General features: G+C 36.7%; 1 protein-coding gene and 2 pseudogenes across 4 annotated transcripts; all 3 read left to right on the top strand.

Annotated features, from left to right (window-relative positions):
• The first annotated feature begins 41,648 nt into the window (after positions 1 to 41,648).
• Positions 41,649 to 42,120, top strand: LOC112833075 (small ribosomal subunit protein eS21-like; annotated as a pseudogene).
• Positions 42,121 to 119,496: 77,376 nt separating this feature from the next.
• RFX7 (regulatory factor X7) lies at positions 119,497 to 256,810 on the top strand. 4 transcript variants are annotated; one of them, XM_073877052.1, is made up of 10 exons: positions 119,497 to 119,899; positions 120,051 to 120,213; positions 176,751 to 176,784; positions 201,390 to 201,472; positions 202,897 to 203,019; positions 243,318 to 243,438; positions 244,720 to 244,800; positions 245,530 to 245,737; positions 248,727 to 249,022; positions 250,662 to 256,810. In XM_073877052.1, the coding sequence occupies exons 2-10, from the start codon at positions 120,053 to 120,055 to the stop codon at positions 253,935 to 253,937; spliced, it is 4,383 nt and encodes a 1,460-aa protein (XP_073733153.1). In that variant the 5' UTR covers positions 119,497 to 119,899; positions 120,051 to 120,052; the 3' UTR covers positions 253,938 to 256,810. The 4 variants fall into 4 exon arrangements, with proteins under 4 accessions (XP_073733153.1, XP_073733154.1, XP_073733152.1 ...); XM_073877053.1 differs by having other exon boundaries at positions 120,048 to 120,213; XM_073877051.1 differs by having other exon boundaries at positions 119,497 to 120,213.
• LOC112832860 (spliceosome-associated protein CWC15 homolog pseudogene) lies at positions 128,638 to 165,308 on the top strand (annotated as a pseudogene).
• Positions 256,811 to 271,791: the final 14,981 nt, after the last annotated feature.

The following is a 271,791-nucleotide window of genomic DNA, read 5'->3' as shown; positions in this document are numbered from 1 at the left end:
AAGAAAGAAAGAAAGAAAGAAAGAAAGAAAGAAAGAAAGAAAGAAAGAAAGAAAGGAAAGAAAAAGAAAAAGAATGATGAAAGCTTATAGGAATTATGAGGCACAATGAAAAGAAACAGTATTCACATTATGGGAATTCCAGAAAGGGAAGAGAAAGAGAAAGGGACAGAAGGTATATTTACAGCAATAATGGCTGAGAACTTATCAAATCTAGGGAAAGAGACATCCAGATCCATGAAGCCCAAAAAAATCCCAAATAGGTTGAACCCCAGTAGGACTACACCAAGACACTTTAAAATTAAAATATAAAAAGTAAAAGACAAAGAAAAAAAATTTAAGAGCAGGGAGAGAAGAAAGAGAAGTCACATTCAAGGGAACCCCCATAAGATTATTGGCACATTTCTCAATAGAAATTTTTCAGACCAGAAGAGAATCAGATGACATATTCAAAATATTGAAAGAAAATAACTGTTGGGACACCTGGGTGGCTCAGATGGCTAAGCGTCTGCCTTTGGCTCAAGTCATGATCTCAGTGTCCTGGGATTGAGTCCCACATTGGACTCCCTGCTCAGTGGGGAGCCTGCTTCTCCCTCTCCCTCTGCCTGCTTCCCCCCCTGCTTGTGCTCTCTCTCTCTCTCCCTATCTCTCTGACAAATAAATCAAATCTTAAAAAAAAAAAGAAAGAAAACAACTGTCAACCAAGAATTCTACATCCAGAGAAACTTTCCCTCAGAAACAAAGGAGGGATTAGACTTTCCCAAATAAACAAAAGCTGATGATGTACATTACCACCAAACCTGCCATATAAGAAATACTAAAGGGAGTTCTTTGAGTAAGTAAAATAATGCTAATTAACATTATAAAAACACAAAAAGGTAGCAAAATTCTCACTGGTAATGATAAATATATAGTCATAATTAGATTTTGCAATATGGTAAGAGTGGTGCATAATTTATTTACAACTCTAGTTTAAAATTTTTCTAAGTTAATGTAGTAAAAACACCCACAATAAATAAATAATCTGTTATTTACACAATATAAAAAATGTAAATTTTGGGACACCTGGAGGGCTCAGTTGGTTAAGTATCCAACTCTTGGTTTTGGCTCAGGTCATGATCTCATGGGTTGCGGGATCAAACCCCACATCAGGCTCCATGCTCAGTGGGGAGTCTGCTTGAAGATTCTCTCCCTCTGCCCCTCCCCCCACTCGCATACTCTCTCTCTCAAATAAATAAGTAAATCTTTTAAAAAATATGTAAATTGTAACAACAATAACCTAAAATGAGAGGGGTAGAAGTAAAAGTGTACAGTTTACAAATAATATTGAAGTTAAATTTGTATTAGTTGAAAATAGGGTGTTAAAAGTTTAAGATATTTTATGGAAGCCTCACAGTAACCACAATGAAAATCATAGTAATTATATAAAAGAACATGAAAAAGAAGTCAAAGCATACCCATACTGAATGACATCAAAACACATGAAAAGACAGCAGGATAAGAAAAAAGAACAATGAATCTATAAAATAACCAGAAAACAATTAACAAAATGCCATTAGAAATCAACAGTTATTTTAAACATAAACAGATTGAATTATCCAACTGAAAGACACAGAACAGTTGAATGGATTAAAAAAAAATATCCAAAATATGCAGCCTGTAAGAGGCTCATTGTAGCCTTAGAAACACACATAGACTAAGAGTGAAGGGATGGAAAAAGACAATAAATGGTAGCCAAAAAAAAGAAGAAGGAGAAGGAGAAGGAAAGAGGGAGGAAGAGAGGGAGGAGGAGGAAGAGGAGCGGAAGGAGAACGGGGTGGGGGGGCAGGAAGGAAGAGGAAGAGAAGAGGAAGAAGAGAAGAAACAAAAAATGGCAGAGGTAGCTATACTTATATCAGACAAAATAGACTTTAAACTAAAATGGTAAAGATACAAAGAAGGTCATTATATAATGATTAAAGGGTCAATACATCAAGAAGGCATAACAATTGTAAATATGTATGTGCCCAACATTTGAATATCTAAGTATATAAAGCAAAAACTAACAGAACAAAAAGAGAAATAAACAGTAATACAATAATAGTTGGGGTCTTCAAAGAACAAATAGTCCAATCAAGAAATGGGTAGAAGACATGAACAGACATTTCTGCAAAGAAGACATGGAAATAGCCAACAGACACATGAAAAAGTGCTCAACATCACTTGGCATCAGGGAAGTACAAATCAAAACCTCAATGAGATACCACCTCACACTAGTCAGAATGGCTAAAATTAACAAGTCAGGAAACGACAGATGTTGGTGAGGATGTGGAGAAAGGGAAACCCTCCTACACTGTTGGTGGGTATGCAAGCTGGTGTAGCTACTCTGGAAAACAGTATGGAGGTTCCTCAAAAAGTTGAAAATAGAGCTACCCTACAACCCAGCAATTGCACTACTGGGTATTTACCCCAAAGATACAAATGTAGTGATCCAAAGGGGCACATGCACCCCAATGTTTATAGCAACAATGTCCACAATAGCCAAACTATGGAAAAAGCCTAGATGTCCATCAACAGATAAATGAATAAAGAAGATGTGGTATATGTATATATACAATGGAATATTATGCAGCCATCAAAAAAATGAAATCTTCCATCTGCAACGATGTGGATGGAACTAGAGGGTATTAGGCTAAGCGAAATAAGTCAATCAGAGAAAGACAAGTATCATATGATTTCACTGATATGAAGAATTTGAGAAGCAACAGAGGATCATAGGGGAAAGGAGGGAAAAATGAAATAAGACAAAACCAGAGAGGGAGACAAACCATAAAAGACTCTTTATCTCAGGAAACAAACTGAGGGTTGCTGGAGTGGAGGGGCATAGGAGGGTGGCTGGGTGATAGACACTGGGGAGAGTGTGTACTATGGTGAGTGCTGTGAATTGTGTAAGACTGATGAATCACAGACCAGAGCCCTGAAACAGATAATACATGATATGTTAACAAAAAAAAAAATAGTTGGGGTCTTAAACACCCCACTCTCAACAGCAGATAGATCATCCAGACACAGAAACAATAAGAAAATACTATAGACCAAATTGACCTAAGAGACATACAGTTTGTACAGCACAATACACATTCATCTCAGGCACGGATGGAATGTTTCCTAGGATAGACCATCTGTTAGGTCACATAACAAGCTTTAGCAAATTGAAGATGATTGAAACCATCCAAGTATCTTCTCTGACAACAGTGGCATAAAACTAGAAATCAGTAATGAGGAAAACTAGAAAATTCACAAAAACATGGAAATTAAAAAACTCTCTTTTAAAAAAAAGATTTTATTTATTTATTTGAAACATAGAGAGAGAGCACAAGTGCAGGGGGTGGGGAGTGGTGGGCAGAGGGAGAAGCAGACTCCCTGCTGAATAGGGAACCTGACATGGGGCTCAATCCCAGGACACTTGGATCATGACCTGAGCCAAAGGCAGATGTTTAACTGACTGAGCCACCCAGCTGCGTCTTAACACTCTCTTGAACAACCAATAGATGAAAGAAGAAATCAAGGGCAAAATAAATTTTCTTGAGACAAAGGACAATTGAAACACAACAAACCAGAACTTGTGGGATACAGCAAAAGCAGTTCCATGAGGGAATTTTATAGCAATAAACATCTACATTAAGAAGGAAAGAAAATACCAAACAACCTAATTCTATGCCTTAAGGAACTAGAAAAAGAAGAACAAACTGAGCCCAAAGTTAGTAGAGGAAATAATATAATAAAGAATAAACCAAAAATAAATGAAGTAGAGAACAGAAAAACAACAGGAAACATTAAACCAAACTAGGAATTGGTTCTTTAAAAAGATAAATAAAATTGACCAACCCTTATATAAACTAACCAAGGAAAAAAGGGAACCAAATTAGTAAAATTGTAAATGAAAAAGGAGACTTTACAACTGATACCACAGTAATACAAAGGATCATAAGAGGTTACTATAAAGAACTACATACCAACAAACCAGATAACCTAGAAAAAAATGGAAAGATTATTTGAAACATACAACTTACCAAGATTGAACCAGGAAGAAATTTTAAAAAATGAAAAGACCAATTAATAGTAAAAATATTAAATCAGTAATCAAAATATCAGAACAAAGAAAAGCTGAGGACCAGATGGCTTCACTGGTGAATTTACCAAACACTTAAAAAAGAACTAACACCAATCCTTCTCAAACTCTTTGAAAAAATCAAAAAGAACACTTCCAAACTCATTTTAGGAGGCCAGCATTGGCTTGATACCAAAACCAGAAAAGGACACTACTAGAAAAGAAAACTACAAGCCAATATACCTCATGAATATAGATGTAAAACTTCTCAATAAAATACTAGCAAACTGAATTCAGCAGCACATGATCAAGAGAAATTTATCCCTGGGATATAAGGATGGTTCGGCATATGCAAATCAATCAATGTGATACATCACATAAAGAAAACAAAAGAATCACATGACCACCTTGATAGACGCAGAAAAAGCATTTGACAAAATTCAACATCTGTTCATGTATAAAAACTCAACAAATCAGGCACAGAGGAACATATCTCAACATAATGAAGGCCATCTATGACCCCTTGGCCCACAGCTAACATCATACTCACTGGTGAGAGGATGAAAGCTTTTACTCTACAAACAGGAACCCACTCTCACCACTCCTATTCAACACAGTGATATAAATCCTAGCCAGAGCAATAAGGCAAGAAAATAAATAAAAGGCATCAGAATTGGAAAGGTAAAATTATCTCTATTTGCACATATGATTTTATATTTAGAAAATCCTAGACTCCACCAAAAACCTGTTAGATCTAATCAATGAGTTAAGTAAAGTGAATTCAGTAGGATACAAGATTAACATTCAAAAATCATTAATGATTCTATACATTAACAGTTTTTGGAAAAAGAAATAATCAATTCCATTTACTATGATATCATCAAAAACAATAAAATACTCAGGAATAAATTGAATTGAGAAGATTAAAGATCTCTACTCAGGAAACTATAAGGCATGGATGAAAGAAATCAAAGAAGACACAAATAAATGAAAAAAATATTGTGTGTTCAAGTATTAGAAGTAATATTGTTAAAATGTAAATACTACCAAAATCTATCTACAAATCGAATTCAATCCCTATCAAGATTCTAATGGCATTTTTTACAGACATGGGAAAAACACTTCTAAAATTTGTATGAAACCACAAAAAGACCCTGAATAACCCAATAAATCTTGAGAAAGAAGAGCAAAGTAGGAGGCATCACATTTCCTGATTTCAAATTTGATAGCTATAGTATAAAACTATGGTTATTGAAACAGTATGATACAAGTATAAAAACAGACATATAGACAAATGGAACAGAATCAAGAGACCAGTGATAAATCCAAGCATATACAGTCAACTAATAGTTGACAAGGGAGCCAAGAATACTCGATGTAGAAAAGACAGTTTTTTCAATAAATGGTGCTAGAGTAATTAGATATTCATATATAAAAGAAAGAAACTGGACCCATATCTTAAACCACTCACAAAAATTAACTCAAAGTGGATTAAAGACTTAAAACTCGAAATCATGAAACTCCTAGAAGAAAACATAAGAATAAAGCTCTTTGACATAGGTCTTAGTAATGATTATTTTGACATGACACCTAAAGCATGAGCAACAAAATCTCTTGAAAAGAGCTGGAGAGGAGCTAGATGGGAGATGGGCTAAATGGGTGATAGACATTAAGGAGGGCACTTGTTGGAATGAGCACTGGGGGTTATATGTAAGTGATGAATCACTAAATTCTACTCCTGAAACCAATACTACACTATATATCAACTAACTTGAATTTAAGTTTTAAAAAAAAAACTCTCTAGTTCCATCCATGTCATTGCCAATGGCAGGATTTCATTCTTTTGTATAGCTGAGTAATATTGTGTGTATATATATATATGTATATATATATATTATTATTATTATTATTACCAGGAGACATATTTAGAAAGATGTTGCTATGGCCAATGTCAGAGAAATTATTGCCTGTGCTCTCTTCTAGGATTTCCATGGTTTCATTTAGGTCCTTAATCCACTCTGAGTTTATTTTTGTGTATGGTGTGAGAAAGTGGTCCAGTTTCATTTTGCATTTACCTGTCCAGTTTTTCCAGCACCATTTGTTGAAGGCACTGTCATATATATATATATATATATATATATACACACACCATATCTTCTTTATCCATTCATCGGTCGATGGACACTTGGGTTGTTTCCATAATTTGGCTAATGTAGATATTGTACATAAACCTGCTGTAGACATCAGGGTGGTTGTATCCCTTTGAATTAGCACTTTTGTATTCTTTGGGTAAATACCTAGTAATGCAATTGCTGGATTACAGGATAGTTCTATTTTTATCCTTTGGAGGAAACTCCATAGTGTTTTTCAGAGTGCCTGTACTTGTTTGCATTCCCACCAACACTGCAAGAGGGTTCCCCTTTTTCCACATCCTCTCCAACACCTGTTGTTTACTATGTTGTCAATTTTAGCCATTCTGACAGGTGTGAGGTGGTATCTCACTGTAGTTTTGATTTGCATTTCCCTGATGATGAGTGATGTTGAACATCTTTTCATGTGTCTGTTGGCCATCTGTATGTCTTCTTTGGAGAAATATCTGCACATGTCTTCTGCCCATTTATAGATTGTTTTTTTGTGTGTTGAGTTTTATAAGTTCTTTATATATTTTGGACACTAGCCCTTTATCCAATATGTCATTTGCAAATGTGTCCTCCCATTCCATAGGCTGCCTTTTAGTTTTGTTGATTGTTCCCCTCACTGTGCAGAAGCTTTTTATTTTGATGAAGTCCCAATAGTTTATTTTTGTTATTGTTTCCCTTACCTCAGGAGACATATTTAGAAAGATGTTGCTATGGCCAATGTCAGAGAAATTATTGCCTGTGCTCTCTTCTAGGATTTCCATGGTTTCAGGTCTCACATTTAGGTCCTTAATCCACTCTGAGTTTATTTTTGTGTATGGTGTGAGAAAGTGGTCCAGTTTCATTTTGCATTTAGCTGTCCAGTTTTTCCAGCACCATTTGTTGAAGACACTGTCTTTTTCCCATTGTATATTCTTTCCTCCTTTGTTGAAGATTAAATGACCATATAATTGAGGGTTTATTTCTGGGCTCTCTATTCTGTTGTTCCATTGATTTGTATGTCTATGTTTGTGCCAGTACCATACTGTTTTGATTTACTACAGCTTGTTAGAATATGTTGAAATCTGGGGTTGTGATACCTCCAGTTCTGTTCTTTTTCAAGATTGCTTTGGCTATTCATGGTCTTTTGTGATTCCATACAAATTTTAGGATTATATGTTCTAATTCTGTGAAAAATGCTGTTGCTATATTGATGTAAATTACATTAAATCTGTTGATTGCTTTGGGTACTATGGACATTTTAGCAATATTTATCCTTCCAACCCATGAGCATGGAATATTTTTCCATTTGTTTGTGTCATCTTTTCTTTCATCAATATTTTATAGTTTTCAGAGTACAGTGCTTTCACCTCTTTGGTTAAGTTTATTCCTGGGTACCTTATTGTTTTTGGCACAATTGTAAATGGGACTGTCTTCTTAATTTCTGTTTCTGCTACTTCATTATTAGTGTATAGAAATGCAACAGATGTCTGTATATTCATTTTGTATACTGCCACATTACTGAATTCATTTATCAGTTCCAGTAGTGTTTTGGTGGAGTTTTTAGGGTTTTCTACATATAGTATCTTGTCATCTGCAAATACTGCAAGTTTTACTTCTTCCTTACCAGTTTGGATGCCTTTTCTTTTTCTTGTGTGATTGCTGTGGCTAGAATTTCCAGTACAATGTTAAATAAAAGTGATAAGAGTGGACATCCTTGTCTTGTTCCTGACCTTAGGGGAAAAGCTCTCGGTTTTTTACCACCAAGCATGATGTTTGCCGTGTGTTTTTCATATAAGGCCTTTATTATATTGAGGCATGTTTCCTCTAAACCTACTTTGTTGAGGGTTTTTATCATGAATGGATGTTGTGCTTTGTCAAATGCTTTTTATGCATCTATTGAAAGGATTTTGTGGTTTTTATTCTTTCTCTTATTGATGTGATGTATCACGTTGATTGAGTTGCAAATATTGAACCACTCTTGTACTCCCAGAATAAATCTCATTTGATTATGGTGAATGATTTTTTAAATGTATTGTTGTATTCAGTTTGCTAGTATTTTGGTGAGGATTTTTCTATGTATGTTCATCAGTGATATTGGTATATAATTCTCTTTTTTGTAATGTCTTTATCTGGATTTGGTATCAGAGTAATGCTGGCCTCATAGAATGGAATTGGAAGCTTGCCTTACTCTTTCCTTATTTTTCAGAATAGTTTGGGAAGAACAGATATTAACTCTTCTTTAAATGTTTGGTAGAATTCACCTGTGAAGACCTCTGGTCCTGGACGTCTGTTTGTTGGGAGTTGTTATTGTTGTTGTTTTTTCCTGATTAAATTTCATTGCTGGAAATCGGTTTGCTCAAATTTTCTATTTCTTCCTGATTCCATTTTGGGAGGTTAAATGGTTTTAGAAATTTATCCATTTCTTCAGGTTGTCCAGCTTGTTGGCATATAATTTTTCATAATGATCTTTTATAATCCTTTGTATTTTGGTTGTTTCAGTTGTTATTTCAGCTCTTTCTTTTCTGATTTTATTTGAGTCCTCTTTCCCCTTTTTTGGATGAGTCTGACTACAGGCTTATGGATTTTGTTGATCTTTTCAAAAAACCATCTCCTAGTTTTACTGAACTGAGCCATTGGTTTTTTATTTTCTATTTTGTTATTTCTGCTCTAATTTTTATTATTTTCTTCCTTCTGTTGATTTTTGATTTTGTTTGTTTTCTAGCTCTTTTAAGTGTAAGATTAGCTTATATATTTGAGATTTTTCTTGCTTCCTGAGGTATTCTGTATTGCTATAAACTTCCCTCTTAGAACCACTTTTGCTGCATCCCAAAGATTTTGGATCATTGTGTTTTCACTTTCATTTGTCTCTGTGTATTTTTTTTATTTCCTCTTTGATTTCTTGTTTGACCCATTTCTTGTTTGATCCATTCTTAATAGCATGTTGTTTAACCTCCATGTGTTTGTGCTCTTTTCAGATTTTTTTCTTGTAGTTGATTTCTAGTTCATAGCACTGTGGTTGGAAAAGATGCATGCATGACTTCACTCTTTGTGAATTTGTTGAGATTTGTTTTGTAGCCTAATATGTAATCTATTCTGGAGAATGTTCCATGTGCCCTTGAAAAGAATGTGTATTCTGGTGACTTAGGATGGAATGTTCTGAATATACCTGTTAGATCCATCTGGTCCAATGTGTCATTCAAAGCCACTATTTCCTTCTTGATTTTCAGTTTGGATGATCTATCCATTGATGTAAGTGGGGTGTTAAAGTCCTCTACTATTACTGTATTACTATCAATTACTTCTCTGTGCTTGTTAAAAACTGCTTTATGTATAAAGGTGCACCCCTGTTTGATGCATAAGTATTTACAATTGCTATATCTTCTTGTTGGGTTATCCCCTTTATGATTATATAGTACCTTTCTTTGTCTCCTGTTACAGTCTTTGTTTTAAAGTCTATTTTATTGGTTATAAATATTGCTACCCTGGCTTTCTTTTCACTTCCATTTGCATGATAAATGCTTTTCCATCCCTTCACTTTCAATATGCAGGTGTCTTTAGTTCCAAAATGAGTCTCTAGGCAGCATATAGATGGAATTTGCTTTCTTATCTATTCTGTCACCCTATGTCTTTGGATTGGAGCATTTAGTCCATTTACAATCAAAGTAATTATTTATTGGTATGTACTTATTGCCTTTTTGTTTCTTGTTTTGTCGTGGTCTTCATAGTTACTCCCTATTCCTTTCTTCTCTTGCTCTTTTCTCTCATGGTTTGCTGGCTTTCTTTAATGATATACCTGCATTCCTTTCTCTTTATTTTTGGGAAATATATCACCAGTTTTTGATTTGTGGTTACCATTAGGTTTGTATATAATATTTTCTGCATACAGCAGTCTATAGTTGGTGATTGTTTAAATTTGAACTCATTCTTCACTCCTCTCCCTTCCATGTTTTAGGTATATGGTGTCATACTTTACATCCTTTTATTTTGTGAATCCCTTGATTGACTTGTATAAATAGTTACTTTTTCTGCTTTTGTGCTTCCTACCTTTCTTACTCCTACTTATGATCTTATCTTGCAGTTCGGAATCCCCTTTAACATTTCTTGTAGGCTTGGTTTAGTGGTCATGAATTCCTTTAACTTTGTTTGTCGGGGAAACTCTATTTCTCCTTCTATTCTGAATGATAGCCTTGCTGGATAGAGTGTTGGTTGCAGATTTTTTCCTTTCACCACTTTGAATATATCATGCCACTGTCTTCTGGCCTGCAAAGATTCTGCTGAAAAATCCGCTGATTGCCTTATGGGGTTTCCCTTGTATCTGTTTTCTCCTCTCTTGCTGTTCTTCAAATTCTCTCTTTGTTACTGCTTTTTGCCATTTTATTTTATTTTTATTATTTATTTATTTTTGTTTTGTTTTGTTTTGGTGTAGAATTCCTGGGTTGATTTTTTGGGGGGAGCTCTCTGGGCCTCCTTAATCTGGGTTTCTGTTTCCTTCTCCAGATTTGGGAAGTTTTCAGCTATTATTTCTTCAAATACATTTTCTGCCCCCCTTTCTCTCTCCTCTCCTTCTTGGATCCCTATAATATAGATGTTATTGTACCTACTAGTATAGCTAAATTCACTAAGTCTATTTCCATTTTTTACTATTTTTCTTCTCTCTCCTTCTCAGCTTGATTGTTTTCCATTACTCTGTCCTTTAGGTCACTGATCCATTCTTCTGTTTCCTCTAATCTACTATTTATTCCCTCTAGTGTATTTTTAATTTCAATTATTGAGTTTTTCATCTCATTGCTTCTTTTTTATGTTTTCTATCTTTTTGTTAGGAGTCTCACAGAGGCCCTCCACTTTTCTCAAGTCCAGTGAGTATCTTTATGACCATTACTTTAAATTCTTTTTCAGGTATATTATTTATCTCTCTTTCATTTAGCTCTTGCTGTGATTTTTGTCCTGTTCTTTCATTTGGGACATATTCCTCTGTCTTTCGTTTTGCCTCTCTGTGTCTGTTTCTATGTGTTAGGAAAGTCAGCTATGTATGTCTCTTGCTCTTGACAGTAGTGGTATGTAGTAGTTTGAGGTAGTAGTAGTATGAAGAAGAGGTCCTGAAGAGCGTGCCATGCAAGGTCCACTGTTTACCAGAACCTGGCACTTCAGGTGTGTCTCCTATGCATGTTATGTGCACCCTTCTGTTGTTGTTGAGCTGCTTCTGCCTTCAGTCCAGTCATCTGCAATGACTCTCTTTGTCTATTGTGGGCAGGGTTTGGTCCCTGTGTTGTTACTGGGCCAGTCCTGGGCTGCCTTGGGCTTGAGGTGAGTCATACCAGGCATTTACCTGAAATGCAGTAGCCCCAAATGGCAGGACTCTTTCCCTTTGTTTTCCCCTGGGAAGTTTTGTTGGTGGGCAGGGCCTGGAGTCAGACCAGATATCTGCCCCCAGCTTGCTGCTGGTGCTACAGACTGGTGTATGTGGTTATCTTCTCCTGTCTCCAAGGCAGGAGTGATTTTTGAGTGTTGCTGTCTCCTGCTGGGGCTGCTTGCACACTGCCAGACTTCTGGCTCCTCTTTCAATGGGCTCCGACCAAGGGCTTATTGGACAAGGCAGGTCTGCAGGAGAATGTGGGAGTGGGGCATTCGGTGTTAGCAATGTTTTTGCAGGTTGGTTGTGGGAGGGGACCTGGACCTGCTTTAGAAAATTTGCCACAGGCCTGGTGAGGGTGTGTCCACAGGAGGACATGCAGGTGGGGCATTGGGTGCCAGCAAGGCCCATGTAGGTCCACTTCAGGAGGGGAATGGCAGTGGCCCAAAATTCCTGCCCAAGTGGTCTGGATTGGAAGAAGCAGATCCACAGTGGCATGCAGGGGTGGGGCACACGATTAGCAAGTTACTTGGAGAATGCTGTGCTGCACTGGTTCCCATCGGTGTCCATGTATCTAGGCTGAGGGTAGGGGAAGGAAATGATGTGCACTAACCCTCTTGCTCTTGGAGAAGTTTCCCAGGGATCCCTGTTCCTTCAGCATATGCTCTAAGATTAGTAAACAAATCTCTCTCCTGTATACCCCTGGAATTTTTCAAACTGTAGCTTCTATGCTCTATCTCCCTGGCATGTTTGTTGTGCTGTCTCTTTAAGGGCAAGGACTCCCTTGTCTTCCAGTCTCTCCTAGAGCAGAGTCTGCTGATTTTTAAAGTTCTAGGTGTTAAGCCTCACTGATAAGAACTCATGAAATTATGCCCCTCTGGTTTTCATGGGGGTTCCTCACACCTGAGGTACTTTGCATCAGGGTCTGGTCTGGTCATCTGCATCTACTGCATCCCTCTCTCCCATGGATAGTCCCATGGGTCCGTTTAGCTCCCCATCACATCTCTGTCTTCCCTACTCAAAATGGCCTCTTCTCTACAGTCAGCTGTGGAGAGCCTGTTCCGCCGGTCTTCTATTCATTTTCTGAGTTATTTACACTGGTGTGGGTGTCATCTAGTTGTATCCATGGGATGAGGTGAGCGGAGGATCTTCCTATTCCACCATCTTCCCTGAAAGTCCCTGGAACAACAACTTTAAAGTGCTGAAAGGAAAAACCATTAGCTCAGAAACCTTTATCCAGCAATGTCAATAATGAAGTGAAATAAAGACATTTTCAAATAAAAGAAAACCATGCAAAGTTGTCAACAGGAGACCTGTGCAATTTTATCCTCAGGAGGCCTGAACTACAAAAAATACTATAGTTCTTCAGACGAAGTGAAATGACACCAGATGGATCTTCAAGAAGGAATAAAGAGAATCAGAAGTGGTAAATATGGAGTAAATAATAATAAACTATTATTTTTCTCTCTCTAACAGCTTTTTATAAAAGAAGGTAAGGTGCATTGCAGGCAAAGGAAACAACATAAATAAAGGCATGAAAATGGGAAGCAACATGGTGTTGTAATTAAGGAATCACAAGCAACTTATTACTTGTAATGTTAAGTGTGATGGGAAGACTGGAGGTCATGCCTGTCATGCGAAGGATCCTGTTCTTAATTGTTATGGGAAAGTTTTCAAACCAGAAAATGACATAGTAGGATCTGTATTTTAGGTAGATCACTCAGGCTACAGGGGAAAGAACAAATTTGAAGGGACAAAACTGGAGACAGAAAACTCAAGCCATTTCTGTGACCCAAGAGAGCTACTGAAGAAAGAGCATTTAAGAGAACCTGATCTAGAGAAGTAAGTACAGAGGTTTGAGGAACATAGTTGAAAATATTTTGGAAGTAAAATCTTCTATGAATTGGAGATTGTGAATAAAGTAGAAAAATATCACTTGTAGCATTAAAAAAGATTGAGGGAGTTCTCCCTCAATATAGAAAAATTTACTACCTAATTTTCTGGTAACATTGTATTGGGCACTAATCCATGTTTCCTGTCTCATTCATAGCACTTAAGGCTCAAACCTCTTATTCATTATCTTTATTTTTTTATTTTAATTCCAGCATAGTTAACATACAGTGCTATATTAATTTCAGGTGTACAATATAGTGTGTCAACAATTCCATATATTACTCAGTGCTCATCAAGATAAGTGTACTCTTAATCCCCTTCACCTATTTTACCCATCCCACCACCCACTTTCACTCTGGTAATGCAAATCAAAACCACGATGAGATATCAAACCTCCTATTTAATACTAGGTGAATAATATCCCTCATCCTCTTGGCAACAGCTATTTTGATGAGGCTACCCAGTAGAAAGAGGGACTGAACAGTCAATGCATAAACCTAACAAAGTCGGATAATATAGGCAGCACCAAAGGATGAAGTGAGTCAGTAAGATTTTCTCTCTCAGAGAGAGAGTACAAAGAAATCCCAAAGACTAGGTCATTTAACAGTGGAAGCCAAGGCTGAAACTTCATGTCAAAGAGAGAAAGACAAGTCCAAGAACTGAAAAAGAAATATGGAAAGAAGCAGACAGAAACACACACACCCCATGAGAAAGTGACATTAGTTCCAGAAAGAAACAAAAAGAATATGCTGATATGCCAGAGATACCTTGGTTTCCTTGTCTGGTATATAATAGGGATTTAAAAAACATTTCTGTTGTTGTTGTTGGCTGGAAGAATAAATAAATTGAACAAGCAAATTAACAAATGAATGTGGCTGATTTTCCAGTGCCATTTTCTGTAAAGAATTTCTTGCATCCTTATTTTCTAGGTCCTCAGAAATCTCTATCCCCATCCTCCCCATTGTCCCATTTCTATTCCTTTATTATATTCATCTCCATTGCGTCACATTTCACAAAGTCCTTTGATCATCTGTATTCTTTTCAGATTAAAAAGTTGAACAGAAATGACTACCAATTTTGTTGCAATTTTTTTTTCCACATCTCTAGTCTCTAGTCAGAAATTCTCAGTATGTACCCTTACCAGTGACAGGTACATTTTTGGACAATAGAAATCAAACAGCCTCTATACATACTAACATCATCAGACCTTAAGGATTTATACAGGTTTGATTACTCAAATTCTGTATGCTACACATTTCTGGAATCACTCTTTTCCTGCTGAAAAACATTTGTGTTCTCTGTAGATACCAAGCCTTTGAAGTCTTCTTTGGTTGGCTCCCTGGGCTGCTTCATACCTTTCCTAGACCAGGTGTTCTGTTTTGATCACAGCCCAGGTGGAGTGAGGAATGACGACAGTAGCTGATCATCATTGAAAGTATTCCTGAACTCCAGATCTGAAATTTTGCCACACTCATTTCAGAATAACACAGCAAAGGGACTGAGCCTGTAGTAGAGACCTCTAGCACAGAGACCACAAACTACAATAGAAAAGTATTCCCCTTTTGCACTCTTTTTTTTTTAAAGATTTTATTTATTTATTTGAGAGAGAGAATGAGAGATAGAGAGCACGAGAGGGAAGAGGGTCAGAGGGAGAAGCAGACTCCCTGATGAGCAGGGAGCCCAATGCGGGACTCGATCCCGGGACTCCAGGATCATGACCTGAGCCAAAGGCAGTCGCTTAACCAATTGAGCCACCCAGGCACCCTCCCCTTTTGCACTCTTAAGGTTGAATGGAGGAATAAAAAAAAAAAGTTTTCTTTAAAAAAATTTTTAAAAAACAAGGGAGATGTTTTCTCATTTCTCCTGCTTAGAATTGCATAATGCTACACATTCTACATGGAGGAGGAAATTAGATAAATGAAGAAAGGAACAGAGGTGATTAGCTCCTCACTGGAAACAAATATTAAAGGATGGAAGAACATAGAACAAATTTGTCAGTTCCTTAAATAACTAATGAAATAATTATAGCTAATTGTGTCTGAATTATCTAGCTAAGACATAAGGTCAAATCCTTTATTTCTAAAATTTTCTTCCTTCTTTTCAATTTTATCTAAGGTGTAGCATCTGAATTCATATCCCTCTTTAACAAGTATGATCTCCCCCACCACACATCTAGCAATGTTGAACATACCCTAAACAAATTACATAATTAGCATTTGCTTAAGAGCATGAGAATGGAAGTAAATATAGCCACAGACTAAACACTCATCTGAAGAAATTCTACTACATTCTAGGTTTTCTAATTTGTTAACATGGCATTTTTCATAGTATCAACTTATAATTCTTTGTGTTTCCTTGGTGTCAGTTGTTACTTCTCTTTTGTTTTTTATTTTATTTGAGTACTTTCCTTTCTGGATGAGTCTGGCTAAGAGTTTATCAATTTTGTTTATCTTTTCAAAGAACCAGATTTTGGTTTAGTTGATATTTTCTATTTTTTAAAATTCTTTATGTCATATATTTCTGCTCTGATCTTTATTATTTCCTTTCTCCTACTCACACTGGATTTTGTTAGTTCTTTTTCTAGTTTCTTTAGGCGTAAGGTTAGATTGCATATTAGAGCTTTTTCTTATTTCTTGAGGTAGGTCTATATCACTATATATTTCCTCTTAGAACTGCTTTCACTGTGTCCCAAAGATTTTCTACCATTGTGTTTTCATTTTCATTTGTCTTCGTGTATTTTTAAATTTCTTCTTTGATTTCTTCATTGACCCATTGATTGTTTAGTAGCATGTTCAACATAGCCTCCAGTACTATGTTGAACAACAGTGGTGAGAGTGGACATCCTGTTGTGTTCTTGACCTTAGGGGAAAAGCTTTCAGTTATTCCCTGTTAAGGCTGATATTTGCTGTGGGTCTTTTGTATATGGCTTTTACGATATTGAGTTATGTTTCCTCTCTCCCTACACTGCAGAGTTTTTACCAAGAAAAGATGCTGTATTTTCTCAAAATTTTTTTCTGCATCTATTGAGAGATCATATGGTTCTTGTCCTTCTTTTTATTAATGTGGTGTGTCACATTGATTGATTTGCAGATGCTGAACCACCCTGCAGCCCAGGAATAAATCCCACTTGGTAATGGTGAATAATCCTTTTAATGTACTGTTGGATCCTATTAGCTAGTATCTTGTTGAGAATTTTCACATCCATGTTCATCAGGGATATTGCTCTGTAATTCTCTTTTTTAGTGGGGTCTTTGTCTGGTTTGGGGGTCAAGGTAATGCTGTCCTCACAAAATGCGTTTGGAAGTTTTCCTTCCATCTCTATTTTGTGGAACAGTTTCAGAAGAATAGGTATTAATTCTTCTTTAAATGTTTGGTAGAATTCCCCTGGGAAGCTACCTGACCTGGAGTCTTGGTTGTTGGGAGATTTTTGATTACTGATTCAATTTTTTTGCTTGTTATGGGTTCAAGTTTTCTATTTCTTCCTGTTTCAGTTTTGGTAGTTTATATGTTTCTAGGAATTTATCCATTTCTTCCAAATTTATAAGGAACTTATCAAAAACTGAACACCCAAAAAACCAGAAACTCCAGCCAAGAAATAGGCAGAAGACATGAATAGACAATTTTCCAAAGAAGACATACAAATGGCTAACAGACACATGAAAAAATGCTCAACATCACTCCACATCAGGGAATTACAAATCAAAGCCACAATAAGATACCACCTCACACCAGTCATAATGACTAAAATTAACAACTCAGGAAACAAGAGATGATGGCAAGGATGTGGAGAAAGGGGAATCCTTTTACACTGTTGGTGGGCGTGCAAACTGGTGCAGCCACTCGGGAAAAGAGTATTCTCAAAGAAAACAGGTTTCTCAAAAAGCTAAAAATACAACTACCTTATGACTGAGCAATTGCACTACTAGGTATTTATCCAAAAGATACAAACATAGTGGTTTAAAGCAGTACATTCACCCCAAAGTTTATAGCAGCAATGTCCATAATAGCCAAACTATGGAAAGAGCCCAGATGTCCACTGACAGATGAATGGATAAAGAAGATGTGGTATATATATATATATGTATATATATATATATACATATATATATATATACAGTATTACTCAGCCATTAAAAAGAATGAAATTTTGCCATTTGCAGCAATGTGGGTGGAACTAGAGGGTATAATGCTAAGTACCATATAATTTCATTCATATATGGAATTTATGAAACAAAACAGATGAACATAGGGGAACGGAAGGAAAAATAAAATAAGATAAAAACAAAGAGGGAAGCAAACTGTAAAAAACAAACTGAGGGTTGCTGGAGGGGAGGTGGGTGGGGAGATAGGTAATTGGGTGATGGGTATTAAGGAGGGCACTTGATGTAATGAGCACTGGGTCTTATATGCAACTGATGAATCACTAAATTCTACCCCTGAAACTAATAATACAGTATATGATAACTACATTGAATTTAAATTAAAAATTTTTAGAAAGAGAAATTTTAAAAATACCATTTATAATTATACCAAAAAAAACCCAACAAAAAAACCTAGCAATAAACTTAACCAAGGAAATGAAAGACCTGTACTCTGAAAACTATGAAACACTGATGAAAGAAATTGAAGACAACACAAACAAGTGGAAAGATATTGTGTGCTCATGGTTTGGAAGAATCAATATTGTTAAGTATCCATACTGCCCAAAATAATCTACAGATTCAATGAAATCTCTATCAAAATACCAACAGTGTTTTTCATAGAATAGAACAAATAATCCTAAATTTTTTACAGAAACATAAAAGACCCCAAAGAGCCAAAGCAATCTTGAGAAAGAAAAACAAAGCTGTAATAATCAAAACAGTGTGGTACGGGCACAAATATAGACACATAAGTTGATGGAAAAGAATGGACAGCCCAGAACTAAACCCATGATTATATGGTCAATTAATCTATGACAAAGGAAGCAAGAATATACAATGGGGGAAAGACAGTCTCTTCAATAAATGGTGATGGGAAAACTGGACAGTTCCACGAGAAAGAATGAAACTGGAGCACTTTCTCACACAATACCCAAAAATAAACTCAAGATGGATTAAAGGCCTAAATGTAAGATCTGAAACTATAAAAATCCTAGAAGAGAACATAGGCAGTAATTTCTTTGACATCAACACTTGCAACATTTTTCTAGATATATCCCCTAAGGCAAGGGGGGAAAAAGCAAGAATAAACTATTGGGATTACCCCAAAGTAAAAAGAGTAGGTGTCCAGCTCTTGATTTAGGCTTAGGTCATGATCTCAGTGTTGTGGGATCAAGCCCCATGTAGGGCTCTGAGCTGGGCATGGAACCTGCTTGAGATCCTCTCTCTCTCTCTTTCTCTCTCTCTCTCTCCCCCTGCCCCTCCCCCTTCCTCCTACAATAAAAAAAAAAAAAAAAAGAAAAGAAAAGAAAAGAAAAGAAAAGAAAAGAAAAGAAAAAACAACCCTCAATGGTAATAAAATAAACTGTTTTTCTCCCTAAGTCCCTAACTGGAATCTCATTTCCCCTAGTTCCTAATGCCCAGTAATTTTTGTCCCTAACAGACCATTTGCAAGAGTGGGAGTACCTCACAAACTCTCCATGACACAACAGGTGCCAGCCCAAACTATCTTAATCCCTCCATCATTTTTAAAATTAAATTCTTTTATTTTAAGACAATTAGATCATATGCAGTTGTAAGAAATCATACAGAGTGTACAGTTTACCCAATTTCCCAATGGCAGTATCTTGCAAAACTATAATACAAAATCACAACCAGGATATTGACAATCATACAGTCAAGATAGAGAATATTTTCATCACCACAAGGATCCTTCATGTTAACCTTTTACAGACACACCCACTTTCCTAGCACCCCCAGTCCCTCCTAAACCCCTGGCAACAACTAATCTCTTCTTTATTTCTATGATTTTGTCATTCTAAGAATGTTATATAAATGGAATAATAGGATATGTAAACTTTGGAGATTGGCACTTTTTTTCATTCATAATTCTCAGGAGATTCAACCAGGTTGTTGTATGTATCAACAGTTTGTTTCTATTTATACTGAGTAGTATTCCTGGTATGGATGTATCACCATTTCTTTAACCAATTCACTGATAGAACGATATCAAGGTTGTTTTCAGCTGGGGACTATTACCAGAAAAAGCTGCCATAAACATTCATATTAGGTTTTTATGTGAACATAAACTTCATTCCTCTGGGATAAATGTTGTGTTGAGTGACAGTTACATGTTTGGTTATTAAGAAAGTGTCAGACTGTTTTTCATTGACTGTATTACTTACATTGCCACCAGCAATGTATGACTGATCCAGATTCTCCAACATTGTCATCAACATTTGATGTTGTCACTAGTTTAATTTTAGCCATTCTAATAGCTTCATAGTGATATCTCATTATGGTATTAATTTACATTTCCCTAATGGCTAATGATGTTGAACATCTTTTCATGTGTTTATTTGCCATCTGTATATGATCTTTGGTGAAATGTCTCTTCAAGTCTTGCCTATTTTATAATTGGCTGTTTGATTTTTTTTTCTATTGAGGTTTAGGAATTCATTACATAGTCCAGACACTAGATATATCAAATATGTGGTTTGCAAATATTTTCTACCTCTCTGTAGCTTGTAACAGGGCCTTTCCAGGAGCAAAAGTTTTTAATTTTGATGAAGTCCAGTTAATTTTTCCTTTTAGATCATGTTTCTGCTGTCAAATCTAAAAGTCCTAGATCCTGAAGACTTTTCTATGTTTTCTTCTAAAAGTTTTATACTTTTACATTTAAATTCATGATCCATTTTGTAAAAAATTTTATTCATTTATTTTAGAGAGAGAGAGAAAGTATGAGTGGGAGGGAAAGGGGCTGAGCAGGAGCTTGACATGGGGCTCCATCCCAGGACCCTGAGATCATGACCTGAGCCAAAGTCAGACACTTAACTGACTGGGCCACCAGGTGCCCCAAAGTTCATGATCCATTTTAAATTAATTTTTGTATATGATGTGAAGCTTAGGTCAAGGTTCATTTTTTTAAACCTATGGATGTCCAGTTGCTCCAACACCATTTGTTAAAAAAGATATCTTCCCCCATTAAATTGCTTTTACACTTTTGTAAAAAATCAGTTGGACATAGTTTTGTGTTTTTTTTTCTGGGTCCTCTGTTGTGCTTCAGTGATTTATATGTCTATCCCACTAGACCACACAGTTGGATTGTAATAGCTATATAATGTCTTGAAACCAAGCAGAATGATTCCTGCCATTCTGTTCTTCTAAAAATTGTTTTAGCTATTTAGTTCTTTTGCTTTTCCATGAAAATTTTTAGAATAATATAACCTATATCTACAAAAACTATTGCTGGGATTGTGATAGGAATTGTGTTTAACCTGTATGCAAGTTGGGAAAAATTGATTATTTTTACTATATTGACTCTCCCAAACCATAAATAAATTATGTCTTTATACTTATTTAGATCTTCTTTGATGTCTTTCCTCAGTTTTGTGTAGTTGCAGCATACAAATTCTATACAATATGGTTAAATTTATAACTAAGTATATTTTTATAGATTGTAAATGATATTGTATTTTTATTTTGGAGCTCACCTGTACATTGCTAGTATACAGAGATACAATTTCCTTTGTCTTTTTATCTTATATTGTAAGATCTTGATAATCTCACTTACCAGTTCTAGATTTTTTTTGTGTGTGGAATCCTTAGGACTTTCTATATAGGCAAATATCTTATCTGCATATTGGGACAGTTTTATTTCTTCTTTTAAGGTTTCCATGCTTTGTATTTCCTTTTCTTACCTTATTGAACTGTCTAGAACTTCTATTACTATGCTGAATAAGATCCTTGAGAGTGGACATTCTCAACTTGTTCCTGATCTCAGGGGTGAAACATTCAATCTTCTACCATTAAGCCATAGAGTATTTGTAATACTATTAATCAAGTTGAGAAAGTTCTACTCTTCTTATTTTTCTGAGAGCTTCATCATGAATGTGTGTTAAATTCTGTCAAATGTTTTTCCTGTATCAGTGTTATTATGATCATGTGTTTTTTTTTTCTTCTTTAGCCTGTTAATATGGTAGATTACATTGACTGATTTTCAAATCTCGAACTAGTTTCGCATCTCTGGAATAATTCCACTTGTTCACATTGTATCATTCCTTTAGTATATTGCCGAATTCTATTTGCTAATATTTTAAGATTTTGCATCTATATTCATGAGGGACTTTGGTCTGTAATTTTCTTTTTTTGTACTGTCTTTGTCTGCTTTTGGTGTCAGGGTAATACTGGCTTCAAAAAATGAACTGGAAAGCATTGCCTCCTCTTCTATTTTCGGAAAGACATCCAGTAGAATTGGTATTAATTCTTCTTTAAACATTTGTTAGATTTCTCTAATAAAACCATCTTGTCCTGGGAAACTTCTTTGGAGGTTTTAAAATTATAAATTCATTTTCTTTAATAGTTATAGGAGTATTCAAAACATTAATTTAGTTTGGTTTTGGGGGGGAAGAAGTCCATTTCACCAAAGTGGTCAAATTTTCCTGTATAGAGTTGTTCATATTGTTCCCTTATTATCTTGATATCTGCAGGATCTGTAGTGATCTCCCCTCTTTCATTTCTGATAATGGTAATTTGTCTCTTTTCCTCCTTTTTTCTTTTCAGTCTTCCTTGAGGTTTCTCAATTTTATTGATATTTTTCAAAGAATTAGCTTTTATTTTATTGATTTTTTTCTATTGTTTTTCTGTGTTCAATTTCATTGATTTATGCTCTTATCTTTATTATTTCCTCCCTCTGCTTGCTTTGGTTTTAATTTGCTCTTCCTTTTCTAGGTTCTTGAGGTAGGAGATTAGATAACTATTTGAGAATTCTCCTCTCTTTATAATATATGCATTCAGTTGCTATAAAGTTCCCTCTCAGCCCTGCTTTATTTGCATCCTATATACTTCGACAAGTTATATATTCATTTTTTAAGATTTTAATTATTATTTGACAGACAGAAAGACAGAAAGAGTACAAGCAGAGGGAGTCGCATGTAGAGGGAGAGGGAGAAGCAGGCTTCCCGCTGAGCAGGGAACCCAACGCAGGGCTGGATCCCAGGACCCTAAGATCATGACCTGAGCCAAAGAAGGATGCTTAACCAACTGAACCACCCAGGCGCCCCTATATGTTCATTTTTATTCAGTTTAGTGCATTTTTCCCCCTCTTTTACCCATGTATTGGTTTAATTTCCAAGTGTACGGGTATTTTCCTGTAATCTTTTTCTGTTATTGATTTCTGTTTGATTTCACTGTGGTGAAACACTCTGTATGATTTCATTTTTTTGAGTTTCATTTTGTGGTTCAAGTTATGATCAATCTTGGTGAATAATCCATGCACACTTGAAAACAATGTGTATTCCATTGTTGGATGGAGTGTTCTAAACATGTCTGTTAGATGCTATTTGTTGATAGTATTTTTGAGTTCTTCCATATCTTTGCTGATTTTCTGTCATTTTATCAATTGTTGATAAAGGGGTGCTTATTATTTAATAAATCCAACTATAATTGTAGATTTGTCTATTTCTCCTTTCTATCAGTTTTTGTTTCACATGTTTTGTAGCTCTGTTGCTTTGTGCATACACATTTGGGATTGGTATATCTTCCTGGTAGATTGACCCTTTTGCCAACATGCCTATATCATTATATTTAAAGTGAGTTTCTTGTAAACATCTTTTTAATGCAGTCTACTAATATCTGTTATTTTCTTATTTTTTTAAATTTAATTTTATCATGTTATGTTAGTCACCATACAATACATCATTAGTTTTTGATGTAGTGATCCACGATTCATTGTTTTCGTATAACACCCGGTGCTCCATGCCCTCCTTAATACCCATCACGGGGTTAGCCCATCCCCCATCCCCCTCCCCTCTAAAACCCTCAATTTGTTTCTTGGAGTCCGTAGTCTCTCATGGTTCGTCTCTCCCTCCGATCCCTCCCCCTTCATTGTTCCCTTCCTTCTCCTAATGTCCTCCATGCTATTCCTTATGTTCTACAAATAAGTGAAACCATATGATAATTGACTTTCTCTGCTTGACTTATTTCACTTAGCATCATCTCCTCCAGTTCCATCCATGTTGATGCAGAGTTGGGTATTCATCCTTTCTGATGGCTGAGTAATATTCCATTGTATATATGGACCACATCTTCTTTATCTGTTCATCTATTGAAGGGCATCTTGGCTCTTTCCACAGTTTGACTATTGTGGACATTGCTGCTATGAACATTGGGGTGCACATGGCCCTTCTTTTCCTTACATCTGTGTCTTTGGGGTAAATACCCAGTAGTGCAACTGCTGGATCATAGGGTAGCTCTGTTTTTAATTTTCTGAGGCATCTCCACACTGTTTTCCAAAGTGGCTGTATCAACTTGCATTCCCACCAACAGTGTAAGAGGGTTCCCCTTTCTCCACAACCTCTCCAACATTTGTTGTTTCTTTCCCTGTCAATTTTTGCCATTCTAACTGGTGTAAGGTGGTATCTCAATGCGGTTTTGATTTGAAAGATCTGTCTTTTAACTGACATATTTATATTATTTTCATTTACTCTCATAAAAAATGTATTGTTAGTTGGAATTCCATTTTGATGATTCTATAGTGATTTTGAGTATATCCCCTTAGCACTTTTTTAGTGGTTGCTCTAGGTATTACATTAAATATACATAATCACACTTTAGTGGTATCATCATTTACCAGTTTAAGTAAAGTACAGAAACTTGGCTATCTTTACATCCCTCTCCACTCTCCTGTTTAGAATATAATTGTCTTTTTTAAAGATTTATTTATTTATTTGAGAGAGAGGGAGAGCAGGGGGAGCGATAGAGGGAGAGGGAGAAGGAGAGAGAATCTCAAGATACTCCCTGCTGAGCATGGAGCCCAACCAGGGCTCCATCTCATGACCCTGAGATCATGACCTGAGCTGAAATCAAGAGCCGGATGCTTAACCATCTGAGCCACCCAGGCACCCCTAAAATCTCCTTTCAAAGTCAACATTTTTGTTCTTAGGATTACCTTTTTATATACTTTATGATTGTTTTCCTCCTTTGCATATTCTTATCCACTCATGACCTTTCACAGACACCTTTTTCTTCAATTCTTAAAAAAATAATGATTATTAATATTGTTATTTTGCCGCTCGTATTATCAGACTGTGGCCAGTGGGAATATTTAAGAGACTCCAGATTTTTGTTTTTGGCACATAAAATTAATCAGGAAATCTTGGAGGAAAGGAAACATCAGAAAGAGTCTGAACCCACTTATTAAAAAGAAAGTTTTCCAGGTGGCTAGTCATTGCTTAAAATAAGAAAAAGATGTTCCAGGTTTGTGTGGGAGTGGTGGGGGTGCTAATAAATGACTGATACAGGAGTCTAAAGGTCTGGCCCCCTGGCCTCAAATTGAGAAAACTCTCAGTATAATTTGTACCCCAGAAGGCTCACTTTAGTTCAGGCAAAAGTCAGATTTAACCTGAGATCACGTCACTGCACAGTCTTTCCCCTTCCCTATCCTGCTTCCTTCCATCTCTTTTAGGTTTTTCCTGAAGAGCACTCCTTCATTAATCACCTGCACCTGAATTTCTGTCTCAGATTCTGCTTCTAAAAAACACCACCCATGACACATTGGTATTAGAAATGGGCTAGGAAGCAGTCTATAAGGATGGTATTCAGTATTTGGGCCACCTGCTGCCAGTGAGGACCTCACTGCTGCTGGCAAGCGGAGTGTGGATAGCTCTTATTATGCTGAAGCAGTAAAATCATCACGGCTTTTCAATTGTGGCTAACTGGGATGGGATCTGAAAGGGGATTCATTGACTTGTACAGTTTCTGGCATTTGAGAAGTATGGGGGAAGTAGTAATTAAAAAGATTGTGGAAATGCATAGCTGTTGCTGAACAACATCAGAACTTTAAAGTGAAAAAAAATGATAGGCTAAAGATGATCACTCATCAATTTAAAGCAAAGTGTGAATACTAAAGACCATACTAGGCATTTAAAGAAGTCCTCATTAGCTTAGGACCTAATCTTAAGAGTAGCAGAATTTTTAAAAATATTGCATTTTCAATCCTAGAAAATTTCCTGTGCCAAAGTCAGGGCCCTGAGATGGAAGGAATGAGACCCTGAGACCTAGGTTAAGGATTCTGGGTGGATCCAGATCAGAACTTTGAACCCCTGGTATGTCTAAACTCTTTGAGCCTGCAGAAATGTCCCACTCACTCTTGTCAGAAGATGAGTGCTGCTTTGCTTGAATAATATGCAGATGTTTCAAACATGCAGGTGGCTTACAAGACAATGCTTGCCCTTCTCAGGATCTGCCCACCTGGCAACCAAACCAATAACTAAAGTCAAATCTCAGCATAACTGGGGATTGTCAGGTCTGCCAAGGCAACAGAGAGGTGAGCTACAATGAGCACCTTAATAACATGCAGCAGCAAGAATCAGGATTGTTTGCAAGGAAGTTGGTCCTAAAGATGCTGAATCAAGGGGAGCAAAATATAAAGCAGAATAAGGCAAAGTTTGTTGATATAGAAACACTCTTCCATGACATTTGGTTTAACACTCTGGCAAAGATCTTGACATCCAGTTCTTATAAGTTGCTGGCATGGCTCTTAGAAGCTTGGAAAAAGCAGTGGCCTGTGTTAAATGAAGTGGAAAAAATTCAACAGCTAATTATGTTCCTTTATGGCCCTGAGGACATTCCATTTACCAAGATAATAAGAAATGCATTGGTGAGGGTGGCCAGCGGCAGTAAGGAGAAGCCCTATTAGAAGGGGCTGACAGTAAAAGAATCTGTAACAGAATAGGCTCTTTAATAGCAATGATATGATCTTGGAATAGTAGAGGCCAGGTAGAAGTACCTAACTGTCAGAAGCAAGGTAGGCGTAATTCTCTTGGGCAGTGAGGATAGAAAGGCAGCCAGAAGAGTCTGACCCATGGTGATCTATGGAGATGATTAACAGAACATGTGTCCAGGAGTAAGACAGATAGGGATTCAACAAGGGTGTTGCTTAATATATACAACAATCAATGATATATATCACTGGATGAGCAAAAGATTGAGGTCACCTGCCCCAGTGGGACGATATAATCCTTTGTCTAATTTCCAGACCTGAGGCAATTGTCAGACTTAGAACACATCATTTAAAAGAGAGGCCAGGTCCCTTGAGGAAGAAGACCGTAATATGATAGCAAATGTATGCAATAGTGATTTCCCCAGTCTTTCCCCAAAAAGACTTTCCTTGGGTAATTATAAACTGAGGAAAAGGACAGGATAGGAGTTTTTGAGGGATGTTGGATGCAAGGTCTGAATGAACACAGGGTTGAATACGCAATGACCCAAAGTGTTATCATGACACTTCTGTTAAAATAAGGAAGGAGATTAGGTAATAAGTGGAGTCTTGACCCAATTCCATCTCACAGTGAGTCTATTAGTTCCAAAATTAAAAGTAAGTATAGAATGACCTAATGGTCATTTCTCTGGTATCTAAACACATAATTGGAATGGATATACTCAGCAATTGGCTCTGCCAATTGAGAGTTCTACTCTCACATTGGTTTCCTGACCCATGAAAAAAGACCCATTATAATAGAAAAGGCCAAATGGAAACCTTGGGAACTGCCTTTCCTAGCCTTGAAAGATTGTAAAATCAAAAACAACACTGCTTCAAGGGGGAATGGCAGCAATTATTAACATCTTCAAAGACGAATTATACAAACTTGGCGGTATCCATCACAACCCTATGTAATTGTCCAGTCTGGCCTCTAAACCACAAAGTGGATAATATCTCAAACTTAACTAGTAGTAACCCTCCATTGTAGCTACTGTGATGGATGTGATATCTTTGTTAGCAGATTAACACAGCCCCTGATAAGAAGTATGAAGCTATTAATGTGGCAAATGTTGTTTTCAATATCTAACAGGCAGGAAGAGCATAAGCAGTTTGCCTTCACACTGGAAAGACAACAGTACATTAATAGTCTTGCCCCAGAGCTAAGTTAACTCTCCTACACTCTGTTATTACATAGTGGAAGATACCTGGACTATCTGGACATCCCACAGATTATACTGTTCTATGACATTAGCAATATCAAGTTAGCGAGACTTAATGACTAAGAAATGGGCAAGTACTACAAACACCTTGATAAGACACATGCACATCCAACTACAGGAGACAAATCCTATGAAAATTCAAGCCTATCCATGCCAGTAAAGTTTTTAGGGATCCAGTGGTCTGGGGTTTGCTGAGACATGCCATCCAAATTAAATATTGATGTCTATCTCAGGTATGGGTTTAATTTCTCTGCCCAAAGTGCCTCGGCCACTACCATTATATAAGAGTTCACTTTCTCAGACCAAGTGAGCTATTTTACAAATGAGATGTGGTGGCAGACCCATGACCATAGGATTCCCTGTTGTTGCTTTTTTTAATCACATGCTGTGCCACCCAAACCCTGCAGGCCTGATGGGTGGAACAGACTTTTGAAAGCACAGCATCATGTGAGGATAGGGGATTATCCTTCAGGATGAGCTTGACACCTTGAATCAATGACCATTTTATGGTGATATTTTTCAAACAGGAGAATCCAAGGTTATGGAAGTAGGAGTAGCTTTTCTCAGTAGCACTCCAAGTGCTTCCTGTCACTGCAACTACATGCTCTGCAGGCCTAGAGTTTCCAGTGTGCATAAAGGATATGCTTCCAGAAAGGGACAGAGTAATAAGAATTCATTAAACTTTAAGATACCACCTGGTCATTTCAGATTCCTTTTGCCAAGAGGCTAGCAGACAAGAAAAAGACTCCCCATATTAGCTGGGTAATTGGCTTGGATGAGGTAGAACTAACTGTTATACAATGCAGGAAAGGAAGACTATTTAGCTGATCCACTGGAATGTCTCTTGATAACTTGCCTAACCAATTTTGAGGGCAAAAGGACAAATGCAACATTCATAGCCTAAAACAGACATGGCAGCCAGAGGCTCAGATCCCTCAAGGATGAGAGTCTGGATAGCCCCACCACACAAGCCACCACACCCAACAGAAGGGCTAGCTGAACGTCAAGGGGATACAGAATGTGTGCAAGAGGAGCTAGATGATGAAAGTCAGGTTGAAATGTAATGTCAGGATTTGGAATTTTTCCCACTAACCTTCTTATAAATTTCTCCAGGAAAAAAAGAGTAAACAGAATCCAGATGAGGTGAGGTTATGTTTCTTAGAGTGTTTCTGAGACTACTCCCTATTAAACCTCCTGCATACAAATCTTTATCTCTGTATGTTTCCCAGGAATCTTCACCTAAGAAAATATCACACCCACTGAACAAGTTGAGATCATGGGGGTATGATGCGTAATTTGGTACTGCTGTAAACCAACAAGTAACAAGTACTCTAAGGAAAAAAGAAAGTGCTTCAACTATATAACTGCATCTGGGAAGCCATGATGGCTCTGGGCTGGAAGTACTCAGCTAAAATCCAAATCAATATTCATAAATATAACACAATGGGTCCTAAGTTGTGACAGTGGTGTTAAATGACATACATAAAACTGAATCTCTGTAACCTGTGTGGATGTATCTTGTGATATAATCAGATATCTTGCGTATAATAAGATACATTACAGTATTTTGAATTCAAACTGACCTGTATTAAGTAATATTTCTGAACTGCAAAGCAAGCATGAATCATTGGCACTTGAATACACAACACTTTTTCCCACACTGTTTATATCTCGTAAGCATTATCATAATAAACATATAGTCAAGCGGCAACTGGACCAAAAATAAATTCATTGTTCAATGAAACTGAAATAAAGCATTTCCCTTAAGAGTGGCAAAAACCTGGAACCAATCTAAATGTCCAACCAGGGAATTAATTAAATAAATTATGGTATAGTATATCATCATTAGTGATGACATGAGTAGATTTATACTTATTGACATAGAGAGATGTAATATATGGTATTACTAAGTGTCAAAGCAGTCTGCAAATTAATATCACAGAGTGACATTTTTATGATTATTTATATTCAGGTAAATATACATACAGGAAAAATTCCAAATGGAAGTACATCAAAATGTTAATCATTAATAATTATAATTATCATTATTTTGTTTATTATCCCAGATGCTGTCGGTGTCTCATGCAGTACTCCAGCCAATTTCTAATGGCTTCCTCTGTGCCTGAAAGCTTTTTATTCCAGACCCGCAGAAAACAGTTTGCTTGTAAGCAGGCTAAAAATGCTGAGGTAGTACCTCATCCCTGAGGTAGCATAATTTTGAGGCATTTATTTTGCAGTGTTTTCCGGGGGTTCTCCATGAAATTTCTCTCTAGTTTCCTACTGTGATAGCTGGCTTAAAACACACCCTTCCTTGGCCAGATTCTCTTCCTTGTATTACTTCCCCGTTACCCTAAGATAGTCTGCATTTCCCAAATAATCTGCTTGCATTCAAATCCTTTTCTGTTTCTGGGCACACTCAAACTATGATATTTGTAATTTTCAAATAGTTCTATTTAAAACTGATTACTTATGTAATAAGTTAATAAAAGCTTAAAAAACATTTAACATCAGATTTTTTTTGTTTTTTTGTTTTGTTTTTTTAAATACTGTATTTATTTATTTTAGAGAGAGAAACCGAGTGGGGAGAGTGGCAGAGTTGGGGGCGGGGAGGGATAGGGAGAGAACCCTAAACAGACTCCATGCTGAATGTGGAGCCAACCCAGGGCTTGGGGCTCCATCTCACAACCCTGAGATCATGATCTTAAGGATAGGACGCTTAACCGACTGAGCCACCCAGGTGCCCCAAAATCAGATGTTTTATAAATCAGATGTCTAATAACATAATCAGAAGAAAAGATAAGAGTTCATTCTGTGTTCTTCAATAAAGATATTTGTCTTTAAGTTTTTGTTTTAATGCTGTGATTGGGGAGCACGGAAACTACTTTGAAATATCAAAAGGGCTAATAAGTAAAAGAAAAAATTCATGTATTCATCACAACACCAAAGAAGCCATAGAAAAAGAGGCTAGTGGGTGGAAGTCACAAGGAGAAGGATTTCTTTCAAAAAGAACTTTCTAGGGGCGCCTGGGTGGCTCAGTTGTTAAGTGTCTGCCTTCAGCTCAGGTCATGATCCCGGAGTCCTGGGATTGAGTCCCACGTCGGGCTCCCGGCTCGCCAGGAAGCCTGCTTCTCCCTCTCCCACACCCCCTGCTTGTGTTCTCTCTCTCGCTGTGTCTCTCTCTGTCAAATAAATAAAATCTTAAAAAAAAAAAAAAAGAACTTTCTAGCAGTTCAAGTTACCCAAAATTGGAATAAATGTTCTCTGGGAAAAGAACATTTTATCAGTGACAAGTGACATTGCATAAGCAAAGGCTGGATGACCCCTTGGCTTCAAGGATTTTTTTTTAATATTTTATTTATTTATTTGACACAGAGAGAGAAAGCACAAGCAGGGGAAGTGGCAGACAGAGGGAGAAGCAGGCTTCCCGCTGAGCGGGGAGCCCGATGCGGGGCTCGATCCCAGGACCCTGGGATCATGACCTGAGCTGAAGGCAGCTGCTTAACTGACTGAGCCACCCAGGGGCCCCTGGCTTCAAGGATTTTTAACACCCCTTTTAATTTGGAGAGTCTCTATTTTTTAAATCTAATTCATTAAATTATGTGGCTATCAGGGAACCATTTATAGTTTCTCAGTAATGATACCTGGTGTGTTGGATTATTTGGGACTCTATGTTCATTCCTAGACCTTCAGATATGAGTGAAGGGATCATGGTGGCACCTCGTACCAATGGGCAGTGCACATTCACAAAACACAGAGGTGGAGAAAGTTTAGGGTTCTAGATAAATCACTAAATTTGGGTCCAAAAAATGTTGATTTAAAAACTGCCATTATTCACTGGGGAGGGTATGTGCTATGGTGAGCACTGTGAATTGTGTAAGACTGTTGAATCACAGACCTGTACCTCTGAAACAAATAATACATTATATGTTAAAAGAAAAAAAGAAGAAGAAGAAGATAGCAGGAAGGGAAAAATGAAGGGGGGAAATCGGAGGGGGAGACGAACCATGAGAGACTGTGGACTCTGAGAAACAAACTGAGGGTTCTAGAGGGGAGGGGGTGGAGGGATGGGTTAGCCTGATGATGGGTATTGAAGAGGGCATGTACTGCATGGAGCACTGGGTGTTATACGCAAACAATGAATCATGGAACACTACATCAAAAACTAATGATGTAATGTATGGTGATTAACATAACATAATAAAAAAACAAAAGCTGCCATTATTAACACTGGCTGTAGTCAGACCATGAAATGGTCTTGTTTTATATATTTTTCCAACATTTGAAATATCTTACATGTAAGCCAGAGATATCAATAGTGGTCAGTTTGGTGAAATAGGAAAATACATAATGCATCCTTAAAACAAAAGGAAATACAGTTCTTCCGTGACCTATATTTTGAGAGAGTGCTGGCATGGGAAGAAAGCCAATGTGTAATACTGTTGGATCCCCCAATTTTGCTAGTGAGCAACTTCCTAGTATGGTTAAGGGAGATTAGAAAATACAGAATCAGGGGCGCCTGGGTGGCTCAGGTCATGATTCCAGGGTCCTGGGATCGAGCCCCGCATCGGGCTCCCTGCTCGGCGGGAAGCCTGCTTCTCCCTCCTCCACTCCCCCTGCGTGTGTTCCCTCTCTCGCTGTCTGTCAAATAAATAAATAAAATCTTAAAAAAAAAAAGAAAATACAGAATCACAGAAGTGGGAAAATCCATAAGAAGAGAGAGGTAGGATAGCTAAAAGCAATGCGGGTGTTTCGCTAAAAACTTTGGAATCCTGTCTTCTGTCCCATCATCCCCATAAGTCATGTCAAACCTTTTAGATCACATACCTCATGTGTTTTGGTTTGGAATTTACTCTACTAATGTGGCAATGAGACTTCTGGGTCATAAGACCCAAAACAGTTCTGTCTTCACCACCAACGAGCTTTGAGCATTAACCGTGAGAATGTACAATCTTTCTGAGTCTTAATTTCTCCATGTGTAACATGAAGAAGCAGACTACAGGATTTTAAGTTTCCTTTCAGGATTAGCATTTTGTTAGAAGGAGAGATCACATACTCTTCTACCAAAGAACCAAAGATCTTATAAAATAAACTGTTTTACCTAGTGTATTTCCAAAATGACTTAAGCCAGTATGATTATTCCTGATTTTAGGCTCTACTGCAACCTTCTGATGGTTAGAGGTTGGTGGGGGTTATCAGTCTCTTCCTCTACAATTTATCATGTGGTTTTAATATTGCAATTAAGTTCTAGGTCAAATTCTGCCACACTTACACGTTTTTATTAGCAAGCAGGAGTAAAAATACTCACACAACCTGCGTTGTAAGCTTTCTAAAGCCCCAGCTTTCTGTCCTTTTAAGCACTTGAGCAAGTAACTTGCATGAAAGATTTGCTCAAGGCAAATGCAACATGACTGAGCTAATCTAGTCAAAGCCAAGCCACAAAATCCTTAAGTGGCTTGTATACAGAACGAATTGGAATTCTAAGCCTAGAGTACCATTCCAAGAGGTGGAGACTAATGGGTTCACCAGGTTTTTATATCCTGTCCCTGTAACTGCGGAAGGGCTAGTACGGTATTCCTAGCCAATCCATATGTCTTGAATTCTACTTATTTTACCAATGAAAAATCATCTCTAACATGCCTATGCTAACAAACCCTCTGCGCTGATTAAAGATATTAGGAATGCCGCCTGTGAAATGAGTTTGCTTTGTTTGTTTGGTATTTGTTTTTTGTGTACACTATTGATGTGCATCTACCCAACTCAATGTTAATTAGCTTGCCTGGGGTGTAAATTAAAATTAAAAATCATACTGTCCATAATGAACTATTCTAAGGTAAATTATAGATGTGTAACACTATAATGTGAGGACTACTGGGAAGGACTACTCTCCTAAAACCCCTGAAGCTGCACCATTCATTATTTTTGTTAGATAGTACTCTGACATTCTTCATGTGCTCCTTCTCTCCACCCTCTCTTTATCATCCCTCATCCCATTTTTCTTTACCATTCTTATTTACTGTCCTCTTATCTTCTTCACATCCTCCTCTCTTTATCATGTGGTATTCTTTTGTGATAGGATTATGTACTGGACTAAGATATTAATAGTTTAGTGTAAATTATGGTAATATTATTTTGGCCCCTTTGTTTATGTCTTACACATATCTGGCAAAACCTTGACTCTTGATTAATTAAATCATCTCCCTTCTTCATTCATACACCTGAGCTTCTGAACCTTGCTAGAGAAAATCATAGAATTATGTGCTTTGAAGTCACAAAAAATGCTTACGGTCCAACTCCAGCTAGGTTTCAAGTTGTCTAGAAGCATTTCTGTATGTACTACAATGTCTATTTAAGGCCCAGGAGAATAAGGAATCCTAAGATAATATCAAGTGTATCATTGCAATGATGAACCAGAGATGGAGTTCTGGCCAGGCAAAAGGGCAAAGCTTTCCCTCTCATCTACTCCTTCCATACTAAAGCATTCCTAAGCTTTATCTATGCAGTTGCAATGGCTTTTTTGCTTCCATACTTACCCCCAAATGTCTATTCTCCGTATAGTAACCACAGTCATCTTTTAACAATACACATCAGACCCGATGATTCCCCTACTTAGGCTCAATGGCTTCTAGCCATACTTAAACTAAAACCACTTCGTATTAACGCCTATCAGACTCCACACGATCTGGATGTTCCCCACTCCTCTCTGTCCACACTGGTGTTCCTGCCAATTTTCAAACCTAAAGCAAGTGCCCACTGCTTTTGCACCTGCTGCACCCTTCCTTAGAGTTTGACATGGTTCACTTCCACACATCTTTCAGCACTTTGTTCATACGTCACTTTCCTTACTTCCATACCTGTCCTCCTATGCCATTAGTGCAAACATCGAGAAATATCAGTACTAGGAGGCTCTGGAAGGGAATTTTTGATGCTTCAAGTTACATGTTCCATCTAACTATTCCATGTTCTGTTCCTACTGTGTCATTTGGGCCTACAAACATGTCAGTGTATGGAAAGACAAATATATCTTTGTATCCATCAGAAAGATAGAAACTTGTTAAAGCAACAATTTAGGGTGGCAAGGAGGGAACTGGAGGGGAGGCTGTTTATCTGGTTTTACCTACAAAGTCCTGGATTCCTTTATTTTTAAATCTCTTATATATTTTAAAATCTACATACAGTATAATTCATTCTTTGTGATGTACTCTTCTATGAATTTTGCTATGCTTAGAGTTACATATCCACCTGCTATGCCTAGAGTTCATATCCACCCCAACAATCAAGATATAAAGCAGTTCTATCACTCCCCAAATTATGCATGACTGCTTAGTAGTCAACCTCTTCTCCCACCCTCCCCCAGCCCCTGCAATCACTTAGCTGTTTTCTATCCCTATAGTTTTTAGGCTCTGAGAATTCTGAGTTTAACCATTATTCAAAGTCCAGCTAGTCCTGATGATCTGCAGGCAGTATTCAAATCCGTACTTGCTATCAAAATTATTGGTTGAGCATGACTGAAACAGTGTTAACTATGGATATACTTAATAAATTATATACAAGCTTTTGTGGAAATGTGATATAGATTCTCAGGGCAATACCTTAGCTGGGGTGGTTAGAGGAATCATTTCTGTCCTCATCTGGCTTAGCCCAGATTCCTCCTCTCCTATTTTGTCAGGATTCTGCCATTCCCTTCATCATATCTGGTTTTGTCCCTCATACAGTTACTTCTTCATGTAATGTTCTTAATACCGGTTACAGTATTTTTCTCCTTGAATTTACAAATGCCCAAACTTTCTTTTAAGCAGAGAATCATTGTCACTGAATTGCTGAAGGTGACTCTCTGATGATGTCTACCAACATTTTCTTCAGTTCCCTGCCTCTCTCTCTGTTTTTAAAGATTTTATTTATTTATTTGACAGAGAGAGAGAGAGAGAGAAAGCACAAGCAGGGGGAGTGGCAGGCAGAAGCAGAGGGAGATGCAGACTCCCTGCAGAGCAGGGGGAGCCTGATGTGGGACTCAATCCCAGGACACCGGGATTATGACCTGAGCCGAAGGCAGTCACTTAACCAATTGAGCCACCCAGGTGCCCCAGCTCCAACTCTCTTTCCATCTGAGTCCTGCACTGAGTCTATGCTCCCTGGCTCAAGCAGTAGTTGCTTCTTGAGTGCTCTGTGCTGTGCTGTCAGCTCTCTGGTTTGCCCTATGTTTGTTTTGGATAGTTTAAGTGCTAATGTCCAATGTAGAGCCTAGTTACTGCAGCCCTGGTGTATTCTTGTTTGACCATTTCATACCCACTAATCATTCACATCCATTGAGATCTCTGGCCCATGAATTACATAGTAGAACCGAATTTCCCAGGAATAGGAAATAAGAAATAGGAACAACAACAAAAATTCACAGGTTAGTTCCTGTGCCTGCTGCACCTGTAGCATCAACACCAGGGGTTAACATATCAGGCAGGCTAATGGCAAAGTAGCTTCAATAACCACTGATGAGTCACAAAGTCACAAATCTTTGTCCTGCGTATATTAGAAGGACTACACTGGGTTCTAGCTCTATGGAGCCTATATTCACCTTGGAGCCTTCTTTACTTTCTAGTTCCAGCCATTCCTCGCAAGATCCTTGAAGGAGATATATGCCCCATCAAGAGCAGTGGAAAACCAAGCAGCACTTCAGTTTCAGACTAGTGGCGCCAGATGGCCTGGTTTGCCAGGACAGTTCTGGGAGTCCAGGAGGTTACTGATAGCACTTTTTTTCCTCTCAAAGTATACCAATTTTGATTATAAATTACATGAGCACCTTAATTATATACAGCATACATGCACAACATATAACTCCCCTCTTCCCCATCAGGAGGGAATATGGAGCCATTAAAAATTAGACAGACAAAGAGAAGAGAACAGGGTCAAAGAAAGAACCAAAATCATTCTTAGTATTGACAAGTAAAATTGGCGGACAGAATTTTGTAATACTTCTCAGAGCGGAAGCAACACACCCATAATGGTAGTTCTTAAGAGGAAGTTTGAGTTTTTACAAATATAGAGAGTAATGAGAAATATGAAGGCCCCTGGAACTAGAGAGTGACATCACAAAAAAAGAATGTGGTCATGCAGGAAGGAGATGCAAGAAGCTCTGCAGACTGGACCTTAACCAACATGGCTGAAGGAGGCCCTGAAAGATTATATCAGAAGTAATTATATGGCATGGTCCTTATCTTGGGTTCATTGATAGACTTTGGGGTCTATGTTACTTCTGTGAACTATAACTAAAATTTCTTGTATATATAACATTTTCTGGAAGGCCTGCCAATAATGTTCATCAGGTTCTCAAAAAGGTCCAAAAAGTTAACCATTGCTTTATGGTGTTTTCAGTTCTGCTATGTATTTTAAAATATATTAAAAGGAAGCTGGTTCTCATTCCAGTGTTATAGTAGTAGTCATTTTCAACACATTTCCCACAGTTTCATAAAATCCTGAGTTAACTAGCCTTCACTGGGCTAGGTGGGCCCGACCTGGGTTTTATAATAATGATTCCAATATCCAGATTGGAAGAAAGAAACAGATAAACAGCATTGTTAACAAAATCCTCTCTTAAAATAGCTTCTTTCTTTCTTTCTTTTTCTTTTTTTTAAGGGGGCAGGGCAGAGGGAGAGAGAGAATCCCAAGCAGGCTCCACACCCAGCATAGAGCTCGACATGGGGCTTGACCCCACAACCCTGAGATAATTAGCTGAGCTGAAATCAAGAGTCAGATACTTAACCGACTGAGCCACCCAGGCACCCCTAGCTTACTTCTGTCTAGGCATGCTGCACATTACAGAAGCCCTTGGGAATTTTACCCTTCTTAGGATAACATAGAGACAGTTTTGCAAGTTAAATACCAATTCAGATAAAGATGAGAGAGCTATGTCATGAAAATAGACTGGTTCTGCAATGCCATTTGAGGACACTCGTTCCTTTTGACTTTTAGTTTAGTTTATTCCTTCTTGGTATTGTATTTATGAGCCAGCTGAGTTAGGGTGTGAGTGGTTTATACAGTTCTTACTTGTAATAAAATACTGAATGGTAGGCAGCTCTACTTCTGCTACAGTAAACCGTACCCTTGTTCCTACCATTAAGTATCTGGATGCCCTTGTGGAAATAATGTAACTTCTCTGGGCCTGAGGCTCCTTATCTCCAGACCTGATGAGACCATTGGTTTTCATTAGAAGCTATCAGAGGTTTCTTCCAGCTGTGTGATTGTATGGCTTTGTATTTCTAGGAAGGCATCTATGTTTACCATTCCCAAGTTTATACAACAAAGTCCTGGGGAGGAGAGGCACTTTATGTTCATTCAAGACAATATCTAAGGCAAAAAGTGTATAAAAGATAAAACATTGATTGAGCAGCTGGGGAGAAGGCCTCTCAGGAAAGCCATGCTTCACTAGTTTCCCTATGCCATGAAAAGACTGATTGGCCAAATTCTAGGAGTCTTTTAGGACCACCTGCCATAGTGCTCATCATATGATGATATGATGCAGTAAGGTCACACACACACACACACACACACACACACACACACGTGTGCGCAGCATGAATTCTCTCTTTTTATACTTACAAGGCTTGTCTTAGTTGGCTCTTCTGTATCATCCTTCCCCCCATGCAGAAACAAATGAAAAACTAAGCCAGTTTCCATTTCTCAGTGGCAGGAATCCTGGCTTTCCTGCCCTCTCCCCTCTCCTTGGCACAGAAGTTCTTCTTGCAGAATTCCTGTCCTTCTGGCCTGCTTTCTGAAGCATGAGAAGGTTCTGGTGTTCAGAAGTGGGTCCCATCACCTACTGAGAGTACCAGAACATGGTATGTGGCAGGAAGAGGAGCATGTGAGGTTGGAGGGTTATAGTATTATATCAGGCAACCCTACCCTGGTTATACACAACATGTTATAGACGACATTCCCCTGGATCAAAAGTATCACTTCCTGGTTACAGTCAGAATTGAAAATGGGTCCCCCGGGGAACCTGGGTGGCTCAGTTGGTTAAGCAACAGCCTTCAGCTCAGGTCATGATCCTGGAGTCCTAGGATCGAGTCCCGCATCGGGCTCCTTGCTCAGTGGGGAGTCTGCTTCTCCCTCTGACCCTCCCCCCTCTCATGCTCTCTCACTGTCTCTCTCTTAATAAATAAAATCTTAAAAAAAGAAAAATAAAAAGAAAATGAGTTCCCCAACCAGACAAAATTATGAGGCTTTCATATCATCCTCAATCTTAGCCAAGCACTGACCACTTGTAAGCATTATTATTTAATCATATGCAAGTTGTTTACATTCTGACAGTTGTGATGGATCTGAAGAATATTACCCCCTTTACTCATACCTCTAATATCATCTTAGACAATGTTTCTGGAGGTTCAAAATCCAGTATATTTCACTCTAGAAATAAATCTCAGGTATTTCACTCCAGAAAAGCAATTTTTGGTATGTGCCATGCCATACAACATCCAGATCCAAATTAAACCACTGTTCCTCCTTCACATCTATAACCTTTGTCTTCATGAGTTAGTATAGAATTCTTCTTTCTACTGACTTTGGCTGGACTGTAGCAGTTTTCTGTTCTTACACAAACTAGTGATTATTTAAATACTTGGATATGTTGCTTGCAATCTGAATTCTTATTGCTAAGAACCAAGAGCTTTGTATCTGCCCTTATCTTTCTTCTATAACACACACACACACACACACACACACACACACACACACACACACTGATGTTAACTATAAGGGAAAAAAAAGAGAGTGCACATTCTTCTGAAGTGCACAGGAAACATTCTCAAGGAAAGATTGTATGTTAGGCCATAAAACAAACCTTAAATTTAAAAGGATTGGAATCATACAGAGTGTGTTCTCCAACAACAATGGAATAAAATTAGAAATCAGTAGCAGAAGGAAATTTGGAAAATATAAAACTTGTATATTTGTACACAATCTTGTACATAGAAAATGCTAAGGAATTCACACAATGTGCTATTAGAACTAAGAAAAGAATTCAGCAAATTTGCAGACCACAAGATCAACATAGAAAAATCAATTATATTTCTATATACTAGCAATGAACAATCTGAAATGGAAATTAAGAAAATAATTCCATTTACAATAGCATTAAAAGGGATTTAATACTTAGGAATAAATTTAACAAAAGAGCAAGACTTGTACAATGGAAATTATAAAGCATTATTGAAAGAAATTAAATAAAATCTAAATAAATGGAGAGACATCTCACATTAATGAATTGGAAGACTTAACATTATCAAAATGGCAATACTCTTCCCCAGAGTGATCTACAGATTTAACACAGTAACTATCAAAATCCCAGCTAGTTTTTTTTAAAGATTTTATTTATTTATTCGAGAGAGAGAGAATGAAAGACAGAGAGCATGAGAGGGAGGAGGGTCAGAGGGAAAAGCAGACTCCCTGCTGAGCAGGGAGCCCGATGTAGGACTCGATCCCGGGACTCCAGGATCATGACCCGAGCCGAAGGCAGTCACTCAACCAAATGAGCCACCCAGGCGCCCCAGCTAGTTTTTTTTTACAGAAATTGACAAGCTGAGCTTAAAATTCATATGGAAATACAAGGAATCCCGAGTAGCCAAAATAATCTTGAAAAAAAGCACAAAGTTGAAGGATTCACACTTTCCATTTTCAGAACTTATTACACAGCTACACAAGTGAAGACAATGTATTTGTGGTATAAAGACAGGCACACAGATCAATGATATAGAATTAAGGTCCTGAAAAAAAACCACACATCTATTTATGGTCAATTGATTTTCAACAAGGGTCCAAATAATTCAATGGGAAAGGATCATCATTTTAAGAAATGATGCTGGGACGAATGGATATCCATGTTCAACAGAATAAAGTTAGACCCCTCCCTCACAAATATATAAAAATTAATTCAAAATGGATCATAGACCTAAACGTAAGAACTAAAACTATAAAACTATTAGGAAAAAAGCATAGAAGTAAATCTTCATGACCTTGGATTAGGCAATGGTTTCTCAGATATGATACCAAAAGCACAAGCAAGAAAAGAACAAATAGAGAAACCAGACATCAAAATGAAAAACTTTTGTGCTTCAAATAACACCATCAAGAAAGTGGGAAGACAACCTAAAGAATGGGAGAAAGTATTTACAAATATGTGACTTACAAATCACATATCTGATAAAGGCCTAGGATCCAAAAATATATAAAGAACATTTACAACTCAACAACAAAAAGACAAATAACACAATTAAGGAATTGGCAAAGGACTTGAATGGAAATTTCTCCGAAAAAGACAAATAAATGGTCAACAAGCACATGTTGATGTTTAACATCATTCGTCATCAGCAGAGGCAAATCAAGACCACAAGATACCATTTCACACTCACTAGGAAGGCTATAATAAAAAAGATGGACAATAACAACTATTGGCAAGGATATGAGGAAATTGGAAGGTTCATACCATGCTGGTAAAATACAAAATGGTGTAGCCACTTTAGAAAGCAGTTTGGCAATTCCTCAAAAGTTAAATATAGTTACTATACCAATCAGTATTTTCATTCCTAGATATACACTGAAGAGAAGTGAAAACTTATGTCCACAGAAAAATCTGTACACAAATGTTCAGTGTAGCAGTAATCATAATAGCTAAAAAGTGGAAGCAACCCAATTGTCCATTAACTAATGAATCCATATACAAATGTGATATATCCACACAATGGAATATTACTATGCTATAAAAAGAAATGAATTACTGATACACACAACACAGATGAACATTAGAAATATCAGGCTAAGTTAAATAAGCCAGACACAAAAGGCTATATATTACTCCATTTACATGAAATGTCCAGAATAGGCAAATTCATATAAACAGAAAATGGAGGAGTGGTTTCCAGGGAAGGGAGAATGGTAAGTGTATGCTAATGAGTATGAGGTTTCTTTTTGGGGTGATGAAATATGCTAAAATTAGATCATGGTGATGATCGTACAACTCTAGGAATATACTAAACCCTACCAAATTGTACACTTTAGAAGGGTAAATTTGCGGTGGCAGCTGGCGCGCTCTCCACATGCAAAGCAATGTTGGCGAGTTTGTGGACCTATACCTGCAGCAGAAATGCTCGGCCAGCTACTGCAACATTGGTGCCAGGGACCACGTGTCCATTCAGATGAAGGTGGCGTGGTTGACAAGGTGACAGACAGGTTCAACAGCCAGTTTAAAACCTAAGCTATCGGGCGCCTGGGTGGCTCAGTTGGTTAAGTGACTGCCTTCGGCTCAGGTCATGATCCCGGAGTCCCGGGATCGAGTCCCACATCGGGCTCCCTGCTCAATAAGGGAGACTGCTTCTCCCTCTGACCCTCCCCCCTCTCATGTACTCTCTCTCTCTCTCATTCTCTCTCTCTCAAATAAATAAATAAATCTTTAAAAAAAAAAACAAAAAAACCTAAGCTATCTGTGGGGCCATTACCAGGATGGGTGAATCAGTCAACTCCATCCTCCTACTAGCCAAGGCCAATAACATCATTTCAAAGAACTTCTGACTGGAGAGGATCACGGATGTGGAATATTTGTCATAAATAAATAGCAAAAACCCAAATAAATAAAATGAAATGAAAATTGTGAATTTTATGGCATGTGACATATCTCAATAAAGCTGTTATTTTTCAAATGTCTGGCACAAAGTAGGCATTTAATAAATATTGGTTGGTTTCATTCCCATAAGCCTAAATTCAGATAACAGAGCTGAGGCTATTTCCTGCCCAGGGTTTAACAAGTTTTACCTCCTCTTGCAGCATCAGGTAGGAGTGCCCAAGGGCTGCCAGTGCAGGAAATTGGAAACAGTGATCCAGGTTGTTGGGTTGGGGGGAAGAGCTGGTAAAGAATGGGGCATTCAAAATTAGGGAATAGATGCAGATTCTCTCACCAGAGGCCATTCCAGGCAATTAACTTGGGGGAAGGATAAAGAATAAAAACTGAGACAAGAGACCAGTGGCTTGTGATCTGGAGACAACTTAATTCAATGAACAGTTTCTTATATTCCCCTCTCTAAGTTTCATTTGGCTGCTAGCTTGATTTCTCATAGAGCAAGGACAGGGATCCCACTGCTTATTCCCAAGCTGATCTAGTCATTTTCCTGCCAGGAAACTATATCTTTTCCAGCTTCATTGAGGTGTAATTGACATATAACTATTCCTTTTAGGTGTACAACATAAAAATTTGATATATGTATATATTGTGAAATGATCACCACAGTTAAATTTAGTTAACATGTATCAACTCACATAGTTACAACCTTTTTTCTTGTGATGAGAAATTTTAAGATCTGCTCTCTTGGAAACTTTTAAAGTACAATATCATATTGTTAGATAGTCACCAAGATGTACATTACATCCCCAGAACTTATTTATCTTATATTTTAGATAAATAATTATATTACTAAGCATAGCAATGAACAACAACAAAGGAGAGTTGAATTTCTAAAATATTTGGTTCCCTACCCTGGGTATGAGTGAAAAAGACTTTGGTAATTCATTGTGTTGTATTAGCAGTAGGTAAACCAGATGCAACTGGACTGCTTAAGTTTTCATTCAATGCAATCTTTTATGCAGATAAAGAATACTATGTATTTATTAATTTAATCAGTACCATTGAACAAATCCTTGTGGGAATAGAACTAAAATGCATTCAGAACTGATTGTTTACTAAGCACTGTCACAAATGTGATCCATAAAGATAAAACCTAAGAAAGAGCCTTTGAGTCTTAAGACTGGACAACAGTGGCCTTTGAAGAGCAGTTTCATTAGAGAGGTGAACTAGAATTGGAAGGATTACAGTGAGTGGGCAGTGAAAAAGTGAAAGTAATGGGTGTGGGCTCCTTTTCCAAGTCTAGCAGCAAAAGAAAGAATAGATGACATAGCTTGAGGAAGAGGCAGGGTAAAAAAATTATAGTACCTTATTTTTCTGATGATTTAATATGGGCCCCATGTAGATAGCTTGGAAGAACAGAGAAGCACAACAAAAAAAATAAAATGGTTTATGATCTTTAAATAAAAATAAACTACAAATCTACACTTTCTGCCTAAATTCATATAATAGAAAACAGCATACTAAATTATTTAAAAGCTAGTATACAATTTAGATTTCTAACTTAACAAAGTACATTTCTATTAAGGAAAGAAGGAAAGGACAAAAAGTGACTTTTCTTTTATGGCAGATGTTGAGTTTGAAGGAAAAATAGGGAAATGACGGAAGCCACTTGGTACTGCTTAGAGATTATTTTCCTTGTTGAGAGCAATAAACTTTTGTTGACAGAAGTAGATCTCACCACAAGAAAAAAAGTTTGTAACTATGGTGGTGATGGATGTTAACTAGACTTACTGCGGTGATCATTTTGCAATGTATACATATATTGAATCATTATGTTGTATACTGGAAACTAGCACAATGTTACGTCAATTATGTCCCAATTTAAAAAATAAATTAAAAAAATGTATGGGAGCAGACCAAAAAAAAAAAATTCCATTTCCATGTAATAATCAAAATTATGGACTTCAAGGGTGCCTGGGTGGTGCGGTCGGTTAAGCCACCAGCTTTTGGTTTCAGCTCAGATCGTGATCTCAGGGTCGAGAGATCCAGCCCAGGTTGGGGATGGGAATCCGTGCTCAGCTGGGAGTCTGCTTAAGACTTTCTCTCCCTCTCCCTCTGCCCCTCCCCGCCATGCTCCCTCTCTCTCTCTAAATAAATAAATAAAATATTTTTAAAAAAATTATGGACTTCATTTATATTTTAGGCTTCTCCTCCCCACATCTGGCTCAGATCTGCAGCACCCAGGGCAGCCTGCAGTCAGGGAAGGCAGAAGTCAGGGAAGAGAGTATGAATCGCTTCTCTTCCCTTCCGTTACCCTTCGGCGGCTCCTCCCACCATTTTAGAGCTCGCCAAAAGCAGAGAGGACAGCAGAGAGGAAGGAGAGGAAAGCGGGTAGAAAAATTCTTACTTAACTGATGCTGGGTGCTACGGGCTCTTTTTAGACTTGGCAGATGTGTAAACCTGGTTTTTCCTCTCCTAGAAGGTGTTGGGGTCATTTTGCAAACCCTGTCACCAGCACTACCACTACTGCTACTGGGTATCGCAAACTCTAGTCCAGCTAGTCTTTTGTGATTTCTTCCATACCCCGAGGTATCCACTTTTGGCCTTCTGCTTCTGAGGCTTCCCCTCGGACGGGAACTAAAACCCCGCCAGGATGACTTTCCCCCAACGTTATCCACCTAGATCTGGTCCTTGGGAAACATCACAGCTCTTGGCACTGTGACACACTCTAAAAGGGCAGCTACTTCCCAAACGACAACCATTGACCACTTCCTCTAAGTTCTCATCCCTTAGATTTTTCAGGGATAATTCTGACACCAGCCTTCTGGGTCCCCCAAACTGCAGGAGACACATACTACACTCTTTAAGTGGTTTCCTAACTTCCTCTCTCTTGCCTTCAGCTGAAGGGGAAGCTCCCCTACCCTCACACTCTTCCCACCACCTATGGGATCACACACCTACAAATTTATACAAAATTATATGTGCATATAGTTAAATTTTTAAATAAAAAATAAATAAGACAAAAGCAGTTAAAGAGCCAAGCATAGTGCCAGGAAGATAGTAAGCATGAATGAATGTTAGCTTTTATAGCTAAATATTAGCTTCTCTGAACGGTCATCTATATGATTGTTAAGAAATGGAAAAAAGATAGAGTCATCTTTTAAAGACCTGGCTAGCTACATGCCAGGAAACCAATTCCCTTTGTTAAAATATAGTTAGAGGCATGCCTGGGTGGCTTAGTCAGTTAAGCATTTGCCTTTGGTCATGATCTCAGGGTCCTGGGATCAAGCCCCGCATCGGGCTCCCTGCTCAGTGGGGAGCCTGCTTCTCCCTCTGCCTCTGCCCCTCCCTCTGCTTGTGCTCTCTCTCAAATAAATAAAATCTTTAAAAAATAAAATAAAATATAGTTAGAAATATTAAGGACTATGCCTTGTGACATATTTTTACAACAAAGATGGTATGACATAGTTAAGTGAGATCAATACACTTACAGAAGCAAAGAAAGTTTTACCAAAACATGACACTATGAAAGAAAAACTAGACATACATGGCACAGCACGTTGAAAATGGTTAGGATTAGGGGTGCCAGTTTAGCTCAGTCAGTTAGGCGTCCGTCTGCCTTCGGCTCAGGTCATGATCCCAGGGTCCCAGAATCGAGCCTTGGATCTGGCTCCCTGCTCGGTGGGGAGTCTGCTTCTCCCTCTGACCCTCCCCTTTGCTCATGCTCTCTCTCTCTTTCTCAAATGAATAAATAAAAAAAATCTTAAAAAAAAAAAGAAAAGAAAATGGTTAAAAAAAAAAAAAAAAAAAAAACCCGGGGTAGTACAGTGAACAGAGCAATTTTGGTGCCTTTTCTATAAACAAGGTGGAATATAAATGAAATAAATTACAATAGCTCTAATTGTGCCTTGCAGATCACACAATCAACATGGCAGAGGTAATTTGATGAGGCATTAAAATGGCCAAAGTGATAAGATTGCCATGTTCTTGTTATTTGAGGCATCCAGACCGAACTAGAGATGTTCGCACACTCTGTATTCATGCCTTCATTAAAAAAAATATGCACCTATTTCATATAAAGTATTTTCTTTACAGCCTGTGATGGATATAAACAACTATGACACAGTAATTGGCCTTGAGGCATGTACAGTCTAGTTGGAGAAGATAAACAAAGCAAGCTGTATTTCAATTTAGAAATTTTGTGGAAAACTAAGCTAGCTAAGTAAAGTGTTAGGTACTTATCATTAGAAGAAACATTTGCTGTTACTGTCAAATTCTATATATTTTCAAATTCGAAGTGTCAATTTTCAAGTTTGTGGCTGTTGGGTAGTAGATAAAAGATGCATATAGTAAAAAAAAAATTCAAATGATGTTTTTAAATATCATATTCACATGCATTTCTTACATACCACGGAACAAGAAATGTCCTCATTTCCTTCCTTCCTTCCTTCCTTCCTTCCTTCCTTTCCTTCTTTCTTTTAAAGATTTATTTATTTGAGGGGGGGGCAGAGGGAGAGGGAGAGAGAATCCCAAGCAGACTCTGCACTCAGTGCTGAGCCTGATGTAGGTCTCAATCTCACAATCCCAAGACATGACCCCTAGATCACAACCCAAGCTGAAACCAAGAGTTGGACACTTAACTGACTGCACAACCCAAGCACCCCAGAATGCCCTAATTTTCAAAAACACTAGTTTTTACTTCACTAGCCTATTATTGCATTTCCTTCGTTTTACTTCAATCCCTATGGCTTGCAATACGCAGAACTTGATAGGTATATTTCAGGCCAGCATAACACTTGGCCAGATGTCATTCTCTGTTCTCTTTATAGAATTTCTGCAGTGTTTCCTCTAAATGTTTTTTTCTATAATATAATCTATCTTCCTTTTTTTGTTTCCCCCATTTCTTTTTTTTTTAAACTCTAATCACATAACCCAATAGAGATCTAAAAGTCCTTATTTCAGCATCTTCTAATCTGCTACTGAATTCTTCCCAGACCCGTGATTTAACATCTGTGTTCAATATTCTAATCTACCAAAGAAAACTGGAGCTCAGCTTTATTTGCTTCTTTCAACCTGGGGGGAAAAAAAGGCAGAATAATTGAACTCATCAGCTTCCTGATTTGAGATCTTTATAATACAGCTTCATTATTTTGACATGAATTCCCTAGACATTGGACTCACCCATAGCCAAATTTAAGGGCAAAAGCATCCAAAAGACAAATATAAATTACTTTTGGATTACTCAACCTCTGCTTCTCCTAATACAGACAACTGAGTTGACATTATATTTTACACAGTGAAAAGGGATACCTCTGGCTAGCAATTAGCCTTTTATATGACTTCATGATATTGTATCCAAAGAGATAGAATACAGATTTGTTAATAACCCTTTTAAATGTTATATTTAAAATAACTTTAAAATTGGGTCATAATGAGTGATTCTTGAAAAATCCCCAGCTAATTTTAATGCCTTAGCTTTAAATAATGCTGAAACACAATGGCTTCATCTTGGAAAATTTGACAACCAAATTGATACTAATTAAAGCAATGTGTGCAATTTTCCTAGGGCTCTAAAACAAAATGGAATTTGAAACTCAGTAACAAACTAGAATGACTGTCAGAAAATTAGATAATTAAAAGATTTTAAAAGAAGCACACATGTAATACAGTAGAGAATAGGTAGTTCTACAAGGTATAAGATGGAATGCAATTTATGTGATTCTTTTAAAAAGATAATACCTGAATGCATTTAGCAGGGCTGACCCTTGGATAACCTTAACCCTGAGGTAGAACTGGGGCCTGAATCCAGGATGGGACAGGAGGAAAATCAGAGCCAGTCATAGAGTTGGGTCATGGGGCAGCAAGCTAGTGTTCAAATGACAAATTCACCACTGACCCAATTGGCATTGAAATTTGGTCCATTCCAGTGGGTAAGGGTATAGAAAATAGAAAAAAATGAAGTCAGGGAGGCAGTGGTTTTGGAATTTATTAGGAGCAGAAGTCTAACAAAGCCTTGGGTTTATGGAGCACAGGATTCAGCTCTCAAGAATAGGCTGTTAGGATCCCATCCACATGGATTTGGTTCAGTGTTCCTGTTTCAAAGGGGATCTTGAATTCTGAAGAGCTAACTGAGGCAGAAATCCAGTCAGATGGTCTGGAATAACACAGAGGGATGAGGAGAGGCTGTGGTTTTGGGGCATATGAGAAGCCAGGGTTCTCCCTAGGCACACAAAACCCAGGTTCAAAACAGTAAGACTAATCCCACACTCCCATGGCTCTGGTCTGAATCTGATAAAATATTGCCTCTTAGGTACTAAGATAAAAGCAATCAATGGTTGTAAGGTAGTTAGAAAGGTGGTGAGGCTATATGTCAGATTGAGAATACCAATGCCTTAAAAGAACAGGACAAGCAAAAGTAAAAACCAGTAAGAACCCAGTTCTCAAGAAATTATTTGTGATATAGAAAGAATAGAATACTCAAAAAGGAATGCTTTGTACTTAGATAGATTCAAAAGAAGGTTCTGCTTAACTGTTATATCCAGTTATGACACAAGAGTGGTTCCTGCTTCAGGGTACTTGGTAGTTAATTTTTTAAACCCAAAATGTTATGAAAGCTAATAGTAATAGATATATTTACTGAGCACCTCTGTGGGGCCAAGCATTCTATAATGCTCTCAACAACCTACAACCTACAAGGTAGTTAGACTATTATCACTATTTTACACACAGGGAAACTAAGAGTTAAAGAAGTACAGTAAATGGTCCCCAGCCACTCAGCTTATAACATGCTGAACTAGGTCTGGTTCCAGTAAAACAGTTGAAAAGAAATAGACTTATATTTTGGAATAAAATATATACTGTTTATTGACAGGTAACTTAAGCAAAAAAAAAATGGATATATAGTTAAGCTTACTTTAGTATACATGTACATATATAGCAAAATAAAAATAAAATACAAGCTTTACTACTGTGATACTCTAATGCTAACTGGTCCTTTCTCATTCAGATATTAGGGAAATGTGTATAATGTCTATTCTTCTCAATCTCTGTCTTGGTTTTCTTAGTGCCTGCCTTTTTACTCCCCCAGATACATTACCCCAGTTTCTTTGCTAATCCTAAGTGAAATGGAACTTGTGTTTAAAATCTGCTGGTATGGGGCACCTGGGTGGCTCAGTTGTTAAGCATCTGCCTTTGGCTCAGGTCATGATCCCATAGTCCTGCGATCTATCCCGCATTGGGCTCCCTGCTTGGCAGGAAGCCTGCTTCTCCCTCTCCCACTCCCCCATCTTGTGTTCCCTCTCTTGCTGTGTCTCTTTCTGTCAAATAAATAAATAAAATAAAATAAAATAAAATCTGCTGGTATTTAAATTCCAACTTACATTTCCTTCAAGACTTTGGGTGACACTAAAACATTACTATGGAGTCTCCTCCCAGCTACTCTCTATCAACTGATATCAACTAATACCTGATGACAGAAAAGCTAAGGAATAAGGTAATATTGTTAGCAAGGATAATAAAAATTTTAACAAAAATTACCGAAAACTCTAAAAATTATAAAGAAGATGCTATGGATGCCATGTTACATCTATTCACAAAGATTTGTTTCATTATAAAGGAACATTTATAATTAACATCTAGTATTGATTAGAAAATCAATTTCCAAGGATAAAAATAGTATAGTTGTAGTATGTAAATATGTGCATCACATAAAGAAGGCTGCAATACTAAGATTTCACTGATTTCCAAGCAAAATAATATCAGATGTGTCAAATAAAGGCATACACTGAGTATCTGAGGGGAGAATGAAGGTCAAGTTTAGGGATAGGAGGGGAATGTCTCCCTGATGCAGGGAGGGGAAGAAAAGAAAAACAGCAGCATTCACAATAATTGGAATGGAGAAGCAGACTTTCATCAAGGCAGGGCAGATTTGAGGTCCTAGAAAATGCTGGTGACAATTAAATATCTTCTTTTTGTCAGTCCACCCTACCAGATCCCATCTCTCACATCTCCAATCAAATGTACTAATGGAATGTGTTCGTTCCACATACATGACCTTAATGATGGCTCCAGAGGTGGAGATGAGACCCAAGCCAGATGTGAGAGTTTAGCCAACCATACAGTCAGAAGAAGCAGTGTCCACACAAGACTTCCCTCACTTACAATGTCAACTACAAATTGGGGGGGTTTCCCAAAACACCCTCAGTTTTGATACTTTGCTAGGACTCAGAATGCACTAAAACCTGCTGTATCCACAGAGTTATGGGCTATTAAAGGGGCTAAAACCAGCCAAGAGAAAAGATACATAGAGCAGAGTCCGGGAGGGGTCTGAGCTTCTTGTCCCCTCAACATGGAGTCATGGAGAGTGTTAACTTCTAGCCACAACATGTGAAGATATGTATGGCCAGCAAAGGAAGCTTGCCCCAATCTTTGGTGTTTAGAGTTTTTTTGGGACCCCATCACATACCACCTGTGTGGCTGACCTTTAGTCCCCAGCCCCACTTGGAGGTTAGGCTGATATCTTTATTCTCCAGGCCCTCTGGAGGTAAAACTGATACCAAGTGGCCCCAAACCCCCATAATAAATCACATTTTTAGACTGATACTGCATGGGTCAAAGCCCCCAGGCAAAGATACATCTACCAGCAGGACATTCCAGGGGACTAGAAATCACCTCCTGGTAGTTTGGGGGCAAAGGCAGACCTCTCTTTGGGTAAGGTTAATTCTTGACTACATATCAGGCAAATCAAAATTCTTTCCCAGGAATTTTCTTTTTGGAAATAGAAGAGAAGGAACTGTCTTAGGATCCTCAGCAGCAGAGCTTGAGACAAGATTCTTATGTAAGTGATTTGCTGAAGGACTGTTCTTAGGAGAAAACGATCAGGATGTGAGTGAAGCACAATAGTACAGGGGAAGATACTAAGCAGAAGAAATAGTTTCAGCTGAAGTCTAGTCATAGCCAACTTCCACCAGAAACTCTTGAGCGTGATTGATCGTACCTCAAAATTGACATACCTTGAGAAGGTGTTTTTGTACCCCCATATCAGTCAGCCATTGGCTGTAGGCCACCAAAGTGGTGGGGCATTATTTCACAGGCATTTCCAGATGATGCAGCAACTAGTGGCCCAAGACTGTTCTCCAAAATTGGATGCAGCTGCACTAGCACCAGCTCAAAGGTAGATGCACTGACCTGGAAAAGGGGGTAGGATGGGTGGGCCATCAGTAACATTTATTACAGTCCACACCTTCCACTGCTCAGATCAGCTTGTCTGTCACAGTGAGTTCACTACACCCAGTCACAGTTTCTCTAGGATTCTGGTTGATCACAATTTCTGGGGAAAGTTACAAAAGGAGGATCAATGGAACAGATTTCTGCCCCCAGCTGCTATATGTGATCACAAGGCCAGACACTGATGATGTCCCTCCTCTACTGCTTCATTCTTAATTATTCTCCCCATTGACAAGCATTTCCACTGGTCTAAGTTTGCATGGTAGAATAACCCAGACACCCAATGGGATTAGGCACTAGGGCCCTTCTCAAGCTGTGGTTGCTATTTTTGCCTATTTATAGTTAGAATCAGGGTGAGAATACCAAGAGATGCCACAGTGCATCACCTGAATTTCTTCCTGTTCCTTTATGTATCAACAGTTCTACCTCCTCAAATGATGAAAGTCAGTTACCCCTGCCAGTGTAGTCATTACTTTCTTTGCTTACCAGCTGCTGTAGAGGGACAAGAAGTGCAAAGTGACCAGAATGCAGCTATAGCTTTAAGTTTAGAGGTACTCTATGTTGCTTAGTGCAAAGACCCCACTACTATGGAAATTTAGACCTCTCAACCCACAGATCTCAAAGCTGCAAGGAAAAGAAGACAAATCCTCCAAGTGGGTCAGTGGGAGTGATGTTGAGTGGGGATACTACTATTTCTATACCTTAGTTTCTGAACCTATGTATTCTAACTACTGGGGACATAGCACCATATAATACTCATCACTTTAAGATGTATACACCATTCTGAATAATAATGCCCTTTTCTCACATAACAGTCATCTCTAAGCTTCCACCTCAGCAGAAGCTTTGAAAAGCCATTCCAATCGATAATGACACAAACAAATGGAAAGATATTCCATGCTCGTAGGTTGGAAGAATTAATATTATTAAAATGTCCATATTATCCAAAGTAATCTACAGATTCAATGAAATCCCTATCAAAACATCAACAGCATTCTTCACAGAACTAGGACAAATAATCCTAAAAGTTGTATAGAACCACAAAAGACAAAGAAATAGACAAATAGCCAAAGAAATCTTGAGAATGAACAACAAAGCTAGAGGTATCACAATTCCAGATTTCAAGATATGCTACAAAGCTATAGTAATCAAAACAGTATTAACACATAAACCAATGGAACAGAATAGAGAGCTCAGAAATAAACTCACAATTATATAATCAATTAATCTATGACAAAGGAGACAAGAATATACAGTAGGGAAAAGAAAGTCTCTTCAATAAATGGTGCTGGGAAAACTGAACAATTACATGCAAAAGAATGAAACTGGACCACTTCCTAACACCATACATAAAAACAAACTCAAAATGGATTAAGACCTATCTCAGTGTGAGACCTGAAACCATAAAAATCCTAGAAGAGAACACAGGTGGTAATTTCTCTGACATGGCTGTAGTAATACTTTTCTAGATATGTCCCCTAAGGCAAGGAAAACAAAGGCAAAAATAAACTATTAGAACTCCATCCAAATAAAAAGCTTTTGCACAGCAAAGAAAACCACCAATAAAACAAAAATTCAATCTGCTGAATGGAAGAAGATATTTGCAAATGAAATATCCAATAAGGGGTTAATATCCAAAATATATAAAGAACTCATACAACTCCACACCAAAAAACCCCCAAACAATCCAGTTAAAAAATAGGCAGAGGACCTGAATGGAGATTTTTCCAAAGAAGACATACAAATAGCCAAAAGACACATGAAAAAATTCTCAGCATTACTAATCATCAGGGAAATGCAATCAAAACCCCAATGAGATATCATCTTACACCTTTCAGAATAGCTAAAATCTAAAACACAAGAAATAACAAGTGTTGGTGAGGATGTGGAGAAAAAGGAACCCTCATACAATGTGGGTGGGAATGTAAATTGAAACAGCCACTGTAGAAAACAGTATGAAGGTTCCTCAAAAATTAAAAATACAAACACTATATAATCCAGTAATTCCACTGTTGGGAATCGCCAAAGAAAATGAAAACACTAATTAAAAAAGATATATGCACCCTATGTTGACTGCAGCATTATTTACAATAGCCAAGATATGGAAGCAACCTAAGTGTGTCCACTGATAGATGAATGGGTAAGGAAAATGTGAGATGTATATGTCTTACATGGAATATTATACAGCCATAAAAAGGTTGAGACAACATGGATGGACCTAGAAGGTGTTATGCTTAGTGAAATAAGTCAGACTGAGAAAGGTAAATACCATATTATTTCACTCACATGTGAAATCTAAAAAAAATTAATAAACAAAAAGCAGAGTTGGACCTATAAATACAGAGGACAAACTGACAGTTGCTAGAGGGGAGGGAGATGAGGTGATGGACAAAATGGGTGACAGGGAGTGGGAGATACAAGCTTCCAGTTATGGAATGACTAAGTCACAGGGATAAAAGGTATAAAAATATAGTTAATGGTACTGTAATAGCATTGTATGGCACCAGATGGTAGCTACACTTGTAGTGAACATAGCATAATGTATAAACTTGTCAAATCACTATGTTGTACACCTAAAACTAATGCAACATTGTGTGTTAACTATCCCCAAAAACAAACAAACAAACCCCCCAGCCATTCCACCATATTATCAGGCTGATAGCTCCTGGGTTGTGCTATATGTGGTAGAACGAGTGGATTCCATAGTCACATGCATGTTGCCTCATCTCCTTTGCCATAAGGTGGATCCTTTGTTCTAAGGAGATATTATGTGGGATCTCCCATCAGTAAATCAAATAGTCTGTGAAACCTCAAAGAGTAGAGTTAGAGCAGACCCTGTGAAGAAGAAAAACACACCCATACCCAGAAGCACCACAGTAAAAATGAATCTTTGCTCTTTCAAAGGTGGACATTATCTCATATAAGCAAGGAAACCAAAAGGTCTTCTCAATGGAGTATAAATGCTCCTCTCAACTATCCCAAGCAAAAACAAGCATTTTGGCCCTTTAGTTCCATACCGTATCCTATGGTCATGGCCAAGGTCAACAGTATCCCTCTTCTCCTGCTCAGATTACAACATCTCTGACCCAGAAGATCTTTCACATAAGTATTTAAGAAAAGTGTCCTAATCTACACCACAATCTATATAAATGAAGAATTCTAAATTTATCTAAAGCCTCTAGGTACATTAAGACCAGTTCCTCATTTATCAGAGGTTTCTATTCTCTTTCCACTTTAAAGTTAATTTTACCTCTAGATGCTATTTGCTGGATAAAATGGAAGGAAAATAGGAGTTACAATCCTGCCTTCTTTAGTAAGCACTGCTTATCTTGCCTAAAACAGCTAAAGTGTACCTTTTCAATTATTTTAATCCAATAATCTAAACATCTTAAAAGAAAGTAGAATACACCTGAAAATAATGTAACATTGTGTGTCAACTTCACTTCAATTAAAAAAAGAAGTAGAGGGGGCACTTGTCTTATTTTTTGCATTTCTTATCCATTGGAATTCCAACCTTCCAGTTTCAAAGATTCATGCCACATTGTGCTGTTTGTCTTTTAATCATGTGCCATTCCGTCTGTTTTTTAAAGATCATTTCAAAATCTGAGTTTATCACAAAGTTCCTTATATAGCTAATTTTATTTCCTTATGTGCCAGTTACCTCATTTTCCCAATGAAGTAATTAATGATTGAAGAGTGATAATTTCATATTTGTAAGAAACTCATATTTTAAACCATATTCCTCTACAGATATTCTAGCCTTAGTACCATAATTCATTTTTCTGTATTTAAAGTAAAATAAATTTCTGACTTGGACAATCCCATTTTTCAGGTCCAAAGCCAGAGGGACAGAAAGGACATAGTCTCCTCTTCAGAGATTCCAATCTCAGATTATCTTCAGCTCTTTGTTAGTAAGATTTAAATTCATAGTTATGTTTCCCATTACTGCATTATCTACCTTATCAGAGAAGAATTGTTCCTCAGGGTTGGCATGTATCTTTAGAAATCTTTCTCTTCACTAGATTCAACAAAAAAAATCCAAACTCAAGTTATTTTAACCACTATCATTAATTTGATTTTGTTGTTGTCTTTACACTTTTTACATCATTTCCCCCCCAGAAATCTTGTCCTCTTTAAAATTGCATAATATTTTCTGAAAAATAGATTCTTTGTTCCAGGAGTTTGCAACACTCTCTAATCAAAGAGACAAAATAAAATTCCAACCTGATCTACAAGCTTTGGAAGTTCAGAGGTGGGACAAACTGGAAAGAGAAATGGCTTTGTAATTAAATCATGGATAAGTTGCAACCTATCCATGAATGAGATGGAATGAGGAAATGGATTTCAAGAAAACAAGAAGAACTGGAAAAACTCAAGATGTACTCAGAGGACAAGTGAACTAGTTTATCTGGAGGGTTTGGAGAATGAGATGTGAGACTTAAATCTGGAATGTAAATGTGGAGGATTTACATGCCAAGCTAAGAATTAGTATCCTAAGAATTAAGATATTATCTTAAGCAGAAGTTCTAGATGGGGCTTAGGAAGTGAATTGATGCTACACATCAATATGTGTAATTTTGAAGTAATTCAAGCATAAAAGAATAAACCCTCATATTGATGGTAGCAAAAATGGAAATAATGGGTACATGGGAAACCCATTTCAAAACATGGGGCTTATTTAGCTGTTCCTAAAACAATTAAATAGAGAATTACCATATGACCCAGCAATTCCCCACTAGGTATATTCTTAAAAAAATTGAAAACGGGTATTCATACAAAAATTTGTACATGCATGTTCATAGTAGCATTATTCCTAATAACTGAAAATCTAATCAACTCTTCAAATAATGAAAGAATAAATAAAATGTGGTATATTCATATGATGGAATATTATTTGGCAAATAAAAGGAATGAAGAAATGATATATGCTACAACATGGATAAACCTTGTAGGCATTATAAAATAAGCCATACACAAAACTACCAATATTGTATGATTCCATTTATTTGAAATATCCAGAATAGGCAAATCCATAGAGATAAAAAGCAAATTAATGGTTGCCACGATTAGGGAAAGGAGATGATGGGGACTGACTAATGAGTACAGGGTTTCTTTTCATGATGATGGAAATGTTCTGGAGCTAGATAGTGATAATGGCTACATACCAATGTGAATGCCACTGAATTGTATATTTTAAATGGTTAAAATGGTAAATTTTATGTTACATGTATTTTACCACACACAAAACACACACAAAAAACAGAAAAAGACAAAAAACAAAAAACACAGGTCTTGCTAATTGATTGGAAATGTTAGAGAGAAGAGGTAAGCCATGATATTATCATTTAAAGTATGGTTGATTAGGATACTGATGTCACCATTAATTGAAATAAGAAAATTAATTAGGGAGCTTATTTAGGAAGAAACTATGTGGCAGTCACATCCTTTTATGGCAGGGAGGTTATGGGGTCAACATTAGGTTTTCTTCCTTTTTTTTAAAGGTATCATTGACTCAGGTGTACAACTTAGTGATTTGACAAGTTTATACATTATGCTATGTTCACCAGAAGTAGAGCTACCTCTGTCCCATTTTATTGCAATTACAATATGATTGACTATATTCCTTATGTTCTGCTTTTTATTCCTGTGACTTATTCATTCCTAACTGGAGGGCTGGATCTCCCTCTCCCCTTCACCCATTTTATCCATCCCTCACTCCCTCCCCTCCATCAACCATCAGTTAGTTCTCTGTATTTATAGTTCTGATTCCAATTTTTGTTTGTTTATTCACTTTTTAAGATTCCATTATGAGTGGAATCATATGGTATTTGTCTTTCTCCATCTAACTTATTTCCCTTAGCATAATACCCTCTAGGTCATTCATGTTGTCTCAAATGGCACCATCTCATCCTTTTTATGGCTGTGTAATATTTCATTGTGTATATACCATATTTTCCTTATCCACTTGTCTGTTGATGGACATTTAGGTTACTTCCATGTCTTAGCTGCTGTAAATAATGTTGCAATAAATACAGGGGTGCATATATCTTTTCGAATTAGTGTTTTCATTTTTTCTGGGTAAATACCCAATAGTGGAATTATTGGATCATATAGTATTTCTATTTTTAATTTTTGAGGAACAACCATACTATTTTCCACAGTGGCTATTTGAGTTTACATTCCCACCAACAGTGCATGAGGGTTCCTTTTTCTCTACATTCTCACCAACAATTGTTATTTCTAACATTAGGTTAGAGTGACTCATTAGCAGGGTGGTATAAAGTCCCTGCCATTTGGGTCCAACGCAGGGAAAACTCTGATGGGCCAAGCTTCTCCACGGGTTCCATCAAAGCTGTCATTTGGGCCTGCATCACAGCTCAACTTCTCCATCTGCCAAACCCTTGCTTCTTTCTCCTTTCTTCCACAGTATTGATCCCAACTGCATTTCCTAATAAGCATCCTGAACCCTAAACTCCAATCCACTGTACTTCCTAGAAAATCCAACCTGCAAGAATTGGTGCCAGAAGTGGTCTGAGAAAACAGGCAAGATGGGGATTTAGAGCTAGTTCATTCACTACCTGCTTGGCAAAGAGGATGCCATCACTGATGGTAAATGAAGCAACAACAGCATCTGGCTACAGGGAGCTATGCAATTGTTCAAATTTCCACTAGTAGTGAGATGGAATGGCATAGTAGTGGAAAGTTATACTCTAGCTGGTTTGATGTATCAGACATTTGAAAAATATGGATACAGTGGTAATTACAAGGACAATGGAATTCCATAGCTAATGCCAAACTGGATTGATGCTCTAGAAAAAGGTAAAAGGCTGAGAGCAATTAATAGGCAATTGAAAGTCAAGTGGAAAACCAGGGGGCCCCTTAGCAACATATAAAGTGGATATCTGTAGCAAGAAGGCAGAAAAAACTTAGGATCAGGCCCAGAACTTAATTGTCAGGATAGGTACTTTCCAAAAAAGTTCAACTTTCAAACAAGACAGCTCTGCTATAGTTAAGTTCTAGACTCTGTTTGAGAAAAAATTGGGCCTTAACTCTTGGAGTGGGGACATTTGGGTTGATATCCCTGGAAATCTTGAACTCTTAGATTTCCCTGAGTTATGAGCCTGCGTAAGTAGCCCAGACCTCCCTATTCAGAGCTACCACTTCCTCTTGCTTGAAGAAAATGCAGATTTCTACTCCCTGCAAGACAATATGCGCCCATCTCAGAATCTGTGAGGTAGGTAGTTGGGGAAAGATTTTGATGAGGGTCATAACAAAACCCAGCTCGGGACATGTTGGGACATGAAAGAGGACAGAAGGGAGATCCAGGACCCAGATGGTATGCGCTGGAAAGAGCTGGAAGTATGCCTGAGGCTGTATTCTTGAGTACTTGATCAAGGGGATTAGAACGAAAGATTGGAAAAAGTGTTTTTTATTAAGCCCTGCGATACAGGATTTAACAAGGATCCCAAGAGAGGGGATATCTGTGAACTCTCTGTGATCTCTGTGAACTCACCAACTGGGTAACACCTAACAGCATGGAAAAAATGATGGCCCACAATAAGGGAGGCCAAAATGCCAGAATTCCTGTGACAGATGGAAAAGGAAATTGAAAGGCACAAGGAAATGAACATGCTGGAGTAGATATACTGTATCACAAAAATATCTCCATAAATGATTATGTTCCAAGCAAAGACGGACGTGAAGGATACCCAATTTAGCAAGACAATCAGTAAAAAATTCAGTGTTAGTTCTCTTTTGTATGCTAGGTTTGACGACAAAAGAGATGGTTACAGTACCAGGCTCACTTAGGGTAACAGTGATGATAAGACCCCAAAAAGATAGAGACCACATGGTAGCACTTAATTAGATGCTAGGTAGATGCAATTATTGTAATGAGTGGCAAGTTCAGACTGGTAGCCAAGAGAACTGATCCACAGAGAGTTATGGAGATGGTTAGTAGAAAACTGCACACTGAGGTCTAAAACAGATGGACAAAATTAATTGTATTACTCAACTTGTACCCTTAGAAGAAATCAAGGATGGCTAAATAGGAGGCTGAGGGTAATTTTTCCAGTAAAACTTCATGATCTTCTAATCAAGTTTCAGAATTGAATACTTTATTTGGGGGGGGGGGGCGCAGTCCAGAGGATGCCAGTTTCTCAGAAGGAAGAGCTAGCTGCACAACAGCAGAACAAATCTACTGGTAAAATCATTCCCCAGTAGGACCTATGGCCATTTATGCAGATACATACATACTGGGAAAGGGGGACTGTTGGATATCGCTTTAAGATGAATACAGTATCCTGAAGAATAGTGTCTCTTTCTCACATGGGAATTATGTCCAAAAACAGCAGAGGTGCCAGCTGAGGGTGAGAGACATCTAGAGAAGCTGCAATTACAGAAGCTGTAGTTCATCTCATTAACATTCCTCTTCCAAGTTTTCCCCAGTAGGGTAGGCCAACCAGAATCCTAGAGGAACTTCTCTCTGAACATATTTTAAGAAGTAGATTTGAGCAATGCAGAGTGGAGAGTGGTGGCCATGAAACTGTGCTATCCAGAGCCTCATTCAAAGAAGGGCTTGCTAAATACAAAGCATTCTGACACTAAGTAACAATAAAGGACACTCAAACTGCTCAAATTGCTTTTCCCTAGCCTTTGGTTCCTCCCTTGATTACAAGAAGGATAGTATAGAGGTAACTGTCTCAGTTGGCTCTGCCTCAGCAGAAATATTAGTGGTACAGTTACAAATCTGCCAAATTTGAGGTGATGGCGGAATACCCAGCACAAATTTTCAGGAAGCATTTGCATGGAGCTTGAGAAAAATGTCAGAACTAGATAAAGATGAAGTAATTTGAACATCAGTCATAAGCTTGGCTAAGATAAACCAGTTATTTCTCTTTCTGCATTTCAACTTACTTTCTGATACTGACTTACCCTCTGACTCTGTTCCACTGGACTGACAGGAAAATTGTCCTCAGCCATTCTGGGGTGTGCTCTTCTCCTGGAGTTGTACTGTAATTTTAGGGTCAAATACAGTGCCAGGGCAAGGAGAACTTATATAGTTACCACTAGGAGTCCACTGTCCTATCTCCATGGTCCCTCCAATTTCAGAAGCTCTCTGCTGCTTTTGTGTCAATTTAGTGCCTGGGATCATTTTTAGACTGCCCATGTTCCATCTCCCTGGATGGTCCCAGAGCCATTTCTCTCTATCTACTTTCTTTCTCTCTACTATCCACCTGGTGGCACTACTTGAAAGCAGTACCCCTGTGTCTAAGCTCTGGACCCCATGAGTCTCCTTTTCATCTACTATCCGCAATCCAAGAGAATATCATTTTAGTCTGAGGTAGACCTTTGTTCTTTCATGTTTCTTCTTCTTTTTTTTTTAAGATTTTATTTATTTATTTGACAGAGAGAGACACAACAAGAGAGGGAACACAAGCACCGACTGAGCCACCCAGGCGCCCCTCATGTTTCTTCTGAGACATGCCATTTATGCCTGGAATTTTTATTCTCCCTTTCCTCTAACTTCCCCTTTTAGTTTTTTTAAAGTCTTACACTTCTGGAATGCAAAAGCCAAGGAGACTTGTGGGTTATTTCTGCTTTCCATTCTGCTGCATACCTCCTTGGAGGCAATAATCACAGAGTTAACATGCTTGAATGGGAGGTAAGGAGAGGAGAAATACAGAGATGAAAAACTCCATAGATTCACATCTCAAACTTGCTTCCAGCCACACAGATTTGATCATGAGCTAAGTAAAGGTGAAGCCACAAAAATTAATGAGATATTTTTTATTACATCAAAATCCATTGGTCTATCTTACGCACGCGCACGTGCACACACACACACACACACACACATATATTCTTCCCCCCTCTTAGGAATCTAATAAGTTCATTCAAGAGTGACAGATGTTTAGTGCTGGATTTTTTCGGCAGGTTACATAGAGTGGAACCAAATACTATATGAATATTCAGTTGTAATTTTTCTTTTAATTTTTGAGTAGCCAATAAAATTGCATGGTTTCTTTTTTTATTTGAATATAGTTGACACATGATGTTACATTAGTTTCAGGTATTCAACAAGTTTACATATCATGCTATGCTCACCACAAGTATAGCTACCATCTGTCACCACACAAAGCCTTTCCAATACCATTGATTATATTCTCTATGCTGTACCTTTTATTCCCTTTATTCCTTTTATTCGTTCCATAACTGGAAGCCTGTATCTCTCACTCCCCTTTACCCATTTTGTTCATTGTCCCACTTCTTTCCTCTCTGGCAACCATCAGTTTGTTCTCTGTATTTATAGGTCTGATTCTGCTTTTTATTTATTTATTCATTTGCTTTGGTTTTTAGGGAAATCATACAGTATTTGTTTTTCTCTCACTTATTTCATTTAGCATAATACCTTCTAGGTCCATCCATACTGTTGTAAATGACAAGATCTCTTCCTTTTTTAATGGCTAAGTAAATTGGTACAGCCCTTGTGGAAAACAGTATGGAGGTTCCTCAAAAAATTAAAAATGAAACACCATATGATCCAATAATTCTGCTATTGGGTATTTACCTAAAGAAAACAAAAACACTAATTCAAAAATATATATGCATCCCTATGTTGATTTCCGCATTATTTACAATAGCCAAGATATGGAAGAAACCTAAGTGTCCATCAATAGATGAATGGATAAAGAAGATGTGGTATGTACATACAATGGAATATTATCTTGCACTTTAAATCACATTTTTTTTAAAAAGATTTTATTTATTTATTTGACAGAGAGAGACACAGCGAGAGAGGGAACACAAGCAGGGGGAGTGGGAGAGGGAGAAGCAGGCTTCCCGTGGAGCAGGGAGCCCAATGCAGGGCTCGATCCCAGAACCCTGGGATCATGACCTGAGCCGAAGGCAGATGCCTAACAACAGAGCCACCCAGGGGCCCCTAAATCACACTTCTGCCATTAAACTTGTCAAACTGTTTCAGACTATGATGAATTCATTTTCGTCTGAAGTCATAGAAAATAGTTATCACTATTTTCATTTTTGGGGGATAATAATCATGACTTATCTTCCTCTTCAAATAACTTGAGGTTTCTGCCCATATCTTTTTTTAATTGCAAAACTAATATGTGTTCACTATAAAGAATTTGCTTGGGGACTTAAATTTTGTGGCATGGCAGGTAAGTATTTGAACTAATGCTCTTACTAAAAACACCAAAAATGCTGAATAAAATGCATATTTTAAAGTTAAAAGCACTGAAGAACTGACAAGATCAAAAGGAACTGCCAGGCCAAATCCAAAGGAAAGCTGAAACCCAGAAGGAGAAGTCACAACACCAAAGCCACTTTTGGCCTGAGGGTTTTTGTTACTCCTGAAAAACTTGAATTTGGTTTTGGTGAACTTGTAGCATAGTGGGGACAGATGTCAAACCCCAAGTGGGAGGCGGGGACACTCATCAGAATGGCTAAAATCAACAACACAAGAAACAACAGGTGTTGGTGAGGATGTAGAGAAAGGGGAACCCTCTTGCACTGTTGGGAATGCAAACTGGTACAGCCACTCTGGAAACAGTATGGAATTTCCTCAAAAAGTTAAAAATAGAACTATCCTACAATCCAGCAATCACATTACTAGGTATTTACCCAAAGAATACAAAAATACTAATTTGAAGGGATATATGCACCCTTATGTTTACAGTAGTATTATCTACAATAGCCAAATTACGGAAACGGCCCAAATGTCCAGCAGCTGATGAATGGATAAAGATGTGGTATATATATACAATGTAGTGTCACTCAGCCATAAAAAAAAAAAAATGAAATCTTGCTATTTGCAACAATGTGGATGGAGCTAGAGAGTATTATAGTAAGTGAAATAGTCAGAGAAAAACAAATACTATGTGAGTTCATTCATATGTGGAATTTACAAAACAAACGATCATAGGGGTAGAAAAGAGAGAGGCAAATCAGGAAACAGACTCTTAACTATAGAGAACAAACTGATGGTTACCAGAGGGGAGGTGGGTGGAGGGATGGGTGAAATAGTTGATGGGGATTAAAGAGTGCACTTGTAGTGATGAGCACTGGGTGTTGTAAGTGTTGAATTACTAAACTGTACACTTGAAACTAATATTACACTGTGTTAACTAGAATTAAATAAAAACTTAAAAAGAAAAGAAAACATAAATCTGTGCTAATTCCCACTTCCAGTGGATGACAAAGAACACTGCTTTGGTGCTGAAAAGAAAAAAAAGAAGGGATTAAACCTTCCATGAGAATTTGTGACGACCCAGTGTATCCTCCCATAGATGTATAGCCTGGATTTATATCACCTGGTGGTCCAGAAAACCTCAAGCCATGAACTTGTTTTGAGATGGTCCTGGATTAGATCCTGGCAGAAGAAACACAAATACTCCCTGAAGAAGGTACTGTGGTGGACTGAATAATGCCCCCTTCTCTCAAAACAAAAGGTGTTCATGTTCTAATCCCTAGCACCTGGGAATATGTTTACTTGGCAAAAAGGACATTGCAGATATGATTAAATTAAGAATCTTGAGGTAGATTAGCCTGGATTATCCAGGTGAGCCCAATGTAATCACAAGGATTCTTACAGAAGGAGTCAGGTGGGTCAGAGTCAGAACTAAGAGATACGATAATGGAAGCAGAGGTTGAAGTAAGGCAAAGGGCTATGAGCCAAAGAATGTAAGTAGCCTGTAGTAGCTAAAAAAGGCAAGGAAGCAGATTCTTCCCTAGAGTGTCCAGAAGGAATACAGCCCTGTTAACACCTTGATTTTAGATTTCAGAACTGTAAGAGAATGATATGTGTTGTCTTACACCATCAAGTTTGTGGTTTTTTTGTTTTTTGTTTTTTTTAGATTTTATTTTATTTATTTGACAGAGAGAGACACAGCAAGAGAGGGAACACAAGCAGGGGGAGTGGGAAAGGGAGAAGCAGGCCTCCTACGGAGCAGGGAGCCCAATGCGGGGCTCGATCCCAGAACCCTGGGATCATGACCTGAGCCAAAGGCAGACACCTAATGACTGAGCCACCCAGGCGCCCCAAGTTTGTGGTTATTTATTATAGCAGCAATAGGAAATTTATACAGGTACCTTCATTATAAGTCTTAAAGAATCCCCACCAATAATTTTCAAGAACAAAATGAGGTACACACATTCAAAATACCTAGCACAGAAAAATGCAAGATGCAACGAATAAAAACTAGCAGAAACAACAGAATAAATAGATGCACAAAGTATTCAGGTATAAGAATTATCAGACATAAATTTAAAAACCATCTCTATGTACTATGTTTGAAGACATGAAAGATAACTTGAAATTTTCTGTAAATAATAGATATAAAACAGACCAAAATGACCAATTAGAAACTTCTAGAAAGAAAAAGTAAACTACATAACAACCACAGTTAAAAATGTAATGGATGCGTTTATCAGCAGATTATAGCCAATTGAAGAAAGAATAAGTGAACCAAAAAAGAAGTTAGAAGACATACAGCATGTAACACAGAAAGACTTAAAACTATGAAAGGAACATTAAAAACATTGGGATAGAGTGACAAGGTCTAATACACATTTATCAGAATTCCAGAAGGAAAGGAAAGAGAGTATGAATGCAGGCAATTTTTAAAAGATCATGGCTAAGAACTTTCCAGAACTGATGAAAGACAATAATCACGATTCAAATACAGAAAGAGAAATAAAAAGGAATCACGATTAGGTACTTCATGGTGAAATGCAGAATACCAATGACAGTCTTTTTTTTTCTTTTTAATTTTATTATGTTATGTTAGTCACCATACAATACGTCATTAGTTTTTGATGTGGTGATCCACGATCCAATGACAGTCTTTAAGGAAGCCAGATGTAAAAGATCACCTTCAAAAGAGTAACTTTTGTATTCATGACTTATTTTTCAATAGTTCAATGAAAGCCAGAAGACAATAGAATATCTTGAACTGTTCTTAATTAAGTAATAAAGAATTGAAGAATTAATTGTCAACCTAGAATTCCATGTATTAAGAGAAGACATTTTTGAGACTGACATACTTCAGGTCATACTTCAGGCAAGAGGAAAGTAATCTCAAATGGAAGTTCTGAGACAAAGAAGGAATAAAGAACATACATGGGTAAAACTAAATGAACAAGGACTTAATAAAAGAGAGACAACATCTTGTGAGAGAAAAGAAAATTATAACATGGAATTTTAATATTCAAAGCATACAAACAGAGATGGGAAAATAAAGTTAATGTATTCCAAGAAACTGGAGGAGAGTAAAGGTATTGATTACATTTTGATGTTAGGTATGAATTTTAAAGATTCTAGTGTCACCATTAAAAGAAGAGAAGTCTAATGTGTAATTTCCATTCTAGAAAAGGCATAATATGAAAAGATTAAGCAGTTCAAAAGAAGTCAAGAAAGGAGAGAAAAAGAAACAGAAAAGGTGAGACAAGTAGAAATCACAGGATGAGATGATAGATTTAAAAGCAAATATATCAGGAATTGACATAGATTCAAGCTGGGTAAAATACACAAGATAACTATATGATGTTTACAAGAAACACATCTAAAACATTAAGATTTAAATAAAAGCGTGGGAAAAGAGATATGATTGCAAATACTAAACTCCTCTTAAAAAGCTAGCGTAGCTGTTGCCATATTAATATCAAACAAATAAACCCAAATACAGAAAGCATTACTAGATTTAAAGGTAATTTCATAATGAAAAGGTGTAGTTGGACAGGAAGATATAAGTATTTTAAATTTGTATAATCCTAATAATATAGTCTCAAAATGTTTAAATCAAATTTTTTCCAAATTCACATACTGAGACATTTCTAATGCATCTCTCAACAATTTATAAAATAAGCAGACAAAAATAAATATAAATCTATATGACTGGAATAAAATTAATAAAATTGATCTAAAGAATTACTATAAAATACACACTTTGTATGAAGCACACATGAAACATTATAAAATATTGGGCTGTAAAAAAAATTGGGCTATAGAGCAAGTCCCAATGACTCTAACGTGATTGAAATTATATAAAGTTTTTTTAGTTAATAGATTTCTTTCAGCAGTTTTAGGTTTACAGAAAACTGAGGTAGAAAGTACAGAGACTTCCCATATAATCCCTCAATCTTCTCTCTCCCCACCTGGTTTCTGTTATTATTAACATTTAAAAAAATTTTTTTAGTTAACACATCCATCACTTCACACAGTTGCCTTTCGGGGTGTGTGTGTGTGTGGTGAGAACATTTAAGATCTACCCTCTTAGCGACTTCCAAAATACAACACAGAATTTTGTGTGTGTGTGTTTGTGTGTGTGTGTATGTGTTTATAACAACACAGTATTTTGAACTGTAGTCATCATGCTGTATATTAGATCCACAAAACTTATTCATCTTATAACTTAAAGTCTGTTTTGACTAACATTTCCCCTTTCTCCCCATCTCTCAGCCCCTGGTAACCACCAATCCACTCTGTTTCTGTGAGTTCACATTTTTAGATTCCACATCTAAGTGACAACATACAGCATTTGTCATTCTCTGATTTATTTCACTTAACATAATGTCCATGTTGTTGCAAATGGCAGGATTTCCTACTTTTTTATGGCTGAATAATAATAATATATAAATATATATCCATCTATATCTGTTTGTCATTTATCATATATTCTTTATCCATTTATCCATCGATACACACTTAGGTTGTTTCCAAGTTTTGGCTATTGTGAGTAATGCTCCGCTGAACATGGGAGTGAAGATATCTGTAAGACAGTGATTTCATTTCCTTGGGATATACACCCAAAAGCTAGATTGCTAAATTTTATGGTGCTTCTATTTTTAATTTTTTGAGGAATCTCCATATTATTTTCCATAATGGCTGTACCAATTTACATTCCCACCAACAGTGCAAAAAGTTTCCCTTTCTTCCACATCTTTGCCCACACTTCTTTTTGTTTTTGGTTTTGGTTTTATTTATTTATTTTTATTTTTATTGTTATGTTAATCACCACACATTACATCATTAGTTCTTGATGTAGTGTTCCATGATTCATTGTTTGTGCATAACACCCAGTGCTCCATGCAGAATGTACCCTCTTTAATACCCATCACCAGGCTAACCCATCCCCCCACCCTCCTCCCCTCTAGAACCCTCAGTTTGTTTCTCAGAGTCCATAGTCTCTCATGGTTCATCTCCCCCTCCAACTTACTCCCCTTCATTCTTCCCCTCCTGCTATCTTCTTCTTTCTCTTTTTTCTTAACATATGTTGCATTATTTGTTTCAGAGGTACAGATCTGTGATTCAACAGTCTTGCACAATTCACAGAGCTCATCATAGCACATATCCTCCCCAATGTCTATCACCCAGCCACCCCATCCCTCCCACCCCCCACCACTCCAGCAACACTCAGTTTGTTTCCTGAGATTAAGAATTCCTCATATCAGTGAGGTCATATGACACATGTCTTTCTCTGATTGACTTATTTCACTCAGTATAACACCCTCCACTTCCATCCATGTCGTTGCAAATGGCAAGATCTCATTCCTTTTGATTTTGCCCACACTTCTTATCGCCTTTTTCATAGTAGCCATACTAAGAGGTGTGAAGGCATATCTTATTGTAGTTTTGATTTACGTTTCCCTATTGACTACTGATGTTGAGAACCTTTTAATGTACCTATTGTTCATTTGTATGTCTATTCAGGTCCTTTGGTCATTTTTAAATTTGATTAATTAGATTTTTACTATTCAGTTATATGGGTTCCTTATATATTTTGGATATATATATATATGTATATGTTTGCAAATATTTTCTCCTATTCTGTAGGTTGCCTTTCCTTTTCATTGTTTCTTTTGCTGTGCAGATGATTTTTAGTTTTATGTAATCCTACTTGTTTTTTATTTTGTTGCCTATGTTTTGGTGTCATATCCAAAAAATCATTGCCAAGATCAATGTCAAGGATTTTTTCCTCTATATTTTCTTTTTTTAATTAAAAAAAATTTTTTTAATTTCATTTAGTTTTTTCTTCCATGTTTTTATTTAAATTCCAGTCAGTTAACATACAGTGTGATATTAATTTCAGGTGTAGGATTTAGTGATTCATCACTTACAATGCCCAGTGCTCATTATAACATGTGTGCTCCTTAATACTCATTACCCATTTAACCCATCTGCCTGCCCACCTCCCCTCCAGCAACTCTCAGTGTGTTCTCTATAGTTAAGAGTCTGTTTTATGGTTTGCCTCTCTCTTTTTTTTCTCCCTATGTTCATCTGTTATGTTTCTTAAATGCCATATATGAGTGATCTCGTATGGTTTTTGTCTTTCTCTAACAGACTAATTTTGCTTAGCATAATACCCTCTACCTCCACCCATGTCTTTGCAAATGGCAAGATTTCATTCTTTTTCAATTTAAAAAAAAAACACTCAGCTTTACTGAGGTATAAGTGACATATAAAATTGTGATATTCCGTATTCATCATAGTGATTTTTTTAATTTAAATTCAATTAATTAACATAAAGTGTATTATTAGTTTCGGAGGTAGAGCTCAGTGATTCATCAGTCTTATATAATACCCGGTGTTCATTACATCATGTGCCCTCCTTAATGTCCATCACTCATTTCCCCCACCCCCATACCACCTCCCCTCCAGCAACCTACAGTTTGTTTCCTAAGATTAAGAGTCTCTTCTGGTTTGTCTCCCTCTCTGATTCCATCTTGTTTTATTTTCCCCTCCCTTCCCCTATGATTCTCTGTTTTGTTTCTTAAATTCCACATATGAGTGAGATCATACGATAATTGTCTTTCTCTGATTGATTTATTTCGCTTTGCATAATACCCTCTAGTTCCATCCATGATGCTGCAAATGGCAAGATTTCATTCTTTTGGATGGCTGAGTACTATTCCATTGTGTATATATGCTACATCTTCTTTGTCCATTCATCAATTGATGGACATTTGGGCTGTTTCCATAATTTGGCTATTGTTGATAATGCTGCTATAAATACCGGGATGCATGTATCCCTTTGAATCAGTATTTTTGTATCCTTTGGATAAACACCTAGTAGTGCAATTGCTGGATCCTAGGGTAGTTCTATTTTTAACTTTCTGAGAAACCTCCATACTGTTTTCCAGAGTGACTGCACCAGTTTGCATTCCCACCAACAGTGTAAGAAGGTTCCCCTTTCTCCATATCCTTGACAACATCTTTTGTTTCCTGTGTTGTTTATTTTAGCCATTCTGACAGGTGTGAGTTGATAAATCATGGTAGTTTTGATTTGTATTTCCCTGATGCAGAGTGATGTTCAGCATCTTTTATTGTATCTGTTGGCCATTTGGTATGTCTTCTTTGGAAAAATGTCTATTCATGTCTTTTGCCCATTTTTGAAACGAATTACTTGGTTTTTTGGGTGTTGACTTTTATAAGTTTTTTAATATATTTTAGACACTAACCCTTTATCAGATATGTCATTTGCAAATATCTTCTCCCATTCCGAAGTTTGCCTTTTAACTTAGTTGATTGTTTCCTTCCCTGTGCAGAAGATTTTTACCTTAATGAAGTCCCAATAGTTTATTTTTGCTTTTGTTTACCTTGCCTCAAGAGATGTATCTAATAAGAAGTTGCTATGGCCGATGTGAAAGAGGTTACTGCCTGTGTTCTCCTCTACGATTTTTATGATTGCCTGCCTCACATTTAGGTCTCTCATCCATTTTGAATTTATCTTTGTGTATGGTATAAGAGTGGTCCAGTTTCATTCTTTTGCATATTGCTGTCCAGTTTTCCGAACACCCTTTGTTGAAGAGACTGTCTTTTTTCCATTGGATATTCTTTCCTGCTTTGTTCAAGATTAATTGACCATATAGTTGTGGGTCCATTTCTGGGTTTTCTATTCTGTTCCATTGATCTGTGTCTCTTTTTGTGCCAGTACCGTACTGTCTTGATCACTATAGCTTTGTAACATATCTTGAGGTCTGGAATTGTGATGCCTCCAGCTTTGCTTTTCTTTTCCAAGATAGCTTGGGCTATTCAGGGACTTTTGTGGTTCCATACAAATTTTAAGATTGTTGGAGTGCCTCAGTGGCTCAGTCAGTTAAGTGTCTGCCTTCAGCTCAGGTCATGATCCCAGGGTCCTGGGATTGAGCCCCACATCGAGCCCCACATTGGGGGCTCCCTCTCCCTCTGCCCCTGCTCCTGTGCTCTCTCTCTCACCCTCACTCTCTCAAATAAATACATATTTTTTAAAAATATTAGGATTGTTTGTTCTAGCTCTGTGAAAAATGCTGGCATTATTTTTGCTAGGGATTGCATTAAATGTATAGATTGCTTTGAGTAAGTATAGACATTTTAACAATATTTGTTCTTCCAATCTAGGAGCATGGAATGCTTTTTCCATTTCCTTATGACATCTTCAATTTCTTTCATAAGGGTCCTATAGTTTTCAGCATACAGATCTTTTACCTATTTGGTTAGGTTTATTTCTAGGTATCTCATGGTTTTTTGTGTAATTGTAAATGGGATCAATTCCTTGATTTCTCTTTCCGCTGCTTCACTGTTGGTGTATAAGAATGCAACAGATTTCTGTATGCTGATTTTATATCCTGCAACTTTGCTGAATTCATGTAGTAGTTCTAGAAATTTTTTTGGTGTAGTCTTTTGAGTTTTCTACATAGAGTATCATGTTGTCTGCAAAGAGTGAAAGTTTGACTTCTTCCTTGCTGACTTGGATACCTTTTATACATTTTGTTGTCTGACTGCTGAGGCTAGGACTTCCGGTACTATGTTAAATAAGTGGTGACAGCGGACATGCCTGTCTTGTTCCTGAACATACAGGAAAAGCTCTCAGTTGTTCCCATTGGGAGTGATATCAGCTGTGGGTTTTTTGTATATGGCCTTATGATGTTGAGGTGTGCTCCCTCTATCCCTACATTGTTGAGGGTTTTTATCAAGAATGGATGCTGTACTTTGTCGCTTGCTTTTTCTGCATCCATTGAGAGAATCATATGGTTCTTATCCTTTATTTTATTAATGTGGTATATCACATTAATTGATTTGTGAATATCAAACCACCCTTGCAGCCCAGGAATAAATCCCACTTGATCGTGGTGAATGATTTTCTTTTAATATACCACTGGATTAAATTTGCTAGTATCTCATTGAGAATTTTTGCATCAATGTTCATCAGGGATATTGGATTATAGTTCTCTTTTTTAGAAAGAGAACTTTTCTGGTTTTGGAATCAAGGTAATGCTGGCCCCATAGAAAGAGTTTGGAAGTTTTCTTTCCATTTCTATTTTTTTTTTTTTTTAAAGTTTCAGAAGAACAGATAATAACTCTTCTTTAAATGTTTGGTAGAATTCCTGTATGAAGCCATCTGACCTTGGACTTTTGTTTGTTGGGAGGCTTTCTGTTTTTAAGTTTTATTTACTTGAGAGAGTGAGCGTGTGAGCAGGGGTGGGGAAGGGCAGAAGGAGAGGGGAAGCAGACTTCCTGCTGAGCATGGAGGCCGACATAGGGCTCGATCTCCTGACCAGGAGATCATGATCTGAGCTGAAACCAAAGGTCAGATGCTTAACCAACTGAACCACCCAGGTGCCCTGTTGGGAGACTTTTGATTACTGATTCAATTTCTTTGCTCTTTATCAGTCTGTTCACGTGTTCTATTTTTTCCCTGATTCAGTTTTGGTAATTTATGTTTCTAGGAATTTATCCATTTCTTCCAGATTGCCCAATTTGTTGGCATATAATTTTTCATATATTCTCTTATAATTGTTTGTATTTCTGTGGTGTTAGTTGTGATCTCTCCTCTCATTTGTGATTTATTTACTTGGGTCCTTTCTCATTTTTGAAAGGTCTGGTTATGGGTTTATCAATTTTATTAATTTTTTCAAAGAACCAGCTCCTGGTTTCACTGATCAGTTCTACTATTTTTTGTTTGCTTGTTTCTGTACCATTTATTTCTGCTCTACTCTGTATTATTTCCCTTCTGCTGGCTTTAGCTTTCATTTGTTGTTCTTTTTCTAGCTCCTTTAGGTGTAAGGTTAAGTTGTGCATTTGAGATTTTTCTTGCTTCTTGAGGTAGACCTGTATTGCTAAACATACTTCTCTCTTAGGACTGCTTTTGCTGCATCCCAGAGGTTTTCGACTGTCGTGTTTTTATTTTATTTCCATGTATTTTTTATTTATTCTTTAGTTTTCTGGTTGACCCATTCATTCTTTAGTAGGATGTTCTTTAACGTCCATGTATTTTTTATCTTTCCAAGTTTTTTCTTGTAGTTGACTTCAAGTTTCATAGCATTGTGTTTAGAAAATATGCATGGTATGATCTCAATCTTTTTGTATTTGTTGAGGCCTGATTTGTGACCCAGTATGTGATCTATTCTGGAGAATGTCCCATGTGCACTTGAAAAGAATGTGTATTCTGTTATTTTAGGATGGAGTGCTCTGAATATGTCTGTTAAGTCCATCTGGTCCAGTGTGTCATTCAAAGCCATTGTTTCCTTGTTGATTTTCTGCTTAGATGATCTGTTCATTGCTGTAAGTGGAGTGTTAATGTTCCCTAGTATTACTGTATTATTATCATGAATTCATTTATATTTGTTATTAATTGATTTATATATTTGGCTTTTCCCAAGTTGGGGTCATAAATATTTATAATTTTAGGTCTTCTTGTTGGATAGACCCCTTTATAATGATATAGTGCCCTTCTTCATCTCTTATTACAATCTTTGGTTTAAAATCTAGTTTGTCTGATGTAAGTATGGCTACTCTGGCTTTCTTTTGACTTCCATTTGCATGATAAATGTTTCTCCATCCCCTCACTTTCAATCTGTAGGCGTCTTTGGTCTAAAATGAATCTCTTGTAGGTAGCATATAGATGGGCTTTTTAAAATTATTATTACTCATTCTTACACCTATGTCTTTTGATTGAAGCATTTAGTCCATTTTCATTCAGAATAATTATTGATGGATATGAATTTAATGCCACTTTATTACCTGTTTTGTCATTGTTTCTGGAGATTTTCTCTGTTTCTAATCTTTGTCACTTTTCATCTTTCTTTCCTACTCATTGAGTCTCCTTAATATTTCTTGCAGGGCTGGTTTAATGGTCATGAACCTCTAGTTTTTGTTTGTCTGGGAAACTCCTTATCTCTCCTTTTATTCTGAGTGATAGCCTTGCTAGATAGAGTATTCCTGGCTGTGGATTTTTCCTATTCACCATGTTGAATATATCATGCTTCTTTCTTCGGGCCTGCCAAGTTTCTGTGATTTACTGCTAACCTTACTTGTTTTCCCTTGTAAGTTAGAGACTTCTTTTGTCTTGCTGCTTTTAGGATTTTTTCTTTATCTCTGTATTTTGTAAATTTAACTACAATATTTCTTGGTGTTGGCCTGCTTTTGTTGATATTGATGGGAGTTCTCTGTGCCTCCTGGATTTGGAAGTGTCTTTCCTTCTCCACATTAGGTAAGTTCTCAGCTATAATGTCCTCAAATAAACCTTCTAACCTTTGTTTTCTCTCTTCTTCTTCTGGGACTCGTATGATATGAGTGTTATTATGTTTCATGGAGTCACTGAGTTCCCTAAGTCTACTTTCATGATGCAAGATTTTTCTTTCCCTCTTTTGATCAGCTTACTTATTTTCCATAATTCTATCTTCTATATCACTTATTCATTCTTTTGCTTCTTCCATCCTTGTGGCCATTACATCCAGTCAATTTTGAATCTCAGTTATTGCATTTTTCATTTCAGCTAGACTGGTTTTAAGCTCTTATCTCTGTGGTAAGGGACTCACAGTGTCTTCTATGTTTTCCTCAAGCTGAGCTAGTATCCTTATGATTGTTGCTTTAAATTCTGGATCAGGCATACTCCTTATATCTGTTTTGATTAGATCCCTGGCCATGATCTTCTATTTTTCTTTCTTTTGGGATGAATTCCTCTGTCTTGGCATTTTGTCTAGGTCTCTGTCTTCGTCTCTGTGTTAGAAAAGCCTGTTATGTTTCCTGTTCCTGAGAGTAATGGCTCTATGAAGAGGTCATACAATATCCACAGCCTGGTGCTTCAGGAATTGTCTCCGGTGTGTGCTGCATTTATTATGGCTGCTCTGTCCCTCAGGTCGGTCCTCTGCAGTTTCTCCTTGCCTGCAGTGGGGAGTGTTTGGACCTTGGCCAGAGTGTGGTGAATTTTAACTAGGTGTTAATATGGTGCATGTAGGAGTTTGTGCTGGTCTTCTGAGGGAGGGGTCTGTTGCACTGGTTCTTAGGCACACTTGCCCAAGAAAAGCATTACCAGCAGAGCAGAGGGGTGGTGGGGGAGCGGGGCTCGGTGCAAACAATTTAGGCAGCCAGTGTTGGCACGTTGCTAGTTACTGAAGTTAGTTTATGCTGAGGAGTAGGGGAGGGAAATTGTATAAGCCAGCTCCTTTGTCAGGAGAGGGAGAGGGGAGTTCATGCTTGCTGCTGTCAGGGAACTGCTCCCATAAGAGCTAACAGATTTCCCTCATGTGTCCCAGGTGTTCCTCAGATTGCTACTTACACACTGTGTCTGGGTTGCTTGCCTCCCTGGAGAAATCAGTGCACCTTTGGCTCTCTCTCAGCCAGGTAGGCTGACTTTTAAAGCTCCAAACTTTAGGGACCTGGTGTGGTAGGGACTTGGGGGAAGGTCTTGCTGCACTGGGATTCATTCTGGTTTGACCCAGAGGGGCAGTTGCACTAGAGCTCAGGAGTGTGGAATTTGGAGCAAAGCACACTAAGCAGCAAGGATCTGCATTAGCCACCCTCAGCAGGTGTCTCTGTGCCTATGATGAGGGGTGGGGGAGAGTAATGTCACCCACAGTTTACTTTGTCCCTGGAGAGGCCATGCCACCTCTCTCAGATGTGCTCCAAGAAGGGGGGACCATCTTCCCCAGTGCATTCCAGGAGATCCTCAGATCATGCTGTTTGCCCCCCCAGGTTACCTGCCTGCCTTCTCTTCAGAAGCAATGCAGTGTCCTCATGGCTCTATACCAGCCACACAACAGACCTCTAAAACTCGTCTTTGAGCCCTGCTGATTGAAAAAACTCACGAAAATCAGCCCCTCTCATTTTCCCAGTCAGTGGCTTTGGGGAAGTGTTTTCCTTGTGCAATTCCCTGTGTGCTCCTCTGTCACCTCTCTCTGCTACCTGGGCTCTCCTCTGCAGCACCTGTGATATATTTCTCCCCCATACCACATCTCCACACCTCTGTCTGTGGTCTCTCTCCCTCTAGTTGTGTAGTTTTTCTAAGTCCTCAGATCAATTTGTTGGGTATTCAGAATGATTTAATATTTATCTAGCTGTGCTTGAGGGATGAGGCAAGCCTAGGGTTCTCCTATTACTCTCCATCTTAGCTCCTCAAGCTCCCCTATATTTTCTTCAAAGAGTTTTATGGTTTCAGGTCTTATTTAATCCATTTTGAATTAATTTTTGTGAGTGGTGTGCAATCAAGGTCCAATTTCATTCATTTGCATGTGAATTTCCAGTTTTCCAACATTATTTATTGAAAAGATTATCCATTCCCCATTGAACATTCTTGACTCTTTCATCAAATAGTTGACTATATATGCATGATTTATTTCTGAGCTCTTGATTCTGTTCCTTGGTCTATGTGTCTATTTTTATGCCAGTGCTATATTGTTTTAATTACTATAGCTTTGTAATATAGTTTGAAATCAGGAAGTTGATGCCTCCAAGTTTGTTCTTCTTTCTCAAGATTGATTTGGTTATTAGAATCTTTTGTGATTCCATATGTATTTTAGAAATTTTTTCTATTACTATGGAAAAAATGCCATTGGAATTTTGAAAGAGATTTTTGATAGGGATTGTATTGAATCTGTAGATTGCTCTGGGTAATATGCACATTTTAACATAATTTTTCTAATCCATGAACACTGAACATCTTTCCATTTATATATGTCTCCTTCAATTTTTTATCTATTTCTCATAACTTTCAGTGTACAGACTCTTGGTTAAATTTATTTAATCTTCCTTTGTTAAATGCATTACTAAGTATTTTATTGTTTTTGATGTGATTATAAGTGAGATTGTTGTCTTTATTTCTTTTTCAGTTAATTGTTAGTGTATAGTAACACAACTGATGTTTGTATGTTGATTTTGTATATGCAATTTTCCTGAATTTATTGATTAAATCTGTTTTTTGGTTGCATCTTTAGGGTTTTCTATATGTAAGATCATCTAATCTGAAAACAGAGACAATTTTACTTAATTCCTTTCTGACTTGGATGCCTTTTATTTCTTTTTCTTAATCGCTCTTGCTGGACCTTCGGTACTATGTTGAATAGGAGGGGTGATGGTATTCTTGTCTTATTCTTAATCTTAGAGGAAAAGCTTTTAAATTCTCACCACTGAGTATGATGTGGACTTGTCATAATGGCCTTTATTATGTTGAGGTGTATTCCTTCCATACATAATTTGTTATGAATTTTTATCATAAAAGGATGTTGAATTCTATCAATACTTTTTCTGCATCTATTGAGGTGATCATGATTTTTATCCTTCATTTTACTGATGTGATGTATCACATTTATTGATTTGTATATGTTGAACCATACTTGCATCCCGGGATAAATCCCACTTGATCATGGTGTATGATCTTTCCATTGTGTAGATGAGTTCATTTTGCTAGTATTTTATTGAGAATTTTTGCATCTATATTCATCAGAGATATTGGCCTATAATGTTCTTTTTTTGTAGTGACTTTACCTGGCTTTGGTGTCAGCATAATGCTGGCCTTGTAAAATGAGTGTGGGAATGTTCATTCCTCTTCAATATTTTAGAAGAGTGAGAAGGATTGGCATAAATTCTTCTTTAAGTGTTTGGTAAAACTCACCAGTGAAGCAATCTGGTCCTGGGCTTTTCTTTGTTGAGAGGCTTTTGATTATTGATTCAGTCTCCTTAGTCATTATTGATCTGTTCAGATTTTCTATTTCTTCATGATTCAGTCTTGTATGTCACTAGGAATTTATCCATTTTTTTTCTTGGTTGTCTAATTTGTTGGCTTTTCCTTGTTTGTAGTAATCTCTTATGAGCCTTTGTACAGCAGTTCCCCCCTTATCCGCAGTCTCACTTTCCCTGGTTTCAGGTTCCCCCAGTCAACTGTGGTCTGGAAGCAGATGATCCACCTCCTGACGTATCATAAGAAGATCAATAGTAGCCTACTGTTACATTACAATGCCTACATCTTTCATCTCACTTCATGTCACCATGTAGGTATTTTATCATCTCATATCGTCACAAGAAGGGTAAGTACAGTACAATAAGATATACTAAGAGAAAGAAAAGAGACTACATTCCCATAACTTTTATTACAATATATTGTTACAGTTTTTCTACTTTATTATTAGTTATTCTTAATCTCTGACTATGCCTAATTTGCACATTTAAACTTATCATAGGTTTATATGTATAGGAAAAAAACATAGCATATATAGGTTCAATTGAATGTCACTATCAATTTAAGTCTTGGTATTTTACCAAATTTATAACATTGCTATCAAATTAATTGTGATTTTCCCCCCTCCAGGTTTATGTTTGTCTTTTAATTGTAATTGTGGTTTTGCTTTGGGGAGGGATAGAAATTTTAAATATTCACATAATTAAATATTACTATTTTTTCCATTGCTTTTCAGTTGTCTCCTTCCAAAAGTTTGATAAATATTCACTGCTTTTTTTCCTGTTTTGATTTGTTTTTATATATTTAACTCAAACCGTCTGGGATTTATTTTGATGTTTGATGTGAGGCAAGAATCTACATGATTTTTTTTTCCAAACTGCTGAACTATTGCTCCAGATTGAATAACTCCTTATTTGTCCATTGATTAGTGATATATCCTTTGTATTGATTTCATATTATATTCAAATTTATTTCTGGGATATTTTTTGCCACCGACAGTGTCTTCTTTCCCTACTCTTTAGGTGTTTATAATTGTATGTTATAATATGCTTTAATACTCTATGACTTATTTACATAACATACCACAGAAAAAGTTTCCTAATGTTGAATCTGGATTGCTTTTCTGGGATAAAATCCCTTTGGTTCTGGTAGATTAAAACACATATTATTGCCTTCTCTTTCTCACACTTTTGTTTAGCTTTTTTTGTAAATAAAGTTAGTAATATCTTTTTTATGACTTTAGAAAAGTCTCTCAGAATAAAAGAACATCAACATTTAGAAAGTAGGTAGTCTCTACTTATGCCAGAAATGCTTTATATTATAAATTAACAACAACTGATATTCTGATAGATAAAAACAGCATCCTGTGAATTTGATTAGCAGGACCAATATAATCTCATTTTCCCTAGGTGAATCAAATCCCTCAACCCGTAGTTCTTCGGAGTGGATCCTGTATTGGGGCAGAAATATTAAGTAATAGCCATGAGAACTGACTGGAAGAAGTCAGCACACCAATTCTCACTACAAGTTCCTAGGTCAAAGGCCTTATTTTCAAAGTGCAAAAACATTACAAAATAGATACCAGAGATTTATTTTGCTTTTAAGTTATTTCGATTATCTGAGGGTTTGAACCTATATGTCAACCTACTAACCAAGAGCTTTTTGGGGATTTTCTTTTCATTTGCCTTAAAAGGGTTCTATTTTTCCCATTCCATTTTGTGAGACACGTGTCTTTTAAGGCATATCAAGAATTAGTAGCCCTTATATTCAGAAATAACAGCACTTCTATAATGCTGAAGGCAATATGCAGTAACTTTAATGTCATTCACTCTCTTCAATACAAGGTTTCTATCACACACAGTAACTTTCTTACCAATTATTGAAAAAAAAATCGCTACACTACTTCTGAACTCATTAAGTCCCTCTGAAGCTATAAAGGCCAACTTTGCTTTAACTTCTGGTTCACTTAATGATACCCCAATACAAATCTTAGGTTGAAATTACCTAAGCAGATCTATGCCAGGCATTAGTTATTCATCTGGCTTTATAATAACACTGTTTTTTTAGAATTGATGCTCACTTTTAGGCATAAAACCTGGGTTGAGAATTTAAATGATTCAGCCAGGGACTGCAAAATGTGGAAATCATTCCCAGCTACACTGATTCAATTATGCTCCTCTTCAGATGACCTTCTTCAGGATGTCAATTCTCTGAAATTAAAGGTATCCTAATTCAGTTATGTTATTTTGTACCTTTCTTGTGGATGTGGTTTTATTTTCTTGCCAATCTGTTTGAAAATGGCCAGAATAGGCATAACCTTGCCTTTAATGATAGCAACCACATTCATACATACATTATATAACTTGGCTCATATAATTTATTTCTTATGCAATAGAAATTACAACATAATTGCCCTTCCAAAATTTACCTTTGGGTAGGGTGTTCAGAAAATAGAAGGAGTGCTATTTCTCTGGAAAAATTATTCCTAAATAAGAATATATATTTTTTTCGGACTTTCCAAGATGGCAGAGGAGTGGGAGACCTTAGTTTTGTCTGGTCCCAGGAATTCAGCTAGATAGCTATCAAATCATTCTGAACACCTGGGTACTCAGAGATCTAAGAAAAGAATTTCTGGAATTCTACAGATAGAAGAGCGATCACTCTCTGCAAGGTAGGAGGTGCGGAGAAGTGAATCTGAGGCAATATATTGGAAGATAAACCGTGGGGGGGGTGCGGTGGAGCCTCTGTCAGCTGGCTATCAGAAAGTGATATAGCAGTGGAGGGCAAAATTTGAACTTTTAGAAGTCTGCTCTGATGAGGGATGTCCCTGCCTGAAAGGCACTCAGATGGCAGAGCCATCTGAGCCCAGGATTCCAGATGGGTGGAATCCTAGGTGGGACAGTGTGGTCTCAGGATCCCCGGGGTCACAGAAAGAACAGGGGTGCAGCATAGTTCCCAGGCATTGGAGCAGGAAAGCCAGCTGTAATCAGGGAGCCCAGGAGTGGGATCTCAGCTTGCAGTTGCTATTAACCATGAACCCTGGCACGGTCCGGTAACTGTTCTCTGAGCAGGGACCCAGCAAGTGGCAGAACCACAGCAAGAACCTCCTTCCTCCGGGAGGAGCAGAACCAGTGTGTGCAGGAATCTGCAAGGTTTGGAGACTTGAAGCTGGGTTGTGTGCCTGAGATAGAAATGCTTGGTCATAGGCTAGGTGAGCATGGAGACCAGGGAGACAGGAGTGATTGACTGCTCTTCTCTGAGAGCACACTGAGGAGTGGGGCTCTGAGCTTTTGGCTCCAGGGCTGGAGATTGGGAGGCTGGGAGGCCACCATTTTCCTTCTCATCCTCCAAAGCTGTGCAGTAAGTCTTCAAGGAATCCAAAAGCCATGTAGAGCAATCCAGAGCTCTGGATTAATTAGCCTGGCCCCCTGGCAAGGGTGGTGCAATTCCACCCAGGGCAAAGACACCTGAGAATCAGTGCAACAGGCCCCTCCCCCAGAAGATCAGCAAGAATATACAGCTAAGATCAAGTTTACCAATTATAGAGAACTGCAAAACTCCAGCACTAGGGGAAAATAGTATACAGAATTCATGGGTTGATTTTTTTCCCCCCACAACTCTTTAGTCTTTCATTTTTAATTTTTTTCCTTTCTTTTTTCAATTAATTTCTTATTTTATCAACTCTTTTTTAAAAATCTTTTTTAATTTTCATTTTTACAGTTACATTCTATACATTCATTGTATTTAATGTTACTTTTCTGTTTTTCTTTCTTTACAATTTTGGGAGGCAGTTTATTCAAAAAAACAGACGAAAATATGTCAGGATATAGTGTATTGCTCTGTTCTCTTCACCTGTCTGTTTATATTCTTTCTCTTTTTTTGTCTCATAATTTTCATTTTTACAGTTACATTCTATCCTTCCATTGTATTTAATTTTATTTCTGTACATATATAAGTTTTCCTTTCTTTACAATTTTGGGATCTAGTTTTTTCACAAACAGACCAAAATACATACAGCATGCAGTGTATTGATCTGTTCTGTTCACCTGTTTGATTATATTCTCTCGCTTTTAAAAATTTTGTTTTCCGTTTTGGGTCTTTTCTGATTTGTTTAGTGTATATTTCTCTGGGGTCATTGTTGCCACTTTAGTATTTTGTTTTCTCATTCATCTATTCTCTGGATAGAATGAGAAGATGGAAAAACTCACCTCAAAAAAAGAGAGCAAGAGGCAGTACTGACTGCCAGGGACCTAATCGGTATGTACCTAAGTAAGATGTTGGAACTAGAGTGCAGAATAACGGTTATAAGATACTAACTTGGCTTGAAAAAAAACATAGAAGACACTAGAGAATCCCTTACTGAAGAAATAAAAGAACTAAAATCTAATCAAATCGAAATAAAAAAGGCTATTAATGAGATGCAATAAAAAATAGAGGCTCTAACTGCTAGGATAAATGAGGCAGAAGAGAGAATTAACGACATAGAAGACTAAATGAAGGAGAATAAAGAAGCTGAGAAAAAGAGATAAACAACTACTGGATCACAAGGGGAGAATTCGAGAGATAAGTGATACCATAAAGTGAAACAATATTAGAATAATTGGGATCCCAGAAGGGGCGGGGGGGCAGAAGGAATATTGGAGCAAATTATAGTGAAGAACTTCCCTAGTCTGGAGAAGGAAATAGGCATCAAAATCCAGGAGGCACAGAAAACCCCTCTCAAAATCAATAAACATAGGTCAAAAACCTAGACATAAAATAGTGAAGCTTGCAAATCTCAGAGACAAAGAGAAAATCAGGAAAGCAGCGCAGGACAAGAGGTCTGTAACCTACAAGGGTAAAAACATTAGACTGGCAGCAGACCTATCCACCGATACCTAGCAGGCCAGAAAGGACAGGCATGATATATTCAGGGTACTAAATTAGAAAAATATGCAGCCAAGAATACTTTATCCAGCAAGGCTGTCATTCAAAATAAAAGGAGAGATAAAAAGCTTCCAGGACAAACAGAAACTAAAAGAATTTGTGATCACTCAATCAGCCCTGCAAGAAATATTAAAGCAGACCCTTTAAGCAAAGAGAGACCCCAAAAGTAACATAGACCAGAAAGGAACAGAGACAATATACAGAGACAGTGACTTTACTGGTAATACAGTAGCACTAAATTCATATTTCAATAGTTACTCTGAATGTAAATGGGCTAAATGCCCCAATCAAAAGACACAGGGTATCAGATTGGATAAAAAACCAAGACCCATTGATATGCTGTCTGCAAGAAACTCATTTTAGATCCAAAGACACCACCAGATTGAAAGTGGGGGGGTGGAAAACCATTTGTCATGCTAATGGACATCAAAAGAAAACTGGGGTAGCAATCCTTATATCAGACAAATTCGATTTTAAACCAAAGACTGTAATAAGAGATGAGGAAGGACACTATATCATAATTAAAGGGTCCATCCAACAAGATCTAAAAACTGGAAATACTTATGCCCGTAACATGGGAGCAGCCAATTATATAAACCAATTTATAACAAAATTAAAGAAACATGTTGATAATAATACAATAATAGTAGGGACTTTAACACCCCACTCACTGCAATGGACAGATCATCTAAGCAGAAGATCAACAAGGAAACAAGGGGGGCGCCTGGGTGGCTCAGTCATTAAGCAGCTGCCTTCGGCTCGGGTCATGATCCCAGGGTCCTGGTATCGAGCCCCACATCGGGCTCCCTGCTCCGCGGGAGGCCTGCTCTCCCTCTCCCACTCCCACTGCTTGTGTTCCTGCTCTCGCTTTGTCTCTCTCTGTCAAATAAATAAATAAAATCTTTAAAAAAAAAACAACAAGGAAACAAGGGCTTTGAATGACACAGTGGACCAGATGGACTTCACAGATACATTCAGAGCATTCCTTCTTAAGACAACAGAATACACATTCTTCTCAAGGGCACATGGAACATTCTGCAGAATAGATCACATACTGGGTCACAAATCAGGTCTCAACTGGTACCAAAGATTGGGATCATTCCCTGAATATTTTCAGACCACAATGTTTGGAAACATGAACTCAAATCACAAGAGGAAAGTTGGAAAAAATTCAAATACATAGAGGCTAAAGAGCATCCTACTAAAGAATGAATGCATCAACCAGGAAATTAGAGAAGAATTTAAAAGAATTCATGGAAACAAATGAAAATGAAAACACAACTGTTCAAAACCTTTGGGATGCAGCAAAGGCAGTCCTAAGAGGGAAGTATATAGCACTACAAGCCTTTCTCAAGAAACAAGAAAGGTCTCAAATACACAAGCTAACCTTACACCTAACCTTATACCTAAGGGAGCTGGAGAAAGAACAGCAAATAAAGCCTAAACACAGCAGGAGAATAGAATTAATATAAAAGATTAGAGCAGAAATCAATGAAATAGAAACCAAAAGAACAGTAGAACAGATCAATGAAACTAGGAGCTGGTTCTTTGAAAGAATTAATAAGATGGATAAATCCCTGGCCAGGTTTATCAAAAAGAAGAGATGAAGGACCCAAATAATAAAATTATGAATGAAAGAGGAGAGATCACAACCAACACTGCAACACTGAAGAAATACAAACAGTTATAAGAACATATTATGAGCAACTATATGCCAACAAATTGGGCAATCTGGAAAAAATGAATGTATTCCTAGAGATGTATGAACTACCAAAACTGAAAAAGGAAGAAATAGAAAACCTGAACTGACCCACAACCAGCAAGGAAAATGAAGCAGTAATAAAAAATCTCCCAACAAACAAGAGTCCAGGGCTGGATAACATCCCAGGAGAATTCTATCAAACATTTAAAGAAGAATTAATACCTATTTTTCTGAAGCTCTTTCAAAAAATAGAAATGGAAGGAAAACTTTCAAACTCTTTCTATGACGCCAGCATTACCTTGATCCCCAAACCAGACAAAGACCCCACCAAAAAGGAGAATTCCAGACCAATATCCCTGATGAACATGGATGTAAAAATTCTCACCAAGAAACTAGCCAATAAGATCTAACAATACATTAAAAGGATTATTCATCATGACCAAGTGGAATTTATTCCTGGGCTGCAAGTGTGGTTCAACATCTGCAAATCAATCAATGTGATACCCTACATTAATAAAAGGACAAGAACCTTATGATCCTCTCAATAGATGCAGAGAAAGCATTTGATGAAGTACAGCATCCTTTCTTGATTAAAACTCTTCAGAGTGTAGGGATTGAGGGAGCATAACTCAATGTTATAAAAGCCATACACAAAAAGCCCACAGAGAATATCATTCTCAATGGGAAAAAACTGAGAGCTTTTCCCCTAAGGTCAAGAACACGGCAGGGATGTCCACTCTCACCACTGTTGTTCAACATAGTACTAGAAGTCCTAGCCTCAGCAATCAGACAACAAAAAGAACGGCATCTGAGTTGGCAAATAAGAAGTCAAACTCTCACTCTTTACAGATGTCATGATACTTTATGTGGAAAACGCAAAAGATTCTACCCCAAAATTGCTAGAACACATACAGGAATTCAGCAATGTGGTGGGTTATAAAATCAATGCACAGAAATCACTTGTATTTTTATACATTAACAATGAGACCGAAGAAAGAGAAATTAAGGAGTCGATCCCATTTACAGTTGCACCCAAAACCATAAGATTCCTAGGAATAAACCTAACCAAAGAGGCAGGGGATCTGTACTCAGAAAACTATAAAACACTCATGAAAGAAATTGAGGAAGACACAAAGAAATGGAAAAATGTTCCATTCTCATGGATTGGAAGAAGAAATATTGTTAAAATGTCTATGCTACCTAGAGCAATCTATATATTCAATGCAATCCCTATCAAAATACCATCGATATTTTTCACAGAACTGGAACAAATAATCCTAAAATTTGTATGGAACCAGAAAAGACCACAAATACCCAAAGGAATGTTGAAAAAGAAAACCAAAGCTGGTGGCATTACAATTTTGGACTTCAAGTTCTATTACAAAGCTGTAATCATCAAGACAGTATAGTACGTGCACAAAAACAGAAACATAAGTCAATGGAACAGAATAGAGAATCCAGAAATGGACCCTCAACTCTATGGTCAACTAATTTTTGACAAAGCAGGAAAGAATATCCAATGAAAAAAAGACAGCCACATGTAGAAGAATGTAACTGGACCGTTTTTCTTACACCACACACAAAAATAGACTCAAAATGGATGAAAGACCTAAATGTGAGACAGGAATCCCATCAAAATCCTAGAGAGGAATGCAGGCAGTAACCTCTGTGACCTCGGCTACAGCAACTTCTTGCTAGACATGTCTCCAGAGGCAAGGGAAACAAAGGCAAAAATGAACTATTGGGACTTCATCAAGATAAAAAGCTTTTGCACAGCAAAGGAAACAGTCGACAAAACCAAAAGACAACCGACAGAATGAGAGAAGATATTTGTAAATGACATATCAGATAAAGGGGTAGTAACCAAAATCTAGAAAGAACTTAATCAAACTCAACACCCAGAGAACAAATAATCCAATCAGGAAATGGGTGGAAGACATGAACAGACATTTCTCCAAAGAAGACATACAAATGGCCAAAAGACACATGAAAAAATGTTCAACATCACTCTGCATTAGGGAAATACAAATCAAAACCACAATGAGATACCACCTCACACCAGTCAGAATGGCTAAAATTAACAAGTCATGAAATGACAGATGTTGACGGGGATGCAGAGAAAGGGGAACCCTCTTACACTCTTGGTGGGAATGCAAGCTGGTGCAGCCACTCTGGAAAACAGTATGGAGGTTCCTCAAAAAGTTGAAAATAGAGCTACCCTATGACCCACCAATTGTACTACTGGGTATTTACCCCAAAGATATAAATGCAGTGATCTGTAGGGGCACCTGCACCCCAATGTTTATAGCAGTAATGTCCACAGTAGCCAAACTATGGAAAGAACCCAGATGTCCACTGTCAGATGAATGGATAAAGAAGATGTGGTACACACACACACACACACACACACACACACACACACACACACACAATGGAATATTACTCAGCCATCAAAAAAATGAAATCTTGCCATTTGCAATGACATGGATGGAACTAGGGGGTATTATGCTAAGCAAAATAAGTCAATCAGAGAAAGACAATTATATGATTTTACTCATAAGTGGAATTTGAGAAACAAAACAGAGGATCATAAGGGAAGGGAGAGAAAAATAAAAGAAGATGAAATCAGAGAAGGAGACAAACCATAAGAGACTCTTAATCTTAGGAAACAAAGTAAGGGTTGCTGGAGGGGCGGGAGCTGGGGGGATGGGGTAACTGAGTGATGGACATTAAGGAGGGCACATGATGTAATGAACATGAGTATTATATAAGACTGATGAATCACTGAGTTCTACCTCTGAAATTAATAATATGTTAATTAATTGAATTTAAATTTAAGAAAAGGAAATAAGATAATAAAAATTTAAAAATCCAACTATCAACAATAGGAATAGGATGGAATTTCCTCCAGTAAATGGCATTTTTTTAAATAATTTTTTTAATTTTTATTTTTTATTGTTATGTTAATCACCACATATTACATCATTGAAGTTTTTGATGAAGTGTTGTAAATGGCATTTTTTAACGATTTTGTTCATTTATTTGAGAGAGCAAGAGAGAGAGCAAGAGCAGGGTAAAGGGCAAAGGGAGAAGCAGACTCCTTGCTGAGCAGGGAGCCCAATGCGGGGCTCGATCCTGGGACCCTGGGATCATGACCTGAGCCAAATGCAGACGCTTAACTGACTGAGCCACCCAGGTGCCCCCCAGTAAATGGCATCTCAAAAAATAGCTAATATCATACATTATAATGAGAGACAGTGTTTCCCTTTAAGTTCAGAGACAAGGCAAGGGTATCTTCTCTAAGCAGTTCTTTTGTTGGATTACAGATCTACATGTAAAATCTAAAGTTTTGAAACTTCCAGGAAAAAAATCATTGGAGAATATCTTCACAATAAGTAAGCTAAAATTTCATAAAGAGAAAAGTGAAAACACTAAGAATTTTAAGATAAATTATAATTTGAACTTTTGCAAAAGTAAAACATTGCTCAGGAAGACCTACTATTAAGAAAATAAACAGCGAAGCCATAGTGAAAGAAAACATTCACAAACATACATTTAAGAACGGACTTGTCTGCTCACCAATAATAAGATAAAAATGAGAAACAAATTTGAACTGACATTTCAGAAAGAAGATGTATAAATGTCCAGTAAGCATAAAATTTCATGCTCAACATCATTAGTCATCGGGGAAATGCAAAGTTTTAAAATCACATCTACCCACATAACTAAAATGAAAAATATCGGTGACACCAAATGTTGGAGATGATACAGAGCAAAAGTGGAAAAATATGACCCATGGGTTAAATCCATTTGTTGCCTCTTTTTTTTTATACTGTTCTATTAGAACACAGCCATGCCCATTTATGTATGTATTTTCTGTGCATGCTTCCACACTGCAATAGCAGAAGCGAGTAATTACAACAGAGACTGTATGGCCCACAAAGCTAGGATATTTACTTGATATCCCTTATAGAAAAACATTGCTGACCGATGACAATACTATCAGAACCCTCATAATAATCTCGTTGTTTGGCAGATAAAATGTTACAAATGATTTGGAAAACTAGTTTATAATTTCTTAAAAAGCTATCTACCCTACAACTCAGCAATGTACCACCTAGCATTTATTCAAGATGGAAACATATATCCACATCAAGCTTTGTGCAAGAATGATCGTTAAAATGTTATTTTAGCCAAAACTTACTTTTAAACTTAATTTTCGCCAAAACTATAAAAAGTCCAGGTATCCATCAATAGGAGATTGGAAAAATACTGTGGTATATTCATACAATAGAACACTTCTCAGCAATATAAAAGAACAAACTACCGAAATACATAGCCATCTCAAAAACCTAATGTGGTGTGAAAAAAGACACAAAATATAATGCATATTTATATGAATTCTAGAAAAAGCACATTCACATATGGTGATAGAATTCACTGTTTGCTTTGATATGGGGACGCATTACCTTGCAAAGGGCACAGGGTAACTCTTTGGAGTGATGGAAATACTGTGTCTTGTTAGTAGTGAAGATTACACAGGTCTAAGCATTTGTGGAAATGGTTTAAATTCCATGTTTAAAATTGAAAAAAAAGAACATATACATTTTTCAAGGCTTACATGATATGAGAGTTTAACAAAAAGTCAATAATATCTTCTATTTCTCTAATCCAAAGGCACTTCCAACAAGGCAGCTGAAGTTGTTAATAAGGATCATAGGGGAAAAAATGTCTCAAAATTATCTCTCAATCTTTATAGTCATACTACATCTGCTCTTTTGTATATAAACTTAATATTTCTGAGAAGTTTGCTTTGCATTAATAAAATTCTGTTAAGAAAGATGTTCTGATGTTTAGAAATAAGGCAAAAGCATGACTACATACCATTTTTATGTCACTTGAAAGCATTAATGGCTCTAATGATTAACTAAATGAGGGGATTTTACTTTTGTTTGAATTACTATTTACTCTTGATTAGGGACTATATTCTGTAAAATTAGGCTTTAACTTTAGATTTCTCTCTGGAATTAAGGTAACTCTGATGGTTAAGTGTCCCTTACCCCTGTAGGACATTAACTAGTTTGTATCTGTTAGCAAATTCATTTCAGCTTTCCTTTCACTGGATAACTATCTATTAGGTACTTTGAATTCTCCCATGAGCCAGCTTTACCTCTTCATGGTTCTCTCAATAATGAGTTAAGAAATCCTTGACATATGCTCACTATAATATTTGTATAAAATCAAGTCTTAATTTTTAAACAATTGTATTTTGACAATTCTCACGTTTAACACATAGTTCACTTTCAAGACCAAAGGCCCTTAGATGTTCTTCTTCCCTTAGCTCTTCTCAACAAAATAAGAAGGCAGGTGGCTTCAAATATGGTGAAACATGAGAAAACTATTAAACCCCTGAAGCATATTTCCAAATGCAAACATCAATTAAAGCATTTTTTAAAATTCCTGTCATTGGTAAGCATGTGTGCAACTTTTTTTCCCCTTAAATATATATATTTACACACACACACATACACAAACTTATGGGTAGAATTTAATAGTTTGCATCAGGCCAATGTTCCAAATGCAACAATTAGGGGAAAAAATGGATAAATGACAAGATTTTTGAAGACATGAGAGTGATATGGATGCTGAAAGGACTGGATAATATTCCAGAATTGGGAAAAATATTTGTAATAAGCTTATGCTGGCAAGCAATTTCTTCTTTGGGGGAACTGGCTAATTCTGGGTTTGGATTAAAGATTGGACTTGGTGCCAGTACAGGGACTAACATGGGTGAAAGAAAAACCAGTTGATCTTTTGGTGGTCGTGGAGGTTCGCACGACAGGTTGGAAATTCGAGGAGCCCAAACAAATACTAATCAAAAGAAATATGGATCACATGGTAATTCTATTTTTAATTTTTAAGGACTGTCCATGACTGTTTTCTACAATGGCTGCACTAGCTTGCATTGCCACCAACAGTGCACAAGGGTTCCTTTTGCTCCACATCCTCATCAACACTTGTTATTTCTTATGTTTTTAATTTTAGTCACTCTGACAGGTGTGACGTGATATCTCATCGTGGTTTTGATTTGCATTTCCCCAGTGATGAGTGATGTTGAGCATCTTTTCATGTGCCTGTTGGCCATCTGTACATCTTCTTTGGAAAAATGTCTATTCATGTCTTCCAATCACTTTTAATTAGATTTGTTTTTTTTGGTGTTGAGTTGTATAAGTTCTTTATATATTTTGGATATTAACCCCTTATTGGATATTTCATTTGCAAATACCTTCTCCCATTGTAGATTGTCTTTTTGTTTTGTTGATGGTTTCTTTTGCTGTGCTTTTTATTTTGGTGCAGCATTATTTACAATAGCCAAGATATGCAAGCAACCCAAGTGTACATCCATAGGTGAATGGATAAAGAAGATGTACACACACACACACACACACACACACACACACACACACTGGAATATAACTGAGACATAAAAAAGAAAGAAATCTTACCATTTGTAACAACATGGATGGATCTAGAGGGTATAATGCTAAGTTAAATAAGTCCATTAGAGAAGGACAAATAACATGATTTCACTCATATGTGGAATTTAAGAAACAAAACAAACAAAGAAAAAAGAGATGGACAAGAAAAACAGACTTTTCAATAGAGAGGACAAACTGGAAGTTGCTAGGGGAGAGTTTGGTGAGGGAATAGGTGAAGGAAATTAAAGAGTACACTTGTGATAAGCCCTGAGTGGCATATAGAATTGTTGAATCATTATATTGTACACCTGAAACTCATATAACACTGTATGTTAATTATATTTGAATTTTTTAAAAATAAATAACATTTCTAAAAAAGAAAGTTGGAGTGGCAATTTTAATATCAGAAAATTGGACTTCAGAACAGGAATATTTCCTGGGAAAAGGGGAAAAATTATATAGTGACAAAGGGCTCAGTTTACCAAGAATATGCAAAAATGATAAATATACATGTAAAAAAGAATCTTCAGAATACAGGAAGCAAAATCTGATAGAATTGAAAAAATACAGACATCCAAAATTGTGGTTGGCAATTTCAATATTTTCCTCTGTAATCTATAAAAACATTAGACCAAAAATCAATAAAAAGTTAGAAGACTTGAATGTCTTTGACCTAATTAATATTCATAGAACACTCCACCCACCATAGCAGATTAGTCATCCTTTTCAAGAAAATATGAAACATCTGCCCAGAGAAATGATATTCTGGGCCACAAAACAAACAAAACACACTTAAAATATTTAAAATAATACAAAATGTGTTTTCTCATCATAACAGAATAAAAGTACAAAAAAAGATTTTGGAAAACATCTTCTATTTGGAAATTGATAAAAACTCTTGTAAATAACCAATGGGTTGAGGAAGATATTGCAAGAAAATCAGAAAACATTTGCAATTGAATGAAAGTGAAAATACAGTATATCAAAACCTTTGGGATGCAGATAAAGCTGTCCTTACAGGGGAAATTTTTAACAATGCTTATATTAGAAAATAAGAAAGATCTCAAATCAACGACCTAAGCTTTTAAGAAAGTAGAAAATTTACATGGAAAGGCATAGGAGCTAGTACAACAAAAACATAATTGTAAAGAACAAAGTTGGAGGACTCTTCCTACATGGTTTCAAGATTTACTGTAAATAATCAAGTAGTCAAGATCGTATAATATTGGTGAAAGGATAAACATATAAATCAATGAAGCCAAGCAGTATAAAAATAGACCCTCACATATGTAACCAATTGATTTTCAACAAAATTGCAAAGGCAATTCAATAAAGAATCAATCATCTTTTCCACAAATAGGGTGGAAAAGTTGGATCTCCATTTGATAAACAAGACAAGACAAAACAAAACTTCAATCCATGACACAGACCATACACAAAAAACTAAGTCAAATGACTTATAGATATATGGAAAATCTAAAACTATAAAACTATTACAGTAAAATGTGGGATAAAGTCTTTCCATCCTTAGATCATGCAAATGTCTCATAGATTTCTCAGTCAATATTTCATGAACCATAAAAGAAAAAATTGATGTATTTTCCCATCAAAATTAAAAATGTCAGCTCTCCCAAAGACCATGATAATAAAATGAAAAGATAAATGACAAACTGGGAGAAAAATATTTGAAAAACACATATCAGCTAAAGGTCTCATGTCCTAAATGTATAAAGAATTCTTAAAACTCAATAAGAAGTAAACAATCAACCCAGGAAAAAAACTTAGTGAAAGATTTGAGCAGATACTTTATCAAAACAGACATGGAAAGCACATCAAAAGATATTCTACATCAGCAATCCTTAAGAAAATGTGAATTAAAACCACAATGAAATTCCATTACACATCTATTGGAATGGCAAACAAAAAACTTGACAATACCAAAGGCTAATGAAGATGTGAAATCATTCAGTAATACATTATTGGTGGTAATCAAAAAATAGGATGACTACTTTGGAAATGAGTGTTCAGTTTCTTATCACTTTAAATATATACTTATAACTTGGCACAGTAATCTGATTCCTAGGTATTTACCAAGTAAAAAGGAAAACATGTTCACACAAAAAACCTGCACATGAATGTTCATGGTAACATTATTCATAGTCACCAGAAATTGGTAACAACAAGTCAAATACATTATTCATAACAGCTTAAAAGTAGAAACAACCTGGGCACCTGGGTGGTTCACACAGTTAGGCGTCTGCCTTCGGCTCGGGTCGTGGTCCCAGGGTCCTGGGATTGAGCACCATGTCGGGCTCCCTGCTTGGCAGGGAGCCTGTTTCTTCTCCTTCTGCTCTCCTGCTCCTGCTCTCCCTCTCTATCTTAAATAGATAAATAGAATCTTAAAAAAAAAAAAGTAGAAACAACTCAAATAACTTCCACCTGGTAAATGGATAAACAAACTGGTATGTTCATGCAATGAAATACTACACTGCAATAAAAAAGAACAAATGACTTATACAACAACATAAATGAATCGGAAATGCATAATGCTAAACAACAGAAGCCAAACTCAAAATAACATATACTATATGATTCCACTTATATGACCTACTATAAAAGGCAAAACTAGAGGGATAGAAAAGAAGCCAGTGGTTGCCAGAGTGTGGGGGTAAAGGAAAGTGGTGGCTGCAAAGAAGCACAAGCAAATTTGGAGGGATGGAATTGCAATGTAATTTGATTGTGATGGTGGTTTCACAACTTGGTGCATTTGTCAAAACTCATAAGACTATATAGTAAAAATTATGAATTTTACTATATGGAAATTACTCCTCAATAAGCCTGAATTTGAGAAAAGCTGATAAAGGAATATAAAATAATGACATAATCAAAAAAAATAGAAAAGAAGGAAAAGAGAAAGGATAGGAAAAATATATAAGCAAGATGGTAAACTTAAAGTTACTTATATGAGTAATTACATGAAGTGCAAATGGACTAAACACTCCCAAATCAAAGGCAAAGATTTTCAGACTGGATTTAAAAAAACAACTCAAGTATATGTTGTTATTTTTTAAATATAAGTACACAGATTGAAAGCAAAAGAATGGAAATGATAGAGCATGCAAACAGTAACCTAAAAAAAAGTTGTGTGGTTATATTACTATCAAAGTTACCTTTAAGGCAAGAAGAGTACCACCGATAAAGGGAGGCATTTCCTAAAGATAAAAGGGGCAATTCAACAGGAAGACACAACAATCCTAAATTTTTATGTCTGTTTTAACACAGCTTCAAACAATGTATATAAACATTAATAGAAGAGTAGAGGAGAAGTAGAACCCTAATCATAGTTTAATATACCTACTTCTGGTGTATTAGACCCCATAGAATGACTAGATAACAAAAATCATAATTATATAGAAATCTGAACAAAATTATTAACAAACTTGATCTATTTTATATATATAAAAATGTATTATTAAATATACATTCAATATATATTTATATATATCACTACACCGAGCAACTGCAAAAAGCACATTCTAGTAGAGATGAAATATTTACCAAAATACACTATCTGCTATGCATAAAAGAAGTCTGAACAAACTTCAAAAGATTAAAATCATATAGAGGACTTCTTGGACCATGGTGAAATGAAGCTAGAAATCAATTAATAGATAACTAAAAAATCTGAAAATATTTGGAAATTAAGCAATGCCCTTCTAAATAACCCAGTAGTCAAGAAAGCACTATGACAATTAGATAATAAAAATTCAGCACATTAAAATTCATGGGATATGGCAAAAGCAGGTGTGCTATTTATTATTTTTTGCCTCTCAGCTCCAAATTCCACCTATCTGCCAGCTTTGTGTAAACAGGTTTGGGGCCTTTAAATATTTTTCCGTGCTGGCTGGAACTTTGTCATTAGAGGGCACTGGAAATACATTGCAGGGGGAAACCATTTTTTCTTCCTCATCCTGGTATGCTTGCTGGGCAAGCTTCTCCAGGACACATTACTTTCCCCTTCTGCAGTTCATAGTGGCCAGTAGCTTCCCTTGACCTCCCTTGGGCAGCTTTGTAGCAAAGTGCTGGCTGTGAAGTTTCCCTGGCACTTCAGAGGGTGGATTTCCAGCACACTTTACCAATATGGTACCATAAGAACTTCTCAGCCATTCTGTGAGCCACTGCAGCCTTCCACAGCAAGGTCTGGATCTGAGGCCCTGAGGGGGCCTCTCTCTTGGGTGTGCGATCTCAGCTCCAGGGGTAGTAGCTGTAGAATCTTCTTTACTTTTTGCTGACCAACCCATCATTACTCCAATCCACTGGTAGGGTTAATAATTATTTATGTTACACTTTTTCAAATTACTGTGTGTTTTCTCTCTCCTGATTGGACCTACTGATTCACAGTGCTTAACATAAAAATTACTTTAAATACATATATTAGAAAAGAAAAAGATCAATTTCTAAGTTACCATCTTAAGAAATAGAAAAAGAATAGAAAATAGAAGGAAATGAATAAAAATGAAGACAAAAATTGATAAAATAGAAAGCTGACATAAAATGGAGAAAAATCAACAAAGTGAAAAGCTTTTTCCTTTTAAGAATATCAATAAATTTGATAAATTCTTTGCAAGATCATTATGAACAGTTTTATACAAATAAATGTGACGACCTAAATAAAATGGAGGATTTCCTTTAAAGATTTATTTGTTTATTTTAAAGAGTGTGAGCAGGGGGAGGGACGGTGGGAGAGGGGGAGAATCCTCAAGCAGACTCCCCATTGAGCAGAGCCACATGCAGGGCTTGACCCCAGGATCCTGAGATCATGATCTGAGCTGAAATCAAGAGTCAGAGGCTTAACCGACTGAGCCACCCAGGCACCCAGAAATGCTTCTTTTATATTTTTATCTCATCATTGGCAATGGAGCCACTAGAACTGGAATGTTCATATATTCCAATGAGAGTATAAATTGTTACAACCACTGTGAATCACTGGGGTCTACTAAAGCCTCCCTTATCACCTGGCAGTTCCAACACTTAGTATTTAAAAGAAAATGCATGAATATGTCACACAAAAGGCATGTACAAGACTATCATAGCAGTTTTCTTCATAATTGCCCTAAACTGGAAATAACTCAAATGTCTATCAACAGTAGAATGAATAAATTGTGGTGGAATAGAATAATACAAGCCGTTAAAAAGAACTGATAACATGGATGAGTATAACAGACATGATACTAAACAAAACAAAACAAAACAAAAAATCCAGGCACAAAACTGGAACAAACTGTACAGTTCTATGTCTATGAATTTCAGACAGACAAAATAATCTATGGAGGAACACAATGGAGGAGCACAATGGGGCATTCTGGGGACCAATATTCTACATCTTGATCTAGATAGTGGTTACATGAGTAATACATATGTAAAAATCCATTGGGCTATATACTTAACAATTTGTGCACTTTAATTTCAGTGTGTGAAAACTCAAATTTTTCAAATCACAGAAATTTCATGAATATATTTTTACTGAGAGATTCAAACAACACTGAAAGACATAGAGTAAAATGTTAATCCTACCTTCATTTCTTGCTCCCCCATTCCTGCTGTCTTCCCTAAAGAAAATAATCAAGTGAGCTTACTTCCAAATCAATTTCTATGCATTTATATGCATAAATATATGCCAATGTATAGTAACATTAAAAAATACATTCATGCTTCACAATAATTCTATAATTTTATTTTTACCCTAAAAATACATCTCAAGCTCTTTCTATGTCTCATGCAGATCAGCCTTATTTTTTATTTTTATTTTTTAATTTTTTTTAAAGATTTTATTTATTTATTTGACAGAGAGAGACACAGCGAGAGAGGGAACACAAGCAGGGGGAGTGGGAAAGGGAGAAGCAGGTTTCCCGCGGAGCAGGAAGATTTTATTTATATATTTATATATTTATATATATGTGGGGCTCGATCCCAGGACCCTGGGATCAAGACCTGAGCCGAAGGCAGACGCTTAACGACTGAGCCACCCAGGCGCCCCAGCCTTATTTTTTTAAAAGGCACACAATGTTCGTAGTATCAAGGCAACATAATTAATTCTCTAATTTTCCAACTAGTGGAAATTGAGATTATTCCTATTTTTTCACTATTCAAAACCATGCTGCATCAAACATCCTTAAGTTTTCCTTGGGCACACAAACAAGTATTTTGTGGTACACTATGAACAATTAATTTATTTTGGCTAAAACTGTAGAAACAAAATTGCTGAGCAACAGTTTTGGTAAATTCTACCAAATTGCTTTCTCAGAAAGCCTTACAAATTACATTCTGACTAAGTGTACATAAAAATACCTGATTCCTCACATCTTTATAAACACTAAACATTATCAACCTTTTGTTAAGTTTTTATTTAAATTCTAGTTAGTTAACATACAGCATAGTATTAATTTCAGGTGTACATAAATATTATCAATCTTTTAAAATTCTGCCAGTTCTAAGGATAAAAGAAAAAAGGCAATTCACTGTTACTTTAAATCATATGTCTTAAGTCAGACAAAGAAAATATCAAATGATCTCACTTGCATGTCAAACCTAAGAAACAAAACAAACAAAAAGCAAAAACAGAACTATAAATACAGAGAGAATTGATGGTTGCCAGAGGGGGCGGGGGAGGGAGGATGGGCAAAATGGGTGAAGGGGACCGGGAGATACAGGTCTTCAGTTATGAAATGAATAAGGCATGGGGATGAAAGGTACAGCAACAGGGAATATAATCAATGGTATGGTAATAACATTGTATGGTAACAGGTGGTAGTTACACTTGTGGTGAGCAGAGCATAAGGTATAGAGTTGTTGAATCACTATGTTGTACACCTGAAACTAATGTAACATGTGTGTCAACTATACTTGAATTAAAAAAATTATATTTCTATTCATTATTTATATTTCTTCCTACTTTAGTGATTATTTATATCCTTCGTACATGTTTCTATTAGGTTGTTTATATTTTTATTGATTTTTTGGTATTTAGTACATATCATAAAATGTACTCAAAAACATGTTGAAAGTATTGTCTCCTGGCTTGTCACCTTCAACTGTTCTTTTTCTTATCACATAGCATTGGCGAGGACTCTCAAAATAGCATGGAAGAACTTTAGTGGGAAAATCTCTAATATTTTATGATTAGGCATGATGTTTGTATATGCAGATATCTTTCATTAAAATAGAGAAGTTTTCCTACTTCTGGTTTACTAAAGTGGTTTTCTTTTTAATAAAAAATAGATGTCAAATTGTATCAAATGCTTTTTGGCATCTCTGAAGATAATTATATCACTTTTTCTTTGAGTATAATGATTTGCATTAATATGGTCTGAATTTTGAATCAGCTTTGACTACCTTGGATAAATCCTACTTAGTTATGATTTTTCTACATTTCTACATAAATGTATTCATTTAAAAAACATATTTCTGGATTCATTTTGCTAATATTTAGGATTTTTGTATTTGTGTTCATAAATGATTATATGCTTTCTTTGTGTAGTTTTAATATGCAGGCCATGTCAGCCCCAGTGTAAATGAATTAAAAAACTTTCTATTTTTCCCAAACTTTTGGTTAATTAATACAGCATAGGGATTATTTGTTCTACACTTATAGAACTATCTGTGTTTGGTGATTTTTTATAAGAGAGTTTTTTCAATGTTTTTGCTGTTTGTTATTTGTTCTTTTAAGGTATGAATCTCCTCTTGGATCAATTTTGGTTTTATATTTTCTAGAAATTATTTTCATCTAGATTTTTCTAATTTATTATCTTTTTTTAAGGTTTTATTTGTTTGAGAGAGCGAGCATGAGAGGGGGGTGAGGGACAGTGGGAGAAGCAGACTCCCCGCTGAGCAGAGAGCACAGGGGCTTGATGCCAGGACTCCAGGATCATCATCTGAGCTGAAGGCAGCCACTTAACTGACTCAGCCACCCAGGCACCCTCTAATTTATTATCTTAAGTTCAGTATTTATCTCAGATTTTTTAGAATGTATTCCATACCCATAGTTATGCTTCTCATTTCTTTTGTTGATAATCCTCTCTTATTTACCTTGAGATATTCTAGATTTTTGACATTTTTGGTTCTTTTCAAAAAAATCATATTATTATTTATTCATATTTACTTCACTATGCATTTCATTAATTTCTGTTTTTTTCTTTAGTAATACTTTCCTTATATAGTTTAGTTTTTCTCCCACTAGCCTCTTGAGCTGTATGCAAGACTTCTATTCAATCTTTTCTTATTTTCTAATGTATGCATTCAAGGCCATATCTTTTCTCTGAATATATATAGATTTTGAATTGTATTGGTCTTATTATCCTTCTTGTGGTAGTGGTTAATATACTGGCTCCAGACCACAGTATCTAGGTTCCAATCCCAACTCTGTCATGTATGGACTCTGTGCCCTTGAGCAGGTTATTTAACAGAGCTTTGTGTTTCAGTTCCTCATCTGTGAAATGGAATCAACCTCTCAGGATTATTGTGATAATAAAATGAGACAATCCATGTAGATCATGTGACACAATGCTGGTTGTATAGATATGTTTAATAAATCTTAGGCATTGCTATTTCTAAACAATTGATAACTTCCTTTTAAATTCTTTTTTATTGAAGTTATTTAAAGTTACTTGACGGAGTGACTTTTAATTTCCAAGTTTATAAAATTGTACCTCTTTATTAATTCCAAATTTTATTGCAGTGTGATCAAAGAATGTGATCTGAATGATTTCTTATCTGGGAATTTATTAACATTGCCTTTGTATTTTATCAGCTAGTTAATGTTGCATGTGTGTTTGAAGAGACTGTGCATTCACCATTTATTGTGTACAAAGCCCTTTAAAGTTATTCAATCAAGCTTCTTTATTGTGTTATTCAAATACTTTCTATCTTTTTTCCTACTTTACCTGTCAATTTCTGAGATATGTGTGGAAGTCTTTCAAAATGGCTATGCATTTTCATTCCTACTTGTATTTCTACCAAGTTTTACTTTATAAGTTACAAGCATAACTTTTGATTTTATATTGGTAGGATCATTAAAGTTCATTATTAATAAAGCTTCTTATGGAATTGTTTCTTTCATCAATATGTATGTTCTTTATCTCGTTAAATTCTCTTTGCATTAATTTTTTTATCTAACATTGTGAACCACACTTATCTATTTTTTAATACTTGCCTGATATATCTTTGCATGTGCTTTTATTTTCAGCCTTCTTTTTAGATGTAGTTCTTCCAAATAGCTTATAGCTAGATGTGTTGTTTTACCAATTTGAGATTCTATGTCTTTATTGAAGAAATTGATTCCATTTGTCATGTAAAATGACATCCACTGTCATATGATTATTGATGGCTTGACTTTTTTCCTGCCATCTGGTTGTACCTGTGCATATATTTTTTTATCATGCTTTTAGAACTTCCCTCATATCTCTTCATCATGCCATGTCTTTATGTTGTAATCATCTAGAATAGGGTTTGGCCTGCAGGCCAAATCTGTCCTGCTGCCTGTTTTGTAAATAAAGTTTTATTGGAATACAATCATGACCATTCAATTACATATTCTCTGTGGCTGCTTTCAGTCTACTGTAGAGTTGAGTAGTTGTAACGGAGACTGAATGAACCACAAGCAGAGAATATTTACTCTCTGGTATTTTACAGAAAAAGTTTGCCAACATCTAATCTAGATTTTAACTTTATGTTACTGATTTTTAAACATATACCATATTTAGATAACAAGTTAAATAAATTCTTTTCTCTCCACTCTTTCTTGAACATATTCATCTTTCTTGGATTCCTTATTTATTTTGTTAAAGTTCATACTATAGTCATGCTTTCAAGGAGAGTCTGTGATACATAACTGCTAAGGTTTTTTATTTCAAAAATCCTGTTTTTATTTTTTTAAAGATTTTATTCATTTATTTGACAGAGAGAGACACAGCAAGAGAGGGAACACAAGCAGGGAGAGTGGAAGAGAGGGGAAGAAGCAGGCTTCCCGCCGAGCAGGAAGCCTGAAGCGGGGCTGGATCACAGGACCCTGGGACCATGACCTGAGCTGAAGGCAGAGGCTTAACGACTGAGCCATCCAGGTACCCCCTCAAAAATCCTGTTTTTAAAGTCTAAGATCACCGTTTGCTTCATTTTTATGGATGTAATAACATCCTCAATCTCTTCGAGGATAACTGTTACATTTGTAATAAATTGTAACTATACATTTTCCTTATAATTTTATTTTTCTTAAAATTCTAAGGTAACATTTATATAAGATAAATTTATATTTATCTTTTTATTTTATTTTTTAGCTCTCTTTCCTCAGGTATTATTTCAGAATTTACTATTTTGCACCTCTACAAATGCGGATTACTCTTGTACTTTGTTAATGAGAATCCCCGTTAGCAGGCTATTTCTGTGTAATGTAGATTGACTTTGGTGATTACAGGGAAAGGGAAAGACATATTGCTGGGCAGGATATTTTCAGAGTGAGGAGTCTCCCTCTCCCTCCTGGGATCCATTCTCCTATTCTGTTCTTTGGCTCCCATGACCCCACAGGCTCCCTGCTTTAATATGTGGACCAATATAAGCAGGAAAAGGGAAGGGGATCAACAGTCTAGCTGCTCCACATGCAGTGTCTCAATCCTTCTAGTCACTACCTTAGCACCCCCAATTCACTGAATCTGCTCTCTCTGAGCTTGGAGCTTCCGTGAAATTGCTTTCATCTCCTTAGCTGTCTTAACCTTAGGAGTATTTGAGGTTCAGTTGCTCTAGTATGTTCATCCAAGGTCTGACACCATCATCTCCTAAAAATTTCTGATACATTGATGACACTTTTTATCCCCCATCCTGTTACCAATTATTTCCCTCTCCCTTCCCCAACTCCCATCTCTCAATCTTTTCTGTCATTTCATAAGATTTGGTAAAGATTAAGTTTCCTTCAGTCTGACATCTTGATTTAATCTTCATATATAGGATTCTTTAATTAACTCTTTCAAAGCACCATTAAATACAATTTACTTCTGGGTAGTAACTTAAGATCTTATCATTTTTATCTCAAAACATTTTAAAAGATACTCAGAAAGAGTATCTTTGACACAGAAAGGAAACTGAAGCCCTACTTCAACAACATCTTTGAGGGTATTCATAATGATAAAATGACTTTCACCAGCTATAGTGGAAAGGGGTATTTAGTCTTACGTCACTTGTCTTTAAAAATTGGTTGGATAGTCTATTTATTTAAAAAGTGTTCTTTCATAGGGAAGGGAGATACTGGTGGCAGAAGAGCTGTAATCATTTAGCCATTTTTTCCAGCTAATAACAAATTTGACATATTAGGCAGCAGCAATCAGTGACATTTATAGTCAGAAAAATTTGGCTATCAAGCTCATCCTGTTTTGGAACTCTACCATACGCAATCCCTTGACTGCTGAGTAGCCTGTTCCGAATACCTCACAAATTAACTTTAACAGTTTTAATGCTGATTTAAGGGAACTCTTCCTAGAGTAGCTAGAAAGCATAGACTCTGACCCCCCCCCCCCCGCCACACACATTACCTGGTTTTTGAAGTCCCTGAAAATAAAAGTAGTTGGTCTCATTTGGCTTTCTTTTGGGACCTTAAAAGGGATGAATATATGTTTGAAATTCCTATGAATACTCTGAGATTTCCTAACCGATTATTAACACCCTCCTCTCTTTCTCCTTTTTCAGTCCTGGAGTTGTAATTTGCTGGAGTTTGCCATCAGACACCTCTGTACATTCCCAGAGCTTTCTGAGATAGCATTTGATGAATTTTCCAATTTTCTTTGCTTGTTGTGGGTAAAAATTTTTTCCTTGCCATGACTGGTGCCTATCTCACTATTTGCTGTGCCCTGATTTCAGCCTGGAAGGTTGTGAATGTTCTTTCATGCTCTGATCAAGTTATCTCCTGCAGCAGCTGCCTCAGGGGCAGGATGGGTTTTGGTAACCACAACCTGTACTTTCTCAGATTTTAAAGTGGTGGTACATGGTCACCAGGCTGCTGGAACTTTTGGCTTTCAGGGTTCCTATCATTGTTGGGGCCCTTGCCCTCTACCATCACTTCTTGTCTTTCCTTCTCCTTGCCAACCTCCCCAGGAAGAGGGAAATAAGGGAAATTCACACTCATTTGGCTCTTACTGTGTGCTCACTGTCTGTATTATGCTAGGTATTTTCACAAATATTTTCCATCAAACCCTCAGGTATAACTGCACAAGGGAGCTGTCCTTATCCCCACTTTTACCAATTAGGAAACTGAGGCTCAGAGAGGTAAGGAACTTGCTGATGACTACAAAAGCAGTAGGTCTGGAATGGGGATCCTAGACTCTAAGCTCCAAAGCCCAGAAGATCTCCCAAAGAAGCCTCAAGCCTGGCTCACCCAAGAGCATGTATCTGAATTCAGATGAGAAACTGGAGGCTGAAAGGAGAACACAACTCTTCTCCTTAAAAGGTCAGAGCTGGCCAAAGTACCTTTAAAACTGGAGAATTGGGGGCGTCTGGGTGGCTCAGTTGGTTAAGTATCCGATTCTTGATTTTAGCTCAGGTTATGATCTCAGGGTTGTGAGACTGAGCCCTGCGTCAGGCTCCGCACTGGGCATGGAGTCTGCTTAAGACTCTCTCTCCCTCTCTCTTTTTCCTTCCCCATCCCTCTCTGTCTCCTTTTCTAAAAAACAAAAACAAAAACAAACAAGCAAAAAAAACCTGGAGAATTGTAGGACCAGATGTCAGACTGAACAGACAAAATTGGCTGGTTTGGAAATTTTTGTAGAGTCACGGAGACATAAATTTTAAGTAAGGATTAATTAAGTTCTCAGTTCCTGCACTATTATGGATAAGCCAATCAGTTCTCTTATTGGCCCATTCTGCTTTTTTCTTCTCCTTGGCCTAAATAAAAGGAGCTCTCTCTAATTCAATAACTCAATTCAATAAACATATATTGTTTGGCTACTTTATGGTAGGGACTATGGTGAATATACAGAGAAGAATGAAAACATACTTCCTGACTTCATACAGTTCACGGTACTGAGAGCCAGGTTTGGGGAGGGCAGACAAGCAATTGACAAGTAAACCTACGATTAACATATAATGTGATCATATCTCTGACCTAAGGCTATGCTAGGTACTACATATACTCTGTATGCTACAGAGAAAAGAGCTAACTTTTGGGGTGGGCTGAGGAATGGATAAGGGAAGACTTCCAAGAGGATGCAATTCTTGACATATGATTGAGCCCTTCAGATGATCAGGACCACACTGTATGTATAAAACTGTTTTGGAGAAAGAGAGATTCACACCAAAGTAAGGGGGGACCTTTTCTTGGGGGTCTGAGAAGATAAATCAGTTGCTAGCACTATCTTGGAACCTAAAAGAACTTTTAGTTCCCTAGCTGTCTTTAAGTTTCTATGAGGTCACTTGTATGTGTGTTCCTAGGTTTCTGGGTGGTTATTCTGGATTTCCCCAAGGCTGGACAATAATCTGTTCTTCCTCATTTGTGTCTTCTTACCCTGGAGCTTGATGAGGAAATCTACTCAGTTCCTCTCAACCCCGAGGCCTATTGCTCCTACCATTACTAAGCAACTATCTTATCTTCTGGAAGACTTTTCAGCCTGTCTACTCACAATTTCGGCTTACTTACTGCCTCTGCTGGTTGCTGTGGTCTAATGGTTTTTGAGGTCTGCCTTCTCATGTGTGCCTTTTAGCTATTGTTTTTATTGCCACTGCCTAACCCTCTATCATTTTCATATTCTCCAAGAAAGGAACCAGTTTGTTAATAATTACTAACCTCTTTCTTGGGCAAAGCTCTCATATTCGGTTAACTCATAGGTCACTGTCTAGCCAGGGGATTGGTTGCCCTCCTGTTGGAGCCAAGCCCTGTTCCAACCAGGGGCCCAGGATTACAAGTGACAAAGATGGAGCCTACAACAATAGAGCCATTTATAAGGCAGCCAAGGATATGGAAGACAACCTAAAGCTAGGCTAGCTGAGGAGAATGACGCTACAGATACACTAGAGCCACTGTAAATGGAAAAGCAAAAAACATACTAACATCAACCATAATAGTCCCTTGGCTAACTTCAGGTAACAGTAAGGGAGGGGAAGGGAATAAGTATTTACAAGAAAGAACACAGAAAATAAGTACATCCAAGGAAAGGAGACAAATTGGCCTACTTGACAGGAAATGATCTTTCCTGAGGTCCTTAAGAAGAATGTCCAAAGACTTCTTTTTCTCCTCAAATACACGAGGTGGGAAGTGACATCACAAAGATGGCAAGAGAGATTGTTCCTGACTTTTGCTCCCCCTCCAGGAATAACAAGAATAGTACACCACTGAGAAAATTCCAGAACAAAGGATGAGACTGAAGCACCCTCCTGTACCTCAGAGACCAAGACAGATTGCATTAGAAGGCTAAGAGAAGTATTTTTATACTGACCACATGCCCCTCCCAGAGGCCAGTGCAGTACCATGCAGAGAGGTCTCCCCTCCGGTTCCTTTAATGAGAAAGGAGAACCCAGGGGGGACAACTACTGCCCCTAGTACTGTGGGTAACTTTTCAGGAGCCCTTACTCTGATCTCACCTCATGGGAACTGCAGAACAATCTGCAGGGAATAAACACTGGGAATCCAACTGTGATAGAGAAGGGGAAAATGTCCAGCAACAACCAGCACAGGGATCTTGGCCGACCAAATTCATACATACATTTCCAAGTAGTAATCTCAGTGAGTGACTCTGCTTATCTGCAGAACCAAGTCAGAGGCACACTCTGACCAGGGAACTCAGCAGGGTGCAGATCTGCCTGATTTGGATCCTCAAAAGAAGTTTTTTCAATGCTAAGCCCAATTTGCCCACACCCAGACAAGGTGGTGAGTCACAACTCCACCCACTGTAGAGAGTGCCTTCCAGCCCCATCTGACCAGAGGGGCTGGCAACAACTCCTGGAACTGTGTGGCCCAGCAGCACTCAAGCCAAGGGGCAGGTAAGCACAGCTGATCATCCACAGAGCAAAGCCAATACCCAGCGTGGAGAGTTCTGGTGCTGTGAAGAGATAGGGTGATCAATTCATAGCCAAGGCTGAGGGGAGCTCCCAGCCCCTCCCAAATGGAGAGACTTTGGGAAATTGAGCAGCCCCTCCCCCTCTAGCCCAGGCAAGGATCTGAATCACAGCATCACCTGCTATGATGAGTGTCTTTTGGCGTCATCTGACCAGAAGGGCTGGCAAAAACAACTGGAAGCTATGTGGCCCAATAGCACTTGTGCTGAGAGGCGGGTGAGCAGAGCTGATAGTTTACATAACAAACAGTGGCCCTGCTCAGTCAGGGAACTTGGGGTGCCGGTTGGCTTAAGGTAAGACAACAAAGAGCTTTACTGGCATTAGAGCTGCTTCTCCTGCTATGCCCAGGCAGGGAATCTAATTCATAGCGCTCATCACTGAATATAGCCTTCGGCCTGTTTGAGCAGGGAACCTAAACAGAGTACATGGAATGTTGCATAGCCCATTCAACAACCTTACACATAGTAGCACCAGAACAGAAAGCACAACCATGGCTTCCCAATATGTAGAGCAAAAGCAGTGGCCTCACCCAACCAGGGAATTCAGTGAAGACTTTGGCCTGATTTGGGTCCCCAAACAATGAGCTGTATGAACCCTGAGTTCTATCCTGCTGTCCTGACAGAGCAAGGAAGGTAATTCATAACCCTATCTATTACTGAATATAGCACCCAGTCCTGACCATTTAGTAAGCCTGACTGGAAAGTCCAGGCAAATGCAGAGCTCATCCTACAGGCTTACTTGGATAGGGAATCAAGCCAGTAGTCCTATCTAACAGTTCTCAACCAGTGATGCACCCCCTCATCCCTGTCCTCGGAGTTAGAATAGTTGCCTTGCCCCCAAATAGACCATAATAGCAGACCCCACCTGTCAAAGGATATTACCAGCAGACACACCTAGACACCCAAACTGAACTGACTGGTGAAGAACTGTCCCTGCCAAAGCAAACCTGTAAAGTCTGGAAGAGGAGTCAGATTACTCAAATGCACAGATGCCAATATAAGGAATCAAGGATTATGAAAAGTCAGGTAAATATGACACCACCAAAGCAAACTAATAAAGCTCCATAACTGACCCTAAAGAAATGGAGATCCATGCACTGTCACACAAAAAATTCAGAATAATTCTCTTAGGGAAGTTTAGTGACCTCCAAGAAAACAGAGACAGACAAATGAAATTAGGAAAACAATGTATGAACAAAATGAGAAGTTTGACAAGGAAAGAGCAACCATCATCAAAAAAATAAAGAGAAATCCTAGAGTTAAAAAATACAATAACTGAACTGAAGAATTCAATAAAGAGTTTCAAAAGTAAACTCGACCATGTAGAAGAAAGAATAAATGATTTGGAAGTAATAAAACACTGTAAATTACCCAGTTAAGGGAGGGAAAAAAAAAAAGAATGAAAGATAGTGAAGATAGCCAATGGGCATTACAGGGCACAATAAAAAGAATATTTGCATTATGGGAATTCCAGAAGGAAAAGAAAAAGAAAAAAGGGACAGAAAGCATATTTAAAGCAATGATTTAAATGATTCAAAATGATTCAAAACTTCCCCAACCTGGGGAGAGAAATGGATATCCAGATCCATTAAGCCCAAAACCCCAAATTGGTTGAACCTGAATAGGGCTACACTGAGACACATTAAAATTAAATTGTCAAAAGTCAAAGACAAAGAAAGACTTTAGGAACAGTAAAGGAAAAGAGAAGTTACATAGAAGAGGATTCCATAAGTCTTTGAGTGGATTTTTCAACAGAAACTTTTCAGGCCAGGAGAGACCAGGATGATGACATATTCAAAATAGTGAAAAGACACCCCGGTCAACCAAGATTCTATACCCAGCAAAGTGGTCTTTCAGACACGAAGGAAGGATAAAGACTTTCCCAAACAAATGAAAATTGAGGGAGTTCATTGCCACCAGACTTGTCTTATAAGAAATGCTAAATGGGAGTTCTTTGAGCGGGGGCAAAAGAACACTAACATCATACTAATACTAAAAAACATCAAAACAAACATAATAAGACAGCAGGATAAGAAACAAGGAACAACAGATCTACAAAACAACCAGAAAACAACAAAATGGCAATAGTAAGTCCTTACCTATCAACAATTACTTTAAACATAAATGAACTAAATTCTAAAATTTAAACAGAGAATGGCTGATGGATTAAAAAAAACAAGATCCAAAAATACGCTGTCTACAAGAGACTCACCAGAGCCTTACAGACACACATAGACAGAAAGAAGTGATGGAAAAAGACTGTTCAAGCAAATGGTAATTAAAAAAAAGCAGGGTAGCTATACTTATATCAGACCAAATAGAGTTTAAACTAAAACGGTAAAAAGAGACAAAGAAGGTCAATACATCAAGAATGTATAACAGTTATAAACATTTATGTGCCTAACATTGGAGGATTTAAATACATAAAGCAAAAACTAACCGAGCTAAAAAAAAAAAAGTAAAACAGTATATACATATATATACATATATATACATATATATACTGTTTTATATATATAAATATTTATAAATAATATATATAAAGATATAAATATTTAAATATAATATATATTTATATATAAATATATAAATAAATATATTTTATCTATACATATATAAAATAATTGGGGCCTTTACCGTCCCACTCTCAACAATGGTTAGATCATACAGACAGAGAATCAATAAGGAAATAGCAGATTTGAACAACACTATAGACCAAATGGACCTAACAGATATATACAGAACATTCTGTCTAACAGCAGCAGAATTTGCATGCTTCTCAAACACACAGGAACATCTTAGAATGGACCGGATGTTAGGTCACAAAACAAGTTTTAGCAAATTCAACAAGATTAAAACTACCACATATCTTCTCTGATCACGATGGCACAAAACTAGAAATCAATAACAAAAGAAAAACTGGAAAATTCACCAACATGTGGAAATTAAACACCACTCTTCTGAAGAACCAATATCAAAAAAGAAATTAAAGGGGAAATTTAAAAATTTCCATTAACCCACCTAAAAAATCAATGAGTGCAGGGCACCTGGCTGGCTCAGTAGTAGAGCATAGGATTCTTGATCTCGGGTTGTGAGTTCAAGACCCACCTTGGGTGCAGAGATTACTTAAAAATAAAATCTTAAAAAAAATAAAAATAAAAATTTTCTTGAAACAAGCAAAAATGGAAACACAACATACCAGAACCTATGGGATGCAGCAAAAGGAGTCCTACAAGAGAAGTTCATAGCAATTCATGTCTATATTAAGAAGCAAGAAAGATCCCACATAACCAACCTAACTCAATGCCTCAAGGAACTAGAAAAAGAAGAACAAACTGAGCCCAAAGTTAGTAGAAGAAAGGAACTAGTAAAGATTTGAGCAGAAATGAATACAATGGAGAAAAGAAAAACAATAGAAAAGATTAAAGCAAACTAAGACTTGGTTCTTTGAAAAGATAAACAAAACTGACAAACCCTTAAATTAACCAAGGAAAAAAGAGAAAGGACCCAAATCAACAAAATTATAAATGAAAAAGGAAACATTACAACTGACATCATAGGAATTCAAAGACTCCTAAGAGGCTATTATGAACAACTATATGCCAACAAACAAAATAACCTAGAAGATATGGAAATATTATTAACTTACCAAGACTGAATCAAGAAGAAATAGAAAATGTAAGCAGACCAAGAGTAAGGAGATTGAATCAGTAGTCAAAAACTTTTCAATGAGGAAAAGCCCAGGACTAGATGGCTTCACTGAACTTTACCAAACATTTAAAGAATTAATACCAATCCTTCTCAAATTCTTCCAAAAAGTCAAAATGGAGGGAATACTCCCAAATTCATTTTACAAGGCCAGCATTATTCTGATACTCAAACCAGAAAAGGACACTACCAGAAAAGAAAACTACAGGCTAATATCCCCCCATGAATACAGATACAAAAATTCTCAATAAAATACTAGCAAATGGAATTCAGCAACATAGCAAAAGGACCATTCACCATGATCAAAAGAGATTTATCCCTGGGAGGCAAGGATGGTTCAACATACACAAATCAACCAATGTGATACTCACATTAACAGAATGAATCATATGATCATGTCAATAGATACCAAAAAAGCATTTGACAAATTCAACATTCATTCATGATAAAAACTCAGGCACAGAAGGAACATATCTTAACATAATGAAGGATGTATATATGACAAGCCCATAGCTAACATCATACTCAGTGGAGAAATGATGAAAACTTTTCCTCTAAAATCAGGAACAATCAGGGTGCCCACTCTCAGCATCACATTCAACATAGTACTAGATGTCCTAGCTAGAGCTATGAGGCAAGAAATAGAAATAAAAGGTATCAGAATTGGAAAAGAAGTAAAATTATCTCTATTTGCAGATGACATGATTTCTTATAGATAAAATCCTAAACACGCATCCTAAAAACTGTTAGATCTAACCAATGAATTCAGTCAAGTTACAGGATATAAGTTTAACCTTCAAAAATCAGTAATGGGGCCCCTGGGTGTCTCAGTAAGTTAAGCGTCTGACTCTTGATTTTAGCTCAGGTCATGATCTCAGGTTTTGAGATGGAGCTCTGTATTGGGCTCTGTGCTCAGTGGGGAGTCTATTTGAGATTCTCTCTCTCCCTCTCCCTCTGCCCCTCTCCCCTACTCCCTTTCTCTCTCTCTCAAATAAATAAATAAATCTTTAAAAACAAAACAAAAAACAGTAACATTTCTATACACTAACAATAAATCTTCGGAAAAAGAAATAAATGATCCCATTTACAATAGCATCAAAAAAAATAATATACTTAGAAATAAATTTAAGTAAGAGGTGAAAGGTCTCTACTCAAAAACTACAAGGCATTGATGAAAGAAATCAAAGAAGACACTAAATGGAAAGGTATCCCATATTCAAAGATTGGAAAAAGTAATATTGGTAAAATGTCAAGACTAACAAAAACCATCTATAGGTTGAATGCGATCCCTATCAAAATTCCAATGGCATTTTTGGCAGAAGTGGGAAAAATACTTCTAAAATTTATATGAAACCACAAAAGACTCTGAATATCCAATAAATCCTGAGAAAGAAGAACAAAACAGGAGACATCACACTTATTTATTTATTTATTTATTTATTTATTTATTTATTTATCAGAGAGAGAGAGCACAAGCAGGAGGAGTGGCAGGCAGAAGGAGAAGCAGGCTCCCTGCTGAGCAAGGAGCCCGATGTGGGACTTGATCCCAGGACCCTGGGATCATGACCTGAGCCAAAGGCAGATGCTTAACTGACTGTGCCACCTAAGCGTCCCTGACATGACACTTCCTGATTTCAAGCTATTTTATAAAGCGATAGTCATCAAAAGAGTATGATATTGGCATGAAAACAGATTTATAGATCAATGGAACAGAATCAAGAACTCAGTAATAAACCCAACATATACAGTCAACTAGTAGTTGACAACGGAGCCAAGAATACTCAATGGGGAAAAGACAGTCTTTTCAATAAATGGTACTAGGATAACTAGATACACACATGTAAAAGAATGAAACTGAACCCATATCTTAAACCACTCACTAAAATTAACTCAAAATGGATTAAAAACTTAAGTGTAAGACCAGAAACCATGAAACTCCTGGAAGAAAACATAGGAATAAAGCTCCTTGACATGGGTCTTCATAATGATTTTTGGATATGACACCTAAAGCACAAGCAACAAAATAAAAAATAAACAAGTGATAGTACATCAAACTAAAAGGCTTCTGGACAGCAAAAAAACAAACAAAAACAAAAAAAAATCAACAAAGTGAAATGACAACCTACATAATGGGAAAAAATATTTGCTGTGTCTCTGATAAGACTTTAATATCCAAAATATAAAAAAACTCCTACAACTCAATAGCAAACAAACAAAAGCAATTAAAAATGGGTAAAGGACCTGAAGAGACATTTCTCCCAAAAGAGTTATGAAAAGATTAACAGATATATGAAAAGATGTTCAACATCAGTAACGATTAGGGAAATGTAAATTAAAACTACAATGAGGTATCACCTCACGCCTGTTAGAATGGCCATCGCCAAAAAGACAAGTGATAACAAATGCTAGCATGAATGTGGAGAAAGGGGAACTCTTAGTGCACTGTTGGTGGGATTGTGAACTGGTAGAGCCACTATTAAAAACAGTATATAGGATTCTCAAAAAATGTAACATGTAACTACCATATGATCCAAAATTCTACTTTTGGGAATGTACCCCCCAAGGGAAATAAAAACAGTAATTTGAAAGCTATCTGCATCTCCATGTTCATAGCAGCATTATTTATAATAGCCAAGGCATGGAAACACCCTAACTGTCCAATGATGGAAGAATGAATAAAGAAGTTGTGATAAATATATATGTAATGCATATATTCCACTGGAGTATATGATATTATGATCTACATGGAATATATATGCCATGAGATATAGAATATTCAACCATCAAAAAACAAGGAAATCTTACCATTTGCAACAATATGGCTGGATAACTTTGAAGACATTAACCTAATTGAAACAAGTCAGAAAAAGAAAGACAAATATTCTATTTTCTCACTTAAAGGTGGATCTAAAAAACAAAACTCATAGAAAAAGGATCAGACTTGTTACCAGAGACAGAGGGTGGGGGAGGGGAAACTGGGGGAAGGTAGTCAAAAGGCACAAACTTCCAGTTATGAGATAAGTACTAGTGTGTAATGTATAACATGATAACATGATGACTATGGCTAACACTGCTATATAAGGAAAGTTAAGAGAGCAAATGCTATGAGTTCTCATCACAAGCAGAACATTTTTTTTCCTTTTTCCTTTTCTTTTTATTGTATCTATATGAGAAAATGGATGTTAGCTGACCTATTGTGGTAATCACTTCACAATCTGTGCAAATCAAACCATGATGCTGGATACCTTAAACTGATACAGTGATATATCTCAATTTTTTCCTCAATAAAACTGGACAACAGTACAAAACATAAAGACCGTAGTGAGTATGATGGTTAGTTTTATGTTCAACTTGGCTAGGCTCATGTCAATTAATCTAGATGCTGCTGTAAAGGTATTCTGTAGATGTGGTTAACATCTACAATCAATTGATGTTAGGTCAAGAAGATTTTCATTAATAATCTGGGTGGGCTCCATCCAGCCAGGTCAAAGGCCTTATCAGCAAAACTGAGGTTGTCCTGAGGAAGAAGAAATCCCAACTGTGGACTGCAGTGTCCATTCCTGTTCAAGAGCTTCTGGCCTGCTGGCCTGCCTTACAGATTTTGCACTTAGACCCACAATTAGGTAAGCCAAGTCTTTTAAATTATATATTATAATAAAATAATTACAAAAAATGTTATGACACACAGTCATAACAGATATTACAGTAAGTTATACACACATATGTATATACATCCATCTATCTACATATAGAATATGGATATAGATATATAGATATAGACATTGATAGAAAGATAGATAGATAGATGATAGATAGATAGATGATAGATAGATAGATAGATGATAGATAGATAGATAGATGATAGATAGATAGATAATAGATCTCCTACTGATTGTAGGAGATAGAACCTGATAGAACCCTACCTTCCCAGTATGGAAGCACAGACTTGGAATTTGGTACCCCAGATAATGTTTACCATCAGCTGTTGACTCCAATTAGGCCAGTCTCCTGTCTCTGCATATCCATGTTCATTTTCCTACTTCTGTTCACAGTGGTTTTCCCTTCTGATGTGTCTCCACTCCTTCTCCCACCTGATCACCTCCATTCCTTTCCTTACAACTCCAGCTCTCTCCCAAGCCCTCCATGCAGCTGCTTATTACTTTAGCTCCTTTTGCTCTTTTCTTTCTCTACCCTGTTTTGTATTTAGGATCCACCACTAGTGGGTATAAATTTGCAAGTGTAAATCTGGGTGTGCAAGAAATACCAGGTTTCTTTATTTTACTTAAATAAAATTAAATTCACATCAGACATAAGTGACCCAGCCTCAATTCTGCTGGAGTAGAAGGAAACCTAATCTTAGTTATTACTGGACATTTCCTCCTTTCCTCCTTAGGAGTACCCTAGAGCCTGAAAGACTTATGTTGAGCCTAAAATATGGGGGGGAAAGGACTTTGTTTTTTCCTCATTGTTCAGGGATATATGGCCCCTAGAAGCCAAGTAACAGCTTGGCTAAGGAAACAAAAGCAGCAGGGGGATTCGGCCACACTAGGGTCATCGTGCATCCATCTGAGGTTTGGATATCTCTTGTGGTGCTTCTAGGAAGCAAGACTGGTATTCCCACTACTGGAGCCCTGACCTTTGACTCCTCTGGGAGTTTGGGGAAATTCTTTCTTTCTCTACAATTCCATCTATCCATAACCCCTCCTTCCTTCTTTCCTTTGCTTCCCAGATGTTCTACTCCTTTAACGCCCCTCCAGCAAAATCTCCTCAAGGAGCAAGGAACCTGGAAGGCAGATTGCTAGGCACAATTCCAGGGATAACACTGACACTTCATTCTAAGGTTTTGTGGCCCAGGAGGCTTCATTTTCAATGTGAGTGGTGCCCCCAGATGTCTAAGAGAGGGCTCCTGTCAGACAGAAACACAACACTTTCTTGAAGCCTGTTTGGAATGGAGGGAAGGGGAAAATATAAGAACATAAACCAAATTAATAACCCAATAAGTTATCCTGTTACACACCTTTATTTATTTATTTTTGTCCCGTATTTTTATTGCACTTTTAAAAATATGTGTGGGCTGATAGTTCTAGTCTTAAATTATGAACTTTTTGAAGATTCAAACAATATTTTATTTACCATGTTATTTTTAAATCTTTCTGAGGTCCCAGCATAATAATAATAAAAGTACTAAAATGTGCCTTGAAATGAATTGAGGGATGAGAGAGTTGGTGGATTACTGATTAGGCTTCACCAGTTCAGACTGCACTGGTGTTGACCTTCTCATTGTAGGGCTGGCTCTAGTGTCTTTTCATTGTCATTTTTAGGATTAGTTAAATATACTTTTTCTTTACCTGCTTCTGTTCACAGCTGCTGCTAGGCTGAATTTCCAAGATATCAAATTTCTACTTAGGACCTTTCTAGCCCTAAGCAAAAGTAAACACTTCCTTTAACATTCAGGCAGATGATATTAACTTGAAACTTTTTTTAATATAAAGAGAATTGCAGGTCATAATATAAACATGTGTATGGTAACAACAGTGGAAAGTTTCTATGTGAAATCAAAGCAGTACCTGGCATTCATTTTCATAATACCTTTCACTTGAAGAGCCAAGTACAGTTTGAGAACTTTATCCCATTAATCCTTAGAGATAACCTGAAAGAATGGCTTATATAGATAGGGTCACAGAACCAGGTAGCGACAGTGTTAACATCCTGCTACCTTGCCCAGTATTTGAATAGTTTGGCTACTTTGCCTTAACAAACCATTGTTTTAATGACATAATGGAATATTTGTGCTGTAACAGAAGAATTCCTGTTTTTGGAGGTGGAAAGCCTTCCTTTCTTATTCCCATAAATAATAACATGTGGGTGATTACATACTCTACTTTCAACTCCTAGGAGGAAAAGTTTGCAATGGAAGAGGCAGTGGCAGTAATGACCAAGGGAAGAGAGGATGAGGGAATACTTTGTTGTTTTTAAGAGAATAGGGTCGAATGTTATCTTTTCCATATTTGTAAACCACCCTAATTTGTGGAAGTGAAATGTATATGTGAGGCACTTCACCAATATTTACTATTGATGAAACCTATTTTAGGCCTCATCCTTTGTCAGAATAATCATAACTAATAACACAGACCAACATCTTGTAAAAATGGGTTTGTCTCCCTCTCCTTCCTTTCCCTCCTCTATACACTCCATTAAGGATCTGAGCACCGAGCTAACACTGGGCTATGCATTATTCACTCATCCCATGTGCTCTTTCATGTCTTTGCACCAGTGCTTACGCCAAAATCCTCCTCTCTCAGTGCTCTGCCTATTGAACTTGTATTCATCCAATGAGACCCAATTCAAATGCTAGCCAAGATGCCTTCTCTAAACGGCTGTTTTACCCTTAACAGGACCAATACCTCCCTCTACGATGTCTCCGTAACATTGGTAGACACGATTCTATTTTAGAACTCATCATCTCGTACGATTAATATATGTTAATATGTCTCTCTGCTCCAAAGAATGTGAACTATTTCAATTTGGGACCAGGTTCCTTTTTTTTTTTTTAAGATTTTATTTATTAATTTGACAGAGAGAGCAAGACAGGAAGAGAGGGAACACAAGCAGGGGGAATGGGAGGGGGAGAAGCAGGCTTCTCACCGAGCAAAGAGCCTGATGCGGGACTCGACCCTAGGACCCTGGGTTCATGACCTGAGCGAAGGCAGACACTTAACTGACTGAGACACCCAGGTGTCCCAGGACCAGGTTATTATATTGTATGTATGTATTTATATTTTTGGGGCTGATACTATTGTATATCAGGCAGGATAAATATATGATAAATGTATATGCTACAGTCTGGACAGTACAAAAAGTTTACAGTTTCATAAAAGAGACAAGGTTTACAGACATAGAAGAACATGATGGTATAATGTATTGGGCTAAGAAAATTAAGGCTAAGTACCTCCTGCAGTCAACAAATATTTACTCAATACCTAGGAGTAAAGAATTGTATCCCAGGACTACCAGGATAAATAAAACACAGTCACTACCTTTGAGGTGCTCACAATCCACCTTGTAGATTGTCTTCCTCTGCATACTGCACTTCCGTGGTTTAGATATAACTTTACATGTTGTTCCTCATAACCACCCTGTAAAGTAGGTCACTATTTTCATTTTTATAGAGATGGACACAGAGGGTTTGAATTCCCAGGTCTTTTGACTCGATGACCAGAGTCTTTCTACCCCACTACATCAATGTTTCTTGGAATTTTCCACTGGAGTACACTTTCACAGGGAGTATAGATTTAGACTCCTCAGGGTTGGGAAATATAAGCTCAAAATCTAGTGTTATCTTAAAAATTCATGCTTACTCTAATGTTTTCTATTCTCACTGAGTCAAACTGAAGGTCTAAGAAAATGAGCCACATTGATTGTGGGTGCTTCGGCGACCTTAGTATACAGGGTTGACCACAGGGGAAGACACACAATTTCAGAAGCACATGGCTACACTGTTACTTTTACTCAGGGTGCCTGGGTTTGGTGTGAGTCCCTACTCAAGATTTTGGGTAACTTTATCAGGTTTCTTTTAGGTTTCTAGTGGCATTATTTTATTTGTAGCCCTTTCTGAAGACTGCAATAAAACACACTCTACTCCCAGATTTTAAGGGAGCAGTGGGGGCTGATCCTTTCCTCCCTGCAAAGATGTCTCATTCTGGCAATTAGGTCTCTTCCGCCTGATACTATCCACCACCCCTTTCATTGCTGGTTAAACCCAAGAGGCCCAGATGTCTCCTCCAGCTGCCTGTTGGTCCCTGAAGGCCCCAAAGTCTCAACAATGCCCTCTAGACAGCACGCCCTTCCACCCCCACCGCAGGGCAGCTCAGGGCTGCAGCTCTGCTGAGCCCTCTAGTGGCAGCTAGGGTAACATGGCTCGTTCATGGAACGGATAAAAAAGCTCTCAAAAGTTGCACTCGGGAAGCCAGCCTGTGTGACACCGGGTACCGTACTTTAAAAGAAAGTCTTGTTTCTCAGCTTCCTTTCCCTAAGGCCTTTGGCAGGTCTCAGAAACATTATCTTTCTCGAATGAAATCTCCTACCCCCTAGGATCTCCCCCTGCCAGGGTGTGGCAAGGTGGAGCCATCATTCTTTCTTGACCAAGTCAAAAATTAGAATCTGGGGGACTTGGCAACTTTCCCGAATGCTTTTTTTTTTTTTTTTTACTTCCTCCATCTTCCCCATGGATATAGAGTTTACATATACATTCAAGATTTTTCAGTATTACATCATTTTCAGCATGGGTTGCAGATTGTGGAATTAAGACTTCCAGGATCAAACTCCTGGCTCCCTCACTAATTGGATAGCTTTAAGAATGTTATTTAACCTCTCTAAGCTTGTTTCATCCGTATAATAGGAGAATAATAGCACCTACAGTAGATATACAGTTTGGGAAGGAATAACTATGATATATATGGAAAGTGCTAGATCTGGCATGCTGAATGTGCTCAACAAACATCAACTATTTTTATTCTTCTTCAAAGCTTCTGTCTAGTACACACCATGTCTATCAATTAGGTACAGAAAAATACTCTTTACATAGGACACAAAGGTACATATGCAAAATGAATTCATAAACAACCTATATTTTCCTAAAGTGGTTAAGAGTGACCTTAGGTAATCTGTATTAAACAATCAGTGCAAAGGGTATCAGGATGCAAAGGGATGGAAGCGGCCTGAAATCCTCATGGAGGAGCTGTGTTTTGTACCCAGGTGTCCTTCCTCCCTCCCATTTCACCACACCCCACCATCTGCATCTGCGAGTGTTCAGGGTGAATCTGGGAGCCAGGCCTGAGTGCACAGTGGTGCAAAAAGAAGAGAGTTCCAGGGCAAGGCAGGGCAGAGAGCACTCCGAAGCCAGGAAGCCCAAGCCAATCAGATTCCCCACCCAGGACTCTAAAAGGCGGCAGAGCCTCCATGGCCCAAAGTCCAAGCACAGCAGGAAAGTGGCCAGAGAACCTGATAGGTAGAAACCTGATAGAAACTGTCAGAAAAGTTAAAGCTGAAGAGCTCACAACACCCACAGGCCCAGAGAAAGGTCAGTGTGAGTTGAGCAGCTGTTCCATCTGGTGCCAGAGGCCTTAGCTGTTGTCTTCTACAGCCAGGCCCTTCGGGCCGCCCTGATCAGCCCCACCTAGAAAAGCCAATTCTTCTGCTCTTAAAGGGGACTTGCTTGTTCCTAGCAGAGTCTTAGTCCTAGTGGCCAAAAGTGTCTCTTAAGTATGAATGGGCAGAAGGGCGCAGAGAGTGCGTCCAAGGGTTCAACTGGCTCCAAAGGAGGTGCTTATGGCTGGAGCTTGAGCCTCCATGTTGTTAGAACTGCATGTGTTTCTCTCAGAGGCAGGCAGGGACCTTGGCTGCCAGGGACCCTGACAAGCCGCGACTTGAGCTGTGCCTTAGAGCCTGGGTTGGCTTGAGAGCGGTATAGAGGAGGGAGGGAGGGCATTCCTGGAAAGGGGGTGGGGTGGGGAGGTGAGGGGAACAGCATGAGCAAAGGCACGAAGGAAGAATGAATCTGCTGCGCGTTGAGAATGGCATGGAGACTTCACTGATTGGAGCCGGGAGTTCTTGCAGGGGGATGGAGGCAGCTATGATTGGATAACTAAAGTGGGGCCAGATTTGGAGGGCTTTGAATGCCCGACTGAGAAGCACTCAACCCAGCTCCTGACTTGCGATTTCCGTTCAAGACTGAATTACCCAAAGGGTGGTTAATTCCAAAGGGTGTTCTTCTTTGGGGGCTTCTGAAAAGTCAGCTTATCCTCTTACCTGCTTCAGTTCTCTTCACTTACCCAGGGAGAAAGCAATCCTCACTTGTCGAGGGGAGGGAGGGAAATGTTGATTAATTTTACTTTTCCTGATTTGAAGATGCCAGAAAAAAAACCCCAAAATCCCATTTCCACGCCAAATATTTGGTTTCTCCTCCTCCTCCTCACGCAAGTTCTCTTTCTCTCGCCAGCACCTCCCCCACGTTTTCCTGCTCTCCTCCACCAGCTTGGCCAGTCCCCTCCTCGGCCCCGGCGGCGCGCGTTCCGGGCCGAGCTGGCCCGCGCCCGCCCTGCGCACCCGTGCGCCCCCCTCCCGGCCCCCCGCGCCCGCGCCCGTAACCCGCACACGCTGGTCCACGCCCCCCCCCTCCACGGCCGAGCGGTAGGTGTTTTGCCGTCTGCGCCGGGCCGCAGTGCGGCTGCGCGCACTAGGCTGCCTCCCGGGCTGGCAGGGCAGCGGCGGCCGCGGTGGCGGCGGGGCCGGGAGCGAGCGGCGGCGGCGGCGGCGGCGGCGGCGTGGGGAGTGGCGTGGAGCCGAGCTTGGGGCTGCAGCAGTGCGGGCCCCCGGAGTAGAAAGCCCCGGGGGGCAAGAAAGGAAGGCCAGGCCGCGGAGTCCCTGAGCAGCCGTTCTTGGATTTGGGGGAACCTTGCCCCCCCCCACCTCGTCTTCAGACGTCCCCTCCTCATCCCCCCAAGCCCCGGCCGCTGACGGGAGGAGGCGGCGGCGGCAGCGGGGGGCTGAGGGGCGCCGCCATGCCTCTCCCGCGGTGAAGCGTCCCTGCCGTGAGGAGCCGCTCGGTCTCCCCGGTGATGTCCCCCAGGCGGCAGGCGAAAGCGACTCACTCGAGCCCTGGGGTAAAGGCCTAGCTTATTCAGCTTCCTTCCTCCTCCTCCTCTTCCCTTCCCCCCTCCTCCTCCTCTCCCCCTTCGTCCTCCCCTCCCCGTCTCTTCCCTCACCCTTCCCCGCGCCCCCATCTTCCCTCCCTCCCTCCCACCCCTCCAGCAGCGATGGCAGAGGAACAACAACAGCCGCCACCACAGCAGCCTGATGCCCATCAGCAGCTTCCCTCCAGCGTCCCCAACTCGGGGGTGGCTCTGCCAGCCCTTGTGCCTGGGCTGCCAGGGACAGAGGCCAGCGCGCTGCAACACAAGATCAAGAACTCCATCTGGTAAGAGGATCCTCCATCGCTGGGGTAAAAAAGCCCAGGCACATTTCTGCTGCAAAGGGGGTGGGGGGTGGGGGGCGGCGGGCGGAGGAGGAGGCTGATGCATTCATTGAATGTGGGTATCCAGAGTCGGGTGCATATTTATAGGACCTCTGGAGGTGTGTGGACTTTGCATCAGCCTCTGGTCTCCATAGCCAAAAAATGCCTTTACCCCCTCCTCAATTGTGAGTGTAGATAAGTTATATGTGTTTTTCACTTACGTGTAAGAGGAATATGGGTCGAAATTAAGTCATATTGCATGATGGTGGCATGAATTTGGGACTGAGGAATGTGAAATGTGTTTACTCCTTTTTGCAAGCATACAGGGAGGAAGAAGTGTATTGTGAATTTTCACCAGACATTGTGCGTAAGAATATTAACATGCAGCACAAAACCTAATGTGTCTTTTCCTTTCCGTTGATTTAGCTGCTATTTCTGGGTGTTTTTGCCTTCTTTATTCTGAGATTAAATTTCCTTTCCAGGGAGTTTATTTGCATGATTTTGAAGAAAGGGCTTTTTTGGTATAAGGTATTTTAAGGTGGTGGTTTACACTGTAAAGTGATTTTTTAATTTAAAAACGTTTTAATTTAAAATGTCTTGTTATTTCGTGTCTTTTTAGAAATCATAGATGAGATACCCTTTGCTATTTCTGTACTTTCTTGTATGAGAATTTTCAGCATTAGGTTAAACTCTGAAAGACTGGTGGCAGTCTTTTAATAATTAAATACACTGGGTTAAGTCTGTCTTCTGTTAGAGCCATTGTAAATATTCTTTGAACATGAACTTGCATTATTTCTGTAGGACTTTTCATTAACTGACATTTTGTAAAATGTAGTGCTATTTTAAAAATGGAAAGCAATATTTGGAATTTGGTCTAAGAGATTGCTTTTAATAGAAGTTTTAAAATAGAATTGAATGTGGTGTAGAACAAGCTCTGATTTTACAAATGAAATCTTGCATGTCCATCATTGAATATGACTATTAAAATATCAAAACTCCTTACTTTCATTGCAATTTAAAAATAAATGCATCATAAAAACAACTGGCATTGCAGTACAGTATTTAGATTAGACATTTAAAAACAGTGACAATTTTTAAATACAAAATTAAGGTTTGTTATATAGTAATTTTTTTTATTTCTTGGCATACATCCATATTGTCATGATGCTAATATGAAGTAGGTCAGTGCAGGCTTTAATAGTTTCTTCCTACACAGTAATTGGCAGTTGAGTATCTTGCTTTCAGTTTTAATTTTAAGATGTTTAAATATTTTAAAGGAGATTTTTTTTTTGGCTTCGATAATCAATAGTCATGTTTTGGCAACTTGAATAGGTCAGATAAGTAAGATTGTCTTCTATGTGTGTGTATGAAACAGAGAAAGAGAGAAGCCTTTATTCTTTGATGGATATCCTCACCCCCTTTTAAAAGCTGTTATTTAAAGGGAGAGATGGTTAATCTTCTGCTTACCATCAAGGTTTCCAGAAATCAGTGGGGTTCCCCCTCCTCCATTAACTTGATGTAACTTAGTGTCTCTGAACCCATCATTGAATTGCATTAAACCCCTTGGTTTTTACATTTAAGGTAAGGGACACCCAAATTAAAGGACTAAGTCGTTTAAGAAAGGCACATTTTTAAAAGTTGAATTAGTAATGTATATTTTAATTTATTATGAGAACAATAGGGGAAAGGAAACTCCACTTTATATTTTTAATACAGGAGTAAGTTTTATAGCCAACTGAACGATAATGATAGTGTAGTGCTCTTTTTGGTAAATCATGTGATTTAATTAATTCTTTCATTGATAATTTATATTTACACATTCATTACAGCTTAACTGCACTGACTCTAATGTGAGGAAGAACTTACCCTGAAGAAGAGTGCACTTTATTTTTTGCTACTTGCTCAGAAAAAATAACAGCAACAAACACCTTACTCCCCAAATATATAATTTTATATCTTTATTTTAAAATTGTAATGGCACACTTACTAGCATTTAATTTTCAAGTGTAGAAATCCTATTTGCAAAAATGATTTCTTCATATTGTGTTTAGAACTTTGGAATAAACGACATTAGTGGATAATAAACAACATTAATGGGTATAATTAATATATAGTCTCATATCCCCTGCTCTACAAGACTGGATTTATATTATTCATCAAGTGACTATATAAAATAATCACACTAAAAAATGAAAGCTCCTTCACCACCTCCTTTGAACTAGTGTGTATATGCTAAATTAAAATCATTTTTAATAGATAAGATTACAGTTTTTTAGGTATCTCATTTCACATTTTGTGAGGGAACAGTATCTTCTTATCATTTATTTTATAACTTGATGCTCTGAGAGATCAATTTTGTACTCCTTTCTGCATCAACCTTTGGTATCATTACTAATGAGGATTTAAAATTATGTTAATCCAAAATGTGGCATTTAAAAATTATCAAAAGGGTTTTGCATTTAGGTTGATCATAGTTTCTAAATTATTAAACTTGCAGATTACAAACAAGTCTGTACTTGTCTTCCTATTCAACAAATATAGCATGTGAGGCAGGTCTTTAGCTGGACAATGAGATATTTATTATTTCAGTTGATAATTAATTTATTCTGTTTATTAAACTAAAATGCTGTTTGATAAAAGTATGTCCATTGTAATTTCAAGCATTAAATGAGACTTTGGAAAAAAAAGATGAAGTGTTCAAAGTTGAAATCATTGGTATCTAAATGAGACCAGAAACTATATTTCATAAGAATTGGAAATATAATTTATAATTTTTAAGGTAGTTCTAGAAAATAAAGATACTGCCAACTTGATAGTGTTGTAATATTTGTGTAATATATTTATGAATATCATCAACCTAAATCCAAGTTAACAAGCCTGCACTATTCTTGACCTTCCTCACTCCCATTCCAGAGACAAGGTCCAAATCACTTAGTACTTTGAAAGGAGATTTATTTGCAGAGTTGTATTTTAATACTGAATATGCTGTGAAAATGTTGTCTATCTTTTCTAAACAGTAGAATTTTAATACAAACTTTTCATTAAAAAAAGAAAGCTAGCAACCTAAAACAGCCAAAACTAACCTCACTGCAAACTTCTTGAACTTACATTGCACCCCTGTTTGGTTACTTAAAAAAAGAATGCCAAAGCAAGTTTTTCTTTCCTCTTATCTCCCGCAGTGTCTTCATTGTTTAAAAGAGAAAAAAGAAAATTTGTATTTAGTTTACATATATGTATGTATATACTAAGTGTTTTCTTTTCCATTTTAAAGCAGTTTTACTTGAAACCCTGATAGGATAAAATTGCTATGGAAAAAAATAGGATAGAAAAAATTACATTTGATATCTCTTCCGTATGTTGGTGATTAGTTATAAGAATAATCATGCTTTCATGGGTGGGAGTGATTAACATATTTGCCATTAGGCTGTAACATAAACAACAAACCTTTACCTAGAAATTGAAAGAAATCTTGATGTTTTATTGTAGAAAATGTTCTAATACTGTATTTACTCAACAAATGAATTCAGGGATTCTTAAAAGATTTAGTTATCAATTGTTATTTATATAAGCTTTTATTTGTAAGTAAGACTGTATAAGCCATTTCTTAAATAGTCCTGTAAGATGTGTCACTGTTCTACCCACTTTTTGGAAACAGATAAATTAAATGACAGGAAAACTAGGATTCCTCTCATTCATTATCAGACCCTGGAAGCTGTGCATGCCGTGGCCAGAGTTCCTTGTCTTTATTCAGTCCTGTAAGTCATACAGACTTCTGAGTCTCATACATTTTAGGCTTAAAATTATAAATAAACTGGAATTATGTATGTGGACCATTTGGATGTTTTCTAAATTCTAATTTAAACCCAATTTTACTTTCTTATGTATTAGTTACAGTGAGCAAAGTATGATGATCCAAAAGGTTTACATGGTGTTACCATATTAGACCTAATTCTGTCCCATATACTAGAACTCAGCAGTTCCATTTTGTCCTTGGTTCTGGGTCAGGGCATTTATTAGCTCTGTCTGAGAAATAGTTGTTGTTCCTTCTCCTGCAGTGGGAAACATTTACTGTAAAGCTTATAACTTCAGAGTTTACTTTAACCATAAGTCCCGGATCTGCATTTTGCTTTAAAATGAGAAACTGACTAGTACATTAGCTGGCTTTCATTATTTTTGATTAGTTGGTTGAACATGCTGCTTACCCTGAGTTTAGCCTGTCTTCCATACCAAGCACACCAAGGGTGCTTTTGTTTGTCTATATTGAGGCCAGCTGTGATGGTTGCATCCCAACACCGAGTGTTTGTGATTACAGAAAGAAGGCAGTTCCTTGCTTTCCTCTATGATTTGAAACTAATTGTCTTCCCTCTTGACCAGGAAGGCAAGTTAAGCAATTTGAAGCCCCTGGATTTTCTGGCCTATTGTTTAGCTCTTAGGTAATGGATGTGTGTGTGTATAAATAATTTACCAATTTGCTCTCCCCACTGGGAGGTGTCTTGACTGTTATGTGCAAAACTGATTTGGTTTCTATCTCACTATTAGTTTTTGGTATTATTGGGGGAAATGAGCTTCACAGTGGTGGAAAAGACAGAAGTGTTTTATCTGTTACAAAAGAACGCTTTGAGTAAAAACTTGTGTCACATCACTTTTTATATTAGAAAAACAATGTTGCACACTAAAATTGTACAAATGAAAATAATTAAAATGAACATTGCCATTTACTCAAATTTGAACACTAAGCAAGAACAGTGTGTAAGTACTTAACCTGAGTACCTGCTATATACAAAGTACTATGCTAGAGACTGGCATTTGAGGAATGCCCATTCATTCACTTGTAATGTTAACCTTGTAATATTAACCCAAGCAAAAAAGTGCAATAAAACTCTTTTATTCAGTTAGGGAACCAGGGAAAGCAGTGACAAGTGCCAAAGTGTTAATTGTGAGAAAAGTAGACCCTCGTTTCCTTGTCTGTAAAATGAAAAGTTTATACTAGATGACCTTGCAAGTTCCTTTAGCTTTACTTTCTGTGACTCTGTTACTAAATTAATATTGACAGCAATAATAAAACATACCATAAGCACAGTGAAAGACTAACAGAATTAACTAATCACAGGCAATCAACATTTTCAATGGACGAATTGTTAGGATTTGTCAGTGTTTCCTTGGGTGTTAGCCCAGGAGGACTCTCTGAAGGTGTTATTCACTTCTTGTTACCTTGTGCAAGAGTTCTGTTATGTGAGATTCAGTCTGCAAATATTTATTGAGCATGTATTACATTTAAAGTGTTCTAAAAGCCGTTGTTGATTATGCAAAAATATGTAAGTCTATGCAGCAATCCTTGTTGGGGAGCTTACCAGTTGAGAGATTGCACTAGGGGGACTATTGTGTGCTTTTTTTGTTTTGTTTTGCTTCTAAAAAGGTTCTCCGTACTTATAAGCACCTCACATAGGAACTTTTTCCTATTATAATAATGTAATATTTTAAGGCAGTAGTGAATGTTATATTGTCAATTTGGTTATGTAAATAAGAAAGGTGTATTTTCTTTTCAGAATAATTTAGTGCAGGGTTGAACCTTACAACTTTTCCTCTTTATCTAGGGTATACTTTTTAATGTGTAATTGTGACAGTTCTTTATACCTGTTAAAGAACAAGACAGTAAGATGGTTATTTCATATCTCTGACCAAACTAGACCAGTCTTACCCAGTGCCTCTTTTTCTACCAGTCTCTGTGTATTTAGCTGCTTTCTCTTGTGCTTTATTGAAGGTTCTAAGAGTTCAGGTTAAGATGAGCAGCATGACCAAAAGGAGGAAGGATCTTCCTGTCCTGGGCAGGGTAATAAATAAGGAACAATAAGCTTTGAGGCCTTAATGCACTTGATTGCTGACTATGAGATTAAGATAGTTAACACTTAACCAATACGAATAGAAACTTTAAAACATGATTTAATTTTTTTTCCTTGAGACTTTTAAGTGTTTTCTGTTTATGGACTATAATATCTCCTATTTATAAGAGGAAATAGAAAACAACTAGGTTTGGTTAATTATGCATATCATTATCAGACATCTATTACAATAGCTCCTATATATATTATGAAAAGTTGTGTGGGAGGTGAGGTTTTATATTCCTTATATCTAAGAACAAACTGAAAACATAAAGATATTCCTTACTATTTGAGTCTGTTTGGTTTCTGAATTCAGAGAGTGAGAGGTCAGAATAACAGATTCCAATCTGTTATGTCTTGGAATTTTGGAAGGCAGGAGTCCATATGGTGTGAAATACCATCTCCAAATAGCCTTATCTAAAAAAAAATAAATAAAAAATAAATTTACCTGAACCCTGAGTTTAGATAGCAAGGATTCAGATAGCATACACTCATTCCAACACAGGATTAACAAATTGATGTGAATTTACATGCTAAATCTGATTGATTAGTGATACCTCCCAAGGACATGGGGATAGAAGTGAACTATTGGCATCTTGGGGGTATGAGTCCCTAGGGCTATGGTGTTGCAATTTATGAGGCCTCATTTTAAGATATGAACCAAGCATTGAGAGCACTTGGGTTTGTGTTTTTCTTTATGTACTTGTATTTTTTTTTTTATTTTTCTGTGGCTTTCCTACTTGGATCACCTTGTACTGCCAAGTAGCTACAAAATGAGAACAAGGGGATTACTGCATTAAGTGGCGACTGCAGTTTACACTAACCCATTTTCTTTGCTTTTATTACCTTGTTTCTCTGCTTATGCCTGTGCTGGTCTCTCTACCTGCTACTTTAAAAACCTTTCTTTTTTCCCTGCTGATACAAGGGTTTAACTTTAAGATTCAATTCATGTGCTACTGTTTCCATGAAATTTTTCTCAACTCTCGAAGAACAATGATCTGAGTTGTGTAAATTAACTTTTTTCAGTGATTTAGGCTGGTCTTCCTGAGATGAGCCCATTTTACTTAATTTGTACTGAATTTAAATGAAACATTCTCATTTTTTAATATGTGAAGTTCATAGGAATTCGGAGACAGAATATACCTGAAACAAAACAGTCACTGCATAATAAGTAATTTACAATATGACAGTAAAATATTTTATTTATGTGGGGTAGCCAAGTACTTGCCATTGTTTTTGCAGTAGGTATGAAATTTTAAAAATTTAATTGGATAAGAGTGTCACTTTAGTGACATCTTGCTTGAAGTAAAGTTGGTGCTTCTGAGAGCCTGGGAAAATGTATTTGAATAGATGCTTCAGTTAATTTAAGTGAATCACTTCGCTAATTTGATTGCAGTTATTAGATCTTTTAATTGTATATGTACATAAGCAATCTGCGATCTAAAATGTAACTTTCAGATTGTTACATGCATGGTCCCTTTTCCCGAAGCAGGAGATCTTAACAAGCAGTATTTGGCCAAATTCTGTACATACAAGTTTCAAAGAAGTGAGAAGATTAAGAACTAATCCTGAATTTACAGAATCAAGTGGTCAAGGAAAACTGAATTCCATATGCCTTTATTTTAATGTCTACTATATACAGGCATAGGAGATTTAAAAAGTAATAACACTACTCTGCATTTAAAACATTCACCTCTTGTGTAGTAGTTGCATGCATCATCAGTAGAATTTAACAAAAGATTTTGTTAAATGCAGTGATCGTATGGTATAATCGATGGTATTAAAAAATAGAGTTAGATGAGAGGGATTCAGTAGGATAAAACATTCTTACTGGCAAAATTCAGGACGGTGACTTTAACAAAAATCAAGGGAAGGGCTATTGATCCAAGTACACTTAATGGTATGCTTACTGGGAAATCTTTATTCCCACTAGCAGGAATTAGAGTCACAGTTGTTGATGAGAGGAAGCCTTGCCAGTAATGAGAATAATTAGGGGAAGATGGCTTAGGTCAAAATTTGCTTGATTGGGGAGTGGGGTTTCCACCAATCACAATTCTCTCATCGCAATGCAAAGGTAGAAGAAAGAATATAAAGTAATAACAGGGAAGAAGAGGTTGGGCATGTTGAGAACTGGGGCAGAGGAACAGGAACTGCTCTGTTGGTTTTAGAAGAAGGCTCTGTACCCTGAGTTGACTCTGAATAATGGCCACGTCAGGAAGAGGATTAGAATACTATGGTGTGTGGGGTTCCTCATATACCTCACTTAGCCCATATTTTGGCTCCTGTGTCTTAGCATTGATACGTGTGTGCTTTCTCATTATAGGAGGAAGTTTGTTTTCCCCTTTGGATTCATCCCTTTCCGTATAGTTAGGGAATTTGTTCTAATATATACCCTTTCTGTCAGCATCATCAAACTCTTCTTTTCCACAGGCTGCTTTTCCTGTGACTTTATACAGGCTTATGACTTCCTTAAAGCAGCAGCAAACAACCTTGGAGAAAAGTTTTTGCAGTAAAACAAAGACTTGATCTTTCAGTGACCTAAAGAGCTCATTCATAGTCTAAGAAAAAAAGTCATTAGGTAAGTGAATGAAGAATGTAAATACTCATTTTATAAGAATAATAATATAAACAGTTAACAATGCAAAAATCCTTATTCAATAATAAAAAATAAAGCAGAAAAGTACTATTTTTTTTGACCACTAAAAAGATTTAAGAAACATGGTAACCATTGCTAGCTAATCTCACTCCTGGTTTTACTATTTTGCTTACCTGTTTCCCTCCCCTCCAGTCCCTCATTTATTATCCTGTTGTGTGATATGTAAGCCCACTCATATATATGGTGGAATAAGTGAACACACATTTTAAAAGCATTAACTGGTTTTGCACTTACGTGGTGGAACAAATGTATGCTCCCCCCCTTTTTATTATATTCTCAAAATTTTCTTGAATGAGCAGGCATTATTTTGAGTTTAGAAAAATCCAGACAAGTAAAAGAATGTTTTGTCTACCCTGCTGTTCTTCCTTTTAGCTGCCATCTGTCCATCAGCTCACCACCCCCACTCTGCTAGATCTCTCTGCTCTTGTCCTTTGTGACTTTTGCAGTCTGGCTTCCTGTTCTTCTTGCCAATGCAGTGGCCTTTTTTCAGTCTTTATCTCTCGTTATGTCTTCAACTCTTCTTGTTACCATCATTCCTTTGCAGTTTGGGAATTCTCATTCATTCCTTTTTGAGAGCTGCCTTTGTCAGCTACTCTGCCAGGCATTGGGGATTCCATGGGCAAAGATGCAGGGTCCTTGTTTTCATGGATCTTATTTCTGATGAACATTTTATTTTTCCTGTAGATGTACTTTATTTTTGAATTTCCAGACACTTATTTCTCAGCCATCCTTTTTTCTTCCCTCTGTTCACTTCTTTGCCAAAGTTAGAAATAGATGGGCTGACCAGACAACTCTGATCACATCTGCTGATTCATTCGCTAGAGTACAGGTAGCTACCCCTGTCACTGTACACCTGGCATTTTCGCGGTAATCCTTCTGTGCCATAGTGCCTTGCTACCTCAGTTGGCTTTCATGTCTAGCTAATCTACTTCTTTGGGTAGTAGATAGCACCTGTTCCTTCATTCCATCAGGCTAGCAATATTGGTTTCATATTGGATTTTTCTTTTTTAATCCCTGTGCCCAATATTTTAACAGGTTGCCAAGTTTGCAGTGTCACTTACGTTTCTCCCTGTCTTCTACTCCCTATGTTTCCACTGCCAGGACCATAGTTCAGTGCTTTACCGTCTCATTCCTGGATTATTATAGTGGCACCATAGTTGCTCTCTGTCCCTGGCCTTTCCCCTTACTGAACTATGCTGTGATTGCTGCCAAAATAAGTCTTCAAAAACATCCTTTTCCATGTAGTCTCCTTCAGATAAGCTATAATAATTTCACCTCACCCACCATATCATTATCTATAGATTTCTGTTAGGTTTCAAAGGCCTGTATAATCTAACCCCATACAGTCGGTCCAACCCGATTTCTTTCTGTTCACCAGTGTTGAAGTCCCATCAGGCAAGCACTTCAGTGTCTGCCTTATATTTTGTGGTCCTCCTTTTATTCCTGCTTTATATTTTTTCTGGAATCTCTACTCGCCTGTGTGCAAATCCTACTTAATCATGTTCTAGCCATTTTTGAAGTCATAGCTCAAATCATTGTACTATAAAACATTCTTTTGCTACTCTAGTCCACATTGGCCTTTTTTTGACCTCAAACTGTATAGTGATGTCTTACAGTTAAGCACTTAATCACTTTAATTTTTGTCCTATGCCGTTCTAATAAACAGTAAGTTCTTTGAAGCTAGGGGCAACACCTTTTTCATCTTTCTGTTTCTCATCTAGCAGTAAGTACTGGTGAATACTATTTCTCCTGCATTCTTAGAGACACTTGATTTTTTCTACATATTAATGTTTCTGTATTTGACATATTTGATGTGGTAATTTTCTCCCCAAATAAGTTATTAAACTCATGCTGCATTTTACAGAATGGAGGACTTAAAGCAACTGATTTTTTTTTTTTAAATTGCATAGGTGAAACTGAAGTAATCACTTATTTAGAGTTTCAGTACTACTATTTTGCTTACCTAATTAAATGTTTTTTACTATATATGTAGAATAAAAAATAATTTATGTCCCAAGTGAGAGACACTGTGTCCCTCGTCTTAAAAATACTGAGCAAATGACTGCTACATAGTTTAGTAACCTTTTATGAATGAGTATACAGTGGTATTTAGTTAGGGTTTGTGGGCTAATCTGCATTCCAATCTAGTTCCCAAGAGATAAAGTTGGAATTTTGAAGAACCCTTTAACATTGACCTGGAGATAGCTTCTTTAAAGTTTGATTCTGGTGGAGGGTTTGACCTACTTATTTTAGGAGCCAAGACCCAAGGCTAAGGTAACTTGTTGAGTCATGGCCAAAAGCCTGAAGACGGCAAAGGAAACCTGTGAGTTAGGGTAAATAACTAACTGAGGGAGGGAGGTGGATTGATGGAGAAAGTAACAAGGGAATGAATAAAATAGGAAAACAATTCTGAAGGCCCAAAGTGTTTCAGATTCATAAAATAGGTGACAGAGTGTTGGACCTTTCTATTTATCTGACATAGAGACTTTTTGTTTGTTTGTTTGTTTTTAGTCTGATATTCTTTCAGAGAGGTACAACAACTAGTTTTTAAAAGACACTTCAGCTTTAGAATTGTATTTATATGATGCTATTTGGTTTGTTAGGGCATGGTTCTCTATATTAGCATCATATTAGTATCACCTTGGAACTTGTTAGAAATGTAAATTTTGAGGCTCCAACTCTGATTTACTGTAATAGAAACTCTGGGGCTGTATCCAGCAAGTCTTTGTTTTGCTAGCCCTTCAGGTGATTCTAACACTGAAGTTTGAGATTCCCTTGCTTAGAGAATATATCTTCTACTAAACAATAGTAAGCCGCAGTCCTCTGTGGCAAAATTTAAGTATTCTGAACCCTTGAGTACCCCAGGTAGAGTTAATAACTCCTTTATTTTAATTTTATAGTATTTGAATGTAATTGTTATAGCATAATTTACACTGTGTTGCAAAAGATTTTCACTAAACTGAATTCTTTAATCTCAGCAATTGTATATTAAATGAATTGATGGATGAATTGATAAATAAAAGTTAAAGATAATGCATAGTCATCATTGTACTCAGCCCTGGTCAACAATTAAAAGACAAACAGACAGACACACATGCACACAAAATACCAAGAGATCACATAATGCAAGAAAGTATGGGATGTATAACCCAGAACCAGAGAGCTTCTACTTTGAAGGGCCAGATGGTAAATACTTTTGGCTTTGTAGGACATAGGGTCTCTGTTGCAATTGCTTTACTCTGCCATTGTTATCAAGAAAGTAGTCACAGACTATATATATACATATACATATATATATATATACATATATGTATATGTATATATATATGTATATACACACACACACACACACACACAAATGAATGAATGGCTGGATTTGTTCCATTACTGGCAGGATTTGGCTCTTGGGCAGCAGTTTGTGGACCCCTATATCCCAAACTACTTGAAGAATACAATAATGGTTCTCAGTTCTCCCTTAGGTAACCCCAGGATTATGTGTAAAGCTTATTAGAATGCAAACAAGTAAGAGTTATATTCCAGGGATAGTCTTACCTTAGTGCCTATGATGATAATAAAGTATATTGACTTATCGTTTCTGGTGTGACACATAAAGAGCTTGGAAGTCCTCACTTCTGTCATCCCAACAAGAAAAAAAGCGAACAAACAGAATCAACAATTCTTCTTAGATGTGTCAAGAGAATTGAGGTCTCAGGGCAGACTGCTGCCTAGAAAACTGGAGATAGGCAGATACAGAGAATCAAAGCATAGGGGTGGCAGAAGTCTAGGAGTAGAAGCCCCACAGATGAAGCCGCTCTAGGTAGGAGCACTTTAAGCTTAATTAATAAGCTTGAGAGAGTTGAAAACCAAGGAGGCTGAGTCTTGGGGGTGGGGGTGTCCCCTCACTTTCTTGAGTCTTACCTCCAGAAGCCCTACCAGGTTCTCCCTGCGAGGATCAGAGAAAAATCTTTTACTGCCTGCATAGTGAGGGAGGATTTCAGGGGCTGGGGAGTTTGCAGGTAGGGCCAAGGAGGGAGGAGGAGAAAAGTAATCATTTTGAAATCTACCCAGAGCTTTCTGTTCTCTTTAATAAAGCCTGTTTCAAGGGAAAGTATTTTACTTGAGCCTAACCAACAGAGGCTCTGCCAAAGCCTACTTGACCTGGGGGAAGGGAAATACCCCATATAGGCTCACTAAAAGACCGAGACCTAATCATAGGACAATAGAATGCCTCTCTCCAACTTTACCACCGTGTCAGTAGGGCTTCTAAAACAAGTGTAAGCCTCACACCTTATTTAAAGAGTCTCTAGGAGTTCCCAAGGAGAACATGGGAGAGAAAAACAAGGACATTAGAGAAAGTTGTAGTCTTAGATACCACAGCTACAGCAAACAATAAACAGCCTAACTCCTAGTCGATAAACATAAAACTCACACTAAAGGCCTGTCCACCTCCATTCCTTTTACCCAACATTATATCTGGCTTTCAACAAAATATTACAAGGCATGCTTACAGACAAAAAAACCCACAATCTGAAGAGGTAAACGAAGCATAAGAACCAGACTCAGATGTGACATAGATTTTGGAATTATCATACTCTGGATTTAAAATTACGATTAATATGCTAAGGGCTCTAATGGAAAAAGTAGACATCATGTAAGAATGGATGGGTAATGTAAGCAGAGAGATGGAAGCTTTAAGAAATAATCCAAAGGAAGTGCTAGAAATCAAAAACACTATAACAGAAATGAAGATTGCCTTTGTTGGGTGCATTAGTAGACTGGCCATGACTGAGGAAAGAATCGGTGAGCATGAAAATAAATCAATAGTAACTTCCACAACTAAAATGCAAAGAGAAAAAAAGTGAAAAAGATGGAACAGAGTATCCAAGAACTGTGGAACAGTTAGAAAAGTTGTAACATATGCATAACTGGGATGTCAGAAGGGGAAGAGAGAAAGGAACCAGAAGTACTTGAAGTATAATAGGTGAGAATTTTCCAAAATTAAAGACCCCAAACTACAGATCCAGGAAGCTCAGAGATACCAAGAAGGATAAATAACAACAAAAAGATCTACCCCTATGTATATTATAAAATTAAAGACAAAGATAAAATCTTGAAAGAAGCCACTGGGAAATAACCACCTTACCTGTTGAGGAACAAGGATAAGAATTGTATCAGACTTCTCTTCAGAAACCAAGCAAGGGAGGAGAGAGTAACGTTATTTAGAGTTGAAAGAAGAAAACCACCAACGTAGAATTCTGTATCTAGCGAAATTATCCTTCAGAAGTGAAGGAGAAATAAAAACTTTCTCAGACAAACAAAAATTGAGGGAATTTGTAACTAGTAGACCTGCTTTGCAAGAGATGTTACAAGTTCTGGAAAAGAGAGAAAATGATGTAGGTCAGAAAGTTAAATCTACATAAAGAAAGGAGTGAAAAGGAATAAATGAAGATGAAGTCTTTTATTTTTCTTATATTTAGTTGATCTAACAGATAATAGTTTGTTCAAAATGTATTTGGTGATTATTGCTTATGGGTAAGTGAAATTAATGACAGTGAAGTTATAAGGTACAGAAGGGAGGCATTGGGAATACTCTTAAAAAGTACTTAGAGTAACTGGAGTGCTATAGTGTTGTTTTGAAAGTGGACTTGGATTAGTCATAAAAGTATATTGCAAACCAGATGGTAACCACTAAAAAGATTTTAAAAGGAAGTATAATTGTTATGCTAAAAGAGTAGAGAAAATAGAATCATATAAGATCAAATAAAACCAGAGAAGGCTGAAATAGAGAAGACAAAAAAAAAAAAAAATAGAAAACAAAGAGGGCGCCTGGGTGGCTCAGTCGTTAAATATCTGCCTTCAGCTCAGGTCACCATCCCAGGGTCCTGGAATCGAGCCCCGTGTCGGCTCCCTGCTCAATGGGAAGCCTGCTTCTCCCTCTCCCACTGCTTGTGTTCCTGCTCTCACTGTGTCTCTGTCAAATAAATAAATAAGATCTTTAAAAAAAAAAACAAAAGTAATGAATAGTAAATAGTTAAAATAGGGTACATATTAATCCAGCTATACCAATAATCACTTCAGGTGTGCATGTTCAAAATACACCAATTGAAAGAGACTGTTAAAATAGATTAGAAAACCAAAACAGCTGCCTTTCCGCTCTATCCATGGAGGGATCCAAACAGTGTTGTTCTGGGTTTCCCCTCATAACTTCAAGGGAAACTTTCAAGATGTCCAGAGGCTTTGATAACCTACAAATGAAGGAGGAAGATGTCCTCAAATTCCTTGCAGCAGGAACCCACTTAGGTGGCACCAACCTTGACGTCCAAATGGAACAGTACATCTACAAAAGGAAAAATGATGGCATCTACATTATAAATCTGAAAAGAACCTGGGAGAAGCTTCTGCAAGCTCATGCCATTGTTGCCATTGAAAACCCAGCTGATGTCCATGTCCTATCATCTGGGAATACTGGCCAGTTAGCTGTGCTGAAGTTTGCTGCTTCTGCTGGAGACACTTGTGCTGCTGTCCACTTCACTCCTGGAACCTTCACTAACCAGATCCTGGCAGCCTTCTGTGAGCTGAGACTTCTGGTGGTTACTGATCCCAGGGCTGACCACCAGCCTCTCATAGAGGTGTCTTATGTTAACCGTCCTACCATTGCTCTGTGTGGCACAGATTCTCCTCGGTGCTACATGGACATCGCCATCCCTTGCACAACAACAAGGAAGCTCACTCAGTGGGTCTGATGTGGTGGATGCTGGCCCCAGAAGTTTTGCAGATGCGTGGCACCATTTCCCATGAGCACTCATGGAAGGTTGTGCCTGATCTCTACTTCTACGGATCAGATCCTGAAGAGATTGAAGAGGAAGAGCAGGCCACTGCTGAAAAGGCTGTAACCAAGAGGAATTTCAGGGTAAATGGACTGCTCCAGGTCCTGAGTTCACTGCGACTCAACCTGAAGTCACAGACTGGTCTTAAAGGCGTGCAGGTGCCCTCTTCTGCCTCTTCAGCAGTTCCCTACCCAAAACTGGAACACTTGGCTACCACTGAAAACAGGGTGGCCACTTCTTCTCAGGCCACTGAATGTGTAGGAACAACCACTGAGTGGTCTTAAGCTGCTCTTCTACAGAGAGAAAGAAAATGGAAATAAGGTTGATGGAAAATAAACTGTTTGTAAAGGTTGGGGGGAAAAAACCAAGACAGTGTAAAGGTTGGGGGGGAAAAAACCAAGACAGCTATATGTTGTCTACAAGTATACCCTTTACACTTTGGTACTTTATTATTTAGTAACCAGTTATTTGTAACATGCTTCACCAATATGTTGTAACACTGAATTTGAGAACCTAAAAGTTGCAAGTAAATGATGAGATACTTAAATTATAAAGAGCTTGGGGAAATGGCCATGTTTTTGTGGGGTTTTTTAAGTTTTTATTTTAAATCTAGCTGGTTAACATACAGTGTAATACTAGTTTCAGGTGTAAGATACAGTGTTTGAACACTTCCATACGTCACCCAGTGCTCATCACAACAAGTGCGCTCTTTGATCTCCATCACCTGTCTCACCCTTCCCCTATCCACCTCCCCTCTGGTAACCATCAATTTGTTCTCAGTAATTAAGAGTCCTTTTCTTGGCTTGTGTCTCTTTTTTTCCCTTTGCTTCTTTGTTTTGTTTCTTAAATTCCAACTATAGGTGGAATCATATGCTATTTGTCGATTTCACTTAGCATAATACACTCTAGCTTCATCCCTGTCATTGCAAATGTCAAGATTTCATTCCTTTTTATGGCTGAATAATACTCCATTGTATATATTCCACATCTTCTTTACCTCTTCATGAATTGATGGACACTTGGGTTGCTTCCATATCTTGGCTATTGTAGATAATGCTGCTGTAAACAGGGGTACATGTGTGCCTTTGAATGACTGTTTTTGTATCCTTTGGGTAAATACCCATTAGTGCGACTACTGGATTGTAGGGTAGTTTTATTTTAACTTTTTGAGGAACCTCCACAGTGGCTGCACCAGTTTGCGTTCCACCAACAGGGCACAAGAGTTCCTTTTTCTCCACATCCTCAAAAATGGCCATGTTTTGTGTCCAGTTTTGTGTATAAACTAATTTCCTCTGTTTAGAATTATTTTTATGAGAAATTATTGAGCATTTCTTATGTACATTTTGATTTTTTAAGCAGTTTTAATGAGATAATTTACATACCATTACATTTACCTGCTTTAAGCGTACAATTCAGTGGTTTTTAATATATTTTTGAAGTTGTGCATTCATTACCATGATTTAACTTTAGAAAGTTTTGATTTTTTTTTAAAAGCAGTTGAAAAGTGAATTATATTGACTGGATTGATTAGAAGTGGAAAGGTTATTTATCCAATCATAATTCTGAAGTTTCAAAGGCAGTAGGAGCGGTTAAAGTAGTGTTTTTATTTTACATGTTACTGAGATGTAACAATAGAATATGGATTTGTAGAATTTCAAAAGATGAAGTTGTAAGTGCTCAATTCTTTTTCCTTTATCCTCTGTGGGCCAGTCTTTCATTACTTTAGATATGTTAAGCTTTCTTCTATTTAGATGTTTACTGCTAAAAAAAAAAATGAATTGTCTCAATATTGCCTTAAGCTTTACTATAACTGGTCAAATACTTGAGTCTTAGTATGGCACACATTATTTTCTGACATTTCAACTTTATGTATTTGTAGTTATAGAGCATAACTTGTCAGCTGTTACTTTTTTCTGTAACATATTTTGAACCAATGAGATACTTGTACTTTCCTAAATTAATTTTCTGTAAGATGGTTAGGAAATTTCTCTGCCAAGCATAAAACTTAGAGTAACTTTTGTTTTCAAAAAAACATATATTTAACAGTTTTAAAGTAAAAAATAATCAGAATCACAAAGAGGCAGCCCACTGTCATTAATAATGCATTCTGAAATTAGTTGCCTGGGTTTGCTACCCAGGTCACATAACTTTTAGAAGTTGTTTCCTTTATCAGTAAAATGGAAATAGTAATAGTGCTTACCTTGTAATGTTGTGGTGAAGATTAAATGAGATAACTCATATAAAATACTTAGTGTAGAATCTGGCACATGGTAAGAACTTGATAAACGTTGGCTGTTATTTTCTAACCACAATAAATTCAAAGAACTTTTTCACTTTAACACACCATCTGTTAACTATGATTACTTCTTTATTCTTATTACTGTATTACTGTACTGTGCAGAGACCATAATGATATTTGAGGCAAGAGTTATCCAGGCAGAGAGGGAACAGCAGAGGCAAAGCTGAGAAGCCTGCAGCGAAGAGGCTGCCGAGTGGCCAGAGTGCAGTCGTGAGGTCAGAAGTAAAGGAGGGGCAGATTCGTATAGGGCCTTGCAGGTCTAGTAAGCACTAAAACTTAGGTTCTTATTCTGGGTGAGGTGGGAGCCATTAGAAGGCTCTGAGCAGAGGAGTGACAGGACCTTACTGATGTTTTAAAAGGCTCACTGGGTTGCTGTGTGGTGAAGAGACTATATAGGGGCAAGGGCTGAAAACAGGGAGATTAGTCTGTGCTGGGTCGCTGACATTTTACACTGGGATGGGGTGTGTGTGTGTTTGTGTGTGCGTGCGTGTTGTCTGCGTGCGCACGCATATAAAAGATGAAGTATTTTAAATATTGGTAAGTGGTGGTCCTGGGGTGTTGCGGTTAGCTACGAGTGATTTCATTTTCTTTATACTTTTCTCTGTTTTCCAAAAGATTTTAAAGAGTACTTTTGTAATCATAAATGTAACAGTTACCATTTTAAGTAGAGCTATGATAAATAAAAAAATTATGTAACATATTAGGCTCTTTGATTAGAGGGACATACTTGTATATTAAGTACAGTATCATAGGTGCTGTTACTAAAATTTGAAAGATTTGCCATCAAAGAGATTAAATGTTCATAATATGTCTATTGGAATGTAATGAAACACCAGGAATTTGGAATAAATGACCTAAAAGTCTCCTGAATCTTTACCATAGTTAGGTAAACTTAGTCACTCTCCCCCTAGGTTCTAATTCTTGTTACTGTACATTACAATTTTAATAAAATAATTGTATAAATTTATAGTCTCCTTTGTTGGAATATCAGCACCACAAAGATAGGAATTGTGTATCTCTCACTTAGAGATATTTCCCTAGCGCAGAATGAATGTATGCATGAATGCATGAGCTAACTCAGTAACTACCAAACTTCTTTTAGATGTCAGTTGCAGGTCTGGTGCAGTTTTTCCTACTATTCTTCCTCCCATGTAACACTGTCACCTCCCTCCTGTAGTGTTTAAGTTATAAGTTACTTAGTAAGTTTTAAATAAAAATAGCAAACTTTAGTATTTTTTTAAAGATTTTTATTTATTTTTTTGACAGAGAGAGAGAACGTGTGCACAACCAGGGGGAGCAGCAGGGAGAGGGAGAAGCAGGCTCCCCGCTGCGCAAGGAGCCTGATGCAGGGCTCCATCCCAGGACTCTGGGATCATGACCTGAGCCAAAGGCAGACGCTCAACTGACTAAGCCACTCAGGCGCCCCCAAACTTTATTATAATTTTTACAAGTAAAAATCTTATCTCTATACACCATTTTCAACAGTATAAAAAGATAGCTTTATTATAAATTTTGTGTTTACAGATGACCTTTTTGAATGTGTAATTTGTTAAAGTAGACAGCATTACCAAAGAGAAATATCAGGATTTAAATTAGTATGTATAACCTCAAATTGTTGGGTTCTTTTTAGCTTGAAGTATGAAACATTTTTCTGAAAGTACCCTAAATCCTTTTCTCCCAGTGTGGTGGGTTTTACTGGTGTATGTTGTATTCTTATTTATTGAAAAGAAGTGTTCAGTGCGCTTACTAGAGATTTGTTAAAATTCTTTATAATTTTTCATTGGTGGCATAGGGGAGGAGAAAAACAGCTTTGTGGTGTCGCTGCCATACTTCTTTATTTTTAACCTCTGGAAAATATGACATACCATATTAGTATAGCCTGACTTCTTGTTGAAAATAAAGCATGGGGAAGGTCTGTAATATTGACAACCTGTGCATTTAGCTGTGATTGTTAAGGCTTAATTTTGGGTGATGTGATTTCTTTCTTGAAGGCTACTTCCAGAGAATTTTATTTTATTTATTTATTTGAGAGAGAGAGCCCAAGGAGGGGGAGCTGCAAAGGGAGAGGGAGAAGCAGGCTCCCCGCTGAGCAGGGAGCCCAATGTTGGACTCGATCCCAGGACCCTGGGATCATGACCTGAGCCGAAGGCAGACGCTTAACCAACTGAGCCACCCAGGCACCCCTAAATACTTAACGTGTTTATGTCCATCTCAGTTCTTTAGAAAATCTCTCTGAGCACTTTTGTTTTCTTGGAGAGTTCTTATTCACTAGTTCTTGCTCCTAGGGGATTTTTGAAGTTTTTAAAAAACAAAACCCAGAGAACTCCAAAAAGTTTCTCCTACATAAAAACGGATATGAAGAACCTCCAGACGGAAAGAAAGCTCCCTTGTGTTCTTTGGTTGGTGGCTTACCACTTCTACTCCCATCCCCGTGTTGGGTGCCACTTTTCTTCAGGGCCACAGTTTTGTTTTTACGCTCTTCATTTCTGGAGGGACATACAGTATATGCAAAACTATTTATGTATTTAACATTATATATATTATATATATGTTATCACAATGAGGAAAACTTTGAATACCTTGAATACTAGTGCATATATTATATCAGGGTCCTACTTTTGTTGTATTAAATGGCACATCTTAACAAAGTCTGTAAGTATTTATAGTTTTCTATTACATTCTTATTCTGTCTTTGCTTCTAGCCCATTTAAGTCCCAGTTTTCTCAGTTCCTTTCATCAACCTTTGTCTTTTTTTCTCCAGTTCTGCCTCTGAAGTAGGCATGTAGCATCAGTTTGTGATCCTAAAGCTATTCCTTGCTTTCTGTCCTTCCCTAGGTGACTTCCCTCTGGATAACTAATGCTGGATGCCTACACCTGTACTTCCTCTTAATCTTTATAGTTACTCACCACTTTCTTACCTCTTCTTCGAGTCATTACTCTAGGTAGACTGTCTGCATTAGTCTGTTACATCTACTTCTATAAACTTGTATTCAATGTGGATCATCTAGTTTAAAACAAGACATAAGTAAATTGTGAAGAGAAGTATTTCCTCACAGCGCTCAGGTTAATAGAGTACAAGGTGTTTATAGCAGATAATTCACAATCTCCTGGTTTTGTCTCCCTGAATTTTTTCTCCAACACTTTTTTTCTGTTGTTTTCTCTTGTTCTTATCCTTTCCACCTTTTACCTTCTTCTCTGTCTCCCATCTTCCCCTCCCCAATACAAAAGAAAAAAATTTACCTGTGTAATTTGTTAAAATTTTATCTCTGCTTTTCTTACATTTGAAATCTTAGAAGTTGTCAGCTCTATACTTATCAGGTTATTTGAAAGCCTAATGAGGTTGTTTAAGAAAAGATGTAATGAGCCTTTGCTATGAAAAAGATTACGTAAAAATCATTTAATAACATACTGTAGGGAAGGTGTGAGTCAGCAGTCAAGTTTAACAGAAGAAAAGGGTTGTGCTAGGCTGATTGCTTGCTTGCTTTGGTCTCCAGATATAATTCCAACCAGTTCAAGACGGAGAGGAATGAAGCTAAAAGGACACTTTGGGGTTCCTAACTCCTGAAGTGAGATGTAAAATGTAACAAATACTCTAAAGTTTCAATGTATTTGGATAGAAGTACAAACTTATATCTTGCTTTATGTAAATAATAGAATAAGTTCTCCATCGTTGTTTAAAATCATGTTTTTGTTTTTTTTAAGTAAGTTGGAATGCGTATTCCAGCATTGACAGGGCAGTATGAACAACTTAGATGTTGCTTAGAAAACTCTTCTCCTGGATGAAGACAATGAACTGTGAAGGACTATAATAAAAATTCAGCCAGACAAGTCAGTTTTATAGGAAATTGTTTTGGGATATCAGTGCTACATTGTGTTACTTGATTATATAGCTGAGATTACATGTGTTTTATCTTTGTGATGACTTAAAGAAATGAATGGGCTTTGGAGTGATTGTGGGAGATTAAAAACAAAACAAAACTTTATATTTTGGACGTGTGCATTTTGGCTGTTTTGGATTGTAGCTCATCCCTTGATTTCCAAATACAGAAGTGTGAACATTCGGTAATCTTTAATGATGAACTCTTGTTTGTTACTGTCATTCATGTTCTTTTTTTTTTTAAGATTTTATTTTATTTATTTGTCAGAGAGCGAACACGTGCATGTACAAGCAGGGGGAGCGGCAGGCAGAGGGAGAAGCAGGCTCCCGACTTGAGCAGAGAGCCTGATGTGGGGCTTGATCCCAGGACCCTGGGATCGTGACAGCAGCTGAAGGCAGTTGCATAACCGACTAAGCCCACCAGGCATCCCCATGTTCTTTTTTAAAACTTAGAATCATAATCAAGTTGTATTTTAATTTTATATGTATATTAATGTATATGTTATTGATATATAATACATTTAATATATTAATACATGTCTATTAATTTTAATTTTACAAATATATGATACAAGGGTCATCACAAACCAGCAGGGGGATTATTTAAGAAATGGTATTAGTGCAATTGCTTAGCTGTTTGGAGGACAGAAGGAATAAATTTAGAGCCTCACCTCAATAGCAGGTCATCAGAACAATTGGGATGATTTTAAAAAAGAGAACTAGAACAAACTAGAAATGAACTTATGATGGAGTGGAATATTTTTTTCTGCTAGAAGTAGTAGAAAACATCTCAAAACAAAAAGTTTTTACTACTTAAAATGAAAAACAAACACTTTAGTCCAAATTAAAAGACAAATCAGAACAGAATAAAGTTTTTATGATTATGCTGCCATTAAAAATTTTTAAAGAGTGCTTGTCATTACATGAATACTTTTGATAGAATATGAGAGAAAAAAAAATCACAGTATAGTCACACAACTCCACACAGCCAGACACATACACACATATACACAACTCTAATTATAGAAAAAGAGAATGGAATAAAAACACACCAAAATCTTGCCTTTCCATAATGTTGGGATTGGTAATATGGGTGATTTTCAAAAATTTTATGTGTTTTTCTGAAATAAGCAACTTGCTTTTAAAAATATTTCTTTTAAAATTGCTTACAGAGTAAGTCTAAACACTTCCTAATTCATTTCTAGCTGGACTTTCCAGCTTATCTTCTCTGTCCTCCTTTCTCATACACAGTTCCTCTCCCATGGACTAGCACAGTGCTGTTTATAAAATTTTACAAAAACTATGATGTGAATGCCTTCAACTTGTTCCATTTTACTACGTGGCCCACTATGTTTTATTTGTATTAGGTCCAGCTGTATCACATATTTAGGTTATTTACCCATTCATGAAGGATATCCTTGCTTTGCACCCATTGTCTGATAAGTATTTTGGAGTATTTGATATTCTCTTAAAGGTCTGCTGTATAGCCTTCCATCTCTTTTCCTTGGCTTTGGCTTTACCCTTTAGCAGAAATGCTATTTATTTATTCAGAGACAGATTTTAAGACCATAATTAGGTCACCCCAGTTTACCATGTTCTCTCCACTGTTTTTCACCCCATTTTATCTTGTACTCCCAGTATAGCATTTATCATAGTCGTATTTTCTACTGTGTGTCTCTCCCAGTAGATGTTGAGCCCCTGATGGGCAGCAGCTATGTCTTATTCATCTTTGTATCTCCCACAGTGCTATGTTAGCAAATATTTATAGTCTTATGTTGATTTTAAATAATGATTTGTCACAATTTGATTCACTAGTAGAAAGATGTTTTAGTCCATTTTTACCCATATGCATATCTTATTTGATGTATAATCTTAAATGCACCATCTTCTTAAAAGGAAGATTTATTTTTTACATCGTAAAAGACAAAGATATTCATTATAGAAAATGTAAAAAAACAAAATAACTTATTTCCACCATCTGTATGAAACATGTTTCTTTTCTTTTTTCCTGTAATTTTTTGTTTTTGCCTCACTTAAATCATAGTGTATAGTTTCATTTTCCTTAATATTCATTCATTATAATTATTCATTTATTCAACTAATATTAAGTACCTAATATTAGGCAAGTATTCTTTTAGAACTCTGGGGTTGTAGCAGTAAACAAATTAGTTAAGATCTGTTTTCATAAAGCCTGTGTATTGGAGGGAGACATAATATGCAATAAATTAAAAATGAATATACTATGTGACATAATGGTAAATTCTCAGAAGAAAAGCAAAGCAGGAAAAGAGGGAGTTAGTTGTATATCAGGAAGAGGATTACAGTTTTAAGTAGGTTGCTCAGGGAACCTTTACCAAGGTAATATTTGAATAAAGACCTGAATTATAGAGTGAGTCATGTGGATGTTTGAAGACAGAACCTTCATTTGTAATGGTGGGACCAAATTTGTTCAACAATAAGAGAATGCTTATTACTATTTTTAAATTACTATCAATATTTTATTATATAGCCATAAAAAGAGTCTGATGTCAGTTAATGTATAATGACTTGGGAAAATGCCCACCATGCAGTGTTAAATGGAAAAGGCAAAATAAAAAACTAGTTTCACCCTAATTTTAAAAAGATCTTATACACATATATATATGTACAAACATATGAATGTAAGTAGGAGAAAATACACCAGAATTTAGTAGAAGTTCTTTGTTGGATATGGTCTTGGTTTTTTTTTTTCCATTTTTATATTTCTCAAATTTTTTTGATGAGTATATGTTAAAATAATCTTAAAAAGTACTTAAAAATTAATTTTGATACATCTTAACTTCCAGGCCATGCCATAATGGAGTCATGGATATTGAACTTATCCTCTCTCCATAATCAACCATAAAACTGAATAAAACACATATAGCAATTGAGGTTTTCTGAGCATTAGATAGCAAAGCACAGGGCAGTGATCCTTGAGAGAAGGAAAACCCAAGAGATAAGCTCACGCTGGCTTTCCAAATTGCAGCTCAGGAGGAGAGCCCAGAGACCAGAGCTTTAATGCAGTGGAGAAAACAGTGATTGGAGTGCATGGCTGCCGAAGCATCTGGAATTTGTGAGGCTGGGTACTGTTAAGGAGGGAACTGTTTAGAGAAGGAGCTTCAGAAATCTCCACAGGGTCCTTGGATTCTTCAGCTGAGTACTGAACTCCACATATGCATGGCAGCTCTCTTTTCAGAGAACAACTAACTACTGGGGCCTGTAAATCCTTGAGATTCTAGAGGTCACACAATTTTGGCCAAATTGGAAGGAGCTAGTTGAGCCCCTTGGGCATCAGTTGAGACCCCAGAAAGTCTTAACACTTTAGAACTAAGGTTACTCTATCCATAGAGTAGGAGCTATTTTAGACACATTCTAACAGTCTAAAACCAACCCTCAAAAGTATCAGGTTGAGCTGTCCATAAATTAACTTCATGCCAGAACACACTTTGAAGGAACTCCAAACATTCAACATAGTATCAACAATTTCCAGGTATATAAAAAATTACTAGACATATGAAGAAGTGGGGAAATGCAACTCATCTCAAGGAAAAAAACAATAGGAACAGAGTCAAAGGACAAAGATGTGGACAGAGTTGGCCTATATTTTAAATTGTTTCTGGTAAATAGGTTTAAGTATTTAAAGGAAAAGATGGGCATGATCCATGCCCAGATAGGGAAACTAAATAGAAATGGAAATCTAGGAGAGTTTGGGTTAAGCGTCCGACTCTTGGTTTCAGTTCAGGTCTTGATCTTAGGGTTGTGGGGACAAGCCCAGGGCTCTGTGCTCAGTGGGGAGTCTGCTTGAGATTCTCTCTCTCTCTGCCCCCCCACCCCCACTCACTTTCACTCTCGTTCTCTCAAATAAATACATCTTTAAAAAAAATGGAAATAAAATAAAAATCAGGTGGAAAATCTAGAACAGAAAAATTCAATACCTGAAATGAAAAATTCACAGGATACGTTTAATGGCAAATGGAAAACTGCCGGAAGAAAACCTCAGTAAACTGAACCCAGACAGAAAAAAAAAAAGAACAAGCCTCAGAGATACCTGCCGATATTGAATGGTAGAACATATGTATAAATTGAGTCTGGGAAAGAGAAGAGGGATTGTAGCAAGAAAATATTTAAAGATATGATAGATGAAAGATTTCCAAATTTGATTAAAATTTGGGCAATAAATTTCACAGACCTGTGGAGGTCCACAAACTCCAAGCACAATAAACAAAACCATACTAACACATCAAGTCAAATTGCTGAAAACCAAACATAAAGAGAACATTTTATAAGCAGCTAGAGGGGGGAAAAAGACACATTGTATCGTGCATAAGGGAACAGTAATAGGAATGAACACTTATTTTTCATTAGAAATAATAGAGACTAGAAGACAGTGAAGTATCTTTTTTTCAATGCTGAAAGAAAAAAGCTATCAACCTGAAATTATAAATTCATCAAAAATATCTCTCAGCAATGGAGGCAAAATAAATACTTTTTTTTTTAAGATTTTATTTATTTGACAGAGAGACAGCGAGAGCAGGAACACGGGGAATGGGAGAGGGAGAAGCAGGCCTCCCGCCGAGCAGGGAACCTGATGCAGGGAGCCCAACGTGGGGCTTGACCCCAGGACCCCGGGATCATGACCCGAGCCGAAGGCAGACGCTTAATGACTGAGCCACCTAGGCACCCCAATAAATACATTTTTATTTGAGCAAAAGCTAAGGGAACCTCTCACCATCAGACTCTACTACAAATAATACTGAAGTAAGTTCCTCAGACTAAAAGAAGCAGACTAGTTGGAAACTCAGCTCTAAATAAAGGAATGAGGAGAGCCAGAATTGGTCTTCATATAGGTAAATATAAATGACATTTTTTTCTTATTTTTTATAAAAACAATGTAAAAAGTTGCCTCTGAAAAAATGTTAATGTATTGTGGGTTTATAATATGTACAAGTAAAAAATATGGCACAATAACACGGGATAGTAAGAAGGTAGATCGAATTGCATTGTTGTAAGATGAAAAGATATGATATTAACTGAAAGTAGACAGTTACAGATTAAGGATCTCTATTGCAAATCCCTAAAGCAATCACTAAACAAAATGGTATGGCTAAAAAGCCAATAGAAACAATAAAGTGGAATACTAAAAAATACCAGATGAAGCAAATCCAGCCATATTAATATTTACCTTAAATGTAAATGGACTGAACACTACAAGTTACAAATCAGAGATTTTTCAGACTGGATAAAAATGCAAGATTTTTAAGACATAGTACACAAATACTGATCATAAAAAAGCTGGAGTACTTTTAATAGTATCAGGCAAAGTAGTCTTCAAGACAAAGGGTATTGCCAGTGATAAAGGGAAACATTTCATGATAATAAAAGAACCAGTTCATCAAAAAGACAAAAAATCCCAAATATGTATTTGTACCATATATTGGAGCTTCAATATACAAGACACAAGAGCTGATTAAAGGAAGAAATAAAAGCAAATATTGTAGGCCTGCCAGTTAGTAGCTGTGGAATTACTGTATTTTAGCTTTTTATAATAAACTTCAGAAAGGGTACATTTTGCTCACTAATTTTTTTTAATCTGAACTGAATTCTTTCACTCATTTACATTTGTTTATTCACTGTTTTGATGTACATTAATTCTCTTAATTGTACAGTTCTTTCTGTTATCTGGTATTGGTAAATAGGACATAAGCTTATAGTAAAACAAATCTGTATTTAAATTTTGAGTCCTCTTCTGGATTTGTATTTCTTTGTACCTCATTTTATAAGCAGTGTATGTGAAGTATTATGTATTGGCACTCAGTACACAACAGCATTATTATCTGGAAGAGATTCAGTATTTTGTTTTAGTATTTTTTTGCTATGTTTTGGATGGAGGTGATTGGAGCCTTCTTGTTGCTCACTGCACATGCTGTTAAAGTTGGGTCTCTACTTCCTTCTCCATTAAAGAATAACTGTACTTTGTCATCCTCACCTCTAGAGGCCGAGATGCTATAGATCCATAAACCAGGCTTACTGTTTTTTTCCAGTCTCTCAGGTTATCAGCCTAGCAATGTATTGCCTCATCTCTGGCTTTCCAAATGGGCTAAGAAATGAATAATGTGGAGTAGTCAATAGTCAGTGAATCATTGAAGGATTCCTTAGGACTCCTCTCTTAAAGGAAAGATAGGATTAAGTCTCAGTCATAACTGTACAAGGGAGGAAGGCAGGAGAAACAAGGAATATTGGATCTCTTAATATGTGAATAATTGAATGTAAGGATTAAACTCTTATGCTGTTGCTTATATGTAATAAATATCTGTGCTGTCTCACTACTGGAGAAATAATAAAAATGAAAGAAAACTATGACAAGTTGGTTTGGTTGAGTAAAAGAATATTGATTACTATCCTTTACATGAGATATTTAGCATTTGTGCTTGAATACATTGCCATAAAAAACAGATTTACATATCATTAAATTTGTGTTAAAGTTATAAATCAAATCTTACATATCATGGAGTTCACTTAATGTGTAGTCAGACAACTAGTGCTCAAGTTACATGGACATTGACTTAAAATGCTTAGTGGAAAAGATAAAGCATTTGCTTTGGAATAAATAGTCCATGCATTCACTTATGACATCAAGAGGAAGCAATCACACAAATCCCAGATTACGTGAGATTCTTAAGTCAACTGTACTGGACTCCAAAAAGGGGATATCATAGGGGGAAAAAAGGTGGAAGGACTGTTCTAGACAAAAGCCACTTAGAATGCATGAGCCTGTCAGGACATCTGGGTGGCTCAGTCAGTTCAGCATCTACCTTTGGCTCAGGTCATGATCCCTGGATCCTGGGATTGAGTCCCACTTTGGGCTCTTTACTCCCTCTGTCTGCCACTCCCCCTGCTTGTGCTCTCTCTCTCTGACAAATAAATGAATAAAATCTTAAAAAAAAAAATGCACGAACTTGGAATGATCTGCTTCTGAGGTAAAAGCTGTATTAGACATTCTTGTGAAAATTAGGGAAAATGTGAATGTGGACTGTGCTATATTGTGAAATTGTTAATTTTCTTAGGTGACATAATGGAATTGTGGTTGTTTAGATTTTGCCTTTTCATGGGAAATGCATGTCTCAAACTATTTAGGGATCAAATGTCTACAACTACTTGGCACAGCAGAATACACGTCATAGTATATGCGTGTGTGTGTATACTTTATGCTATATAAAGAGAAAATAAATTGGCAAATGTTGAATCTAGGTTAAGTGTGTACAGTTCTCTTTAAATTTTCTTTGCTTTAAAAACTGTTTTAATAATAAAAAGTTGGAGAATATTTGCATGCATTTGGCAATTTTTAGAATACCTTCAGGAGCTCCTGGCAGGCTCAGTTGGTAGAGCATATGACTCATGATCTTGGGGCCGTAAGTTTGAGCCCCACTTTGGGTGTAGAGATTACTAAAAATAAAATCTTTAAAAATAAGTAAATAAATAACCTTCAAAAAAGAAATCATGATGAAAATTAGAAAATGCTGAGAAATTGGATGCTAATGAAAAGATTTACTGTCAGAATTTATAGATGCAACAAATTGGTACTTGACAGAGAAATTTGTAGATTTACTGGTTTGCACTAGGAAAAAAGAAAAATTAAAAATTAATGAGCTAATAAGCTTTCAATTTAAGATGAAAAATTAAGAGTTAACTCAAAGAAAATAGAAGGAAGTAATAAAGGAAAAGAATAGAAAACTGAGATATGATAGGATCACCAACATCTAAGTTGATTTCTTTGAAAAAACTTGTTAAATGGTCAAGACTCAGGAATGACAGATCAAGAAAAAAGTAGATGTAAATAATATTAGGAATGAAAAATGAGACATAACTGTGAAGCAGCAGAGATGAAAACAAGGGAATTTGTAAGCAACCTTGATGTCCGTAAATTATAAAAATGGAATGCAATGGATAAATGCCAAGAGAACTTTAAATTACTTCAATAATAGAAAACCTGATTGCCCTTTAAGCACTAAGGAAGTTTAATGGGTTCTTTAAAAACTACCTGCAAATAAAATACCAAGTCCCAATAATTTTATAAGTGAAATCTACCCCAATATTCAAGGAAAATCTCATACAAATTTACAAATTAGAAAAAGAGGGACTACTCCACTATCTTTATAAAATATTTTTTAGCTCTTCATACTCTTCCCTCCAAGAGGTGGAAGCCTAATTCCCTCATCTTGAGGGTGGGCTGGACCTAATGATGCAATTCTAACAGCAGTAACAAAAAAATGAAGGGTGGGACTTAAGCAAATAGTTCATAAAAGGCACTGCAGCTTCTTCCTCACTCTTTCTGTTGGTTTACTTGTTCTTGGAGAAACCAGTTACTTATCATGAGAACACTCAAGCCTATGGAGATACTTATGTGGTGAGACACTGAGGCCTCCTCCCAACAGCATGTGAGTGGGCCATCTTGGACGTGGATTCTGCAGCCCCTGCTGACATCCTGACTGAAACCTAATAAACCCTGAGAACCCACCCGGCTAAACCACTCCCAAGTTCCTGACGCACAGAAGCGTTTAGATAATAAATGTTCGTTGGTTTGAACCACTACAGTTTTGGGGCAGTTTATTATACAGCAATAACTAATATACATTCTTGCTCATTTTATGAGGCCAGTATAATCTTGGCACCTAAACAGAGAGAATATAAAAATGACCTTTAATTTTACTATCCCACTCAAGCATAGGAACAGAAAGTCCACAACAAAAATAGAAAATCGAAGCCAAAGATGTATAAAAAAGAATACATCTTAGCCAGCTTAAATGTATTAGAGTGCAAAGTTAGTCCTTTAGAAAATCTGTTCATATAATGAATCACTTTAACAGATGAAGGAAGACAAGTTATTGGATTATCTGAACTGATGTAGGAAAAGAATTTAATTTAATAATAACATTCAAGGGGCGCCTGGGTGGCTCAGTTAAGTGTCTGCCTTTGGCTTGGGTCATGATCCCAGGGTCCTGGGATCGAGCCCCATTGGGCTCCCTGCTCGGCGGGAAGCCTGCTTCTCCCTCTCCCACTCCCCCTGCTTGTGTTCCCTCTCTCACTGTGTCTCTCTCTGTCAAATAAATAAATAAAATCTTAAAAAAAAAAACATTCAATTATCTGTTTGTGACAAAACTCCTAGCAAGCTAAGAATAGAACTTCCTTAATTGATACACAGTGTCTACAGAGAAACCACAGAAAACATACTGGATCTTTAGTAAAAAAGATCTAAAACACCCCCCCTTTTTAATTTAAATTCAGTTAATTAACATATAATGTATTATTTGTTTCAGGGTACAGGTCTGTAATTCATCAGTCTTATATAATACCCAGTGCTCATTACAACACATACCCTCCCCAGTGTCCATCACCAATTATCCCATTCACCCCCCCTCCACTCTAGCAACCCTCACTTTGTTTCCTAAAATTAAGAGTCTTACATGGTTTGTCTCCCTCTCTGGGTTCATCTTGTTTCATTTTTTTCCTCTCTTCCCCTATGATCTGCTGCCTTGTTTCTTAAATTACACATATAAGTGAAATCATATGATAATTGTCTTTTTCTGATTGACCTATTTCACTTAGCATAATACCCTCTAGTTCCATCCATGTCATTGCAAATGGCAAGATTTCATTTTTCTGATGGCTGAGTAATATTCCAGTGTGTGTGTGTCACATCTTCTGTATCCATTCATCTGTCAATGGGCATCTGGGCTCTTTCTATAGTTTGGCTGTTGTGGACATTGCTGCTATAAACATTGGGGTGCAGGTGCCCCTACGGATCACTACATTTGTATCTTTGGGGTAAATACCCAGTAGTACAATTGCTGGGTCGTAGGGTAGCTCTATTTTCAACTTTTTGAGGAACCTCCATACTGTTTTCCAAAGTGGCTGCACCAGCTTGCATTCCCACCAACAGTGTAGGAGGGTTCTTTCTCTGCATCCTCGTCAACATCTGTCATTTCGTGACTTATTAATTTTAGCCATTCTGACTGATGTGAGGTGGTATCTCATTGTGGTTTTGATTTGTATTTCCCTGATGCAGAGTGATGTTGAACATTTTTTCATGTGTCTGTTGGCCATTTGTATGTCTTTGGAGAAATGTCTGTTCGTGTCTTCTGCCCATTTCTTGATTGGATTATTTGTTCTTTGGGTGTGGAGTTTGATAAGTTCTTTCTGGATTTTGGTTAGTAGCCCTTTATCTGATATGTCATTTGCAAATATCTTCTCCTGTTGTTTTTTGGTTTTGTTGACTATTTCCTTTGCTGTGCAAAAGCTTTTTATCTTGATGAAGTCCCAATGGTTCATTTTTGCCTTTGTTTCCCTTGCCTCTGGAGACATGTCTAGCAAGAAGTTGCTGCGGCTGAGGTCGAAGAGGTTGCTGCCTGTGTTCATCTCAAGGATTTTGATGGGATTCCTGTCTCACATTTAGGTCTTTCATCCATTTTGAGTCTATTTTTGTGTATGGTGTAAGAAAAATGGTCCAGTTTCATTCTTTTGCATGTGGCTGTCCAATTTTCCCAACACCATGTGTTGAAGAGACTGTCTTTTTTCTATTGGACATCTTTCCTCCTTTGTTGAACATTAGTTGACCATAGAGTTGAGGGTCCATTTCTGGGTTCTCTATCCTGTTCCCTTGATCTGTGTGTCTGTTTTTGTACCAGTACCATACTGTCTTGATGATTACAGCTTTGTAATAGAGCCTGAAGTCCAGAATTGTGATGCCACCAGCTTTCGTTTTCTTTTTCAACATTCCTTTGGGTATTTGGGGTCTTTTCTGGTTCCATACAAATTTTAGGATTATTTGTTCCATTTCTTTGAAAAAAATTGATGGTATTTGATAGGGATTGCATTGAATGTATAGGTTGCTCTAGGTAGCATAGACATTTTAACAATATTTGTTCTTCCAATCCATGAGTATGGAACATTTTTCCATTTCTTTGTGTCTTCCTCAATTTCTTTCATGAGTGTTTTATAGTTTTCTGAGTACAAATCCTTTTCCTCTTTGGTTAGGTTTATTCCTAGGTATCTTATGGTATTAGGTGCAATTAAAATAGGATCGACTCCTTAATTTTCTTCTGTCTCATTGTTGGTGTATAGAAATACAACTAATTTCTGTGCATTGATTTTATATCCTGCCACTTTCCTGAATTCCTGTATGAGTTCTAGCAATTTTGGGGTGGAGTCTTCAGGTTTTCCACATAGAATATCATGTCATCTGCAAAGAGTGAGTTTGACTTCTTTGTGGATTCGGGTGCCTTTTATTTCTTTTAATTGTCTGATTGCTGAGGCTAGGACTTCTAGTACTATATGAACAGCAGTGGTGATAGTGGACATCCCTGCCATGTTCCTGACCTTAGGGGAAAGGCTCTCAGTTTTTCCCCATTGAGAATGATATTCGCTGTGTGTTTTTCATAGATGGCTTTTATGATATGGAGGTGTGTACCCTCTATCCCTACACTGTGAAGAGTTTTTATCAAGAAAGGATACTGTACTTTCTCAAATGCTTTTTCTGCATCTCTTGAGAGGATCATATAGTTCTTGTCCTTTCTTTTATTTGTATAGTTTAGCACTCTTTTGAAAATTAGAAACAGTGTATGGGTGCTTATTATCACTCTTACCCATATTGTACAGAGTCTTAGCACATTCAGAAATAAAAGGAAGGAATAATTAGAAGAAACAAAATTATCTTAGGTTAACCTATGTGGAAGACTCAATCTACATAAAAATTGAAATTATTAATAGTCTAGCAAAAGTCATTTGCATTTGTATATACAATAAAATTTTTACATAAAAATATATAATTTAAAAACATACAGTAACAAATAAATAGGTTCTTGTAAATCTAAGTTGAAATTTTAGAAGATTATAAAACCTTATTGAAAGATTTTTAAATAATTTAGACCTAAATAAATGGAAAAATGTACTACTACCATAAAAATTTTTTCATGTCTTACCAAGGAAGTCTACAGATTCAGTGCAATTTTAACCAAAACAGTGTTTTCCATAAAACCACATAATCAGATCTTAAGCTTTTTATAGATAGAAAATGGGCTCTAATAGTCAAGATGCTCCTGAAGGACAGAGTTAAGCACTTGCAATCTCAAATGCCAAGACTAATTATGACTACAGTATTTATGGCATAGAGTTCCAATTTCTCCATATCCTTGTCAACACTTGTTACTTTGTTTTTTTAATTCATCCTGTTGGTGATGAGGTGGTATCTCATTTTTTAACCTATGAACATTCAGTTGCTCTAGCACTATTTGTTGAAAATCTGTCCTCCATTGAGTTGCTTTTGTATCTTTGTCAAAAGTCAGTTGAACATACTTGAATGTGTCTGTTTCTAGGTGCTCTGTTGTGTTCCATTGTTCCTGTGTCTGTTACTGGCAATATGATGGTAACATTAGCTTCATAGAATGAATTGGGAAGTTTTTCCTCTTCTATTTTCTGGAAAAGATTTTGTAGAATTGGTGTTCTTAAGTGTTTGGTAGAATTCTCTAGCATTTCTGAGAATTTATATTTAATTCTAAAGTTTAGTTTGTCTTGTGTCAGCATAATGAAAGTGAAAGCATAAGTCACACACTAAGAGAAGATAGTTGCGACACAGCTGAAAGATTAGTATTCGAAATATATAAAGAAGTCTTACAGATTGCAGAAAAGCAAACAGAAATTTGAGTAAAAACTATAATCAGGCATTTCGTTAAAAGGATACCTTTAAGAAAAAAACACTAAAACGTGCTCAGACTTGTTAGTTTTCAGAGAAAGGCAAATCATGACAACCATTTCATACCCACCAGACTTGGCAAAAATTAAATGTCTCCTCCTGCCTATTGGACAGATCTTTTCTATATAGGATTATAGAGTCAAAGACCACTTAAATAATAATAAAAAGTAAAGATGGGCCATATATGTTATGTTTTAAATACCTTGTAGATTTGGGGCAGAATTAATAATAAAGACTTGTAAAAAAATGAAAAACAAAAAAACTCTCTACCTTGAGTGTTCCCTTCATTTTGTGTTTTCTCTCCTTTGATCCTGCAGGGGAGCATGTAATCCAGATTAGGGATTTGGAGAAATCACAGTATTTTTTGGAGTGTGTTCTTTGTTTTGCCTGTGACACCTTCCACAAGTCATAGAGAAAATCCCCTCCTTAGGGGAAATAACTCTCTTTTTGCTTTTATTGTCTTAATTGGCACCCTTATATGTATTTTAGATCCCTTTGGTTCTAGATAATATGGTTATTTTAGATGTTTCTGTATACATTAGTTATTCTGGTTGCTTGGTTACTTCTTTAAACTTTGTGAACAGCAAATGTCTAGTTTTAACTGCAGCAGCTTTAGAATCAATTGGGTGAGTTTTTGACTCTCACTCCCATTTGATTACATAAATTTTGTTTTTTGGTCTGTAGGAAAATAAGACCAAAATGAGGTTTTTTTTTGGGGTAGGATTTTAATTAAATTATTCTTGTATTTCATGGCCAATATTACTTGAATGAAGGAATGAGGGGTGAGTATAATAGCTCTACAGATAGAATAATATAGATCATTGCCTTTTTTACTTGACCAAATAAAAAATGGTTTTCCTGATAATTTAGTCCTCAGAGCTTCCATTAGAATATTGTCAGGAACTAGACCCTCAGAGCCAGCTTAGACCTTACCAGTAGCCTGGGTACCATTGATTCTCCTCGGGCTTGTGGAAGGAGTGTTACCTGTGCTTCTAGATCATCATTTTCCCATTTGGGATACTTGTTCCTCACAATCCATGAAAATAAAGTTTCTTCACCAAATTAGTTGGGAGATGCTGTTATTCCAGCCCTCTCTTTAAACCCCTCTCAAATGGACACTACTAATTGGCATATTAAGATCCTTGAACAGTCAGGTATTATGGGGTTGGAGGAATGTAGAATATGTTTAATATTGTTTAATTCAGCAATTCCTAAGTTGACTTGCATATTGGCCACTTTTTCCACGGGGTACCTATTCATATTGGGAGGAACAGTCCTCACAAAATACAACCCTAGAATATTGGTAATATGTCACTAGCGTATAGTCACCTTGCAGTTCTCTTTTCCAGGTGGTTATAAGGCTGGCTTCTAACATTTTTGTACTCCTTTTATACTTGACACTTGGACACCTGTCTTCTGCCTGTGTTGCGTTACTGATTGTAAAATATAAATGCTTTATCATCTGTGGCTGTGATTCTTGGTTTTAAGGGCAGTTGGGTATTGAATCAATCACTTCCTTTTTTGGAGGACAGATACTGGGATACTGATTACTGCTCTAATAAAATCTAGAAAGGAATTATTCTGCATGTATCGTGATTGAAGGCAGTCTAAGAAATTTGCATTTTTATACATACTTTTTAATGAGAAAGCCCCATAATTAAAGAGTAACAACCTGTTTTGTCTCTGCATCCTCACCTCTGAAGGAGTCATCAAATTTTTCTTACATTCCTTTAAATATAGCCCATGAGATGTACTGTGCCATAGACCTACGCTGCCCAGTACGGTAGCCACTAGCTACGTGTGGCTGTTGAGCACTTGAAATGGGGCTAAATCATACTGAAATGTGTTAAGTATTAATTACATACTGGATTGCAAAGACTTAATATGAAAAAAATGATCTAAAATATTTCAGTTATTTTTATATTGATTATATATTGAAGTAGGTAATATTGTGAAGTGGTAATATTTTGATGTATTAATAAAATATTTTATTAAAATTAATTTCATCATTTTTTTTTACTACTTAATGTGACTACTAGATAATTTAAGATTACTTATGTGGCCTGTATTATATTTCTTTTGGACAGACATACTCCCCATGAGCTGACATGTGTCAGAGACTGAAACTCATTATTTAAGTTTTTATAAAGCTTTCTGGCCCAGGAAAGAATTTGTTTTTGTTTTGGAAACTTTTGGCCTAAGATCTCATGATCCTTCATTTCATAAGTCTCTTTGAAGTATCCTAAGAGATCACTACCAGACCTACTACATGGAATTGTGCTTTAGGCACATAGAGAAAGGTGAAAAATCTAAATCTTTCTAACTATATCATTAATAATTTATCTTGCCTATTTCCATTGATAACTATTCTACCTTTAAAATGTATCCATCTTGGTATCTTCCTCTCTAAACCATTGTTTGAAAATTGAGTTTTCTTTGATCTCCTTAGATAGCCTTCTGCTTTATATATTGGAGCAACATTTTTAGATCAGGCTCTCCACTTTGGGTTCTTTCAGTGCTTTTGGGGGGAGAATTTTAGTAACAACTATCAAATTAGTTTTCATGTTTTTTGCCTTTTCATGATGACAAAAGGTTCTGTGATTCTTGGGGTTAAATGGAGGACAAGGACATTGAACATGGTGGTTACATTTTTTGGAACAGATATTGGGATACTGAACCCTTTGCTACCCTAATAAAATCTGGAAAAGAGTTATAAATTGTGTCTCAAGAGTGAAGGCAGTATGTGCAAGAGTCATTTCAACTACAGTTTTAAGAAATATTCTTGTAACAGTTTATATAAGACATTAATATAATTTCTGATCTGCGTATTGAGCATCATTGCCTGAGTCTGCCATCTTAGAAGAAATCTCATTTTAACTTTGGTCTTCTACAGCCATTCCCACTTTGGTTTCCTTGTTTTAGGATCTCAGTTAAGAATCTAATAAGTATCTGATAATAATAGATTGGCTTAATGCTTTTCAGTTTAAAAAGACTTACAAGGGCACCTGGGTGACTCAGTCAGTTAAGCATCTGACTCTTGGTTTTGGCTCAGGTCGTGATCTCAGGGTCATGGGATTGAGACCCACATTGGGCTCCGCACTGGGCATGGAGCCTGCTTAAGATTCTCTGTCTCCCTCTCTCTCTGCCCCTCCCCAAACCCCCAAGCTTGCGCTCTCTCTCTAAAAAAAATAATAAAAAGACTTACACACACGTCACCTATTGGTGACATCTAAGATACATCCAAAGAAAATGAGGGCACTTAAGTTTATCCCCACGTGTTTTTCATTTTAATGATCTGCCTTGTTTCTGACCTAGCTTTCTCATAATGTAATATAAGAAGATACTAAACTGCATGGCTGTATCAGTCTTTTTGAAGCTCTGCAGTAGGGGAAGAACAGTGATTCTCACTGGTTATCCACATGATTCTGTCCTGCCTCGTGTTTTAGTTTGTTTTTTAAAGCTTTATGTGTTTATTATACAAATTCAAACAAGAACAGAAAGTGTAAAAAGCATTTTGAAACTTTGAAAAGAAAGTAAAACCTCTTCAAAATTTCCTCTTCCAAGGAAAACAGAGCCATCCTTATAGGTGGGTCTCAGTGCCTCATGTTTCATTTCATTATTTTCATGGGCATTGTTATGTGGTGTATAGACCAAGTAAATTTGCCTGTATTTGGAACCAGAGGCTGTCTCTACAGATCAGCACTAGAGGGCATTGAAGCCCAGCAAAAAGTGTATGTCTTGGGAGCTAGCCAAAAACCTTCATCCAGCTCACGTAACCGGCAATACTTCATGTTTTTTTGGAGAAGGAAGTTCCAAAATGATGAGACTGGGACACAGTTGTTATTCTTCATTAAAATCCCAGTGTAGAATAGAGGTGTGATTATCTGGTATAATAAGAGCATTTTTATTAGATAATGTGGCCAAATAAAAATCAGTGTGTAACTTTGCACAAGTCATTTAACCTTTTGATTCTCCATTTTCTTACTGTAAATGAAAAGGTTAGACTAGATTTACTTTCATTTAATACTTACTAAGAATTTGTTACCTGGGGTGCCTGGGTGGCTCAGTTGGTTAAGCGTCTGCCTTCAGCTGAGGTCATGATCCTGGAGTCCCAGGATCAAATCCACGTTGGGCTCCCTGCTCGTCGGGAAGTCTGCTTCTCTCTCTGTCCCTCATTCCCCTCTCATACTCTCTCTCAAATAAATAAATAAAATCTTAAAAAAAAAATCTGTTACCTGTGCATTACTGCAGTATGACTTTTATATAGATCATCTTGTTTAATCTTCACAAAAAACTTTAGAGGAGGTGTCCTATACTTCAAGAAAAAAAGAGTTCATCTAAGTAAAGGGCATATAGCTAGTAGTGGCAGAATTGGAATTCTTTCTTTCATAAACCATGTTTTTTTCCTGCTACATATACCGAGGTGTTTCTTACTGGATAAATTTATTTGAATGGTTTCTTTTAAAAGGTTGTATTACATGAACAAATGCTTTACTATCATTTGACTACTTTGAACTTTTATTATAAATCTGAAAATCTGTGCATTGAAAAAAAAGGGCAAGTACACAGATTGATGAGACTAAAGAAAATCATGCAATTTGTTCAGTACCCTGCCTCCCCAAAGTACAGATTTTTCAGTCCTTTTAGAGCAAATTTTAATAGTAAAATTCAGCATTTGGGATAACCAGCAATCAGTAATAAAAGATGTCTATATGTGGAGAATAGCAAAACAAGGAAAATAACTTTACTAAAATGAATCATCGTATAAACTTTCAAATACTAGTAACATACTCTGTATCACTGAATGGCTGTTTAGGAAACATTGTTTTTTTTTTTTTTTTAAGATTTTTTTTATTTATTTATTTTTTGTCAGAGAGAGAGAGAGAGCACAAGCAGGGGGAGCAGCAGGCAGAGCAGGTAGAGGGAGAAGTAGGCTCTCTGCCAAGCAAGGAGCCCGATGTGGGACTCGATCCCAGCACCCTGGGATCATGACCTGAGCCGAAGGCAGACGCTTAACTGACTGAGCCACCCAGGCGTCCCAAGGAAACATTGTAAATAACTCAATAGGCACTGGATATAGTGGATGAATCTGTGATTCTTAGTTTTCTGTGTATTTTATAGAGTATAAGTCCTGCCTAGTTTGAATCAACATCAGAAGATTTTTAGGTCTTTTTTTTTAAAGATTTTATTTATTTATCTGACAGAGAGAGAGACAGCAAGGGAGGGAATACAAGCAGGAGGAGTGGGAGAGGGAGAAGCAGGCCTCCCGCTGAACAGGGGGCCCGATGCAGGGGCTTGATCCCAGGACTCTGGGATCATGACCTGAGCCAAAGGCAGACGTTTAACCAGTGAGCCACGCACGCGCCCCAGAAGATTTTTAGGTCTTAAACTAGTCTCTGAGTTGTAGGACCTACGTGGTTGATGATGTGCTTTTCTTTTGGAAAGGAGCTGCTAAGCACTCTCCTTTTTAAAACTTTTTATTTTGAAAAATTTCAGTTGTATACAGACAGAGAAAATACAGTGAACCCTCATGTCCTTATTGTATAGCTTCAACAACTAGTCTCATAGCTAAATTGTGTGTGTGTGTGTGTGTGTGTGTGTGTGTGTGTGTGTGTGTGTAAAATCTCCATTGATTATTTTGAAGAGAATCCTGGACATCATATCATCTGCAAATAAATGCAACTGTGTGATTAAGCCACCAAGAAAAGTAATAGTAATTCCATAATATCTGCAAGCATACAGTTCCTCTCATTTTCATGTCTCATTTTTTTCCTTTGTAATTTGTTTTGATCGGTATCCTAATTTTGCTATTGGTTGTCTCTTAATCTACAGGTCTTCTTTTAAAATTTTTCTTGTAGTTTTTTTTTTTCTGTTGAAGAAACTATCATTTGTCCTCTGGAGTTTCCCATGGTCTGGGTTTTGCTGATTTCATTCTCATGCTGCTTTTTAGCATATTTCTCATCTCTACTCTCCTATGTGTTGGTAGGTAGATGTAAATATGGTTCCATAGACATGGTTTAATATTTTGGCAAGAATACTTCATAGGTGGTTTTGTGTACATTCATCAAGAGGCTAAGCCTTACCCTTTCACTCTTATGGAATGTATTTCCTCAGCTATACTGTGCTAGATATCATAGTCTTGCGCTAGGGAGCTATTTTTCTGTTGAGGGTCACCGAAGCAGAAGTCATTGTAGGTCCCATTCTTCTTTCTCCTTATTTCCATTGTGCCCTCCCTTACCCCTCCATTTGACCTTAAGGTTAGGCATTATTGGGAAGAGACTGACATATACCGGTTGTATGTTCCTGGATTATGTAGTTAAGGATACAGAAGTCAAATAACTATTCTGAGTAATAGTAAATGCAGCGTATCTTTTAAACATTTTTTTCGATCTCTCTGGGGTTTCTTGTGTGTGTACAGCTATCTGACCTTTAGGAAAAGTTTACCTAGAGTTGCTGTATCAAATGTATGGTATATCTTCGCCCTTTATACCTCGGCTTTCATTAAAATTCTACAAAGACTTAACATAATAATCAAGTGATAGTTATAAAGCATCATAGTTTTCTGGATTTTAAACGAATTCAGCACCAGCAAGGCCATATTCTTATCCTGGGAGACAGAAAGCAGAGTGGTTACTGAGTTACATGATCAATATCTTTGCCTCCAGCATTCTGGAGTTCTGGAAAGCCCATTTTCCTGCAGCCCAGCCCCTGAGTCTGTTTTTAATACCCTTTGTCTTGTATGGTTCTGATACTTAAGTTTGCACCAAGAACCATGATCTGAATACTCATTCCCACACTGCTATCCCTGCCTCGCCTTTCTTTCTCTCCCTTCTCTTCCCTCCATCCGTCATTTTATTGAGCATGCATTGCCTAATGTGTACCAGGAGAAGTGCTAGACTTAGGAAACACATAAACAAGACACCAGCCTTCTCTACAAGGGTGAACCACTGGACCTTTAGTTATCTGTATGAAAAACATGCATATATCACACACAGAATCCAAGGAAACTCAAACACCAAATGTGAGAAGCAAACATTTATGAGAAAATAAATCTCTCCCTCTTTTCTTTTTTTTAAGTAGGCTCTGCTCCGAACATGGAGCCCAACACTGGAGTTGAACTCAACGACCCTGAGATCGAGACCTGAGCTAAGAGTCAGATGCTTAACCGACTGAGCCATCCAGGCACCCTGAAAATAAATCTCTTTGTGACCTCATGATAAGGAAAATTTTTTAAAAACAAGACACCAAAAGCACTTTCATGAAGGAAAATACTAATAAATTTGAATACATTAAAATAAAAGCTTTCTGTAAACAACACCACAAAAAGAAAAACAAGTGCAGATGGGGAGAAAATATTTGTAATTCAAATAATTGGCAGAGGATTAGTATCAGAGTATAAAGAGGACTCATTATAAGAATAATAATAGTAAACAACAAAGTAAAAAAATGGGTAAAGGATATGAGTAGGCAGTACATATAAGAAGCCTTCGTTGGTTAATAAACATGGTAAGGATGTTAAACTCCGTTAATAGAGTAATGCATATTAAAACTGCAATAATTTCACACACATTACATTGGCAAAAGTCTGTCATTACCAGATTTTGGGTAGGGTAAAGAAATTATTCTCATACACAGCTGATAGAGTATACTTTGAAGGGCAATTTAGCAATAATTAGAAAGTTGAAGAGCAACATACCAGAATTCCCCTGCAAGATTTGTGTCTGTATGTTTGTGTATGTGTCTGAGAGAAAGTGTTGCAATGTGCATAGCAAGATCTGTATGCCAAATGTTTGTTGCAACATTGTGTGTTACAGTATAGAGCTAGAAACACCATAGGTGTCTTTCAGTGGAAGAATGTATAAAGAAAAAGTAGTATGTTCAGACAATGGGATACTATGTGTATTTTCTAGGGCTGCTGTAACAAACTACCACAAGAGTAGGTGACTTAAACAACAGGAATTTATTTTCTCACAGTTCTGGAGGCCAGAAGTCCCAAGATCAAGGTGTTACCAGGGTTGATTCCTTCTGAGGGGTATGAGGGAAGGATCTTCCAGGTTGCTTTCCTTGGCTTGCAGACGGCCTTCTTATGTCTCTTCACATCATCTTCTTTCCTTGTATGTCTCTGTGTCTGCATTTTCCCATTTTATTAGCACAGCTTTCGTATTGGATTAGAGCCTACCCCCATGACTGATTTTAACTTGATTGCCTCTAGAAGACCCTGTCCCCAAATAAGTTCACATTGTGAGGTACTGAGGATTGGTACATAATTCAACCCATAACACTAGTAACAGTTAAAATGGATAAACTAGAATGAATAAAAATAGACACACTAAAGCCTAGTAGGTAAAAGGGGGGAGAAAAGGTAGAATAATACATGCATCATAACTCCATGTTGATAAACAAAACTGCTTCATGTTGTTTAGTGACATACATTAGTTTCCCCCCCTCCTTATCCAACAGGGACCCGAGTGGATGCCTGAAACCATGGATAGTACCTATGTTTTTTCTTATACATACAGTCATGCATACCTGTGATAAAGTTTAACATATAAATTAGGTACAGTAAGAGATTAACAACAAACTAATAAAATAGAACAATTATAACAATATACTAAAACAGAAGTTTAGGTGAATACGCTCTCTCTAAACATCTGACTGTACTCACTCTTCTTGTGGTGATGTGAGGGTGATAAAATGCATATATGATGAGATGAAGTGCAGCGAATGATGCAGAGCTAGGCTATGGGTGATCTTCTGACTATACATTATACATCAGAAAGAAGATCACCTGCTTCTGGACCATGATTGACTTTGGGTAACTGAAACCGTGGGAAGTGAAACCACAGGTAAGGGGGAACTACTCTACTGAATATTTGTGGTAAAAATATAAGCATTCATAAGAATGGTAACCAACAAGTTCTAGATAGTGGTCACCACCAACAAAGGAATGGTGAAGTGAAATTGGAGAAGAGCCCAGAGGTGCTTCAGTTTTATCCATGAAGTTTTCTTCCTTAAGGGAAAAAAGATAGAAAAATAGTCAGATTAGTTCAAAGTCACTGGCAGGAACATGTGTGTTACAGTATTCTTTATAACTTTACTGTATACTTATAACTTGGTAATCTCAAAAAATAATAGACAAAATACTAACTCAGTCACTGCAATAATGTCACTAAGAAGTGGAAAACAATAATACCAATAATTAAATAGTAGGCAAAAGTTATCTGGTAACTCTAATTCTTCTAGTTGAAAGTAGTTTTGGGGTTCCTGGGTGGCTCAGTTGGTTAAGTATCTGACTCTTGATTTCTGCTCAGGTCATGATATCGGGGTCCTGGGATTGACACATCAGGCTCTGTGCTCAGCAGGAAGTCTGCTTCAGGATTCTCTCTCCCCCTGACTCTCCCCGACTTGCTTGTGCACGTGTGTGCACTCTCTCTCTCTAAAATAAATCTTTAAAAAAACAAATTAGTTTTAATTTTCTGAACAAGAAAATGAGTTTTTTGATAAAATTAGCAAATGCTTAAAATATTTTGTGTTTTTCAAAAAGTTCACTTTTCATACCTAACAAAGTTTGAACTTTTGAAATAACTCGTTTGTAGAGCATTGTATTGAGTATATTGGGGAACTTCTTATATGTGAGTCAGCAACTTTTTTCTCTACACTCGAGTAGTAGCTCTCAACTAGAGACATGTGATAATACGTGGAGCAGTTTTGGTTGTCAGAATGTCTACTGACATTTAGTGGGCAGCATCCAGGAATACCCTAACATTCTATAAAGCACAGGACAAACTGTACAGTAAAGAAAGATGCCTGTAAAAACCAGTGTCCCATTGAGAAGTGTTGGTCTACAAGCTAAATTACTTTTAAAGCAGATCCCCAAAGGTTCATAAGATCAGGCAAGAACTCTGAACAATGACTATTTTTAAAGCATTTTGGGGAAGAGTCATAATGGTGTCTGTATGATTTCTGAAGGCTACTGTATCAGACCTCAGCCAGAAAAGATGACAACAGCAGCTAGACCAACTTCTGAATCTGTGAGAGGTGGGAGAGGAAAAAGAGAAGGTTATTTGAGCCACCTCTTAAAGCAATATTCAAGTCGAGACCTTCTCACACAAAGATAAAATATAGATGAACTATTCAGGAGGCTGACGAAGAAGTTTGGAATCACGATTTCAGGACAGAGCTGGAAAGGAGAGAGCTACAGCAAGAGATAAAAAGAAATCACCCAACAGGAGAACATACAACATCTTCTTCAGTGTCAAAGAAGCCTTGGTTAAACCAGATTCCTCCTGCCAACCTTGATGCAGATGAGCCTCTAACAGAGGAAGAAGATGGAAAGTTTGAAGAGGAGAGTAAATGATGATACTGCAGCTCTTCTTGAGGGAACTAGAAAAACTTTAAAAATTGCTGAAGAGCAGGCCTGGAAGGAACAAGAGCAGAAAGCTGAAGAAGAAAGAATAAGTATAGAAAACGTTGAGTGGAAACCCTCTCCTTAATCTCACTGGCCCATTCCAGCCTTAGGCCACTTTCAAAGTTAAAAGATGGAACACTACATCAAAAATTAATTAATTAATTAATTAATTTAAAAAAGAAAACATGGGATAAAGGGGATGTCTGGGTGGCTCAGTTGGTTAAGCCTCCAACTCTTGGTTTCAGCTCATGTCATGATCTCAGGGATGTGAGATCGAGCTCCCTGTCGGGCTACGCGCTCAGCGTAGAATCAGCTTGACATCTCTCCTTCTCACTCTGCCCCTCCTCTTGCTCACACACACACTCTCTCTCTCAAGTAAAATCTTAAAAAAAAAGAGAGATGATTATGTTGTTTTCAAGAACTGTGCAAAAAGGTATAGATCAGAAGAAAGACAAAAGATTTGTAAATGATACACTTTGATCTGAATTTCACAAAATGTTCATTGGGCAATAAAATAGTACAGTTTTATGTGCTTAATTAAAGACTGTAAAGTGGGGGTGCCTGGGAAGCCCAGTTGGTTGGGCCTTCGACTCTTGATTTCAGCTTGGATCATGAACTCGGGGTCATAGGATTTATCCCTGTGTAGGGCTCTGAGCTCAGTGTGAAGTCTGCTGGACATTCTCTCTCTCCCTCTGCTCCTTCCGCCCACTCACGCTCTATAAATACATACCTACATACCTACATATATACGTACATAAAATCTTAAAGACTGTAAAATGTAAATGATTCAAAACAAAAGCATTTTGGTGTATAAATATAAACATAATTGGTACTTTGTTGATTAGGTATTGTAGTATCAAAATGAATTTTTCTCAGTTTTATGATCATAGGTTGTTTTTTTATTAAGGTAAAATTTACATAACAATTAACCACTTAAAGCTCACAATTGAATGACATTTAATACATTTATAATGTTGTGTAACCATCACCTCTGTCTAGTTCCAAAATATTTCATCATCCCACAGTGAAGCCCCATATGCTTTAAGCAGTCACTCCCCAATTTCCTGTCCCCTCAGCTCCTGGCAGCCACCAGTCAGCTTTCTAGTTGCATGCAGCTACTCTGGATGTTTCAGATACATGAAATTATACAATACATGACCTTTTATGTCTGCCTTCTCTAAACAGATTTTTACTGGTTTAAGTATGGATCATTTTTTTTGTGTGACTGAATGATATTCCATTATATGGATGTACCACATTTTGTTGATTCATCCATTGATGGACATTTGGGTTGTTTCCACCTTTTGATTCTTAAGGATAGTGCATCTGTGAATATTTATGTGCACATTTTTGTTTCATTTCTGTTTTCATTTCTTTGGGTATATAACTAGGAATAGAATTTCTGGGTCATGTGATAATTCTGTTTTTTGAAGAAACACCAAACTGTTTTCTGCAGCAGCGACACCATCTTACATTCTTTTTTTTGTTGTTAGTAGCAGACAGCGGTTCCAGTTTCTCCACATCCTCACCACCAGATACCAGTTATTTTTTTTTTTTTCAGATACCAGTTATTTTTAAGAAGACATAGTAAGAGGGCGCCTGGGTGGCTCAGTCCATTAAGTGTCTGCGTTTGGCTCAGGTCATGATCCCAGGGTCCTGGGATGGAGTCCCACATCAGGCTCCCTGCTCAGCAGGGAGTCTGCTTCTGCCTCTGCTGCTCCCCCCTGCTCATTCTTTCTCTCTAAAATAAATAAAATATTTTTTAAAAAAAGTCATATAAATAAATATTTCTGGGTGATGGGATTAAGGGTAGTTTGCTTTTTATATGTATATATTTTATCTTTCAACTTTTATAGAATTAGCCACTACTACTATAGTTATTTTTAGAAACGTAAAATTTTGGGGGCGCCTGGGTGGCTCAGTCAGTTAAGCGTCTGCCTTCGGCTCAGGTCATGATCCCAGGGTCCTGGGATCAAGCCCCACGTTGGGGGCGCCTGGGTGGCTCAGTCAGTTAAGCGTCTGCCTTCGGCTCAGGTCATGATCCCAGGGTCCTGGGATCAAGCACCCTGCTCAGCGGGAAGCCTGCTTCTCCCTCTCCCACTCCCCCTGCTTGTGTTCCCTCTCTCGCTGTCTCTCTCTGTCAAATAAATAAATAAAATCTTTACAAAAAAATAAAAACATAAATTTTTAAAAATTTTGTTCTCATTTGAGCAAACTACAAGTAAATGCTTCATATTCATTATAGAAAAGTATAAGGTAAAAATATCTTTTACTTTGATGGACTGTAAGCTAAGTCATAATCCACAAAAAGGATCTGAAGTCAATATACTTTTAACAGAATTAATTATTTTATAGGAAGAGGAAGCAAAGAGTTTGACTTGTCCTGGCAAGTCTAGATAGAATGTAAGAGCTTCTTACAGTTGATATATTACACTGTACCTCTCCTACTTGAGATTTTTCATGGGTGAAGTCTAATATCTGGTATTCATAGATCACAATTTCTGCAACACAGGAATTTTGAATCAAGTATATAGGAATTGTGAGTCACTCTGAATTCAGACTTGGAGACTCTAAATAAATGTAGAAATAGTATTGAACTTTTGGATGGAGGCCAAACCTGTTATTGGAGAGATGAGTGGGAGTATCTTAGAATGATATTATCAGTAATACATAGTTTATAAACAATTTGTGGAAACTGGACAAACAGAGTTTCTGAAATATTTGTAGCAAGCAGTCTCTATTCTTTGAAGTATTCTGTTACTTACAATGTATTATTTCTATGTATGTTTGGCCCATGACTACTAATTTATTTATTGTATCATATTGAACTCTGAAGAAAGGGGAATATTACATGGTTATTTTTGTGAAGTGTTTTCTTTGAGGTAAAGAGGGCTTAGACTGTTTTGTTTGTTTGTTTTTTTAATACTTCCTAAAATTACTGTCTCTTTTGTATAACCCCACTAGGTAAGAAAGTTTTCCCCAGCTTCACTGTAATTCGATTTAGGGAAAACAAAATATGCTTTCTCAAACTGTATCTCTCTTCATTAAATTAGTATAAACTCTCCTTGCTGCTGTGTTTCCCTCTTTTCCCTACTCCATAGGTCCAGGATTAAGATTTTTACTTCTTAACATTGTGTTGATCTGACTTGACATGCAAAGCCTGAACTGAAAGAAATGGAAGATGAATGATTAGCGTGTTCCATAGCCTTAGTAGTTAAAATACCACAGCAAAATTATGATACTGATATATTGTTATTTTTGTCTAATATCAAATGCCAGATTGATACTATTTAATTAAAATGTTTATAAAACAATTTTATTAAAAACCTGTGAGACCAGAAGTTCAATGGATTTGAAATATAATAAATTATCAACAATTTAGAAAATGTCAAAAAAACATGGGAAAATACTCACATTAAACATATTATTTGAACATAAGTTATTTGCAGATAAAATTAATAAAAGTTTTATTCAAAAATAAAAATGAAAAATATTTAAACAATGAAATGTTAAGTAAAATACTATCTTCTTTTAAAATGCTCAAATGTGCATCAGTGGTTCATTGTTAGAGTGGTGAATGTATTTTTTTTAAAGGCTTTATTTATTTATTTGATAGAGTGTACAAGTAGGGGGAGCAGCAGAGGGAGAGGGAGAAGCAGGGTCCCCACTGAGCAGGGAGCCCGATGCAGGCTCGATCCCAGGACCCTGGGTTCATGACCTGAGCTGAAGGCAGATGCTTAACCGACTGAGCCAGCCAGGCACCCCAGTGAAGGTATTTTTATGTATATTTTCCTGCTGCTGAAAAATTTTCTTAAACTTAAGTAGTCAGAGTAATGTTGAAAAAAGTAATTATAAGTTAATTCCAAATATATCCATAGATAATGCCATTTCTTGTTTGATTAAGTTCATGATTTATTTTAATTTAAATTTTTATATATTTAATTTTTTAATTTTTGATCAAAGTCTTAGAGGCTTATAGTTTAATGAGTTCGGAAAGGTGTTAACAGGGGCGCCTGGGTGGCTCAGTTGTTAAGTGTCTGCCTTTGGCTCAGGTCATGATCCCAGGGTCCTGGGATCAAGCCCCACATCGGGCTCTCTGCTCAGCGGGAACCCTGTTTCTCCCTCTCCCACTTCCCCTGCTTATGTTCCCTCTCTCATTGTGTCTCTCTCTGTCAAATAAATAAATAAAATCTTTAAAAAAAAATGTGTTAACAAGATTTGCTAAAAGGTTCACCAACCACTAACTCATTGCCTCAGAGAGAAAGCCAAGAGGAGTAAGTACCTCCTATCTCTTCTTTTATTCTTATCTCCTAAAGATATTGCTCTGTTATCTTATCTGAATATATTTAAGAGTGAGGCACAAAAAGCTAGGAAGCTCTTTGCAGGTGGTTGGGACTTCTGCTTTCTGATTCAGTAGGTGTGGGGTGGGGCCCACATGTCTGCATTTGTAACTGTCCCAGATGATGCCAGTCCAAGAATTCTATTTTAAGAACCATTTCACTAGGGAATGCTCTTGAGAGTCACATCTGTGGAAAGAATGTAAGAAAGCAGAGGGAAGGTTAAGGTGCAGTGCTAGAGAGTTCTGAAGTTGGAATGACCCATCAGAGTTGTCCCAAGTTGTAACAAAGAGCTGGGCCTTTATACCCTCATGTTGATCAGTCTCTGTGGCTTTTCCCTGGAAGGAGATAGGACCTTGGGAGTGAAGTTTTCTTCAGCATTGGCTATCCCCAGAGTGGGCTGACAACTGAAGTCTTCCTGCTGGAAGCACTACTAGCAGCTGAAGGACAAAGTTCTTCTTTCCTGAAAAGGGGAAATGGGGCAGTATATTAGAGTTTATACGTGCTTCTTCCAAGTCAACCCCAATCCTCATCCCAAGATGTACACTTTTTCTAATTTTTCTTTTGCCATAGATGAATTTTGTCTATGCTACAACTTCATATAAATGGAACTGTATAGAGTGAACTTTTCTGGGTGGTGTCTTTGGCTCACTATAATACCTACTAGATTCATCCATGTGTTTCTATGTATGCTAAGATTTTTTTTAATTGTTGAGTCCTGTGAATATATCCATTCTTATATTGACTTCCATTTGGATTGTTTTCAGTTTGGGGCTATTATGACTAAAGATTCTATGAACATTTTTATTCAAGCCTGTTTTTTGGATACACAGTTTCATTTCTTTTAAATAAATACCTAGGAGTAGAATTGCCGCAATAAAAGATAGCTTTATATTTAACTAAATTTTTCCGAAGTAGTTTTACCTTTCATATTTCCAACAGAAATGTATGACAGTTGCAGTTGCTCCAAACTTGGTGTATTCTGTTTTTAATTTTAGCCATCCTAGTGAGTATATAATTGTATATCATAATTTTGATTTGCATTATTTCCTTGATGATTAATGATGTTGAATATCTTTTCATTTGCTTCTTGGACATTTGTATATTCCTTTTTTTGTGTGAACTATTTCCAGTTGTTTGCTTACTTATTAATTGACTTTACTATTGACTTGTAGGAATTTATTACATATTCTGAGCCATAAGTCTTTTGTTAGGTATATGTTTTGCAAATATTGTTTTTGTTTGGTGGCTTGTTTATTTTAATTGATGTCTTTTGATGAATACAGTTGATTTTCATTTTGGTAGAATCTAATTTATTTTTTTCTTTAATGGTTATTGCATCCCAAGACATCTTTGTATATTTTCAGGTCATAATAGTCTGTGATTTTTTGTAGGCATTATAGTTTATAAATTTTTATAGTTAATTTTAAGATCCAACTCAAAATTAGCTGTAGGATGAGTTATGTTCATTTGTTTATAGATATATCCAGTTATTCCATCAGCCTTTGTCAAAAGGATTTTCTTTTATCACTTGAATTGCTTTAGTACTTCTGTGCATATAATGTTAACTTTACTCCACTTGCCCTCAAAATTTGCTTTTCATCTTTGTGTTTTCATCTCTTTGACTGTGATGTGCCCATGTGTGGTTTTCTTTGTAATAATCCTGCTTGGAATTTAATGAGCTTAGATATGTAAGTTCGTGTTTTTCACACAGTTTGGGGAAATTTTTGGTCATTTATCAGATATTTTTCTGTCTCGTCTCTCCTCTCCAACTGTACATAGTTAGACGACTTGATGTTGTACTACAGATCTCTGAAGCTCTGCTTACTATGTTCAAAATCTTTTTCTTTCTCCTTTAGATTCAATAAGATGTATTGATTTATTTTCCAGTTTAGTGACCCTTTTTCTGCTGTATCTGATCTCCTGTTAAGGTAATCCAATGAATTTTCATTTTAGACATTGTACTTTTTAGTTTTAGAATTTCCATTTGGTTCTTTTTCATAACTACCATTTCTCAGCTGAGGTTCTCCTCTGCCATGTATACATTTCTTATGACCATATTTTCCTTTAAATACTTGGACGTATTTATAATACTTAGAAATCTTTGTCTACTAATTCTGATATATGGATCATTCAGAATTTGGTTTCTGTAAGCTGCTTTTTTATCTTGACTTTTATCTTTTTCCTGTTTCTTCTTTCTGGTAAATTTTGCTTGTGTAAGGGGCATTGTGGGTGATACGTTGTTGTAGGCTTTGGATTCAGTTATTTTTCTCTGAGTGTTGTGGGGTTTTTTGTTTTTTGGGTTTTTTTTGTCCTGGTAGACTGTAACATGCCTGGATTCAAACTCCAACATTATTACTCATGTAAAAGGCAGCAGCAAGGAGACTCAACTCAGATCTTTCCACGTTTTCCAACTGTTGCTTTTTTCTGGAGGCCTTGGAGTCTTTCCCAGAGGAAGGTTATCCAAACATTTGGGCATAATTTATAAAGAAATTTTGTGGCACCTTCCTTTCTGGGATTTCATCTTTCATGTTACAGTGGCTCTGGCAATCCCAAACTTTGTCCTCTGCCTCCTCAGCTGGTAAGACAGCACATTTCTGCCTTATTCTTCAGTGATCATTGTTGCATGGGTGGATAAGTGCCCCGGGACAATAGCCTTATAACTACAAATCCTACCCAGTACAGTTCCCTTCTTTTAAGGATGCTTCCCTCTAGTTGCTGCCTGCTTTTGGTCACTCTAATTTTGATGCCTGTTTTTATATTTTATCCACAATGTGTCATTATTATATGTGGGAAGTTACTTTGTCATTATCTGAAGCAGGACATCAGGATATTGAAGCATTATTTTATTTTAATCGAGTCAATAAAAACATTGAATATTCAGGAATATTGTAGGAAATTATAAAATGCCCACTAAATGGAATATTACATCATATTAAAACTTTGAAACAAAAATTGGAAACAGAACAGGATGTCTGCTATCAATGCAATTCTTCATCCTTAGACTAGAGATTTTAGCCAAAGTAATTAGATAAGAAAGGAGGAGAAAAAGGCATAAAGACAGAAAAGGAAGAAAAATATTTTCATTAATTGTAAGTGAAATTGTTACCTACAAAAGAATCTATATACTATTAGAACTAATAAGTTCAGGAAGGTTGCTGGATATAAGGTCAACATAGAAAACTAATAGTTTTTGTGAATATCAGCATGTACATTAGCAAGAGCCGATTAGAAAACATAATTTTAAAAAGATAGAGAAAATTATAAGACATTTTTAAAGACAGACAAAAATAAATCAAATTATGAGTCAACTCCCCCACTTCAATCTATAACATCAGTACAGCTCAGTATAAATCTTAACAATAATTTTGTGAAATTGGAAAAAACCAAAAAACTCACCTAGATTATTTAAGGCCTAAGAATTATCAAGACTATTCTGAAAATGGTCAAGGAAGGTCATGTAATCAAATAACTAGACCTAATTTTTAAAGCACTGGTAAATTTAGAGTGGTGGCTCAGAGATAGACACATAGATTAATAACAAAACAAAAAAAGCCAAAAATAGAGTCAAGCATACATGAAAACTTGGCATAATAAAATAGGGAGCAGTTGGCCTACCAGAAAGAAAATATGTATCACACCATACCATACATAAGAATAAATTCTAATTCAAATAAAGATCAAACTTGAAAAAGCTAACTTGAATGAAAAATATGTCCTTAAAACTTTAGCTAGATAGGATGTCTTAAGATAAAAAACATAGATCATGAAGGAAAAAAATAAATTTGACTAAATCAAAAAGTTAAGCTTTAGTAAGATATCATTAAAATATATAATTAACAGAGTTAAGTATATGTAACAGGATTCGTGTCCATAGTGTATAAAGAACTGCTACAACTTAATAAATCATCAGCTCCACTTAAAAATGGGCAAAGAATACGAACCAGCAGTTTACAGAGGAGAAAATCCGTATGGCCAGTAAACAGGTGAAAAGTATTGTTAGCAATTGGGAAAAATAAATTTAAGAAATTTATATCCATTAAGATAGTGTTTAATATGTGTATTATATATCATGTATAAATGGCAAATATTTGTACAAAGTAATAGGAAAATAGAAGCTGTCACATAGCTGATGGAAGTGTAAATGGATATAAACTGCTTGGGAGAAGTACTTGGTAATATATTATGCAATTGAAAAGATACATCCATGAGCCCCTGAAAATTAACTTTTCAATTTATAACTGAGAGATTTTCACATGTGTACACCAGGAGACATGTACAAAGTTTATTGCAGCATTGTTTGTAAGAAAAACTGGGAAGTATAAAGTTGGCTTTTAGTAAAGAAATGGATGAATAATAAAAAAAAGAAATAGATGAATAAATTTGATATATTCACCCAATGGATCACTTTTCAGCAGTTAAAATGAACGAACCTCATCAAAGTGTAGATCTCAAAAATTATGTTGAATGAAAAAAGACAATTGCAGAATATATATAATGTACAGGCATTTATATAAACATTTAAAAGCTTCTTGGAACAGCGGTATATGTTACTTATAGACTTGTACATCTAATACAAGTATTGAAATATCAACTGGGAGGCTTACACATCAAATTAATGATAGTTATCTTTGGGAAGGTAGTGAGATATGGTATGAGACTGGACAGAAGAACGAAGGGGACTTAAACTTAATCTATATCCTTCTATTATGCCTGTGTTAAGTATGAAGTAAAAATAAAAGGCTAGATCAAGTGATTGCCAAAGTTCATATCTAGCTTAGAAGCACATTTTATTTTTTTAGTTTATTCTTTCAAAGGCTGTCTTTTACACATGCTTTTTAGATTTACCAAGTTGTTTGTGATAAGACATAGTCATCTTCAGATATTCCACAGCAAGTTTCTGATAGGAAAGGAGTATATTAGAGCTATGGTTTAAAAAATAGTGACATTTTCAATTTCATATTAGTTTCTCTAAAAACCCTTTTTTAAGTGGTCCCAGTTTTTCCAAAGAGTTTTCTTCATATGGGGGGCTGAATGTGTTTTTGTCATTTATTTGTTTAACAGATTTTATTGAACACCTAACATGTGCCAGTTGATAATAACAGCAGTGAGCAAAACAGACAGAGCCTGCTTTCATGGAGTTTAAATTCTAGTCAAGGAAGATAGCCAGTAAACAAATAAATTAATAAAAATATAAAATGGGCACCTGGGTGGCTCAGTCAGTTAAGTGTCTGCCTTTGGCTCAGGTCATGATCCCAGCGTCCTGGGATCAAGTTCCGCATTAGGCTCCCTGCTCAACAGGGAGTCTGCTTCTCCTTCTGCTCCCCCCCACCATTCTCTCTCTCACTCACTCTCCTAAATAAATAAAATCTCTAAAAAATATATAAAATGACTGATGGCAAGTGCAATAATGAAAAGCGAACCTGAGCAAGAAGGATAGAGTGATGCAGAATATTTTATATGGGAAAGTCAGGGAAGAACTATCTGTAAAAGATAACATCTAGCAAAGACATGAAGAAAATGAACAGATAAGTTATATGGGAGAAGAGTCTTAGAGGCTGACAGAAGAAGCCAGTACAAAGGCCTTGCTCCTGCCTTGAGAGCTAGCACCGAGGCTAGTGTGGCAGGAGCTGAATGAATGGGGAACAGAGAAATAATAAGAGATGAGATTGGAAAGATAGACAGCAGAAGGCTGGGTTATGCAGGGCTTTGTTGGCCATGGTCAAGACTGGAGCAAAGGACTAATGTGGTTTGGACGAAGAATCACTCTGGCCACTTTGTTGAGAATAGCCCACAGAGTTGGTTGGGGAGGAGGGGGTTCTTTTTTTTTTTTAATTTTATTTTTTTTATTTATTCATGAAAGACAGAGACAGAGAGAGAGAGAGAGAGACAGAGGGAGAAGCAGACTCCCTGCTGAGCGGGGAGCCCGATGCGGGACTCGATCCCAGGACCCTGGGATCATGACCTGAGCCGAAGGCAGACGCTCAACCATCTGAGCCACCCAGGCGCCCCGAGGAGGGGGTTCTTAAGGATAGAAATAGGGAGACCAGTTAGGTTACTGTGTAACACTTTAGACAGGAAATGGTGGGGGTTTAGAAGAAGGTGGTGAATAGTGGTTGGATTCTTGATGCATTACTTTTTAGGAGCAATTCTTTTTTTTTTTTTTAATTTTATTATGGTATGTTAGTCACCATACAATACATCATTTAGGAGCAATTCTTAATCAATACAAAACTCTCTTATCTCAGGGAAACTGTGGGAGTTATTAAGAAGAGAAAACAATAGCACACTTTAGCTGCTAATGAGTTATAAGCTATACAAACGATCCCAAAAGATTTAAAAACCTCTAAAAAGTCTTCTGTGGGATTGTGGGAAGGGGATTTCATTTCCTCTTAAGTGGAGGTATCATTTACTTTTCTTACTCTTTTTAGTCATTCTGATCTTTACAGTTGAACTTAATTCAGTTATACCTTTGTTCTTTAAAAAGTGAAATTTGAAATCTAATTACAAATGAAAAGTTTTGAGGTTATTGATTATATTAATAGTCAATACAAATGAGTTTTAAATCTTGATTTTTACTTTATAGATTAACTGTATAGGTATATACAGAGGCAAATAATCAATTTTTTTAATTTATTTGTCTCTAGAACATTTTATGAAAGATAATTGGGTTTGTAGCATCTTTTAAGATATAAACTCTTTGTGAACTTACACATGATTTCATTGCATTTATACTTTAATGTGTTATAACAAAATCCAGATGATGGTTAAATTATTTTATACTGACTTCATTTGTATTATATATCAATAGTTCACTTATTCAGTAATTCACTTATTTAGTAAATTGATATATAGTGGCTTTTTGGGGTTATTTCTAAATGTATTCTCCCCTTCCAGTATATTACCATATCAGTTAATCTTTATTATTCCTTTTATGTCTAGGGATTCCTTTCCCTAGCCTGTGTGGGTGTGTATGCACACATATACGTATGTGAGAGAGAGGGAGGGAGAAGAGAAGAGAATCTACTTTATAGCAAGTCTTTAGAACCACAGATAATATTATACCAGTATGGCTTTTAAATGCCAAACAAATCATTTTCCAGAGTGGCAGGCATACAGTAAAAATTGTAATTCATTATAAACTCTGTGTCCTATTTCTTTGTATAGTAATACATATGTGCATTTTTATGTATCTTTAAAAACTTCATTGTTTATTCAAAACATCTGTTAAAATGATACAGTGTAACAATAGGTTGACTGTAGCAGTGAACTCAGATATTCTGATCATGCTTTAGGACTAAATTTAGTACAGTGAATGGGAAATAGATGTTTGTTTTGCTTTGTGAAAAATGCAGTTTTAGGGTATGATCCTAATCTTAAAAAGGAATTTTACTATTTCAAATATTTAATAAATTTATCATATTTATTAACCTAACTTTCTTTTTCTTTTAGCAAAACTGTACAATCTAAAGTGGACTGCATTTTGGTAAGTAAAATAACTAATCTTAAAGTTCTTTTGTATAATAAGGCTTTTACCACTATATAAAATATATTATTCTTGAGTAAATATTTATTTTAAATATCTCAATTTTAGAGAATAAAATTTGATATTTGAATTACAACCCTAGGGGTGAACTAGCTATAAGCTATCTAGATACTTTCCTATATCTCATCAATAATGAAATCACAGTCTGAGGTTATTGCATGTTTTTGAAACTTACTGGCATTTTCTAAAGATCACTTATGCATTTAATAAAGTTGTTTATTTTTCTTTTCTAGTAACTCTGTAAGAATTTGTTTAAAGGAAAGATTTAAGATGTTTGATGGGTTAGTTTTGTCGATAGCATATTTTTCATATTTAGGTTGCTAGAATTTAGGAATTAAAGCCACAAAAATAGTCTAATTTATGTTGTACTTAATAGAACTCTTAAAAATGTATTTAAATGAGCTTTTTAAAATGCTTCATGGATTAGTTTTTGTTGATATATTTTTCATGTTTGGTTTGCAGGCCTTCAAGAGTTAAAACCACAATAATATTTTAAATTTAGATTTTATTTGTAGTTCCTTAGCTCTTCTCTTGAACATGTGGGGGTAGAAGCATGAGGCTACTGGGGCTACTGGAATAGTAGTGACTTCTTTCATGAGATCTCTACTAATGGAATATTCCCTAGTCTCTAGAACATTTAGTGACTGCACTGTTAGATTCCCCAAAGTGTTCTTAGAGTTAGTCCTCTCTCTAGTAGTTTGTGACATCAGAACTTTCTTATTATTCAGGTTTGGGTCTTCCTTATAGGTTAACTTTTTTGTGGGGGAGGGAAGATCTTTAGTGTCTGGTGCTGAAATAGTATGTAATATGTTATTAGCTTATGAAATTATTGCTATGTTATGATATTATTAGCTTCTAGGTATGTGAATAATTAAGAGTAGTTTATAGGAGAAGTGTTAATTGATCAGTTGTCCTGTGCTTTTCTAACCTAATAGTTCAGAATAAGGATCTTGTGGGGATGTTTTTACCTTTTTCTTTCACTTACCCTTCCTTCTTCTTCTTTTTTTTTTTTTTTTATTGATCTCACAGTCTTGTTACCTTCCTTTTACAAAGAAACATGCTGTTTCATTTACTTCAGAAAAATAATTATTGAACACCTTCTGTCTGCCAATGCTAGGTATAGGGATACAGAATAAAAAGGACATACTCTCTTGCCTTCAAGAAATTCAGTGTGTTGTTAAAATATATTCAAGAGTGCTGTTAAGACCTAGGAAGGTAGTAATTGGGGATGAAGGGGTGATTTTGACCCCAATCCCCAGATGATTTCCTAGATGTCCCAATTCTCAAGAGTTTCATTGTTTATCACTCAGTAGTTACTGCATATTGCTTTCTATTCAATACCTGACATAGTGTTGGAGGATTATTCATCTTTTGAGGCAGAAGACTAGTATAATTTTTTTAAGATAGGATATTTATTAAATATTAAATAAGAAAAAGGCTTTTAAATCTTTCAAGTTCAGAATTGCTTATATTTTAGCATAAGGTCTAAAGTTATGTATATTTGATGAATAAGATAGTAAGATTTCGGGTGCCTGGGTGGCTCAGTTGGTTAAGCGACTGCCTTCAGCTCAGGTCATGATCCTGGAGTCCCAGGATCGAGTCCTGCATCGGGCTCCCTGCTCGGCAGGGAGTCTGCTTCTCCCTCTGACCCTCCCCCCCCATGTGCTCTCTCTCTCTCTCTCATTCTCTCTCTCAAATAAAATAAATAAAATCTTTAAAAAAAAAAAGATAGTAAGATTTCTATCCTTGTGAACTTTACAATTTATTAAGTAAGGTACATATACATGAATAGTCAAATAAATGAGCATTATAACTTTAGGTAGTGATAAATGCTATTATAAAATTTTTGAAAGGTAAAGCAGACAAGTGATGGTGGGTAGGGTAGGGCAGGCAAGTGATGCTGGTGGGTAGGTTGGGTGATTAGCAAAATCCCCTTTGAGAAAGTGGCATTCGAAGGGAGACTTGAATAATAAGAACCCAGCCTTGTGTGATGATTTGCTTGTGACATGTATTGGGCAGAGGGAAGAGTAAGTACAAAGATTCAGAAACAGGAATGAGTTGGGGATATTTATAGAATACAAAGAATGCAGTGTCCTGGAACTTACAGAAGAAGGAGAGAATGATATGAGAAAAGTTCAGGTAGGGAGAAATTTTTGTAAGGTTTATTTAGCCATGGCAAATAGTATGGATTTCCTTCTAAGCGTATGGAGAGCCAATTAAAAGGTTCTAAGAATAGTATGATCCAGTTGTTTTTAAACATCCTGGTTGTTGTTGGGAAATGGGTTCGTCTCGGGGGGTGAGTGTAAGCAGGAAAACCATTTAGGGTATGCAGAAGTCCAAATGAAAATTCAAGGCTCTTGCTTACATGATGGCAGTGGAAGATGGAAAAAAGTAGATGGATTCGAGGCTTATTTTGGATATAAAGCGAATAAGCCCTGCTTGCTGATGCATTGAATATGCAGGGAGAAACAAAAAGGAATCAAAGATAATTCCTTTTTGGTCTAAAAGATTTCCTTTAGTATTTATTTCTTATGAAACAGGTTTGCTTGTAATGAATTCTCTTGGTCTTTATCTGTGAATGTCTTTATTTGCCTTCAGTTTTGAAGGGTAGTTTTGCTGGAAATAGAACTTTTGATCAAGAGATTTTTTTCTTTCATCTCTGAGTATGTCATTCTGCTGCCCTTAGCCTTCACTGTTTCTGATTTGTCACGTTTTCATGTGTATGATGAGTCGTTTTCCTCTAGTTGATATCAAGATTTGTTGAAATTCATTCACTTGCTTGTTTGCTCACCCACTTACTCTTGCTTTCCACACTTTGACTCTTACATGTGTCAGTACGGATCACTCTGTGTTTATCCTACTTGGGATTTGCTGAGCTCTCGTGTGTAGATGATTCTGATTGGGGAAGTTGTTAGCCATTATTTCTTCAAATATTTTTCTATCCCTTGGATTCCCCTCTCCTTCCAAAGCTTCCATTACATATATGTTGAAAAAGTGATTGTTGCCCCTCCAGTCTCTGAAGCTTTGTTTGTTTTTTCTCTGATCATCTTTCCCTGTGTTCTAGTTTCTTGGTCTTTATTACGATTCTCTATATTTGATTCATTGTCATCGTGTTTTCCCATGTATGTGAACACAGCAGCCTCACCCTGCCAGTACCACTGTCCACACCAGGTGGATAGGTCATAGGAGAGCCCCCGGCAAGACTGACACGGACTTTTAACAGTTAATACCTAAAGTTCAGTTTTTAATGACCAAACATTTCTTAACATGCCATTTGCCATTAGTTTCCAAAGCCCTAAAATAGTTCTTTTTGGCCATTTTATACCATTATATAGTTATTTCAATGGGAGGATTTGCTGACCTATTCATTTCAACTTTTCTGGATACCTCAACCTTCTCAAAAAGATTTTATCATATGTTTTCTTGTAAGAATTTTATGATTTTAGCTTTTTCTATTAGGTCTGTTAGCCATTTTGATTTAAATTTGTGTTTTGTCTGAGGTGAACTGCAGTGTTTCTCTTTTACCATTTGATTGGATAATCCAATTGTCCTCACCCTTTACTGAAAAGCCTACCCTTTCCCAATCGTAATGTGTGTGTCTTTTCCTGTACACTTTTTTCCCATCAATTGGTGTATCTCTCCTATGACATCACACACTGTCTTGTTTATGGTAGCTTTGTAGAAAGTCTTGATACCAGGTCATATAGTGGTTCAAATTAATTTTAGCATTTCCATACAGATTTTAGAATAAATCTGTCAATTTCTATAAAAAAAAAACACAAGTCTACTGGGATTTTTTTATTGGGATTACAGTGATTTATAGATCAATTTGGGGTTGGTTGACATCTTAATGACAGATCTTTTAATCCATGAGCATGGTATATCTCCATATGAGTTGGGTCTTTCATAATTTTTCTCAACAGTGTTTTGTAGTTTTCCGTGTATAGGTTTTATATATATATATATTTTGCTTAAATTAGTCCTAAATATTTTAACACTTTGGATGCTATCATGAATGGCATTTTAAAATATTTGTTATACAATGTTTTATTGCTAATACTTGTATTGACCTTGCAGTCTGTAAACATTAAATTTACATATTATATCTAGAAGCTTATATGTAGAGTCCTTTGGATTTTCTACCTGATACTGAATCAAAGTGTTCATAAATAAAGGAAAGTTTGATTCCATTTCATTTCAAACGTCTGTTTATTTATTTTACTCACCTTATTGCACTGCTAGGACCTCCAGGACAATGTTGAATAGAAATGGTGAGAGTGGATTCCCTTTCCTTGTTCCCAATCTTAGAGAAAAACCATTCATTCATTCACTTTATAATGTGATGTTAACATGACTTTTTTCATGGATGCTCTTTTCAAACTGAGAATGTTCCCTTCTGTTCCTATTTTCCTAAGAGGTTTTTATTAAATACATGTATTTTATCAAATGATTTTTCTGCACTCATCAAAATAGTCACATGATACTTCTTTATTCTATTAACATGATGAATTACACTGATTTTCCCAAGTGAAAACAATCCTTGCATTTCTGTGATAAATTCTACATGATGCTTTATACTCTATGTGTTGCATGATACTTTTATATATTGCTACATTGGATTTGCTATTTGTTAAAGACTGTTGTCTGTTAATTAGGGCTTTCGATGTGCCTTTTTTCTTGTAAAACCTTTTTCTGTTTTTTGGTATCTGGGTAATGTTGATTTTATATAATGAGTCTGGAAATGCTTTTCTCTTTTTTCTGAAGGAATTTATTTAAAATTAATATTATTTCTTTAAGTGTTTCATAGATTTTACAAGTAAAACTGGGAAAGGTTTTAGTTACAAACTTAGTTTCTTTCATTATTACAGGGCTATTCTGTTTCTTCTTGATACAGTTTTAGTATTTTAGTCTTTGAAGGAATTTGTTCATTTTCTACTATATTGCTGAATATAGTAGGGTTGGTGTACATTGCTCCCTTATTCTCCTTTATGGTCTCTAGAATCTGTAGCAGTTATCTCTGATTCTTGATAAGGGCCCTTTGTATCTTCTTTTTACTTGATCAGTTTAGCTAGAGATTTAGTCATTTTTTATCTTTTCATATGAATTGAGTTTTGGCTTCATTGATATTTCTCTCGTTTATCAGTTTTCCATTTTGTTTCTCTTCTAGTTAGTATTATTTCTTTCTCTCTGCTTACCTTGGTTTTAATTTATTCTTATTTTTCTAGCTCCTTAATATGGAAACTTAAACTTTTTTTCTTTCCTATGTAAACATTTTTAATGCTATAAATTGTCCTCTACACACTGGTTTAGCTGCATTCCATAAATTTTTGTGTAGTGTTTTCACTATCATTCAATTAATTTTTTTTCTATTTTCCATTCTGATTTATTCTTGTACCCATGGAACACTTAGATATATCTTGATCAATTTCCAAGTAGTTGAGTATTTATCAAAACTTGTTTATTGTGGGGGCGCCTGGTGGCTCAGTTGGTTAAGCATCTGCGTTCGGCTCAGGTCATGATCTCAGGGGATTGAGCCCCACATCAGCCTCCCTGCTCAGCGGGGAGTCTGCCTCTCTCTCTCCCACTTCCCTAATACATTCCTTTTTTTTTTTCCTTCCTTTGACTTCTTGTAAGATTATTTATTAGTGGTTTTCAGCAGTGCTGTTAAAATAGGCTTAGTATGATTTTCTTTGTTTCTGTCCTGCTTGTGGTTCATTGAGCTCCTCAAACCTGTGAGTTTATATTTTTCACCAATTTTCAAAAAAAATTCCTAGCCATTTAAATATTCTTCTTCATTGACATCCTGCGGCTCAAAGTAGGTCACTGAGGTTATGCTTAGTTATTTTTTTCTCTTTTTACCTCATTTTTGGTAGGTTATGCTTCTTTATTATCACATTTCCTAATATTTTCCATTGATTGTATCTAATCTGCTGTAAATCCCATTGAGTGAATTATCTGTTTTAGAGCCTGAATTTTTCAGGTCTAGAAATTCCACTTGGGTGTTTTGTTTTGTTTTGTTGTCCATTTCTCTGATTAAATCCTTGGGCGTATTTATAATACTTGTTTTAAAGTCTTTGTTTGCTAATTATATTATGTCTAGGTTTGTTCTGTTTACTGATTTTTTTCATTGTTGCAATTATGGGTCATGTTTTTCTGCTTCTTTGCATATCTAGTTATTTTTAATTTAGTATTTACTTATTCATTTCTTTGTTTATAGTGTCTGGATTTTGTTCTCTTCCTTTAAAGTGTATTACAACTTTTTTTGGCCAGCAGCTAAATTACTTATAAGATAGTTTGATCCTTTGTTGTGTTTAAGCTTTGCTGGGACAAGTCTAGAATGTCGTTTACTTTAGAATTTAGCTTTTATACTAAAATACGACTTCTCTAATGTCTATACTGCATTCCTTGGGTATTCACTGAGATCGCTCAATTTTGTCTGATTAGAATTTGAACATGTCACAGCCAGGTATAGTTCCTTGGTAGTTCTTTGCCCAGCCTCATGGAGTTTTTCTGTACTTATACAGTTTAATATTCCGCAGTAGATTCCAAGTCTACCTAATGATTTGTGTAGATTTTAAAGATATTTCATGTCTTCCTTTTGGTACTTTGCCTTTTCAAACACTGGTCTCTGTGGGGGGCGTCTGTTCCCTTGCCTGTACTAGCTTTTAATGGCTGTATCTTCAAAGCCAGCAATGGCTGCTCAAGTCTGTCTTCCACTGTGTTACTCTGACACATCTCTTTTTTTGTATTCAAAGCTCCCTCAGCCTGCCTCTTATCTGGACACTTGTGATTACATTGGGCCTACTGGATAATCCAGGATAATCTCTCCATCTCAAGGACCTTAATCACATCTGCAAAGTCCCTTTTGCCATGGAAGGTAGCATATTTACAGGTTCCAGGGATTAGAGGGTTAGGACTTGAACATCTTGGAGGACGATTATTCTTTCTACCATACTGTCTTAGAGGGTGTACTCACTCATCCATCTTAAAAACCTGGTAGTCATTCTTGACTTCATTCTTTTCCTCAGCTACCTCATATCTAGTCAGTCACCAAGTCCTATCAATTTTGCCCTTTTATTGCTTCATTTTTGTCCATCCCTACTGCTACTGCATTAATCCAGATCACCATACTTGTTGGAAATACTACAGCTATTCCTTCGCTTCTAGACTCTCCACTTTCATTCCATTCTCCATAGCACCATTATATAATCAGCTTCATAAAGGAGCTCCTGGGTGGCTCAGATGGTTAAGTGTCTGCCTTCAGCTCAGGTCATGATTTCTGGGTCATGGGATTGAGCCCTGCGTTGGGCTCCCTGCTCAGCCGGGAGTCTGCTTCTCCCTCTCCCTCTACCTCTCCCCACCTCTTGTGCACACTCTTGCTCTCACTCTTTCTCTCTCTTAAAAGAATAAATAAAATCTTTTTTTTAAAAAAATCAGCTTTAATAAAATGTGCATCTGTTTATTTTACACCCTTGCTTAAAACCTCTCGCTGGCTCCCCATTATTCTATCTTATGGTGTGGGAGACCTTTCATACTCAGGCCTTACTCTTGTTTAATCTTATGATTCTTCATTCCACCCACAGGCTATCATTAAGCTGTAGTGAATAGTTGTGAAATAAGAGAAGAGAATATATTCTCTCTAGCGCTGTCCATTAAAACATGGCTAGTCGAACACTTAAAATGTGGCTAATGTGACTGAGGAACTGGACCTTTATTCTATTTTAATTAGTTTCAAGTTAAATAGCCACATGTGGCCAGTGGCAACCAGTTTGCACAGTGCAGGTCTGGAGCAGTGGTTCTCAACCAGAGGCATTTCTGCCCCCTATGGGATATTTGACAATATCTGGAGACATTTTTGATTTTCACACACAGGGTGTGTGATCAGCATCAAGTAGGTAGAAGACAAGGCTGTTTAAACATACTACAAAATACAGGGCATTACCTCATAACAGTCTTACTATCCCAAAATTGTCAGTAGTGTTGAAGTTGAGAAACACTGGTCTAGCTAGATGATCTCCTCTTTTTTTGTTTTTTCTTTTTCTTTCTATTGGCTATACCTACTTATATTTTAAGATTCATCTTAGATATCACCCCCTCTGGAACGGCGTCTTTGATTTCTCAGGTCTGAGTTTGATACATCTTCTGTCCCATATTAACCTGTGCTTAATTACCTTTCTTGGTATTATGTAGTCACATCTATGATCATTATAATAAGCATTTTTTATTTGTTCTTAACCTCTTCAGTATAAGAACCTATTCATTGGAATATGATTCAAAGGTACATGAGGTTGATCAATATATATATATTTGTTAAGTGTGTGAGTATAAACTAATCAATTATTAAACATTGAGATTTAAAATATAAAGAAGTGTTGCCACCTTCCATTTAGGCCTTTTAGAGACCTTATACTTGCTTAATAATTTGAATTTATTTTTTGGAATTACTTCACAATCTGGCAGTAAGAACAGAAACTTGTTTCATTCCTTGAGAGGAAAAGAACATTTCTTTCTTTTTTTTAAATTTTTTATTTAAATTCAGTTTAGTGAACATATACTGTATTACTAGTTTCAGGGGTAGAATTTAGTTGATTCATCAGTTACATACAACACCCAGCGCTCATTACCTCAAGTGCCCTCCTTAATGCCCATCACCCAGTTACCCCATTCCCCCCACCTACCTCCCCTCCAGCAAACCCTCAGTCTGTTTCCTATTTATTTATTTATTTATTTTTATTATGTTCAGTTAGCCACTGTATAGTACATCATTAGTTTTTAATATAGTGTTGAGCTTTTTTTTTTTTTTTTCTGGCATTCTCCCCTTTTCCCTTGTTCTACTCTGCTTACGTATCCTTCTTCCTTCCATCCTCTCCTGTTATGAGATAACCAGCCTGAACCACCACCACTCTAATGCACAGAGTACAGATGGGGAACTGAAAACCTTACTGCATAGGTGCGGGAAGGTTTTAAGCAAGTAAAGTGGAACCAAGAGGCCAGAAACTAAGGAAACTGATTAGCAGTATAGCAGAATGGCTCAGAGCTGAGGCTATAGAATGAAATAGACCTGAGTTTGAATCCTTGCCCCAGGCAGTATTATCATTACTGTTTGATTTTGGACATTATTTACCTAATTCACTTCTCTAAAGAAAGACATAATAATAGTACCAACCCACTGAGTTGTTGTGAATATTAAGTGAGATAATTAATGTAAATACAGTACCTGGCACATAGGAAGCACACATGGCAGCTTTAGTTGAATATGTGTAAATTGATAACGTAGTTGTAATTGACTCAAATCACCATAAATTTGTTTCTGGAAGTCTAAATATTAGTCAAAGACACATTTTATGTTCATCATCATAGAACATACCATTTAAGAATGAATGCTCCCCATATGGGACCACTGAGAGGAGAGTATTGAATCCCTGAAATACAGTGAATGAAGAATGGAAAAGGTTGGGAATCTCGGCTAAAGCCATCCGAGAAGCCAGAAGGTGCATATTGTAGAACAGATGCCGATATCGACACTTCATGCTCCCTCCTCCCCAGGGCCTTTGTAGATGCTGTTTCCTCCACCAGCTGTGCCTTTCTCAAAATTTTTACTTGGATCACTCCTATTCCTTCTTTTGGACTCAGCTCAGAAACTTTTCAGAAAGTTTTGTTTATCTAGAGCAGTGCATTCAGATAACAGATAACAGAAGGTAACAGAAAACCGAACTATGGGTGTCTTACAGAAATAAGAGTTTGTGTTAGGTGTTCTAGAGTGGTGCAGTAACTCAACAATGCCACTGGAGTCCTGGGCTCTTTCTGTTTTGCCGTTATTGACGTTTGTCCGCTCACATCATTGATGGCTACTGCACTTACGTGCTTTTGTCCAAATGGTGAGGCAGGAAGAAGGGAGGAAGAGCAAAAGGGCTTTCTTCTGGAGAAGCTCTGTCTTTATTTTAGGATACTTGCTTCCATTCTGAAAACCCACTTCAGGACCTTCAGTCTCCAGAATGATGTCACTTGGGACTCCGAGCTGTAAGGGAAACTAGAACATGGAGGGGCTTTTTGTTTCGTATCCTCTATACCAGAGAAAGACAAAGAAGAATGTACATGCATACATACATACAAGTTCAACCAATCTGCCTTGCCTTCTCAGTTAAGGGCCCCTGCTTTCATGTACCCTGTAAAATGCTCTGTGTTCCTATTAAAGCTCTTACCACATAGTATGCTAATCACCAGATTAATTTGTTTTCTTCTCCAAAAATAAGCTTTTGGAAGTAAAGACTGTTTTTTGGTCTCTATATCCTCAGTGTGTAGCATGGTGTCTAGTATGTGGAATATACTCAGTAAACACTTGCTGAATGATTACTCACAAACAGTAATTATAAAAAAGAATGTATAATATGTATATAATATCCCCACACAGAGCGTTTCTTTGTATTTGTTGTTGTTGTTCTTAGTACTGAGTATTTATTACCATATGCCAGACAAGTGCTTTACATGTTTTATCGTTCAGCCTTCTTAATTTGCCTATGAGATTAATCTGTTTTCATCTTCATTTTCCAGAAAAAGAAACAGGCTCAGACAAGTTAAGTAATTTACCCAAGGTCATAAAACTTGATAATTGGTAGAATTAGGCTTTTAATCTAGGTAGTCTGACTCCGGAGCCCAGGCATTTAAACACTGTGGTACACTATATCATTTTTTAAAGTATATGAAATATGAGTTTATATGTGAATTTTTTGAAATTCTGTTTCTTATTATAATCAAGAAAATGTTTCTGAAAATGATTTTCCAACTTTAAAATAAATCTGAAATGAAGAAATTAAAAGCTGACTTCATTATCTTACTGAATTTTAGTAGTCAGTAATTCTAAATGCAATTTATTTTTTGCATGCAGTTTGTTTGAATGCCCTTTAAAGAACTCAAAACATGCTCACTAAAACAAAATAGCTAAAATGATTCTAATTATTTAAATCAATTACAATTGTGAAAACCGTGCCGCTATGAAATATAGAAGTGAAAAATATAAAATTGTATCTGTGCTATTTTTAAAGCCCAGCATTTTGCCTGTTTATCAGGAAAAGACAAATGAAAATATTTATAGTGGTATAATTGTGAATAAAGCTTTTTGTTAATATTTTAATGCTTTTGCAGTGAATATAGTTGATTTTTACTTTAATAATAAAATATCTTAAACTAAAATTTTCATTAGTTATAACACTTTAGATCTACAATGTCATTATACATTTGTAAAGCTGATCCAATTATATTTTTTATAACCAATTTTACAGGTGAGGCAAAATCTAACCTTGATATACCCAATACCAGAGGATTGGCTAGACCCCAGCAGAATTCGAAAGCTACTCAGTCCATATTGCTTAGTCGCCTTAAGTTAAATGGGACTACCTGACAGCTGTAGGAAATCCTAAAATGTGAGAGAAATAACCATGAGCGTTTGGTGTAGAAAAGGCCTGGTTTGGTTATCGGCTCAGGTCGTGATCTCAGGGTCCTGAGATCCACCCACATTGGACTTCATGCTCAGTGGGAGGTCTGCTTCAGGATTCTCTCTCCCCCTCTGCCCCACCTCCCCACCCCCTGCTTGCCCTTGACCTTGTAGATCAGAGGAACTACTCTAGAGACCCACAGGCTAGATCTGTTCCACAGAGGTGTTTTGTTTGGCCCACACTGACATTTTTAAAATTTCAGATTGGTTGCCATATTTTAAAATTGGGAGAGTTCACAGAAAAAAATTGTGTGTTTGGTTTCTCTTCAAAACTCAGGACCCTAAGTCCTTACTTCCACATGACAACTTCCACAGTTGGCTGGGCCTACGTAGCCCCTATCCCTTTCAAACATGACGTATGCTCTTCAATCTTCTCAAGCCCCACCAGGCTTTTAGCTCCTCAACATAGATGTTTCTTCCCTGTAGTTTACTTTAATCATTTGCATTACCTGCCTGGCATTTGGGTTTGTGACCTCTGTGTTAGATTCTTTTGGGGCAAGGTTCTTCTGAGAGTCATTCTTTACAGGGTTGAGGGAACCATAATAGTATATATGAGGACAGATAATGAGAAGACAGCCTCTCTTTACTGTCAGGTTTTGCCCTGGCTGGCCATTACAACAACTAGTCAATAGAAAAGCAAAAGTAGGGTAGAACAAAGAATTATGATAGCTCTTTTGAGAGTCTTTCCCATTGGCTGGTCATCGTGTGAAACATCTTATTTCCCAGTGAAACCTTCCCTGACCACTCTCGTTTAAATTGTATCCCCTCCCGGGTGCCTGGGTGGCTCAGTCAGTTAAGCGACTGCCTTCGGCTCAGGTCATGATCCTGGAGTCCCGGGATCGAGTCCTGCGTCGGGCTCCCCGCTCAGTGGGGAGTCTGCTTCTCCCTCTGGCCCTCTTCCCTCTCATGCTCTCTGTCTCTCATTCTCTCTCTCTCAAATAAATAAATAAAATCTTTAAAAAAAAATAAAAATAAATAAATTGTATCCCCTCCCAACACTTTTTCTTCATAGCATTTATCATAACCATATAACGTATGTTTTACTTTTAAATTTTGTTGATTGTCTCTCTCCTAGTATTAAAATTTAAGGTCATGCCTAAAGCATGGTAGACAGTGCTGGATGAAAGAATGAATGTTCTCATTTAATTTTTAAACTTTTCAAGTCTGTCCCATGGTTAATGTCTTAGCTTAGAAGCCAGTTATTTCAGTGTGCCTACAGATGCAGTGATTGGACAGGAACTAAAGGATCCGTGAAATGTTAAGAGTATGGTGTGTCTGCTTCCTGAGAACCAGACTAAATGAAGTTAGAGTGGGACTTTCTAAGATAGATGATATACTCCCAGACATAATTTTGAGTAACTCACTCAAGGAATAATTTTTAAAGAAGAGGCACTTGTCCTCTCCTGCCCTCCAGAGATACATAGTATAATATGTCATTGAGGGGGCATGTATGAAATGTATACAATTGGGAGACTTCCTCCTCTCCCTCTTTTACGGGAGAAAGCATGCTTTCTCACCTCAGATCCTTGCTGTAATGAATACTAAATGATGACCAAGGTCAATTTACTAATCCAGTCTTCATTAAAACTAAAAGTTTTGTTTGCAGTATCTAATTAAAATACATTGTAGCTTGAAAGGAGCTCATTGTTAGAATAGAAGATAGGGTTTATCTTGTGATGTGGCCCTAGGGTTACTGTTAGTAAGCAAAGACCTATTTCAAAATCTGATTTTTTCCTTTGGTCAGTTGGTGAAGAAGTGGGTAACTTTCAAAAGAAAGAGCATTTTTGTGTAGAATTTACTACAGCAGGGAGGAAGACTTGACAAAAGGGCCAGATTTAAATAGCTGGTTCTGTTTTTTCAGTATCATAAAGAAAAAATCTATGGGGCCAGGCCATTTAGAGGATATTGAACCTTTTATTCTTTTTTTTTTTTGCATTAATCTTGAGTTATTTCATACTCTCTTTGTATGGGAGGACAGTACAGTCATAATGTTTTGTTTTGTTGTTTTGTTTTTTTCCCTCCTGTTAGGGATTCAAGTGGACTAAATTGCCAGTAAGGCGCAAATTATGAGTTCTAGTAACTCTTCTCTTTTATAATTATCAAGAATGCCCTAACCATTGTCAGCTAGCTTTCAAATTCATTTTATTTTCAAAAAGAAAAATAGGAAAGAGTAATGGCAATCTCTTACTACTACCTGAAAGAAGCTCAATATTCATTAATATCTTGGTATTCATAAGAATGGCATAATACACAAAAGTGTGGTCTGGTAGAAAACAAATGAATTCTTACAGTATTATGGTTTTTCTGTCTTTTTATTTTAAGTCATGGGCAAAATGAGAGGTTACTAGGAATGGAGAAAGCAACTATAGAACTGAAGGTTCCTCTCTCTGGCCTACACCTCTACTGAGGCTGTAGCTTTGTAATCTTGAAGAATCAATTAGAAATCCATTTTTCGGGGGAATGTAATAATAGCGTCTCTCTCAGAGACCATCCTTGCTTCCTGTGCTGAAAAAAGTAAAAACACAGTGACTAGAAAGACCTAAACCTTCTCCTTGTTAGTGCTCCCACCCCATCCCCAACTACTAGTAGAATCCTAGAGTCTTTTTGTAAGGGATACAGAAATGTGGATAATAACCTTTGCCTCACCTAAGTGATCCAAAGAAGTATTACATGATCATCTAATGGTGGTCACTCTTTATAGAATTTAACTATGGGTAGTGGTGTTCTCCCTAGAGATGGCTCTCCTGAATTCTGTTTCTTCCTTTTTTTTTTTTAAGATTTTTTTTTATTTATTCATTTGTCAGAGACAGAAAGAGAGAGAGCACAAGCAGAGGGAGAAGCAGGCTCCCCACTGAGCAAGGAGCCTGATGTGGGACCTGATCCCAGGACCCCGGGATCATGACCTGAGCCTAAGGCAGACACTTAACCGACTTAGCCACCCAGGTGTCCCCTGAATTCTGTTTCAAAGTGATTCACATCTATCACCTTATGTACCCTCTGCCTATTTGAACCTTTGTACCTGCTATGTGAATATTTTAACAATATGCCCTTGTCTCAGCACTTTGTTTGGTCTTTAGTCTTCTGGGCACTTATGTAGGCATTATACTTGATACCATGTTATTCATTATTTCAGTTTCAGAGATGCGGCTTCCTTCTTTATTATTAAGTCTTTAAAAAAAAAACCAGTATATTTTAAAGCATGTTCTTTAAAATGACCACTGTTAGGTACAATTAGATGTTTAGATGTCCATGGCAATCTCTTTAGCTTTCTTCTTTCATAACTTAATCTAGTTCTAATTTTATGTGCAGAACTTTCCTAATATATGACACACACTCTACTGAGAAATACCTTACTTACCTACCCTAGAGTGTGATTTTTCCAGTGCTTACACTGCAGCCCTTCAAGGCTTCTTGATGTCAGAGGTTCTCTAGGCTTGATTGTAGTTGAGGCAAGCTGAAAGGGGTTTTGGTTTGTTACTTTGTTTTCAGATGGTCATGGATTCTTTAGATCACCCAGCAGAATTAGAAGGAAGTAAGTTTGGATTTCACTGAAGTTTGCTTGTCAGCCTTGGTTTACTTTTTTTAAAGCTGTCCCTTAGTAATTGATGTCTTTCAAATGGACTCAGATCACATTCGTAATCCAGAGCAGAATATTTTATTTATTTATTTATTTATTTATTTATTTATTTATTTATTTATTTATTTATGTTAGTCACCATACAGAACATCATTAGTTTTTGATGACTCATTTTTTTGCGTATAACACCCAGTGCTCCATGCAATATGTGCCCTCTTTATTTTTATCTATTTATTTATTCATTTATTTATTTGTTTGTTTTTTAAGATTTTATTTATTTGACTTTGACAGAGAAAGACACAGCAAGAGAGGGAACATAAGCAGGGGGAGTGGGGGAGGGAGAAGCAGGCTCTTCGCTGAGCAGGGAGCCTGATGCGGGGCTCGATCCCAGGACCCTGGGATCATGACCTGAGCTGAAAGCAGATGCTTAACGACTGAGCGACCCAGGCGCCCCCAATATGTGCCCTCTTTAAAACCCATCACCGGGCTAACCCATTCCCCATCCCCCTCCCCTCTAAGACCCTCAGTTTGTTTCCTGGAGTCCATAGTCTCTCATGGTTCGTCTCTCCCTCCAATTTCCTCCCCCTTCATTGTTCCCTTCCTTCTCCTTATGTCCTCCAGGCTCTTCCTTATGTTCCACAAATAAGTGAAACCGTATGATAATTGACTTTCTCTGCTTGACTTATTTCACTTAGCATAATCTCCTCCAGTTCTGTCCATGTTTATGCGAAGTTGGGTATTCATCCTTTCTGATGGCTGAGTAATATTCCATTGTATATATGGACCACATCTTCTTTATCCATTTGTCTGTTGAAGGGGGCATCTCGGCTCTTTCCACAGTTAGGCTACTGTGGACATTGCTCAGAGCAGAATATTTTAAACAGAATTAAACCATTTTCATTTTATATCTAATTCAGTAGGTTTACAAATAGAGTAAATTCTCACAATAACACAAATACAATAAAAATTACTCTCCCCATTTGATTTATATTTTCTAGAGAATGGAAAAACAACTTCCTCTTAACATTGTTTATAGCAGGTGGCTCAAAAGAAAATCACACCCCACCCCCACGCCCACCATAGTTCTATCATAGCAAGTTAGGCAAGTGAAAATTAAGAATTCTAAGCAACAAGCATTGAAAACTAGAGTCCTCATACCTTGACCTTTTTCTCTATCTTCCTTATTCAATCCTGTGGGAGGACAGCTTTCACAACTGCTGGGGCCTGAGAGAATATAGTATCAGGTATGTTGATTGTTTCCATAAATTAAAAAAAGGCTATAGAATAAGGTTCTACTTTCCCCCTTTTAGTCCTTCTGTCAATGATGCTGGTGAAAAAAGAGGCCTTTTAGTACTGTGCTCCTGAATCAGTGTCACCTGAGGAGAAAAAAATTAGATTTTTTTTTTATGTTTTGTTTTTTGCTTTGTTTCTGTAGTTTATAAAATCAAACGCAAATTCCAGCACGACTGTCTTCTCAGTGTATGTATTTTCCCTCTATACATGGTTAACGGAAGAAACAGTCAAACTGGAGAATGTAGGTTTCTAGATTTTAAGCTGACTGTTCTGCATACAAATTTAAGTTAAAACTTTTTATAAAAGACCCTTTTCTGATACCCCTTTGAAAAGTAAAGTTTGAAGAACTAATGATGGATGTGATAGCCTGGTTGGTCATCTTCCACCAGAACTCAGTCATTGTCAACCTAGCTAGTTCTTTGAAGGGTATTTATACATCTCAGTAGAAGAGTTTCTGCTTTTTCTGGAAATAAAAATAATGATCCTCAGATGTCAATTCACCATCATGGATTTGCATGAAAGCTTCACAGTTGAGCCTTCAATTTGTTTTGGTCTTAGTAAACATCAGCCCTTTCCCAGTTTTGTGACCTTATTTAAAAACAAAACAAACAAACAAAAAATAAAAACCTCAGTAACACCTGAGAGGGAAGTCTCATAAGAGGAAACACATCACTATAGCGAAACTGATTTCAAACAGGAGAAATTCCTTTCTATTGACATTTGAGAAATTATAGCATAAACCCGATTCAAGATGGTCCCTAAAAATAGGAGCGGATCTCTCCATTCAGGCTATCTTATAACTATATTCCATGGCAGTAAATACTGGGAATATATTTCCTCATCATCTGCTTGGAGGGCTTCAAGTCCTGGTAATCAGACATTTGAAATTCTCCCTGATCCTCAGCAATCCATCCATTTATATTGATAGTTCAGAGGCAGAAATGCTAAAAATAAAGTCAGGTTTTTTTTGTTTTTTAAAGATTTTATTTATTTGACAGAGAGAGACACAGCAAGAGAGGGAACACAAGCAGGGGGAGTGGGAGAGGGAGAAGCAGACTCCCCACTGAGCAGGGAGCCCAATGTGGGGCTGGATCCCAGGACCCCGGAATCATGACCTGAGCCAAAGGCAGACGCTTAACGACTGAGCCACCCAGGCACCCCGAAACTCAGTTTTTGAAATATAGAATATTGTTTCACGTATTTTTTATGATAGAAGACAGGTGGAAAGTTACATATTTCATTCCAAATCCAACTTAGGAAAGCTTTTGTTTCTGACCTATTCTGCTTAAATTGATTTCTTTCTCTAATAGCACAGTTGTTGTCAGAAGTAATTTCTAACTTCTATTTCATCTTGATGGCTTAGGAGGAGGATATGTATTCACCCTGTAGAAAGTCACTGTTGGTGGAACACTGTCTTCAATAACTTAGGGGCAAGTGTGATGCTCACACATGAAACCTAGGAGCCTTGTTCTTATGGTATACCTCCCAAGTTAGTGGAGGTCACAAGGCTAAAATATTTCCTACAAGACATCTTGCTTTTTCAAATAAAAGATTATGTACTTGTTAGAATTTGAACCATAAACTCTTCTACAAAAATCTTTTAAGCAATTACATTTCAGAATAATATTTATATAATAATAATATCTATCATAGATATATTTTATAAATTGCTTTTAATCCTCACAAAAATTTTATGAGCATTTTATCACTCTTTTACAGATTACTCAGCTTGAACAGCTTGCTAATATCACAAAGCTAATGAGTGCAAATCTGGAATTTGGCTCTAAGCCTTCTAATTCTATATTCTACACGTCACTACTACTATATCTTACTGCTTTAGATAGATTAGATTTGAAGGGTCAGTCTGTCAAGCACAAGTAACAGCTGTTTCATTCATTTTTAATATATAATATAGGTCATATATTCATACTAGTTATCAACAGGTATTTGCCTGTTAAACTCAGATTTATAAAAGTTCTATCAAAGCTGCTTTATTACTATGTTAATCAATTATTGGGTAATATTTTTATATGAAGAATCTCTGACACAAGTTCAAGAAGGATCAGTGAATTATACGTTTTGTTATATATTACTCTCGAGGATGAATTGTTGATTTTTTTTCTAAATTAAATTATAACTTAGAGAAAGGTGTTTTTAAATACTAAAAGTAAAAATGGCATTCTTTTTAACCTGTAAGTAAACAAGAATACCATAATAGATGTGGAATGAAAAATTAGAAGGGAACTGGTGAATTACTCAATATATTGGACAATTAGCTAACCTTGTGGGAAAATTTTAATCAGAGCCCTGCTTTATAGAAAAATTAATTCCAGGGGAATTAAACACCTAAATATGAAAAACAAAACTTTAAAAAGAAAACAGGGGGTACCTTTATGACATTGGGATAGGGAAGGATTTCAACACAAGACACAGAAAACGCAGATTAAAAATGAAAAGGTTGATATATTTGACTTCCTGGAAATTAAAAACATCTCTGCATCAAAGACTCCAAAAACAAAATGAAAAGATGAGCTACAACTAGGAGAATGTAATAGCAGCATGTATAGCCAATGGAGAATTAGTATATAGACTACATGATAAATACCCTCATTTTTAAATGTGTGGTTTCTTGAACAGTGTGGTTCTTTAGTTGAGATTCTCTGACTAGCAGTATCAGCATCGGTGGGAACGAACGTATTAGAAATCAGGATTCCCTGGCCCCCACTCAAGACCGTACTGATTCAGAAACTCTGGAGGTTGGGTTTTGCAGTCTTTAACAGACTCTCCAGGTGATTCTGATGCATGCTAAAATTTGATAGCCATTGTATTAGAGTAAACTCAAATGATAAATATTCAATCTTATCTTCAACCAGAAAACGTAAGACTGTGAAATATTTTTTCATACCCATAAGAGTAGCTAACGTTGGGCGCCTGGGTGGCTCAATTGGTTAAGCGACTGCCTTCGGCTCAGGTCATGATCCTGGAGTCCCCGGATCCAGTCCCCACATCGGTCTCCCTGCTTGGCAGGGAGTCTGCTTCTCCCTCTAACCCGCTTCCCTCTCGTGCTCTCTATCTCTCATTCTCTCTCTCTCAAATAAATAAATAAAATCTTTAAAAAAAACAAAAAAGAGTAGCTAACGTTTAAGTTTTAACGAGGGTGTAGAAAAATTGTAGCTTTGCTGTTGGAAATACAAATTAGCATAACTGTGGTTTGAGGGAGTAATTTGGAAATACCCAGTAAAGTTGAAGATGTGCATCCTTGATGACCAAGTATTTCTACTTTTAAGTATTTACCGTAAAAAAAACTCTTGCACAAAGATACAGCAGTCAAAAATAAAGGATTTTTGTTTTAGCACTATTTGAAATAATGAAACTTTATGATAAACTGTCTATCAGTAAGGAATGAATAAGCTGGTTTTAATCCATGCAGCTATTGTACAGTCTGTTTAAAGTCAGCGAATTTGCAAATACAGCTAAAAGTTAGCATCTTTTAAAAATGAATAGTGGTGCATGTGTACCTACTTCCTGTACTTTGTTTGAAATGCTTCATAATTTTAAATTTAAAAAATTAAATGGGATATTAAAAGGATCCCCACCTGGCTCTGTCTTATCTTTCAGGATTCTGTTTCAAAAGATTGAGTTTGGGGCACCGGGGTGACTCAGTGGTTGAGTGGCTGGCTCTTGATTCAGCTCAGGTCGTGATCTCAGGGTCCTGGGATCAAGCCCCACATCGGACTCCATGTGCTCAGTGGGGAGTCTGCTTGAGGAATCCCACTCTCCCTCCCTCTCCTCTTCCCCCCACTCCTGCTTGCACGCACGCTCTCTCTCTCTCAAATAAGTAAATAAATCTTAAAAAAATAAAAAGGTGATTGAATTTGGGCAAACTAGAATCTTCAATCTAGTTGAGGGGGGAAGGTATAACTAGACACTGAAAATCATTTTTTGAACACTAAATGCAAAAAACCCTCCAGGAAATGCAAGTTAATTGAGTATAAATTCTTGAGTAATTGCCGTGGCCCAAAGTAGAGGGACATATAGGCATATTATAGTATCATGTGTCCAAAATTATATTAGAGTTGAATTAGAGTAGGCTTTGGGGGGGGTTTTATTATTTGTTTTTCATTTTGTTTTGTTTTGCTTTTTAGCAGGGGGAGTGCAGAGGGAGAGAGAAAATCTTAAGCTGACTCCATGCCCAGTGCAGAGCCCTACACAGGGCTTGATCTCACAGCTCTGAGATCATGACATGAGCTGTGAAATCAAGAGTAGGATACTTATCCAACTAAGCCATCCAGGTGCCCGAAGTAGGTTTTTTTTGGTTTGTTTCATTTGTTTCTAGAAGTAAAAGTTAAGTGGAAGAGAATATGAAGGCTGTATATTCTAACCTTTTTTTTTTTTTAGCTCATATTCCATTTTGATAAATAATCCTCGTGGTTAATTTAATTTGAAATTTCACAGTAAGTTAAATACTATTCTAAAAATGATTGAATAAAAGATTTTGTGATTGCAGAGAGGAATCCTTTTCCCCTCCTCACATTTTTATCTACATATGGACAAGGGATCTTCAGTTCTCTCAGAAGTGCTAGAGGGAAAAGTCTAGCTTTCTGTATTAATCAGGATGGGCTAGACTGTGTTGCCATAACAAAGCAAGCCTGAAATACCAGTGGCATAACCACACATATTTACTTTCATTCATATTATATGTACAGCGCAGATCATTGGAGGCCCTTGCTCCACATAGTCCCTTGGGAACTCCCATTTAGACACTGGTATGTTATAGTTTCACCAGTGAAATACATAACTCCCAAGGTGCACAAAGGGAGAAAGAAAATGGAGCATTGATTCTTAATTATGTTAACTGAGAAATGAAATATATCATTTGTGCTCCATTCATGGTCCTATACTAGCTGCAAAGGAAACTGAGAAATGTAGGTGAGCAAATGGAATATTGACGAGTGCTGTCTCTGTTCTGTGTTCTCTTTACCACTTTACTTGCACCTCATAGAAGGCATTAGATAGCTCCATGCTACTAGTTCATGGTGTAAATGAATATTCTTTATCAGCCAAAACTTCAGAAGGGAAGGGGATTTTCAGTGGTAGGACTCGAATACCAGACTCTACCTTGAGCCTCCAAAAGTAACTTGATTTTGCTTATCTTACATTACACCTTTTTACCCCCCTCTGGATCACATGCTAATCAAACTGAATGCTGAATCTGATTGTTTGCTACGGACTTTTCTGTTCAGAATTTGAAAGATCAAAGCACTAACTAGATCACATGCAAAATTAAGTTAAAGTGGTTTCTTGGAAAGTTTTTTGACATCTAAATCAAACTTTAGTCTAAAGATTTCCTTTTGTGTATCTTCTTACAAAGAGCGAAATGTGTGAGAGAAAAGTCCTCATAAGTTTTCAGAAGAGATCTTTGGGCACCTCGGTGGCTCAGTCAGTTAAGCGTCCGACTCTTGATTTCTGCTCAGGTCATGATCTCAGGTTTGTGGGATCAAGCCCTATGTCGGACTCTACGCTGGGTGTGGAACCTGCTTGAGATTCTCTCCCTCCTGCCCCTTCTCTCTTCCTCTCTAAAAAAAAAAGAGAGAGCGAGATCTCAATCATAATAGTAGGAAATTATCACCTTAGTTCATTCAACTCACTAGGTAATATTTGAGGTTTCCCCTCAACTTGAAATCGGTTTCAATGCCTTTGCTTTGAGAACTTAACTTCTTATGTGGGTTTTTTTGTAACATAATCTACTTTGGATTTAATATCGTTAGGCATTGTTGAGATTAGGTAGGTCATGTTAATAATATTCAATAGAAAGTATTTTAGGAACTAAAGATACATTAAAGTGGGGAAAGGTTGGAGGTAGGGAAACCAACTAGTGTTGTACTTTTTAGTGATTACGAATCTAAGTTCCTTAAGGGCAAGGACTATTGTGTTGTTCGTTTGTGTATTTCCAGTCTTTGTAGGTTCATTGTGAGTTTGTAATTATTGCAAATCATTTGTGGCAGGAAATAAAATTAATAAATAAATAAGTGAGTAAATGAATTATCCTTTACTGTTAAAAGAAAGACAGCTAAATACCTAGACTTATATAGTGGCAAGGAAAACAAAGGGCCTGGAAGAATACGGGGGACTTAAGAGGGCTAAGTAAAGTGGAGTGTATGATGAGGAACAAAATTAAGCATATTCTAAAACTGAATACTGGGGAACTGGAGAAAAGAAGGTTTTAAGTAACAGTTGGGGAAAAAAAAATGTCTATGTGTGTTTTTTTTTTTTTCTTAGAGAGGAGAGTTATCCAAGATATTGCTGATAAATCTAATAGGTATTAGAGTGAAAACTAATTGGAAAAAGACTGCATAGACAGTGAAATGAAAAAAAGAAAGTAGATTTGGGAGTTATTTACATGTAATTGATAGATTAAATCACTTTATGGATGAATTCTAGGATTAAATTGTTTTATAGATGAATTTTGGTGAGAGTAAGAATAGGCTAAGTTATATTGTTTTAAACTTTTTAAAAAATTGGATCTGTTTAAGCTGTGTTTTATTACATAAGAATAAATTCTGCTACCAGGAATGCCAATAATTTGTCCACATTTTCAGTTGCAATGGAGTTTTGCTTGAATTAGGCTGCCAGAATTTCACTGTGATGTTTTCACTGTAACAGGGTTTGTGGCACATTTAAAGCTACTTTGTGGCAAACAGAGCTGGGAAAGAAAGCTATATACAGTCCTCTGTGTAGCAGAAATTATTTTAAAGGATAGGTTTAGAGAGAAAAGGATGTAGTTGCAGAATAGCTATAGAGAATCTGACAAGTAGGTCCTCTAAATAGCAGCCACTGCTGCAACTCTACAAATAATTACATCTGCATTGTGTGGAAAGGGTTGTTGGTAGTACTTCAATATTTTTAAACTTCAGTTCTATCTGCATGTGACAATAGCATCATCAGTCATGTGTTCTAGGTTTTTGAGAATTAGAAAAGGGTCATAGAAGTCATTGTATCCATTTTACAGTTGTAAGGAAAATTTGCCAGAGAACCAAAGCTTCATAGCCAGTTAAATTGTTAGGCTAAGACTAACTAATGAATATTCTTTTGACTTCTAGTCTAGTACTTTTCCTATAATCCTGTGCAGTCTTCCTTCTTTAAATGTGATTAAAACTGAGAAATTTTTGTCTAAGCATTGATTTTATTTATATCTAGAATATAAGAATTAAGAGGAAAGTACCATTTTTTTTCTCTTAGTAACTTCTTATGTGAAATAAATTTATCAAACAACTTAACTGTCATTTTATTGATGAGGAAAAAAGCCTAAATTTTTTCTTTGGCAGGTGATTCATTCCATCTGGTTTAAATTTGGACAGTCAATATTTTTTAACTATTATTTTTTATTGAAGCATAGTTGACACACAATGTTGCATTAGTTTCAAGTGTATAACAGTGATTCATCAAGTTTCTGTACATTATGCTGTGCTCACAAGTGTAGCTACCATTTGTCACCATACAATGGTATTATAATGCCATTGACTATATTCTCTCTTGCCCTACCTTTCATCCCTATGACTTATTCATTCCATAACTGGAAGCCTGTATCTTCCACTCCCCTTCACCCATTTTGCCCATCTCCCATCTCCTCCCTTCTAGCAGCCACCAGTTTGTTCTCTGTATTTATGGGTCTGTTTCTGCTCTTTTTGTTTGTTTCATTTTTTAGATTCCACATATGAGTGAGATCACATGGTTTTGTCTTTCTCTGACTGACTTATTTCACTTAGTTTAATACCCTCTAGGTCCATTGATGTCCTTGCAAATGGCAAGATCTCATTCTTTTTTATAGCTGAGTAATATTCCATTGTATATCTATACCACATCTTTTTTATCCATTCAGCTATCACTGGACACTTAGGTTGCTTCCATATCTTGGCTCTTATAAATAATGCTGCAATAACCATAGGGATGCATGTATCTTTTTGAATTTATGGTTTCATTTTCTTTGGGTAAATACTCAGTAGTGGAATTACTAGATCATATGGTATTTCTGTTTTTAATTTTTTGAGAAACCTCCGTAGTGTATTCCACAGGGGCTGCACCAATTTACATTCCTACCAACAGTACACAGGTGTTAGTAAATTTTTTTGAGGGATAAACAAGTGTTTTAAAAATGATGTTTTCCTTTTCATCTTTTGTAACCAGAAAGAAGTTGAGAATTTTACAGACCTAGAGAAACTCTACCTCTACCTTCAGCTGCCTTCTGGTCTCAGCAATGGAGAGAAAAGGTATATCTCTTCTTGCTTTTGCCTTAATTACAGTGTTAATAGGACATCCCTAAGGTGTGTGTGGGGTGTGTGTCATGGTTGTTATTGTTGTGTGCTATTCCTAAAATCATCAGAAAACAGAATGGCAAAACAGTAGATCTTTTAGTCTTTGATCATATTTGGTTAAGTGTTTACTTATAGTTTTTGCTGATTCATTTATGCTTCTGGGTAAATGCTATGAAATGCAATTTGGGTTATGTTTTTTAAACAGATCAGTATATTTTTGCAGTGTGAGGGATTGTGAAAATTAGACAGAAAAGCAAAAAATAGATATGTATTGTAAGCAATGAAATTACAGTTTTTTTAGTTACTGCTAGGTGAATAGATGACAATATAAAAAAGAAAAAGTTAAATTGCATATATGGAACATGAATTTATTATAAATGTAAGATACTTTAAGTGCGTTTGGGAATATTGCTGTATTTTCATTACTAAAAATATTTAATAGTTTCATGTGGAAAATAGAGAAGTTGTTAGCTCATGTATTCTATTAAAGTTTCATTATCCTTCTTAGTATTTCTCAAAGTTCATTTCATTCATGTAAGTTACACTTAAAATTCTGTTACTTTAAAATTGTGTATGAAAAGAAATAGCATGAAAATTCTGTTGCTTTTACCTCTTCTCCCTCAAACCAAATTTTATAACCGTTTTAAGCATTTATTTGTCCTAGAAACTCGCTCACTATCTTCCTTAGAATTAAAGTATTATTATAGTTAGCTGAGATGAATATCAGAATCAGTAGAGGATCTTCCCTCATGTTATCTTGGGTGTCCATTTTATGGGTTTAGTTTATAAATGATGCTGCCATATAGTAAAAACTGAGGATGTTTAGTAGAAGTGTTGGCATGGGGAGGGGAGCCAGTTACAGGAAGGACTGTAGGAGGAGATTTGTCCTCTCATGATCTCCCAGATGGGAATTGCATTCTGGAGCATGGAGTGCTTAATAAGATTTCAGGGTAGTTACCTGAAAACATGCTAAGCAAATAGAAAATATTTTTTCCACAACTTAAAAGTTTGATGATTTGGTAAGTTTAGGCAAATGAACAGGCAAGTAAGTGAACAAATATCCACTTCGAGGTCATTTTCACCAAAACAAATACCTTATGTTGTCGGTGCTCCATCACCTGTGCCACTGTAGAACCCATCGGGAGGGATGGAACAGGGCAGTAACTTCAGTCAGTCACTAGCTATAGAAAATGGCTCACAACCACAGGTGGACAATTTGCATATAGATAACTGGGCATCTATTATATGGCTTGAGTTTGATTTGGTCATTTATATTGTGTTTACATGCAGTTCTTTAATGGAACTTACAGGCCTGGCTCAAAAATTATCAATTAATTGTTGTCTGGTTCAGCTAAAACACGTTTTTGTTTTACAATTAGTGATCAGAATGCCGTGTCATCTAGTCGGGCACAGCAAATGCATGCCTTTTCCTGGATTCGAAATACCCTAGAAGAACATCCTGAGACTTCATTGCCCAAACAGGAAGTCTATGATGAGTACAAGTAAGTATCATGTGCATACATTAGGCATGCTGATGTGTTAAAGAGCTTAAGTACTATACTTGACTGTAGTGATTTGTTTTATCATTGGTGAATATCATGCTCATATATGGGATTTTGACTTAGAGATTTCTAAGGTTCTTTCCATCTCTAAGCTTCTCTGCTAGCATGTATCATAAAGGACAGAATTATTGAGTAAAAGGATTCTCTAGAGTTCTTCTGGATGATAGGAGGGATGTTTGAGGGTAGAATGATAATGGTATAGGATTGCTGAATGAAAGGGTTCCTATAGAGTTCTTAAGGATGAAAGTAAGGGTGCGTCTGGGGTTAGAAGAACAGTGGAAGGCAATAAATAAGTCAGTGTGAAAGGGAAAACTAAAACATGTTTTTTATTTAGACTTCTTAAAGGCCTTTTTCATATGTCCAAAACTTTTCTAATGCTTCTCTATACCAACCAAAAAAAAAAAAAGCTAAGTTTCTAGAGTATTGTGAATTACTTATTCATGAATGTGGGAGTTCAGTGGCTTATACATATTCAAATAATGTCATTTGTACAGATAATTTATTTAAATACAGGAAACATAAATATAGAGACTAATGGGCCTTTCTGGATAAAGAAAATTTAATAGTTGCTAAGTCTAGATTTATTTAACATTTTTATAATTGATGTGGAAGATGGAATTTATTCTGACAGAGTAAATAAAACCAAAATTTGCAGAGTATTTAAATGTCAAACCAACAAGTATTCGTGTGTTGTACTTACACAATTTGAAAGAAAAGTGTCAAATAACTGCTTTGTTAAACAGTGTAAAATGATGCAAAGGGACACTACACTTACTGCGATTTTAGTACCTAGAAAGAAAACTTCTACCTTCATTCAAAATTGTGATTCCCTCACCTTAAGGAACATAATGGAGCTGGAGAAAGTCTAGAGAAAAATGTCTGAAATGATCAAGGGAACAAAGTTAAACTGAAGAGCTTTAGATTTTTTTCTCTTTCAGAAAATTAAAGCTAAGAGTGCATGTGACCCAAGTCTATAAAGTTCATTCTCTTAATTTATAACAATCTGTTGAATGCCAGACCCTGTCTTAAGTTCTGAGGATATAATGAATAAGACACAGCCCCTCCCATTCATGAAAAATATGTATGTATTTATAGTATTAATTTTTCACTAAACTTAACTAATTAAAACAGATAACCCTATAAAACTACAAAGAAGCAAATATTAATAATTGAAAGGGTGTTAATATCAGTAAACATGTGATATGTTGAAGAAACTCTGGATTGAGTATCAACAGACTGGTTCTGTCATTAAATCTGTGACCTAGACAGGTGTTTTAACCATTCTTTTTGTTAGATGCATTATCTATAAAGTGAGGCAGTTGAAGAAGTATGAGGTTTCTTAATAGCTTTAAAATTCTAAAAGTTGTTTCAAGTAAGAAATGTTGAGGAACCAGTTATCCAGAGATGCCTTGCTAGTTTCCCAAAAGGCAAATTGGACAAAATAGTAGATGACATTTTCATAATTAATTAATAAGACTCAAGATATTCATATATTTTTTGAAATGACCTCTTTCTGCTGTAGAACCATTTCCTGTGTTGTCATTAGGGACAGCACCCTAACTTTGTGGAAGTGTCCTTATGTTCTGACCCAGGAAAGCAGTCCTTATATTCCGAAAGGTTTCCTGCCTGTGACAAAAAATTGTTATATTTTTCTATTAAATCATTTTCTGAGATTTCCATAAGCCCTCATCATTCTTCTCATTATGAAAAGTTACAGGTTTTTCCTAAACAAAAGAGAAATAAAGCACTCCATCATTTTGTGGGAGCAGTGGGAGCTTCAATTTTGAGTAATTGATTTGTAGTTGTAGTGGAGAGCAGCACAGATAAAAGGAAGGGACACTGACTACAGCTGAACGGAAGTAGTAGGTAAGGGAAATTTTGTATCATAACGTGACTAAGAAAGAAATATCCATTCTGTTCATGGAATGTGAAAGAATTGTGCTAATGATTATGCCTCTCTTTATAGTCAGTATAGTACTATACCTCAGTCTGGGTATCTTAGTTCAAAAACCGTTTCACTAAGAATATACTTGATTTTCTGTTATATTCCCTACCGGGTTTCCGCATAGTAGACACAAATTTAATAATAAGAGTGATTAGAATGGTCTCTGATCCCTGACATTGATAATAAAATTTCAGTGTTTTAAGACTTAAGTCTTTTAGTGCACTCCTGTCCCCATTATATAGATGAAAACATTGAAACCCAGGGAAGTTAGGTGACTCTCCTAGTGTCACAAAACTAGTTAGGGGCCAGTATAGGGCTAGAACTCAGATTCCATGAGTTCTTTGCCAAAGAAGGCAAATTTGTTAAATTTGAGTGATAGCATACTGCGTGGGTAGAAAAGGTTGGTCAAGTAGTTAGAAGTAAAGTTAGCTATGACTTCCACTTAGGCTGAATAAATAAGCTGCTCAAAATACGACTTAGTATACATACAATTAGTATACATGCATATAAATAATACAACTGGGATAAGAGACCCACAGTAACATGTATTAGCATGACATGGGCTAAGAAAAAAGTATGTTTGTGTGTCCACATCATCATAGCATGTGGGAGCTCCAAATTCAAATTTTTCTTTCATTTGATTATGCATTACCTAAAACCATAATTTGCCATGTGGGTTCAAATAACTTGAGAGGTGAAAAATGTAGGAGGACTATAGACAGGCAAGAAGTAGATCAAAGTATCAGGAAATAGCTAGTTAAAAGTTTTTTAATTATTTTGTGTTATCTAAAGAAAGCAAAATGTAGTATAACTACATTTTTTTTTAAGTACAAGAGTTTTAAATCACAGAAGAGACTTCAATTAGACACAAAATAACATTCTTCTCCATAAAGATTTTTAGAGAAATTTTGTTCTTTCCTAATGGCCTTTTAGACTAGTCATCTTCCTATTTGGAGTACCTTAATGAGGTTTCCTGCGTAAAAACTTAACATAGAATGACGAGTCTGAAATTGATTCTATTTTAAATACTCACTGAAAAAATGTTGTTAATATGAAATATACCTTTATTTTAAGCTATTCTATTGCATTTAGACCCTTGTATAATTTATTGCAATGATGTTCAGATGTATTTTTTGTGAAATTAATCCCTTTCACAGTCATTAAAATCAAAATCCCTTTGAGAGGAAAAAATGAAGATATAATCTAAGACACCATTGACTGACTTAACACTCTTTTCATACTAAATTAAGATACTAATAGGAACAGAAAGCTTTAAGGGGCTTTCAGCATGCAAAATGTTTAATTTACAAATGATCCTGAACTTTTTTATTTGTTGAAACTTGAATTCTGATAATCTCATGTTTATGAAAATGATCAATAACGTGTTTATATTATTTTTGGATTACAAACGTAATTTGTATTCATCATTACAGTTTTGGGAAAGAGTTATAAACATATTTAAAAAAAAAAACTAGTACCAGTAAATCTCACTACCTAAAAATAACCACTTTGGTTTATTTCTTTTTATTTTTGTCTAATGCCTTCTTTTTTTGTGTATGTTCTTGTTATTGTTTAACCAAATTTGGCCCCACTGTTTACACAATTCTTGAAGGGGGAACAGTGGCAAATAACACTGCAGCGAACATTCTTGATGATATAATTTAGTGTATATTATCAAAATTGAGATTGCGGGTTTATGGACCTTTATATATTAAGGATATTAACTATTAAAATGTAAATATTTTTTAAGATTACTGTGTATTGTTTTAATCTCTTTATAAGTAGTCTGATTTAGCCACTTTCTTTACAGCTTGTAGCACTGCTATTATGCTTAGAAATAACTTCGCCATGCCACTAGCAGCTCAATACCTGTGTATTTTTCCTAGATTTTTTTAAAGATATTTCTTATTTCACTCTTCATATATAATCCTTTAGTCTTGGTGAAAATGCCATTAGATAAGGCACTAACTTCAGTTTTTTTCTGAATATTACTAATTATCCCAGCCTCATTTATTGAATAATTTTTTTTCTCTTAACACACTAATCTGAAATATAACTTTTAACTTATTACTAAAGCCCTTTTAGACTCAGTTTTTTTCCTTGATGTTTTCTGTCCTTATTCCAGTACCATACCATTTTTAATATTTTAACTATTAACTATTTAAAAAACTGGTAGGACCAGACTCCCCTTACTATGCTATCCCTCTTTTTAAAAAATTTCCTTGGTTTTATTTTCAGACCAGTTAATGTTTTTCATTTGAAGTTTGGGATCACTTTTCTAACTTTAAAAAAGGAAACCTCAAAGGAATTTTGATTCAAAATGCATTAAATGTGAAATCTTCTATTAGAAAAATTAATTTCAGAGCTAGAAGTATGTTTCTTAATTTATGTCTTTCTGATGCCCTTCAGTGAAGTTTCAGTTTTTTCCCTTCAATTAAGTCCACTTGTTTTTCTTTTTTTCCTTGGTAATTTTTTTTTTGTTGTTATTTATGTTAAAAATATTTTTTCTATTGCTTTACTACTGATTTGTTTAGGTTTATAGGCTATCTATAGACTTCTGTTCTATTTATGTTGTATTTTATATATACTGAATTTTTCAGTTGTTACTTTTGACTCGAGTAAAATTTTTTCTATATATCTTCCTCACTCTATTTTATTACATTTAATAGATTTTCCTTCTGATTTTAAATAATAACAATGATAGGCATCATTTCCTCTTACAGTTTTTTGATGTTAAGGATGTTTCATTTATAGTTGATCAAGACCTTATTTGCTATTTTATGAGAAATGGATATTGAAATTTATCAAACGCTTTTGGGCATTTATTGAGATTATTATGAACTGCTTTTTTCTTTTACCTATTGATGTGATATATAAAGATATTACCTAACATATAAACCCTTCTTTTAGTTCTAGAATGAATGTTCTCTTCATATCAAGATGTGTAATCTTTTAGTGTACGGTTGATCTCTGTTTTCAAGTATATTATTTAGGATCTTTGCATCTATATTTATGAGTGAATATTTTGGTCTGTAATTTTCTTTTTTTGTGCTATCTTTGTCAGGTTTTGATATCAGGGTTAGGCCAGCTTCGTAAATGAATTGGAACTCTTTCCCTAAATTTCTGTGCTCTGGAACAGTTTATATAGCATGGGACTTATTTGTTGTTGAAAGTTTTAAAGAACTCAACCATAAAACCATCTAGGCCTGGAGCCTTTGTTGGAGGTAATTCTTTGACAATTTTTTGTGGTTTTTTTCTGGTTAGGTTTTTACTTCATCAAATTTAGTAATTTGTTTTTCCTTGAATTCATTCAGATTTTCAAATGTATCAGCATAGCATTACATATATTATTCTCTCCTAAATTGAGTTATCTTCTATATCTCTTATATCTATTTTCATATTTCTGGTTTTATACATTTGAATTTTCCTCTTTTTTTCAAATTATACTTAGCTGTAGTTTATTTCTATTGGTTTTCTTTTAGAAAAAAAAATGAAGCTAAGATTGATATATCAGGGTGTTTGGTTTTTGGTGGGTTTTTTTGTTTTGTTTTGTTTTGTTTTTTGTCTCTTTTCTTACTTATTAGGTGCCTTTCTTTTCCTTCTCCTGATTTTCTTGGGATTTTTTTCTTACTCTGTAAATGGAATTCTTTGTTTTCATTCTTTTCCTATTTAAGATATGAACATTTATATCTGAGTTTGTCTCTGATTATGGTTTTGGCTGTATCCCTTAGATACGGATATGATTTATTAAAATTATCCTTATGTTCTAATAGTTTGATATTATAGCTCTAATTTCTTCTTTGACCCAAAATAGAAGTTTGTTGTTTTTTTTAACTTTTCATGTGCTTGAGAGAGTTCTTTCATTTTCTTTTGTTTTGCACTTGATTAATTTGTAGTTTCATTATATTGTGATCAGAGAATGAAGCTCAACTTCTGAATTTTATAGATCTCTGGGCTGTTTGACACAAGATAAAAGGTTCATGATTTTTATCTTTGTTATAGTTTTTGCCTGTTGTCAACAAAAAAATGATCCTGTGTCATATTGAGTGTATCTTGTGTTAAATTCTCCTTTGATATGAATATTTTTGACCCATTCTGGATATCTGTCTAATACGTATATTTGCCCATCTTTTTTTTTTTTTAAACGATTTGTGTCATTTTGTGTAGGCTGTTTTACATTATGTTTCTAAAGTTGTAAATCTAAAGTTGTTCCGGGTCTTGAAATCTGACCAAAGAAGAAGCTGGTGGAATGAACCAATCTAGAAAGTCTGGTGTTGCTAGAAACACTTAGCAGCCTGAATAGTAGCAGCTGCAGCTACTGCTGTTCTTTCCTGTTGCCTGGGAAAGAAACATAGGCATTAATCTTAAATGGATTTCTTATTAAATAATATATGGCCTGTTTTAGCAGTCCTCTAGGTAGAATCACAGACTTTCGGATTTGTAAACTTCACAACTTTGGCTGCAGTGTTTTCTGGTTCACACATGTTCTCTCCAAATCCCTCTAAGAAACTCTCCTTAATATTTTAAGGAATATGATTGCATTAAATTTTTTATATAGCCATTTTGTATATAAACATTAATTTTATATGTATGATACTTTAGTGCTTACCAGCTAAGTGTGTGATTCCTGTTCTATTAACTAATGTAAGTGAAACTTTTAGGACAACCTTGAAGGCAGAAATAGATTCTAGGAACACTTGTTTTAAGAGTGTTAAGATAGGGGTACCCGGGTGGCTCAGTCAAGGTCAAGTATCTGCCTTCAGCTCAGGTCATGATCCCAGACTCCTTGCTCAGCGGGAAGCCTGCTTCTCCTTCTGCCTGTCTCTCCCTCTGCTTGTGCTCTCTCCCTCTCTCTCTGACAAATAAATAAATAAAATCTTTAAAAAAAAGTGTTAAGATAGTGAATACTTCATAAGTTAAATGGTATATAAATGTTTTACACCTGTCTAAAATCTAGGTTAAACCTAAGCATATATGCATGATTTATAAATTTATTAAGTATATATTAATGTTATAGCATCTGTATAAAATAAGTGGAAGCAAATATCATCCATCCCTCCCTTTAAGGGTGACTCAAAGAAATGAAATAACTAGGCAAATCTGAACCCAGGTTTTGTTAGTTCAAGGCTGGGCTCTTTTTGCACTAATCCGTATTACCTCTAGCAGCTTAGTTCAGATGCTCTTTTTTTTTTTTTTTATTCAATTGGAAGGTCTCATATGATATCCTTTAAATTATCTTTTTTTTAAATTTTATTATGTTATGTTCATCACCATACATTACATCATTAGTTTTTGTAGTGTTCCATGATTCATTGTTTGCGTGTAACACCCAGTGCTCCATTCAGTACGTGCCCTCTTTAATACCCATCACCAGGCTAACCCATCCTCACACCCCCCTCCCCTCTAGAACCCTCAGTTTGTTTCTCAGAGTCCATAGTCTCTCATGGTTCATCTCGTCCTCCGATTTCCCCCCTTCATTTTTCTCTTCCTACTATCTTCTTTTTTTTTTTAACATACAATGTATTATCTGTTACACAGGTACAGGTTTGTGATTCATCAGTCTTACACAATTCACAGCGCTAACCATAGCACATACCCTCCCCAATGTCTATCACCCAGCCACCCCATCCCTCCCACCCCCCACCACCCCATCAACCCTCAGTTTGTTTCCTGAGATTAAGAATTCCTCAGATGCTATTCTTTTTAAAATTAAAATTTTTGGAGTAGCATTTGCCATGCCTTAATCATATTTTAGATATTTTTAACTGATTAGAAATAAACTAAAGCATAAAAGTGATCAATTTCAACATTACTTTTTGTTTATATTTGACAGTTAAATATGGATATTAAATACCTCTTAAGATATAAATTGGTTTAAGATTTCTGCCATTGAAATTTATTCTAACAGTGTCTGAATTGTTACCCTAAATACTTTGTCTAGTGTTTAAATTATTGCTTTTCAGATAAGATTCTTTTTTTCACACTTGCTTGGTGTGGCCTAGTTCATAGAAGTTTTTATCCCAGTTTCTTTTTTCTCTGTGTTTCTGTGACTTGACTCCAAAGGAGATAATTAAATCATCTCTTTTTCCTCACATTCTCTGTTTCTGGCCAATTGTACTTTCACAGATTCCTCATTTACTGTTTTAACTTCTCAACTCTTTAGTAATAGAAAAAGCATAGATTAAATAATAGAAGAGTGGCAGAATAGAGCTACAATAGTGATATTATATCAGAAGGAACTTTTTCTCTTATATGACACAGTTGTAGAAAGGTTGACTGACTTTTTCCAAATCGCACTCACTGTACTAAATACATTGTAATTATAACTGGAAGTACAAACCAAGTCTAACCAAGTCTCCTAATTGAAAATCAGAGTCTTTTCCACTACCCCCGCCCATAAAAACTGTATGCCTATGAGCCCAGTCATTATATATTTTGAATCTTTAGTTATGTTTGTTACTACTCTTATTACCTTAACTTTTTTATCTGTCCCTAGCATGATTTGTGGCAGTTGGTAGGTATTTAGTACTTTTCTTTTAACTAAGGCAATTAAGACTTCAGCATTACTACTCACAAGGACAAAGAGATCATGGAAGAAATTAGTAGTGCTTTATTGCAATCAACAAATTAAAATAAATTATTTTAAAGTAAATTTATTTGAGTGCATTAGTTTACCAAGCATCATGATACATAGTCCGTACTCTCAAATAGGAGAAACAGATCACTAAATAAACTGGACAGAGAGTTTCCAGATCAACCTGATGTAGTGAGGGCCAGCATCACACAAGAGGTGGCATGTGTAAAATCGTAAAAACTAAGTTTACCAAGCAGACTAGGGATTCAGAAGGGCATTCTAAGTGGAAGGTGTAATACTAAATGCATGGTGGCTTATAGTCAGAGTTCAAGAGAAGATATCAGAGACCAGGCCAAGAAAATTAGACTTATTTCCATGTGTGGGTCTTGGAGAGTTATTGAAAATTTAAACAATAGAACAATATCTCAGAAAGTAACAATATCTTAGAAAGTGGTAAGGATAGGGAGAAAACTGGTATTTTGGGGTCAGGCAGAAGAACATGAGCCCTCCAAATATGGGAAAGAATTTAAAACAGAAATAAGAAAGCATGTTACAGTCTGAGAAAAGAGATTATTTTGAGGAGTTCACTCCAGTCTTCAGTGCCTCAGACAGCTCAATAAAAGGAAGACAAGAGAAAGATCCGTGTTATATGTCAGTTAATAGGCCACTGGGATCTATTGTCAGAGCAGCCTACATATTGTATTGAGGAATGAAACCTGATTGCAATGCTCTGAAAGGTAAATAGGTGTGAGTGCAGACAGGTTTTTTTAAGGGATGGAGAACAAAAAAGTAGAAGTTGAGGGGGAGGGAGTAAGAACAGATTTTTTTTTTTTTTTAGCCTTATCCGATAAGGATTAAATTCATTTGTATATAACAGAACATCCAATGAACAGTAGTTCCAACAAGAGGAAAGAATTCAGTTTTCCTTTCAGCAGCTCTGTGATATTAGCAGGGAACCCAGGCTCCTTCTGAATCCCCACACTACTACCTAGAAGCCTTAGCCTGGTTTTACTTGTTGCCATCTAAAATGAGCTACCGTGGAGGTACTAATCTAAAAAAAAAAATAAAATAAAATGAGCTACTGTTGCTGATAGGAAAAGTAAGTGACTTAAAATTCAGGTGCATTAAGGAAGAAAGGGAGAAAAAGGTTGAAAATCACTGATTTAGGATACTTATATAAAGTTAATCATCCTGTCATATTCTATTTTTCAATTTAAATTGCCATTTAAATATCATGTTTGTTTCCTCTTTCCAAATACACAAGGTCCTTTTTTTAAACCTTACATTAAGCCTTGCTTATAATAAAACCACAATATTTTGTTATTTTTTTAAATTTGTGGTAGAATACATAAAATTTGCCATCTTAACCATTTTTAAGTGTGTAGTTCAGTAGTGTTAGGTACATTCACATTGTTGTGTTAACACACCATCCCTCATCCAGAGAACTCTTTTCTTTGTGCAAAACTGAAACTCTGTACCCATTCTCATTTCCCTCTGCCCTAGGAAACCACCATGCTATCCATCTCTATCTCATGAATTTGACTACTTTAGCAACCTCATAAAAGTGGAACCATGCAGTATTTGCCCTTCTGTGACTAGCTTATCAATGTTCTCAAGGTTCATTCATTATAGCATGTGTCAGAATATTCCATTGTATGTATATGCCACATTTTGTTTATCCATTCTTCCATTCATGGATACTTAAGTTGCTTCCTTTTGGCTATTATGAACAATGCTGCTATGCACGGGGGTGTGCAAATAAATTTTCATGATATGCTTTCAGTTATTTGGGGCATATGCCCAAAAATTAAATTGATGGATCATATGGTAATTCTCTTTTTAATTTTTTGAGGAATCACCATACTGTTTTTCATAATGGCTACACCATTTTATATCTTCACCAGCAGTGCACAAGATTCTTCGCATCCTCATCAGCACTTGTTATTTTGTAGGTTTTTGATAGTGACCATTTTGATGGGTGTGAGGTAGTATCTCATTCTGGTTTGATTTGTATTTCCTGATTGGTTAGTGGTATTGAGTATGTTTTGTGCTTATTGGCCATTTGTACATATTTGGAGAAATGTATTCAAGCTTGCTGCCCATTTTTTAATTAGGTTGTTTGTTTTTAATGTCATTGAGTTGTAGGTGTTCTTTTTATGTCCTGGATATTAACACCTTATAAGATATTCAAATTAATTTGTTATTAATTCTATAATAATATACAAATTTATGCCCAGTATAACAAACTGAAACAGTCTAAAAGTATAGCATCAAATAAAAATCATTCTTTATTCTCTCCTTCATCCCACTACCGTCCTGATATTATAATATTCCCAACAGCTTTATTTTTCCATGTTTCTTTTTTTTTAAGATTTGTTTATTTACTTAGAGAGTGTACGTGCTTGTGCTTGTGAGTGGGGGGAGGAGCAGAGGGAGCAAATCCTCAAGCAAACTCCCGCCAAGCACAGAGTCCCCTGTGGGGCTTGATCCCACAACATGACCTGAGCTGAAACCAAGAGCCTGATGCGATGGAGCCATCCAGGTGCCCTTTCTATATTTCTGTGTATAGACGTTATGTTAATTATTCCTAAATTTTATTTTTTTTAATTCAAATTAAACCATACCATACATATAGGTCTGACTTTTATGACTAAGCAGTATGTCCCAGGTAGCTTTTCTTGTCCATATATAGAGAGCTATTTCACTTTTTTTTTCTTTTACTACTGCACAGTATTTCATAATATAAATGTTCTGTGGCGTGTGTGTTTTTCAAGCTCTTTATTTACAAATATTTTTCTACGATTAAAATAATACTGTACTCAAGAACCTTGAATTGTATATCTTTGTACTTTTATAAAAGTAACACTGAAGTATGGACTACTTAGAAGTGAAATTGTTGAATCAAAAGCTATAGTTTTATCAGTTTTTTTTTTGAGAGAGAGAGCATGCTTTGTGTGCACACTGCTTGGGGGAAGGGTGCAGAGGGAGAAAGAAAATCTTAAGCAGGCTCCATGTCCAGCATGGAGCCCATCTCCAGGCTCAATATGATGACCCTGAGATCATGATCTGAGCTGAAATCAAGAGTCAGATGCTCAACCGACTGAGCCACCCATGTGCCCCTATAGTTTTATCAATTTTAATTTAATTTTTGAATAATTACTATATTCATGTGATTGTAAGTCAGAAGATGTATAGGGAAGAAATTGCATCTCACCTTTGCCTTTCAGCCACCCATTTTCTTTCCCCATAGGCGACAATTCCAATTAGTTTCTTTTGTATCATTCCCAGCAATATTTTGTAATAGTATACAAGTAAGCACTATTAGATACTTTTGTTTCCCATTTTTTTACAAAAATGGTGGCATACTATCTACCTGGTTTTGTGCTTTGCGTTTGCTTAGCCAGCAACATATCCTGAGATCTTTCCATAACAGTGCATGAATTATTATGTTAATATAGAATTATACCGAAATAATTATAATTATATAGTCATAATTATTAATCATGAATGGCTGCATCTTATTCTGTCCTATGAATTATTATGCATTTAGACCACAACTGATGAACATCTAGGTTGTTTCTAGCCTTTTGGTAATACTAACAATGCTGTTATGAATAAACATGGTATATCAGTGAGATAAATTTGAATATGTGAAATTACTAAGGATTTATGCATTTTTAATTTGGATAAAAGTTACACAATGCATAGAGATGTGAAATTTTTTGTTTTTATTTATTTTTTATTTTATTTATATATTTATATATTATCCTATATTATCTCTGCTTCTTCTGAGTTTGTTTTTTTTTTTTTTGTAAGTTTGGGTTTTTTTTAAATCTTCATGTTGGAGATTTTCTTCAATGTGTCTGGTGGTCTTTTTGTTATCTGTTCGTATTTTTAAATGACAGGTTAAGTTCCATGTATAGCCAGAGCTTATCTGCTATTGGGCTTGACTTTTAGGTGAGCAAGCTTTATATTGAGAGATTTCTAGATGTCTCTGTGTTCTCCAGGAATCATTCAGTTCTTCAGAAGGATTCCTCTAAACTTCTATTTGGGGAGCACACACTGGCTGCTGGTAGCAGTTCTGGGCCCTGGACCTTAGATAGGAAAGGGGGAAATGGACTCTTCTGTTGGTAGACTTTTAATACATCTGCACACTCAGTGTATTCCCTCTTCCCCTTCCCACAACCACCCCAACTGGCTTTAGATTTCCACCTCACTTTTGCAGTCTCTGACTTCCACCCACTCCTTTAAAATTTCTCCGAAGTATTAAGTTATCTGCCTGAGGAATTGATTTCTGGCTGCAGTTTCTCTGTGCCTTGAGGAATTAGGGCGGAGGGGCTATTGTCTCCTCATATTAACTTTTCTTTCTTTCTCTTTTTTTTTTTAAGCATGTGATCTCTCCATCACATTTAGACAGAATCCTTCTTTATTTATTTTGGCATTTGGCAGTGCAACACAGCATATGATTATGTAACTATCTCAAGTTTTCTTGTCTTTCAGACTTGTCTTGCAGACTGATCTTAACTCCCCATAGTAACCTAGCACCTAGTAGACAACTTGAACAGTTTCAATGAATATCCTTACAGCCTAAGTCAGAGTAACTTTTAGATCTCTGAGGCAGTTCTGTTAACAGACATGGGCCCTACAGTAAAGTTCTCTTCCTCACCTCTTATTTGTTCTGTAGCTCACCGCATTCTGTCTTCACGAAACTTCTATAGGCAGAGATCATTAAGTTCTTTAATAATTCAAGTTAGTGAATTTGATGAGATAATATAGTAAAAGCATTTTAAATGTATGCTTAAGAATCTTAAGTTAACTTTATTAGTTGCATGTTTGTATGCATTTCTCCCACAACTCATGGAAAGAAATTATTATCGAGTGAAGAAAACAAAATCCCTGCATATCTTTGGAAACATATTCCTAATTTACTTTACCTCTGGCACCCCTCCCTCAAACACTATTGAATTTCCAAATTTTTGGTTAAAAAATAAGTTAGGATGGGTGCGCCTGAGTGGGTCAGTCATTAAGCGTCTGCCTTCAGCTCAGGTCATGATCCCAGGGTCCTGGGATCGAGCCCTACATCGGGCTCCCTGCTCCACGGGAAGCCTGCTTCTCCCTGTCTCACTCCCCCTGCTTGTATTCCCTCTCTCGCTGTCTTTCTCTCTCTCTCTCTCTTTGTCAAATAAATAAATAAATAAAAATCTTTAAAAAAAAAATGAGTTAGTATGTGGTGCCTGGGTGGCTCAGTCAGTTAAGCATCTGACTCTTGGTCTCAGCTCAAGTCATGATCTCAGAGTCATGAGATTGAGCCCCGCATGGGCTCCACATTCAGCGTGGAGTCTGCTCAAGATCCCCTCTCTCTCCTTCCTCCTTTGCCTCTCCTCCTGCTCTCTCTCTCTAAAATAAATAAAAATAAAAATTGAGTTAGGTGTATTGGTTTAAAATTTGTTGACTAAAATTAAATGAGTTTATAACAAGTTCTTAGTTCTTCCCTGAGTATACTGTTTCATCTAGTAGCCAGACTGGAGATGACCAGGGGATACCTATTAATGCACCTGTACTCTGCAGAGTTCATAGATAATCTGCAAAGGAGAGAAATTATGTAGATAAAATTGTCACTTTAATGTAGTTGATTTCAACCTTAGCTAAAAATTGGAATTACCTGGGGAGCTTTGAAAACAAGTCCGTTTCCCACCCCCTCACTCCAGATATTCTGATTTAATTTTTGTGGGATGCAGCTGGGCATTGGGAGTTTTAAAAGCTCACCAAGTGTTTTACCATGAAACCAAGGTTGACACCTGTTTCTTCAGAGCCTTGGTTCCCAGCTGAAGGTGGTTTTGCCCCCCAGGGGATATTTAGCAATGTCTGGAGACATTTTTGGTTGTCACAATTGGGGTTTATTGCATGCATCTATTACAGGGTGGAGAACAAGTGCTGCTTAACATCCCACAAAGCACGGGACAATTCCTCACAACCAAAACTATCCAGCCCCAAATGTCAGTAGTGTTGCTTTTTAGAAACCTGCTTCATACAATGCTGTAGCTAATTACCATTTTATTGGAGCTCTTACTGTATCTATGAATTTGATTGTTCAAGCCAGATATTCTGTATTCTCTAGTGACTCTAGTCTGGCCTCTTGGAGTGTGTGTGTGTGTGTGTGTGTGTAAGATATAAATATACATATTGATAATAGCAGTATCATGGATATTTTAAGTCTCTTTAAAACCTTGAATGTCCTTAGTTTTTCCTTGGTATTTATTAATTGTGTGACTGATAGACTAGCATTAAAAAAGCACTTAATGTGCTAATACATTAGATGCTCTTATAAAGCCAGTTAACTAAATTAGCCGTGTAATTGTAACATAATGGTAATAATCAAGAATCTTCATATTTATTTCATTGCATGTTACATGGCTTCTTTTTATCAAATAGCTGTTTTGATGGTTGGAAATGAACTATTTTGAAAAAATCATTATTCAAAATTTAATTAATGTATTCAATTATGTATGAATTTTTATTTATTGCTGCCTAACTTCAAAAAATTTGGTAAGAAGGGGCGTTTGGGGTGGCTCATTCAGTTAAGCTGCTGACTCTTGATTTCGGCTCAGGTCATAATCTCAGAGTCCTGGTATATGTGAGGCCTGCGCTCAGCAGGGAGTCTGCTTGAGGATTTTCTCTCTCCCTCTCACCAAAAGAAAATTTGGTGAGAAGGAATGCTAATGGTAAATTAAATTCTAACAGCTTAAGAAAAATGCCCTCTATTATTTTTGCCTGTCTAATTAAGCTCTACAATGATACGTGTGGATAAGAGGAAGAAAGACGCTGACCAAGATCAAACTCATTTAACTGGGTAGCTCTAACTTGGGCTATTCCTGACTTGGAGTTTCTCTTCCCTGCCCGCACTATTTCTACATACCTAGTAAGTTTTTGCAGTTAAGATAAAAGTAGTCTAAGAAATTACATAGGCGCTATTTCAACATTTTTATTTTACTCTTTTAGATTTGCTGTTATATTTAGGTTATATTATTATGTTTAGATTGAAGGGTAAAGGGTACTCGCAACTTTTCAAAAGTCTTTAACAAGATAGTGCGCTTGGATTTATTTTTATTTATTTATTTATTTATTCATCCATTTATTTATTTATTTATACTGGATCACTTTACTAAGTGATAGGGAAATTAAAATGAGGATAAAAAAATACATGTTTAAAGGAGAAGAGCATACAGCAAGGTAGTCCTCCATGGGCCATGGAAAAGGAGAGGCAGATTAGACTGAGCTCTATTAAGTCAAGAATGCCAACAGGGAATTAACTATAGAAACAAAAGTCTTAAGCCATTTTGGTTGGCAAAAAAAAAAAAATCACATAAGCTGTTTTAATTAGGAAAATTTACTGTGGGCAAATATGAATGTATATTTAAGAAAATAAGCTGTATTACAGGATAGAAAGTTTTCAGCTACCATTTATATTCTGGGAAGAGTAGCCCAGTGTTGTGCCATGGCAAAAAGATCTACTGTAGTGGATACAATCAGAAAAACACAAAACTAGCAAACTAACTTTTCACCATCTTATCAAACCATATTGCTGCCAGGTAACGCAGCCTGAACTTTGCCAAGTAGACTCTGCAAGACCTTAACACATTCCTAGTTTGGGGAATATCATTACTCTTTTAGATGTCTTCACTCTCTGTTCATTACTATCATCATCTATTTTGAAGAATAGCTTTGTTTTCAAGGCAGTTTCTCCAACACCCTACTATAAAAAATTTCAAACATAAGAGAGATGTTGGAAGAATAATATAAGAATATCCAGATACTCACCTAAACTTAAGCTTTTTTCCTATAACATATGAAAATAAGTTGTGGATATGATATGTCTAAGGATAAGAACAATTACTTATAACCATAATATTTTTATCATATCTAAGAAAATTAATGGTTCTACATTCCATCTATTCTCTGGTTTGGAGCTATTTTTAACATAGAAAAACATTTTTGTCATTTTTGGAGACTGCATTATGTCTTAATGATTCGAGAACAGTGAAACCTTACTGAGATGCAAATGTGATTTGCTAGCTCATATCCCAACAAATGAGTCACTTCCACTTCTATCTTAAAGCATATGATGCAGATTTATGTAGCAGCAAAAAATCTCAATTTACTGCATGTCATAGATTAAGAAAATTATTCACAGATGGATGAAATTATAAATTTTTGTTCAGCTTTTTAGATTTTATCTTTTGAGATATAAATCACATATTATAAAATACACTGTTTTAAAATTGCACAATTCAGTGGTTTTTAGTATATTTACAAAGTCGTGCATCAGTCACCAGTAATGCCAAAATATTTTCGTTACTTCCCTAAATTCCATATCCATTAGCAGTCATTCTCCATTCTTCCTTCCTCCCAGGACCTAGCAACAACTTACTACTTAATGGCTGTATGAATTTTCCTGTTCTGACATTTCGTATAAATGGGACTGTACATTATATGGCCTTTCCTATCTGGCTTCTTTCACTTAACAAAATGTTTTCACAGTTTATCTATGTTATATTATATATCAGTACTTCATGCCTTTATAGCCAGATAATATTCCATTGTGTGAATATACCACATTTTCTTTATCCATTCATCAGTTGATGAACATTTGTGTTGTTTCCACTTTTTGGTATTATAAATAATGCTGCTCTGAAGTTTTTCTGCTTCCAAAGTCTCTAGGGTTTTGTATGGGCATGTGTTTTCATTTCTCATGGGCATATGTTTAGGAGTTGAATTGCTGAATCAAATGGTAACTCTCTGTTTTAAGTTTTTGAAGAATTACCAAACTGTTTTCGAAAAATGGCAGCACCATTTTACATTCCCACCAACAACATATGAGGGTTGCATTTCTCCACATTCTTGCACACACTTGTCCATAGTGTTTTTATGATAGCCATTCTAATGCATGTGATGTAATAGCTCATGGTTTTGATTTGTATTTTCCTGGTGACTGATGATGATGAGCATCTTTTCATGTGCTTATTGGGCATTTCTGTACTTTCTGTGGGGAAAATATTCATTCTCTTTCTGTGGAGAAATAATCATTTCTCTGAGAAATACTCTTACCATTTTTAATTGTTTTTTTTATTGTTATGTTTTCTCTATATATTCTGGATACTAGATGCTTATTAGATATATTATGATTTGCAAGTATTTCTCCCATCTGTGAGTTGTCTTCATTTTTTTGATAGTATCCTCAAATGAACAAGTTTTTAATTTTTATTAAATCCAATTTATTTTTTCTTTGGTTACTTGTGCTTTTAGGTATCAAAGGTCATGCAGATGTGTACTGTTTCCTTCTAAGAGTTTTAATAGTTTTAGCTCATACTTTTGGGTCTTTGCATTTTGAGTTAATTTTTGTACACAGTGTTACATAGGTACCCAAATTCATTCTATTGCCCATGGATACCCAATTGTCCCAGCATCATTTGTCAGAAAGACTATTTCTTCCCTATTGAATGGTCTTGTCACCCTTGTGAAAAATCAGTTGACTGTAGATATAGGACTTCTAGACTCTGAATTCTGTTCCATTGTTCTATATATCTTTCTTTATGCTACTCTTACACTGTCTTAATTAATTGAACTTTGTAGTAAGTTTTGAAATTAGGAAGTGTGAATCTTCCAAATTCATTCTATTTACAGATTATTTTGACTCCTCTAGGTCCTTTGAATTTCCAAGTGAATTTTAGCATCAGCTTGTCAATGTCTCTAAGGACAGAAGTTGGAATTTTCATTAAGTTGGCATTGCAGCTGTAGATCAATTCAGAAGTATTGCCATCTTAACAGTGTTACTTTTTTAATCCTTCAACATGGGATATATATCCATTTACTTAAGTCTTTAATTTTTTTCAAGGATGTTTTATAGTTTTTATGTATACACCTTACACTTCTTTTATTAAGTTTATTCCTAAGGTGTTTTTTTTTTATGATATTGTGAATGGAGTTACTTTTTAAATTTCATTTTTGATTGTTGCTAGTGTATAGGAATAAGAGTAATTTTTATATATTGATCTAATATCCTTCAGTTTTGCTGAACTAGTTACCTCTGTGATAATTTTCTAGTACATTCCTTAGGATTTTCTGTATATAATATTGTGTCATCTGAGAATAGAGATAGCTTTACCTCATTCTTATCTGGTTTTTATTCCATTTTCTTGCCTAATTGCCCTGGCTAGAAACTCTAATACAGTGTTGAATAGAAATGGTGAGAGTAGACATCTTTCTCTTCTGCCCAGTTTGAAGAGGGAAGATTTTAGTGTTCCACCATTAAGTATGATGTTAGCAGTGGGTTTTCCAGTAGATGATCTTTATCAAGTTGAGGAACTTACATTCTGTTACCACATTGTTGGATGTTGAAGTTTGTCAGATGCTTTTTCTGCACCTGTTGAGGTGATCATATCAGATTTTTTTCCTTATGCAGTTAATACAGTATATTACATTATTGATTAATTTTTGTATGTTGACCCATCTTGTATTTCTAGGATAAATCACACTTGGTCATGGTGTATAGTCTTCTAAATATGATGATAGATTCAGTTTGCTAGTATTTTGTCAAGGATTTTTGTATCTGTATTCATAAGAGATCTAGGTCTTTATTTTTATTTCTTGTGATGTCTTTGCCTGATTTTGGAATCAGGGTAATGTTGGCCTTACAGAATGAATGACTTTGGAAATATTCCATCTTCTATTTTTATGAAAGAATTTATGAAGGATTGGTATTAATCTTTAACTGTTTGGTAGAATTCAACAGTGCGAGACCATCTAGGCCTGGGCTTTTCTTTGTGGGTACTTTTTAAATTACTAATTCAATCTCTTTTTGTAGGTCAGATTGCCTTATTTCTTTTTGAGTCCGTTTTGGTAATTTGTGTCTTTCTAGGAATTTATTTTGTGTAGGTTATCCTATCTGTTGGCATACAGTTTTTCATAGTATTCTCTTATAGTACCTTTTATTTCTATAAGTTTACCTATGAGATTAGTAGTAATATTCCTCTTTCATTCCTGATTTTAGTTATTTGAGTCTTCTTTTTTCTTACTCTTGGTCAATTTAGCTAAAGGCTTATTAATTAGATGTGTTGATCTTTTTAAAGACTCAACTTTGGGGTTTGTTAATTTTTTTTCTGTTGGTTTTCTATTCCCTATTTCATTTATTTCCACTCTAATCCTTATAATACCCTCTTTCTGCCTGCATTAGGTTTGGCTTCCTCTTTCTTTTCTAATTTCTTAACATGGAAGATTAGGTTATTCATCTGAGAACTTTTTAAAAATGTATGCATATGCAGCTATAAATTTCCCTCTAAGCACTACTTTCACTGTTCTATAAGTTTTGGTATGTTGTGCTTTCATTTCTCTTAATCTTGAAGTATTTTCTAATTTTTTTGTGATTTCTTCTTTGACCCATTTATAATTTCTACATATTTGTGAATTTCCCATTCCTTTAGTTATTGCTTTCTAATGCCATTCCATTATAGTTGGAGAAAATACATTGTATGATTTTATTCCTTTTTAACATGTTGAGACTCATCTTATAGCCTAATACTCTGTCCTGGAGAATATTTCATGTGCACTTGAGAAGAAGGTATATTTTACTATCACTGGGTGGTGGAGTGTTCCATGAGTATCTGTTAGGTCGTTGGTATATACTGTTATTTATGTCTTCTCTTTCCTTGTTTATCCTCTTCTTAGTTCTCTCCATTATTGAAAGTGGGGTACTGAAATCTATAATTATTATTGTTGAATTATCTACTTCTCCCTTCAGTTTTGACCATTTTGTTTTATGTGTTTTGGAGCTCTGTACTTAGGTGCCTAATAGGTTATGACTGTTATATCTTCTTGATAGATTGACCCTCTCATCATGAAATAATGCATTCTTTGTCTCTAGTAACAATTTTTGTTCTAAAGGCATTTTCTCAGATAATAGTATAGGCACTCTTGTTCTCCTTCAGTTACTTTTGGCATGCTGTATCTTTTTCTGTCCTTTTACTTTGACCTATTTGTTTCTTTGAATTTAAAATATATATGTAATATGTAGATGACATATAGTCTTTTATTCTAAATCCATTCTGCCTCTCCCTACTTTTAATTGAAGAGTTTAATACATTTACATTTAATGTGATTACTGATAAAATAGGATTCACATTTGCCATTTTTGCTATTTTCTATATGTTTTATGTCTATTTTTGTTCCTCAAGTCCCCCATTACTGACTGTATTAAATGGGTTTTTTATAGTGAACCATTTTAATTCCCTTGTTTCTTTTAATATATATATATAATAAATTATTTTCTTCTGTGGTTATCCTGGAGATTGCAGTTAACACCTCAATTTATAAAAAGCTAGTTTGGATTAATACCAGTTTAATTCCAAAAGTATGTAAAATCTTTTGCCTAATATATATCTGTTCTCTCCCATACCCCTATTCATCTTATGCGTTATGCACCTGTCAACACAGATTTGTATTTGGTGCTTTATGCAGTTGTCTTTTAGATCAGGAGAAAAAAGGAGTTACAAGCAAAAAATACATTTAGACTGAATTTTATATTTACTATGTAGTTACCTTTACTGGTGCTCTTTATTTCTTCATGTGAATTCAAGTTACTGTTTGGTGTCCTTTCATTTAAGCCTGAATGACTCCCTTTAGTATTTCCTGTAGAACCAATCTGCTAGTGATGAATTCTCTGATGTTTTTGGCCATTGAGGTCCCTACTCAGTTAGCTTAGTGGTCAGCTATTGATTGGACAGAGATTTCTTTAAACACCTTAAAGCAATAAATCTCCCAGTCTTTGCCAAAGGGCTCTGTGTGTGTGTGTTGGGGTACTCCATAAACAGTCATGCAATTGACAGCCCTTCTTTAGCCTCCACTTCCCGCTTTTGTGGAGCCTCAAGTTTAGCCAGAGGTGAGAGTTTAGGACCTTCTAGGATCTTGAGATGCACACAGCCCTTTGCATGTGCATTGCCTTCTAGAGTCCCAGGAATAAGACGGAGCTTTTCAGAGCTTCTGTGGAAATCTAACTTACCAGTTTTTCCTTTTAAGTTTTTTGGTTAGTCTGCCCAACTATTATCCACTATCTCAGGCAGCCACAAAGTTAAGACATTTGCCTGCAATTTTTATTTTATTTTATTTTTTTAGAGAGAGGAGAGGGGAGGGGCAGAGGGAGAGAGAGAATCTTAAGCGGGCTCTGTGCCCAGCGCAGAGCACAACTCAGGGCTCGATCTCATAACCTTGAGATTGTGACCTGAGCTGAAATCAAGAGTCAGACGCTTAAGAGACTGAACTACCCAGGCACCCCTGCCTACAGTTTGGTGTTTTTTTTTTTTTTAACAGTTTCCCCTCTGTACCCTTCCATCCACTCAGGGAGAAAGTTTTTTGCAGTAGGCAAGTTCTGAGACAGGTCAGATATAGCCAAAGATGGGGTCTTACACAGAATCTACCAGAGGAGATAAGTAATGACAGTTCTTTGGGATGTGACTTTGAAAGAGCTCCAGCTGTGTTATGTTTATTCTGACCACCAGGCTGGACTGGGGACTATTGGACTGTTACTTTTCAAGGCTACCACTAGATCATGAGGGAATCAGATTAGGGCAAGTTAAAGTGATACAAAGCTGTTCTTACTGAAAATCAGCCGGTTTTCTTGGATAAAGGCTCTCCAGTTTACTGCAAGCCTTGGGTTAATTTCCAAGGCTCTGAAAAGTTGATATTGACCAGCTTTGCCAGTTTTTCCACTGTTTTATGGAGAAGTGGATTTCAGTGGTCCTTACTGTGCAACTTTTATTGATGTCACCAAAACTATAAAGTTGAAATCCATGAATGTTAAAGGACCAGAAATGTTATGTGCAGTTCTAACCTCCACACTTCATTGAAAAGTTAACTGAAATGAACCAGCAAATGGAATAACCATTTTACCATAAGAAATAAAAACTGTTCACCTGGAAGACAAAAACCTCTATAAAGACTTTCTTAAAAGGCTATAAAAAGTGTAAACTATAAAAAGGACTTCTTCCAAATTGTATTTGATATTTCCCTTTGCTACAGAATAAAGTCCGAAGCCTTTATTTTTCAGAGGAAGGCATAATTATACAGTAGAGAAAGATTAGACTTTGAAACTAGCCACATTTGAGTCTGAGTCCTAATTTAGACATATGCTGGGGTTTGGAGTTGTAGGCAAGTCCTAAAGGTTACTTTAGTGTCAGTTTACTTCCTATCCCTCTATAAAATACCATACTATTTTTGTTAAGGTTTAAAATGATATATGCAAAATGTTTATCACAGTGCTTGGAACATAGTAAGCCCTCAGTATATGGGAGCAATTATTATCATTCCGACTCATCCACAGTCCAACATTTTGGCCTTAGCTGATATAAATCTTATTTTGTATAAACCTGACAAGAGTAACTGCTGTCCTGGCTTTATTTATTTTTCAATATTATATGAATGAAAGTATACAAGAATTTGGTATCTATGTTCTTTCTTACTCAACATGTTTTGTAAGTTTCATGCATTTTGTTTTGTGTGGGTTTGACTCATTCTGATAGCTGTTCACTCTTCCATTTATGAATATATGTTCTTTGTTCATTCTGTATTGTCTGAACATGGGGGGCTTTTTTTTTCCCAATTTGGGTTTTCATTTGCATTTCTTTGATAACTAAAGTTGAGGGCCTTTTTTATATGTGTCTTTGGCCAATTGGTTCTATGCTCTTTTTGAGAATGTATTTAAATCTTTGTCCATTTTTCTCTCCTATGTAAACATTAAAGGCAGGTTAAATATATCTCATTTTCTGCTGACATAGTTTCTAGAAGAATGCCATGCTGTACATGTTATATCTATATGTGTGTATTGATTTGAGATTTTATGCAGCAAATCTAATTGGGAACTGATGAGTATTCTTAAGAAGGAGCTTTGGAGGGGGCGCCTGGGTGGATTAGTTGGTTAAGCATATGCCTTTAGTTCAGGTCATGATCTCAGGACCCTATGATCCAGCCTCACATCGGGCTCCCTGGAGGCGGCCTGCTTCTCCCTCTGCTCATGCTTGTGCTCTCTCCCCCACCCCCAGATAAATAAATAAAATCTTTAAAAAAAAAAAGAGCCTTGGGGTACCTGGGCTATTCAGTCAGTTAAGCAGCCATCTCTTGATTTCCACTCAGGTCATGATCCCAGGGTTGTGAAATCCAGCCCTGTGTGGGGCTCCGCACTCAGGAGGGAGTCTACTTGAGATTCTTTCCCTCTGCCCTTCCCTCCACTCACATGTGAGCTCTCTCTTTCTCAAATAAATAAATCTTTAAAAAAAAGAAGGAGCGTTTTGAAGATTTTGCAGTGCCACCATTCAGTACATATTAAATACCCATTATATAAAGCTGCTTGGCTTATCAGTGGTATAAAGAACCACTCACTAATTAACTACCCTTGCAAATCATCTTTACGTCTCTGTTCATTAGTTGCCTCATCTACAAAATGGTATGATTATACAAAATGATATTGGAGCTTATTGGTTTATTTGTTTTTAAAGTAGACAACCTTGTTCCTGTCTGAATTTATCCTCTTACTAACATTTCAGAAATGTTTGAAACTATTGAAGAACTATTCGTATAGTGTAGTAAAATTGGATTTGGATGGAAATTGAGAGAAAAGAGATGGTTAATCAGGAATTCATTGAGCCAAGGCCTGGTGCTTCAATGTTTTTGTTTGTTCTTAAACTATAGGCAGTTACTATCTATATTCATAAAATCTGAACATTTTATGTTAGATTAATTTAAAATAAAGAACTGAAGCAATTCAAAAATAAAAGTAAGGGTACCAAAAAAGTTAGCATTACATAGAGTGTGATCAGTACAGTCCAAATTGACCAAAAGGATAGTTGGTTTAAATGGCTCTCACAGGCAGTAGTGAGAAATCAAGCCTTTCTTAAGAAGTAATAAAAGAAATACTAACTTTTTTAAAGATTTTATTTATTTGAGAGAGAGAGAGAAAGGATGAGCTGGGGGGCGTGGCAGAGGAAGAGGAAGAAGCCGACTTTTCACTGAGCAGGGAGACCCATGTGGGGCTTGATCCCAGGACCCTGAGATCATGACCTGAGCTGAAAGCAGATGCTTAACTGACTGAAACACCCAGGCGCCCCAGATATTAACTTTTTTATAATGATTAAATAGTTACAGACACAAATTCCTTTTTTTCTTGGGATTACTACCTAAAATCATGTGTAATAATTGGGGTGCCTGGGTTGCTCAATTGGTTGAGTGTCTGGCTCTGTTGATTTATCTCAGGTCATGATCTCTGGGTCATGAGATCAGATTGGGCTCTGAACTCAGTAGGGAGTCTGCTCAAGATTCCCTCTCCCTCTGCCCCTCCCCCTGTGCACGCACGCTCTCTTTTTCTTTAAAATAAATAAATAAATCTTAAAAAAATTAAAATCATGGCTAATAAAAAGATACAAGTGTAGTGCTCTGAAGGAGCACATGCACCCCAGTGTTTATAGCAGCAATGTCCACAATAGCCAAACTCTGGAAAGAGCCAAGATGTCCATTAACAGATGAATGGATAAAGAAGATGCGGTGTGTGTATACACACACACACACACACACACACACACACACACACAATGGAATATTATGCAGCCATCAAAAAAATGAAATCTTGCCATTTGCGATGATGTGGATGAAACTAGAGGGTATTATGCTAAGCAAAATAAGTCAATCAGAGAAAGATGTATCATATGATCTCACTGATATGAGGAATTTGAGAAACAAGACAGAGGATCATAGGGGAAGGGAGGGAAAAATGAAACAAGACGAAACCAGAGCGGGAGACAAACCATAAGAGACTCTTAATCTCAGGAAACAAACTGAGGGCTGCTGGAGTGGAGGGGGGTGGGAGGGATGGGGTGGCTGGGTGATGGACACTGGGGAGGCTTTGTGCTATGGTGAGCGCTGTGAATTGTATAAGATTGATGAATCACAGACCTGTACTCCTGAAACAAATAATACATTATGTTAATGAAAAAATTTGGTTTAAAAAAAACATGGGTAATAATTCCTTGAAAAGGGAAAGGCAAGTTGGAAGGAAACACCTGGTTAATAAGGCCATACATGATATTTACTTACATGTATATTATAATTTAACTCTTTTAAAATTAATTTTGTTGACTTCAAAGTAATCTTTCAGATATATTGTTTCTGTATTAGTTGCTTACCACAAAAATAAGATTACCTGAATTTCAAAAGTGATATTTTATCTTAGTCTAAGCTTGGCTTGATAGTATTACTAACAACTCTAAATTTCTTTCTAAGGTTTAGGCTAAAAGACACTATAACTAACCTAACAAACTTACACTGTGATTTTCCATCTATGCTGACTTCTGAGACACCAAACCATCACATACATTACGCTATGTACTTCTCAGGTGTTCTGTAAGTGTTCCCTCCAAATACCAGAGCCCGGTGGACTTTATGCATCAGACTTAGCTGTGTAATATTATTCTCCCCAGAATATGAAACAATAAGAAAAATCAAATCTGTTTATGATCAAGGTTATGAGCTTTTTTTTTTTTAAAGATTTTATTTATTTGACAGAGAGATAGCAAGAGAGGGAACACAAGCAGGGGGAGTAGGAGAGGGACAAGCAGGCTTCCCATAGAGCAGGAAGCCCGATGTGGGGCTCGATCCCAGGACCCTGAGATCATGACCTGAGCTGAAGGCAGACACTTAACGACTGGGCCACCCAGGTGCCCCACAAGGTTATGTACTTTCAAAGAGTTTTCTCTCAAGAATCTCAAGAGCTCATTGTACCTTAAAAATATTAGAGAATTTCAACAACTGTTCCACTTTTCAAAGGCTCAAGCTAATTAGATGTTTGACCATATTACTTTTACCTCATTTGTCTTCCAGATTACCTAGAAAATGTATTGTTTGATTAATACTTTTAAGGGAATATAATTCTGCCATGTCTTTGAGACCTCTCTAAATTCCCATACTATTTGCTAACATCTGTAATACATGAGTGTTAAGCCTCACCAAAATAACAGTGTGGATCTTGTGCAGAAAAAAGGCTTTTAGTAGAAAATTAATAATTTTTTCCTTTTTTAATTTAAAGATTTATTTTATTTATTTTGGAGGGGGGAGGGGCAGAGGGAGAGGGAGAAAGAACCCCAAGCAGACTCTGTGCTGATCCTACAACCCCGAGATCACAAAGCCAAAACAAAGAGGTGCTTAACTGACTATACCACTCAGGCACCCCTAAAATTAATAATTTTTATCTATTTATTTATTTATTTATTTTAGATTTTATTTATTTATTTGACAGAGAGAGCACACGTGCACAGAAGCAGGAGAAGTGGCAGGCAGAGGGAGAGGGAGAAGCAGGCTTCCCACTGAGCAGGGAGCCCAATGCGGGGCTCAATCTCAGGACCCTGGGATGACCTGAGCCAAAGGTAGACGCTTAATGATTGAGCCACCCAGGCGCCCCTAATAATTTTTAATAAATTCTTTAGGGGCATCTGGCTGGCTCAGTGGAGCATGCGACTCTTGATCTTGGGGTTGTGAGTTTGAGCCCCATGTTAGGTGTAGAGAGTACTTTAAAAAGAAGTTAAAAAAATTCTTCTCTTTGTAAATGTTGGAAAAAAATTTAATGATATAATTTTGGTTGCCTTCCAAGCATTCAGTTTGCTTATAGTCCCTAATTAGCAATAGTTTCTCATCTGTAAGATGAGTGGGTTAGGCTTGGTAACTAAATTCTTTTCAGATTCACCTCTGTGTGAAGTTCCTCATCTCTAAAATGTGTATAATAAAAATACCTGAGGAGAAGCCTTCATGATAGTGATGTAGGAAGGTCCTAAACTCACCTCCCCCCATGGACACACTTAAGTCTACAGCTACATATGGAAAATATTCTTCTTAAAAAACTAAAGATTGGCTGAGGGATGATTACACATATACATCAGGCAAGTGTGAAGAAAACCACATTGAAATGGGTAGGAGAGTCTAGGACACAGTCTGCCCATAAACCCCACTCTCAGTCTGGCAACCCATAATTAGAAGGGAATTCAAAACCCAGAGCTCCTCCATGAGGAGCAAAGGGGTTGAACCCCACATTGGGCACCCCAGCTTTTAAGACTCAAAACTTAAACCTGAGAGATAAGCTCCCAAAACATCTAAATTTGAAAACCAACGGGGCTCATGTCTCAAGATCCACAAGACTAGGAATTTGAGACAAAGCTTTTAAAGACACGTTTGGACTCACCCACACACAGCCTGGGTTCAGAGGCAGCAGACTGCTTAAAGTAAAGGAGGCTTACCTGCTTTTATTAGAGTATCAGCCTAAGGGACAGGCATCTAATTTAACATACACATCTAAGATCCTGCTGGAACAGTATATAGGGACAAAGACTAGTAGACACCATCTTTGCCACCCTCTCTTTGCTGTGCTCCAGAGCACCCGTATTTCCTAGATGGGAACTTCTTTACACATTCAATATTCTGATTTTTGTACCTGCTGTTCATGGGATACCTCTTGATCAGCTGCCTCTGGAGTCCAGGAAGCTGCATTCCTGGTCCCAGGGGACTGTAATAATCAATGTCACCCAAAAAGGAGCTTATACCCTTTTCTGGTGCCCTGACTTTTACAGCTGTTGCCAGGGAACACCTCCACATCATCTGGATCTGGTAGCCAGTGGGGTCTAACATTCATGCGTCCCAAAGGACTGTCACCAATGGAAAAAGAATTCTTAAACAACTGTTAGCCCCAGGGCATAGCAAGAGGCTAGGTTTTTCTGAGGAGATCTATTAGCTAATTATGGCTGCAGCCTATGGAGCAGGCTTCTAATTAAATATGCATCTAAGGGTTAACTGTAATCCTTTTCAGTGATCTGAGGGCAAGCACTATCTGCACTTTCCCTCTGTTGTGTTCCAGAGTACCAGTGTCTCCCAGAGGGAATTTTTACACATGTCTGACACCTTGGTTTTATGTCTGGTGCCTCAGTTTTTGGATCTGCCACCCAGGGGATACCCCTTGATCACTTGGCTCTGATGGCCAGGGGTCTTGAATTCTTGGGTCTCACAGAACTGTGCCAAATGGAGAGACAGTTCTTAGAAGGCTTCCACTTCCAAGGCACTACACAGACAGCACACTGGGGCACACTTCCCAGTCTTTCTATGTAGGAGGCCTCTTTGCTTGTCCTGGAACTTTGATCTGAGGTGCAGATTCAGGTTTGACATACATCTAATGGTCTATGGAGCTGGTCTCGAAGAATGGAGGCTGTGGACACCACAGTCTCCCTCTGTCTTGCTGCAGCTCACTAGTATCTTTCAGAAGAGGGGTTGCAGACTCATCAGCAGCCCTAATTTTTGCAATTGTCACCCAAAGGACACCTCCAGATTGCTGGCTCTGTTGGCCATTGGGGCTACACTTGTAGTCTCACAGGACTGTGTATGTTTGCATACTTCTAAAAACTGCTACCTAATGATCTGGCTTCTCATTAGTTGATTCTAGCTGTTGAAATCCTCCTTTTCGGGACACTGACAGGTCTTGGCATCTACTTAACTATCCGGAGCTATTAAAAATATAACAGACTACTTGGACAAGCACAAAAGTTTGGGATAGCCAAGAGGTAGGGCAGGGTTGAACAACAAGGTTCACCTACATGAGACCACTCCTTCAAGACAGCGGGGAGGTGACTGTTTTATCTAATGCATAGAAACCGACACAGAGTAGAGCAAAATGGAAAAGAGGAATATGTTCCAAATGGAAGAATAAGATAAAACCTCAGAAAAAGGAAAACTTTTTCAGACATAAGTAATTTACCTGACAATTCAAGTAATGATCATAAAGATGCTCACTGAACTTGGGGGAATAATGGATGAACATTGTGAGAACTTCATCAAGGAGATGGGAAACATAAGAAAGTATCAAGTAGAAGTCACAGAACTGAATACTGTAACCAAACTGAAAAATACACTAGAGGGGTTCAACAACAGACTAAATGAAGCAGAAGAAAAGATCAGTGAGCTTGAAGATAAGGCAATAGAACTTACCCAATCAGAGCAGCAAATACAAAAAAGAATGAGACAGTGATATCTTAAGGGACTTATTAGACAAAATCAGGAGACTAATATTCACATTATTAAGAGTCACAGAAGAAAAGAGCTAGAGAAAGGGGCAAATTTCTTATTTGAAGAAATAATGGCTGAAAACCTCCCTAACATGAGGAGGAAACAGATACCCAGATCCTGGAAACCCAGAGACTTAAAATTAAGATGAACTCATAGACCCACACCAAGATACATTATAATTAAAATGTTTAAAGACAAGGAGAGAATTTTTAAAGCAGCAAAAGAAAAGCAACTTGTTACATAAAAAGAACTCCTCCCCCCCCCCCATAAGACTCATCAAATTCGTCAGCAGAAAATTTGCAGGCCCTCAGTGGCAGGATATATTCAATGTGCTAAAAGAAAAACATTTCCAATCAAAAACACTCTACTGGCAAAGTTATCATTGAGATGTGAAGGAGAGATAAAGAGATTTCCAGAGAAACAAAAGCTAAAGGAGTTCATTACCACTTATCATGTTAAAGGGATTTCTTTAAGTGGAAAAGAAAAGACATTAACTAATAACAACAAAACATATGAAAGAGTAAATCTCACTGGAAAGGCAAATATATACTAAAGGTAGTGGAATAATCATAAAGTTAGTGTGAAGTGTAGAAGACAAAAGTAAAAATAACTATGATTACAATAATTAAGGGATACAGATGATAGAAAGATATAACATAAAACATGGAAGGGGAAGAGTAAAGATGTTGAGCTTTAAAATGTGATCAAACAAGTTGTTATGAACTTAAAATAGACTACTGTAGAGATAAGTTGTTATATGTAAGCCTTCTGGTAACCACAAAGCAAAAACCTGTAGTAAATACTCATGATAAAGAGAAAGCAGTATAAACATACTACTAAAGAAAGCCATCAAACCACAAAGAGTGAGGGAAGAAGAAAAGAACAGAGAGAAACTACAAAAACAGCCAGAAAAACAATTAACAAGATGGCAGTAAGTACATACCTATCAAAAATTTATTCCAGGGATGCAGGGATGGTTTAGTATCTGCAAATCAATCAACTTGTGATATGCCACATTAATAAATTGAGGGATAAAAATCATGATTGACTCATTAAAAGCAGTATAAGCATTTGATAGAATTCAATATCCATTCATGATAAAAACCCTCAACAAAGTGGGTATAGAGGGAACATGCTTCATATATGGCCTTTATTATTAAAGGCCATATATGACAAGCCCACAGCTAACATCATTGTGTAAGATCAGGAACAAGACATGTATGTCCATTCTTGGTACTTTATTCAACATAGTATTGGAAGTCCTAGCCAGAGCAATTAGGCAAGAAAAAGAAATTAAAAGCATCCAGTTTGAAAAATAAGTAAAACAGTTTGCAGATGATGTGATATTTTATATCAAAAACCCTAAAGACTCCATCAGTGAGCTGTTAGAACTAATAAACGAATTCACTAATTTTGCAGGATATAAAATCAATATACAAAAATCTGTTGTGTTTCTGTACACTAATAATGAACTATCAGAACTTAAGAAAACCGTCTTAATTATGATTCTATTGGAAAGAATAAATACCTAGGAATAAATTTAGACAAGGAGGTGAAAGACCTGTATACTGTAAACTACAAAACATTAAGGAAAAAATTGAAGACACAAACAAATGGAAAGATATTCCATGCTCATGGATAGGAACAAATAATATTGTTAAAATGTCTCTACTACCCAGAATAATCTACATATTTGATGCAGTCCCTGTGAAATCCCTATGAAATTTCTAATGGCATTTTTCACAGAAATAGAACAAATAGTCCTAAAATTTGTATGGAACCACAAAAGACCCCAAGAAGAACAAAGCTGAAGGCATCACACTCCCTGATTTCAAACTCTGTTAAAAGTCTAGTAATTAAAACAGTATGGTATTGGCATAAAAACAGACACATGGATCACTGGAACAGAGTAGAGAGCTCAGAAATAAACCCGTGCATATGTGGTCAGTTATTTATGACAAAGGAAGCCAAGAATATACAATGGGTTAAGGACAGTCTCTTCAATAAATAGTGTTGGGAAAACAGGATAGCCACATGCCCAAGAATGAAACTGGACTACTGTCTTAGACCATACACGAAAACCAAGTCAAAATTAGAGACTTGAACATAAGACCTGAAACCATGAAACTCCTAGGAGAAAACATAGGCAGTAAAGCTCGACATAAGTCTCAACAATGATTTTTTTTTTTAATCTGACACCAAAAGTAAAAGCAATGAAAGGAGAAATAAACGAGACTATGTCAAACTAAAATGCTTCTGCACAGCGGAGGAAGCTTAACAAAACAAAAGGGCAACCTACCGAATGTGAGAAAATATTTGCAAATCATGTATCTTACAAGGGGAAAATATCCAAAATATATAAAGAACTCCTACAACTTAGTAGCAAAAAGCAAACTGATTTTTAAAAATGAGCAGAAGATCTAAACAGACATTTTTCCCAAGAAGACATACAGATGGCCAACAGATACATGAAAAGTTGCTCAGTCATTAATCATCAGGGAAATGCAGATCAAAACCAAAATGAGGTATATCACCTCACACCTGTTAGAATGGCTGTTATCAAAAGAACAAGAAACAAGTGTTGGTGAGGTAATGGGGAAAAAAGGGAATGTAAATTGGTGCAGGCAGTCTCTATCGAAAAAAATATGGAGATTCCTCAAAACATTAAAAGTAGAACTACCATATGATGCACTTCTGGGTACTTGTCCAAAAATGAAAACACTAATGCAAAAAGATAAATACATCCCCATGTTCCTCACATTATTTACAATAGCCAAGATACAGAAACAACCTAAGTGTCCATTGATGGATGAATGGATGAAGAAATTCTGGTGCACACACATACACAAATATTATTCACCAAAGAAACAAGTGAAATCTTGCCAATTCAGATAATGTGTGATGCCCTTGCAGGCATTATGCTAAGTGAAGTAAGACAGAGAAAGATAAACACTATATGATCTCTCATATGTGGAACCTAAAAAAATAAAAAAATAAAGTCCATAGATACAGAGAACTGACTGGTGGTTGCAAAAGGCAAGGGTTGGGGGGATGGGAGAAATGGGTGAAGGGTATCCAAAGTATGGATCTTGAAATCATGCATGAAGACAGTAGTATGCCATGAATTGTAGCCATCCATGGCTGACACTATGCCATTTCAAATTTTTGCTACCCATTATAAGTGTATGTTCTTATAAATAAAAGCAGTTATACTTTATAACATTTTATACACATGTAATGCTATCTTCCTTGATTTTCTACCTGGTAGTATAAGGTGACCTTTTTGCATCACACTTTTTATAGGTAGTAATGTGCTATTGCAGTGAAACAGTTCAAGTGCATTTTAGAGACTATTGTATCACCATCCTCATCAATCGACATTTATTGAATTCCAGCACTATAAATAATGCATATGTATTTTACATGTAGTGAAATATGTGTGCATATAAAGTATGCTATGGCCATTTTTTTTTTTTTACATCTATAAGAAAACAGGAACTCCTATTTAATGGTTTTGAGATTCAGAGGAGTATAAAAACAACTCTGCACAATAAAAAAAAAAATAACCTGCCTCAAGGTCATTGGGAGAATTAAATAATGTAATGCATGCAGAGCACTCAAAAATGTCCAGGTATGGTTCGGTAACCTAAGGCTGTATTTTTGCCCCTAATCTTCTATGACTTTTGTTTATATTTTTGTAACTTCTAAGTAATTGTTTAACTTTTATAGTTAATTTGTAAATGGCATGAATAAACATTAAAGATTGACTTGCTACCAAAGATTTTGAGTGATGTGTTGATGATCATGTTGAAAGTTAGGATTAATTTCAAAGTCTTGAAAGTGTACTATAGAAAAAAATGAGATTAAAAAAAAGATCTCATTTTAAGAATGGCATTAGAATGTTGGTTATCCTATGAACGTACCATTGTTCCTTCCCATTTTTTTAAAATTTTTTATTGTTATGTTAATCACCATATATTACATCATTTGTTTTTGATGTAGTGTTCCATGATTCATTGTTTGTTCATAACACCCAGTGCTCCATGCAGAATGTGCCCTCTTTAATACCCATCACCAGGCTAACCCATCCCCCTACCCTCCTCCCCTCTAGAACCCTGTTTGTTTTTCAGAGTCCATCATCTCTCATGGTTCGTCTCCCCCTCTGACTTACTCCCCTTCATCCTTCCTTTCCTGTTATCTTCTTCTTTTTCTTTTTTCTTAAAATATGTTGCGTTATTTGTTTCAGAAGTACAGATCTGTGATTCAACAGTCTTGCACAATTCACAGCTCTCACCGTAGCACATACCCTCCCCAATGTCTATCACCCAGCCACCCCATCCCTCCAACCCCCAACCACTCCAGTAACACTCAGTTTGTTCCTGAGATTAAGAATTCCTCATATCAGTGAGGTCATATGATACATGTCTTTCTCTGATTGACTTATTTCACTCAGCATAACACCCTCCAGTTCCATCCACGTCATTGCAAGTGGCAAGATCTCATTCCTTTTGATGGCTGCATAATACTCCATTGTGTGTATATACCACATCTTCTTTATCCATTCATCTGTCGATGGACATGTTGGCTCTTTCCACAGTTTGGCTATTGTGGACATTGCTGCTATAAACATTGGGGTACACGTACCCCTTCGGGTCCCTACATTTGTATCTTTGTGGTAAATACCCAGTAGTGCAATTGCTGGATCGAATGGTAGCTCTAATTTCAACTGTTTGAGGAACCTCCATACTGTTTTCCAGAGTGGTTGCACCAGCTTGCATTCCCACCAACAGTGTAGGAGGGTTCCCCTTTCTCCACATCCCCGCCAACATCTGTCGTTCCCTGACTTGTTAATTTTAGCCATTCTGACTGGTGTGAGGTGGTATCTCATTGAGGTTTTGATTTGGATTTCCCTGATGCCGAGTGATGCTGAGCACTTTTTCATGTGCCTGTTGGCCATTTGGATGTCTTTGGAAAAATGTCTGTTCATGTCTTCTGCCCATTTCTTGATTGGATTATTTGTTCTTTGGGTGTTGAGTTTGATAAGTTCTTTATAGATTTTGGATACTAGCCCTTTATCTGATATGTCATTTGCAAATATTTTCTCCCATTCTGTCGGTTGTCTTTTGGTTTTGTGGACTGTTTCTTTTGTTGTGCAAAAGCTTTTTATCTTGATGAAATCCCAATAGTTCATTTTTGCCCTGGCTTCCCGTGCCTTTGGCGATGTTTCTAGGAAGAAGTTGCTGCGGCTGAGGTCGAAGAGGTTGCTACCTGTGTTCTCCTTTAGGATTTTGATGGACTCCTGTCTCACGTTTAGGTCTTTCAACCATTTGGAGTCTATTTTTGTGTGTGGTGTAAGGAAATGGTCCAGTTTCCTTCTTCTGCAGGTGGCTGTCCAATTTTCCCAACACCATTTGTTGAAGAGACTGTCTTTTTTCCATTGGACATTCTTTCCTGCTTTGTCAAAGATAAGTTGACCATAGAGTTGAGGGTCCATTTCTGGGCTCTCAATTCTGTTCCATTGATCTATGTGTCTGTTTTTGTGCCAGTACCATACTGTCTTGATGATGACAGCTTTGTAATAGAGCTGGAAGTCCGGAATTGTGATGCCACCAGCTTTGCTTTTCTTTTTCAACACTCCTCTGGCTATTCGGGGTCTCTTCTGGTTCCATACAAATTTTAGGATTATTTGTTCCATTTCTTTGAAAAAAGTGGATGGTATTTTGATGGGGATTGCATTGAATGTGTAGATTGCTCTAGGTAGCATTGACATCTTCACAATGTTGGTTCTCCCAATCCATGAGCATGGAACGTTTTTCCATTTCTTTGTGTCTTCCTCAATTTCTTTCCTGAGTATTTTATAGTTTTCTGAGTACAGATCCTTTGCCTCTTTGGTTAAATTTATTCCTAGGTATCTTATGGTTTTGGGTGCAGTTGTGAATGGGATCGACTCCTTGATTTGTCTCTCTTCTGTCTTGTTGGTGTATAGGAATGCCACTGATTTCTGTGCATTGATTTTATAGCCTGCTACTTGACTGAATTCCTGTATGAGTTCTAGCAGTTTTGGGGTGGAGTCTTTTGGGCTTTCCACATAGAGTATCATATCATCTGCAAAGAGTGAGAGTTTGACTTCCTCTTTGCCGATTTGGATGCCTTTGATTTCTTTTTGTTGTCTGATTGCTGTGGCTAGGACTTCTAATACTATATTGAATAGCAGTGGTGAGGGTGGACATCCCTGCCGCATTCCTGACCTTAGGGGAAAAGCTCTCAGCTTTTCCCCATTGAGAATGATATTCGCTGTAGGTTTTTCGTAGATGGCTTTTATGATATTGAGGTATGTACCCTCTATCCCTATACTCTGAAGAGTTTTGATCAAGAAAGGATGCTGTACTTTGTCAAATGCTTTTTCTGCATCTATTGAGAGGATCATATGATTCTTGTTCTTTCTTTTGTTAATGTATCATGTTGATTGATTTGCGGATGTTGAAATATAATCTGACACTGAGTTAAGTATTAACTGACACCATATCCTTTTTTTCTTTCAAGATTTTATTTAAATTCAAGTTCACATATAGTGGACTATGAATTTCAGATATAGAATTTAGTGACTCATCTGTTGCATATAACACCCAGTGCTCATTACATCACATGCCCTCCTTAATGTCCATCACCCATTTACCCTGCACCCCCCCACCTCCCCTCCAGCAACCTTCAGTTTGTTTTCTACAGTTAAGAGTCTCTTGGGGAGCCTGGGTGGCTCAGTCGGTTAAGCATCTGCCTTTGGCTCAGGTCATGATCCCAGGGTCCTGGGATTGATCCCTGCGTCAGACTCCCTGCTCAGCGGAGAGCCTGCTTCTCTCTCTCCCTCTGCTGCTCCCCCCTTGCTTGTGTGCTTGCTATCTCTCTCTGTCAGATAAATAAATATCTTTTTTTAAAAAAAAAGAGTCTCTTTTGGTTTGTCTCCCTCTGTCTTTGTCTTATTTTATTTTTCTTCCCTTCCCCTGTGTTCATCTGTTTTATTTCTTAAATTCCATATATGTGTGAAATCTTATGGTATTTGTCTTTCTCTGACTGACTTATTTCACTTAGCATATACACTCTAGTTCCATCCACATCATTGCAAATGGCAAGATTTCATTCTTTTTGATGACTGAGTAATATTGTGTGTGTGTGTGTGTGTGTGTGTGTGTGTGTGTGTGTGTGTGTGTACACCACATCTTTATCCTTTCATCAGTTGATGGACATTTGGGCTTTTCCCATGTTTTGGCTATTATGGATAGTGCTGCTATAAACATTGGGGTGCATGTGCCCTTCAAATCACTATTTTTATATCCTTTGGATAAATACCTAGTAGTGCAATTGCTGAATTGTAGTGTATTTTTATTTTTAACTTTGTGAGGAACCTCCATACAGTTTTCCAGAGTGGCTGTACCAGTTTGCATTCCCACCAACAGTATAAAGGGGTTCCCCTTTCTCCACATTTTCACCAACATCTGTTGTTTCCTGAGTTGTTAATTTTAGTCATTCTGACCATAACTGACACCATATATTGCTTGATCAACCTGCAGTTAAAGTTATGAACCAGGAAAACCAGATGTAAATAACCAAGATCTCCACATGACCTGGAATAATCTGTGGCTTGTTACATAGCACTGGTTTCAAAATTATGATAGGTAACCTAAAAATATTTCCTCAGATTAAAACAAAATCATTGAATATCTATATCTTCCCAATGGAGAATGGGCTCTAATAATGAAATCCTTTTTCTTTGAAAATTAGAACCACTAAAAATTGAATAGACCATCTTACAATCTAGAGCCCTCCCTATCAGGGGAAGTGTTCACATTGATGTAACCCATCATTTAGGAGAAGTTGAACTATACAACTTCTGAACTCACTGCCAGTTCTGAGAGTTCATAAAATTAAAGAAATTGAGGACCTGCTCCAGTATGGTTGCTTTTAATTTGGGACTCTCTTTATTTTCTCTTTGACATATAAGATGTCAAAGTATAGAATTTTGAATCATTAAGCAATTTTATTCTTAACATTGCTTACTATTTTTTTTAGGAGGAGTAATTTGAGCTGTTTATATGTCTACAAGGTACTTTTTATACTTATCCACTAAAGAGTATATTGAAGATAAGGTCATTGTAAAAAAAAAAAAAAAAAAAAAAAAAACCTTCCAAAAGAGGAATTCCTCTCTTTTACATGTCCTCCTTATTAAAAAAAAAAAAAAATAAGTAATCTTTACACCCAACATGGGGCTCAATCTCATGACCCCAAGATCAAGAGTCACATGCTCTACCAGTTGAACCCACCAGGCACCCCAGAATTCCTCTCTTTTAATGGAATAAGTAAGAATCAAAAAACATTTCACATTCTGAAGTCACACTCAGGATTTAGCAAGCAAATTCTGTAGTGATCATCTGGATACTTACTTTGCCAGCCTTTCACAGATCCCTTTTGCCAAAGTAAAAAAATTTGGTACACTAATATAATGAAAAACCATGAAAACCTAAATCCCAGAGGGAGAATAGGATGGCTATATTACCTTTCTCATTAGACTCATTGCCCTGCTTCTCTTTATTTGGTGTCCGGTTCTTTAGGCCCATGTATATGCCATTGCTATCATAGGAGCTCAGTGGACATTGTTTTCCTTATTGCCTTATGTGTTTCTTTAAAGTTTCTTGTTTTAAGCATGACATAATATTATGTCAAAATTTAATGTGACTCTTAAATCTTGTTCTTAATGCTGACAGTACAGTGGTGAACCAGATAGTTATGATCACTGCCCTGGTTGTACATACAGCCTAATGGAGGAAGCAAACAACAAGGAAATTGGCTGTTACATAATTATTATAAGTCATGAGAAGAAAAAAAAACAGTACACTGATAAATACGGTGAGGTGTCACAGGAGGGCGCTGCTTTAGATAGGGGAGTTGTTCGAGACACTTCTGAAATAACATTCCAGCTAGGACTTGAAGAATAAGAAAAGTAATTTTTCCAGGTAGAGGGAACGTGTGAAGTCCCTGAGGTGCAAAAGAACGTCATTTAATTTTCTTTCTGGGCTGATTTAAACCATAAAAATGACTGATTTAACTTGATACTGAAATGGTTATGATTTGATACAATTCATTTAAATTGTCAAAACTGGAAAATAGTCACCTCTTCACTTTGTACCTTCAAGCTTGACCCCTGAACCACTCAGAGTATTACATGTAGTCTCAAGTTAAATATGACATATTTAATCTAATATTTCCTGTCAGGGGAATTCTCAATGCATGTTAGCTCCTTTCCTTTCTCCCTCCTCTTCAACATTGCTGAGAATGTGTTTGCTGGGCAGCTCCTCTCTCCCCACACCTGCACCAGAGATATGTGGAATTTGGTGTGGATATAGGAAGGGCACAATCAAGAATAATACCATTGTCTCCAAAACCTGACCCTAGTGTCTCTGTTAAGGCTCCACAAGGTCCCTACCTGCTCCTAAGTCTCACCCAACTTGACTTCTTAAATTCAGGTCACTTCAGGAATGTATTGCATAATATAAATGTATACTTATATATATTTATGTCACATAGATAATACAATATAAATATACATGTAAGTATATATAATGTTTTTTCCTACTAGCAAGGCTAGTATATTCAGCAGTCTACAGGAACTGAAGTCCCAGTTAATCATTATACCCTGTTCACAGGTCTTCAGTTGTTTTCCTTTGTTTCTTAAATCTCTTTTTGGCTCTCCACTGCATGACATTATCAAGAAGCTGCTCTGGTCAGTGCTGAAATAAGAGGTGAGGTGGGGAAATATGACTGGATTCCCATGGAATTCCTCTGATGTCCTCTTTGGTGTTCCTCAGGTAGTGGTTCTCTCACAGGCCACGGTAGCCTTGGCCTGCTGCTGAACTGGTACAGGAGGGATTGGCTCTTTACCTATGACTGGATTCCAGTAGCAGTTAAGACTTGCCTTGTATCCCTGTTCCCACTCGAAGTTACTGTTTTACAAAGTATCTTTTCCTGGCAATAATAGAAGTGGTGGGGGTAAAGAAAGAACACTGGACCTTTGGAATCTCTCTCTGTGCCTTCATTTTTTTCCCTTATCAGTAAAATGAGAGTGTTGGTATAGATGATCCCTAAGGTCTCTTTTAGGCCTAATATATCATGTTTCTATTTTAAATTATATAGTTTTGTTTCTGCTGTCTGACTTACGTAATGTGTATGTTGGAAATTATCTCAGTATATGAATTTGATACTTTGTGGAAATGTAGAGCCCTACTGGTTGAGCCGGATATACTCATCTCAGAGTGCAGGGTTGGATTATAATTGGAAAACTTTGTACTGGGGTATCTCTTACAGTGAGTTTTTTTGGATGCTGTTGAAAGCAATGGTACTGTATACCTGGAGGATGAAACAAGCTAACTAAGCCTGAGTTAGTCTCCAAAGAGTTATGATCAGTGAAATTTGTGGTGAATGACTGACTTGAAGATGTGGTTTTTAATTTTGTTAAAGTGGTCAAATTGTATTGAAATAGCACTGTCCTGTGTAACTCTGAGTTCTGTTGCTCTAAATTGGTCCCTCCTTCTTTTGCAGGAGCTATTGTGACAATCTTGGTTACCATCCATTAAGTGCTGCTGACTTTGGAAAGATCATGAAAAATGTCTTTCCAAACATGAAGGCACGTCGTCTGGGCACAAGAGGCAAATCTAAATATCCTTTACCAGAATGGTTTTTAGTACTCTCTTTAGTAATCACTTAGAACATCTGCTGTTGTAGTTCAACTAGCAACTATATTTAGAAGTAAATTTAAGTCAACAAATATAAACAACTCAAAGTTCTTAGAATAATTGCAAACATTATTTTCCTGGCTATATATCAAACTGCAAGAGAAATAACAAATAGTGGTTTTAGGATTATGATAGATTTCACCATATTCTGTCACTGTAATGTGTGTTCTTAATGGTCCAATCTCCTTTTCTTTAACAATAAGAATTAACTGAGATAGGTCACAGTGTAGCTATTGTAAATCATATCAGTAAAAATGGAGAAAGAGGTTAGCTGTCTTCTTCCCGTAATTTAGAAACGTTGGGATCTCTTTGGCAAAATATACACCACTCAGGAAAAATTCCTGTGGAACTTGTCCTGGATGAATATATTCTCTTTAAAGTATTTTTTCAGCCAACCATTTAAAGCCTGTATTAAAATTAAAGCCAGAGCATAGGAAAGGTCCCTGTTGTGACAGAGACATACTTAGTAGCAAACAGAAGGAAATGAAAATGAAGAATTTATTAAAGTCCTTCTGATTCTTGGCAGAAGGCTGTAAAATAGAGGGTCTCTGTATTAGAAAAAGATTATTCTCTTTACGTAGCTCTTGGCCTTTTTCAAAGCACAGAAACCCACTTCTGTGGAAATGAGAGGAAAGGGGAAGGAAGGGGACACTGCTTTTCCGAAACAGCTCCAGGTGATCTGCTCCCTTGTTGCATGACCCATCCTTGTTCTCTGAGTACAAGCAAAACTGTCTTGATGGGTCTTTGGCATGTTACAGGCGATAATCCTGTGTGTTTCAGTGGAAAAAGAACTGAAAAGGTTAAAGCCCTTGTGACACTCTAGAGTTGTTTTTGTCCCAGTGCCCTGAGCTAAAGTTTCCCTGTGCTGTGCCAGGTTTCCATCTGGATATTCCTTTCCTTCTGACCTGTTTGTTACTGATGGTTGGCATAGCCTATTAGGAACATTTATTCATAAAATCTATAGCGATGAGAATAATTTGTTTTATTTAAGACAGTAACATTGTACAGAGACTATTCCAGTTTCAAAACAGTGGAAGTGTCCTGAATTTATAATATTGAGGTTTCTCTTACTGAAGAACTCTGAAAGTAGATATTATCTCGTGCTGATTTTATTCCTATTTCATATATGGTTACTTCTCAAATGGTGATTATATATAAGCGGTTCATTTAATTTAGAAAGCTTTAGACCTTAACTGTTTATTACATATTGCTACAGTGGACTAAGGAAAAAAGCCTTTGTTCATATGCCAACACTGCCCAATCTTGATTTTCACAAAACTGGAGATGGGGTAAGAATTCTGCCTTTGCTTTTTAATAAGTAGAATTATACCTTAATATCAGCATTGAAATGCATACTGCATAGTCTCATTTGGATAAAACCAGGGACCAGGAACTATGCCTTTTATAAAATAAATGAGACAAAAAATTTAACAGTGGCTGAAAAATTTTAACATATCTGACTTACATCAACATGATTGATGAAATTAGATAGCATTTACATCAACATGGTTGACAAAATTAAGAGGAACATAGGTCTAAACTGGTTTCTAAATATATCCATGATGTACATTGACTATATATATATATTGTCAACAGGAAAAATTAAGTTGTGGGGTAATATAGTATGGATGTCTTTTTTTTCCCTTTTTGATTTACTTAATATATCTAATACAAGTACAAAGGAGAGAAAATACAACTAGTGGCATAGTTTGTTTTACTGATGTCAGAAAAGTGTTTTAGAAAGATTCATAAGATCCCTTAGCCTTCATATATATTTAACGACCATTTCAATGTTTCAGTCCCAGTGCTGCTGGTGGCTGTGTCCTGGCCGGTGGTGTAGGCATAGGCCTCGCATTTGCACGGCTCTTCTATGCCTGCCAATAGGGCATTTTATACGACTTTGACCTGACAGATCTAGATTACATCTTCTAATTAAGAATACATGCCTTCAGTGTGCTTCAGTTTAATTTCTCTGAACTTTCTTTTATAAGTTAACTTTTCCTTTTTCCTTTGTTTAGTTGGAAGGAACTGAACCTTCTGGGCAGCTTCAAAATATTGATGAGGAAGTTATCTCTTCTGCTTGCCGTCTTGTATGTGAATGGGCCCAGAAAGTGTTAAGCCAGCCATTCGACACGGTCTTGGAGTTAGCACGCTTCCTTGTAAAAAGTCATTATATAGGCACCAAGTCGATGGCAGCTCTAACGGTAATGGCAGCAGCACCACCAGGTACAAAATTGCCACTAACAAGCTAAAGCTGAAAGGGACAGAGGTGTTACTGCATTTTAGAGTTGGTAGCAAAAGAAGAGTTTCTCCAGAGAACTTTCTTGTCTTTTTAGTGTTTGTATGAGTTTACCCTCACTTCACTTAACTCTAAGCTCAGATGGGTTTGTTGAGCCAAGAAAAATAGTAATAATTATAGTCATTTCATTATAAAGCTGAAAGCTGTAGTTTTTCTATAGTATATTGCTCTGCTGAAACATGAAACTTTTATGATTTCCCAGTTGATATTAATTTTTCCATTGCTACTTTAAAATTTAAAGAATATATGTATGTGTACTTTTAAATATACATGTGTGTCTAAATTAACAAATATTAGATAAGATTAAATTTTTAAAATGACTTGCTAGCTTCCTGTTAGAAACTAATACTTATAAACAAAATGATCTTTGGATAATGTAAGAGGTATCGTGTCACAAAAAGCAAACTATATGAAGCATTATTATAAAATAGCAAGAGTGATTTTTTTAAAATATACATTCTAATGAATATTTTTGTTCAAGTAGGGATTTTTTTCATTTGATAGTTTTAGGAATTGACAGTATTAGGATAAACAACTCCCTCCTAAATTAGTAGCTGTGTAAAGTACCTGTTCTGTTGCAGCTTTTTAAATGTCTCATTTCAGTCACACCTTTTAATAACCTAAGGAACAATGAGTAAGTTTTGTTATTACTCTAGGAAATTATAATTTCTGTGAAAAATGTATTAATGTGAAACTTGTTTTCCAGAGATGATTCTTCTGATTATTAAATGTAAATAATTTAAAATCTATAATAGATTTCTCCCAGCCAGAATTGTAGTTTCTTAAATAACTTCACTTTTTTAAAAATCTTAATAATTTTAACAATTATTTTTCTTTCAGTTTATATTTATCAGATGCTTTACGTATTTGGTGGGAGGTGTATAATTGTTCTATCTTTTCATCTTATTGTCAATTGAGGACTCACTTCAGCAAAATAATCTCTTACCAGAATTTTGTCATGATTTTCTTTGTCTAGATTATAAACTGTATGACTTAAAGCTGCTCACTTACACTTACACATGAACAGGAGAGCACTTGTGTAGCCTTATCTAGTTAGGTAGCCTGCATATGCTACCTCATTTCTTCCCCCAGCAGTCCTGTGAGACAGGTGATATTAATTCCCATTTTACAGATCAGAAAACAGGCTTGGGGAGGTTAAGTAATTTGTCCATGGCCAGATAAGCAGTGGGACCAGGATTTGAATTCCAGTTTGTTGGTCTCAAAAGCCCAGGTTAACTGCATTAAATCATGCTGTCTTCTTATCTTCTGGCAAAATGAGGTTTTAAAAGATATGGGCCAAAAACAGAAGAAAAAAAAAAGATATGGGCCCTTCAGCTTCCTGTGTTCTCTCTTACCCCTACTGATACCCAGATTAGTACTTGAACAAGCTGAGGAATTAGGAGGGATCATGGGAAAAGAAACCTCTCGATCTTATTTTCCTCATTGTCTGACTGAAAGAAGTGGTGAATGATGGGATGAATGAATTTTCAAAGCATAAGTGTAAAAAAAGGTGTGTTTTTTAAACAAAAATACTAAAAATTTCGTATATAAACATGTTTCCTTTGTGAAAGTATTCAGTAGTTTAGCAGTTATATCATTACTCAAAACATTTTTAGACTCTTAAAATTTTGTTCTCAACCACTGCTCTATTTTTTTTAATAGCTTTGGTGATTAATCTTCATCCTTTGAAGGTGAATTTGGTTTTTTATAAATATAGTCTCCTTATTAAAAACAGGTTGTGTTACAAATGTCCTTTTGTAAGTCAGCTGCTTGGAAATCATTCCTGTCCAGAAACCCTGGCAGGAGGGAGACAGCTGAGCTTTGAGCCATTGGCAGAGGCTTTCGGGTGCAGGTGCTGAGAAGCCAGAGCCCAGGCTGGGGGCCAAGAGGGAGCAGTACAGTTTGAGCTGGATTTGAAGAGAAAAAATGGTACTTAGGTGATCAAAAGGGAGTCAAAAGATGAGGGATTATTGAGTGAGTGTGTGCGAAAGAGTTTAAGTCACTTCTTTCTCTCTCCTGTCCCCCCTCCACAAGTTGTTGATGAAAAGCAGAAATTGGGCCAGGGAAAGGGTAGGTATACCCTTTAGAAGGATAGTGGGGTCCTCCCCTTTCATCTCCACTGTTTTTACCAGCCACAGCTTACTTTCTAATGATTGTAATGCTACACCCTAAATGTGAAATGAGCTTTTTAAAAAATTAATTTTACTATATCATCAGTTCTTAACTTAAAATTCATCTTTTTGCTTAGTTTATCATTCCTTTTTTCTCAGTGTTGCTCTTACTAGTGCTTTGAAAAGTTTTCTCAGTGACAGTTTCAAAATACCTTAACCTCAGTTTTATACAGCAGCTCTGCTTAATTACTCCTGTGTCATACTGGAATAATTGTATAGTAGCAGTTAAAATAGTACCTCTTTTTGTGAATTGGTGGAATTAAACACTTGTTTTCCCTATAAACATTTTTTCTAAATATGAATGATTTCAGCAAATATTTATTGAATGCCCCTTGTGAGCTGAATATTTAAATCATGAAAATGCATGCATTTCTAATTAGAGAATTGGGGAAGGACATTTCTGACATCTGATAAGATGTGAAACATGCTCCTTTGGTATTTATTTATCTTAACTTCTGCATATTTATGACATAGCTACTACTCTTTTCAAAATCTTCATCTGTTACTGCTGATTTAACTGAAACGGTCACCTGAGTTGAATCATATTTTAAGTTGTCAAAACCATATTGACAACTGTTTTTAAACTGAAAGTCTAACACTTAGGCTTTATAAAGAGATTGTGAGTTAAAATTTGCTGGTTTTGGTTGCTTTGTCCAGTAGATGGCTACATAGCCAAAGAAATTGAGTTGTGACTGCCTTCTATAAAACAGTATTTATTTTAGCTTTCTTTTCTGTTTATTTTCAGGAATTAAAGGAATTACCCAGCCGTCTGCTTTTATACCTACAGCTGAGAGTAATTCTTTTCAGCCTCAAGTGAAGACTTTGCCTTCTCCTATTGATGCTAAACAGCAATTGCAACGGAAAATTCAGAAGAAGCAGCAAGAACAGAAACTACAGTCCCCTTTGCCAGGAGAATCCTCAGGCAAAAAAGCAGAAGGCACTACAACCAATGGAGTGACTACTCTTTCTAATGGAAATCCTGCAATCCTTTCTCCTCAGCCTATTGGTATCGTTGTGGCAGCTGTCCCTAGTCCCATTCCGGTAATAGCATTAAATAGTGTTAGACCCACTGGGATGCTGGGAGAGCATTTGTTTAATTAAAAGTGGCACACGAGAAGGAGGCAAGTATAGGTATAGAGTCAGTTAGGGATTGATTTTGTGAGCACAGATGGATTCAGCTTCAGTCAGTCGCCTTTTAAAGATTTTACTTAATTATTCGAGAGAGAGCGCGCACGTGCGCACAAGCATGGGCAGGGGGAGGGGCGAGAGAGAGAATCTCAAGCAGACTTCCCGCTCAGCGTGGAGCCTGACCCGAGGCTTGATCCCATGACCCTGAGATCATGACCTGAGCCAAAATCAAGAGTCCAACACCTAACTGACTGAGCCATCCAGGCTCCCTGTCAGTTGTTTTTTAGTCACAATATACAATGTTGATTACAAAGCAAGCTATAAAATGAACACAAGTGAAAATACAAAGATTTAAGACATGCACAGTACGCACACATAACCAGTCAGAGCTTTATGTAAGAGATGAATCATTTTCAGAATTGTTTCATCTCTAGCTAAGCCAAGATGATCAAGTGTGAACTTTTTTTGGTTTAAACTTTTCTTCTTTTTAACATTCAGGCAGCAAAGTTGTAACACATATTGATAACACTTTTTTTTTTTTAAGGATTTTATTTATTTATTTGACAGAGAGAGATAGCAAGAGCAGGAACACAAGCAGGGGGAGTGGGAGACAGAGAAGCAGGCTTCCTGCCGAGCAGGGAGCCCAACGCAGGGCTCGATCCCAGGACCCTGGGATCAAAACCTGAGCCGAAGGCAGACGCTTAACGACTGAGCCACCCAGGTGCCCCTTGGCAACACTTTAATATAGACTTGTTGCTGTGGCTTGCTGGACATAGGACCTTGGACAAGTCCCTTAGCTGTTCTGAATCTGTTTCCTTGTTAACAAACAGAGGTTATAAGTCTCCTTTTCTGTCTCATACAACTGAGGTTATGATGAAGGGGCTTTTAAAATGAGAGGGCATCATGCTAAAACAAAGTGGTATTTTATGTTATTATTGATGATATCATTAAGGAGATCTTTTATCTTTGTTTTTCTTATCATCATCATTATCATCATGTCATCAAAACGTGGCATAACTGGTAACCACGCTCATATGCTATTCACTGTAGAGCAAACTTGGGGAAACAGTAGTTTTATCTGAGACCGTATCCACAATGGTTTAATTATTAATGTCCAATGACATTATGACTGTCCCCCCCCATAGTGAGTCACTTTCTTGGCCCAGAGTAGATACCTTTATAGCTGCATGTTTTTTCAAGATTTTATCTTCTCTTCCTATAACCTCCTTAAAAATTATTATTTTGGCAAGTATTCATCACAATTGTGAAGTTTTTAGTCTTGCCAATTTGGAAAGTATCTTAATGTTTTTCTTACATATTGTATTTTATAACTATATTGCACTCTGTTGCAGTTTTTATAATATTTATGTGTCTGATTGTATACAACCTGATCTAACATATTTATAGGTAGATAGAACTCTTGTCTAACAGAGGAACTGGTTTTTTTTAGCATTACATTTATTAAATGCCTTAATGCTATACAGATATGTAAATTACTGTTTATATCCTAGACTTGTTAAATCTGACTTTTTTGTTTTCTACCTTTTAACAGGTCCAGAGGACCAGGCAGTTGGTAACTTCACCAAGTCCAATGAGTTCTTCTGACGGCAAGGTTCTTCCCCTCAATGTACAAGTGGTCACTCAGCACATGCAGTCTGTGAAACAGGCACCAAAGACTCCTCAGAACGTTCCAGCCAGTCCTGGTGGGGATCGTTCTGCCCGGCACCGCTACCCTCAGATCTTACCCAAACCAGCCAACACCAGTGCACTCACCATTCGCTCCCCAACTACTGTCCTCTTTACTAGCAGTCCTATCAAAACCGCTGTTGTACCCACTTCACACATGAGTTCTCTAAATGTGGTGAAAATGACAGCAATATCCCTCACGCCCAGCAACAGTAGTGCCCCTCTTAAACATTCTGCCTCAGTAAACAGTGCTACAGGAACAACAGAAGAATCAAGGACCATTCCACAGATAAAGAATGGTTCTGTTGTTTCACTTCAGTCTCCTGGATCCAGGACCAGCAGCACCGGGGGAGCATCTGCCGTGGAAGTCAAAATGGAACCTGAAACATCATCAGATGAGCATCCTGTACAGTGCCAAGAGAATTCTGATGGGACTAAAGCTCCCAAAACAACACCTAGTGCCCTTTTGGGGCAGAAAAGTAATACGGATGGAGTAGTGCAAAAACCTTCAAATGAAGGTGTCACTGAATTAAAAGCAACCAAGGTCTGTGACCAGAGGACCAAATGTAAAAGCCGCTGTACTGAAACTCTGCCAGGCGCTTCAACAGGCAATAATCCAAGCACTGTCACCCTCTCAGTTGCCACTCAGAACTTAACTTTCACCAGCACCAGCTCACCAGCTAATGGTGACTCAATAAATAAAGACCCTAAATTATGCACTAAAAGTCCAAGAAAGCGACTGTCTTCTGCATTGCAAGAGTCCCAGGTGCCTCCCATAAAGAAACCAATTGTGGAACAGCTTTCTGCAGTTATCCTAGAAGGTCAGAAACCAGGCAGTGTTGAGAAGGACCAAAAGGTTCCACATTCAGGGAAAATAGAAAGTTCAACAGCCGGTGCTCAGATTCCTAGCAAGGTATCAATGAATGTCAATTCGCACATAGTGGCAAATCGACCCTTGAGTTCTTCTGCTCTCATTGCTGGTGATTCAGCTTCAGAACAGCAAACACCATCATCATCTCCAGATATAAAAGTAAAACTTGAAGGGAATGTCTTTCTTTTGGACAGTGATTCAAAACCAGATGGCAGCTTTAATTCAAATGAATGGCAGCAGGTCAGTAAGGATTCTGAGTTTATATCTGCCGGCTGTGAACAACAGCAAGATATCAGTGTTATGACAATTCCTGAGCACTCTGATATCAATGACTTAGAGAAATCTGTTTGGGAATTAGAAGGAATGCCACAGGACACATATACCCAGCAGCTGCATAGCCAGATACAAGAATCTTCTTTGAATCAAATACAAGCACAGTCTTCAGATCAGTTACCTCTACAGTCTGAACTGAAAGAGTTTGAGCCTTCTGTTTCCCAAGCAAATGAAAGCTACTTTCCTTTTGATGATGAGCTTACACAAGATAGTATTGTGGAAGAACTGGTGCTTATGGAGCAGCAAATATCAATGAACAATTCTCATTCTTACAGTAACTGTTTGGGAATGACCCTTCAGAGTCAGTCAGTAACTCCAGGAGCTCCATTGTCATCTCATGCCTCCAGTACCCACTTCTATCATCCAATCCACAGCAATGGCACTCCGATCCACACACCCACACCCACTCCTACCCCAACCCCAACCCCAACCCCAACCCCAACTCCAACATCAGAAATGATTGCTGGTTCTCAGAGTCTATCACGGGAGAGCCCTTGCTCCAGGCTAGCCCAGACCACGCCTGTGGATAGTGCTTTAGGAAGTAGCCGACACACACCCATTGGTACTCCACATTCTAACTGCAGTAGTAGTGTCCCTCCCAGCCCTGTTGAATGCAGGAATCCATTTGCATTTACCCCAATAAGCTCCAGTATGGCGTATCATGATGCCAGCATTATCTCAAGTAGTCCTGTGAAACCGATGCAAAGACCCATGGCCACACACCCTGACAAAACCAAGCTTGAATGGATGAATAATGGGTATAGTGGGGTTAGTAATTCATCAGTTTCTGGCCATGGCATTCTCCCAAGCTATCAGGAACTAGTGGAAGACCGTTTCAGGAAACCTCATGCTTTTGCTGTGCCTGGACAGTCTTACCAGTCTCAATCCAGACATCATGACACTCATTTCGGTCGCTTGACTCCTGTCTCTCCTGTGCAGCATCAAGGTGCCACTGTAAATAACACCAACAAACAGGAGGGTTTTGCAGTCCCTGCCCCTCTTGATAATAAAGGGACTAATTCATCTGCCAGCAGCAACTTCAGATGCCGGAGTGTGAGCCCTGCTGTTCATCGCCAACGTAATCTTAGTGGAAGCACCCTCTACCCCGTATCTAATATCCCCCGATCTAATGTGACCCCCTTTGGAAGTCCAGTAACACCAGAGGCTCACGTTTTCACAAATGTTCACACAGATGCGTGTGCCAACAACATAGCTCAAAGAAGTCAATCAGTTCCATTGACGGTCATGATGCAGACAGCCTTCCCGAATGCTCTTCAGAAGCAAACAAACAGTAAAAAAATAACCAGTGTCTTGTTGAGTAAACTTGATTCTGACAATGATGACTCAGTGAGAGGTTTGGGCGTGAACAACCTGCCCTCCAATTACACAGCCCGGATGAATCTCACTCAGATTTTGGAGACTTCCACTGTTTTTCCTAGTGCCAATCCGCAGAATATGATCGATTCCAGCACTTCTGTTTATGAATTCCAAACACCACCTTACCTCACTAAAAGTCATAGCACCGATCAGATCAGCTTTTCTCCTGGAGATAATCAAGCACAATCAGAAATCGGAGAGCAACAATTAGATTTCAGTAGCACTGTTAAAGACCTTCTGAGTGGAGACAGCTTGCAAACCAACCAGCAGCTGGTAGGTCAGGTAGCGTCTGACCTCACTAATCCTGCGTCTGATTTCTCGAGTGACATCAGGCTGTCTTCTGAGCTCTCAGGCAGCATCAATGATTTGAACACTTTAGACCCAAACCTACTGTTTGATCCAGGTCGTCAGCAGGGACAAGATGATGAAGCTACACTGGAAGAATTAAAGAATGACCCATTATTTCAACAAATTTGCAGTGAATCCATGAGCTCTATGACTTCATCAGGTTTTGAGTGGATAGAAAGCAAGGACCATCCTACTGTTGAAATGTTGGGTTAAATAGTGTTTTATAATATGTAGCACACTGTATCTAAAGACATATGTATTGTATTTGTCTTAATGGAAGTGCCTCCCGCAGCAGAAACATTTAATATTAATTGTGACATTTTTAAAAGAGTTTGCTGCAGAAGTGGTTTCTTCTTCAGTAGGAAATGGTTAGACTTGCCTCAGTTCTTAACAAGTTTCTGAAGACAGTAGGCTGTAGAAGAGCAAGTATTAGGTTTTAAAATTTTGTAATGTTCCCCCATTTAATCACGTTGTTTGCTAGTAAACAATTGACTAACCAGCTTTTACAAGAGCAGTCATCTAGATCTTTATTTTGTATAAGTTCATTTTAATTCATCAGTTGATCTGCACAGAATGTAGAGGAAACCATTGATTTTAGGTATAGGCTATTTTTTGTTGTTGTTGGCATTATCTTTTAGGTATGAAATCATAGCTAAGGTAAACTGTAGACAAGAAGGTCTTCCTTGAAACAGGGATAATATTCAGGTTATTATCGGTATTTAGGCTTGAAGCATAGAGCTACTGTAGAATGAAAAAAATCTCTGTAGGACTTTCTGGGACTTCAGTACCATTTGCACCTGCATTTTGAAGGGCTTAAATAGGAGAAAATAATGGAAAATTAAATACTAATTTAAGGAAAGCAAAAGCTGCACTAAAATTTTTTTAAAGGAAAAAGTAGTAGCCATTTATATTTGTGACCTTCAATTAGTCTTATTTTAAAATTTGATTTTTAATACGGAGCCAGCACACACAGAGACATGCATGTACATGTGTGCACACGCACACACACACAAGTAAAATAACTCCAAATATTGTAATTTAATAGAATAAGTACAAGCGTGGTAGAAAAATACTTTGTTTTATTATTTGGTAGTTGAGATAGGGGAATTTAGAAGGAAAATAAAAGCATTTCCTTAGTTTCCTCACAACGGCTACATGCATATATTAAAATTCTATTTAAGATTTAATTTGAAGTTTTTAATTATAATATTGCTAAGTCCTCAATTTAGTGACTGACTCCTTCACTCCTGAATATAGTAATATAAGTTGATCATGGGATCCCTTTGAAAAACAAATAAACTGGAGGGAGATGACAAAAAAAAACAAAAAACATTTCACCACCTGAGGTCTGAAGCCACAAATCTTTATGTCGCTGATAAAACAAAGGGGATATCAATAGTACTTGAAGAAGAGGAGCATTTTATTACATGCTTAATTTATTTATTGTGATAACCACAATTGCAAAAGAAGCACTCAGGATGTGTTTTAAAATGTTTCTCTGTATGGCTCCCATTTTGTTTTATGAATAATTATTTATGAATTTCTTGTTGACACAAATCTGCTCACTAGTTGACAGCTCCATCTGAGTGAATTTAGGATTACTTTCAAATAGATTTAAAAATTGCCATTAAGTTTTTAAAGCTGACCTTAAACCATCGCTGTGCTACCTTGAACCTGACTATAGCTAAGCTTTCCTTTCTTAATTAGTAAGCCAATCAGAAGACTGCAATCAATGAATATTTAACAAATGTGATGAAGGGTTTAATTTAATAAGGTTTAATTGTTCAATAAATTTGCAAGGTAGGGTATTAACATATTTTGATAAATAAACGGTGCTAGGGTTGGCTCAGAGGTTTATATATTGATATGTCTTAGTTATTGGCATTTGTGTGTGTTTGCTGTTACCCTTGTTAGATCTTTTTTCTTGATGCTAGTTATTTCTTCACTGTACATTGAGACACAGCACTACTGCACACCAAAGTATGCAATACCCAAAGGAAACTGTGTGATTTCTTTTAACAAATGATGGGAGCCTTTCTATATGAGATACTCTGAAAAGGAGATTTTGAGGCCATTCTAATCCCTTGTTTACATTATTAGCTTCCTACTAATATAAAAATAATGGAAATCTTTTTTTATAAAAATATAAAGACTGGAGGATTTTTAACCCTCTGTACAGTATTGCAGCAAACACTTTAAATTTGGTTGAATTCGTCCAGCAAACTTTCTGGGGTTCATATATTGCACTAAATTTGTTGAACCTGTGGTAGGCACATCTCTTAGGATAAATGCAACCAATACAGTCCACAGATTAAACTTTTTAAATGTGTTTCATTATGAAAAGACAAAATGTCATCAAAGTGACAGATAAAATTGTCTTATGTAGCAATGTGCATTGATCTCAATGAGATATTTCTATTTCTTATTCTCTTACATGAGAATATTACAGCAGGAAGAATTAAGTTTAGTTTGCTTCACCATGTTAATACATGATCACAAAATGTGCATGAGTGTTATTGACTTATCTTGTACAGTACTAGGTATTCCTGTAACCACTTTTTTTTTCCCCTTGGCTGTATTAAAACTGGTTCAGTGTTAACCAGGCAAGCATAGTTATTCACAAGTTATTACTTTTTTATGTTTACTAATTCTGCTTAGTTATTGTTGAATATGTTCTTTTCTCAAATTATTTTCATTGTTTTCGTGTTTAAAACATTTTTCATACTGTTTATCATGATAAGACTTCATGAAGTAAATAATTTTGCATATAATTGCAATAAGCACTGACTTTTGAACTGAAAAGAAGGAAAGTTTTTTTTTTTTGTGCAGTGCATCTGAGGTTCATATAATAGTCTTGTACTATAATGTGCTTTACTACACCATAAATGACAAAAAACAAGCCCTGTTTCATGTTTTCATTTAGTGCAAAAAGTCAGATTTCCCCAGTGTTTTGTTGTCTGTTGTACCTGCTGAAACTACAGTAGTTGAATATTGCAGTAGCATTTCAGTTCTCTTTTTTTATTGAAAGTGCTCAAAAATTGTTTTTTAAATGTTTTCAAAAACAATTAAAAACATTTTATATTAAACTGACTGGGTCTTAAGGTGATTTGTGGGGTCTATCTTATATAGGCAGCATGCCATTTTCAAACAGACCTGATGCCATTCTTCCTTAGATCTCATGAAATTCATAGAAATGGATAAAAATCAGCACAAGGCTGAATAGTGCTGTTAATCTGCTCTCTGCTATTAATCCAGAAGGATACACAGATCTCATTTTATTCATCAGAACTCTGCTGTTCTCTTAGGATGTATTAGTGATGAGTGGGACACAGCATAGAGCTTTATCTTGTCCAAAAAAAACCCTTTGCTTTTGCTTATTCACATAATGTTTGCTTTCAAGTGCTAGTCTGTGTAGTACCTGGGTATGTATATTTTTGAAGCTTTGACTAGAGAAATAGTAGGAAAAAGTGGAGAATATTCTAAAGCACAGCTGTGCCCCAAAGCAACATAAGCATTTTGGTGAAGCAGAACCTAAGCTATAGGTGTGGAATCAGAAATGAGCAGATAGAAATTTCAACTCCTGTAGAGTAATGACACCAGGGTCTGAGACGGAGTTTCCTCACTCCTGAGACTTAAGATGCAGCAACAACCAGTGAGTGCCGGGGACTGTAACTTCTGTTGTAACCAGGACCTGAGCCAAACAGTCTACTCACCTGTGTATACAGATCTGTGTAGAACTGTGATAGCCCCTACTGTCACCACAGAACTGCAGCCCTGACTGGACAGGTGGAGGAAGCAATTACAGAAGGAAAGAAGAGAGTAGCGATTGAGCAGGAGAGAGATAAGCAGGAAGACGCCCACACAAAATGAGCCTGCAAACCAAAATTCTAAAGTACTTGAAGACTCAAGCGAAACTAATCCTAAGAAAGACCATCAGCACTTAAAAAGTAATGAACTACCTGGATGTTAACTTTAAAATAGACATGTTAGGATTCTCAGTGACAAAAATTTTAATAACAGCAGGCAAAAATCCAGTGGATACAGTGAACCAATAAGAAAATCTGGGGGGAAGTACTGTGTAATATCTGAGATGCTTTGGACTGCACGTTACAGAAAACCTAACACTGGCTAAACCGTAAGGACATTTACTTTTAGCTTAATTTTGAGGACGGAATGTCAGGGTTTCATTCAGCGGCTCAGTGTTATAAAGAACTCTCTCTGTTTCTGTTGCATCATCACCTTCAGCTTTGCTTTTCTGTATCTATTGTGTCGTGGTCACAGGATGCCTGTCACAGCTCCAAGCTTTCTGTCTTCGTACATCCCAAACAAGGTGGTAAGGGCAGCTCCCCACCTTTTATCAAAGAGAAAATCCTTACCAGAATCTCCCATTAAGCACTCCCTCCTCACCCTCCAGCCCCTCTTTAGTCTCTTTGGATAAAACTAGGTCAAAGGTCCACCTAAAAGCCAATCAGTTTAGATTCTTGATTCATCCTTTATAGCTAGAGGAAGGGCCCATCTGTGGTCATCCACCTAAAATGAGTTCCGTAACCTAAGACAGATCCTAAGGCCTCAAGATCTTGTTCCCACCCTTGAGGGGCTCACAGTCTTGTGAGAAACTAATTACATGTACTTCTCAAAGTACATGTATATACTTTTCATAAATATATATGTCCCAATACAATATGCTATGTAGAAGAAAAGAGGTGAGAATTCACACTCTGAGGAGCTAAGAACAGGACAAAAGAAGGTTCATAATAAGAACTACATTTAGAAAGAGATGTGAACTGGTGTAAACTCTTAACTGATATCCTGCCTTCCCTCTGAGTTAAAGAATCAGGTATTAGTATCATAATGGCACATTGCCTAAACACCTGTTACCATGATAGAAAACAAAAATGTTTCTTTTGTTAAATATATGAAGCAGAGATTGATTATGATGTCCATTGCTATAAATGAATTTTTAAATAACTAGATGGGATCATTTTTCAATATTACATAATCTGAGATTTTTAAAAATATGTATATATGACCAGCCCTGGAGCTAAAGTCTGCATCCAAGGATGGAAAGGGAAAAACAAAAAGACTACAGTTTTTAAGATAGATTTTATTTCTAAGAAGTACTTAATTTTGGAGAGAAGGGAAAATTTTACAAATAAAATGTATCATGAGAATGGTATTACTACTATATATAGAATATTTCCTTGCAATAGACCTTCTATTAAGTATTTTTGCACATATTCTCATTTCCTCACCTCAGCATAATTCTGGAAGAATATCATTTTTCAAGTGAGAAAATTTTAGCTTGGGGATTAACTGGTAGGGATAACAGCTAATAACAGGAGAGCCAGGTTTATAACTTGATTCCAAAGCCTCGTTTTAACCATTATGCTATACTTAAGATATTTGTTCAAACTTTCATTTGGTGGCTTTTTTGAAATTTTTCTTCTGGTTTAAAATTTAGAATTAGGTTTGAATTTGTGGGGATTTTATTTCTCTTAAACCTCCAATCTTTCTATCTCTTACACTTCCTTTTCACTTTTGTTGCTTTGAGATTTTACCTGTATTTTGTAACTTTCCCCTAGCTTATTTAGTTCCTTTTCCTCCCTTCCCGGCATGGAAATACATGCCCTAAGGTATTGGAAGTCAAGGGAGAAAATAAGATTTACATACAAAATTGGGTTTTACACACAACTTTGCAAGTACCTTTCTTAGAGGTATACCTAATCATTTATTTTTAAACCACTTAACATTTCATCAGGAAATAAAAACTAGGCTGTTTGTTGAATGATAAAGCGTCTAAAATATGTCAGTCTGTGCCAGTTGCTAAAGAAGACACTTTGAGATTTTACAGTATAAAGAAGACACAAATGAACAGGCTTGCAGGACTGTTGTTTGCTACTAATAGCATTCTCCTAGCCATCTGCATGAAAGACTACATTTACCAGCTTTTCTTGTAGTTAAATGGAGCCACTTAAAAGTGCTCAACCAAAAAGGATGTCATCAAAAGATTTGTCCGCAATTTCTTTGAAGTGTACTTGCCCTCCTTCCTCCCTGCTGGCTGGAATGCACCTGCGATGACTAGAACTCTAGTTAGCTCCCTTGGTCTTTGAGGTAAAGCCACACAATAGGGATGATGGAGTAACAATATAGAAGGAGCCTGAGGCCCTGATGACAGTAAGGGAAACTGCCTGCTAGTCCTGACTGCTTGCCTCTGCATGTGTTTTACATGACAGAAAAAAAAATTTTAAGATACTATTTATTTATTTGAGAGAAAGAGAACACAAGCAGGGGGAGGGGCAGAGGGAGAAGCAGGCTCCCTGCTGTGCAGGGAGCCCGATGCGGGACTCCATCCGAGGACCCTGAGATCATGACCTGAGCCAAAGGTAGATGCTTAACTGACTAAGCCACCCAGGAGCCCTAAGAGAAATTTCTTACTGGTTTAAGTCAGTTATTTTGACTCTTCTGTCACAACACAAATCCAAATTATAACAGGTTTTCAGCAGCAGTGGGAAATGTTAGATTAGCTTGAGGATCATTAAACCATAATGGATTCCCCTCAGAATGGCAAACTGCATCTCTTTTTCATTGGAATTGGTAAATTATGAGAGGCTCTTAAGAAAGAATACCCTGATTTTAGCACAGCACTTGAATACTGTTTCATAGCTGTCCAAAGACAGAGAGAGAAAAGATAAAATTAGGTTACAGACTGCTTAAATAATTGAAGAGAATTAATGAATCAAAGTAAAAGGCATTACAACATTCTGGTCATTAGTTTCAGACCTGGTTTTAAGTCTCAGCTCTGCTATTTATAACCTGGGCAAGTTATTTGAATATGAGTTATGATATCTATCTGGAGAGCATTTTCTAGTAGTGGCCCATATGGTTCTGGACTGTTGATTATTTTTGCCAATATCTCAAATGAAGACAAAGTGTTTTTTTTTTTAAGATTTTATTTAAGGGAGAGAGAGAGAACACGAGGAGAGGGACAAACAGACTCCCCTCCAAGCAGGGAGCCCGATGCGGGGCTAGATCCCAGGACCCCAGGATCATGACCTGAGCCGAAGTCAGACGCTTAATTGACTGAGCCACCCAGGTGCCCCAAGACAAAGTTTTCTATGGCAAATATTGTGGACTGGCTTGCTCAATTTCTGTCCCAGCCTTTTCCTGATATGCAGATTCTGGGAAGCCAAAAATTACATTTTCTTGACTTCTTCACAGTTTAGGTTCTGAATATGAATTACATTCCATCTATCAGGTGCATTCCTGAAAGATCTGGAAGATGAAAATGAAGCAGAAGCTATCTTCCTACTTGCTTTCAGTAACTTCCTTGCAAACAAGCTCACAGTGACAAAGTTTTTCAGCAGCAGTGTTCTTGAATTCATTTTTGAGATTCTTACATATCAAGGGTCCACATTCCATTGCCAAGTCACCAGTTCTGTGAACGTCAGATGCAGTCAAGTGGTGGCAGTGATGGTAGCAGAAGCAGCAGCGGCTTCCTGGTCTACCTTCCTCGTCTCTGGAGGGATTGCCAGTATGAACTCATTCCCTTGATGGTCAACTACCATGTTCGGTTAGTGATTTCTTGAGGCACAGCCTAAAGATTATGTATAAGCACCTAATTCCCTGCATTAAATCTTTTTCTGCTTAAAATACCTAGAATAAGCATTTCTTAAACTTACCTCTTAGCATATGCCTGTAGGCTAGGAGTCAAGAACATCTGAGATCTAGACCCGGTTCTGTCATTCTTTTCCCCTTAATTAAGAATAATGATCACTGTACTGGTTACTTCCCAGAATCTTTTATGAAGTTCAGTAGGATATGACAATATTTTGTAAACCGTATGTATAAGCTCTTATGATTGTTATAAAAGCCTACATAAAAGGGCAGACATATATCTAGGAGAGGGAAAAATTATTTTTCTTTTTAGCACATAAGTGTTATGTTTTACTTGAAGCCACAAACCCACATCCATCAGGAGTTAAAGAAAAAATGTATATTCAGAAAAAGGGCTGAACTTTGTATTTAGGTATATGACCATAAACAAGACATTACTTAATAAAATTTAGGCCAATCTGTTGTCATCTGAGCACATTTGTTTGGTATCTACATAGATTATTTAAATCATGAGACCTCTTGTATTTGGATTTCATATATTTGAAATACACACGATTTAAATATCCTACACAAGTCCACCCCTAGTTCACTATGATCTCTTCACTTAATTTTTCACAATCTTACCTCACCCTCAGAAGAGTTCTGAGATGACTTTCTTGAAAATTACTGGTGATTACATAATTGGTAAACCCAATGACATCGTTCTTTTGTTTCTATGACTTTATATTCTGATTCACTTCCTCCCCAAACTCTTCATTCTTGGTTTCTTTCAGGGATCAGCTTTCACTGCCTATTATTTAATATAGAAATCTTTTGATGTTCTATGATTGGCTTTTCTCTTTTTAGTCTACTCTCTCTCTCCTTGGTCATTTCAAACACTCCTACAGCTCTACCTGATGGCTTCTAAATCTAAATTTTCAGATTTGACCTCTCTCAAATTTGACTTTTAATCTCAAAATCGACATACTTCCAATTTGAAATTCATTCTCTCTTCTCCCAACCTTCCCCTCTTCTTATTATCTGTTAACAATGTTATCATCATTGCAGTCACCCAACTGAAACCTCATGTGCCCTTTCCTTCATCCTCTCCTCAACATCAAGTTAGTTTCCAAGTCCTAAAACTTTGAGGTACATATCTCTTTGTCTTCCTTTCCCTCCTGATCCTGCACTGGTACATGGATCATTTCTCACTTGAAATACTGAATTCTCTCTCATTTCTCTAATAATTTCTTTTTTTAAAAAAGATTTTATTTGTTTATTTGACAGAGAGAGAAAGACAGTGAGAAAGAGAACACAGGCAGGGGGAGCGGGAGAGGGAGAAGAAGCCTCCCCACCAAGCAGGGAGCCCGACACAGGGCTCGATCCCAGGACCCTGGGATCATGACCTGTGCCGAAGGCAGATGCTTAATGACTGAGTCCACCAGGCACTCTTCACTTCTCTAGTAATTTCTAAAGAGTGTCACCACAGAAATATTTAACTCTAAAAACCTTTGATATTCAGAATACTCTTCATATATGTAACCAGTTAAGAAGATACAAAGCAAGAGAAGATCCTTTCTATGATAGCAACCAAAAAGACTAAATATCCAGGCATGAACTTAATAAAAACATGCAAAATTTATATAAGGAAAACTTTTAGAACACTTTTACTGAAAGGCACAAGGTAGACCAGAAAAAATGAGATGAGAGACCATGTTCTTAGATGGGAAGACTTAATATCATAAAGATACAAATTCTCCCTAAGTTAATTATTAAATTTAACATGAACCCAACAAAAATGACAATGATTATTTTCTGGAACTAGACGAGTTGAATATACATTTAAAATGAGAACAGAATTATAGTTCCAAAAATTATCTGAAAAAAAGCAACAACAACAAAGCAGTGTTTGAGGGAATAACCCTACAAGGTTTTAAACATATCATAGAATCACATGCCAAAATTCCATAAGTAAAGTCAAACAAAAAAATTGTAGGAAGAGATATTTGTAACCCATATCACATAAAAAGGGGTAATAACTCTAATATTAGGAAAGAGCTCCCAAAAGAGGGAGGAGGGAAACCTACAACCAAATAGAAAAGTGGGAAAAGATATGAATAGACAGCTCCCAGAAAAAAAAAAATGCTTCTTAAGCATGAAAAAAAAAATGTTCAACCATCTCATAAAAAGAGAAATACAGAATAAAACTATACCAAGTTAATAAATAAAATTTTTTAAAAACTAGATTGTTACCACTTCTCACCTTTCAGGTTTGCAAAAAATCTAAGTGTGACAGTATCCTCTGTTGGAAACACTGTGGAGGTATGGGCATTCAATATTGTTTCCTTGCACATTTCCTACAGAATCTACTGGAGAACAAACCAGATATCCAAATGACTAGAGAGACATCAACATAAGGACTGGTGGTGAGCTTTAAATAGCTATTTACTTGTAAAACGAAGACCACATGAGGGTTAGAAAGAATATACTGTGTATTGAATATATGTCTGAAAATGCTGATAAATACAACGGTAGAAAATGGAGGGGTATATGCAAACAACTTTTTAACTTTTGAAATAATATTGGTGGTGGTAGAATGGATGATTTTGCTGAGACTGTTGTGTGTATAACGCAAGACAATGTAAACAATAACTGTGATAGTTTAATTCTATTGTTTTCTGGTCCCTGAGATGTTAAGTAATAACAATATAGTACTGACTGTGAATTGGAAATACCAGAATAAGCTCATGGAATATCTTCCCATACGATAGCAAGGAAGCTATCAAAGACTACTGAGGCCATGTCAAATGGACTGAGGAGCCAACTTGAAGAAGCTGCCACTGGCCAAAGATGAGATGACTGTTCAATAACGATAATAATTTCAGTGTAATGTATTTTAAATGTTTCAATCTATGAGTTTTAATGATCCTAAAAAATTAATTGATCTCCTTTTAAAGATAGTATTCAACTAATCACTATTTTTAAGGCTGGGTAAGGGGAAAGAATTGAATATTTATTCCACCTTTCCTAGGTGAGCTGTACCAATGGATAACCAAATAATAGATGAGAGGGAGTTCCTCTATACAAAAATATTCTAGCTAACAAAATGAGGAAGGGGTGATAAAATTGAAATAGCATCATTTTGCAATCCCTAATGAATTGAAATGATCTAAAAATAGGCATCAATGGCTACTAGCATCATAAAAAGAAAGGCAAACAGACATTATGTGCCTCAGAACAGAAGAACACAACCCACAATGAAGTAGTCTTGCCTCCAAAAATTAAATTGAAATCTAGTCAAGTTTGTATATCCAATTACCAATTTATAGGAAGTACATTGATTATGAACACTGTTATCATGGGGATACAATCAGTAAAATCCAGAGTCTAGGAAACTCTACAAATCTGTCGTTTCCTTAACAAATGAACTCTACAGGGAAAAAAAAAAGAAGGAAGGAGAACTTGTAGATTTAAAGAGGCTTTTTAAAAAAGTCATGAGGCAGCAGCTCTTTCTGCCCACGGGTCCTGTCCCCATGCTTTAATAAAACCACCTTTTTACACCAAAAAAAAAAAGTCATATGAAAGTTCATATTAAATAAAAAACAGATGAAACTATAGTATTTAGGAATGCACACTTAAGTGATAAAATATAAAGAAAAGCAAGGAAATGATTATCATAAGAATCAGTATAAGTGGACACTAACAGTTTCTGAGGTAGCTTCCAAAGTTCTATTTCCTTATCTAGGTGGTGGTTACAAGGGTGTTTGCTTACAATAATTTATTAAAGCATTAATTTATTTTATGTGGTTTTCCGTATCTGTGTTATATCTTACAGTTTAATTTTTTTCAACTAATATGTTAAAAATTGACAATATAAGGAAATTTGCCTTTCCTATATCAACTGTATTTAGGATAACCCAATAGCTCTACATGACCCAGAAAAAAATTTCTATAGTGAAAAATACCAGGTAATAAGTGTGGAAAGAGTGATAAAATTAGAAAATCACCACTTTACAACCCCTAGTGAAATAGAAGATTCAGGCAAAGATCATCAATGCCTGAAACCAATAGGTAGTAGATAGATAAGAACTTTTATAGTGGAAAGTTCAGGCTGTCACCACCTGAATGCAATGATCAATCTTAGGATTACTATTAATAAATGTGGGACAAGCAGACATCAAGTAATTTCCATTTATAAGAAATACAGGAGATACAGAAGCAAGTTAACACCACAGGGAAGCAACTAGACCAATCCAGAATCAAGAACATTCTAAGGGAAAACTGACATGGTTTCCTCAACAAGTCAAGAGCATAAAGACAAAGAAAGTGGGGTGAGGAGAGCTTCTACGGATTAAAATAGACTTATGAGCTCTAAAAACCACAGGCCATGTGTAGACCTTGTTTAGAACATGATTCAAACAGAACAGCTTAAAAAGACAACTTTGAGATAATCAGGGAGCACAACGCAGGACCTGAACTCACGATCCTGAGATCAAGACCTGAGCTGAGATCAAGAGTTTACTCTTAACCAACTGAGCCACCCAGGTACCCCAAGATAATCAGGGAAATTTTAATGTGGACTGGGTATTAATCGATCCCGAGGAATCATAAGGTGTGATTATGCATTTGTTTGTAAGAAAAGAGATGCATGCTAAAATATGTAGAAGTGAAAACACAGGATGTCCAGGATTTACTTTGAAATACTTCAGTAAAAGAGAGGAGGATTGAAGAAGAATGATAAAATCTTGATAATTATTTAGGCTGGATATGAGTTTATAGAGACTCATTATTCTGTTTTTTTACTTCTGTATATGAACATTTTTCATTTAAAAAGATTTTTATGATTCTCCATTCTATTAAATAAGAGATTTAAAATATATAACTTTAAGTCCAAGCTCCTTGGATGGTATTCACAGCACTGTATAATCAACCCCTTCAAGCTGCATGAGCTGAAAAGAGGGCAGGCCTAATTACCCTAAAGGAAAATCAGGGTGCTATTTCTAGAAGAAGGGAGTCAAAGCCAGGCAAAAAACATAATAGATGCTCACTGTTGTTCCCACACAACTTTTTGAGCTCCATCTAACAAAATGTATCTGGCCAAACAGAACCACTTGCTGTTTCCTGAGTAAAGTACATATCCCCAAGCCTCTAAATCTTGCTCAGACTGTTCTCTGTATAAAGTCATACTTTCCTTCAGAATCCACCTATACTGCCATCTGAGGGGGAAGGCTTTGCCACCCCTTCCTATAAAATAAGAAGACTCCTATGACACTGGATGCAGGCCTCTATGGTAGTATTCTGCCTTGTATGGGCAAAGGTGTGTATCCATATCCCCCTACTAAATCGGCGGCTCCTTAAAGGCCCCTTTCATTGTATGCCTCAAAGCATGAAGCCCAATGACTTGTAGTGGTACCATCTTTGTTTGCTGAATTGAATTGACATAGAGTTTCTCAAGAAGGCACAAAGTATCAAGTTAAGAAATTGTCATCCTTCATAAAAGCAAATAAAAAGAACATTTATTATCTAATAACTCTTGCCTACTTAAAGACGTTGGATATCCTTTTACTTATTTATTTATTTATTTTTGAAGACTTTATGTATTTATCTGAGAGAGAGAGAAAGAGAGAGATCACAAGCAGGGGGAAGGGTAGAGAGAGAAGCAGGCTTCCCGCTGAGCAGGGAACCCGATGTGGGACCCAATCCCAGGACTCTGGGACCATGACCTGAGCTGAAGGCAGGCGCTTAACCAACTAAACCACCCAGGTGCCCCCAGATATCCTTTTAATTGAATATTAATATTAGATCCAAATTGTCTATAGTCAAGATGCCTGCTTTGAGATCTGTAAGGGAAGAAGACTGGGATGTGTTTACATTTTGAAATATGTTCCTTTCTTTGCCAACCATAGCAGATGGCCACCCTTACTGCTTGCAATAGAAATTTAACTGATTTGACAATAGCCTTATGGTCTTTCTGGTAGGAGGCCGAATATCTGCATTAAATGAATCTTTGATTCAGCTACTATTTTATTGTGTGAGTCTATAAGTGGTAACATCCTCAAATCCATCTGAATTATAACAAAATATATTTTTATATTTTTATTTTTAATTTGGTGACTGGAGTCTACTATAGCCTTTGTGAAATTAGGTTATGCAAATATATTTTTAAACCTTTTTAATAAGCCCCTTTTTTAAAAAGTCTTAACATAGACCTATGTTTGCATTTGCAAATCAGCAGTATTTCTCTTTCTTGTCTGGTGAGGTGGTCCTACAGAGGGAAGGTGGGCTTCGCCTATAGGAAGGGAGCAGGAGACTAACATTCATTGAGCACTGTGGTAGATACTTTCATTTAACTTATTCCAAAAAGCCAAGGTCAGTGTGGGGCTTTGAACACAATTGCAAAGTGAGTAACTCTTTCTTCCTGCTTCTCAAAGACATGCTACCCACCCTGGAGGAAGCCCTGGTTCTCCAGAGGCCCTAACTGCAAACCCCTCCTAAATTTGCCCCTCTCCAGTAGTCTACAAGTTTTTATCTTGCCTCTTATTTATTGATTCCTGGACCTTTAGAACCTGATATTTCAGAGAAATTAGAAGTTTCCCTGCTTGTGCGGATGGGAAAGCAGTGTTTGGAAATTAGTAAGTCAAGAGTATACTCTGACCACTTGGCCTCTGGACCAGTGCTTTTTCCGCTACAAATTCAGGGCCTCCCTGAGAATGTGCAGCTGCCTGGGAAGGTGACACTAGATGAAGCAACCCACACTTACAGCCCACTGTTACTTAGTGCCAAAATCACCATCACCCAGTATGCCCCTCTGACCCCAGCTTTCTTCCCTCCATTTCTGTGTCTTAACCTTTCCTCCTTTGTAATCAGATAGCATTGTATGAGGGTGTGTGTGAGTTGTGGGTGAGGACAAATCCTAGCAAAGAGACTTCCATTAAAACAAATTCACGTTTGTTTCCTTCTCTCTAATCCAGAGGCAGAGATGCCCAACAGAATGGTCTTCCTGAATGCATCTGCCTGATAATAAATCTGGGGGTCTTTAGGAGTAGAAGAGCAACATCCCGCTCTGTCTGGAAACCAGCCACCTGGTCTTCTGTCCAAACAGCTACGTCTTCAATTCCATGGCTCATTTGTGAGTAGGCTCTGTAGCTGGATGATTTTGTCCCTGTGGTCCTTTTTCCTTAAATGAATGCTCAGAATATGGCAGTCCTCAACTTTATATTGGTTTCCTTCTAGTTCTGGGTGGCAAATATCAGATAAGGCTTTAAGGATGGACTTGTTCCTGAGCTCTTTAAGTCTTTAGGCTCCTTGATACTAGAGACAAAAACACATTTCTTTTTTATTCCCCCAAACTAAGACTTGTATGGAAGGTATATAATAATTTAAAGTCTCTTATTTATTGAATTCTGCCAACAGCTGAGCAACTCCCTGGACTGGTATCAGACCCAGGCAAAGCGACTGTCAGCTTGAGGATGGCATCTGTTGGAGCAAATTCCTGTTCTCCCTGCTTATTCTTAATCCAGGCACAGAACAGAAAAATTTGTTGTATCAGATACCTGCTCTGAGCTGCAGATCAAGGCAAAATGCCAGTGCCTACATGAGCTTCTGCACTTCCCATCTCCTGCCTTGAGCTCTAATTAGCAGACAGGGAAGTCAACAGGAGGTAGGAGAGCATTCCTTCAAAACTGAATGAAAAAATCAATGGGGAGATTATTTGCTTTACTGAAATCTGTTCTGCATGCAAAGTTCCAGGAATATCTTAAAATGAGGTCTATTACAGGGTATGTGCAATATCTAAACAAATCATTTAGCCAATGACATTTCTAGATGATGTTTAAAAATGTTTAAAAATGTTTTAAAAAGTAGATATATTAATAAATTAGTTCATAGCTGTGAAAATTTTTGCAATCTTTCTAATGGTCTTGACTCTCTTAATAATCTATGTGTAATTTTAAAACCTTTCATCATGGAAAGTTCAAACAAATATATAAGCCAAGAGAACTGTATAATGAAATTTCTTGTACCCTTAAACCAACTTAAGTAAATATCAAGTCTCCATCAATCTAATTTCATCTGTACCCCAACCCATTTCCCCATATTCTCCAGATTATTTTGAAGCAAACTCCAAACATATCACTTGTTTTAAATATTTCAGCAAGCTATAATGGATATTAAGTCCAGTTCTCAAAAAAAGACTTTTTTAGATCACTCCTGGTTTTTAGTAGTCAACAGCTATTTAAAATTTTTATATACTTTATGTAAAACTAAAAATATTTACTTATAAATTCCTTTTCACTAAGATATAGTTGCTTCATTCATTCATCCACCCATGTGTTTATATACATTCAGAAAAATTTATTAAGTACTTACTATGTGCTCACCCTATTTGGAGTGGTAGGAATACAGCTGTGAACAAAGTAGACAAACCCCCCCGCCACACACACACACACACACACACACACACACACACACACACACACACACACACACCAGATCTGATATTTTGGTAGGGAGAGAAAAAAAATGAACACTTTAGAAAACTCAAGATCATTTCAGATGGCAAGAAAAGGAACAAAGTAATAATAGCACCTAGGTGGAGGGAGGTGTGACATCTCAGCTGATACTAGAGGAATATAAAAGAAACAGCAGTTTGAAAAGGAGATAAAGTGATCCAAGTAGAGGAAAATCAAAACAAAGAATCTGAAGCAAGGAAGAGACTTCTGTGCAGGAAACAGCAAGGTACACAGTATAAGTTCAGCATAGCGAACAAGGGAGAGAATCCTCAAGCAGACTCCAGACTTCTTGCTGAGTGTGGAGCCGGACACGGTGCTTGATTCCATGACCCTGAGATCATAACCTGAGCCAAAATCAAGAGTCGGTCACTCAATCAACTGAGCCATCCAGGAGCTCTGATTTGTGTTTTTTGATCGAACAAGGAGTGGAGCATGACTACAGTAATATGGAAGATGGGAAATGTACTTAATGAACTTGTGGATCTGACCTAAGGATATTTCCAGGTAGAATGCCAAATGGGCTAACTTGCTTCTTTTCACTGCCTAAGATAAAATATGGAAGGAGACATGAACCAAAAAAAGAAGAAGTTCAGTTTTCAAGCAGAATTTAGAGAAAATATTTGCAACCACAGGCTCGCTGGGTTGGAAAAAAAACTTTCTTTTTCTTAGCCTCTCCCACCCCCCCAAGGTTTTTCAGAACAAAAAATGACCTGAGGATGCTACCAGCAAAATGTGACCTTAGTCAAGACCAAGTTGAGGGTGTGGTTGTAAGACCTATTTTAAGACCTCACAGCCCAAAGTAGAGAGGGCCTGTCTCCAATGGGGAAGTGAGTTTTTCTAATGAAGTAGATTATAATTTAATGTACAGAAAATCCACAGCATTTTTAAAGGAATTGTACATACTTAGACTAAAGGAACAAAGATGATTCAGAATAAAGAGGCTTCTGGGCCCCTAACTTTTCATGTGCAAGAAGCGGACTGAAAAATTACTCAGCTATAAACATGCACCAGTTCTAATGGAAAAGGAAAAAGACAGCTGAGGACAGAACCAACAGCCAAGAATAGTAGCTGGGAACAGAAGAAGGCCCTAATCAAGTTAACAGTCGCTGGATCAGGGGAACTGGCAAAATGTTATATGGCTGGATTTTGGAATTGTTAAGGACCTGTGCTCCCATGTGCCTTCAATTTCCTTCCTCTGGGAATGGTGTCAATTGCTGTTATCCCTCTCTTACCATTGTGTATGGGGTTCGGGGGCGGGAAGGGGCAGATAACCTGAATTTTTAGTTCACAAGTTTCCAGATTGAAAAAAGTCACACTCAAGCCACCTCATTTACATTCACACCTAATCCAGGTGGTGAAATTCTGAACACTGAGCTGCTGCCATATTGGATGAGACTTTGGGAGATTTGGGGAGGAGATTAACATATTTTGTCTGTGAGAGAAATAATTTATGGCCATAAGATAGACTGTGGCTGATTAAAGATGGTTTTTCTGTTCCCTACATGGAAACATGGGAGTCTGTTTCCCCTCCCCTTGAATCTGGACTGGCTTTGTGACTTGTTTTAACAAATAAAATGCAACAGAAGGGACACTATGTCAGGTTCTACAAGACTGTGCAGCTTTCATTTTTGCCCTCTTAGAGCTCCAAGCCGCATGGAAAGATGTTCAGCTACCCAGATGAAGAGCTGAAAGATTCCTGGCTAAAGGAAAATAGTTTCTAGAGTCATACCACTTCTGATACCAAGTGTGAAGATTTCCCACACCAAGCAATTCTTCAGTGCTCCATGGACGTCAACTGGGTGACCCACAGTTTAATTCAATTCTGACACTACTTACCCAGAGTTAGCATAGACCCACAGGCTAGGGGCTCAGTCCCACTGAGGAGGGGCCATAGGAACTCCCAATTTGCAGCCAACTTGGAAGGAGATATGTATATCTTGGGGACCCACTGCTTGTGACTGACA

The sequence above is a fragment of the Callorhinus ursinus genome, unplaced genomic scaffold, assembly GCF_003265705.2.
Source record: "Callorhinus ursinus isolate GAN/ISIS: 27379988/994484 unplaced genomic scaffold, GSC_fseal_2.0 scaffold25, whole genome shotgun sequence".
Lineage (NCBI taxonomy): Eukaryota > Metazoa > Chordata > Mammalia > Carnivora > Otariidae > Callorhinus > Callorhinus ursinus.
This window is presented reverse-complemented; position numbering and strand designations above follow the sequence as displayed.

Bases quoted from the DNA above. Each gene is read 5' to 3' on its own strand.
- RFX7 (XM_073877052.1), top strand. From the start codon at position 120,053: ATGGCAGAGGAACAACAACAGCCGCCACCACAGCAGCCTGATGCCCAT. The intron at 203,020-243,317 runs GTAAGTATCATG...CTTCTTTTGCAG, and splicing joins GAAGTCTATGATGAGTACAA to GAGCTATTGTGACAATCTTG. The intron at 244,801-245,529 runs GTAAGAATTCTG...TCCTTTGTTTAG, and splicing joins TTCACAAAACTGGAGATGGG to TTGGAAGGAACTGAACCTTC.